At 44.8% G+C, this 247,306-nt stretch overlaps 2 protein-coding genes across 11 annotated transcripts in view; one reads left to right on the forward strand and one right to left on the reverse strand.

Annotated features, from left to right (window-relative positions):
* Positions 1 to 47,274: 47,274 nt before the first annotated feature.
* On the reverse strand, positions 47,275 to 180,008 carry srbd1 (S1 RNA binding domain 1). Of its 9 annotated transcripts, none has more exons than XM_029685327.2 (21): positions 179,844 to 180,008; positions 142,022 to 142,089; positions 141,491 to 141,878; positions 140,936 to 141,193; positions 140,520 to 140,686; positions 139,457 to 139,574; positions 138,904 to 139,042; positions 138,111 to 138,207; positions 137,329 to 137,485; positions 131,520 to 131,623; positions 129,742 to 129,849; positions 129,492 to 129,649; positions 127,192 to 127,282; positions 126,867 to 126,974; positions 98,620 to 98,711; positions 94,507 to 94,589; positions 64,370 to 64,476; positions 63,060 to 63,236; positions 59,545 to 59,697; positions 49,309 to 49,493; positions 47,275 to 47,850 (listed from the first exon to the last, which is right to left on the reverse strand). In XM_029685327.2, exons 2-21 carry the CDS (start codon positions 142,087 to 142,089, stop codon positions 47,558 to 47,560), a joined length of 3,051 nt encoding a protein of 1,016 aa, XP_029541187.2. In that variant the 5' UTR covers positions 179,844 to 180,008; the 3' UTR covers positions 47,275 to 47,557. The 9 variants fall into 9 exon arrangements, with proteins under 9 accessions (XP_029541187.2, XP_029541185.2, XP_064858625.1 ...); XM_029685325.2 differs by having other exon boundaries at positions 141,491 to 141,881; XM_065002553.1 differs by lacking the exon at positions 179,844 to 180,008 and adding an exon at positions 146,149 to 146,247 and having other exon boundaries at positions 141,491 to 141,881.
* An 8,152-nt stretch (positions 180,009 to 188,160) lies between these two features.
* LOC115144498 (protein kinase C epsilon type) overlaps positions 188,161 to 247,306 on the forward strand; it is a 165,249-nt gene continuing 106,103 nt past the window's right edge. The window contains exons 1-2 of one of the 2 annotated variants that reach the window (XM_065002559.1): positions 188,161 to 189,333; positions 227,369 to 227,432. In XM_065002559.1, the coding sequence (XP_064858631.1) occupies positions 188,986 to 189,333; positions 227,369 to 227,432 (412 nt within the window). In that variant the 5' untranslated portion in view covers positions 188,161 to 188,985. The remainder of the gene's footprint in view (positions 189,334 to 227,368; positions 227,433 to 247,306) is intronic. The other variant, XM_065002558.1, reaches the window with a different exon arrangement.

Here is a 247,306-nt window from a genome sequence, read left to right on the forward strand (position 1 = left end):
ACACTAAGGACAATCCCCCACGAAACACTCAAAGAATATGGCTGCCTAAATATGGTTCCCAATCAGAGACAACGATAAACACCTGCCTCTGATTGAGAACCACTTCAGACAGCCATAGACTTAACTAGAACACCCCACTAAGCTACAATCCCAATACATACACACCACATACAAAAACCCATGCCACACCCTGGCCTGACCAAATAAATGAAGATAAACACAAAATACTTCGACCAGGGCGTGAAAGAACCCCCCCCCTCTAAGGTGCGGACTCCCGGGATGCACCTCAAAACAATAGGGAGGGTCCGGGTGGGCGTCTGTCCATGGTGGCGGCTCCGGCGCGGGACGTGGACACCACTCAATCAATGTCTTAGTCCCTCCTCCTCGCGTCCCTGGATAGTCCACCCTCGCCGCCGACCATGGCCTAGTAGTCCTCACCCAGAACCCCACTGGACTGAGGAGCAGATTGGGACTGAGGGGCAGCTCGGGACTGAGGCAGCTCGGGACTGAGGGGAAGCTCGGGACTGAGGGGAAGCTCAGGAGTGAGAGGAAGCTCAGGAGTGAGAGGAAGCTCAGGAGTGAGAGGAAGCTCAGGCAGGTTGATGGATCTACCAGATCCTGGCTGGCTGGTGGTTTCGGCGGATCCTGGCTGACTGGCGGATCCTGGCTGACTGGCGGATCTGGCAGATCCTGGCTGACTGGCGGATCTGGCAGATCCCGGCTGACTGGCGGATCCTGGCTGACTGGTGGATCTGGCAGATCCTGGCTGACTGGCGGATCCTGGCTGACTGGCGGATCTGGCAGATCCTGGCTGACTGGCGGATCCTGGCTGACTGGCGGATCCTGGCCGACTGGTTGACTGGCAGATCTGGAAGAGTCTGGTTGACTGGCGGATCTGGAAGAGTCTGGCTGACTGGCAGATCTGGAAGAGTCTGGCTGACTGGCAGATCTGGCAGATCCTGGCTGACTGGCGGATCCTGGCTGACTGGCGGATCCTGGCCGACTGGCGGATTCTGGCCGACTGGCAGTTCTGGCAGATCCCGGCTGACTGGCGGATCTGGCAGATCCTGGCTGACTGGCGGATCCTGGCTGACTGGCGGATCCTGGCTGACTGGCGGATCCTGGCCGACTGGTTGACTGGCAGATCTGGAAGAGTCTGGTTGACTGGCGGATCTGGAAGAGTCTGGCTGACTGGCAGATCTGGAAGAGTCTGGCTGACTGGCAGATCTGGAAGAGTCTGGCAGATCTGGCAGATCCTGGCTGACTGGCGGATCCTGGCTGACTGGCGGATCCTGGCCGACTGGCAGATTCTGGCCGACTGGCAGTTCTGGCAGATCCCGGCTGACTGGCGGATCTGGAAGAGTCTGGTTGACTGGTGGATCTGGAAGAGTCTGGTTGACTAGCAGATCTGGAAGAGTTTGGTTGACTGGCAGATCTGGAAGAGTCTGGCTGACTGGCAGATCTGGAAGAGTCTGGCTGACTGGCAGATCTGGAAGAGTCTGGCTGACTGGCAGATCTGGAAGAGTCTGGCTGACTGGCGGATCCTGGCAGACTGACGGGTCTGGCTGCTCCATGCTGACTGGCGGCTCTGGCTGCTCCACGCTGACTGGCGTCTCTGGCTGCTCCATATAGGCTGACAGCTCTGGCGGCTTCTTACAGACTGGCAGCTCTGGCGGCTCCGTGCAGACTGGCAGCTCCTTGCAGACTGGCAGCTTCTTACAGAATGGCAGCTTCTTACAGAATGGCAGCTCCTTGCAGACTGGCAGCTCCTTGCAGACTGACAGCTCCGTGCAGACTGGCAGCTCCTTGCAGACTGGCAGCTCCTTGCAGACTGGCAGCTCCTTGCAGACTGACAGCTCTGGCTGCTCCATGCAGACTGGCGTCTCTGGCTGCTTCATGCAGACTGACAGCTCTGGCTGCTTCATATAGGCTGGCAGCTCTGGCTGCGCTGAACAGGCAGGAGACTCCGGCAGCGCTGTAGAGGAGGAAGGCTCTGGCAGCGCTGAACAGGCGGGAGACTCCGGCAGCGCTGGAGAGGAGGAAGGCTCCGGCAGCGCTGGACAGGCGGGACGCACTGTAGGCCTGATGCGTGGTGCTGGCACTGGTGGTACTGGGCCGAGGACACGCACAGGAAGCCTGGTGCGGGGAGCTGGCACTAGTAGTACCGGGCCACGCACCTCCGGGTGAGTGCAAGGAACAGGACACACCGGGTTGTGAAGGTGTACTGGAGACCTGGTGTGTATAGCCGGCATCAAATCCCCCGGAACTCCAACACACATTTCAGGCTGAGTACGAGGAACTGACACGGGTGACATCGGACAGCTAACACGCTCCTCAGGGCAAATGCCGTGCATACTATGCCAAACCAACAGCTTTCTCTCTACTCTGTCCAATACATCCTCAACACTCTCAGACTCAGCACTCAGCTTCGCCGACAGCTCCAATTCCATCCATGGCTCCTTACAGTAAACAGGGGGAGTTGGCTCAGGTCTGACTCCTGACTCTGCCACACTCTCCCTGTGCCTCCCCCAAGAAGTTTTTGGTGCTAACTCCTCATAATGCTGCCTCTCTGCTTTCGCTGCCTCCAGCTCGGCTTTGGGGCGGCAATATTATATCTTATCCAGAGCGACTTACAAATTGGTGCATTCACCTTATGACATCCAGTGGAGCAGCCACTTTACAATAGTGCATCTAAATCTTTTAAGGGGGGGGGTGAGAAGGATTACTTTATCCTATCCTAGGTATTCCTTAAAGAGGTGGGGTTTCAGGTGTCTCCGGAAGGTGGTGATTGACTCCGCTGTCCTGGCGTCGTGAGGGAGTTTGTTCCACCATTGGGGGGCCAGAGCAGCGAACAGTTTTGACTGGGCTGAGCGGGAACTGTACTTCCTCAGTGGTAGGGAGGCGAGCAGGCCAGAGGTGGATGAACGCAGTGCCCTTGTTTGGGTGTAGGGCCTGATCAGAGCCTGGAGGTATTGCGGTGCCGTTCCCCTCACAGCTCCATATAGGCAAGCACCATGGTCTTGTAGCGGATGCGAGCTTCAACTGGAAGCCAGTGGGAGAGAGAGGAGGAGCGGGGTGACGTGAGAGAACTTGGTAAGGTTGAACACCAGACGGGCTGCGGCGTTCTGGATGAGTTGTAGGGGTTTAATGGCACAGGCAGGGAGCCCAGCCAACAGCGAGTTGCAGTAATCCAGACGGGAGATGACAAGTGCCTGGATTAGGACCTGCGCCGCTTCCTGTGTGAGGCAGGGTCGTACTCTGCGGATGTTGTAGAGCATGAACCTACAGGAACGGGCCACCGCCTTGATGTTAGTTGAGAACGACAGGGTGTTGTCCAGGATCACGCCAAGGTTCTTAGTGCTCTGGGAGGAGGACACAGTGGAGTTGTCAACCGTGATGGCGAGATCATGGAACGGGCAGTCCTTCCCCGGGAGGAAGAGCAGCTCCGTCTTGCCGAGGTTCAGCTTGAGGTGGTGATCCGTCATCCACACTGATATGTCTGCCACACATGCAGAGATGCGATTCGCCACCTGGTCATCAGAAGGGGGAAAGGAGAAGATTAATTGTGTGTCGTCTGCATAGCAATGATAGGAGAGACCATGTGAGGTTATGACAGAGCCAAGTGACTTGGTGTATAGTGAGAATAGGAGAGGGCCTAGAACAGAGCCCTGGGGGACACCAGTGGTGAGAGCACGTGGTGAGGAGACGGATTCTCGCCACGCCACCTGGTAGGAGCGACCTGTCAGGTAGGACGCAATCCAAGCGTGGGCCGCGCCGGAGATGCCCAACTCGGAGAGGGTGGAGAGGAGGATCTGATGGTTCACAGTATCGAAGGCAGCCGATAGGTCTAGAAGGATGAGAGCAGAGGAGAGAGAGTTAGCTTTAGCAGTGCGGAGCGCCTCCGTGATACAGAGAAGAGCAGTCTCAGTTGAATGACTAGTCTTGAAACCTGACTGATTTGGATCAAGAAGGTCATTCTGAGAGAGATAGCGGGAGAGCTGGCCAAGGACGGCACGTTCAAGGGTTTTGGAGAGAAAAGAAAGAAGGGATACTGGTCTGTAGTTGTTGACATCGGAGGGATCGAGTGTAGATTTTTTCAGAAGGGGTGCAACTCTCGCTCTCTTGAAGACGGAAGGGACGTAGCCAGCGGTCAGGGATGAGTTGATGAGCGAGGTGAGGTAAGGGAGAAGGTCTCCGGAAATGGTCTGGAGAAGAGAGGAGGGGATAGGGTCAAGCGGGCAGGTTGTTGGGCGGCCGGCCGTCACAAGACGCGAGATTTCATCTGGAGAGAGAGGGGAGAAAGAGGTCAGAGCACAGGGTAGGGCAGTGTGAGCAGAACCAGCGGTGTCGTTTGACTTAGCAAACGAGGATCGGATGTCGTCGACCTTCTTTTCAAAATGGTTGACGAAGTCATCTGCAGAGAGGGAGGAGGGGGAGGGGGAGGGGGATTCAGGAGGGAGGAGAAGGTGGCAAAGAGCTTCCTAGGGTTAGAGGCAGATGCTTGGAATTTAGAGTGGTAGAAAGTGGCTTTAGCAGCAGCGACAGAAGAGGAAAATGTAGAGAGGAGGGAGTGAAAGGATGCCAGGTCCGCAGGGAGGCGAGTTTTCCTCCATTTCCGCTCGGCTGCCCGGAGCCCTGTTCTGTGAGCTCGCAATGAGTCGTCGAGCCACGGAGCGGGAGGGGAGGACCGAGCCGGCCTGGAGGATAGGGGACATAGAGAGTCAAAGGATGCAGAAAGGGAGGAGAGGAGGGTTGAGGAGGCAGAATCAGGAGATAGGTTGGAGAAGGTTTGAGCAGAGGGAAGAGATGATAGGATGGAAGAGGAGAGAGTAGCGGGGGAGAGAGAGCGAAGGTTGGGACGGCGCGATACCATCCGAGTAGGGGCAGTGTGGGAAGTGTTGGATGAGAGCGAGAGGGAAAAGAATACAAGGTAGTGGTCGGAGACTTGGAGGGAGTTGCAATGAGGTTAGTGGAAGAACAGCATCTAGTAAAGATGAGGTCGAGCGTATTGCCTGCCTTGTGAGTGGGGGGGGAAGGTGAGAGGGAGAGGTCAAAAGAGGAGAGGAGTGGAAAGAAGGAGGCAGAGAGGAATGAGTCAAAGGTAGACGTGGGGAGGTTAAAGTCGCCCAGAACTGTGAGAGGTGAGCCGTCCTCAGGAAAGGAGCTTATCAAGGCATCAAGCTCATTGATGAACTCTCAGAGGAACCTGGAGGGCGATAAATGATAAGGATGTTAAGCTTGAAAGGGCTGGTAACTGTGACAGCATGGAATTCAAAGGAGGCGATAGACAGATGGGTAAGGGGAGAAAGAGAGAATGACCACTTGGGAGAGATGAGGATCCCGGTGCCACCACCCCGCTGACCAGAAGCTCTCGGGGTGTGCGAGAACACGTGGGCGGACGAAGAGAGAGCAGTAGGAGTAGCAGTGTTATCTGTGGTGATCCATGTTTCCGTCAGTGCCAAGAAGTCGAGGGACTGGAGGGAGGCATAGGCTGAGATGAACTCTGCCTTGTTGGCCGCAGAAACGGCAGTACCAGAGGCTACCGGAGACCTGGAACTCCACGTGGGTCGTGCGCGCTGGGACCACCAGATTAGGGTGGCCGCGGCCACGCGGTGTGGAGCGTTTGTATGGTCTGTGCAGAGAGGAGAGAACAGGGATAGACAGACACATAGTTGACAGGCTACAGAAGAGGCTACGCTAATGCAAAGGAGATTGGAATGACAAGTGGACTACACGTCTCGAATGTTCAGAAAGTTGAGCTTACGTAGCAAGAATCTTATTGACTAAAATGATTAAAAATGATACAGTACTGCTGAAGTAGGCTAGCTGGCAGTGGCTACGTTGTTGACTTTGTAGGCTAGCTGGCAGTGGCTGCGTTGTTGATTCGGGGGCTAGCTGGCTAGCTAGCAGTGTTGATTACGTTACGTTGCGTTAAAAGAACGACAATAGCTGGCTAGGTAACCTAGAAAATTGCTCTAGACTACACAATTATCTTTGATACAGAGACGGCTATGTAGCTAGCTATGTAGCTAGCTACGATCAAACAAATCAAACCGTTGTACTGTAATGAAATGAAATGAAAATGTGATACTACCTGTGGAGCGTGGCGGAATGCGACCGGGTTGTTGAGTTCTAATCGGTAGACGTTGGCTAGCTGTTGGCTAGCTAGCAGTGTCTCCTACGTTAAGGACGACAAATAGCTGGCTGCGTTGTTGATTCAGGGGCTAGCTGGCTAGCTAGCTAGCAGTGTTGATTACGTTACGTTGCGTTAAAAGAACGACAATAGCTGGCTAGGTAACCTAGAAAATCGCTCTAGACTACACAATTATCTACACAATTATCTTTGATACAGAGACGGCTATGTAGCTAGCTATGTAGACGGTGGGCGTTAGCTAGCTGGCTAGCTGCTGGGCAGATACGTTAGGACGACGAAATACGATAATTACGCAATTATCTTTGATACAAAGACGGCTATGTAGCTAGCTAAGAAGAAATTGCTAAGATTAGACAAATCAAACCGTTGTACTATAATGAAATGTAATGAAATGTAATGAAAAGTTATACTACCTGCAGACCGAAGTGCAGACCGAAGTGCGGATGCGACTGCTCGCTCCAACCCGGAAGTCAAACTATATAAATAGTGAAACATTATAAAAGTTATCATTTTTAGATAAAACTATACTAAATATATTCAGATTCAAATGTTTTACATTGAAGGTCTACAGTAGCCTCAACAGCGCTTTGTAGGGTAGTACCATGGTGTAGCCAGAGGACAGCTAGTTTCGGTCCTCCTCTTTGTACATTTACTTCAATACAAAACCTAAGAGGCTCATGGTTCTCACCCCTTCCGTAGACTTACACAGTAATTATGACAACTTCCGGAGGACGTCCTCCAACCTATCAGAGCTCTTGTAGCATCAACTGACATTTTGTCCACCCAATCAAAGGATCAGGTAATTAATCTAGTACTGAAAGCTTTAGCTACAGCTAACTAGCACTGCAGTGCATAAAATATGGCGAGTAGTTGACTCAAAGAGAAATAGGACAATAGTTTAACAGTTTTGAACAAATTCATTTGTTTTTCACTTTCAATTTTCACATACTTAGCTAGCGAATGCAGCTAGCTAATTTAGCCCACTCAAACACCTGGCTCAAACAGAGAGGGATGCTATGTTAGCTTATTGGCTATGACTATCCAACATGGGTATTCTTCCAATTTAAGGAAAGCTTTTTGTTTTATTAACTGCTAAACTGCTTGCTTACCACACTGTACTGCATGATTGTTGGGGTTTACTAACGGTTAGCGGTTAACAATTATGATATGAAGGTTTGGCTTGGAAAGATTTTTTCACCTGGTCACAGACAGCTGTTTTGTGCACTGAAGTCTATAAGTGAAGGGAAAAGGTGAGAAGAGAGAGTACGTAGATACGAGAAGGAATTATAGTTACAATGATCAAAGTGATCGTGCTGTTTGTATGTGGCTGCTATGAAAGTGAACAGTGTTAGCGTGTGATCAGGGGTATATTCATTCCGCCGATTCTGTTGAAAAATGTTTCTTAAATGGAAGCAAACAGAACAAAATGGGGATAAAATACCTGAATTTGTCCAACATAAACTCTCGTTTGCAAATGCTGGATTAATGATTACAGACTAGATTAGCTAGATGCAGGCAAGAGTGTGCAAGGCGGTATTGAATGTGTCACTGCCTGTCACCTTGATTACTCTAATGTATGTTACATTGAGCTGGGAGAGTAGAATATGAATGGCAGTCATCCAATGTGCTGTAATATAAATAAGGCCATGCTAATAAAAAATTAATCATCCTCCTTTATCTTAAACGGGGTCATAGAATCACATTATACTGTAGGATATCTGTGGCCTAGGCCTACTGTGCTGCCATAATTCCCCATAGAGACTACCATGTCATACATGTCTGTGTAGCAGAGTGATGTTGTTACCATAGATTACGCACAGGCACTTTATTTTGATGGAATTGTATAGCAAAGAGGACTGGGTCAATGGGTCACCTCAAGAGGTGTATGTTTATTATTTTATCACAGCTGGGTTGCGGTCATTATTTTTTATGTAAAAGCACTAAACTGTATTATATCATGTTAAAAATGTTTGTAATGTCAGGTTTGATAGCACATCCTTGGTTGGTTTGGTCCATTTGTTTGGTAATCGTTGGATTCCCTTTAATCGTCCTCTCTCGTCTGCCTATCCTTGGGAAGGGGTGCACGAGAGCATGTGTAACAGATGAACACCTGTTTTTGTCAACTCTCTACAGGTGGAAAATAAATCCCCACAAATCAATCCAGTTCTGAGTGACTTTATTTTAGACACAATGTAGAATTAAGGACGCAACACCAAATATTATTATACATAATTAAAAAACAATTACATTAAAAGAAATTAAACATTTATTCCCTACACCAAATATTCTAAATGATTAACAAAATCCTATCAAATAATTGTTTATTTTCAATTTGTGTCGACATGAAGTACACTGACCAAAAATATAAAAGCAACAAGTAAAGTGTTGGTCCCATTTTTCATGAGCTGAAATAAAATATCCAATACATTTTCCATACGCACTAAAAGCGTATTTCTCTAAAATGTTCACATCCCTGTTAGTGAGCGTTTCTCCTTTGGTGGTGGCAGCATCATGCTGTGTGTAAGGGGTGCGCGTTGTTGGCAGCATCATGCTGTGTGTAAGGGGTGTGTGTTGGTGGCAGCATCATGCTGTGTGTAAGGGGTGCGTGTTGGTGGCAGGGAAGTCAGGCCCAGGAGAACGAACTTGGTTGGAACCAACAGAGTTGGTTAATAAATGCTGACAAAACACCAAAACAACCAAAATGTACAAAATAACAAAGTGGGTACAAAACCCTTCGCACACCAACAATAAATAGCTTATTGTAATGCCTGGGGTGTAGTGGAGGAAGAAGTTGGGCGCAGGAAGCAGAGAGTTCAGAGTAGTGCTACTTTTTCTTTTTTATTCACCACACAGGTGAACACGACGCCACTCAAACAAATGCACCAAAACACATGGGAACTAAACAGTCCAGAACAACACACGTACACTCAAAACCGTGACTTACAGGTGTGCAAATCTACTGCAAATCTACTGATAGGTGAGACCATGGCTGTTGTGGAACGGAGAGGGGTTGTAACTTCCCTCTAGGAAGGTGCCTAGGAGCCTTACTCAGGGCGCACGCCGAACAGGAAGAGACATAAAACCTAACGTCCCTAGCCAAGGTGGGCCACCAATATTTCCCCCGGAGGCCCCGCACTGTCCTCGCCACCCCAGGATGACCTGAGGAAGGTAGGGTGTGAGCCTACTGAATCAGTTGGGTCCGAACACCAAGCGGCACGTACTTATGCCCAGCCGGACACTGAGGAGGTGTAGGCTCCGCCCGTAATGCCCGCTAGATGTCCGAGTCCACCTCCCACTGTTGCCATCAGCCTCGAGGCGGGAAGGATGGGAGTAGGCTCGGTGGACCGATCCTCCGTGTCATAAAGATGGGACAGTGCGTCAGCCTTTACGTTCAGGTCTGTACGACAGAGTTAACCTGAATCGGGTGAAGAACATGGCCCACCTTGCCTGACGTGGATTCAGTCTCCTAGCTGCCTGAATATACTCCAGATTCTGGTGGTCGGTCCAGATGAGAAAGGGGTGCTTAGCCCCCTCAAGCCAGTGTCTCCACACCCTCAGGGCCTTGACCACCGCTAACAACTCCAGGTCCCCCACATCATAGTTATGCTCCGCTGGACTGAGCTTCCTCATAAAGAAAGCGCAGGGGGCGGAGTTTTGGTGGCGTACCCGAGTGCTGTGATAGCACGGCACCCACCCCAGCCAATTACGCACAGCCTTAATGTGGTCACACTCCATCACCACCCCCGAGGTGGAAATGCGATAACCCAGGAAGGAGACGGCTCTTTTGGAGAACACACACTTCTCAGCCTTGACGTATAGGTCATGCTCCAGTAGTCTACCAAGCATCTTGCGTACCAGAGACACATGCGCTGCGCGGGTGGCGGAATAAATCAGAATATCATCGATATAAACAACCACGCCCTGCCCGTGCAGGTCCCTGAGAATCTCATCTACAAAGGATTGAAAGACGGCTGGAGCATTCTTTAACCCATACAGCATGACGAGGTACTCATAGTGGCCCTAAACGCGGTTTTCCACTCGTCTCCATCCCGAATACTCACCAGACTATACTTGTTTTGTGAAAAACCAGCTCCGGAAATGATTCCACCGCCGTAGCGAACCCCACTGTGATGGCGTTCAGACCTCCATAATCAATGCACGGATGCAGACCTCCCTCCTTTTTCTTCACAAAAAAGAAACTCGAGGAGACAGGTGAGATGGAGGGCCGAATGTACCCCTCGGCACGGCCCCCCCCCAACTCCATAGGAATGGGAGCGGGGACGCTGGGTGGTGGAACGCACAGGACCCTCTCCGAACGCCCGCGTTCATCCAGGGAGAGAGCGGTGTCCCGACACGCCACTCAAACAAATGCACCAAAAACACAGGGGAACTAAACAGTCCAGAACAACACACGTACACGCAAAACCGTGACTTACAGGCGTGCACAAAAGTACACAGAAAATAATCCCGCACACTCAGCAGGCGGGCCGGCTGGATAATAAAGCCCAACCAATTAACCTAACTAAACACAGGTGTAACTAATAATCAGACAAGGGACTGCGCACACTTTCTGGCGCAGTATGGCGTGCTGAAGGTGGACATGGGCGGCCTCCCATGTCTTCTCCGCGCGCCGGAACCAGTCGTCCCCCGCAGGAGCCTCGGTCTGACTCTGATGCCAAGGAGCCAGAACCGGCTGATACCCCAATACACACTGGAAGGGAGAAAGGTTAGTGGAGGAGTGGCGGAGCGAGTTCTGTGCAATCTCTGCCCAGGGCACGAACGCCGCCCACTCCCCCGTCCGGTCCTGGCAATAAGACCTCAGAAACCTACCCACATCCTGAATAACTCTCTCCACCTGCCCGTTACTCTCGGGGTGAAAATCCGAGGTAAGGCTGACCGAGACCACCAGACTTTCCATGAACGCCTTCCAGACCCTCGACGTGAACTGGGGATCCCGATCAGACACTATATCCTCAGGCACCCCGTAGTGCCGGAAGACTTGTGTAAATAGAACCTCCTCAGTCTGTAGGATCATAGGGAGACCGGGCAACAGGAGGAGATGACAGACAACGATCAGGATCATGGTGTTACCCTGGGAAGGAGGAAGAACAATCAGGAAATCCACTGACAGGTGCGACCATGGCCGTTGTGGAACGGGTAAGGGTTGTAACTTACCTCTGGGCAGGTGTCTATGAACTTGCACTGGGCGCATTCCGAGCAGGAGGAAACATAAACCCTCACGTGCTTAGCTAAAGTGGGCCACCAGTACTTCCTACTAAGACAGCGCACCGTCCGACCGATACCAGGATGACCAGAGGAGGGTGACATATGAGCCCAATAGATCAGCCTTAACGTTCTGGGAGCCTGGTCTGTAGGAAAGGGTAAACACAAAACGGGTGAAAAACATGGCCCACCTTGACTGGCGAGGGTTCAGTCTCCTCGCCACCTGGATGTACTCCAGATTGCGGTGGTCAGTCCAGATGAGAAAATGGTGTCTAGCCCCCTCAAGTCAATGTCTCCACGCCTTCAAGGCCTTGACGACAGCCAACAACTCCCGGTCCCCCACGTCATAGTTTCGCTCCGCCGGGCTGAGCTTCTTCGAGAAGAAGGCACAAGGGCGGAGCTTCGGTGGCGTAACCGAGCACTGAGAGAGCACGGCTCCTATCCCAACCTCAGACGCGTCCACCTCCACTATGAACGCCAAAGAGGGATGCGGATGGGCCAGCACGGGAGCCGAGGTAAACAAAGCCTCAGGTGACTAAAGGCTCTGTCCGCCTCAGCTGTCCACTGCAGGCGCACCGGGCCCCCCTTCATCAGTGAGGTAATGGGAGGCGCTACCTGACCAAAACCCCAGATAAACCCCCGAGAGTAGTTGGCAAACCCTAAGAATCACTGCACCTCCTTTACTGTGGTGGGAGTCGGCCAATTACGCACGGCTGCAATGCAGTCACTCTCCATCTCCACCCCTGATGTGGAAATGCGATACCCTAGGAAGGAGACGGACTGTTGGAAGAACAGGTATTTCTCAGCCTTGTCGTACAGGTCATGCTCCAACAGGTAACCAAGCACCTTGCGCACCAGGGACACATGCTCGGCGCGTGTAGAGGAATATATCAAAATGTCATCAATATACACCACTACACCCTGCCCGTGCAGGTCCCTGAAATTCTTGTCTACAAAAGCTTGGAAAATGATGGCGCATTCATCAACCCGTACGGCATGACGAGGTACTCATAGTGCCCAGAGGTGGTACTGAAAGCCGTCTTCCACTCGTCTCCCTCTCGGATACACACCAGGTTGTAAGCGCTCCTGAGATATAGTTTGGTGAATAAGCGTGCCCCGTGCATTGACTCTATCGCTGTGGCTATGAGCGGTAGCAGGTAACTATACCTCACCGTGATCTGATTTAGACCCCGGTAGTCAATACACGAACGTAGACCTCCCTCTTTCTTCTTCACAAAAAATAAACTTGAGGAGACGGGTGAAGTGGAGGACTGAATGTTCCCCTGATGCAGGGATTCGGAGACAGCGTCTACCAGGAGATCTATCGCACAATCGCCCCGTCGATGAGGTGGTAATTAAGTCGCCTTCTTTTTGGAGAAGGCGAGAGCCAAATCGGCATATTCAGGGAGAATGCACATGGTGGAGACCTGGTCTGGACTCTCCACCATAGTAGCACCAATGGAAACCCCTAAAAACCTACCTGAGCACACTTGCGACCACCTCGTGAGAGCCCTCTGTGGCCAAGAAACAGTGGGGTTATGACAAGCTAACCAGGGTAGGCCCAGCACCACGGGAAACGCAGGAGAGTCAATAAGGAAGAGGCTAATTCTCTCCTTATGATTCCCCTGCGTCACCATATCCAAAGGGGCTGTGACCTTCCTAATCAACCCTGACCCTAATGGTCGACTATCTAAGGCATGAACGGGAAAAGGCACGTTCACAGGAAAAATGGGGATCCCTAAACTAAGGGCTAAAGCTTTATCAATGAAATTCCCAGCTGCGCCTGAACCTACGAGCGCCCTATGCTGGGAATGCGGGGAAAACTCAGGAAAAGTGACAGACACAAACATATGTGCAACAGAGGACTCTGGGTGAGATTGGTTCCAGCTCACCTGGGGTGACTCCAGAGCACCCTGCCTGCTGCCTCGATTCCCAGAGGAACCCACCCAGCACCAACCGGCAGTGTGACCTCTGCGGCCAAAGATAGGGCACGAGCGGGAACTCCCTCCGGTCTCCCTGCGCGCCGCCCCTCCCAGCTCCATGGGTATCGGAGAGGGGCTGCGGGGGGATGGATCCACCAGACCCTGATCTGAACGTCCGCGAGTAGCAGCCGGATGGACAGGTCCACCAGCTGGTCAAATGAGAGGGTGGTGTCTCTGTAGGCCAGCTCCCGATGGACGTCCTCGCGTCGACTGCGGTAATGAACGATCAGGGCCCTGTTGTTCCATCCCTCGCCGGCTGCCAGGGTCCTAAACTCCAGGGCGAACTCCTGGAAGCTCCTCGTCTCCTGCCTCAGATGGTAGAGGCGTTCACCCGCCGCTCTACCCTCGGGTGGGTGGTCGCAGACTGCCCGGAAACGGCGGGTGAACTCCTCAAACTGTTCCAACGCCGCATCTCCCTCTCTCCATACGGCGTTGGGCAACTCCAGGGCTTTCCCGGGGAGGCACGAGACGAGGGCGGACACCATCTCACGGTCCGATGGAGCTGGGTGGACCGTGGCCAGATAGAGGTTTAATTGATGGAGGAAACCCTGGCAGTTGGCAGCCCCCCCGTCGTACTCCTGTGGCAAGGAGAGACGGATCCCACTGGGTTCAGGTGGGAAAGGGTCGCTCAGGGGAGACCCTGGTTGTGCTGGTGGAGGCGCACACCACCATAATTTGTAAATAAATTCATTACAATTCCTACAATGTGATTTTCTGGATTTTTGTCTCATTTTGTCTGTCATAGTTGAAGTGTACCTATGTAAGTCGCTCTGGATAAGAGCGTCTGCTAAATGAAAATTACAGGCCTCTCTCATCTTCTTAAGTGGGAGAACTTGCACAATTGGTGGTTGACTAAATACTTTTTTGCCCCACTGTATGAGAGAGTCACCCATGATTCAGCAAACAATATTTTGGAAGAGGAAGCAAATTACTTTAAGCATGTGTTTTCATTTCAGTCTCCTTCATCTGCACTAACTGAAGTTAACTGTAAGGACTTTCTTTCTATTAATAATTTAAAATTAACAGGTGTACAGAAAGACTCAGGTGAAGGCAAATTAAAGAGGAGGAATTTATTGATGCAATTTAAGCCTTTAAGTCTGGGAAAACTCCAGGGTTGGATGGCATACCAGTTGAAGTATACCAAAAATGTTTTTTTTTGTACTCAGAGGACCGTTATTTGCATGTTTTAACCACTCCTATAAAAATGATAGATTAACAGATACTCAACAAGAAGGTCCGATTTTATTATTACTGAAACAGGACCCAAGTGGTAAATATAAAGAGCCAGTACATTTAAAACATTGGTGGCTGCTTACACTTCAGTGTTGTGATGCAAAATGTTTTGCAAAATGCATAGCGCATAGAATTTAAAAGGTATTGTCAGACATGATTCTTCTTAATCAAAAATGGACGAATGATGGTAGACAATATATAACAAATACTGGAGACAATTGAACACTATGAAAATATTAATATAATTGATATTTACCTGGAGCTTGGTGTATCTGACTTTGAAAAAGTTTTTTCATAGAATACGACTGGAATTTATATATAAATGCCTGGAATATTTCAATTTTGAAGAATCTCTTATACAATGGGTTAAAGTTAGGTATAGTAACCCTAGGTGTAAAATAGTAAATAATGGCTACATTTAAAAAATGATTAAACTATCAACAGGAGTAAAACAAGGTTGTCCCCTATTGGCATATCTATTTATTATGGCCATCACAATGTTAGCTATTAAAATCAGATCCAACAATAATATCAAGGGGCTAGAAATACAGGGCTTATTAAAAAACAAAGGTGCCGTTGTACACTGATGATTCATGTTTTCTTTTAAATCCACAATTTGGATCTCTCCACAGCAGTGGCGACCCGTCATTCAGGGCAGGTGGGGCCACACCTGTTGTGAGCCCCACATGTTTTGCAAAAAAAAAACAAGAAATGTGATTTTGGCATTAATGTCACATATAAGTTTGCATACAACATAAAATATATATATATCATTGAGATAATAAAGCTGCATACAAACATTGTCTCTTTTTTGTTTTCTTGAGTAAGGCAGTTCCAAAATGCAGGTGTTTCAGCCTAGCTCAGTGCTTTCTCTGGTGGTGGGGCAAGCCAAGCTTAGAGCCGTGACTGTCTCAGTGTTCTGTTACTCATGGGGACATTATGTCACTGCCAAGTCTAAGGGTAGACCTAAAAAATGCTAGCCCTTTGTGTGCTGCCATAGAGTTACATAGGAAGTGCCCATCCAAGAAGTATCCAGGTCGCTGGCCACAGATAAAATGACGTCAAATCACATTATATGTACAGTAGCTTTGATTGGACTGTCAACACATCATGCTTCCAAAATCTTAGCTAGCAGTCATCATCATGAAACAAGTCAACAATCTACAGGCAAATATTTTTTTATCCTTGTCATATAAAAAGAAATGAAAGATTAAACGTGTCATTGCTCATCGGCCATTGGACATAAACATTACACAACAAGTTGGAAATCACAAATTCAACACTGAGTTGTTTGGAAGGAATCAGTGACAGTGGCCGTGTGATCCTAAATCTTTGATTAAGGGGCTCTTTTACAAGTTTAAAATGATAAACATTCAACATTGGCCATGCTGTCAATGAAGCATGATTTGTGCCGTGCTCAAAACAACTGTTAACTCGGAACTGCAAAAACTTGACTTCAGTGAGTTCAAAACAACTGGGAAGTCGGGAATAAACAAGTTCCGACTGGAAAAATACGGTTTGAACGGTCATCCAACTCGAAATTGTAAATCCGGCCTCTCGCTAGAGCTACGACCTGAAGATCAATGACGTCATCATGATTTAACCTTGTTTTTTTCCTAGTTTTCAGTTGTTTTGAAAGCACCATAAATCCAGAGAATGCCAGACTTTTATGACAAAATGTGTCCACGAAGGACAGCCGCGCCACCTTCCTGTTCAAGTGAGCACAGCACAACAAGGTGAGTCCAAACATTTATTGTATGCCGCTGCATAAATTATGCAATATGACAGGGAGATATGTATACTATAGTTAAGAAAGTAATGCTAAGTGTATTTTATGTAGTAAGATGTTAGTAGCCCATGTGCCTCACCCTAATAATTTGGTCTATTTACCGCTCTTAATCTTGCCTACTGTTCTGACTTGGTGGTGCAAATGTAGCCTATAACCTGTTTTAGAGAAATGTAATCATCAAATATTGACTACTTATATGCCCCCTTTATTTATCCTATCCATAAGAACGGCTCATGTTCTGAATTCTGTCGCTGTAAATTTCAAAAGTGCTAAACAAATAGTTAAATTGACTACGTCTGTCCTAGCTCACTCATTAATGTCTTAATCGAAATTACGGATGGTCTCTTATCCCCTTGTCGTCCCCTTATGCCATAGTTTGTACATCTCAATTGTCATTAGAAACCACATTTGTTTAAGCAAGTCAGCCATATAATCTATGATTTATTGAAATGCAGTAAATGAGGCTGAATGAACTGAATGAACTAGGTGTAGCAGTGGTAAGATGTTGGAACTGCTGTTGGGACAGCTTTATGTAGGCCCTAACAGTTTGTGGGCATCGTTTGTCACCGTTATCGTGCAATTAATGTATTGTTTAGTGTTGTGTTGTAGTGACTTTGCTGGCATGCATCCCATTTTTTTCCACACCAAGATTTACATGCTAAAATCGCCACTGCTCCACAGCCTCGTAGAAGATCTAGATAATTTTTCTAACCTCTGGATTACAACCAAATTATGGTAAATTTACTATATTCCGTATTGGGTCACAAAAAAATATAACTTTTACATTTTTGTGTAGTTTACCAATAAAATGGTCTGACGCTGAAGTTGACATACTCGGTATTCATATCCCCCAAAAATTAAAAATCTCACTACAGTACATTTTAATAGAACGTTTGCAAAATTAGATCAAATCTTGCTACCATGAAAAGGAAAATACTTATCTGTTTGTGGAAAAATCACCCTGATTAAGTCTTTAGTCATATCACAGTTTACCTATTTGCTTATGGCCTTGCCTATTTTTTTTTTAAATTTATCCGTTATATTACCAGGTAAATTGACTGAGACCACGTTCTCATTTACAGCAACAATATGGAGAATAGTTACAGGGGAGAGGAGGGGGATGAATGAGCCAATTGTAAACTGGGAATTATTAGGTGACCGTGATGGTTTGAGGGCCAGATTGGGAATTTAGCCAGGACACCGGGGTTAACACCCCTACTCTTACGATAAGTGCCATGGGATCTTTAATTACCTCAGAGAGTCAGGACACCTGTTTAACATCCCATCCGAAAGACAGCACAGGTCAGTGTCCCCAATCACTGCCCTGGGGCATTGGGATATTTTTTAGACCAGAGGAAAAAGTGCCTCCTACTGGCCCTCCAACACCACTTCCAGCAGCATCTGGTCTCCCATCCAGGGATGGACCAGTACCAGGACCAACCCTGCTTAGCTTCAGAAGCAAGCCAGCAGTGGTATGCAGGGTGGTATGCTGCTGGCAATGCTTTATAACTAGCAACATGTTTTTTCATTTTTATGAACAAAAAATATTATATTTTATTTGGAACAGTATGCTAGACATAATTAAACTGTCAATGAATATGAATTGGGAGGGCAGAAATGATTAAATATTACTAAAGGCTTCAATCACTAAAGGCTTCAATCATGCAAAAGTTATACTTAACTTTGGGATAGGCGTAGCGTTAGCGCCCGACCCCGACAACATCCGGTGAATTTGCAGAGCGCCAAATTCAAAATACAAAAATCCTAATATTAAACATTCATGAAAATACAAGTGTCATACATCATTTAAAAGCTTATTAATCCAGACGCTTTATCAGATTTAAAAAATGCTTTACGGCGAAAGCACACCATGCGATTATCTGAGGACAGCGCCCCGCATACAAAAGCATCACATACATTTTCCAACCAAGCAGAGGCATCACAAAAGTCAGAAATAGCGATAAAATAAATCACTTACCTATGAAGATCTTCCTTTGTTTGCAATCCAAAGGGTCCCAGCTACATCACAAATGTTTGTTTTGTTCGATAAAGTCATTCTTTATATCCCAAAAAAGTCTGTTTAGTTGGTGCGCTTCATTCAATAATCCAACGGTTTCCCCTCATTCAAAATGCATACAAAATTAATCCCAAATGTTACCAATAAACTTCGTCCAAACAAGTCAAGCAATGTTTCTAATCAATCCTCAGGTACCCTAATATGTAAATAAACAATACAATTTAAGACGGAGAATAGTATGTTCACTACCGGAGATAAATAACGAAGTGAGCGGTCTCATCCACGCGCGTCATAACACTACAGCCAAAATGGGAGCAACTTAGAAAAACTAAAAGACAAGCCTGAAACTCTTTCTAAAGACTGTTGACATCTGCTGGAAGCCCTAGGAACTGCAATCTGGGAGGATTTCCATTGATTTCCCCATAGGCATTTTAAATGGTGTCAACTCCCCCCACAAAATTCTGGATGGATTCTCCTCGGGTTCTCGCCTGCTATATCAGTTCTGTTATACTCACAGAGTTTATTCTAACAGATTTGGACATTTTAGAGTGTTTTCTATCCAATACTACCAATTATATGCATATCCTAACTTCTGGCCTGAGTAACAGGCAGTTTACTTTGGGCACCTCATTCATCCAAATTTCAGAATATGGCCCCCTATCCCGAAGTTAAATCCGAACTGGTTCTCAAAGAGATTATTAGTAAGAATGTCTCACCCCATGTTCAAGAATGGCCTTTTTCCCTTTATTCAGATTTCAATCTCCAAAATATTGCTATTTTTTTAAAACAAGCCATGGAAAGTTGTTTGCAATTTCAGTTTAATCCACCAGAAAAGACTATAAATGGTATCATCTTTGTAAATTATATCATAAGTAGTACGGTGGAGTTATGTCACACATGCAGCTAACAAAAATATATGGAAATGTCTGCTCTATGCATTACCGCAAAAACCGAAGAGGCAAGTGGAAGGGGGAGAAAGTAAGGAACTTGTCTGTCTGACCTGCATTAAAGACAAAAATTGGTTAAAGAAAATTGTGATAAATAAAAAAGTATACCAGTTTCATTTAAGGACCAAAAATTGACAGTTGTGCCATATAGATTGCAAAATAGTTGGGAAGAGAATTTTGATTCTATGACACATAGTTTATGAACTGATACACAAAACAACTCTGGATTCAAAAGTTAAGTGTTTTTCAAATTTAAATTATTATACAAAATTATTTGAAACCAATAGAATGTTATATACTGTATATGGGGGATATACCATCCCAGCTCTGCAGATTTAGCTGCGAAGAGACAGAATCATTAGATCATTTGTTTTGGTACTGCCCATATGTAAGATTGTTTTGTTTGCAGGTTCAGGAATGTCTGAATAATTGCAACATTTACATGGAGCTACCATTTACATGGAGCTAACTCTCTCAAATAGCACTGCTGGGTGATTTGAAAAGTCCTAGTCAATCGATCAATAATATAATAATACTCTTAGCAAAAAAATGTATCTTTAATTTACAATCTTCAGAAATTATGAGAATAGAAAGGTTCAGAACTTTTGTGAAACATCACAGCACAGTTGAAAAATATATGGCAAATAGAAATCAAAACTGGATGGTGTTCAGAGATAGATGGGAGGGTTGAGTGGAGCTAAATGGTGGGACTAAAAATAACAAGATAACTAATGCTAAATATACTCTGTCCGTAAAATGTATATAGATTCAGAACTTTTGTGAAACAGCACAGTTGGAAAGTTTATGAATAAAAGAAATCAAAACAGAATGGCCTTCAGAGATAGAAGGGAGGGGTTGAGGGTAGCTGAAGGATGGGACTAAAATCAAACAAAAGATAACTGTTGTAAAATATACTGTGTCAGTAAAATGTATATAGTAGGTATAATCTGTAAGTAGAAGCCTTAAGTGTTGTTGTCCATTAGTTTACTCCAATTAGGGGAGGGGTGGTAGGCTTAGAGGAAAATAATAGAGGAACACATTTACAAATATGTACATATTGTCACGCCCTGACCTTAGAGAGCCTTTTTATGTCTCCATTTGGTTTGGTCAGGGTGTGATTTGGGTGGGCATTCTACTATGTGTTGTATTTCTTTGTGTTTGGCCGAGTGTGGTTCCCAATCAGAAGCAGCTGTCTATAGTTGTCTCTGATTGGGAATCATACTTAGGTAGCCTTTTTTCCCACTTATGTTGTGGGATTTTGTCCTTGTATTGTTGCTGTTGAGCCCTACAAGGCTGTACGTCTTTCTTGTTTTTGTGGTTATCATTAAAGAATATGCTTAACTTCTCATGGCTGCAGGGGCAGTATTGAGTAGCTTGGATAAAAGGTGCCCAGAGTAAACGGCCTGCTCCTCAGTCCCAGTTGCTAATATATGCATATTATTATTAGTATTGGATAGAAAACACTCCGAAGTTTCTAAAACTGTTTAAATTATGTCTGTGAGTATAACAGAACTCATATGGCCGGCAAAAACCTGAGAAGAAATCCAAACAGGAAGTGGGAAATCTGAGTTTGGTCGATTTTCAACCCAGCCCCTATAGAATACACAGTGGGATATTGGTTATGTTGCACTTCCTAAGGCTTCCACTAGATGTCAACCATCTTTAGAAACTTGTTTGAGGATTCTACTGTGAAGTGGGACCGAATGAGAGAGGAATGAGTCAGAGGTCTGCCAGCAGTCACGTGCTGGTCACGCGCATTTCACATGAGAGGTAGCTGCGTTCCTTTGCTTTTCTGAAGACAAAGGAATTCTCCGGTTGGAATATTATTGAAGTTTTATGTTAAAAACATCCTAAAGATTGATTCCATACATCGTTTGACATGTTTCTATGGACAGTAACGGACATTTTTGCTAACAAAAGTAGCTCTTTGGACAAAAAGATGGACATTATCGAACAAATCAAACATTTAATGTTTACCTGGGATTCCTGGGAGTGCATTCTGATGAAGATCATCAAAGGTAAGTGAATATTTATAATGTTATTTCTGATTTCTGTTGACTCCAAGATGGTGGATACCTCTATTTGTTTTCTGAGAGCAGTTCTCAGATTATTGGATGGTTTGCTTTTTCTGTAAAGCTTTAAAAAAAATCTGACAGCGGTTGCATTAAGGAGAAGTGTATCTATATTTCCATGTCTAACAATTGTATTTAAAATTTTTATTTTTTTTTCTCCCAAATTTCGTGGTATCCAATTGTTTTTAGTAGCTACTATCTTGTCTCATCGCTACAACTCCCATTAGGGCTCGGGAGAGACGAAGGTTGAAAGTCATGCATCCTCCGATACACAACCCAACCAAGCCGCACTGCTTCTTAACACAGCGCACATCCAACCCGGAAGCCAGCCGCACAATGTGTCGAAGGAAACACCTGGCAACCTTGGTTAGCTCGCACTGCGCCCGGCCCACCACAGGAGTCGCTGGTGCGCGATGAGACAAGGACATCCCTACCGGCCAAGCCCTCCCTAACCCGGCCAGGCCAATTGTGCGTTGCCCCACGGACCTCCCGGTCGGTTACGACAGAGCCTGGGCGCGAACCCAGAGTCTCTGATGGCACAGCTGGCGCTGCAGTACAGCGCCCTTAACCACTGCGCCACCCGGGAGGCTAACAATTGCATTTTCATCTACATTTATAATGAGTATTTCTGTAAAATTATGGCTCTCTGCAATATCACCGGATGTTTTTTGGAACTAGTGAACATAATGCGCCAATGTATACTGAGATTTCTGATATAAATATGCACTTTATCGAACAAAACATACATGTATTGTGTAACATGAAGTCCTATGAGTGTCATCTGATGAAGATCATCAAAGGTTAGTGATTAATTTGATCTCTATTTGTGCTTTTTGTGACTCCTCTCTTTGGCTGGAAAAATGGCTGTGTTTTTCTGTGGCTTGGCTCTGACCTAACATAATCGTTTGTGGTGCTTTCGCTGTAATGCCTATTTGAAATCGGACACTTTGGTGGGATTAACAACAAGATTACCTTTAAAATGGTATAAGATACATGTATGTTTGAGGAATTTTAATTATGAGATTTCTGTTGTTTGAAATTGGCGCTCTGCACTTTCACTGGCTGTTGTCATATCAATCCCGTTAACAGGATTGCAGCCCTAAGAAGTTTTAACCTACCCCACGCTGCGTCTTGGTCCACTTCTTCAGACGAGCGTTACACGTATATATATTATATATACATTAACAGTTGAAAGTTTGGACACCTACTCTTTCAAGGGTTTTCCTTTATTTGTACTATTTACTACATTGTCTAATAATACTGAAGACACCAAAACTATGAAATAACACATATGGAATCATGTAGTAACCAAAAAAGTATTAAACAAATCAAAATATATTTGAGATTCTTCAAAGTAGCCACCCTTTGCACACTTGGCATTCTCTCAAGCAACTTCACCTGGATTGCTTTTCCAACAGTCTTGAAACAGTTCCCACATATGCTGAGCACTTGTTGGCCGCTTCTCCTTCACTCTGTGGTCCAACTCATCCCAAACCATCTCAATTGGGTTGAGGTCGGGTGATTGTGGAGACCAGGTCATCTGATGCAGCACTCCATCACACTTCTTCTTGGTCAAATAGCCCTTACACAGCCTGGAGGTGTGTTGGGTCATTGTCCTGTTGAAAAACAAATGATAGTCCCACTAAGCGCAAACCCGATGGGATGGCATATCAATGCAGAATGCTGTGGGTGGCATGCTGGTTAAGTGTGCCTTGAATTCTAAATACATCACTGACAGTGTCACCAGCAAAGCACCTCCACAACATCACACCACCTCCTCCATGCTTCACAGTAGGAACCACATATGTGGACGTCATCCATTTACCTACTCTGTGTCTCACAAAGACAAGGCGGTTGGAACCAAAAATCTCAAATTTGGACTCATAAGACCAAAGGACAGATTTCCACCAGTCTAATGTCCATTGCTCATGTTTCTATGCCCAAGCAAGTCTCTAATTCTTATTGGTGTCCTTTAGTAGTGTTTTTTTGCAGCAATTCGACCCCGAAGGCCTGATTCATGTAGTCTCCAGTTGATGTTGAGATGTGTCTGTTACTTGAACTCTGTGAAGCATTTGTTTGGGCTGCAATTTCTGAGGCTGGTAACTCCTCCACAGCAGAGGAAACTGTGGGACTTCCTTTCATGTGACGGTCTTCATGAGAGCCAGTTCATCATAGCGATTGTTGGTTTTTGGGACTGCACTTGAAGTTTTTGCAATTTTCTGGATTAACTGACCTTCAGGTCTTAAAGTAATGATGGACTGTCATTTCTTTTTACTTATTTGAGCTGTTCTTGCAATAATATGGACTTGGTCTTCTACCAAATAGGGCTATCTTCTGTATACCACCCCTACCTTGTCACAACACAAATGATTGGCTTAAGCGCATTAAGAAGGAAAGAAATTCCACAAATGAACTTTTAACAAGGCACACCTGTTAATTGAAATCCATTCCAGGTGACTACATCATGAAACTGGTTGAGAGAATGCCAAGTGTGTCCAAAGCTGTCATCAAGGAAAAGGGTGGCTACTTTAAAGAATCTCAAATATAAAATATATTTTGATTAACAATTTTTTGGTTACTACATTATTCCATGTGTTATTTCATAGTTTTGATGTCTTCACTATTACTTTTGTCCAAACTTTTGACTGGTACTGTATATATAAGGGGGATTGGAAATGATGCAGACAATAACATTGATGGAAGCCACAATTTATCTATCTACAATACTAAAACTCATCTAACCCCCTCCCTAACCCTTTTCTTTTTGTGGGAGCTGTCTGTTGGTGAGAGCATTTTTGTCTATGGGAGCAGTCGGTCTGTAGCAGCTGTCTGTCTATGGGAGCTGTCGGTCTGTCGGTGGGCCTGCCCCATCATGTCATGTCTGTTCACAGCTTCACAGAGTTAAGTTGTCATGGCCGTGCAGGACAGGGTTCCAGGCTTGGCTCCAACCCAGCGCCCTGCTACTCTCACCTGCACAGGTAGTCATTAGGGCTGCCCACACGCACCTCCCACCCCCCACGCGCCCAGCTGTTCTGCCCCATCAACACTCCTAATCTAGCAGCCTAAAAGCACTTCACAACTCTAAGTCGACCTGCTTTCACAACCTCAAGTGCTTTTAATGCCAAATTAAAGTTTTTAGACGGATGATGCTGTAATATGAGAAGCAGCAATTTTTTTCTGGTTGTTTGTGTCGGGGGAGAAAAAAAGGTTTTCTTCTTTTCTGGACAAGAACAGCATGTACATTCAGGATATTAACAGCAGCTTACCTCGAGGTACAGTAGGTATAGACCAGGGTTGCCCAACTGGCGGCCCACAGGGGTTTTTATTTGTCACCCCAAGTTTTTCGATCAAAAATATTTTATATATTTTTTATTTTATTTTAATATTTGTACATAAAAGAACCAGGAAATCAGCTCAAAGGGATTTTAATTTAGGAAATCTGTTCCCATGTATTCCCACGCACAATAGAGGGACGTGATCATATACAAAATGTAAGAAAGGTTTGAAATTATGTTTTAGTTAAACATTTTATCTGTTTTTGCTTCTTGCGGGTCAGTTTGCAGTCTACAAATGATATATAATTATGTTCCAGGCCCACGACCATCCCCTCAAGAAAAAATTGTCCTAAGGCTGAATCTAGTTGATGATGCCTGGTATATATATGTGTGTGTGTATACACACACACACACCAATCTATCAGTCTACAGTAAACAGACATCATGTCCCTCCATCCATCAGCCACCTGGCACACTGACTGACTGCTGTGGGAGGGGAGGAGGTAACCTGAGAAGGGCACACACTGGATTAATTCATTACACACACACCTCTCCATAGACATGGTGCAGACATACTGTCTGAAGCCATTGTTCATTTATTCATATCATGTTCAGTAAAGGCTACGACTAACAGGTATTGCAGGCTGAGTCTGCTGCATTACAATGTGCTTAATTTGGTTCCTGCTGCACCTTTCACTCAAGATGATCGTTTCTGCCGCAGTCTCACTTCCTGTTGTCTCAGCAGTTTCCTGTCATCCTGAGGATTTATTTCCTGGGTGTTGTCCTCTGTGTGTACCCCAGCTGTAACTCAGGGGTAAACTAGGTGTAACCCAGCTGTAACCCAGGAGTCCTGTGCCGTTCTGTCACACAGGTGTGTAGCCACAGTCATGAGAATGCTGCTATCCGAGACATGACACATTCACCAGAGTGTCAACGAGAGTTCATCCAAGCTGAAGAGAATGGCTGCCAGACTAGTCATGCCTGAACACACTTCAACAGGAAGGCTTACATGTTACTCTCCAATATTGTCTGGCAGCCAGGATGCTTTTATATAGGCTACAGTAGTGCCCGATAGAGCAGAGAGAGAGAAAGAGGTCTGCCAATAAACACACCCAACAGTACTTATTGGAGTGCTTCTGGCTTAACAAATACTATTTTTCCTTGGGGTTATCCTAAAGCGCCTTGTTTGGAGGAGAATACATATTTGGTTAAAGGGCCAGGAAACTAAACTAAAGCAGGGATTTAATCTGATTGCGCACTGTCGATAATGCATCTTTTTAAGGCAATGTTCCCGTGTTCGCGGCGATCGAATTCATAGTAAATGCTGCATACGTCGGCTAAATTGGAAACTACCTTTAAATTGCAAGCCCGGTAGAACGCGGAATCGGATTGATTACTGCCTAAAGCCACGTAGAATGAGTGAGTCAATATGTGTTTGCCTGCATGCTGTTTACAGCTGTGCCCTCTCTCATCTCCCTCTGCTGGCTAGCTATGCTGCAACCACATCCTATCAACACAGCAAACAGACATCAGTGACAGAGCCACATTTAAAAGAGTCATGACCTAGTGTAACAGATACAGCAGCATGGATGGATCATAAGGTTTATCCACAACCACCACCTCTCTGTCCCTCAGTGCAGTCCCCGGCTGGTGTTTCACGATGTCCCTTTGGACCCTGGAAGTCTCCCTAATGCTGAAAGCCGACCTAGTCTGTGACTCTGGGCTACGGTCCCCAGGACACACCCATTTCAAGGGCCTGGTTGTGTGGATAAAAGAGAATGTTTCTTGGGCAAGGCCTGTAAAAAGGCCCTGGTTGTGTGGAAGATCCCTCAATTGCCAGTCAGGCCCGGGCCTGGGGCAGGGAGGTGCTAAGTGTGAGGGACTTACTGCAAGCCTGGAGAGTGGGTGGAAGTGAAGGGGCTGCTAATGCCTCCCTCACTGGGAGAAGAGGAATGTCAGGCAGGGTAGCGGAGGGGGCCTGGGTCAGTCAGGATGGCTGGAACCAGGCTGGTCTGTCTGTGTCGTACCACAGAGGCTTCAGCGTCTAGTCCACACAGGACTTCCATTAGAGAGACCCAGGAGAGGAATACACTCAGCACTTAATTTATTAAACACTGAACACATCTATCATCTGGAAACACACACACACACACACACACACACACACAGAGAGAGAGAGAGAGCTCTGTCCCACATTTTTCATAGATAAGAAAGAAAACACAATGAGTATTGGAGCTCTAAGAGCCACACTTATTTAAAAAAAAATCTTCTTCACAGGACTCTGCTTTCATCTATCAACCTTCCAACACGCCACCAATACCTATTCTCAGTGGATTGTTCACCAACACACTTCAATCACACCATAAAATAATGCAATAACCTCAGTCATTATACTGTAGATGTGTCATTCATGAGACCAACATTAATCAGGGCTACTGTATTGTGGTGAAAATGACAGTATTGGTTATACTGAAATGGAATCCCCCTAACAGACTAGTCCAACTTCCCCCTGGTCAGTTTGCATGATCAGGGATTTCTGCTCTTTTCTCTTCCTCTCCTCTCACAACAATGGAAGGGTGAGGAGAGGAGAGAAGGAAGAGCTTCGCTTGTGAAAATAAACATGTGAAATAAACACCCAGTGTGTCCGTCTAGAGTTACAGTCGTGTAACGATGAGGAGAGGCAAGAAGGGAACTGCCCGTGGTAACGTGACCAGGTCTTCAAGCAGCTGGGGAGAGAGAGGGTTCACTACAATCAAATCAAATAAAGTTTATTGGTCGTGTACACAGATTTGCAATGTCATCGCAGGTGCAGCAAAATGTTTATGTTTCTAGCTCCAACAGTACTGTAATACCGAACAATACAAAACAATACACACACAATACAAAACGTTTTTAAAAAGACATTAAGAAATGACGGAACTAATCCAATTAACAACCCAAATAACACTGTAACAGTAACGCATTCTATACATATCTACCTAGGATGAATTGAAACAAGATATATAAAGTTGAAGTCGGAAGTTTACATACACATACAAATCAACAAATACATATTGTAATGGTCTGGGTGTAGCTGGTGCAGAGGAGTCAGGCGCAGGACAGCAGAGATGAGTGACACAAGTAACTTTACTCAAAATAATATAATACCGAGCCCACAATAACGGACCGAACATACATAAAACAATCACACACAAAAACCATGGGGAAAACAGAGGCTTAAGTAATGAACATGTAATTGGGGAACTGAAACCAGGTGTGTAAAACAAAGACAAAACAAATGGAAAATGAAAAGTGGATGGGCGATGGCTAGAAGGACAGTGATTCCGCCGAACGCAGCCTGAACAAGGAGAGGGACCGACTTCGGCGGAAGTAGTGACACACAAACAAAAATGACTTGTGTCATGCACAAAATAGTTGTCCTAACTGACTTGCCGAAACTATAGTTTGTTAACAAGACATTTGTGGAGTGGTTGAAAAACAAGTTTTAATGACTCCAACCTACAGTTGAAGTCGGAAATGTACATACACTTAGGTTGGAGTCATTAAAACTAATTTTTCAACCACTCCACAAATTTCTTGTTAACAAACTATCGATTGGCAAGTCGGTTAGGACATCTACTTTGTGCATGACACAAGTAATTCTTCCAACAATTGATTACAGACAGAGGTTATTTCACTTATAATTCACTGTATCACAATTCCAGTGGGTCAGAAGTTTACATACACTAAGTTGACTGTGCCTTTAAACAGCTTGGACAATTCCATAATATGATGTCATGGCTTTAGAAGCTTCTGATAGGCTAATTGACATAATTTGAGTCAATTGGAGGTGTACCTGTGGATGTATTTCAAGGCCTTCCTTCAAACTCAGTGCCTCTTTGATTGACATCATGGGGAAATCAAAAGAAATCAGCCAAGACCTCAGAAAACAATTGTTGACCTCCACAAGTCTGGTTCATCCTTGGGAGCAATTTCCAAACGCCTGAAGGTTCCACGTTCATTTGTACAAACAGTAGTATGCAAGTATAAACACCATGGGACCACGCAGCCGTCATACAGCTCAGGAAGGAGACGCGTTCTGTCTCCTAGAGATGAACGTACTTTGGTGCGAATTGTGCAAATCAATCCCAGAACAACAGCAAAGAACCTTGTGAAGATGCTGGAGGAAACCGGTACAAAAGTATCTATATCCACAGTAAAAAGAGTCCTATATCGACACAACCTGAAAGGCTGCTCAGCAAGGAAGAAGCCACTGCTCCAAAACCGCCATAAAAAAAGCCATAACTGCACAGGGGGACAAAGATTGTACTTTTTGGGGAAATGTCCTCTGGTCTGATGAAACAAAAACAGAACTGTTTGGCCATAATGACCATCATTATGTTTGGAGGAAAAAGGGGGAGGCTTGCAAGCTGAAGAACACCATCCCAACCGTGAAGCACGGGGGTGGCAGCATCATGTTGTGGTGGTGCTTTGCTGCAGGAGGGACTGGTGCATTTCACAAAATAGATGGCATCATGAGGAAAGGAAAATTCTGTGGATATAGTGAATCAACATCTCAAGACATCAGCCAGGAAGTTAAAGCTTGGTCGCAAATGGATCTTCCAAATGGACAGCGACCCCAAGCATACTTCCAAAGTTGTGGCAAAATGGCCTAAGGACAACAAAGTCAAGGTATTGGAGTGGCCATCACAAAGTGCTGACCTCAATCCTATAGAACATTTGTGGGCAGTACTGAAAAAACGTGTGCAAGCAAGGAGGCCTACAAACCTGACTCAGTTACACCTGCTCTTTCAGGAGGAATGGGCCAAAATTTACCCAACTTATTGTGGGAAGGTCGTGGAAGGCTACCTGAAACGTTTGACACAAGTTAAACAATTTAGAGGCAATGCTACCAAATACTAATTTAATGTATGTAAACTTCTGACCCACTGGGAATGTGATGAAATAAATAAAATATTTAATAAATCATTCTCTCTACTATTATTCTGACATTTCACGTTCTTAAAATAAAGTGGTGATCCTAACTGGCCTAAGACAGAGAATTGTTACTAGGATTAAATGTCAGGAATTGTGAAAAACGGAGTTTAAATGTATTTGGCTAAGGTGTATGTAAACTTCTGAATTCTACTGTACTAGGACTGATATGTACAGCAGTAGATACACTGTATATTAGTGAGCTATTTCAAGAATCCAGTATATAAATAAATATGTGATGTGTATAAACACGGTAACTATAAGGCAATGTACAGTAGTAGCAATATTATATGATGAGCTATGCCGAGAAAACGCTATATAAATACCCAGTACAAAACTCCATAGCAAAATGGATACAGTTACAGGGAATTAGCTTCCGGACCTGAGAGCTGTGTAAGGACATCAGGAATAAAATTGTAGACCTGCACAAGGCTGGGATGGGCTACAGGACAATAGGCAAGCAGCTTGGTGAGAAGGCAACAACTTTTGGCACAATTATTAGAAAATGGAAGAAGTTCAAGATGACGGTCAATCACCCTCAGTCTGGGGCTCCATGCAAGATCTCACCTCGTGGGGCATCAATGATCATGAGGAAGGTGAGGGATCAGCCCAGAACTACACGGCAGGACCTGGTCAATGACCTGAAGAGAGCTGGGACCACAGTCTCAAAGAAAACCATTAGTAACACACTACGCCGTCATGGATTAAATCCTGCAGCGCACGCAAGTTCTCCCTGCTCAAGCCAGTGCATGTCTAGGCCCGTCTGAAGTTTGCCAATGACCATCTGGATGATCCAGAGGAGGAATGGGAGAAGGTCATGTGGTCTGATGAGACAAAAATAGAGCTTTTTGGTCTAAACTCCACTCGCTGTGTTTGGAGGAAGAAGAAGGATGAGTACAACCCCAAGAACACCATCCCAACCGTGAAGCATGGAGGTGGAAACATTCTTTGGGGATGCTTTTCTGCAAAGGGGACAGGACGGACTGCACCGTATTGAGGGGAGGATGGATGGGGCCATGTATCGCGAGATCTTGGCCAACAACCCCCTAAGCATTGAAGATGGGTCGTGGCTGGGTCTTCCAGCATGACAACGACCCGAAACACACAGCCAGGGCAACTAAGGAGTGGCTCTGTAAGAAGCATCTCAAGGTCCTGGAGTGGCCTAGCCAGTCTCCAGACCTGAATCTAATAGAACATCTTTGGAGGGAGCTGAAAGTCCGTATTGCCCAGTGACAGCCCCGAAACATGAAGGATCTGGAGAAGGTCTGAATGGAGGAGTGAGCCAAAATCCCTGCTGCAGTGTGTGCAAACCTGGTCAAGAACTACAGGAAACGTATAATCACTGTAATTGCAAACAAGGGTTTCTGTACGAAATATTAAGTTCTGCTTTTCTGATGTATCAAATACTTATGTCATGCAATAAAATGCAAATTAATTATTTAAAAATCATACAATGTGATTTTCTGGATTTTTGTTTTAGATTCCGTCTCTCACAGTTGAAGTGTACCTATGATACAAATTACAGACCTCTGGACATGCTTTGTAAGTGGGAAAACCTGCAAAATCGGCAGCGTATCAAATACTTGTTCTCCACACTGTATATATATGTGAATGGTGTGTATAGACAGTATATGAATAGAAAGGTGTGTATAGCAGTAGTTATATAGGAAGCCATGACTAGAATACAGTATATACACTGAGAGTACAAAACATTAGGAACACCTTCCTAATACTGAGTTGCACCCCCTTTTGCTCTCAGAACAGCCTCAATACGTTGGGGCATAGACTACAAAGGTGTCAAAAGCGTTCCATAGGGATGCTGGCCCATGTTGACTCCAATGCTTCCCACAATCCATGTCTCAATTGTCTTAAGGCTTCAAAATCCTTCTTTAACCTGTCTCCGCCACTTCATCTACACTGATTTAAGTGGATTTAAGAAGTGACATCAATAAGGGATTATAGCTTGCAGCTGTTCAGTCTGTCATGGAAAGAGCAGGTGTTCCTAATGTTTTGTACACTCAATGTACATATAAAGTAGGTGAAACAGTATGTCAACATTATTAAAGTGACTAGTGTTCAATGGCTCTGTGAATATAGGGTAGCAGTCTCTAAGGTGCAGGGTAGAGTACCAGGTGGTAGCTGGCTAGTGACAGTGTCTGGGATTCAAGGCAGGGTACTGGGTGGAGGCCAACTAGTGGTGACTATTTAACAGGCTGATGGCCTGGAGATAGAAGCTGGATGTGTTGTCCTTGCCCTCTTCATAGGAGGTGACATTGCAGTCTTGCTTCATGCAGTGTGTATATGTCTTAATATGGAGAGGGCAAGGATTTGGGTTAAAAGTGACAAGTGCCCATGTGAATTTATGAGGATATTATCACTGAAGGGACAGACGTGTTGTCGTCATGACCTGTTGTTATTGGGATATGCAGACAAACACACACACACCTGGGTAACCGGATATCGCTATGAGCTCCAGTAGCAAGCCCCAATGGGAGAGCCACAGACATTAGTGGGAAAAAATGACACTGCCAATGCTCTTCTGGGAAACCCCCACTCAGCAGTACAAAACACACACACACACACACACACACACACACACACACACACACACACACACACAGATACATTTCCATCTAATAAAGATCATAATACAAATTTCTTTATCCCACTTCCTCTCCCCAACCCCCACAAAATCTATACCACAGTCCCAGAACAATGGAAAGTATATCCCACCTCGGGATGTTAAAATCATAGTCATATTTTTAGTCTATCAGTGAAGTTTGTGTTAGGCTTAAACATCTTTGCATTTGCATCTAACTTCTCAATTTTATGGAGTGCAACCCTAGTGTCGATTTTTGAGAGTGTTTTCTGAAGGTCCTTGTTTGTGTACTGACCGGTAAGTGGTATTAATGTTTTGGTGAAGGTGATGTGAAATGAGGTGAGGAGCTGAAAGGAACAGTATCATATATCAGCTTATGTGAGGATGCTCTCTCTCTCCTTCTCTCTCACTCCCTTTCCCTCCTTACCTGAGAGGGCCTGGGAACAGCAGCCCTGCAGTACCTGTGAGTGACAGATCATCGCTCTGGGCAACCAACCTGCCTCCAGGTGAGGTCTAGGCATCTCATGTTCCCCCCTCCCCTGTCCTTCCCCCTCTCGTCTCTCCTCCAGGCTTGCTCATCCACCTGCTGTACTGCCCCTCACCCCCTACCCTGTGGAACAATGGCAGGCAGGGCTACAGCTACCCCCGGGGGCAGTAAGACTTACACTCTCTCTCCTGCCTGGGAAAGGAAATACTCCTGTAACACTAACCTCCTACCTGAGGACAACACTGCCACTCACAGCCATCTCAACTGCCCCCCTGTTTCTGTGACAACAGGCCCATCTCTCCTCTCTCAGCATCAGGCAGCACCTAACAGGAGAAAGTGAGAGAAAGCGAGAGAACAAGAGAGCCATACTAACCCTACCGTTTAAATTCAAAGGCCCAAAAAAAGAACCCAAAATGTGTAAATTGAAACGGCTGCTCTGTAAAGCCATTCATTTCCTGCGGTATTTGAGTAAATATTATGAATATACTATTCAACGTCGTGCACACAATCCATCATGATTTGCAGAGGCCAAGTTTGAGCTCACTTTTACTCACACTGTCATAATTAGTTGCTGCAGCTTTTTTCCCCTGTCATGCAGCTGGCTGAGTCCTGAGGTAAAGAAATACATTGCCTCATTCCAGGACGCACAGCCACAGTTCCTCTAGCTTCTTTGGCCAGAGGCAGCACGCCAACAGGCTGCACGAACACCTCTACAGCAAGGCAGGTGGAATAGTCTGGGCTTAGTTCATACACTTAGAAAGGTGTCAGGGTCACAACCTTTAACTCCGCAGGTGTGTGACAGCTACCACTGTTCAGCTGTGTTATTTACCCAATCAGCAGAGACAGCCGGGGGGTGGGGGGGGGTCATGATCCTAAACATCAGATGTGATCTAATCACAGCAGACAGATAGTATATCAGGCATTTACTCTGGGAACTGAGATACTGCTAGGTATTTACTCTGGGGACTGAGATACTGCCAGGTATTTACCCTTGGGACTGGGGTACTGCCAGGTATTTACCCTGGGGACTGAGATACTGCCAGGTATTTACACTGGGAACTGAGATACTGCTAGGTATTTACCCTGGGAACTGAGATACTGCTAGGTATTTACCCTGGGGACTGAGATACTGCCAGGTATTTACCCTGGGGACTGAGATACTGCCAGGTATTTACCCTGGGAACTGAGATACTGCCAGGTATTTACCCTGGGAACTGAGATACTGCCAGGTATTTACTCTGGGAACTGAGATACTGCCAGGTATTTACCCTGGGGACTGAGATACTGCCAGGTATTTACACTGGGAACTGAGATACTGCCAGGTATTTACTCTGGGAACTGAGATACTGCCAGGTATTTACTCTGGGAACTGAGATACTGCCAGGTATTTACTCTGGGAACTGAGATACTGCCAGGTATTTACTCTGGGAACTGAGATACTGCCAGGTATTTACTCTGGGAACTGAGATACTGCCAGGTATTTACTCTGGGACTGAGATACTACCAGGTATTTACTCTGGGAACTGAGATACTGCCAGGTATTTACTCTGGGAACTGAGATACTGCCAGGTATTTACTTTCGGCACTGAGCAAATTTCAGGTCTGCCGAGCGCAAACTTGAACCTTGTGAAAATGCAGTGCAACTTCCAGCGTGCGTTTAATGTGAACACTGAGGATGAACCTGCTGGCTATTTGATCATAATGTAGGCCTACCAGAGTGGCCTACCATCAAAAACAATGGAGAAAATGCATCCCATAACATTTTAACATGGAAATAGCTATTCTATCATTCAGCCTACAGTAGCAGCCAACGTGTGGAGTTCAATGTAGGCCTACACTCCATGAGACTTTTGAAACATGCAGGGCTTGACATTAACCTGTTTATCCACTTGTCCTTCAGACAAGGAAGTGACTGAAAATGTTGTTGTTTGATGCAAGAACCACATTACAAAATAAAATGCATTATTATTCCAATATCATTATTACAGAGAATCAGACAAATTATGCTACATAGTTTATTCAAGTCTCTCTCAAAATACAACATGGCCCCTTTCAGAAAAGCTCTTTACTTGACTCATTTTTTCAAAGATGTACACGTTTTGTGCTTTTGTAGGAAGCAAACACTCTGCTATTGCTGGCTACAAATGATCTATAACTGGGCTAATAACTCACTAAATAGCAAAGAATATAAAGAAAATGTGTACACGTGGCAACATGCAACTCTCACTTTGATCTCAAAACAAGCGCATCTACTGACGACCTCTCATGCTGTGAATACAGTTCAGTAAATAGCACAGATCCATATATGTCAATGGGTCATTTGCATATAGGCCTACTACAGCTCTGATTGGTTAAACTGCACCGGTCTGTAGAGTATCCGCTGAGTCGTGCATGTCAATGCAATAAAATCCTACTCTGATGCGTTCTGCCTACAAAACAATCTCTTGCATAGCTCGTTTTGTTTCGATATGCTGTATTGAAAGTGTCTAATATTGCGTTGAAAAGATCACAATTGCCACAGTAAAGGGAAACGTTGATAGTTAACAGGGAAAACTCCAGAACAGTGGTCACCAAACTTTTCTGAGTCTAAATGTAAGCCTAGATCTACGCTCAGATTTATTTTTAACATTACGTAAAAAACGTAAGCCTATGCAACATTAACCAATTAAAAACAGTACTGTAGCAACGAGGTTTGTGCAGTAAGCTATAGGCCCAATACATTATCACCGCATATTGGCTTTGCGTGAATTGCCCTGCCAATGTATTGTTGTTTGGGACATTTAAAAAATATATCTTTCAAAATTTGAGGTTGGCTATATGATCACACCGGCAGTAGATCCGTTGTTTTAATACTGGTGAGGCACAGCTGAGGGAGTGTACAACTAAATGATTAGCTTTTTATTTTACTGGGCTGATGGTGCCTGCCTCTGATGGTTAGTCTCAGCGGAGAGAGCAGCAGACTGAGGGTCCACCTGTCAACATCCCTCTGCTCTCCCTTTCCTTCACTGACACTGACCAAAAGGGACACTGTCTTCCAGCTGATGGTAAAACTCAAGGGTATTATTTCTGCCTCCTGTACAAATTCATCTTGTTACTCCCATGAACAGAGAAAGTGAAATATTCCTCAATATTAAAAAAGACCCAAGCCATTAATAATAACAACACAAGCCTATCGATACACGTTCCTACTCCTTCATTACTGCTGCAGGGCTTGTTGCAGCGCTGAGTGGAAATTGGAAGAACGCGCATTTTATGGCGGATAAAAGTGATGACTACAAAGTGTTGACAGTGCTGAGTAAGAACTTAAACATTAACTCACTCATAAAAACAGCATCTCTTTGCTGTATTCGTTGACAGTCTCTCTCTAGTCATGGTTTAAAATGTTTTGAAATCTCACAGTATTAACTTTGTTACTGCAGAGACGGTAGTCTGAGCCATCCGATTGGCCAGCGGTAGTCCTTATAGTGCACGTGATTTTCTCTCTGGGCCCAACGGGAAGGCAGAGTTTGTACCTTTAGACACATGAAATGGTTCAAAATGGCAACAGTTCGCCTACCCGGCACGCAGGACAGCTGAATCGGGTGCACCTACCGTCAACAGCCCGAGAAGAATACAAATAAATAGGAACACAAGGCTATTTACAGATCGACCAGTTAGAGACTGCTGTAGAGAGTTGAGTGAAGTTCAATCTCGTGCTTCTCTTGGTGGGCTGATATTTCTGCTCAGCAGTCTTGGGGCGACCGCCTGCGCGCAGTTTAGAAGGACCATTACTGCCAGGTATTTACTCTGGGAACTGAGATACTGCATCTCTTATCTGTGTCACTCTCACCCCAGACTAAGACATTTGACTGTAAGACAGTCGTTTTCATATCTGTCGAATGGACAATGTCATTTACACTAGGCTAGGTTAATTGTGCATAAACATAGGAACATATACAGTCATTGGCAACAATGTGGCGAGTTACAATAATGCAGACCTGTCTCTGAGCCTCAAGGTTACACCAATACACTAACTATTGTGTAATTTCACAAATCTGGAACAGGTGATATATGAAATAGAGGGTGAAATAGTGTCCTTCACTTTCTAACTGTAAGTCAGCGGGGATGCGTTGGAGCTGGCACTTGCATCCGGTTAAGACAAGAAAAGCCTCGGCTCATCCCTCATCCCTGGTTTTATTGAGCCGCGAGCCCCGAGCCGGGCGAGAGAGATAATTGGCCAATGGATATTTCAGACGCTACGCTCTCGTTGTTTTCCAGGTTTCAGGGCCCCGGCTGGGCGGAAGTAGAGGCTTCTGGGATAGATTTATACCGGGTTCTGGCCTAAATTGCACATGTCAGGGTTACCTCTCTCTAATATTAATATTAATTCCTTTTGGACTTTGCTCAGATTCTGGCAAGCGTTAACTGTCTGGAGTTCTCTAAGTAGTTTTCCATGAACCTACCACAGCACAGGGGCTTTGGAGATATGATAGTTTTCCCCCTCTCTTTCTCCCTCTCTCAAATGCCAGCGGTGCAAGAAAATATATTTCCTCTGTTTCCTCACATATGTCTTTCTAAAATCAAATAATTTAATGTCACACTGAAGTGTGCAAAGTGGGATGAGCTCAGTTCCATTATTTACTGTGAAAGTATATCTCATTCAGCAGCATATAATATTTTAGATGACTCGAGGTAAGCATTACAGTACAGTTCTGATCAACTTCGATTCAAAATAATCTGGAAAAACAGACAGAGCCTGAGGGCCACAGTCTTAATAAACAGACCAACCTAGTTGGCCAAAATCCTACAGCTCCTATGCACAACAAGTGCCAAGCTCTAAGTCTGGGTCTGATGTGTCCCCGGACTGCCCAATTCCCCATAAACACAGGCTTTGAGTTCACTTTGTGAGCCAAAGACCACATGATAGCCTTCCCTCCCCTCTCCACCCTGGGCTGTCTGTAGCCTCTACCATTACACAGGACCAGGGGTCTGCTCCATAAAAGAGAGAAGGACCCCACAGAGCTACCCAGCCCTAGGCTTTCACTAAGACCATTACAGAACAATTAACAGCATCACCTTAATCAAACCCCTGTTTGCATTGGATATCGGGGCAAAGAATGTGAGCTTCGGTTACTTGCTTTGGCCAAAATCTGATTGGAAGTCATGAGTAAAATGTTGCAGTTACTTGGCTTAGCCAAAACCTGGCAACCAACAGCGTCATTGGGTTCCTCTGGTGTCTTAGGCCTTATTTGAAAGCCCAGAAATATTGGTTGGTAAAGGTACAATTACACACACTTGGATAAAAGGGCATGTAACAAAATCTACTCCTGTACATTGCAACACTCACATAGGCACACTCATGCAATGGATGTTAAACAGGGCTGTAAAGTTGTTTCCATAGAGTAAGCTTGCTAAGAGACTAGACAGGTCATTATGTATTTAGCCCTGGGTAAAAAATTAGGTGCCCGCTGTCTGCTTTTAACTCAACTGGTCACATGACCTCTAGAAGCCCATACGATTGGCCGGGTGTATAACAGCAAGAACTGACCAATTGATTGGGCTGGATGTAGAATTATGCATGCAGCCCGTGGAACCTTCCCAAACCGCAACATATTTCCAGACAGGTGAGACAGACGCACACGGAGGCCTCTCTAACGAGGCAGATTCCTGATCCAAAGCTGGGTCTCCATTGCATCCAAAGAATTTTAACAGCCGTCTTCATTTAAGAAAACGTTCATACCTACTTTGATTCAGTATAGATCTTCATTAGACTTCATTACGTTCTCATGTTCCCCCCACAATAAAACCTCAAACCGGGGCACATTTTTGTGTTGCAATTTGATTTCCTCTCCGGCCAGGATGAGAGTTCAGCTGGGATCTGAACCCGACTAGGGAACAATGCCCGAGCCGAGCAAAACACAGCCCAACCGACCTGCTGGATCTATACAGCATAACACCAACCGACCAACAGACCCACCGACCAGGGGAAAACACAGGAAATTCCAGACTCCTGAACCCAAAGCCGACACAAGCCTGTGCTGTATTCCGGCCTGCTCCCAGATCTGATTGCAGCAGCAGACCATAGCAGAGTGAGACACTGAGGGGGTTAACATCATCCCCGCCTCTCTCCCTCCTCCTCCTCCTCCTGTATCACATTTCCCTACCCAAACACAGCCGCGCCCTGCTAGATCTCCCTCGTTTTAATTCATTCGTTCACCTATTTATTTTCAATCGGGATGAAATGACGTTTCATGCCGGTTCTTGGGCATATCCCTGTTGAGGGCCCAAGGAGGGTAGCCTGTGTGGTTAGGACGTTGTGCTGAGCAGACGTGGAATGACATCAGAGGGGCAATGGGTGCTGCTGCAGTGTACTCTGGGTAACCTGAGAGAGGGTGTTGAGGATCGGGTGGACGTGGGAGGATGTTTGTGATTACAGTGCTGCCGTACTGCTGCGTGTTTACACCGTTCCGACCGCCGGCCGCTCTGCTCCACATGTCTACTGCTATGCTGCTCTCCATGTCGCTCTCCCCTCTGACTGGTCAAGTATTGGGCTATACGCTATGCTATGGTAAAGTGATCCATTCAGGTTCCATCACGAGCATGGAGAATGCGTCTCAGCCCCATGGTATTGGAGAGTCAGACTTGATGAGGGCAGAGGCCTGGGAATGTCACTAGAGCCCTGTAGCCCCCAGGTCAATGTGCTGCTCTAAGTCTCCCTTCTCTACATGTCCCTACAGTACTCAACCCATCAACAGGTAGCCTAGCGGTTAAGAGCATTGGGCCAGTAACCAAAATGTCGCTGGTTCGAATCCCTGAACTGGCAAGGTGGGGAAATCGGTTGTTCTGTCCTTGAGCAAGGCATTTAAACCCCAACAATAACTGCTCCTAAAGCACCTCTCTGATTCAGAGGGGTTGGGTTAAATGCTGAAGGCATTTCGGTTGAATGCATTCAGTTGTGCAACTGACTAGGTATCCTCTTTCCCAACATCCTCTTTCCCAAAATCATCTGTATTAGACCCTTTCTCTAGTCTAGCCCCTGAAAAGTACACTACAGGACACTATGTTCATGCCACGATGGGAACTTTTCTCTGAGATGGCAACCCATGCATTTGTTTATGAACAGAAACTTCTTGAAAACGTCATGTATTTTTTTGGTCCATGAACTGTTTAGTATACATTTCAATATTTGTTTGAACAAAGCCCCGTTGAGTTTCTGCTTTTGGTTGCTGAACAACAACTTTTTTTCCTAGAGAAAATAAATTGTTCAATATTTCTCTATAATTTCACAGGAATCAATAGCACACAAACAAAAAAACAACTGTAAATAGCCCTGGGGAAGCAGCTAAACAAACTCTGAATATTAGCTATGTCCTCTGATACAGTATTTGTTTTCTTCTTGAACAAGGTCATCTCAGTGCATGCTGAGGGCATCAGACAACGCACGTAAAAAAAATCACACCAAGTGCTTTCTCATGAATACACTTGCTATTTGCACTGTTGGCATATCTAACAAAAGGCTTGTAACTCAGAATGAATTTGTAGCAAGTCCTATGAGTTATTTTCAGAATAACCAGGGCACATAACCAACACTCTTATTATGGTCAGTAAAAATGTAAAATTGGCTCTAATGTTGGAGTGTATGAACAGTACTTGCTGTTAGAATAAAAGTATGTATTGTAACAGTGAGCAGAGCCCATCTGCTACCGTCTACTATGGCAGGGATGTGCTATAAGACACTCCACACATGGCTAAAATCACACTCTTAAAATGAAATGTTCCTTGTCTCCTTCCCTCTGTGCTCCATTGGAAGATCCAGCAGACCAACGTTAGTAGAACACCAGAGCACAGGTCCCAGCTGGCCCTCAGGAGAGGACTTCCCTGCCATAGTCAACGTAGTCTGGAGCCTCCGGCGGCCATCTCTTAAAATAGGCCTCCTCGCCACTGGAAAGAGATCCCCTGAGCCAGACTGGTGCTCTGTGGCCATATGAACCGGTCATGGGCTTTAAGGTATTAAACATAACAGTGTTGTGTTTGGCCTACAGCAGGATTCACAGTAATCACTCAGTGGGAAGCTCTGGCTCTTTCTGATGAGGCTTGAAACAAGCTCTCTGGCTTCGAAGAGCAGTGAAATATGCTTTTATGATTTTCTTGTGTCCAGGGGGGAGAGAGTAACAGTGTTAGAGTGATCAGAGGTGAGGTGGTGCTGGCTTGGAACATGTGGCTATAGCTTGAGTAGTAGCTAAATTATAAAGCGAGAGTAATCAGAATGAATCAACTCCACAAGGTTGCTCAACCCCAATGTCCTCAAAAACACACTTACAATTTTCTAGTATGATATGGTCTCTGTGCCAAAACAAGACAAACAGCTATAAATAACATAGTGGAGGGAATAGTCAGGGAAGGGACTATCATTTTCCCATAGGAAGTTACTGTATATCCAGTTCCCTGTCAGTAGTGTCCCTCTAGCCCTGCCCTCTAACCCAAGTCATTAGTAACCCTGCCTCCACTCCTGATGACAACAGAAAGAACTAAGGCAATGGTGAACGGCTGGAGGATTACTAGAATACATGAATGAGCAGGCTACTGAATCAGTGACCATAGCTTTTCATGGATACTCCCTATACCTGGAATGACCTCCCGAAAGGATCCCAGCTGTGCCCCATGATGTATATGTCTATGGCTGTGCCAGATAGCATCTGTGTTAATGCTAACCACCGACAGCTATTCAGTTTGCTGTGGCAAAAGCATAACTGGGCTAATAGCATTTCTACATTAGCCTCAGCATTAATGGCTAGCTGAAATTGTGACTAAACAAACAGTTGCGCTGGCTGGCTGTGCCCAGAGGGCTGCGGAGGTGTTAGCAGCTGTGCTAACAGTTTTGCTGGTGGCAGGCCTAATGGAGCGCTGGGCTAATCGGGCCAGTGATTGTAGGGAATGATGACAGCCAAAGCTCTTCCTGTTCCTGAGCCGTTTGGCCATCAGGAAAAATAGATCATCATTAGCTGTCTGGGAGGAACAGGGCCCAGCGGTACTCCAGCTAAATAGACTGCCCTCTTCCTTCCTCCTAACAGCTGACAGAGTAGTACCACACGGGTGGTGACCACCTCCATCACCATCGCTGCCACCGCAGTACAAGGAGTGGTATGTAATTGCTGAACAGATACTTGCGACCAGTGTTGTGATACTCAACCGGTCTCGAGCTCACATTGTGGTGTGTCTAGGTTTTGTCTCAGTCCCTGATACTTTTTACTCGGTCTTGACTCAGTCTCAGACAATGAGGACTTTTTTCCCCAGAGACCAGCCAAGACCAGTGGAGTAAAAAACAACATAATTCTTAGCCCCTATTCAGTCAACACAAAACTTCTTCGCCAGGCCAAATATGCACACTGCTTTCATGACACATTTATATATCTTTAATGCCTAATGAAACCTGGCCTTCCTACTTCACTCGTAATATTAGTCTTTTAAATTTGTAGAAAAATAGCCACAAACCTTGTCACAGTTGTCAGAATTGTCTTGCTATGGTGCTATGGTAGTAGGGGAGACTGGGTGAAACTGTTTGAGAGACACACTTGCTAAAGGGACAGCAGAGGAAAATATTTTGTATTTTTATCCATTGTTTAGAGACTGGTGATCTTAGCATGTTTTTACTACTCTGAATGCCTAAAGAATCCATATGTTCTTCTGAATGAACAGAATGTTTTTTAGCTCTTATTGTGCTGGCGATCTGACAACTACAATCATGGCCTTGAATTGGACTCGCATTGGTCTGGTACCAGTCTGGACTCGGTCTCTGACCCCTCACCCCCGATCTCGGCCGCGACTCGGTCTCCTTGACTGAGTGAAAAGGTTTGAGAACCCCTGTACTACGGTCTGCAAAGACAAGAGGAACTGATGATGCACTACTCCATTTTTTAAATTGCACCTTGTGCATTCTACTATTACAACCTTCAAAACTAAGTTTAAAGCCGGACTGGGTTTCTCCCTGAGTGCCCCACAGTTTGGGAACCGCTGTACTACGACACCATCACCAAGTGAAGCAGTACTGGGATCCTGCAACACAGACGAGCCATACTGCGCCTCAGAAGAATGTTTCCCAGTGTATTCTGCTGATTTCCCCTTAAACCCCCTTCCTTCCTCTCGCCGGCCCAGTGTTGGTCCCAGCTCTAGCTGTGATCCCTGTGGGATGGACATGAGATATGGATAAGAGATATGAATATGAATCAGTGTGAGAAAGTTGACTGGCGTCCTGTAAGGGACTCCTACATAAAGGCCTCCCCTATACTGAGGCCCTCGAGGGCCCTACCAAACCAAAACACTACTCTCCTGTCTCAGCTGTCAATCACCATCAGCCACCAACAGCGGCCACGACCCGGGGACAGGAAGGGGCCTGGTGTGTCCCAAAACATATCTCACTGTGCAGCCCTGGAGGGGGTTAGTGTGTTGTGTGTGTGTGTGTGGTAGGGGGGGGTGTAGGCCTAAGTTGGGAGAAGACAAAATGACATACTCAGCAGTGGATGAGTGCAAGATTAATAAACAATCTCATGTCCACTATCCTTTTCCACTGAAGGTACTTTTGTAAGCAATAGTCTGAAATTAAGCTATAGGATGTGTGTGTGTGTATCCTCCCATGCTGAGGTGAATCAACATCTGCAATTCTAAACACAACAAGGTATCCATTACCCCCACGTACACACAGCATTCTCTCCCTTCCTTTTCTGTCTCTCTCCCCCCAGTCCCTTATGTCTTTGTGGGGGCTGGAACACCTGGGCTGCTGTGAAAATATTTACCCAGAGAGGGCTAACTGCTGGAGGGGCTGCTCACCCCCTCCACCCTCATAATCAGTCTAAAGACATTATCCACTTATTGGAGATGAGCAGCAAGGCTGGAGGGGATGTGCAAGCCGGGTAACGTAGTTACGGTAATCGCCCCCGGTGAGGTGGGGTAGTGAATTTCAGCTCTGAAAGCCCGGAGAAGGGGACTGGCTCCCAGAAGGAAGGGCCACTAATCAGACGCTCGCGCGCCACAGTTAATATTCCTCCTCGTTTGGGGACACATGCCTTTATAAGCTCTGCTGATGAGGTGCGGAGAAAATGCAAAACAGCCAGCCAGTCACCTGCCCCCAGGCATCGCCACTGAGTGCATTAGAGAGAACAGTATCTGAATGAGTATGTGCTGTAGGTATACAGGGGGTTAGCAGATATGAAGAATCTCTAAATCTCTGTGTTATCACTTTTGTCTTTCATTATATTGAAGCCCCAGTACAGAGCTGATTCTTTGGGGATAATTGCGCATTCCTTGTATGAACTTAGCTACTTTGATCTAAGCTGTGTGTGTGCGGTAAATTATGTGCAGGGTGTAAGGAGCTCATAAAACCCACGATCATACTGATGAGGTCAGAGAGAAGAAACCAGAGAAAGTCTTTCATTTGCTGTGTCATTCCATACCTCCCTCATCCATCCCTCTCTCTCTCCCCACTGTCAACACAGTCGCAAAAAGCCAGACACACTAACTCGCTGTAATAAGCCATCTCTAGCAGCTAGCTGAACCTCTGGTACTGTACAGCAACATGCAGTTGGGACAGGATCATACAGTCCTGTACATTATTAGTCTCTGTGCTTTGCAGAGGGGCAGGTTATTGACTCATCGTAGGTGTGAGGGATATGGGTGACAGCTGCTGCTGGGAAGAGTTCATACAACTAGGGTATGAACTAGGGAGGCATTTCCCAAACTCAGTCCTGGGGACCCCAAGAGGTGCACGTTTTTTTTCTTTTTCCAAACACTACACAGCTGATTCAAATCATCAAAGCTTGATGACTATTTGATGATTTGAATCAGCTGTGTAGTGTTTGGGCATAAATCACAACATGCACCTCTTGGGGTCCCCAGGACCGAGTTTGGAGAACACTGAACTAGGGTATGACTTTAGCTCAATATCTGTTTGAGAACAGATGATCCATGCTGTGGTTCACCAGTCTATGAATACCTTCCCCACACTATTGCCAAAAGACCAATGTTAATCTCTAAACTCAGGGAAAATTACACATTTGTAATTGGTAAATTAAAAAAAAAAAAAAGTACTTTCATTCTTATAGTCGTATTGCTGAGAGGTGTACCTGCAAGTTAATGTTTTATTGTACTGTGTACAACATGTGTATGCTGTGCATATGACAAATACACTGATTTGATATTGAAAAGACATGTTCCATACCATGGCACTAAATCCTTACATCCACCCAACCCTAAGCTGGTTGGTTTACTGCTGGTTTACTGCTGGCTCAGAGCCCAATAGGGCTGGACGGAGGTGGAGGATATAATCTATTATCTATCTTCATAAAGTGACCTCATACCAGTCTCTCACACACACTCTCACACACACACACTCTCACACACAACAAACACGGCCAACTGGGAGATCCCTTTCCGTTTTGCACACCATGGATGATGTTTCCATTACCCCTCCGTGGACAAACGTCGAATGCTGAAGTCAAACCGTGAGGTCTTGTTGGGCAGTGAGCCAACCTCTATTGGACAGAGATGGGAGAGATGGATGAATGGTCATAGAACTCAGTCAGAAACACAGCAGAGAGACCACGGAGAAGGCAGGATCCCTCCCATCCTCACCGTTAGTCATTTGAATCAGCCTCTGCTGAGGCTGGCTGCAGCCTGCCTTCTGTTGTAATAATTACAGCTTGTTTGGGGGCTCCACCAGTGTGTTTGATAGACATACCCGACAGTAGCTGCCAGTCAAATTGCCTCTGGTATTTGCGTGGTCACGTACAGAGGGGAGAGTGACTTGTGCTCCTGAAGAGAGGGTTGTAATGACATTGGTCTCCCCTTGTGAAGTGGCTCTCTCTGGCTGGATGGCAGGACAGGACCATGTGGGGAGACCATGGAAAGCTCTGTGTCTAGGAGCCCAAGTGAGAGGGAAAAGATTGAGCACACTCCGGACCCTACTTCTCTCACACACACACACACACACACACACACACACACACACACACACACACACACACACACACACACACAGAGAGAACATGAAAAATGACAACACTACGGAAAAACTAAGCAATTTATAACCCCGATTAGGAGACGACATGAAAAATGACAAAGCCACTCAAACACTAAACAATAATACTGATTTGGAAACTAAAGAGACAACACAATGGAGCGTACATGAAGCCAATCGGCATGTATAGTCTTTCATCACCACAAAGCACTGCCACGGTTGGTCAGTCTTGATGAAACATCTCTGTAACACAATGACGGTGTTAGATGCACTTTGCAAATGCCCCTTCTATCCTGGAGGGAGCAACACTGGTTGGGTGTTCTCCAAGGTTTACACAGGGGACTTCAGCAGGCAAATGCCCCTTCTATCCTGGAGGGAGCAACACTGGTTGGGTGTTCTCCAAGGTTTACACAGGGGACTTCAGCAGGCAAATGCCCCTTCTATCCTGGAGTTTACACAGGGGGAGGCAACACTGGTTGGGTGTTCTCCAAGGTTTACACAGGGGACTTCAGCAGGCAAATGCCCCTTCTATCCTGGAGGGAACAACACTGGTTGGGTGTTCTCCAAGGTTTACACAGGGGACTTCAGCAGGCAAATGCCCCTTCTATCCTGGAGGGAGCAACACTGGTTGGGTGTTCTGGGTTGGGTGTTCTCCAAGGTTTACACAGGGGACTTCAGCAGGCAAATGCCCCTTCTATCCTGGAGGGAGCAACACTGGTTGGGTGTTCTCCAAGGTTTACACAGGGGACTTCAGCAGGCAAATGCCCCTTCTATCCTAGAGGGAGCAACACTGGTTGGGTGTTCTCCAAGGTTTACACAGGGGACTTCAGCAGGCAAATGCCCCTTCTATCCTGGAGGGAGCAACACTGGTTGGGTGTTCTCCAAGGTTTACACAGGGGACTTCAGCAGGCAAATGCCCCTTCTATCCTGGAGGGAGCAACACTGGTTGGGTGTTCTCCAAGGTTTACACAGGGGACTTCAGCAGGCAAATGCCCCTTCTATCCTGGAGGGAGCAACACTGGTTGGGTGTTCTCCAAGGTTTACACAGGGGACTTCAGCAGGCAAATGCCCCTTTTATCCTGGAGGGAGCAACACTGGTTGGGTGTTCTCCAAGGTTTACACAGGGGACTCCAGCAGGCTTGTGTGTGCCTTATTGATGCATTTCTCAATTTGTGCCACATCAACACAAACAGATTGGATAATACAGAAGGGAATATGGGATTCATTTTGAAGCGTATGATTAGTGAGGCACAACAGTTCTGTCCTGTGATAATTGTGTCTGGGCTCCTCTCTCTGTGGCCCTCTGACTTATTGCAGTCTGGCAGAGACCTCCAACTCCCCCTGCCCCGCCCCTCAGAGACTGTCAATCAACTCACTGGCAGGGCCGTCTGGGTAACAAGACAGCAGAGACACTGTCTGATACTTGCCACAGTAACGGCATCCAGCAGGTGGGAATAATTTAAACGAGTGCCTAGCCAATCATCATTTAACAGACAATGTCACAATACTGGGTTTAACAAAAATTCAGTTAGGCTTGATTTTTATCACTTTGGCTGATAATTTTCCATTTATTAATACATTTCTCAAAACATGTTGAAACATGGTTTTTAAAATAATACAAACTGAGGCATAAAGAGTTGGTCCAACATACTGAAAACTACATGAACAGAACATGTCAGCATCTTCTGTAACAGAGATGTTCTAGGAGTGGCTACACAGAAGGGTTGTGTTCAGATACTACTTTTACTGTTTTAAAACATTTTACATTTCTACTGAACATGACCCAAGTGCAAAGCCATGGTCCAGTCCACACTGGTCTATCTGAGGACCCGAATGAGGTCCAGTCCAATGCGGCCACGCTGAGGGTCCACGTTGAGCACCCTGACCTCCACCTTCTCCCCGGGGCCTAGGGCTAGGCTGCGTCTCCTCTGGTCAGCTGGCAGCTTGTCTGGGGTGATGTAACTCTTATGGATCAGCCCGTTGCGGCCCACTCCGATGTCCACGAAGGCCCCGAACAGAGTGGCGTTTTCCACCCGGCCCGTCAGAACCACCCCCTCTCTCAGGTCACTCATAGACACAATGCCACGCTTGAAGTCTGCCTTCTCGAAGTCTGGGGGGGAGTGAAAGAGAGAAGGAGTGAAAGGAAAGGAGGGAGGTTAAACAGAGGAATGAAGACCAGATATCATATTCCTAAGCAGGATACCCAATATTTGCTTCTGCATACTTCCACATTCCTCGCGGGCTTTGCTTTTTCAGTTTTCCATTTTGTCCGTTTTCTGGAGCATTAACTTCAACATGGGCTCACGGTCCAGGAAACACTCATCTACAATTATCCTCTTCTAACACCCGAATCGCATACTATCTGTTGACACAGCTGAGTATGCACCGAGACACATCACAACAGAACCTGAGCACCTCAACCTGCTGCTGAACCCATGACCTCCAGACGCCGACACCCAGCTCCCAACACACTACCCTACACACCCCTCCACTTCCCTCTCTCATTCAATATGATTGACAGTTGCCCATGACTGATCTGAACTCACTGCACCAGTGCTGCTACCAGCATGCCCTTTAGAGACCGAACATGACAATGGAACATTTCTGTTCAGAATTGAAGCCAAGTCAACACTTGAGGCTGTGGATCGCTCTCTACCGCACTTCATACTTGTCAGCAATGACCAGCCAGTCTACAATCCCTCTGAAGTGAGGCGAACTGATACACTTAGGACAGACAGACAGAGTGCCAGTGGTCTGGGTTGTGATTCTGGCATCTCTCCCCTTATATCATCCCCCACTCTCTCTCTCATCTACCTCCCCTTCATAGTGTAGATCCAACCCCCTCCCCAGTTCCCCAGAGACTGTGTGTTTGAGGGGCCTAGACTGGGCCGGGCAGTGCTCCAGTCTTTGATGTCCCCTGTCATCATTTGGAGGGGGAAGACCCAGGTCGTTACTGTCCTGCCTGCCGACAGATATATCATTAATGAGAAAGAGGCTCCTCTCTTTAAGGAGAAATCCAGGACTACACTGCTGCGTCCTCAACGGTGACCTCCCTCCCCTGTGGCGTCTAGTTGAGAAAAACTAAGATCATCTAGAAAACAACAACACGGCCTCTGCTACAACCACTAGGCAGGATAAGCACAACACTGTTTTCCTGCCAGGATGTGTGATAACAGTATATATTGTTTCATGACGAGGAGGACCCGTGCTTATTGAGATGACTGGATCACTTTTTAACTGTTCTACAATAGGAACCAGCTGACCAATTAACCAGCTGACCAAAAGCCAGAGAGAGAGAGAGAGAGAGAGAGAGAGAGAGAGAGAGAGAAAGAGATGGAGAGGCCCAGTCTTATTAAATGACAGGTTGGGTCAGTGCTTGGGCTGGGCTGGAGTAGGATAACATTCATAACAGGCCCGTTGATATGGGTGAGTTGTAGTAATGGTCCTCAGGAGAGGCGTCCAATAAAGGGTGAATGGCTTTAGATACGTCCCAGGACAAGGCTCTGACACCAGACTCCTGTAATAGGACTATGATGACAGTAGGTCTGGGACAGAGGTGAGGTTTTACCTTGGCGGATGTCAAAGCCAGGAGGCTGGGTGAGTCCGTCTATGATGAGCTGCAGTGTGTCTGGGGTGGTGTTGAGGGTTTCAGCCAGGGCTTCTAGACCTTGACATTTCACACTGGCCTCCACACACTGTCTGAGCTCTGGCCGGCCCATCTGGTCCACACTACCCCCTACCAGGGACAGGAAACTAAGGAGAGGAGAGACAGGGGAGTCAGACACAGCATCATAATAAGGATGATCATAATTCATATATATATATATAAAATAACATGGGGTTTATATTGTGCTTTTTAAGGACCCAAAGTCGCTTATCAGGGACACAACAATACAATACATGGACTGGTGCATCAACTACGAACAAACACAGAGAAACAAAAGAACTATAAGTAATGATCTGGTGTCCTGCCAGCCTGCTGGTGTGAGAAGCCTGCCTGCCTGCTTGCAGGTGTGAGAAGCCTGCCTGCCTGCTTGCTGGTGTGAGAAGCCTGCCTGCTTGCTGGTGTGAGAAGCCTGCCTGCCTGCTGGTGTGAGAAGCCTGCCTGAGGAGCCATAGTTACGGAGGGAACAGCCCCCCCCCGCTCCTAACCCATCTCCATCCTCTCTCCTGCTCGCTCTCTGTCCCTGCAGGCCAGTTCACACACAGGTGGGGTAAGCAGTCTTAATGAATGACTTTTTAACTGCGCTCCATGGTGGGCCGCAGCACGTGTGCCTGGCCCCCTGGCAGACCAATTGAGAGGCCTCAGGGTGAATGGGAGGAGGAGGGGGATTGAGGTGTGAGAATAATTATGCCCTAAATCTCTGGTTTCAGAGTCCCAGCTCATGCTCTCTCTGTTCATAAGTGCACACTGCAGGGACGTCACCCCTCACCTCTCCATAAATCACCCCTGTCTATGCAGGCTGGTAAACACCATCGCCACCGAGACCTGGGTGCCCGCCCCTGCTCAACCGGGACTGGAGCACTCAGCCGCCAGTCATCTGACTGGGTAGGCCTCCATCAATCCCCAGCAAGTATGATGGAGGCCCATCCCACTTTCTGAATAATATCTCATCACTCCATGAATGAGCAGCCATTCAAACAGACCATCACATAACATGATTAGGAACCATCCTAGACACAATCAGAATGACTAAAATATGGGTCAAGAAATTACTAACAGGTGCAAATCCAGAACTCTGAATCTGAAATGTAATCCCTCAAAGTGTGTACTTGTACAGAGCAGACAGCCAACAGACAGTACACTCTTAGAAAGAAGGTGATATCTAGAACCTAGGAGTGTAGACTGGCCAGAGGTGCCTGTAGGATTGCAAGGGATCTGAAAGCTCTATAGGGGTTGTGGTGGTGGTGGGAGGGGGGGGGGGCAGTGGGAATGCAGGCCACAGCTGAGGGCAGGAGGACCCGCTAGGCAGCTATTGTCGGTGATGGATGTCCGTCTGTTGTCGTGGAATCCTGACGCCAGCTACTCAGCAGCAGCTGTCCTCCCTGTGACTGACAGAGCAGGTGGGTCCAGGCCACACCCATTTCCTGTAGCTGCCCCAGAGGATGACTGCTGCTGGAAAGATACATTCATAATGTACACACACAGAACCTACTCTTATTAATACGCAGACATGCACACACACGTCTCGTTGACAAGTGCAGTTGGCTGTGGAGATGGAACTCTACACAGGCTGTGTACAAACTGTACAGTGCAGCTGTGGGGTCTCTGCCCAGCCACTCACCCCTTGCCGTTCGACCTCTGGCCCCGAGCTTGTCTCTGGACTGAGACGAATGGTGCCCTTAAACTGTGGCCTCTGTCTATCCAGACCCTCCAGTGTCCTTAAGAACTAACCCACAGACCTGCTAGGATCCTCTGGCACTGAGAAGGCCAGACACAGGTATAGAATGACCACATAGGAAAAACACTCCCTAATACATACAGACTTTACAGTCAGTCAGTCAGTAAGCATCCTGCTCAGCTCACCAAGGTAAAGCATAAAAAGATAAAGAGAAAAGTCCCATGAGTGAATTCTGAAAAATAGTGAAAAGTACACACGGAGCACATAGTAACAGACTTGCCGGTTCTCCATGTTGGCTCTCCTGGCCGGCTGATGACTTCCAGCCTGGCTCAGTTAGAGTCACGCGGCAGGCAGGCAGCTCACATCACTCCAGATCACTTTACCTCTCTAGCCACACAACACGAAGTGTGCATGTGGGCTCTGTGTAGCCCGATCAATACACACTATGGTCAGGTAAAGCACAACATAATGAACCAAAGCATACACGGCCCCACAAATCTACACACACTCACAAAATCATAGACATGAACACACAGACAAATTCTAAAAAGACACACACACACACACACACACACACACACACACACACACACACACAAAGTCATCATGGAACTCAACAAATGCCCCCCAGCTATCATCTATCTAGATCAGGCAACAAACCGGACAAAACAAAACAGTAAAATAAGAAGCCTTCCTTCAGAAACACCCCTCTCCCACTCTCCCTTTCTCCCTGATTTCTGTGCTGGTCATCAGAGCCACAGAGGTAGTGTGTCTCTCCTGGAAGGGGGGTAGGGGGAACACGGGTTGATTTATGAACAGGCACAGCGCAGGCCCTGGTGGTGGTTGTGGCGGGTGGGCGGTAGGGTGGCGTCTTTGGTTTGGGCGGGGGGGTTCTGCAGGGCTCAGGTTTCAGCCTGGTGTGTTTGTGTTTAAGGGGTACCAGGGAGGGAGCCCAGCCATGGGCCTCTGCTTCTCGCTTGAGGCCCAGTGAGTACCCTCTCCACCTCCTCTCCCCTCCCCTTAGGGTGGTGGTAATGAGAACCAGTGGTGACGGGGCCAGAGTGCTGGACGAAGCCCAGTGAGTACCCTCTCCACCTCCTCTCCCCTCCCCTTAGGGTGGTGGTAATGAGAACCAGTGGTGACGGGGCCAGAGTGCTGGACGAGGCCCAGTGAGTACCCTCTCCACCTCTCCTCTCCCTCTGGGTGGTGGTAATGAGAACCAGTGGTGACGGGGCCAGAGCGCTGGACGAGGCCCAGTGAGTACCCTCTGTACCTCTCCTCTCCCTCTGGGTGGTGGTAATGAGAACCAGTGGTGACGGGGCCAGAGTGCTGGACGAGGCCCAGTGAGTACCCTCTGTACCTCTCCTCTCCCTCTGGGTGGTGGTAATGAGAACCAGTGGTGACGGGGCCAGAGTGCTGGACGAGGCCCAGTGAGTAACCTCTCCACCTCTCCCTCTGGGTGGTGGTAATGAGAACCAGTGGTGACGGGGCCAGAGTGCTGGACGAGGCCCAGTGAGTAACCTCTCCCTCTGGGTGGTGGTAATGAGAACCAGTGGTGACTGGGCCAGAGCGCTGGACGAGGCCCAGTGAGTACCCTCTCCACCTCTCCCTCTGGGTGGTGGTAATGAGAACCAGTGGTGACTGGGCCAGAGTGCTGGACGAGGCCCAGTGAGTACCCTCTCCACCTCTCCCTCTGGGTGGTGGTAATGAGAACCAGTGGTGACTGGGCCAGAGCGCTGGACGAGGCCCAGTGAGTACCCTCTCCACCTCTCCTCTCCCTCTGGGTGGTGGTAATGAGAACCAGTGGTGACTGGGCCAGAGCGCTGGACGAGGCCCAGTGAGTACCCTCTGTACCTCTCCTCTCCCTCTGGGTGGTGGTAATGAGAACCAGTGGTGACGGGGCCAGAGTGCTGGACGAGGCCCAGTGAGTAACCTCTCCACCTCTCCCTCTGGGTGGTGGTAATGAGAACCAGTGGTGACTGGGCCAGAGCGCTGGACGAGGCCCAGTGAGTACCCTCTCCACCTCTCTCTGGGTGGTGGTAACGAGAACCAGTGGTGACGGGGCCAGAGTGCTGGACGAGGCCCAGTGAGTAACCTCTCCACCTCTCCCTCTGGGTGGTGGTAATGAGAACCAGTGGTGACTGGGCCAGAGCGCTGGACGAGGCCCAGTGAGTACCCTCTCCACCTCTCCTCTCCCTCTGGGTGGTGGTAATGAGAACCAGTGGTGACTGGGCCAGAGCGCTGGACGAGGCCCAGTGAGTACCCTCTGTACCTCTCCTCTCCCTCTGGGTGGTGGTAATGAGAACCAGTGGTGACGGGGCCAGAGTGCTGGACGAGGCCCAGTGAGTAACCTCTCCACCCCTCCTCTCCCTCTGGGTGGTGGTAATGAGAACCAGTGGTGACGGGGCCAGAGTGCTGGACGAGGCCCAGTGAGTACCCTCTCCACCTCTCCCTCTGGGTGGTGGTAATGAGAACCAGTGGTGACTGGGCCAGAGCGCTGGACGAGGCCCAGTGAGTAACCTCTCCCTCTGGGTGGTGGTAATGAGAACCAGTGGTGACTGGGCCAGAGCGCTGGACGAGGCCCAGTGAGTACCCTCTCCACCTCTCCCTCTGGGTGGTGGTAATGAGAACCAGTGGTGACTGGGCCAGAGTGCTGGACGAGGCCCAGTGAGTACCCTCTCCACCTCTCCCTCTGGGTGGTGGTAATGAGAACCAGTGGTGACTGGGCCAGAGCGCTGGACGAGGCCCAGTGAGTACCCTCTCCACCTCTCCTCTCCCTCTGGGTGGTGGTAATGAGAACCAGTGGTGACTGGGCCAGAGCGCTGGACGAGGCCCAGTGAGTACCCTCTCCACCTCTCCCTCTGGGTGGTGGTAATGAGAACCAGTGGTGACGGGGCCAGAGTGCTGGACGAGGCCCAGTGAGTAACCTCTCCACCTCTCCCTCTGGGTGGTGGTAATGAGAACCAGTGGTGACTGGGCCAGTGAGTAAGAGCGCTGGACGAGGCCCAGTGAGTACCCTCTCCACCTCTCCCTCTGGGTGGTGGTAATGAGAACCAGTGGTGACTGGGCCAGAGTGCTGGACGAGGCCCAGTGAGTACCCTCTCCACCTCTCCCTCTGGGTGGTGGTAATGAGAACCAGTGGTGACTGGGCCAGAGCGCTGGACGAGGCCCAGTGAGTACCCTCTCCACCTCTCCTCTCCCTCTGGGTGGTGGTAATGAGAACCAGTGGTGACTGGGCCAGAGCGCTGGACGAGGCCCAGTGAGTACCCTCTCCACCTCTCCCTCTGGGTGGTGGTAATGAGAACCAGTGGTGACTGGGCCAGAGCGCTGGACGAGGCCCAGTGAGTACCCTCTCCACCTCTCCTCTCCCTCTGGGTGGTGGTAATGAGAACCAGTGGTGACGGGGCCAGAGCGCCGGACGAGGCCCAGTGAGTACCCTCTCCACCTCTCCTCTCCCTCTGGGTGGTGGTAATGAGAACCAGTGGTGACGGGGCCAGAGCGCTGGACGAGGCCCAGTAAGTACCCTCTGTACCTCTCCTCTCTCTCTGGGTGGTGGTAATGAGAACCAGTGGTGACGGGGCCAGAGCGCTGGACGAGGCCCAGTGAGTACCCTCTCCACCTCTCCTCTCCCTCTGGGTGGTGGTAATGAGAACCAGTGGTGACGGGGCCAGAGCGCTGGACGAGGCACAGGGCTACACACAGAGAGAGGCTGGGTGGGCCTCAGCATAGAGCCTGTCCAGATCCACCTTGAAGGAGTTAAGAGAGTTGACCCAGTCTATTACACAGCCAGCCAGCCAACCAGCCAGCAAAGTGGGCTCTCAATCATCACTTCTGTACCGCATACTGTACAGTAGGTGAATATTTTTGATAATATTTATATTTTAGTCATTTAGCAGACGCTCTTATTCGGCGCGACTAACAGGAGCGATTAGGGTTAAGTGCCTTTCTCAAGGGCATATCGCAAGATTTTTCACCTAGTTGGCTCGGGGATTCAAACCAGCAATCTTTCGGTTATTTATTTATTAAAATTTTATTTCACCTTTATTTAACCAGGTAGGCAAGTTGAGAACAAGTTCTCATTTCCAATTGCGACCTGGCCAAGATAAAGCAAAGCAGTTCGACACATACAACAACACAGAGTTACACATGGAGTAAAACAAACATACAGTCAATAATACAGTAGAAACAAGTCTATATACGATGTGAGCAAATGAGGTGAGATAAAGGAGGTAAAGAAAAGAAAAAAAAGGCCATGGTGGCAAAGTAAATACAATAATCTCAGACGACACGAAAGAGAGGTTGAATAGACTAGTAATAGGGGTGGCAACAATTTCGGCAGATAATTTTAGAAAGAAAGCCCGGCTGATTTGTAGGGGTCCAGATTTTGCAGCTCTTTCAGAACATCAGCGGACTGGATTTGTGAGAAGGAGAAATGGGGAAGGCTTGGGCGAGTTGCTGTGGGGGGTGCAGTGCTGTTGACCGGGGTAGGGGTAGCCAGGTGGAAAGCATGGCCAGCCGTAGAAAAATGCTTATTGAAATTCTCAATTATAGTGGATTTATCAGTGGTGACAGTGTTTCCTATCTTCAGTGCAGTGGGTAGCTGGGAGGAGGTGTTCTTATTCTCCATGGACTTTACAGTGTCCCAGAACCTTTTTGAGTTAGTGTTGCAGGAAGCAAATTTCTGCTTGGCTTTTCTAACTGCCTGTGTATATTGGTTTCTAGCTTCCCTGAACAGCTGCATATCACGGGGGCTGTTCGATGCTAATGCAGAACGCCATAGGATGTTTTTGTGTTGGTCAAGGGCAGTCAGGTCTGGGGAGAACCAAGGGCTATATCTGTTCCTGGTTCTAAATTTCTTGAATGGGGCATGCTTATTTAAGATGGTTAGGAAGGCATTTAAAAAAAATAACCAGGCATCCTCTACTGATGGGATGAGATCAATATCCTTCCAGGATACCCCGGCCAGGTCGATTAGAAAGGCCTGCTCGCTGAAGTGTTTCAGGGAGCGTATGACAGTGATGAGTGGAGGTCGTTTGACCGCTGACCCATTACGGATGCAGGCAATGAGGCAGAGAGGTGGATTTTTAAAAGTAGAAGTTCAAATTGTTTGGGTACAGACCTGGATAGTAGGACAGAACTGTGCAGGTTATCTTTGCAGTAGATTGCAACACCGCCTCCTTTGGCAGTTCTATCTTGTCTGAAAATGTTGTAGTTAGGGATGAAAATGTCAGAATTTTTGGTGGTCTCAGCTAGAACATCCGGGTTGGCAGAGTGTGCTAAAGCAGTGAATAAAACAAACTTAGGGAGGAGGCTTCTAATGTTAACATAAATGAAACCAAGGCTATTACGGTTACAGAAGTCATCAAAAGAGAGCGCCTGGGGAATAGGAGTGAAGCTAGGCACTGCAGGGCCTGGATTCACCTCTACATCACCAGAGGAAAAGAGGAGGAGTAGGATAACGGTACGGCTAAAAGCAATGAGAATTGGTCGTCTAGAACGTCTGGAACAGAGAGTAAAAGGAGGTTTCTGGGGGCGATGAAATAGCTTCAAGGTATAATGTACAGACAAAGGTATGGTAGGATGTGAATACAGAGGAGGTAAACCTAGGTATTGAGTGATGATGAGAGAGATATTGTCTCTAGAAACATTGAAACCAGGAGATGTCATCGCATGTGTCGGTGGTGGAACTAATAGGTTGGATAAGGTATAGTGAGCAGGACTAGAGGCTCTACAGTGAAATAAGCCAATAAACACTAACCAGAACAGCAATGGACAAGGCATATTGACATTAAGGAGAGGCATGCTTAGTCGAGTGATCAAAAGGGTCCAGTGAGTAGTGAAGTTGGTTGGGGTCACGGCGATTCAGACAGCTAGCCGGGCCATCGGTAGCAAGCTAGCATAGGATGGAGGTCTGTTTTTAGCCACCTCGTGCGTTTCCGTCGGTAGGATTAGTGGGGTTCCGTGTGGTAGAGGGGATCAATCCAATTCGCAAAAAAATAGATATAGATACGTATATAGATACAGCCTGCCCTCTGGTGGTCCTTCCACAAGTTATAGAGGCCCAAGAAGAAGAAAAAAATGAAAAAGAAAATTATTAATGGTCCAACACTCTTAACTGCTAGGCTACCTGCTGCCCCAATTGATAAAGTGTACTGCACTGTTGAGGAGAGTCTGCAAGTAAGCATTACATTGTGCCGTTTACACCCTGTATCCTGTGCACATAACAAATAAACTTTGATTTGATTTGTGGACTGAAGATTTGACACTAAACATCTATGACTGACACTACACGCATTACTTTTACTGGGGTAGATGATTCACCGTAAATGGTCTCATTATGTTCAGTGCAACTCTAAAGTACACTATGTACTGCAAATAGTCTACTCTAAAATCCAGTTCTATGCATCCACACTATTCAATGCAGACAGCAGGCCATTGTGGATGGATGACTGTGTGCGAGTTTGGTTATATCTGTGTGTGTGTGTGTGTGTATTAGTCGTTCCCAGCGGTGTGGCTGAGGGTATCAGGTTCATCACATTAGAGCAACAGGATCCTCCATTACTGCCTGCTGGCCCACGCCTCACACATCAGCTGTAATGCAACAGTATCAGCCCCCAAAACCCAATAAAGGCTGCCACACGCCCGCTAGGATCAAATGTGGGATTGATTTAAGCCTCTGTCCTCCCCCATACACTGTACCAGGATCTGTGATATGTGTTAAAGGGAGGAACAGCGTAGCTTTTTAATATAACGCTCAAAGTCACTGGGAGATTTACCTTAAAACCTGTTTTCATTTACAGTAAAGGCTGAGCAGATAAGATTTCACTAACATCAAACAATGCGCAACTGTTAAAAGGAGGTTCCAAGTATTTGCTTATCTGGCCTCTGAATTGTACTGCCAGTATGTGTGTGTGAGAGAGGGGTAGAGGGAGAGATCGGGGAAGAGAGGGGAGGGTGCCAGAGAGGAAAAAAAGAGGGATGTGTCTGTGAGCTGTGTCCAAATGGGTTACAGATTGTTGGGAATCTCTCATGCTTGTCAGTGTCATTATAAAGCCATCGTTCAGACAGACGCCGTGTTTGCTTCATTAGTCTCAAGCCATTCCTCCAGCTCTGGACACAACCAGGGCTCTGGGGCTGGCTAACCCACATACTGCGCCACACTATATTAGGAATAACCCACATTTCCAAAATCATGACTTAAGTACTGAACAGCTGCACAGATTTTTCTGGGAAGAGAGAGACATCGCTGGCAAGAAATAAAGAAAGAGAAAGAGAGAAAGATAGAGAGATGGAGATAGAGATATTGCTAGTGGTCACGCATGGTCTAGTCAACCCATTCTGTCTGTATAATGACAATTGGCAATAAGAGACCAGCAGCATTAAGAGAACCTCCTCCATTAGAACCAGCAGCATTAAGAGAACCTCCTCCTACATTACCAGCAGCATTAAGAGAACCTCCTCCATTAGGACCAGTAGCATTAAGAGGACCTCCTCCATTAGGACCAGCATCATTAAGAGGACCTCCTCCATTAGGACCAGCAGCATTAAGAGAACCTCCTCCATTAGGACCAGCAGCATTAAGAGAACCTCCTCCATTAGGACCAGCAGCGTTTGGTAAAAATATAGAATTGTGATAATAGATAGTGAGGCACTTCTGTCTAATTTAGTAGGAAATGAGGCTCAACAGAGAGAAAATAAAACAAACAGAGGGGGGAAAGCTGTATGAGAGGGGGAATGAGGGAGAAAGAAAGGGAGTAAAGCAGGGAAGAGGGGGGGGGGGGTTGTGAGAATATGACAGGGTGATTATTTGCCCTCTCCTAGTTGTAAGTGGTTGGCAACCTCTAACCCCTTTGGGCCCCTTTAATGATAGATCACTGAGGCAGAGAGACAACCCTATCTGTACACCCCATTTGGAGCAAAATGAGTCCTGCCTGTCTGATGAAGTTCTCTTTTCCACATGTAAAAATACATTCACGCTAACAGTGAAAGGCACATCAACATGCTAAGAGCCAATGCTAAGTGTCAGGTTGATGTAGTCTAAACAGATTTGAGTGACTTCAGCTGCAGGGTCCAGCCCCATTCAGATAGACAGCCACAGAGCTGCAAAGCCCAGGGCAGATGCTCAATGTGCTTTTGATATCAGCACCAGCAGCGCTAACAATCACTTCTCACACAGCACAGCACCACAGGACCAGATGCTACCAAGATCCCCCTCACACACAACTACAAGCAGTAAACACACACACAGAAACACACACACGAAAACACACACACGGAAACACACACGCGCACACACACGCGCACGTTTGGCTCCCATGTCTGGCCAAATCAAGACCAAAAAAACTGTAAGCAACCATCCCCCAATGCCCCCAGAAGTAGCCTACAAGCTGGGGTAAAATTGAAGCTCATGTTAGTTGGAACATGCTTTGGGGTGACGGGTGGTGGTTGTAAGTAGTTCTCACCTCCTGGCCACAGCGTAGGACTCTGGGTGGATGCAGGTCTGGTCCAGAGGGTTGGGCAGGGTAGGTACAGCAGCTGAAGCTTTGGTCTTTCCCTTCCCCTTGGCTGCAGGCTTCTCTTGGGCTGCTTGGGCTGAGTTACCCCCTGCTGCATCACTACCAACACAACACCACACTTACTGAGTAGAGGATGGGAGAGCATCGCAAGATTGTTTGCGAATTTTCAATTTAGTCAATTCAAAGTCATGAATTGAAATATCCTCATAGTAAAAATAAGAATAATTTCAGTCAGCGCTCAGCTCTCAGTCTATGTCCATGGTGTAACTAATACACTTTTTCCCTTGAGTGGGTCAATCAGTGAACCTGTGAACTAGCTAGTGTATATTTCAATAGCTGCTCATATTGTTAATAATAGCTTTGTGATTTCGGTCTGTAAATCAAAAGTGCTCTACAAATCAAATGTACATTTTTATATATGGACAGAACAAGTTAGGTCTGACAACTAGGCTACCATTCTTTCAACATACCTTGTCATTGGTGGAATGACTATTATGACATCATTAGCTGCCTACTGTTGACATACAGCAATATCAAGAGGACAGATCAACAACTGATTAATTAACACAGGCCTACTAATCTTTAACAGTCCAATATACAGTGGGGAGAACAAGTATTTGATACACTGCCGATTTTGCAGGTTTTTCTACTTACAAAGCATGTAGAGGTCTGTAATTTTCTATCATAGGTACACTTCAACTGTGAGAGACGGAATCTAAAACAAAAATCCAGAAAATCACATTGTATGATTTTTAAGTAATTAATTTGCATTTTATTGCATGACATAAGTATTTGATACATCAGAAAAGCAGAACTTAATATTTCGTACAGAAACCCTTGTTTGCAATTACAGTGATCATACGTTTCCTGTAGTTCTTGACCAGGTTTTCACACACTGCAGCAGGGATTTTGGTCCACTCCTCCATACAGACCTTCTCCAGATCCTTCATGTTTCGGGGCTGTCGCTGGGCAATACAGACTTTCAGTTCCCTCCAAAGATTTTCTATTGGGTTCAGATCTGGAGACTGGCTAGGCCACTCCAGGACCTTGAGATGCTTCTTACGGAGCCACTCCTTAGTTGCCCTGGCTGTGTGTTTCGGGTCGTTGTCATGCTCGAAGACCTAGCCACGACCCATCTACAATGCTCTTACTGAGGGAAGGAGGTTGTTGGCCAAGATCTCGCGATACATGGCCACATCCATCCTCTCCTCAATAGGGTGCAGTCGTCCTGTCCCCTTTGCAGAAAAGCATCCCCAAAGAATGATGTTTCCACCTCCATGCTTCACGGTTGAGATGGTGTTCTTGGGGTTGTACGCATCCTTCTTCTTCCTCTAAACACGGCGAGTGGAGTTTAGACCAAAAAGCTCTATTTTTGTCTCATCAGGCCACATGACCTTCTCCCATTTCTCCTCTGGATCATCCAGATGGTCATTGGCAAATTTCAGACGGGCCTGGACATGCGCTGGCTTGACCTTGCGTGCGCTGCAGGATTTAATCCATGACTGCGTAGTGTGTTACTAATGGTTTTCTTTGAGACTGTGGTCCCAGCTCTCTTCAGGTCATTGACCAGGTCCTGCCGTGTAGTTCTGGGCTGATCCCTTACCTTCCTCATGATCATTGATGCCCCACGTGGTGAGATCTTGCATGGAGCCCCAGACCGAGGGTGATTGACTGTCATTTTCTAATAATTGCGCCAACAGTTGTTGCCTTCTCACCAAGCTGCTTGCCTATTGTCCTGTAGCCCATCCCAGCCTTGTGCAGGTCTACAATTTGATGATGTCCTTACACAGCTCTCTGGTCTCGGCCATTGTGGAGTGGTTGGAGTTCATAAATGACCATGCTGGTCATTTATGAACATTTTAACATCTTGGCCATGTTCTGTTATAATCTCCACCCAGCACAGCCAGAAGAGGACTGGCCACCCCACATATGCTCTCTCTAATTCTCTCTTTCTTTCTCTCTCTCGGAGGACCATGCCCCAAGACTACCTGACATGATGACTCCTTGCTGTCCCCAGTCCACCTGACCGTGCTGCTGCTCCAGTTTCAACTGTTCTGCCTTATTATTATTCGACCATGCTGGTCATTTATGAACATCTTGGCCATGTTCTGTTATAATCTCCACCCGGCACAGCCAGAAGAGGACTGGCCACCCCACATAGCCTGGTTCATCTCTAGGTTTCTTCCTAGGTTTTGGCCTTTCTAGGGAGTTTTTCCTAGCCACCGTGCTTCTACATCTGCATTGCTTGCTGTTTGGGGTTTTAGGCTGGGTTTCTGTACAGCACTTTGAGATATCAGCTGATGTACGAAGGGCTATATAAATAAATTTGATTTGATTTTGGACAGGTGTCTTTTATACAGGTAACGAGTTCAAACAGGTGCAGTTACTACAGGTAATGAGTGGAGAACAGGAGGGCTTCTTAAAGAAAAACGAACAGGTCTGTGAGAGCCGGAATTCTTACTGGTTGGTAGGTGATCAAATAATTTTGTCATGCAATAAAATGCAAATTAATTACTTAAAAATCATACAATGTGATTTTTGGATTTTTGTTTTAGATTCCATCTCTCACAGTTGAAGTGTACCTATGATAAAAATTACAGACCTCTACATGCTTTGTAAGTAGGAAAACCTGCAAAATCGGCAGTGTATCAAATACTTGTTCTCCCCACTGTACATTTCTGTGAAGGAGGGTATTAGCGGAACAGCTCTCTGCCATGTCTGTTTCCATCCACGCAGTGACAGGCACTTAACTACCGCAACACCACACGTTTCCTTGCTCGTCAACGCGCTCTCGCCAACTACCATTGGCTTAGTTGACTAAACACTGTAGCTAACAACCTTGGTCATAATGATGCCTTAACTAAGGAGATAACTACAAAATAATAGTGGTTATGTGCTTGACTAAAACATAACATTTTGGAAAATGTATTTGGCAAACAGTTCTCCATTTTCCTCACACATTAGTGGTGTCTCCGGACAAAGTGGTGAACTACCATCCAGCTCGAGGGAAGTGGAGGGAGGAAATACTACGTGGGTGGGCTGGAGCGGAGAGCTAAAGATTTGAGGTCCCCGCCAAAGTGGCTCAGCTCCAACTTCAGACGGTTGAGACAAAAAACGCAAAGTGCCAACGAGAAGTCTATTGTTGCATATTTTAGGGTAGTTTTTAATACCAGCATACTTTGACCTCAAATTGCGAGCATGGTATGCAAAATGTGTGCAGGTTGGCAGGTCTGATGCTGCTGTACCTGTGGTTGGTGGGTTGTGTGTACCTGTGGTTGGTGGGTTGTGTTTACCTGTGGTTGGTGGGTTGTGTGTACCTGTGGTTGGTGGGTTGTGTGTACCTGTGGTTGGTGGGTTGTGTGTACCTGTGGTTGGTGGGTTGTGTTTACCTGTGGTTGGTGGGTTGTGTTTACCTGTGGTTGGTGGGTTGTGTGTACCTGTGGTTGGTGGGTTGTGTTTACCTGTGGTTGTTGAGATGGTCTAGAGGGTTGATTCTGATGAAGCCGGCACATTGCTGGTAGCTCTTAGGGCCCAGGCCCTTCACCAGTCTCAGCTGATCTCTGTTCACGAAGGGCCCGTTCGTCTCCCTCCACTCTGCTATGCTCTTTGCACGCCCTGTATTCAGACCAGCCACGTGTCTGACACACAGACACACATAGGTTACTGCAGTAAAAAGCACAGAACAACAGTAACACCATAGTTGGTATTTACACATCTCTCCATTAAGGACACTTCAGAAGGGTAGCATAGTATTACTAGCAGGGAACATCATCAAGAGACTGTTGTTGTTACCCTCGCTCAGCCACCTATTGGAGCATGTGACATGGAAAATTACACCAATGTTTAGGAATAAATCTCCCTGGGTTTCCCTAAGACATACATGTTCTGTGTGTGTGACCTTTTCCATTCTCCAGACTTTGAGGGGCTTTGCTCTGAGAGACCTCCAGTTTGCCAGTGCACTGGCAGTCCTCACAGACAGAGACACAGACAGACAGACAGATAGACAGACCTAGTGTAAACATACAGTATGTCATCCCTCCTAAATAAAGGGCTTGTAATATTGAACACGTCCAGTGTGTCTGAGGCTCTGGAGTGTTGGGCAGGCCTGTCTGGGGCCCCTGTAAAAACCCCATTAACACCCAGGTAAACAGATGACCTGATCACTGACTACTGCCTGGCCCTGCACCTTCATCTCATAAAAGGCTTTCCCGTAGAAAAAGGTGTAATGGTGTGCTGTGTGTGTATAAAGAAAGAGAAGGGAGTCACTAGGAGATTTTGGAATGTAGTAATGACACCTTGAACACTAGTTTGTTGTTTTGTTGGTTAAGGCCAAGTGCAGAGTAAAACAAACATGCTGTAACTCTCTCCAAGCCTGTACAGAGGCGGGTGAGGGAGTGACTGAGTGTGTGAATGTGTTTTGGGAGTGTGAGTCTGCCTGTCAGCCAAGCACTGGGCGGCAAGTTGCGTAGCGGTTAGGCGCATTGGGCCAATAACCGAAAGGTCGCTGGTGCGAATCCCAAGCAGACGATGTGAAGAATCTGCCGATGTGCCCTTGAACAAGGCACGTAACCATATCTGCTCCTGTAAGTCGCTCTGGATTAGAGCATCTGCAAAATGACTAAAATGTAAATGATTCCCTCTGTCAGGCCTGCCCGTCCCAGTCGGGCCAGAGTGGGAGACAGAGTGGGGCGTCAGACTAAACAGTGCGCTGGCGGTCAGATTGTGTGTGAAGGCCATGTTGTGACTGCTGAGGGAAACTATTCGGCCCTACCTCATCAGGGTCTCTGAGCAGATGTTGATGTCCACTCCCACGAAGCTCACACACTCCTGCACCACCCCGTCCAGGGCTGCCTTCAGAGAGCTCTGGGACACATCGTGCTGGAAAGAGTGATGGCAGCCATTACAACATGTGTCTCTCAAACAGCTAAAGCTACAGTATGCTAGCCCCCACACCATTACCCAGCCTAAACTATCCCTCTACCTACCCCAAACTATCAACTATCCCTCTACCCAGCCCAAACTATCCCTCTACCCAGACCAAACTATCCCTCTACCCAGACCAAACGATCCCTCTACCCAGACCAAACGATCCCTCTACCCAGACCAAACTATCCCTCTACCCAGCCCAAACTATCCTTCTACCCAGACCAAACTATCCCTCTACCCAGCCCAAACGATCCTTCTACCCAGCCCAAACGATCCTTCTACCCAGCCCAAACGATCCTTCTACCCAGCCCAAACGATCCTTCTACCCAGCCCAAACGATCCTTCTACCCAGCCCAAACGATCCTTCTACCCAGCCCAAACGATCATTCTACCAAACGATCATTCTACCCAGCCCAAACGATCATTCTACCCAGCCCAAACGATCCTTCTACCCAGCCCAAACGATCCTTCTACCCAGCCCAAACGATCCTTCTACCCAGCCCAAACGATCCCTCTACCCAGCCCAAACTATCCTCCTACCCAGCCCAAACTATCCTTCTACCCAGCCCAAACTATCCTTCTACCCAGCCCAAACAATCCCTCTACCCAGCCCAAACGATCCTTCTACCCAGCCCAAACGATCCTTCTACCCAGCCTAAACAATCCCTCTATCCGGTACAAACTATCCCTCTTTCCAGCCCAAACTATCCCTCTACCCAGCCCAAACTATCCCTCTTTCCAGCCCAAACTATCCCTCTTTCCAGCCCAAACTATCCTTCTACCCAACCATCCATAAAACTCTTAAACATACACAAACACCCTTTCCAAAACAGTCATCTATTCCTCACCACTACTAACATCCCAAACCCTCCCAGCCAGCCACAAACACCTCGTTAAACTCTTCATTACATTTCTCACACTCTCTGACCACTGGTTTAAGAGGTTACCACGACTATCTGACATCAATGACATCAGTGCACTCAACATAATTCAATCTTTCTCAGTGAGCCATGACTATAATCCCCTGAATATGGAAGTTCATATGGGATGTTATTGTTATCCCTCCTATCCACCAATGAGACTCAGCCATGAACACAGCCACGATTACAAAAACCTGAGACATAAGGCTGTTTGGTAAGTGACCTGCTCTGTACTGTACAGTACTCAACTTTAATTAGGCCACAATCTTGAAAGGATTTAGGGACACAATATAAGCAGCTGTTTATGGCAAAATATCTTCCTGCATATCTGCCGACGTGGGGCATTGAAATAAATAAATAGAGAGAGAGAGTGAGAGCGAGAGAGAACGAGCGAGAGAGAGCGCGAGAGAGAGAGAGCGACGTGCAGAGAGAGAGAGTGGGGAGTGATGAGAGATGACGAGACATGCAGAGAGAGAGTGGGGAGTGATGAGAGATGACGAGACGTGCAGAGAGGGAGTGGGGAGTGATGAGAGATGACGAGACGTGCAGAGAGAGTGGGGAGTGATGAGAGATGACGAGACGTGCAGAGAGAGAGTGGGGAGTGATGAGAGATGACGAGACGTGCAGAGGGATGAGGAGACGTGCAGAGAGAGAGTGGGGAGTGATGAGAGATGAGGAGATGTGCAGAGGGATGAGGAGACGTGCAGAGAGAGAGTGGGGAGTGATGAGAGATGAGGAGACGTGCAGAGAGAGAGTGGGGAGTGATGAGAGATGACGAGACGTGCAGAGAGAGTGGGGAGTGATGAGAGATGACGAGACGTGCAGAGAGAGAGTGGGGAGTGATGAGAGATGACGAGACGTGCAGAGGGATGAGGAGACGTGCAGAGAGAGAGTGGGGAGTGATGAGAGATGAGGAGATGTGCAGAGGGATGAGGAGACGTGCAGAGAGAGAGTGGGGAGTGATGAGAGATGACGAGACGTGCAGAGAGAGAGTGGGGAGTGATGAGAGATGACGAGACGTGCAGAGAGAGAGTGGGGAGTGATGAGAGATGACGAGACGTGCAGAGGGATGAGGAGACGTGCAGAGAGAGAGTGGGGAGTGATGAGAGATGACGAGACGTGCAGAGAGAGAGTGGGGAGTGATGAGAGATGACGAGACGTGCAGAGAGAGAGTGGGGAGTGATGAGAGATGACGAGACGTGCAGAGAGAGAGTGGGGAGTGATGAGAGATGACGAGACGTGCAGAGGGATGAGGAGACGTGCAGAGAGAGAGTGGGGAGTGATGAGGGATGAGGAGACGTGCAGAGAGAGAGTGGGGAGTGATGAGAGATGACGAGACGTGCAGAGAGAGAGTGGGGAGTGATGAGAGATGACGAGACGTGCAGAGGGATGAGGAGACGTGCAGAGAGCGAGTGGGGAGTGATGAGAGATGAGGAGACGTGCAGAGAGAGAGTGGGGAGTGATGAGAGATGACGAGACGTGCAGAGAGAGAGTGGGGAGTGATGAGAGATGACGAGACGTGCAGAGGGATGAGGAGACGTGCAGAGAGAGAGTGGGGAGTGATGAGAGATGAGGAGACGTGCAGAGAGAGAGTGGGGAGTGATGAGAGATGACGAGACGTGCAGAGAGAGAGTGGGGAGTGATGAGAGATGACGAGACGTGCAGAGAGAGAGTGGGGAGTGATGAGAGATGACGAGACGTGCAGAGGGATGAGGAGACGTGCAGAGAGAGAGTGGGGAGTGATGAGAGATGAGGAGACGTGCAGAGAGAGAGTGGGGAGTGATGAGAGATGACGAGACGTGCAGAGAGAGAGTGGGGAGTGATGAGAGATGACGAGACGTGCAGAGAGAGAGAGTGGGGAGTGATGAGAGATGACGAGACGTGCAGAGGGATGAGGAGACGTGCAGAGAGAGAGTGGGGAGTGATGAGAGATGACGAGACGTGCAGAGAGAGAGTGGGGAGTGATGAGGGATCACGAGACGTGCAGAGAGAGAGAGTGGGGAGTGATGAGGGATCACGAGACGTGCAGAGAGAGAGTGGGGAGTGATGAGAGATGACGAGACGTGCAGAGGGATGAGGAGACGTGCAGAGAGAGAGTGGGGAGTGATGACGAGACGTGCAGAGGGATGAGGAGACGTGCAGAGAGAGAGTGGGGAGTGATGAGAGATGACGAGACGTGCAGAGAGAGAGTGGGGAGTGATGAGAGATGACGAGACGTGCAGAGAGAGAGTGGGGAGTGATGAGAGATGAGGAGACGTGCAGAGAGAGTGGGGAGTGATGAGAGATGACGAGACGTGCAGAGAGAGAGTGGGGAGTGATGAGAGATGAGGAGACGTGCAGAGAGAGAGTGGGGAGTGATGAGAGATGACGAGACGTGCAGAGGGATGAGACGTGCAGAGAGAGAGTGGGGAGTGATGAGAGATGAGGAGACGTGCAGAGAGAGAGTGGGGAGTGATGAGAGATGACGAGACGTGCAGAGAGAGTGGGGAGTGATGAGAGATGACGAGACGTGCAGAGAGAGTGGGGAGTGATGAGAGATGACGAGACGTGCAGAGGGATGAGGAGACGTGCAGAGAGAGAGTGGGGAGTGATGAGAGATGACGAGACGTGCAGAGAGAGAGTGGGGAGTGATGAGAGATCACGAGACGTGCAGAGGGATGAGGAGACGTGCAGAGAGAGAGTGGGGAGTGATGAGAGATGACGAGACGTGCAGAGGGATGAGGAGACGTGCAGAGAGAGAGTGGGGAGTGATGAGAGATGAGGAGACGTGCAGAGAGAGAGTGGGGAGTGATGAGAGATGACGAGACGTGCAGAGAGAGAGTGGGGAGTGATGAGAGATGACGAGACGTGCAGAGGGATGAGGAGACGTGCAGAGAGAGAGTGGGGAGTGATGAGAGATGAGGAGACGTGCAGAGAGAGAGTGGGGAGTGATGAGAGATGACGAGACGTGCAGAGAGAGAGTGGGGAGTGATGAGAGATGAGGAGACGTGCAGAGAGAGAGTGGGGAGTGATGAGAGATGACGAGACGTGCAGAGAGAGAGTGGGGAGTGATGAGAGATGACGAGACGTGCAGAGGGATGAGGAGACGTGCAGAGAGAGAGTGGGGAGTGATGAGAGATGACGAGACGTGCAGAGAGAGAGTGGGGAGTGATGAGGGATCACGAGACGTGCAGAGAGAGAGTGGGGAGTGATGAGGGATCACGAGACGTGCAGAGAGAGAGTGGGGAGTGATGAGAGATGACGAGACGTGCAGAGGGATGAGGAGACGTGCAGAGAGAGAGTGGGGAGTGATGACGAGACGTGCAGAGGGATGAGGAGACGTGCAGAGAGAGAGTGGGGAGTGATGAGAGATGACGAGACGTGCAGAGAGAGTGGGGAGTGATGAGAGATGACGAGACGTGCAGAGGGATGAGGAGACGTGCAGAGAGAGAGTGGGGAGTGATGAGAGATGACGAGACGTGCAGAGGGATGAGGAGACGTGCAGAGAGAGAGTGGGGAGTGATGAGAGATGACGAGACGTGCAGAGGGGTGGGGAGTGATGAGAGATGACGAGACGTGCAGAGGGATGAGGAGACGTGCAGAGGCAGAGCCTGTTTTTGTTGGACAGGGTCAGGGAGTCTTCAAAGCTCTCCCACATGGGTTTTAGATTAGCAGAGGAGTTAATCCAGACAAACCTTTCACACTTCTAGGGCTGTTTAAAACTGAGATGGACAGAAGAAATAACATGACAAAGTCCAAAAATGACAAGTGATTGAGAGCAAAGGGGGGAATAGTGGCTAGCCTGTTTGTTACCCCTAAAGTATGTACAGTAAGTGTCCATATGGAGTATGTTACCAGTGCACAAATTGTAGCAATGGCTCTCATTATTTTATACAGTGGGGACAGAAATTATTGGCACCATACATAAAGATGAGCAATAATGACTGTATAAAATAAATAATTCAAATACTGAGCTATATTTTATGTACAATTTTATACTGATACGATTTCTCAAAAGGGATTTAACAAGTAATATATATTTTTTCTCAAAAAGGTAGTGTTCAAAATTGACGCCCTTAAAGATTCTTAGAAATCAAGTCAAAAGTTTAGTATTTGGTCCCATATTCCTAACACACAATGCCTACATCAAGATTGTAACTCTACAAACTTGTTGGATGCATTTGCAGTTTGTTTTGGTTGCGTTTCAAATTATTTTGTGCCCAATAGAAATTAATGGTAAATAATGTATTGTGTATTCTGGAGTCACTTTAAATGTATATAATATGTTTCTAAACACTTCTACATTAATGTGGATGCTATTGTGATGACAGATCATCCTGAATGAATCATTAATAAATGATGAGTGAGAAAGTTAGAGGGTCAAAAATCCTACCCCGAGAACATGCTAACCTCTCAGCATTACTAATAACAGGGGAGGTTAGCATGATATTTGACCCACTAACTTTCTCACTCAACATTATTCACGACTCATTCAGGATTATCTGTAATCATGGTAGCATCCACATTAATGTAGAAGTGTTAGAAACATTCTGTTCTTATTTACAATAAAATAAACTCCAAAATGACATAATACATTATTTACAATAAATTTCTATTGGGCACAAAAAAAAACTGAAACGCAACCAAAACAAACTGCAAATGACTCCAATAAGTTTTTAGAGTCACAAGCTTGATGTAGTCATTACCTGCTAGGAATATGGGACCAAATACTAAACTTTTCACTACTTTATTTCTAAGAATCTTTAGGGGTGTCAATCATTTTGACCCCTACCTTTTTGAGAGAGAAAAATGCTTATTTGTTAAACAAACTCTCTAACTCCGGGCAATTGTATTAGTATAAAACAATGTTATTTTAGCATAAAATATAGCTCTGAATTGTAATTATTCATTTTATACAGTCATTATTGCTCATCTTCATCAAGGGTGTCATTTTCAAACTCCACTGTAGCTACCGTTCACATGTTTATACACATTTTTGGATATAAATTTAAATGATATAATTTACGATTAATCTATTTTGCAAATGCTTTGGAGAGATTTATGCTTTAAGAATACTGAGAATGAATAGGATAGAAATATGAATTAAATATTGACAGAAATATTTTTGTTCAATTTTGATGTATATTATTCTTCTGATTTAAAGACTATGCAATTATGATGCAATAATTATGATGGTGAAATAATAATTATATTTATGAGAATAGGATAATGGGAATTCTTTTTGAAATGAAATGTCCTAATACTGTGAGTTTTTTTTGGACACTAATCAAGTCTTGATTAGGTTCGGAAGGGTGGTTTATGTGGGCTGAGGGGGTGACAGGACACAGGAAGCTGGAGATGACATCACATCCAGTTACTCTTCAGTCCCACAACGTCAGCTAGGCCTATTAATCTAACTGATTGAGTTGCACTTCAACAACAAGACACCAATGATAATGTCAGATCGTATTCAAATAAAATCGAATTGTATTTGTCACATGCATCGAATTTCAAATGGTGTAAACTTTACCGTAAAATGCTTGCTTTACGAGCCATTTCCAATGATGCAGAGTTAAAAAATAAATAAATAACAATAAAATAGACTAGAATGGAGCCGCATACAGAGAGTACCAGATCAATGTGCAGGGTATGATGTTTTTGAGGTAAATATGTACATAAAGGCAGGGTAAAGTGACTAGGCATCAGGATAGATAATAATAAGGTATTTGAGGTAGATATGTACACAAAGGCAGGGTAAAGTGACTAGGCATCAGGATAGATAATAATAAGGTATTTGAGGTAGATATGTACATGAAGGCAAGGTAAAGTGACTAGGCATCAGGATAGATAATAATAGGTATTTGAGGTAGATATGTACATGAAGGCAGGGTAATGTGACTAGGCATCAGGATAATAATAATAAAATAAAGAACAGAGTAGCAGCAGCAAATTATGAGTGTAAAAGTGTGTGTGTTTGTGTTAGGTCTGTGTGTGCGTATGTAGTGTGCAGTATGTGAATGTGTATGGGTTGTGTGAGAGTGTCAATGTACAGTCGTGGTCAAAAGTTGAGAATGACACATTCATTTTCACAAAGTCTGCTGCCTCAGTTTGTATGATGGCAATTTGCATATACTCCAGGTTATTATGAAGAGTGATCAGATGAATTGCAAAGTCCCTCTTTGCCATGCAAATGAACTGAATCCTAAAAAATATTTCCACTGCATTTCAGCCCTGCCACAAAAGGACCAGCTGACATCATGTCAGTGATTCTCTCGTTAACACAGGTGTGAGTGTTGACGAGGACAAGGCTGGAGATCACTCTGTCATGCTGATTGAGTTCGAATAACAGACTGGAAGCTTCAAAAGGAGGGGCACCACCAGTACAGAGCTTGCTCAGGAATGGCAGCAGGTAGGTGTGAGTGCATCTGCACGCACAGTGAGGCGAAGACTTTTGGAGGATGGCCTGCCGTGTCAAGAAGGGCAGGAAAGAAGCCACTTCTCTCCAGGAAAACATCAGGGACAGACTGATATTTTGCAAAAGGTACAGGGATTGGACTGCTAAGGACTGTGCTAAATCCTTTTCTCTGATGAATCCCCTTTCCGATTGTTTGGGGCATCCGGAAAAAAGCTTGTCCAGCTAAGACAAGGTGAGCGCTACCACCAGCCCTGTGTCATGCCAACAGTAAAGCCTCCTGAGACCATTCATGTCTGGGGTTGCTTCTCAGCCAAGGGAGTTGGCTCACTCACAATTTTGCCCAAGAACACAGCCATGAATAAAGAATGGTACCAAAACATCCTCCGTGAGCAACTTCTCCCAACCATCCAGGAGCAGTTCAGTGATGAACAATGCCTTTTTCAGCATGATGGAGCACCTTGCCATAAGGCAAAAGTGATAACTAAGTGGCTCGGGGAACAAAACATTGATATTTTGGGTCCATGGCCAGGAAACTCCCCAGACCTTAATCCCATTGAGAACTTGTGGCCAATCCTCAAGAGGCGGGTGGACAAACAAAAAACCCACAAATTCTGACAAACTCCAAACATTGATTATGCAAGAATGGGCTGCCGGCCTCCCGGGTGGCGCAGTGGTTAAGGGCACTGTACTGCAGCGCCAGCTGTGCCATCAGAGTCCCTGGGTTCGCGCCCAGGCTCTGTCGTAACCGGCCGCGACCGGGAGGTCCGTGGGGCGACGCACAATTGGCCTAGCGTCGTCCGGGTTAGGGAGGGCTTGGTCGGTAGGGATGTCCTTATCTCATCGCGCACCAGCGACTCCTGTGGGGGCCGGGCGCAGTGCGCGCTAACCAAGGATGCCAGGTGCACGGTGTAGCCTCCGACACATTGGTGCGGCTGGCTTCCGGGTTGGATGCGCGCTGTGTTAAGAAGCAGTACGGCTGGCTGGGTTGTGTATCGGAGGACGCATGACTTTCAACCTCCGTCTCTCCCGAGCCCGTACGGGAGATGTAGCCTTGAGACAAGATAGTAGCTACTACAACAATTGGATACCACGAAATTGGGGAGAAAAAGGGGTAAAATTCAAAAAGAAAAGAGGAAAAAAAGAAAGGGCTGCCATCAGTCAGGATGTGGCCCAGAAGTTAATTGACAGCATGCCGGGGTGGATTGCAGAGGTCTTGAAAAAGATGGGTCAACACTGCAAATATTGACTCTTTGCATCAACTTCATGTAATTGTCAGTAAATTCATGTAAATTGACACTTATGAAATGCTTGTAATTATACTTCAGTATTCCATAGTAACATCTGACAAAAATATCTAAAGACACTGAGGCAGCAGATTTTGTGAAAATTAATATTTGTGTCATTCTCAAAACTTTTGGCCACGACTGTAGTGTGTGTGAGTGAGTGTGTATATATAGTCTAGTGACTGTACATAGGGTTAGTGCAAGATAGAGTCAGTAAAGATAGTTTGGGTACCATTAATTGACTATTTAGCAGCCTGGATATTTAGCAGTCTTATGGCTTGGGGGTAGAATCAGAGCCAGTTGGTTCAAGAGCCGATGATCCGGTACTGTTTGCCGGATGGTGGCAGAGTGAACAGTCTATGGCTACACATCGTCATACAATGTGAAATCCATCACCTTCAGAATGGATGTGCGGTTGAAAGCAAGGCCACACTTTGAAAGGAGGAAAATTACATCTATCACTACTGGACAATACAATGAAACTAGTTTCTTAATATGTCCTCCAACTTTCCATGCCCTCACAGAGGTACTTAGGCTGTTGTGCAACCCATCTTCAATCACACGTCCCACACACACATAACAGGTTGTCACTAGATCTACTGGTTGCAGCCAATCTGCCCCTGCATCTGCTAGTCATTGTCCATCTGTCAACTGATCCCCTTCTGTATCATACACCCAGACATCCATCACAGCCTGCTGCTGGTAATCTGGTAATCTGGGGAGGAGAGGCGGGGGAGGGGGAGAGGTGGGGGGCCTCGTGGGTAACTGATTAATAAATAAATGTGACTGGTCAATTGTGTGAGTCAGGGACAAGGCCAAAGCCCAACCACAAGACCACTCTCAATGTTCTAAACACACCAGAGAGTGTAATTTAGCCACAGAGGATCAATATTTTCAAAAAATGACTGCCAGAACAGCTTCAATGCACCTTGGCACAGATTCTACAAGTAGACCGAGACCATTCCAGGAAAATGCATCCCACACACCATAACAAACTTTTTATCCCTCATGTACTCAAGTGTTTCCTTTATTTTGGTAGTTACCAGTTGCCTACAGTCGGGAAGGCCGCAATTTGGGCAGCATGTGAGCCAAATATGCAGTTTGTTGTGTTGTGGCCATAGACATACAATCCATAGAAGGGTTTTGGAACCTCCTGACTGTTAAACTAATGGGTACACTAGCAATGGCTGCCAGACCTGACTTGAATAGGAACTGCCATCGATGGATTATATTTCAATGTTATGCTGCGGCTGTCTGTTTGTCTTGTGCAAATTTCTAAATACAATCATGGGAAAAACTTAGTTTGGAAAGCAAATGCCTACCGCTGAAAAGAGAAGACTAATCTGTCTGTAGAACCAATATTAAAAAAATATATATACACTGCTCAAAAAAATAAAAGGGAACACTAAAATAACACATCCTAGATCTGAATGAATGAAAAATTTGTATTAAATACTACATAGTTGAATGTGCTGACAACAAAAATCACACAAAAATGATCAATGGAATTCAAAGTTATCAACCCATGGAGGTCTGGATTTGGAGTCACACTCAAAATTAAAGTGGAAAACCACACTACAGGCTGATTCAACTTTGATGTAATGTCCTTAAAACAAGTCAAAATGAGGCTCAGTAGTGTGTGGCCTCCACGTGCCTGTATGACCTCCCTACAACGCCTGGGCATGCTCCTGATGAGGTGGCGGATGGTCTCCTGAGGGATCTCCTCCCAGACCTGGACTAAAGCATCCGCCAACTCCTGGACAGAGCGAGACATGATGTCCCAGATGTGCTCAATTGGATTCAGGTCTGGGGAACGGACGGGCCAGTCCATAGCATCAATGCCTTCCTCTTGCAGGACCTGCTGACACACTCCAGCCACATGAGGTCTAGCATGGTCTTGCATTAGGAGGAACCCAGGGCCAACCGCACCAGCATATGGTCTCACAAGGGGTCTGAGGATCTCATCTCGGTACCTAATGGCAGTCAGGCTACCTCTGGCGAGCACATGGAGGGCTATGCGGCCCCCCAAAGAAATGCCACCCCACACCATGACTGACCCACCGCCAAACCGGTCATGCTGGATGTTGCAGCAGAACGTTCTCCACGGCGTCTCCAGACTCTGTCACGTCTGTCACATGTGCTCAGTGTGAACCTGCTTTCATCTGTGAAGAGCACAGGGCGCCAGTGGCGAATTTGCCAATCTTGGTGTTCTCTGGCAAATGCCAAATGTCCTGCACGGTGTTGGGCTGTAAGCACAACCCCCACCTGTGGACGTCGGGCCCTCATACCACCCTCATGGAGTCTGTTTCTGACCATTTGAGCAGACCCATGCACATTTGTGGCCTGCTGGAGGTCATTTTGCAGGGCTCTGGCAGTAATCCTCCTGCTCCTCCTTGCACAAAGGTGGAGGTAGCGGTCCTGCTGCTGGGTTGTTGCCCTCCTACGGCCTCCTCCACGTCTCCTGATGTACTGGCCTGTCTCCTGGTAGCGCCTCCATGCTCTGGACACTACGCTGACAGACACAGCAAACCTTCTTGCCACAGCTCGCATTGATGTTCCATCCTGGATGAGCTGCACTACCTGAGCCACTTGTGTGGGTTGTAGACTCCGTCCCATGCTACCACTAGTGTGAAACCACTGCCAGCATTCAAAAGTGACCAAAACATCAGCCAGGAAGCATAGGAACTGAGAAGTGGTCTGTGGTCACCACCTGCAGAACCACTCCTTTATTGGGGGTGTCTTGCTAATTGCCTATAATTTCCACCTGTTGTCTATTCCATTTGCACAACAGCATGTGAAATTTATTGTCAATCAGTGTTGCTTCCTAAGTGGACAGTTTGATTTCACAGAAGTGTGATTGACTTGGAGTTACATTGTGTTGTTTAAGTGTTCCCTTAATTTTTTTGAGCAGTGTATATCAGAAATACAGTGTAGACAATGTTCTAAATGACTATTGTAGCTGGAAATTGCAGATTTTTTTATGGAAAATCTACATAGGAGTACAGAGGCCCCTTATCAGCTACCATCACACTCCTGCATTCCAATGGCACGTTGTGTTAGCTAACAGTGAAGAGGCGACTCCAGGATGTTGTTCTTCGAGTTGCAAAAAAAAACACATTTCAGACTGGCAAATTAAAAAAAACACTGGAAAGGGGAACTCTGCCTCGAAAGCCAGCATCCTGGAGTCGCCTCTTCACGGAGTTGCCTCTTCACTGTTGACGTTGAGACTGGTGTTTTGCGGGTATTATTTAACTTCTTCGAGATAGGGGGCGCTCTTTTAATTTTTGGATAAAAAACGTTCCCGTTTTAAACAAGATATTTTGTCACGAAAAGATGCTCGACTATGCATGTAATTGACAGCTTTGGAAAGAAAAAACTCGGACGTTTCCAAAACTGCAAAGATATTATCTGTGAGTGCCCCAGAACTAATGCTACAGGCGAAACCAAGATGAAATTTCATACAGGAAATGGTCCAGATTTTGAATGCCCTGTGTTCCAATGTCTCCTTATATGGCTGTGAATGTGCCAGGAATGAGCCTGCACTTTCTGTCGTTTCCCCAAGGTGTCTGCAGCATTGTGACATATTTGTAGGCATATCATTGGAAGATTGACCATAAGAGACTACATTTACCAGGTGTCCGCCCGGTGTCCTCCGTCTAAATTATTGCGTAATCTCCAGCTCCATGCGCGTTCCATTTTCTTCAGAGGAGAAACCAAACTGCCACGAATTATTTATCATCGATAGATATGTGAAAAACACCTTGAGGATTGATTCTAAACAACGTTTGCCATGTTTCTGTCGATATTATGGAGTTAATTTGGAAAAAAGTTAACGTTGTAATGACTTAATTTTTGTTTTTTTTCTTACCCAAACATGATGAACAAAACGGAGCGATTTGTCCTACACAAATAATCTTTTTGGAAAAACTGAACATTTGCTATCTAACTGAGAGTCTCCTCATTGAAAACATCTGAAGTTATTTAAAGGTAAATGATTTTATTTGATTGCTTTTCTTGTTTTTGTGAAAATGTTGCATGCTGAATGCTAGGCTTAATGCTATGCTAGGCTATCAATACTCATACTCAATACTCACACAAATGCTTGTTTAGCTATGGTTCAAAAGCATATTTTGAAAATCTGAGATGACAGTGTTGTTAACAAAAGGCTAAGCTTGAGAGCAAATATATTTTTTTCATTTGCGATTTTCATGAATAGTTAACGTTGCGTTATGGTAATGAGCTTGAGGCTATAAATAGGATCCCGGATACGGGATTGCTCGTCGCAACAGGTTAATGAAGCTGCCAGTTGATGACTTGTGAGGCATCTATTTCTCAAACTAGACACTCTAATGTACTTGTCCTCTTGCTCAGTTGTGCACCAGGACCTCCCACTCCTCTTTCTATTCTGGTTAGAGCCAGTTTCCGCTGTTCTGTGAAGGGAGTAGTATACAGCGTTGTATGAGATCTTCAGTTTGGAATATCCTTTATTTCTCAGAACAAGAACAGACCGACAAGTTCCAGAAGAAAGATCTTTGTTTCTGGCCATTTTGAGCCTGTAATCGAACCCACAAAATCCTGATGCTCCAGATACTCAACTAGTCTAAAGAATGCCAGTTTTATTGTTTCTTTAAAATCAGGAAAACAGTTTTCAGCTGTGCTAACATAATTGCAAAAGACTGATGAGACCAGTCTCAGGGTTTTCTAATGATCAATTAGTCTTTAAAAATGATACACTTGGATTAGCTAACATAACGTGCCATTGTGTTAGCTAACACAACGTGCCATTGAAACATAGGAGTGATGGTTGCTGATAAGGGGCCTCTGTACACCTATGTAGATATTCCATAGCCAGATACAATAGTCATTTACAACATTAACAATGTCTACACTGTATTTCTGATCAATTTGATGTTATTTTAATTAACAAAAAAAACTTGCTTTTCTTTCAAATACAAGGACATTTTTAAGTGACCCCAAACTTTTGAATGGTAATGTATATGGGTCATGGTCTGGGGCTGTTGGGGTAACTGATGGTTCGGTGTAGGCCCCTTAGTTTCAGTGATTGGAAATCTTAACGCTACAGCATACAATGACATTCTAGACCATTCTGTGCTTCCAACTTTGCGGCAACAGTTTGGGGAAGGCCCTTTCCTGTTTCAGCATGCCAATGCCCCCCGCGCACAAAGTGAGATTCATACAGAAATGGTTTGTTGAGATCAGTGTGGAAGAACTTGACCGGCCTGCACAGAGCCGTGACCTCAACCCCATCGAACACTTTTGGGATGAATTGGAACGCAGACCACGAGCCAGGTCTAATCGCCCAACATGCTCTTGTGACTGAATGGTATCAAGTCCCTGCAGCAATGTTCCAACATCTAGTAGAAAGCTATAAAAGAAGCAAAGCCCCGGGGCCTATGATTTCTTAATCCGGCCCTGGGCCCACCTGTGTGTGTGTGTGTGTGTGTGTCTGTGTATGTGCCAGAGTTCATTCAGGAATTCACACAGTAAGGCCCAGTAGTGGAGCCACAGGAGCCCAGAGAGAAGAGACCCAGGGGTAAGGGAGGGAGGGAGGAGTAGGAGGCTCTGATTTAAGGCCCTGCAGTGGCAGCCTAACACTAGGGTTTAGCAGCACACTGATACTTCCAACAGCTGGTTCAGGATTACCTACTTCACTACACTACAGACCAGGGACAGGATGGAAGATAGTCATATTGACATGGTTACCGAAACTGAAGTATTGCACTCAAAACATAGAAAGCAAAAATCGTGTGGCAAATTTTTTAAATAAAAACAGGTGACATTGGACTTTGTACGGTAGCAAAAGTATTACAAATCACACAAGCACAGTATGGCGACTGCACAACTGGCAGCATCAAAGGACTAGTCCCTTGATCAATGACTTGAATCTGTTTGATGGAGGGTGTTTGTCTTAGGTTACATTACAACACACCTTGATCAGAGAGGTTTGGCTGTGACCTCTGAGTCACCCATTAAACAGAGAAAGAGAGAGTTACGACACCATGAAGAGAGAGAGAGAGAGGTGGGAAAGATGAGCTCATAGAAATAAGAATGAATAGAACAGACTTGGAAGCTCTAACCCTGGCAATTCAGATTGTAAATCACAGCTAGCCTGATACATTGTTTGCTGCCTCCATTCGGGATGCATTGTTTCAGTTTCAATGACTTAATAAATTACTCAATATTCTGGACAAAAACAGACGAATGAAACTAAGGCTGGGAATGTCAATACAATCAAACTAGCAAGGGCAATGATTACAAGTATGTCATACCATAGCTAATAGGCTAGCATATCTATTTACGTAGCAAGCTAAAAACATGGAGCCTAACGTTAGCTGGATAGCTAGCTAGATAGCTGCTAGGAGGATGTCATGTCATTGAAGGAGTGGGTAAGTGATGGACCTTTTCCCCTCAGTTTTTCGGTAGCTATACACAGCTCATTTGGTTAGCTAGCAAGAACTTCAACAACTGTTATCCAGTTAGCATATCTCTTGCGTTCGCAAAATCACTTTGGCTATCTTCTCCGATTTCAGAGCACTCGTCTGAGTATGCCAGAGCGCCGAACAACTGATGAATTTACGAATGCGCAACACCTGCTGAATATGACCAGTGTCCGTAAAAGTAGGCAAAAAAGTAGTCAAGTAGTTAGTCAAGAACGCTCTAGATAACATTTAAAACAGCCTAACCAGCTCTGATGCGGCGTGTAAAATGGTCAGAGTGAGGTGTTCTCTCATTTGTGTCTGGAAGTAGCAAGCTAGCCAGCCAACTTAAGCTTGGGTACTTGGTTGGGACAAACATGCATTGGCAGGCAGGCTGCAGAAGGACGAGGAGGTTATAATTCCCCATCGTTTATCAGTGCAATTTTGATGGCCAATACGCTGAAAAAGTTTGAGAGGTTTTATCTATCGTTCCTTAGTTAGACTTAAGCTCATCTTGCTAAGATGTTGATCATGTTGTTGTCCAAATATTTTTTATTTATTTGTCACATACACATGGATAGCAGATGTTAATGCGAGTGTAGCGAAATGCTTGTGCTTCTCGTTCCGACAATGCAGTAATAACCAACGAGTAATCTAACCTAACAATTTCACAACAACTACCTTATGTGTAAAGGGATGAAGAATATGTACATAAAAATATATGAATGAGTGATGGTACAGAACGGCATAGGCAAGATGCAGTAGATGGAATAGAGTACAGTATATACATATGAGATGAGTAATGTCGGGTATGTAAACATTATATTAAGTGGCATTGTTTAAAGTGGCTAGTGATACATTTTTTCCATTAATTTTTCCATTATTGAAGTGGCTGGAGTTGAGTCAGTATGTTGGCAGCAGCCACTCAATGTTATAGTGGGGGCTGTTTAACAGTCTGATGGCCTTGAGATAGAAGCTGTTTTTCAGTCTCTCGGTCCCTACTTCGATGCACCTGTACTGACCTCGCCTTCTGGATGATAGCGGGGTGAACAGGCAGTGGCTCAGGTGGTTGATGTCCTTGATGATCTTTATGGCCTTCCTGTGACATCGGGTGGTGTAGGTGTCCTGGAGGGCAGGTAGTTTGCCCCCGGTGATGCGTTGTACAGACCTCACTATCCTCTGGAGAGCCTTACGGTTGTGGGCGGAGCAGTTGCCGTACCAGGCGGTGATACAGCCCGACAGGATGCTCTCGATTGTGCATCTGTAAAAGTTTGTGAGTGCTTTTGGTGACAAGCCAAATTTCTTCAGCCTCCTGAGGTTGGAGAGGAGCTGCTGCACCTTCTTCACCACGCTGTCTGTGTGGGTGGACCAATTCAGTTTGTCTGTGATGTGTATGCTGAGGAACTTAAAACTTTCTACCCTTTCCACTACTGTCCCGTCGATGTGGATAGGGGGGTGCTCCCTCTGCTGTTTCCTGAAGTCCATGATCATCTCCTTTGTTTTGTTGACGTTGAGTGGGAGGTTATTTTCCTGACACCACACTCCGAGGGCCCTCACCTCCTCCCTGTAGGCTGTCTCGTCATTGTTGGTAATCAGGCCTACCACTGTAGTGTCGTCTGCAAACTTGATGATTGAGTTGGAGGCGTGCATGGCCACTCAGTCGTGGGTGAACAGGGAGTACAGGAGAGGGCTCAGAACGCACCCTTGTGGGAACCCAGTGTTGAGGATCAGCGGGGTGGAGATGTTGTTACCTACCCTCACCACCTGGGGGCGGCCCATCAGAAAGTCCAGTACCCAGTTGCACAGTGCGGGGTCGAGACCCAGCTTGTTTGATTGCCTTGGAGAGAATATCTACACTGTTTGAATTTGGTCATGTTTCCGGTCACCTTGCCCTGGTTAAAAGCAGTGGTTCGCGCTTTTAGTTTCGTGCGAATGCTGCCATCAATTCACAGTTTCTGGTTTGGGAATGTTTTAATAGTTACTGTGGGTACGACATCGCCGATGCACTTATAATAAACTCGCTCACCGAATCAGCGTATTCGTCAATGTTGTTGTTTGACGCAATGCGGAAAATATCCCAATCCACGTGATCGAAGCAATCTTGAAGCGTGGAATCAGATTGGTCGGACCAGCGTTGAACAGACCTGAGCGCGGGAGCTTCCTGTTTTAGTCTCCGTCTATAGGCTGGGAGCAACAAAATGGAGTCATGGTCAGCTTTTCCGAAAGGAGGGTGGGGGAGGGCCCCTATACGTCGCGGAAGTTAGAATAACAATGATCCAGGGTTTTACCAGCCCTGGTAGCACAATCGATATGCTGATAGAATTTAGGGAGTCTTGTTTTCAGATTAGCCTTGTTAAAATCCCCAGCTACAATGAATGCAGCCTCAGGATATGTGGTTTCCAGTTTACATCGAGTCAAATAAAGTTTGTTCAGGGCCATCGATGTGTCTAGCTAGCTAGACCGTGGGAAAACTACTGCTTGCTATTGCGCCTGTTGGCCTTCAAAAAGGCAGAAGTTTCCATGAGTTTTTGTAAAAACGGTTTGGAAAAGTAATAATTTGTAATAATTTGTAGAGTGGCTCTCTTTTCCCTCAGCTTTGCCTTGATGACAGCTTGGCATTCTCTCAACCAGCTTCATGATGTAGTCACCTGGAATGCTAATTGAAATGCAGGTGTGCCTTGTTAAAAGTTCATTTGTGGAATTTCTTTCCTTCTTAATGCATTTGAGCCAATCAGTTGTGTTATGACAACGTAGGTTTGGTTTACAGAAGATAGCCCTATTTGGTAAAAGACCAAGTCCATATTGTGACAAGAACAGCTTAAATAAGCAAAGAGAAACAACAGTCCATCAATAATTTAAGATAAGGTCAGTCAATCCGGAAAATTTAAAGAATTTAGAAAATTTCTTCAAGTGCAGTCGCAAAAACCCATCAAGCGCTTTGATAAAACTGGCTCTCATGAGGACCACCACAGGAAAGGAAGACCCAGAGTTACCTCTGCTGCAGAGGATAAGTTCATTAGAGTCACCAGCCTCAGAAATTGCAGCCCAAATAAATGCTTCACAGAGTTCAAGTAACAGACACATCTCAACATCAACTGTTCAGAGGACACTGTGTTAATCAGGCCTTCATGGTCAAATTGCTGCAAAGGACACCAATAAGAAGAAGAGACTTGCTTGGGCCAAGAAACATGAGCTACGGACATTAGACCGGTGGAAATTGACATTTTTTGTTCCAACCGCTGTGTCTTTGTGAGACCCAGAGTAGGTGAACAGATGATCTCTGCATGTGTGGTTCCCACCGTGAAGCATGGAGGAGGAGGTGTGATGGTGCTTTGCTTGTGACACGGTCTGTGATTTATTTAGAATTGAAGGCACACTTAATCAGCATGGCTACCACAGCATTCTGCAGCGATAAGCCATTCCATCTGGTTTGCGCTTAGTGGGACTATCATTTGTTTTTCAACAGGACAATGACAATACACACCTCCAGGCTGTGTAAGGGCTGTTTGACCAATGCGGAGAGTGATTGAGTGCTGAATCAGATGACCTGGCCTCCACAATCACCTGACCTTAACCCAATTGAGATGGTTTAGGATGAGTCAGACAGCAGAGGGAAGGAAAAGCAGCCAACAAGTGCTCAGCATATGTGAGAACTCCTTGGAAAAGCATCCCAGGTGAAGTGTGCAAAGCTGTAAAGGCAAAGGGTGGCTACTTTGAAGAATCTCAAATATGAAATATATATATTTTTTGGTTACTACATGATTCCATGTGTTATTTCATAGTTTTGATGTCTTCACTATTATTCTACAATGTAGAAAATAGTTTTTTAAAAAATAGAGAAAAACCCTTGAATGAGTAGCTGTGTCCAAACTTTTAACTGGTACTGTATGAAGAAGAGAAATACTGGATATTTTTAACTCTTACTACGGCGGTGATTTGACAAAATTACAATTATGGCCCTGCATTGGATGTCCTTTCTTGGTGTCCCCCCCTCTCCGGTCTTGGTCTCTCCCTCCCCCTCTCCGGTCTTGGTCTCTCCCTCCCCCCTCTCCGGTCTTGGTCTCTCCCTCCCCCTCTCCGGTCTTGGTCTCTCCCTCCCCCCCTCCGGTCTTGGTCTCTCCCTCCCCCTCTCCGGTCTTAGTCTCTCCCTCCCCCTCTCCGGTCTTAGTCTCTCCCTCCCCCCTCTCCGGTCTTCGTCTCTCCCTCCTCCCCTCCCTCCTCTCTCCGGTCTTCGTCTCTCCCTCCCCCTCTCCGGTCTCGTCTCTCCCTCCCCCTCTCCCGCGTCTCTCCCTCCCCTCTCCGGTCTTAGTCTCTCCCTCCCCCCTCTCCGGTCTTCGTCTCTCCCTCCCCCCTCCGGTCTTCGTCTCTCCCTCCCCCCTCTCCGGTCTCGTCTCTCCCTCCCCTCTCCCGGTCTCGTCTCTCCCTCCCCCTCTCGGTCCGTCCTCCCTCCCCCTCTCCGGTCTTAGTCTCTCCCTCCCCCTCTCCCTCTCCTCCCCCTCTCCGGTCTTCGTCTCTCCCTCCCCCTCTCCGGTCTTCGTCTCTCCCTCCCCCCTCTCCGGTCTTCGTCTTTAAATTCGGTCTCAAACACAACACTGGCTAATACCAGTGTTTGTGCACTTCATTTGTATATTTATGGGAGACAGAACAGCTAGCAACATACAGAGATGGCCCCACCCATACCTCTACCATAACACACAGGCGAGAGGGGGAGGAGAGGAGCAGTGTGGTGTCCTACACCCTCAAGCGGGGGACAAAGAGGGGGATCAGGTGATCTAAAAAAAATATATATTTTTGGTGAAAGGGCCTACGATTAGCATTTCCCCCTGAAAACGCTTACTGCCTGGCCCCGTTTGCCATGTAACTCGATCGCTAGCTGAACAAACAGCACCTTGTAAACCGATAACAACATGTGAGCAAATCGCCCCCTTTGTGTCAGCACTAACACGTTTTCTAAACAGCCAGGGAGCATGCTCTTTCCACTGGTCCTGAGAGGGCAGTAAGAGAAGTAGGGAAAGCTGGGACCTCTCCTCCTGAGGCAGTGTGACAGAGCTGGAGCCTGTATATTACACTCCTACAACTGGTAACTCTGCACACTGGCTTCAGGCAGGCAGGAAGGGGGACTCTGTGGGCCTCATTGTTCTTTACCTGAAGAATCCACATGAGGAAGAAGGTAAAGATGGAGTGGGGTTGGAGACCATCTAAAAATATTTGTATTTTCTAAAGGGAAAATCAAATGCAAAGAGTTCCACATACTGTACTACATATGGAGGGGAAGTAAATTATACCCTTTGACTCAGTAATATTGAAGTCAATATCTTCTCTGTCACTTCTACATCTTCTAGTGAACTTCTACAGTATATTGCATGAGCCTAGGTCTGGCTGTGGGTGCTTGGTCGAGTGTTAATACACATAGCTTGTATTTTCTGTCCCCTGTACATAGCAGGTGTTGATGTTTTAATGCGCTGCTCCCAGACCTGTGTTTGTTGGGTGATGGCAGGCCTGCTAATGACTGCCCAGGGGTTCTGGAGGGTTACGGGGACTGAGGGCTACTGCAGCCTAATGGAAGGATGAGTTGTGGTGATGAGAGCCCTGACACACTGGGGCAGGAGAAATTAAAGAAAGCAAAATGAACGCGAGAGGAGAGAAAGAGAGAGCAAAGTGTAGAAATAAGAGAGCAGAAAGAATGTAAAAGGGGGAAAGAAAAAGAGAAAATAAAGAGGGAAAGTATGGAAGGGGGGACAGAGAAAACAGAAAAAGGAGAGAAAGAAAACGTAGGAAGGAGAGGAGTCCCACTGGGCCATGTGACAGGGTGATTGACAGCTGCCAGGAGGGGGGCCAGCATGTGTGGAGTGACCTGACCAAGGAGGACAGACAGACAGCAGAGCAGAGTGACTGTCCAGAAAGGCAGGAAGCGTGTGGGATTACAGAGTAAACTAGCAGCGTCACCGTGTTTGTCTAACTGGATAACACCACCACTGTCACTCACTTCCATTGGTACTGGCATTGCCACTGCCCGTAACTCATCACGTCATTCTTGCTCATCCATCATAACCCCACCAACCCCCCTAACACTTTATGACCTGTGGGTAGGATATCACTGGGATTTGGTTCATAAGATGTTTTTCTGTCCTCTGCCATTCGCACAACATTAGTCGTGGTTTTTACACTGCGGCAGTGGTGACATTAAACCTTCAGCACGAGGTCCTGGGAGAGAGAAACAATGAGCGTGTGGAGCACTCAAGCCAAGGTCTTTTTCTCTAGCTTGTCTACACTCCTACTCTTCCCCTAGTGGCTCCATAGGTGAAACACTGCTGTTTAGCTGAACTTTTCAGCCACATGCAGTTTTGGGACTAAAATTAACTTTCCAAACATGAATATTCTGTAGCAAAGCCTGATTTATGACACAGCATCATTTCTGGTGAGTATTTCAGGAACATAGAGAGAACAGAGAGAGCTGGGAAGCACCTGTAATGTCACACCGGTCTGAAGAGTCTTTTCACACAAGAACAGCACCTCCTGTTTGACTCTGCTAAACATGTTCTCACATTCCTGCTGTAACCTTAGAGAGGTGAGACACGTGAGCAGGGTTGTGGAATGCACTATGCAGGTGTGGACAAACACACCAACAACCCTCACACAATATTATAGTGGAAGTGCTACCCAAACAAAATGTGAAAATAAACACATATAAAACTATTAAAAAAACATTCATGTTGTGGTATTCAAATTTAAAAAAGGTATTATCCTCAGAAAAATACGACAGAGAGATATTGTGTATATGTTTCCCATGAATGAGTCTAACCCTTGGCTTGTGTTGCTTAACCATGGCTGAGGATGGGGTGTAGGTGTGTATGGAGGGAAGGTTCTCACAGTCCCAGCGCGGGCGTGGATGAGAGGACACCTTTAAAATGTTCCCCTCCAGCCAGGTTCAGCCTCAGAACAGGAATGCACACTCATTAGGAACCCATCAATCACAACAGCCTAGGAACTATTTTTAACACTGGCCCAGGGGCACTGGAGGAGTCGTTTACAGGGGGCGCGGGCAAATTTATGATGCGGGACGCCCCTACTGAGCGTATTATCGCTGGCACGCCGGGTAAAAACACCCTCTCCGGCTCGGTGAAGGAGGGAACGGGAGAACACAGTACTGGTGAAACAGAGGGATGGATGGGAGTGATACAGTACACCCCACCCAAACAAGGAGAAAAACAACAACAAGATGCCCAGATGACCTCAGAGAAAGTGTATTAAAATATTGTGTCTTTAAGGCCTGAGTTCCATCCCAGAGTGTATGACCTTACATGTCCAGTTTGTTTGTGTAACAGAGTAGTGGTGTCAGAGTGGAGCGAGTAAGAAGAGGCTAGGAGGTTCTGCTCCATAAAACACACATTCACATCATTCAAAGTCAAAGGCAGGCAGGCAGGCTGTGGGCTGCAGCAGCAGGGCAGACGTGTGTGTGTGTGTGTGTGTGTGTGTGTGTGTGTGTGTGTGCGTCTGTCAGCACAGGCAGAGCATAGGGCCCTCACAGCTTTCCACTCACTTTAATGTGTCACTGAGAAAGCCTATGGAGCGTATCTCCTTCTGCCTCCCCCTCCTCCCTCTGTCCCCACCCCCACCTCTGTCCCACCCCCCCCCACCTCTCCTCACCCCCTCCCCCACCTCTCCTCACCCCCCACCTCTCCTCCCCGTCCTCAAACCCCCTCCACCTCTCCTCACCCCCCTTCCCCTGTCCCCCCCCTCCTCCCCCGTCCTCACCCCCTTTTTCCACTGTCCTCACCCCGTCCTCCCTCATCTCCTCCTCACTCTACCTCACCCCCTCCTCCCTCTGTTCTAACCCCCAAGCCCCCAGGCTGTGCAAGCAGTAACCCCCCCACACACCTTCTTTCTCTACCCCTCTGATCCTCTCCTCAGACTCCAAGCCCAGCACTTGGAATCAATCAGAGGTGTTCAAACATGGCCTTATCTATAATTGAATAAGCAGTGAGTTTACTGGCACCTCACCGTGCCCTCCCACACCCGCACACAGAGTGAATGGTCGAGAGACTGACAGTTGAGCCCAGCGACGGCCGCTTGCGATGTTAGCCATGAAGACACAACACCAGAAAACCAATTACGCCATTGACAGACTGTGGTTAGTTTGGGAAGAATTTGGGGTGTGTTTTTTTTTACACTTATGACCCCCCCGCCCCCCTGAAAGCATAAACACTGCCAGGACGAGGGTAAAAAAGGCAGTACCCCCTCCTCACCCTACTACTTCCAACCTACCCAAAACCCACAACTCCCACCCCTCACCCCAGCCCCCATACCACGGCGGTGTGGAGAGGTGGGATTAGATTCAGGTGCGAGGTCCTGTTTGGGTTGGACGGGCCCCAGTCCAGAACAAAGTGTTTCTGTCTACACTCAGCCCAGTTAACAGCTTATTATGAGACGATGCCATTCCGAGATGTCAATCAGTCGGCGGGGTCACGACAGACAGAGGGAGACCCCGCTTCGCTGGTCTAACCAGCTGCAGGCTCTGAAAACATATTTCTCTCCGAGTTGGAGAGACACAAAAGATGTTTAAACGAGATCCCTTTACAAGGCCCCTCCCCCCCAAACCCACTATGGCCTCATGGTAACCAGAGCCAGGTATTCTCCGGCAAACATTAAAGCCCCCAATCAAACAGGAGAGAGCGAGAGAATGTCAGAATAGTAGATAGGGTTCTGAAAGAGGCGATTGCGGAGGCGCTGACTGACGTGGAGCTGTAATGGTGGTCAGTGACTAACTGGTCTCACTGACTGACACGCATTAATGAAGCCTATCACTTAAGGTCTGACAACTGCCTTACAACCGTACAGGAGCCAGAACGGCAGTTTCTACTGAGGCCCTTAGGGTAGTGATTGTATGGCCCATAATGAGGGCTACCACTGAAAATGTTTTCGTCCTGACTGACTGACAGCCTCTAGGTACCATGTGTCTTAAATATATACAGCCAATGTGTTACAGCCAGGCAGTGTTGAGTTTATGGAAAGTGTGTGTGTGAGATATATATATATATGCATGCATGCAAGTGCCTGTGTGTGTGTGTGTGTGTGTGTGTCAATAAACAGTCGTAAATCAGAAGGCAAAGCATCATGACAGTGAGGAGATGGTTTGATGTTATTGTAACAGCCTTGATGAACAGCCCTGAGCCCTGTGCTATTCGGCTGAGGGCTGTGAGAAAGCCTGCCAATAAACACCTGCCAACAGAGCGGTCTGTCCTCCTCTTCCTCCTATCACACCTCTCAGTGGAGACACACTCCCATTCTGCCACAGGGCACTACTAGTAGAGCATGCGGTGAGAAAACACACACACACACACACACACACACACTTACTTCACTACTCAGAAAGATCGGTTGTTATGTAGCCCAACAACAAATTCTGCATTTCCCTGAATTCACTCACATACATGAATAAAGCTGGAATCCTGAATGGTGAAAGAGTCACGTCCATTAGCGATAGTACAGCAACAAGTTAATACAAACAAACACTTTTCCCCCTCTGACATTATTGTCCTCGGGTTCGAAGAGCACAATATGTACTGGTGGTTTATCATGCTGCGTGACGCACCTCGGCAACAAAAACAACCGTTGTTATAGGAAAGCTATAGTATGAAAACAATTATATTCTCCAGATTGCCTCGCATACTGTACAGTGCTGTCCAAATTGTAAATCCCATTGAAAAACAATGAAGTGGGTTTTCACTCCTGAGCTGAAAGATTGAGGTACCTAGGGCACACCTGTACAGCATAGGAAAAACTCATAGGAAAAACTCTGACACTAACAGAGGAAATGTGAGAGCCAAATTGGGTTACAGTGAAAGTTAGGGCTCCTCCTGTGTTTGAGCCACAGCCTTTCAGTGGCAAAATCATTTTTTCCCACGCTCAGAAGCTGCTTTCAGGCAAGAGCCATCAATCACTGTCACCCCTACATCACTTGCCACCCCTCCTTTCTTCCCTCCTTCCACTTACCCCTCTCTTCCTGTCCGCCCTGCAGGCACCTATAGACTCAGAGTCGGAGAAGAGCCCAGAGGGTCAGCCAATCAATACGTGTCTACCAAACAAGACCTTGAGAATGCTGCTAGGACTACCGATGGAAGTGACATCACAATCACCTGCCATGGGCCATGGAGCCATCTCACCTGCCTTGACACAAAACCTGCCCTAACTTAACTGCTAAACAGCACACTTTCTCAGGGTGCTCTAGGGGAGGAGGGGTATGGGGGCAAGGAGAGGGGAGAGAGGTGAGGAGTGACAGCTTCTTTAATATCCGGCTGTGTTTCACTGTGTTTTCAAACACAGCTGGGGCTGAAAGTATGACCCAGGGGATTCCCCTGAAGTGAGGCTCCGCCCACATCACCAGTGATTGACATGTGAGAACAAAGCCACTGTCAACAGGAAAGTGTTCATGTCAGGGAAAATACACACAGTATCCTTCTGGGAAAGAAGATCGTAGACCTAGATCATCCAAAAACCATTAGACATCATTTTGGTATCATGGTATCTTTGAAATTTGCTTCAATCTGAATCTATTTCTTATCTATGAAAATATAAGTTGGAATCACATTTTAGGCAGATTCGTCCAAAACACATCAAGTACATGTATGACTATGCATAACTTCTAATAAATAAATAAACACACATCTTCAAACTGAAGAAACTGTTCAGTTCTTTCTACCGCACGTATTTGGAGTGAAAATGACCTTTTCAGCAGGGTCCCTCGACTACAGATAGCTCCAATCAGATTGTATTGCTCCAGTCTTTTTCACCCATCCACCCATCTCCTTGCTCTCATCAGGGCTGTCAGTCAAGGGTGTGAAAGAGGCGCTGTGTGTGCACTTTATTTCTGTTTCATTTGGCTGGGTGTTCTCTAGCTTTCTGGGTTAATAAACTCCATGCTAGCTAAGTTAGTGTACAACACATATAGGGAGTTAGCCTGCAGTGCTAGCATTGACAGTCACTGTTTACAGCAGAGCCTGTTAGTTGAAAAGCACTTGCCACTTTAGTCCTTACAACAGTGTCTCAGACCATCCAGTAAGGCCAAACAAAAGAACCACACAGCTGGTGAAACAACACAGAAACTGCCTTGTGAGAACAAATTCAAGACAAGAACAAAAAACACTGAGCTTGAGAGATCAAATAACCCAGAACTGAGGTCTGTACACTACAGGTCTGTACACTTCCCCCTCCAGCCTCAGTCTCCCTCAACTCTGAATCTCTGGTCCCCACATCACTCATCACGTCTCAGCCCCAGCCGCCCGGCTCCGGTTCCCTCTCCCTCTCAGATCATGTGACAGGGTAAATAAACCCTCTACGCTGACAGACGTGAGGGGGGACGTCACCGTGACCCGCGCCGGGCGGGGGAGCACAGAGTGTCAGACCCACGGCCCATGGGGGAGGGGGACACTGGCTGGCTGGCTGACCAGCACTGTCTTGGCTAGCCGTCGGGAGTGGTCAGCCCACGCAGCAGTCTGGGTCTTTTGAGCGGGGGAGAGAAGAGACTGGGCTGGAGAACAGTGGAGTGAAGACAGAGGTCTTTGGGGGGGGCTTCACTGATCTCTCAGATAGCCCCATATTTCACTGCTGCATTGTTCTGTGCTGTGAGTGTGTGTGTCTAAGGGCAATGGACTGTGAATTGGCCTGGGGACACAGCTCGTGGGCTGTCTTCTTCTTCCAGGGAACATCTGCTTTCAGTTAGAGCGGAGAAAGAAACCAAAGGCTGAGAAGGAGACCTTGCACTCGGAAGAGGGCCAGTGTTTATGCCTGTGTGTGTGGCAGAGTTTACACTTGAACTTCATGTACATTGGTAAATGATGTTTGTAAGTGTGTGTATGCAGGAACAGACATATCAGTGTGTCTGTGGTTTAATATTCTTTTTCAGTTTGAATACTCTCAGACATCTCTGTCTATCATTGTCATTCTGCACTGAGTTTCTTCTACTGAACGACCACCGACCAGAATGAATTGCGCTGCCTCCAGCTCGTGTCCAACTCCAACGAGAGCACCTTCCTGTAACCATCTCTAGGGGTGCAGGCGGGCAAACCTCACCCCCCCTCACTGGATAAAGGGTGCAGACAGATTCTCTGTTTGTTTTCCATTGCCTAGGAACTCCTAATAACAACACAGCTCTACAGCGGGGAAAACACTGCGTCTTTTTCTCTCCTTCACCAGCCTCCCAAGAAACAACAAACTGTTTCTTCAGTAAAGTAATCTGCATTTATTTTCACTTAAGGTCCTCCAGAGTTGAAGCTGATGTTTTTTAGCAGAGAGAGGGGGAAAGGGATAGTGAGAGAGATAAAGAGAGAGCACAAAGGAGAGACAAGAGTGAGCAATAGCTAGAGAAAATACTAATTTGTCCCAGCTCTGTGTCAATATATGATGCTACCAGGAGGGCCTAATTTAATTAATTTGAGGAGAAAAATGGATTAGTCATGACACGAGGCGGCGAGAGCAAACCGGCCGGAATAGGATTAGCTCACTGCTCCTGCTGACTTCTGTTTGGACTAGCCAATAATCTCATTTCAATACCAACACTCTGCTCTGGGCAGGGAACGGAAAAGACTGGGGTCAAAGAGGAGGTATGGATCTGTACTGTACTGAGTGTAAAGGGAGGGAGAGACGAGAGGTAGAAGACAGTGTGAGGACTGAGTGTAAAGGGAGGGAGAGACGAGAGGTAGAAGACAGTGTGAGGACTGAGTGTAAAGGGAGGGAGAGACGAGAGGTAGAAGACAGTGTGAGGACTGAGTGTAAAGGGAGGGAGAGACGAGAGGTAGAAGACAGTGTGAGGACTGAGTGTAAAGGGAGGGAGAGACGAGAGGTAGAAGACAGTGTGAGGACTGAGTGTAAAGGGAGGGAGAGACGAGAGGTAGAAGACAGTGTGAGGACTGAGTGTAAAGGGAGGGAGAGACGAGAGGTAGAAGACAGTGTGAGGACTGAGTGTAAAGGGAGGGAGAGACGAGAGGTAGAAGACAGTGTGAGGACTGAGTGTAAAGGGAGGGAGAGACGAGAGGTAGAAGACAGTGTGAGGACTGAGTGTAAAGGGAGGGAGAGACGAGAGGTAGAAGACAGTGTGAGGACTGAGTGTAAAGGGAGGGAGAGACGAGAGGGTAGAAGACAGTGTGAGGACTGAGTGTAAAGGGAGGGAGAGACGAGAGGTAGAAGACAGTGTGAGGACTGAGTGTAAAGGGAGGGAGAGACGAGAGGTAGAAGACAGTGTGAGGACTGAGTGTAAAGGGAGGGAGAGACGAGAGGTAGAAGACAGTGTGAGGACTGACAGTGTAAAGGGAGGGAGAGACGAGAGGTAGAAGACAGTGTGAGGACTGAGTGTAAAGGGAGGGAGAGACGAGAGGTAGAAGACAGTGTGAGGACTGAGTGTAAAGGGAGGGAGAGACGAGAGGTAGAAGACAGTGTGAGGACTGAGTGTAAAGGGAGGGAGAGACGAGAGGTAGAAGACAGTGTGAGGACTGAGTGTAAAGGGAGGGAGAGACGAGAGGTAGAAGACAGTGTGAGGACTGAGTGTAAAGGGAGGGAGAGACGAGAGGTAGAAGACAGTGTGAGGACTGAGTGTAAAGGGAGGGAGAGACGAGAGGTAGAAGACAGTGTGAGGACTGAGTGTAAAGGGAGGGAGAGACGAGAGGTAGAAGACAGTGTGAGGACTGAGTGTAAAGGGAGGGAGAGACGAGAGGTAGAAGACAGTGTGAGGACTGAGTGTAAAGGGAGGGAGAGACGAGAGGTAGAAGACAGTGTGAGGACTGAGTGTAAAGGGAGGGAGAGACGAGAGGTAGAAGACAGTGTGAGGACTGAGTGTAAAGGGAGGGAGAGACGAGAGGTAGAAGACAGTGTGAGGACTGAGTGTAAAGGGAGGGAGAGACGAGAGGTAGAAGACAGTGTGAGGACTGAGTGTAAAGGGAGGGAGAGACGAGAGGCAGAAGACAGTGTGAGGACTGAGTGTAAAGGGAGGAGAGACGAGAGGTAGAAGACAGTGTGAGGACTGGGTGTAAAGAGGGAGGGAGGACGAGAGGTAGAAGACAGTGTGAGGACTGGGTGTAAAGGGAGGGAGAGACGAGAGGCAGAAGACAGTGTGAGGACTGAGTGTAAAGGGAGGGAGAGACGAGAGGTAGAAGACAGTGTGAGGACTGGGTGTAAAGGGAGGGAGAGACGAGAGGTAGAAGACAGTGTGAGGACTGAGTATAAAGGGAGGGAGAGACGAGAGCTAGAAGACAGTGTGAGGACTGGGTGTAAAGGGAGGGAGAGACGAGAGGTAGAAGACAGTGTGAGGACTGGGTGTAAAGGGAGGGAGAGACGAGAGGTAGAAGACAGTGTGAGGACTGAGTGTAAAGGGAGGGAGAGACGAGAGGTAGAAGACAGTGTGAGGACTGAGTATAAAGGGAGGGAGAGACGAGAGGTAGAAGACAGTGTGAGGACTGGGTGTAAAGGGAGGGAGAGACGAGAGGTAGAAGACAGTGTGAGGACTGAGTGTAAAGGGAGGGAGAGACGAGAGGCAGAAGACAGTGTGAGGACTGAGTGTAAAGGGAGGGAGAGACGAGAGGTAGAAGACAGTGTGAGGACTGAGTGTAAAGGGAGGGAGAGATGAGAGGTAGAAGACAGTGTGAGGACTGAGTGTAAAGGGAGGGAGAGACGAGAGGTAGAAGACAGTGTGAGGACTGAGTATAAAGGGAGGGAGAGACGAGAGGTAGAAGACAGTGTGAGGACTGAGTATAAAGGGAGGGAGAGACGAGAGGTAGAAGACAGTGTGAGGACTGAGTATAAAGGGAGGGAGAGATGAGAGGTAGAAGACAGTGTGAGGACTGAGTATAAAGGGAGGGAGAGATGAGAGGTAGAAGACAGTGTGAGGACTGAGTATAAAGGGAGGGAGAGATGAGAGGTAGAAGACAGTGTGAGGACTGAGTATAAAGGGAATCACTAACCTGGTAGGTTCCAATGCCGATGTGTTTCGGGTCAATCTTCACCAGCTCAGCCAGCGGGTCCTGAACTCGTCTCCCTATGGACACTGGGAAAAGTAGAGCCCAACACATAAACTAATGAATTACTATTAGGCCTAACCAATACACGCAAACAGAGAAATTGTATTTTAAAATACCAGAAGGGATGATGAAAAGTAAAACAATAAATGACATATTTCATATAGTAACAGACTTGATTACACTTATTAAATATGCATGTTAGGGGCTGTCCTAAGGGCAGGCCATTCACTCATGATTGGTGGGGGGGGGGATCATCTTAATGAACTCTACGGCTGCAAGCCAATTAGAGTGCCTGCACCTGTCACTGAACTACACCCACCTGTCTCCAGGACACATCTGGAGACAGCCCTGCTTTCTCACATAAACACACTGGGAGAATCTCAATTGAATTTCCTTGATTCCTCGCATCCTTCTCAAAACCCATTGGATCTCATTAAATGGGTTTTGAGGAGGCGGCGAGGTGATAGGATACAAGGAATCAAGGAGATGCAATTGAGATTCTCCCCTGGCTATTATCCCATCTTCCTCCCAAAGTATGCACTTGTTCATGTGGAAGGAAATGACTGGTACACGTACAACTGGTACACGTACAACTGGTACACATATATAAGAAACATGGTGGAACCTCCCTGCAGCCCATTCCTCCACCAATACAAGGTTTTTAGATTTGTTGGAAGTAGTGAACAAGTGTACACTTCAGGAGAAAAGAGATGCAACACGCCTCCGCACAAACACGCACACACAAACGCGTGCAAACACACACACACGCGCGTTTAATGATGATGTTTGTAATACTTGAAGTCGAGTTAAATGTAGCTAAATCCCTTCTCCAGGGTGGCTGACAAGAAGAAAAATGATAAACATTACTAAACACATGACATCATTTCACAGCCACTACAACATATGAGAACAGAAACTATTTCCAATCCAAATACACAAAATAGCTCACACACACACACACACACCCTCAATGCTCTTATTCCTCATAGAGATCACATTAACGGAGTTCTCAGCAGTAGAATCTCAAAATAGATGCAAATAGACCTAATACCAAACTCAATTTAAAGCCAATAAAACTCTAATTAAAAGAGAAATAAACCCCAGCGAGAGCTTGCGAACGTCATCTGTTTATATGCCAATGACAACATAACTGAGTTTGGTGAATGGGACCAGTTGAGTGTGTTTGGTTAAACACGGACCTAAAACAGTGTAAGAGATGGACAACATGTGATTAATAGAGCATGCTAGGGACAACATGTGATTAATAGAGCATGCTAGGGACAACATGTGATAATAGAGCATGCTAGGGACAACATGTGATTAATAGAGCATGCTAGGGACAACATGTGATTAATAGAGCATGCTAGGGACAACATGTGATTAATAGAGCATGCTAGGGACAACATGTGATTAATAGAGCATGCTAGGGACATATCATTCAAAAACCACAAGAATTTTACACAAGTAGTGGAGTCGCCAATGAACTGACCATGACAGTCTATGAGAGAGAGCCTATCAGCGCTAACCCACTGGAGAGCTACCAAACATCCAGTCCATGCCAGATTCCTCTCCTTGGTGAATCTTTAGCTTGGCTAGTAAACTTTTCAATAAGTGCTGGAGAGAGCACTGCTAGTCTCTGCTTACAAATGACCCCCCTATTACGGCGAGAGGACTCGGAGGAGAGAAGTGCTTTTGTGTGTGCTGTACAAGGCCTGGGCTGAAACGCCATCCCTGTCTAAATATTGTTGCAGGCTGCAGTTTCCCACAGGCTTCCAAGGAGAGATGCAGAGAGTGAGGCATTGATTCCACATGCTCCTCCGTCCCAGTCCCACCTCAACTACGTACATCCAGCGAGTCATCTAGCAAAACACACCACCACATCCTCCTCCTCTTTCACACCGACTCAGCCTCGCACATCTAGACAGTCCTCCACCATAATGCACTTCACCATATCATCCACCAGTCCAACATTCATCACCAGCCACTTTACTCAAACAAACACCCACATCACCGTCATTTCAAATATAGTATTGTATGATGTAACATAGGCTACAATCAAGCTGTCTACTTACATATTCACACATAATTACATATTGAATCCCTAACAAAACACTTTGTCATCACTGATTTAAATACATACACCCACAATGCATCCACTAGCCTGATAGTGAACCACAGAACTATCCACTCAGACACTCAACAAAATGCTCATGATCTAGCCACTACCGTCTCCCACTCAATGTCATATAACCATCGCATCGGAGTTCAGGGTCCCGACAGAGGGGCAGTGGATAATCTAAGGGTGTTGTCATTACCTTTCCACACTAGGGGGCATCAGTACTCCCTCTCAGGAGTTCAGACCGACCAGGGCAGGGGGAAGAGTTCTAGAATTTGGAAGTGTGGTGTAAAACAACAAGCCCTTAAGGCCCTCTTTGTTCAAAAAACACACTCTCCGCTGACAAGCACATCCACATACTGAAAGCACCCCCCCCCCCACACATCCCCACAGAACAATCTTTCTACAATGTCCTTCTCAACATTCTACTCTATTGCATCCAAGATAAATGCCCACACATTATTACACCCATCCAAAATAAAACACAACATTACTTACGCCTTTCATTAAGGGGATAAATATGTCTCCCTGGGCTTGCTAGCGCTCTTGACCAGAGGACAATGTATGAATAAATCCACAGCTTGATTTACTGTTTTTATAGAGGAAGTCTGGAATAATTCTCAAATCCTGTTTTGGAGAGCATTTGATTCTTTTCCAGAGTTTCTTAAATGTGTTTCTGTGTTTGAGATGGCGCATTGTGCAGAGTGTAGAGTTTGTGTGGTCCGTCACACAGCCTGGACCCTGAGGGAAGTCCGATTTCACAGCAACATGATGAGTTCTACAGAGATGACCAGACTGCTAGGATAAGGGACCAGAAGAGTTTGTCAATAACATGGCACCATGTCAGTGTTGACTGATGTGGGATAGTTCAGGTTAATGTCAGTGCTTGAGAGCTACCAACAACTGAAGTTATTGACCTTAAAACAAATGCAGTGGTGTGAGAAAGTCCTGGGCAACATAACCAGAATGTTTAACCAGGATGTTTTGTGTCAAGGTTGACCCCTTCATGACTGATTAGTTTAGTGGGTAGACAGGCAGGCAGGCAAGCCTACAGTGCTGTCAGTTGTGTTCTGCAGTGCACTTCCGCTCTCTCACCCTTACAGGCACACAGACAGTGGGGGCGATGAGAGCTGCCAGGCCAGAGCAGACAGCAGAGATGAGAGCTGCCAGGCCAGAGCAGACAGCAGAGATGAGAGCTGCCAGGCCAGAGCAGACAGCAGAGATGAGAGCTGCCAGGCCAGAGCAGAGATGAGAGCTGCCAGGCCAGAGCAGACAGCAGAGATGAGAGCTGCCAGGCTAGACCAGACAGCAGAGATGAGAGCTGCCAGGCCAGACCAGACAGTAGAGATGAGAGCTGCCTGGCCAGACCAGACAGCAGAGATGAGAGCTGCCTGGCCAGACCAGACAGCAGAGATGAGAGCTGCCAGGCCAGACCAGACAGCAGAGATGAGAGCTGCCTGGCCAGACCAGACTGCAGAGCAGGACTCAGAAGAGCAGACTAGAATCCAGCAAAGAGCTAAGCCACCAACATAACAACAGAGGCTTTGGTTCATTATGTAGACCAGTCCGAATTTCGCAACTTCAAGCAACGGCCCTGGCAACGGAGGCTAACTCCTAATTAGGGCAGCATATAACCTAGCAGTTAGAGCGTTGGGCCAGTAGCCGAAAGGTTGCTGGTTTGAATAACCGAGCCGACAAGGTGAAAAATCTGTCCTTCTGCCCTTGAACAAGGCACTGAACCCTAATTTGATCCAGGGGTGCTGTACTACTATGTCTGACCCTGTAAAACATCACATTTCACTGCACCTATCTGGTATATGTAACCATAAAACATATATTGTCTATTTCTCAAATCCCATTGTGATGCAAGAGGGGAGGACATATTTTGGCAAGTGGACACTATTTGGCATGACATGCCCATTGACTGAGGTGTATCTCACCTGCACTCCTCAGGTTCGGGTCCAGATCAGGCATTTCCTTCACTGCCGCTGGGCTCACACTGTAGATGGATGCCCCTGCCTCGCTGGTGATGCTGAGACAGAGAGAACACGTGGTTAAAGGAATAGTTCAACAATTTGGCAATTCAGTTCTTTGTTCTGCTTACCCAGTCGGATGAAGTCATGGATACTATTTGTATGTCTCTGCGTGCAGTTTGAAGGAAGGTGAAGGTATTTACTGGACCCAATGCTAACTAGCGTTAGCACAATGACAAAGTCTACAGGAGCAGCCAGGATCACACAGTAGCAGTCAACCAGTGGCAGAACTACTCACACTCATACCAAAGCCCACTCGTATTGTTACTCTCTTCTCAAAAGTTTCAGTACATGAGTGTGCATCTATATTCTTATATCCCCCCCCTCCAAGTGCCATTTTCCTCCAGCCTCTTCTTTCTACTAAAATATCATCTTCTCACAAAGCATCAATACTTGATTCTTAAGTCCATAAGGCCCTGCTGTTCCTTCCTGCCTTTCATGCAAACACTCCTTTTTCTTTGACTATCAAGGACGTCATAAGCTCAGGTTTGCGAGACTGATCCACATAGCTTTTAGGGAAGCTTTTAGGTGAAAAAATAATGAAAAAAGTAAGCGAATGGGGAAGATGGAGGAAAAACAAATAGCCCTAATAAAGATGTACAAAAATAATAGGATTAAGGTTCATAAGAAAGAGTCAATGTACTGTCATAACCATCACATCACTCGCAGAGCCCCTCCTTCCACTGATGTATTCTCATTCTCAGCACCACTTAGATGGCTAGTGTCAAATGCACCATTACCTACAAATCAATTCATTCATTCAGTAACAAGCTCTCCTTTCTCTGTTCGAGGCCCTCTGTCGTAGACACCGACTCAATAAATCTAACCTTTCACCATGGTAATTATCTCTAACGTTCTCTTCCAACTCCGGTGATCACAGACCTTTTCATCAAGCAAATAAGGTTAGAGGCCAGGGCGAATGCTTCTGCTCGTTTATCTACATGAATATGCCTCTGACATGTTCTCAACTATAGAAGTCTACCATGCATACATACATACATTCAAAACGGCATTATCTATTATTTTCAATTCTATGACTAATTGGTCGTAAAGCACTCAAGCACATCCAAATACCTTAACAGTTTTACCATTGTGTTGCTTGTTACTTTTAAAATATGGCCATTAGTTCCAGAAATATACCTGAGGTGAGGGTAAAAGCCAAAAGGTGGAGCCCCAGCAGACATAAGACAATGTAGGGTGATGCAGAGCTAAAGGACAGAATGAATCCTTAACTAATGGACTCAACCTCCAAGCTTAGTTTGTGTGTGTGTGTGTGTGTGTACAGAGAATCCAGTTGTAGTGTGACACTACTGCCATCTAGAGGACTTGTAAGTGTACTGCTACCGTTTGCTTCAACAGCAGAAGATAAATAATAAAATACAGAATGAAATCCTTATTGGGAACTTGGGACAGAATAGGCTTAGCACTTCAGAAATGTTTGGCCCATAAACACCAGTCATAATAAAAATAATTAAAATGTGGAAATATCGAGCAATAATATTAACATCATCACCCGTACCCGAAAACCCGAGACCTGATCCGAGAGGTTCCGGATCCAGAATTCTATATAATGTCACAGGTCTGGGTCGGATCTGATATGATTGTCACGGGTCTTGGGTATGTGTAACTTTAACTGACTTGTCCGGAAGGACCCATACAGATCCGATCACGACTCCTGCAGTAGATGGAGAGAGAGAAATTGTATATTTCATGCTGCTGCTCTTTGCTTTTCACGAAAGTGGCGCGTGTAGCTTGTTGTTGGCCAATCGTTAGTCATCAAAGTGGCAAAAGGATACAGGCATAGAGCCTTCGTGTGGGACAAAAGTTAGGAGAAACAATGGAAGGTGGAATTAAAAGTTATAAAGGAGAATGATAGGCTACAAAGACCAAAAGCCTACAGGTAGGATGCTACTTTATATTCTGGATGGAATTGTTGCGTGTAACTGTGTAGGACGAGAAAGCGCATGTAGCCTCAATTAGCCTAGCTAGTTTAACTAGCTTCTCCTGGTTTGATGCAGTCAAGACAGCTACCACGTAATCGTATTGGATGATAAATAACCTAGCTATGGCAACTACACTTTATGACCAAAAGTATGTGGACACCTGCTCGTCGAACATCTCATTCCAAAATCATGGGCATTGATGTGGAGTTGGTCCCCCCCTTTGTTGCTATAACAGCATCTACTCTTTTGGGAAGGCTTTCCACTAGATGTTGGAACATTGGTGCGACTGGCTTTCATTCAGCAACAAGAGCATTAGTGAGGTCAGACACTGATGTTGGGCGATTAGTCCTGGCCCGCAGTCAAAGTTCCAATTCATCCCAAAGGTGTTTGATGGGGTTGAGGTCAGGGTTCTGTGCATGCCAGTGAAGTTCTTCCACACCGATCTCGACAAACCATTTCTGTATGGACCTCGCTTTGTACTCGGGGGCATTGTCATGCAGAAACAGGAAAAGCCTTCCCCAAACTGTTGCCACAAAGTTGGAATCAATGAGAATGTTATTCTATGCTGTAGAGTTAAGATTTCCCTTCACTAGAAATAAGGGGCCTTGCCCGAAACATGAAAAAACAGCCCCAGACCATTATTCCTCCTCTACCAAACTTTACAGTTGGCACTATGCATTGGCGCAGGTAGAGTTCTCCTGGCATCCGCCGAACCCAGATTTGTCCGTCGGACTGCCAGATGGTAAAGCGTGATTCATCACTCCAGAGAGAGCGTTTACACTACTCCACAGAGTACAATGGTAGAGAGCTTTACACCACTCGAGCTGACGCTTGGCATTGCGCATGGTGATCTTAGGCTTGTGTGCGGCTGCTTGGCCATGGAAACCCTTTTCATGAAGCTTCCGACAAATAGTTATTGTGCCGACATTGCTTTCAGGGGCAGTTTGTAACTCGGCAGTGAGTGTTGCAACCGAGGACAGACTGTTTTTACGTGCTACAGCACTCAGCAGTCCAGTTCTGAGAGTTTGTGTGGATTACAATTTCGCTGCTGAGCCGTTGTTGCGCCAAGACATTTCCACTTCACAATACAGCACTATTAGGGCCACAATTTGACAAACTAACTTGTTGGAAAGGTGGCATCCTATGACGGTGCCACTTTGAAAGTCACTGAGCTCTTCAAAAAGGCCATTCTACTGTCAATGTTTGTCTATGGAGATTACATGGATGTGTGCTCGATTTTATACACCTGTCAGCAACAGGTGTGGCTAAAACAGCCAAATCCACTAATTTAAAAGGGTGTCCACATACTTTTGTATATATAGTGTATTAGTCTGCTGTAGCGTGAGTTGGCTTGGTCGGTTGCCGTCTCTCCTTCCCTCCTCCCTGTTCTCGTGTCACTAACTCACTCACACTCACAGTAGCCTACACACACTGCACGGCCCCTGCTAGACCGTCAACTCTCTCGACCATCTCTCCCTCGCTCTTTATCAGCTCCGGTTAATAAGGTCGCTTAAACATTTACTCCTCTGCTGCTTCCCTCACTCGGATTGGACCGGGTCTGACCAGGAACGGGTCTAATTGTCTTCTGGTCCGTTCGGAACGGGTCTCTATACTGACATTTTTTATTTATGCATATCAGGTCCGGATGGGGAAAGCAGCCCCAGGTCCATGTTTGAAGGCCTCTAAATCAAGAGTCAAACCTACTGTAGCCACAGTAACATTTCAATGTTCATTATTTTCAACATGTTAAATGAGGACGATAGAACAACACGTTAAATGAGGACGACTATATTGCTACTACTACTACTACACAAAAAAGAAACGTCCTCTCACGGTCAACTGCGTTTATTTTCAGCAAACATGACATGTGTAAATATTTGTATGAACATAACAAGACTCAACAACTCATGGACTGCACCAGATTTGCCAGTTCTCGCTGTGAGATGTTACCCCATTCTTCCACCAAGGCACCTGCAAGTTCCCGGACATTTCTGGGGGGAAAGGCCCTAGCCCTCACCCTCCGATCCAACAGGTCCCAGACGTGCTCAATGGAATTGAGATCCGGGGTCTTCGCTAACCATGGCAGAACACTGGTATTCCTGTCTTGCAGAAAACCTGCCATACTGCTCATTCTGTGCGTGGTGGCATTGTCATGCTGGGTCATGTCAGGATGAGCCTGCAGGAAGGGAACCACATGAGGGAGGAGGATGTCTTCCCTGTAACACACAGCATTGAGACAGCATGCAATGACAACAAGCTCAGTCCGATGATGCTGTGACACACCGCCCCAGACCATGACGGACCCTCCACCTCCAAATCGATCCTGCTCCAGAGTACAGGCCTCGGTGTAACACTCATTCCTTCGGCGATAAACGCAAATCCGACCATCACCCCTGGTGAGACAAAACTGTGACTAGTCAGTGAAGAGCACTTTTTGCCAGTTCTGTCTGGTCCAGCGACGGTGGGTTTGTACCCATAGGTGACATTGTTGCCGGTGATGTCTGGTGAGGACATAACAGGCCTACAAGCCTTCAGTCCAGCCTCTCTCAGCCTATTGTGGACAGTCTGAGCACTGATTGAGGGATTGTGCATTCCTGGTGTAACTGAGGCATTTGTTGTTGCCATCCTGACCTGTCCCGCAGGTGTGGTTCGGATGTACCGATCCTTTGCAGGTGTTGTTACACATGGTCTGCCACTGCGAGGATGATCAGCTGTCTGTCCTGTCTCCCTGTAGTGCTGTCTTAGGCATCTCACAGTACGGACATTGCAATTTATTGCCCTGTCCACATCTGCAGTCCTCATGCCTCCTTGCAGCATGCCTAAGGCACATTCACACAGATGAGCAGGGACCCTGGGCATCTTTCTTTTGGTGTTTTTCAGAGTCAGTAGAAAGGCCTCTTCAGTGTCCTAAATTTTCATAACTTTGACCTTAATTGCCTACCGTCTGTAAGATGTTAGTGTCTTAACGACCGTTCCACAGGAGCATGTTCATGAATTGTTTATGGTTTAAACCCTATACAATGAAGATCTGTGAAGTTATTTGGATTTTTACGAATTATCTTTGAAAGACAGGGAGCTGAAAAGGGGACGTTTCTTTTTTTGCTGCTGCTGCCACTACTACACATCTATTGTAGGATAATGACTGAGAAATGGTGGGGGAATTGAAGACATTAAAGGAAAACTCCACCCAAAAACGATCTATGGGTATTTGTTTCATTAGTCAGTTGTTGACAAAGTCCCAAAATGTTTTGCTTGTTAGCAATCAAGTTTTCAAGATATGTAACTTTCAAAATACAGAAATCATCCCGTATGATGCATTTTGTATCATCTCACAATTGCCATATTATCCTGCATGTCTGGTTAGAGGTGTTATTATAAAGTCATGCAACTGATCCATCCTCCATCTTCAGGGTATACCCTTCTCTCTTTCCTCTTGGATAGACAGATCAGATGGGGAGTATCTCTCCTCAGTGTTCATATCTAGCTGACCTTTGTGATGAGAGGTCACCGCCTGCCCCTCTTACACCCACTGTTGGTACAACCAAACCTCTTTTAAGATCCCCTTCACACTACAGCCACATCAAAAGACCCTAGAATGGGGGCCTTTGCCACGACAACCTTGCCAATTAGTACCATCCTGTTTAGCAACAGCCGACAGAAGTCTGACAAGAATTACATGTTAAATGAACTTGTCCCCTCTCTCTTCCCATCTTTCTCCCTCCCCCATTTGACTACTCTAGCCGTCTCTGCATTAGAACCCCCCACTCCCGCTTCTGCTGACAGCTGACATGTCTTCGTAGTGACAGCGCTAACGAGCGCTGGCACATGACCTTCAGCAGGGTCAGAGAAGATGGAGTCGGCAAGCTGGTCATTAATAAGACAGTCAGACGGATTAGGAGGTCACAGCACAGGGCACACACCCAAACACACACCACTCTCACACAGAGAAGCAGAGACAAACAGTCATAGTGACAAGAACAGACAAGAGACAAAAAAAACAGAGATACAATAAACACTGTGATTGAGATAGACAGGCAGAGGACCATATATTGTAAAGAGTTTGCATGACGCAGGGACCAATGGCAGGCCACAGACAGATATAAGCTCATGTCCTGTATGGATATAGGATAAGCTTGGCAACAAGACAAACGCACATGCTGATGAGAGTGAAGCAACAAGATGGTCGTTCTGCTCTCCCGTCTGGCTCTCTCTCTCTCTTTCTTGCTTGCTTTTCAGTTATGTACCCAAGGTACTCTCAGGTCACTGGTCTTTTAAATATCCGAAAGTCCAGGACCAAGAGGCATGGAGAGGCAGCCTTTAGTTACTATGACCCCAGCTTCTGGAATAGCCTGCCAGAGAACCTGAGGGAGGGCAAAACAGTGGACATATTTAAGAGATCTTAAAACATATAGTTTTAGCTTTGCTTTTCCTTTGGGTGCTTTTTAGCTGTTCAATATGTGTCATTCTTTTGTTTTTATCTTATGGTTTGTTGTTTAGTGAATATTTCAGCTTTTATTGTTGTATTCATTTTTTCCTGTGAAGCACATTGCGTTGCATTCCATGTCTGAAATGTGCTGTATAAATGAAGCTTGATTTGAGTCTCTCTCTCGCCACTCCAGAGCCTGGAGGCAACTCCTCAGAAACAGGCCCATCTGGTCCGACACCTCTGACCAACACACACACAAGTTTGTGTACTCTCTTGCACATGCACAGACACACTAGAGCAGGTTCCAGAGAGAAGGCTGGTGACCAGTGATGGGGAAGAGTAGTCTTTCAGTGCTGATAGTTTGATAGCAGGCCAGCACTAGTCTCTTAGAACAAGGCCTAATGATATCTGACAAATACAGGCAGCACTGAGCTGAGGAAGGACATCATCCACTGACAAGGCCATGGGTCTCCCTGTACGTCAGTAAGGCAGCAACCACAGATAAAATAAACACACACACTCTCTTCCTCATTAAGTGATATGTGACACAGTAGAATGCTCTGGGTCAGTTGAAAGAGAGTCTGTACAGTTAGTGTCTGTCCCAGGGGAAAGTGCCCCCCAAAATACCTCTACAGTCATATAAGAAAGGGATGGGATAGACAGAGGAAAGGGGAGGAAGAGAGACACAGGAGAGAGGCTAGCCCCTATCATGTCTGAATTAATTAGCAGTGCTGCTGGGGCAGCTGGTAGCAGCCCTGTCATAGATACAGCCTAGACCCCTTGTCTCCACGGTACCCAGACCATCGTCATGGCGAGGGTATCGCCGTGGCAGCCAGCAGAAGGTTGTCTGTGCCCTGCGCTCTGGCCTAAGTGGACACTAACACACACACAAGCACAAAGTCAACGGATGCCTCTAAGTGAAAAGGATGACTTGGTGGCCCTTCAGGGTTGTCACTCACTTACTCAGACCATTGTCCCTGGTTCCTGTCCTGGGGCAAAGTCACAGCCAAGCTCCCTCCGAACCCCAGTCTTACTGTAGCCCTCTCCCTTTCTCACACCCCCTCCATGCCACTGCCCCTGACGGCCAGTCATGACAGACATTGGGGGAGACGGATACAAGCTTTGATACCTCACCCCCCCTGGACCCCTCGCTCAAACCACTCCCTAATTAAAATTCAGCATCAGATCATCAGGTCTGTTAGCGAGGAGCGAGGACAATATCATCCCCTTGGTGACATGATACAGAACACTGTGAAACAGAGACAGGAAGCAGCAAATCCCCAAACAAAATTAGACTCGGTCTGCTTTTGGCCGTTGATTCTAGTAGGCACCAAAGTTTAAGATGGGGTTGCACTTAGAAAAGAGTGCGTTATGAACAAGATAAAAATGACTAATCTTTCTCCAATTAAAACCCCACAACTCATTGAACAAAACATGTCTCTCCATTAAACCCCATAACTCATTGAACTGAATGTGTCTCCATTAAACCCCACAACTCATTGAACTGAATGTGTCTCCATTAAACCCCACAACTCATTGAACTGAATGTGTCTCCATTAAACCCCACAACTCATTGAACTGAATGTGTCTCTCCATTAAACCCCACAACTCATTGAACGGAATGTGTCTCCATTAAACCCCACAACTCATTGAACGGAATGTGTCTCCATTAAACCCCACAACTCATTGAACTGAATGTGTCTCCATTAAACCCCACAACTCATTGAACTGAATGTGTCTCTCCATTAAACCCCACAACTCATTGAACGGAATGTGTCTCCATTAAACCCCACAACTCATTGAACGGAATGTGTCTCTCCATTAAACCCCACAACTGTACATCTGCTTTTTTTGATATACAGAAATAACAAAACATGTCAAAAAGCTGTTTTGTTATACAATGTACATGTAGCCAGGTCAAACATCCTGACCTACAGTTCACAATGCTCCCACGTAGGGAAATAGAGCCTGCTATTCGGTGTGTGTGAGTGGGAAATGTGAGGACGCGGTGTCCAAGTAGGCTACACGTAGCTGTGTGTGTGGAAAACATCTAAATCACAGGTAAGACATTCAACTTGTTTAGTATAGTCTGTAACTCCACTCACTACTTGCAGCTGTATAGTCCGTTTAATGGTGTTGTTGGTCTTGGCTAGCTTAAAAATGTTCTGATCGGTAGCTAGCTAGCACTCTCAAGTGGCTGCTAGCAGTCGTGAAAAAAGGCACGAGGGAAGCCCTCCAACAGTGTTTCCCATCGGTCCTAGGGACCCCAAGGGGTGCGTGCATATTTTGGTTTTTGCCCTAGCACTACACAGCTGATTCAAATAATCAACCCCAGGACTGAGTTTGGGAAACGCTGCCCTACAATATTATGTTTTTCTAAATTGTGATAATGCAGGCAATTTTGAACAATTATCTTTAGACATGTTGTACTTTTCTTAAATGTAGTTTTATAATTGACCAAAACAAGCAGACGACAAGAAAATTGCATTTGAAAAAGTTTACGTTTTTGCTTTGAGCAAAACGGGGTAACCTAGGTAACCACAGGTTGTTTTCCCCACACGTGGGCAGGGTTGCGACGTTCTATCTAATACCAACTGGGTCTATTGTCCCACTTTAGGACCTTATATGCAGAACACTTTTTTCTCTCTCTGATATTATTGGAATAATCCTCTGTGACATCACCAATCAGCGATCACTAAATTCAAAATACCATCTGTGGATCCAAGATGGCGTAGCAGTCGGACGTGTGTTTTGTCTTGTCCCGTCCTGTATAGTGTAAATATAGTTTTTTTTCCTCTTTTTTTCCGTATATATTTCGTACATATTTTAATCTCACTTCCCAACCACAGGCTGAATATACTCTCCTGCAACCCGCATCACCCAATGTGGTACGGATCTGCTTTTTCTATGCTTTAGAATCGGAACCCTCATCAGAAGCTAGCCGCTAACTAGCTACTAGCTAGCCACTGCTAGCGGTCTTCAACGCTAACTAGGACACCAGCGCGACATCTACCCAAAGCATATCAGACTGCTTTTTCTCTACCACATCTCCGGATTCCTACCGCAAGCTCTGAAGCTTTATACCGGATCATCGTAAATAGCTAGCTGCAATCCGAGTGGCTACTCCTGGCTAACGTCTCTGTCCCAGAGCAAGCACCAGTTAGCCTGGAGCTAGCCTGGAGCTAAGCCCATCTCCCGACTACCCGAAGAGGTCCAAAAATACCTAATTTGCCAATTGGCCTGGACCCTCTACTGACCCTCTACTGCCGACACGGAGCCCCGCCGATCCATCACGACTGGTCCGCCGACATAATCGTCCGAGGGGGTTTCAACAGGCTTTTCCGCTGCGACATCGCCAAAGATCCATCTGCTGGCCAAGGCCCGCGAGTTTTCTGAATCGCTGTATCTCCAGCTCACCGCATGAAGAGGAATAAATAAACAGACTCACCCCATCGCGACGTCCCCCAAAGGTTAACTCTCTAGCCCTCGCTATCTCCCTGCTTGCTAATTCGGCCTGCTAACGGCTAGCTTGTCAAGCTCCGGTCCGCTAACTGCTACCTTGTCTAGCTCGGGCCTACGAACTGTTAGCTTGTTAGCACAGGCCTGCTAACCGTCTGTACCACCGCGTCCCAATCACTCTCTGACCCCATTTACTTTCTATCTCTTTTTGATTTTTAATTTGTTTATACCTTCCGGAAACCTGCCTCACCCAATGTGATACGGAATCGCTATTATTTTTACTCTTATTTTTATTTTTATGACACACTCAAGAACCTCCAGACGCTAACCAGCTAACTAGCTACAAGCTAGTTAGTCATTGTTAGTTAAAAAAAACAAAAAAATAAAATAAAATAAAAATAAATAAAAAAAAAACCTGGATAACACTCGCCAGCCCCCCTGCCCATCCACCGCTGCCCCCTGGACACTGATCTCTTGGCTACATAGCTGACGCACGCTGGACTGTCCATTAATCACGGTACTCCTTTCTGCTTGTTTGTCTTACCTGTCGGCCCCGTTGCCTAGTCAACGCCATTTTACCTGCTGTTTGTTGTGCTAGCGGATTAGCCTCGCCTACTGTTTTTAGCTAGCTTTCCAAATTCAACACCTGTGATTACTGTATGCCTCTCTCAGATGTCAATATGCCTTGTATACTGTTGTTCAGGTTAGTTATAATTGTTTTAGTTCACAATGGAGCCCCTAGACCCACTCTGCATACCCCTGTTACCTCCTTTGTCCCACCTCCCACACATGCGGTGACCTCACCCATTACAACCAGCATGTCCAGAGATACAACCTGTCTCATCATCACCCAGTGCCTGGGCTTACCTCCGCTGTACCCGCACCCCACCATACCCCTGTCTGCATTATGCCCTGAATATATTCTACCATGCCCAGAAACCTGCTCCTCTTATCCTCTGCCCCCAACGCTCTAGGCGACCAGTTCTGATAGCCTTTAGCCGCACCCTCATACTACTCATTCTCTGTTCCGCGGGTGATGTGGAGGTAAACCCAGGCCCTGCATGTCCCCAGGTACCCTCATTTGTTGACTTCTGTGATCGAAAAAGCCTTGGTTTTATGCATGTCAACATCAGAAGCCTCCTCCCTAAGTTTGTTTTACTCACTGCTTTAGCACACTCTGCTAACCCTGATGTCCTTGCCGTGTCTGAATCCTGGCTCAGGAAGGCCACCAAAAATTCAGAGATTTCCATACCCAACTATAACATCTTCCGTCAAGATAGAACTACCAAAGGGGGCGGAGTTGCAGTCTACTGCAGAGATAGCCTGCAAAGTAATGTCATACTTTCCAGGTCCATACCCAAACAGTTCGAACTACTAATTTTGAAAATTACCCTCTCCAGAAATAAGTCTCTCACTGTTGCCGCCTGCTACCGGCCACCCTCAGCTCCCAGCTGTGCCCTGGACACCATTTGTGAATTGATCGCCCCCCATCTAGCTTCAGAGTTTGTTCTGTTAGGTGACCTAAACTGGCATATGCTTAACACCCCGGCAGTCCTACAATGTAAGCTAGATGCCCTCAATCTCACTCAAATCATCAAGGAACCCACCAGGTACAACCCTAACTCTGTAAACAAGGGCACCCTCATAGACGTCATCCTGACCAACTGGCCCTCCAAATACACCTCCGCTGTCTTCAACCAGGATCTCAGCGATCACTGCCTCATTGCCTGTATCCGCCACGGAGCCGCAGTCAAACGACCACCCCTCATCACTGTCAAACGCTCCCTAAAACACTTCTGTGAGCAGGCCTTTCTAATCGACCTGGCCCGGGTATCCTGGAAGGACATTGACCTCATCCCGTCAGTTGAGGATGCCTGGTCATTCTTTAAAAGTAACTTCCTCACCATTTTAGATAAGCATACTCCGTTCAAAAAATGCAGAACCAAGAACAGATACAGCCCTTGGTTCACTCCAGACCTGACTGCCCTCGACCAGCACAAAAACATCCTGTGGCGGACTGCAATAGCATCGAATAGCCCCGTGATATGCAACTGTTCAGGGAAGTCAGGAACCAATACACGCAGTCAGTCAGGAAAGCTAAGGCCAGCTTCTTCAGGCAGAAGTTTGCATCCTGTAGCTCCAACTCCAAAAAGTTCTGGGACACTGTGAAGTCCATGGAGAACAAGAGTACCTCCTCCCAGCTGCCCACTGCACTGAGGCTAGGTAACACGGTCTCCACCGATAAATCCACGATTATCGAAAGCTTCAATAAGCACTTCTCAACGGCTGGCCATGCCTTCCGCCTGGCTACTCCAACCTCGGCCAACAGCTCCGCCCCCCGCAGCTCCTCGCCCAAGCCTCTCCAGGTTCTCCTTTACCCAAATCCAGATAGCAGATGTTCTGAAAGAGCTGCAAAACCTAGACCCGTACAAATCAGCTGGGCTTGACAATCTGGACCCTCTATTTCTGAAACTATCTGCCGCCATTGTCGCAACCCCTATTACCAGCCTGTTCAACCTCTCTTTCATATCGTCTGAGATCCCCAAGGATTGAAAGCTGCCGCAGTCATCCCCCTCTTCAAAGGGGAGACACCCTGGACCCAAACTGCTATAGACCTATATCCATCCTGCCCTGCCTATCTAAGGTCTTGAAAGCCAAGTCAACAAACAGGTCACTGACCATCTCGAATCCCACCGTACCTTCTCCGCTGTGCAATCTGGTTTCCGAGCCGGTCACGGGTGCACCTCAGCCACGCTCAAGGTACTAAACGATATCATAACCGCCATCGATAAAAGACAGTACTGTGCAGCCGTCTTCATCGACCTCGCCAAGGCTTTCGACTCTGTCAATCACCATATTCTTATCGGCAGACTCAATAGCCTCGGTTTCTCGGATGACTGCCTTGCCTGGTTCACCAATTACTTTGCAGACAGAGTTCAGTGTGTCAAATCGGAGGGCATGCTGTCCGGTCCTCTGGCAGTCTCTATGGGGGTGCCACAGGGTTCAATTCTCGGGCCGACTCTTTTCTCTGTATATATCAATGATGTTGCTCTTGCTGCGGGCGATTCCCTGATCCACCTCTACGCAGACGACACCATTCTATATACTTTCGGCCCGTCATTGGACACTGTGCTATCTAACCTCCAAACGAGCTTCAATGCCATACAGCACTCCTTCCGAGGCCTCCAACTGCTCTTAAACGCGAGTAAAACCAAATGCATGCTTTTCAACCGATCGCTGCCTGCACCCGCATGCCCGACTAGCATCACCACCCTGGATGGTTCCGACCTTGAATATGTGGACATCTATAAGTACCTAGGTGTCTGGCTAGACTGCAAACTCTCCTTCCAGACTCACATCAAACATCTCCAATCGAAAATCAAATCAAGAGTCGGCTTTCTATTCCGCAACAAAGCCTCCTTCACTCACGCCGCCAAGCTTACCCTAGTAAAACTGACTATCCTACCGATCCTCGATTTCGGCGATGTCATCTACAAAATGGCTTCCAACACTCTACTCAGCAAACTGGATGCAGTCTATCATAGTGCCATCCGTTTTGTCACCAAAGCACCTTATACCACCCACCACTGCGACTTGTATGCTCTAGTCGGCTGGCCCTCGCTACATATTCGTCGCCAGACCCACTGGCTCCAGGTCATCTACAAGTCCATGCTAGGTAAAGCTCCGCCTTATCTCAGTTCACTGGTCACGATGGCAACACCCATCCGTAGCACACGCTCCAGCAGGTGTATCTCACTGATCATCCCTAAAGCCAACACCTCATTTGGCCGCCTTTCGTTCCAGTACTCTGCTGCCTGTGACTGGAATGAACTGCAAAAATCGCTGAAGTTGGAGACTTTTATCTCCCTCACCAACTTCAAACATCAGCTATCCGAGCAGCTAACCGATCGCTGCAGCTGTACATAGTCTATTGGTAAATAGCCCACCCATTTTCACCTACCTCATCCCCATACTGTTTTTATACTGTTTTTTTATTTATTTACCTTTCTGCTCTTTTGCACACCAATATCTCTACCTGTACATGACCATCTGATCATTTATCACCCCAGTGTTAATCTGCAAAATTGTATTATTCGCCTACCTCCTCATGCCTTTTGCACACATTGTATATAGACTGCCCATTTTTTTTCTACTGTGTTATTGACTTGTTAATTGCTTACTCCATGTGTAACTCTGTGTTGTCTGTTCACACTGCTATGCTTTATCTTGGCCAGGTCGCAGTTGCAAATGAGAACTTGTTCTCAACTAGCCTACCTGGTTAAATAAAGGTGAAATAAAATTTTTAAAAAAATACCATCAGTGCAATCCCTCAAATAATAATAATCTCAAGGCTTTGTCCAACCTCTACATCCAATTATTTGACTGCCCTGCCACATGGTTCCAATCAGCTGATCCAGGAACAGAAAGGCCATACAGCCACCTATCCTGGGTTGAATAGACTGATTATAATTAAACTCAACTTCATTGAACTGATGAGGTTGAGGAGTGATTAAAAAAAGGGAAATCGATTGCTCTCCTTAGAGCGTATTTTAGGGTTTTCAGTGAGAGTGATGCATCTGTGTGAATGGATGTATTCTGCCTCTTCACACACACACACACACACACACCTCAAACAGCTTTGCCCCATTGTTCAGTCAGCTGCAAAGCCTGACCCGGGGGACTTTGGCCGGAGGATTGATGATCAGATACCGGCCCTGGTCCTGTCGGAAAATTATGACATTTTTCACCCAGAAAAGGGTCCAAATGGCAGGTGTCAGGGGCCGTCAGTCTCACGCTTGGTGCTAGGAGGCTGGAAGCGCCCAGTCAGCGTGGGGCCCCGCCAATGCCACACTCCAGCTGCCACCGCAGAGCACGTCTGAAAAGAGCAAGGTCTCACAGCCACTCACATCAATCTGGTGGCAGACGCTCGTCACACACACACACACACAGTCACTCACACAAACATGTCACACATGTTTAACACACACACACACACAGCAGAAAGCGTTGGTGCCCTAAGGGGAGAGCGATTGCTATGCTTGGCCACCAGTGGGGCAGCAGGGTGGCACATTGTTGGCCACCTGTGAGTCCCCACAGCCCCCATGCTCCCATTCAAACCATATCTATCTACTGGTCAGCCTGGGCACAAACTGTTCATAGCCGGCCTCCTTTACGACTTGTGTACATTTTGAGAGGGGGGGACATGTCTCTCTAGTCTAATGTTCTTATCCATCTGGTAAATGTGCAATTACTCATATTGGCTTTATTGTGCATCTTGGTTTCCATTCTTAGTTTCTATTCCATCTCAATCTTAAAAGGGCGCTTGAGACCACTTAAAATAAGTCCTTCTCATAGATATACACACACAACTGATTCCTTGGGCCAATTTAAGGAGAGTGACTGCTATTGCAAGCATTCAGATGTGGCATTGAGGTTTCCATGTTTTGATGTTTCTTTCTCTCTAATGTCCAATGGCCATAAAGTCCTTCAAACGGCCCAGCAGAGCCAAATGAAGCGTGAAATGTGCAGTGCAGTAAAAGTGTTATTGCTGGAGATTGGCTCCAGTCACTCTGAGTGGCTGAGAGACATACGTATGGAAATGAACACACACACGTCTGTGGGGATTTGACGCTTTGAGTTCGTGGCGACAAAGAACCTTGCTTCATTCTCACAAAAAGCTACCATCCATCAGTGCAGACTGCATTATAGTCCATGACATCAGCATATCTTTGCGTATATTAGGGAAAATATAAACAGAGTACTGGTAAAAGCTTACTCATTAAGAACGACTATAGGGTTATGATTATGTATGCGTTATGGTTGACAAGAAATATACCGCTAATGTACCATACAAGTGTCAGGCATAAATGTATGTCGGATAAGATGTTCAAGTTGATTATACAGTGTGTGTATGTGGATGTGTATAGGAGAGATGATGTAACAGTCCTTAATACAGAGCTCTTGGGAAGAGAGCGAACAAGGGATACTCAGCGACAGCAGGGGAGGACACCAGGACGTGTTTCTGAGGCGCTGCTGGGTAAAGGAGCGGACAGTGGAAGTTGGAAGAGCGCCCCAGTCCGTACCACAGTCAAGACCCCCGTGTCCGTCAGTCTGTCCTTTGTGATTCAGACGGCTAACCTTCAGTGGGCCTCTAGCCTCCTGGCTTTTCTCTGTAATTATCCAGGATCCTAATCACCATAGCCAGGATCCTTGCCTGCCTGCCTGGCTGGCTTCCTCCAGGGCCCAGGCCACATCATCATGGGCAAAACCCCCATAAGCCAGCAGTGATCTCATTCCACCAGGAGCAGGGTGGGATCAGAGAACAGTGATTACCTGAAGACAGAGTGGAGTACGGCCAAGGACAGAGCCTCACCACCACTAGTAGTACTACGGTGAGGCAGGCAGGCTGGGACGTCAGGCCTTATACACTCTGACAGTACAGGGACTGTAGGGAGAAGCTGCTTGTTACAGAGCCACTCACTGACAGGACTCATCACTACTCATCTCTCTCCACGCCGCTGGTTCCTGGACAGCAGATACTTGGCTATACATGGAGCTTCGGACCTGGGCTGAGGCTCACAGGCTTAGAAAGGGGAGGACAAAAAAAATCTCCAACTAACACGGTCATTGGTTTGGCATTTAAGGTGAACTCACCAAACATTCTACTCCTGCTTGAAATCAGTCATCTCTGTTACATATCGCTCTCTTTCTTAAGGAAATGTCACAAAACCTCTGAACACAAACCACCGAGCAGCGGTGCCTTGTCACCCCATTATGGTGGCTACTCAACAAGACACAGCAAAACCTCAATACAACCCCAGACTGGATGGACAGACAGACTGACAGATAGACAGAGAGAGAGTGTCTTGGTCCATATCCTAGCCTTCTGCCCAGTGCAGAGTGAAACTGATCTGGAGAGACTGGCTAGCCGGTGGCATTGGGGATCGGCCTTGGGGTCTCTGATACTGGGCGGAGGGGGGTGAGGTTTGGGGAGGGGGGGTCATCTCTGTTCTCGTCTGCCTTTAGGAGTGACAGGGGGGCAGTGAGGGGGACATGGTTCCCAAGCGGTCAAGGGAACCAGGCACTCTGTATCATGACTACTGCCCAGAGATCTACAACTCTGTTCTGATGGGGTTAATGTCAGCTGAGCTTGTCCTTCATATGGACACCCACCGGCCACGCCATGATGCCATCTCCTCCATGTCCAGTTATACACATTCTCTATCTCAGTCACACCCCGTGCTTCATTTGAGCCGGATCCTGTTTGCGATGTAAAAATTCCAATAAAAGCGATCAGTGTTAATTTTGGGGCGGCAGGGTAGCCTAGTGGTTAGAGCGTTGGACTAGTAACCGGAAGGTTGCAAGTTCAAACCCCCGAGCTGACAAGGTACAAATCTGTCGTTCTGCTCCTGAACAGGCAGTTAACCCACTGTTCCTAGGCCATTATTGAAAATAAGAATTTGTTCTTAACTGACTTGCCTAGTTAAATAAAGGTAAAAAAAAAAAAAATTATCCTGCCCCCTAAAAAATGTACTGTGAAAACGAGTTTATGGTTAACGCAACATTGTAGCCTAGAGACCAACGCATGGCCATTGCTGTGTTGAGAGAGAGAGAAGCACACCGAACCAGTGAGTTTCGGGCCTCCCGAGTGGCGCAGCGTTCTTAGGCACTGCATCGCAGGGGGTAAAAAAAGGGGATAAAAAGTACAATAAATATCTACAGTGAGATTCACTAAAATGCTATAATTCGGAATACTACACCAGGAGTATAATTTAGCCACAGAGGATCAATATAGCTTATTAAAAACAACGCAGGTTCCCGAGTGGTGCAGAGGTCTAAGGCACAGCATCGCATTGTTACAGCGTCACTACAGCCTGGGGTTCGAACAGCAGTGACCGGGAGTCCCATAGGGTGGACCACATTTGGCCCAGCGTCGTAAGGGGAGGGTTTGGCCGGGGGGGGCTTTACTTGTCTCATCGCACTCTAGCGACTTCTTGTGGCAGGCTGGGTGCCTACAAACTGACCTCGTCAGCTGAAGGGTGTTTTCCTCCGGGACTCTGGTGCGGCTGGCTTCAGGGTTAGGCAAGCGGGTGTTAAGAAGCGCGGCTTGGCTGGTCACGTTTCTGAGGATGCATGACACGACCTTCTCCTCTCCCAAGCCCGTTGGGGAGTTGCAGCGATGAGACAAGATCGTAATTGGATCGCAAATGGATATCACGAAATTGGGGAGAAAAAAGGGGTAAAATGACAGACACATTTATTTTTTAAATACCTAGCTGTGGATTGTGCGTAGCCCAATCACAAGGCATAGCCTACAGTCGGGACCGCGTGGCAAATCTGTTAGTGAAAAGCATGCAGACAAAATAGGCCTTTCACAATATTTCATATACAATCGTATACAGTTTGGAAAGCAAATGGCTCATGCTGAAAAGAGAAGACTAATCTGTCTGTAGGCTACCAAAATATTTGATAAACTTCCAAATAGGCATATTGCGAACAGCATTGTTTAACAAAGTAAAACAAGAGAGCGCATCGGCCATCACCGGTGAGTGAGCTCCGCATCATTGGATGAGTCAGTGAAACTGGAAAGCTTTTTTAGGGCTATAATCTCCTCATATTGTGCAATATATGTCTCTCCGCACACCTAGGCCTAGACTATTGGTGGATTCAAGACAAGGTCGTCTCAGTTTGTCAGTGTGAAAGTAGCCTGTCATTTCGATCATTTGTGTGGTATTAAAAAATATTCAGTCATTTAAAATTACGTAGAATTGCATGAAATGCGTTTTTAAAAGGCCACATTTTTTTGGGACCCTAGGCTACAAATAAAATCCCCCATGTGTGCAACTTCTGCAAGCACTTCTACTCTACTGCTCTATGCCACTACACAAAAGCCTTAATAACGCCTGCAATGCTTTATTATTAAGGTGTCCTTTTTCTTTTGCATTCCGGTTCCTTCAGAGCACCCCAGGTCTCCCCTCTATCACTTTGTTCCGGCACCCCCTGATCTACAAATTAAGCCCCGTCTTACCGCATCCTGAGTGCCAAGAGGGACTGCTGTAGCAGAACTAGAACTGAAAACCTGGACTGTCTTTGTTAGGACTGCTTTCAAAAGGTTATCCTAAATGTATTAAGTCAATCCAAGCATGAAATCAACAAACCAACTGAACTCCTGGAACATTAACACAATTTCCAGGGACAAGAGGTAGATCTAGTACTCTAGGTTCACAGCTCCATAGCCACTAGACCAGCAGAACTGGCAGAAGTTAGGATACACTGTAACCCTGGCCTGGCAGACAGGGAGGTGGGGGGGTAGGCGGGTGGATGTCACCGCATTGCACTCGTCTCAGTGACACATCTTAGGTCACTGTCATCGGCTGGTATCCAGCACTGAGGGCTGCCTATCTGAGAGGTGGACACAGGGAGAGAGGAGCGTCCCCTGTCCAGTAGCCGCTGAGCCCTGAGAGGGCGTTTATGCCCTGTGACAAAGGCTGAGTGTTCGATGGCCTGCTGCTAATACAGAGTGACAGAGAAGGTCACACTGTGGAGGGACTGGGCCTGTCAACCGGCCATCCACTCACACTTGATAATGAGACTGGGAAGGTACGTGTGGCGGGCCACCATGACGAGAACACACGCAGAGTACAGGAGGAATACACACACACTGCTCACAGAATGTTGGAGATATCTGAAGCGACCTATGGGAGTACTCCTCTCCCCACTCTCCTTCACCCTAGGGCTGTGGCATGAAATTTCGTCAGCCGGTGATGTTCAAGCAAATAACAGCCAGTCTCACGGTAATTGACTGTTAATCAACATAAACATATTTAGCATCTCCTGGCTTCCACGCATAGCCTACAAGCCACTGATGCAGACCTATGGAACAATCCATGTATACCAGCCTACACCATCACAATAAATCAATTATTTATTTCAGACAAGTCTAAAGGAACATGATATGAAGAAAATGTAGTCTATTTCAGTAGAACAGAATAGCATACTCTGAGTTGTCCTTATGTTATTAGGCCCTGATCTGGCTATGCCATATGGCTGTGGGCTACACTAGTTTATTTAGCAGACAAGATTTGCTTAGAGCTCTGTGCCATCACTAGCTGGCTACCACCGGCTTACTCAACCCTGCATCTTAGAGGCTGCTGCCCTGTGTACATAGACATGGAATCACTGGTCACTTTAATAATGTTTACATACTGCTTTACTCATTTCATATGTATCTACTGTATTTTAGTTAATAACACTCCAACATTGCTCTTCCTAATATTTATATATTTCTTAATTCCATACTTTTAGATGTGTGTATTGTTGTGAATTCTTCGATACTACTGCACTGTTGGAGCTAGTAACATAAGCATTTCGCTACACCCACAATAACATCTGCTAAATATGTGTGTGACCAATAAAATTGTATTTTATTCATATTATTTTTATAGTATGAAGAAAACAATTGAACATAGCTGGAAAAAAAGAAAGGATATTTTCTCCAAACGATCTGAGGGAGTGAGCACATGCGCCTATTCTGTGTTGAATGGTTAACAAAGAAACAGGTCCTCCTATACGCTTAGAGTTAATGTAACTTTAGTTGTCATACAAACGTTGGGCTATGTTAAAAATGCTATACATTCTAAGGCTGCATGATGTGAGGTGCAGGCTGTACACACTTCATCAGTCTCTCATTCACAATTTGACAAGCACTTGATAATGCCTCAAATTTCCCAGCGGCACCCCCTTGGTGTGGCTGTAATGCCCCCTAAAAACATCCATGCCTTTTGCAGCCAGTGACCATTATGCCCTTGGGCTGAATATAATAATGATAATTTCCTTCTCCCGGCTGCGTGCTCCGTGATCGGGTCTTTCTCACAGGCTACAATTGAAGAGACACATCGGGGATGCAACTGTGCGTGTCCTTATGCAATTCCTAGGCGCATATAGAAGCTATGGGAAGAACTGTACTTTTTGTCAGCCAACAAGATGAGAACAGCAAAACCACTAGCCTATGTCAATCTACTATCCCCCATAGTACAAAAGTTGACCTATTTTATTCTCCCTAGAAATACATATTCAAAACATAATCTGGGACAGTTGTGGAATGCGATACATCCCAAATGAATACAACCATCAGCATCAAAAAAACGTATTTTCGGGAAATAAGGCTGACAACAGCTCAGAACATTTAGCTTAAAATGTTGATACACTAGACTATTTCTTCACATTATAAGCACATCAATGCGCACACGGCAGTAGGCTAGAAGCACAAATGTTTCATTAGCGGGAAAACACGTGATTATGAAATGTAATGCTTTTATTATAAAAGGTGCATTTTTATGGTGAAAATGATCTTCCCCAAACTTGAAACTCACATGCTGCTTATGTACACCAGTTAGGCTCTACACCCCTTGTAAAGTGGAATAATGTGCTTTATTTTAAGAAGTTATTTGGCCACTTTAGCTGTGATACAAACCTTTAAAAAACCTATGGGCTAGGCTACATGAGGTGTGCGACTGATTTGAAAAAGTCGCAAGCTAGGCATTATTCACAAGTGATAATATATAATTCACAACTGATAGGCTAATATTGTCACCCATCAGACTATTCTGGATTTAATCTTGTCTTTACATACACTAAGTAATATATGTGTGTGAAATTGTATTTATTTAGAATGGACCATTATCATGCACCTGTCTCGAAATGAGGGAAGGGGAGAAAACAATACATGTCATCTATGCACTTAAACAGCGAACGGAGGATGCTATTCCCCGTGGTTTATTTTCATGCCAGCCAAGTAGGCTTTACTCCTGTTGTAAGAGAAGCAATGTGCTTAATATTATGAGAAAAAATGAGTAGCCTATAGAAAGCTGATGGGATCCTCCTCTTTTTAAAAGGAGACCATCACTCTGTTTCCTCATGCAATTGCATAGCCTATAGAAATGTTGTGCAACATGGGCTCTCGTGAAGTGTTGGATTAGATTTTTGATAACATTTGCATTGATGTCAGACTGATTAGAGTGCTGAGTATCAGGCAGTTAGCAAGTTTGGTAGGATACTAATGACCAGCAGCAGCATCAGAGCTTGGAGAAGCCTAATTACTGTGACTAAATGTTCATGTGGAATTTGACTGCCTTTGTGGTGGTAATACGGTCACGGTAACCGCCCTACTCCACCCCGCTCTGTGGGATAATTAGACTAGTGAAAGCTCAGACATAATTAAGACACAGCGCTCCCTCCGAAAACAACACGATCTATCTGCAGGGATCAGAGGTGGGCTGTCAGACAGAGCAGGTGGCAGGGATCAGAGGTAGCGGTGGGCTGTCAGACAGGACAGGGGTGAGAGGCAGGGATCAGAGGTAGCGGTGGGCTGTCAGACAGGACAGGGGTGAGAGGCAGGGATCAGAGGTAGAGGTGGGCTGTCAGACAGGACAGGGGTGAGAGGCAGGGATCAGAGGTAGAGGTGGGCTGTCAGACAGGACAGGGGTGAGAGGCAGGGATCAGAGGTAGAGGTGGGCTGTCAGACAGGACAGGGGTGAGAGGCAGGGATCAGAGGTAGCGGTGGGCTGTCAGACAGGACATGGGGCAGGGGCAAGGATCAGAGGCAGAGGAGGGCTGTCAGACAGGACAGGGGGCAGGGATCAGAGGCAGAGGTGGGCTGGCAGACAGGACAGGGGTGAGGGGCAGGGATCAGAGGCAGAGGAGGGCAGGCAGACAGGACAGGGGTGAGGGGCAGGGATCAGAGGCAGAGGAGGGCAGGCAGACAGGACAGGGGTGAGGGGCAGGGATCAGAGGCAGAGGAGGGCTGTCAGACAGGACAGGGGGCAGGGATCAGAGGCAGAGGTGGGCTGGCAGACAGGACAGGGGTGAGGGGCAGGGATCAGAGGCAGAGGAGGGCTGGCAGACAGGACAGGGGTGAGGGGCATGGATCAGAGGCAGAGGAGGGCAGGCAGACAGGACAGGGGTGAGGGGCAGAGGAGGGCAGGCAGACAGGACAGGGGTGAGGGGCAGGGATCAGAGGCAGAGGAGGACTGGCAGACAGGACAGGGGTGAGGGGCAAGGATCAGAGGCAGAGGAGGGCTGTCAGACAGGACAGGGGTGAGGGATCAGAGTGAAGAGCCATGGTGGCAGCAGCAGGCTGCAGACAGGCCATAGTGGGGGAGGAGGAGAATCCCACAGCTGATATGTCAGATCAGACTCAATGAAGCCAAGCCACCACACCAACTCCTCTATAGTTATGGTACATATAAAGTGCCTTCCTCTGTGCCTATATTGAAGCTAATTCAAAGAGAGAGCGAGTCAGAGAGAAATACAGTGCAAAGAGACGCACAAGAGCAAAGACAGGAGCTGTAGAGAGAGACATGGCACACTGACAAGGACTCCATTCATGGTCAGAGAGGGAGGCTCAACTCTATCTGAGCCATCTAAAGATGGCACAACTACCTTGAAATACAGCCAACCACAGCCATGTTTTTTTAATGTCAATGACAGTTTTGCTCGAGTTACGCACATGGATCTGAAGTTAGAATTCAACCAGTAATGAAGCTCTAGAATGGGACTGGAAGTAATAAAGTAGTCTTTACCGTACAGCCAAAAGCTACATGACGTCAGATCACTGTTATTAAAGACAAATATACAATCCCAGGAGTGGACTAATTGAATGGATAAAACTATATAAAGTATGACATTTTCTTCTTCACTTGGCTATACTATTTCAAATTAAATGATTTAAATCAAAATATACTATTTAATTCACTTGATTATTATTCCTTTCTTCTCATTGCTTGAATGAGTAACTGTAGTAGAGGAAAGGGAATAGAGGTGAAAGGGTAGTAAGGTATCCTAAAACCTCTTGTACATCAGTCTTTGGTTACCCAACAGGAGTGTTGTACGGCAGGAAATAGAGCTCAGATTTATTTTGGATAGATTTTTTGTATTTTACCCCCCTTTTCTCCTCAATTTCGATCTCGTCTCACCGCTGCAACTCCCCAGGATTTTCAAGATATCGATAAGTAGCATTTACTAAAGGAATGTAAAGTTTGAAATTAAGTAGTACTGTGAATATGGTGCATTGCTTACGGGACAATTGATAGCTACAACACTCCATGCAGCAGTAGTTGTAAGGATAATATTTTAAAAACTAACTGGTGCACATGAATGTAATTCAGTCAAATTATCATGATATGGATTTTTGTCCACATCTCCCAGCTCTAGTAGGAAAGGTTTTCCTGGAGATCTGGTGAACATCAGGAATAGTGTGGACAGACACACAGGAATCCAGAGACACACATATGTGTCCAGGCTGGAGGTTTTACCCGTGACCTCTACCCCTGCCCAGGACCCACTGCCTCCTGGACACAATTGCCCTACATACACACTCATCTTCCCTACACACACACACACACACACCTCCCCAACAGACGGACACACGCACACAGTAGAAAAAAGGTTTAAAAACAAATCGTATTTGTCACATGCACCGAATACAACAGGTGTAGACCTTAGTGAAATGCTTACTTACAAGCCCTTAGCAGTTTAAGTGCAGGCTTAAGTCAGTGAAACACCACACTATAGCTGGGCAATATGGACAAAAATCTATCGCAATAAATAGCCTGAATTGATGTGTTAGCGCTAAATATAATGACACATTTATAACATTAATGTGCACCACAGTTGTTTTTTTATCATTTAAACTACCACTAGTTTGATGGTTGTAGCCATCAATTGTCCCATTAACAATCACCCATATTAATAAACTTATTTCATTTCTTTATTATAGGCTGCTTATCGTAATGAACAATATCAGCAAAATGCCTTTGTTAACTGATCGGTATGGTCAGTGTGGATCATTTTCAGTTGATGGTCCTAGCTCTACACAACACAAAGATAAGCTCAACTGCAGTCTGAAAAGGCTACACTCCTCAACTTCAGGGAGCAGGTTAGCAGGTGAAGACAGGAGATGACTGCCTTATTAACATGAGTACATCTAAAGACTCACTCAACAGGCAGACGCCTCCCTCCACCCACTCTCCCCTACGCCTCCAGTCCACCAAGACCCAGTCACACACACGGAGTGATGCAGCAGGCCCCAGAGAGCCCGGGTTGCCGTGTCCAGGGTAGGGGAGTCCCGGAGGCTCATTTCAGTGCGCTGGCTGTCATTCCACAGGAGCAGCCAGGCGGAAGGGCAGAGGGGAGGAAGGCTGGGGGGGACGTGGGGATAGGCATGGTGGTGAGCACAAAGGGGTGGGGGGTGCACCTCAAGGGGTTCTGATCAAGCTGTGGCACAGGGAGACAGATAGCAGATGGTACGGATGAGGCTGCCTCTTTAATTAGATTGGCGCGCAGGAGAAGTGGTTGAAGTGTGTGTTCCTGGGCTGAGCCAGAGCAAGAGAGAGCACAGAAACACACACAATTGTTTTTACGTAACTTCTCAAGTTCACACAGGCATTCAACATAAGTTACCACTTAACGGAATAATAGTATCATATGATATTGTATAATACAATCAAAATAAGTATACGATACTCATCCATGACGTTATTCACTATAATGCTTGTTCAACTCAATCATCTCCAAGACATTTGGTTACAAGAAATCTGGGATTTGCAGACTCTAGCTTTTTTGGAGTAAGAATATGTAATATCTAGTTGCAAGCTTATGTACAAGACACATATGTTTTTTCCATTCAGAGCAGTTCTGAGGAAATTCACTTAGCGAGAGGCTCCGGTCGAGCCTTTCTTCACAGCGAAATACGAAGAATAATTGCATAGATTCGCCCAAAATAAAAATCACTATAAGGAGAGAACTGTTTCCAGTTGCTAAAACAGTCTGAGGGGAAAGCGAGGAACAGAGCAGCTCTCGCCACAGTGTTACGGATGGGCCACATTTATCATGAGGAGATTAAATAAACTGTGTGGAAGTCTGGCCTTGGTTGGAGTGCCGAGAGGCCTTTGATTTAAGGCTCTGCGTTGTAATTTTTCACCCACAGGATTCACAGAGGCGTAGAGAGTGTCTCACCACGTCAGTGAGGAGATTCACTGAGCCACGCTGCCTGACAGTCAACTCCCCACCAAAATGAACTTTGTGGTTGGCATGACTGTTGTTGGTCAGGTGCGGTCAAAGCGAGCAACCCAGCATCCTGGTCTTCTGATGTGTCGACCGCCAATCTGGCTCATCATCATCATCATCATCATCAAGAGGACTTGGCGGTTGCCCGGGTCAACCAGGGGTCGATCAGCAAGACCAAAATCCTCGTGGGAGGTGGAGTCACCAGTGCTAAAAAGGTAATTCCTCATCACTAATGATCCTTCCCTTGACTTCAAATTACAATACCATAAAAAGGACTTAAGGAAACCCACAGCCCTCCTCAAGGAATGGAACTCTGGAAATCCAGGAGGCTGGAACTATTTTAAGCATTTTGGGGGGAATTGATTTGATCAAGCTGTTAAGAGCGAAATCCTGGGAAATATCTGGAGAGAAACAAAGTGTCTCTGCCTCACTCCAGCAGGGACATGTCTCTGCCTCACTCCAACAGGGACATGTCTCTGCCTCACTCCAACAGGGACATGTCTCTGCCTCACTCCAACAGGGACATGTCTCTGCCTCACTCCAACAGGGACATGTCTCTGCCTCACTCCAACAGGGAGGTGATTCTTTCACACATCGAAGACTGTGGAGGGTTCCAGAAACACTGTCTGGACCCACTCTGGTCAGGGTCAGACTACAGTCACCTTGTAGTACCAACAGAACCCTCAACCCTGTCTGCTCCAACATGGGACAGAGCCTAAACTAACTACTCAATGATTGACTTTAAGTGGGCTTGGAGAGACATGGCTGACAGTGGGGCTAGATGTGTACTTAATAGAAATACCCTCATTCTTTGGAGAGGAGAGAGTATTAGAGAGACCAGAGTGAAGCTGTCTGATAAAAAGTAGAAACCCACAGACAGAGCACAGCCTAGTCTAGAGGGAGAGGCTAATACAGGACAGCCATTCAACACCACATAAAAGGGAAGTTAGACATTCCTACATGTCACAAGTTACAACTAAGCCATTTTAGAACAAAATACAGCTATTATCTGGAGGTGGATCTCTTGCTACGATGATGTGTTCCAGTTTTCCAGCTTTGAAAAGAACTGTCCCAGTAGAACCAAGTTAAAGCAAACTTAATAAACAACCAGAGATTTCAGCTTTGACCATTAGTTGGGAATAACAAAACACTGGCTTTCATGGGAGTCACGTGAGCCCTTAGGGGCTGAATATGTGTAGGAGAGTCTGTATGTAAACCTTATTCTGGGCTGGTGAGTGAAATGGATCCACTTGTCTCACAGCTGCTGTAGAGGTCCATTTACACACAATAGAATTTGAGCCTAAAAGTGCAGAGGCAGACACCGTTTCTAGGCCTGGCAGCAGCTAGCGACGAAGAACACAATACCCAAAGCGCCACCACCACCTCCCCCGCCATACACAGCCACATCTGAGTGGTTCTGGGCTGCAATCCAGTCCTGACCCAAAGTCAACAAACAAACGTCGGCGCAAGAGAGACGATCAGAACTCTAGTCGTTATTTGGGTTGGACGGGATAGTGCTGCATTGTGCTGCACTGGTTACAGAGGCGGATGGACTGCCAGAGATATTTGCTCTTAACTAGAGGCATTCAAACAAAGTCCAGATGACATTTAAAACCTACAAGAATGACCCATTCCAGGCCCATATCCTTTAGCCTAGCCACTCCCCCGCCCTATTTCCCCATGCTAACCCTATTTTGTTACCTTTGTTCATTTTATTGATGAGTGAAGCTCCCTACATTTAACATTTTAATTGTCTTTTGAATGCTGAGAGGAACCTGTAGGCACCTCCTCTTAGTGACATTGACTCAGTTCCCTAGGTAGCCTACATACAGTAGGAGTCTACACTTAGGACTTTACCTGGGGACATACAGTAGGAGTCTACACTTAGGACTTTACCTGGGCACATACAGTAGGAGTCTACACTTAGGACTTTACCTGGGCACATACAGTAGGAGTCTACACTTAGGACTTTACCTGGGCACATACAGTAGGAGTCTACACTTAGGACTTTACCTGGGGACATACAGTAGGAGTCTACACTTAGGACTTTACCTGGGCACATACAGTAGGAGTCTACACTTAGGACTTTAGGACTTTACCTGGGCACATACAGTAGGAGTCTACACTTAGGACTTTACCTGGGGACATACAGTAGGAGTCTACACTTAGGACTTTACCTGGGGACATACAGTAGGAGTCTACACTTAGGACTTTACCTGGGGACATATAGTAGGAGTCTACAGTAACGACTCTGGTCTTACCAGTATGACACGTCCAGAGGCTGGAAGAAGCGTCGGCTGATGAGGTCAGCAAAGAAGGCCTCAGTCTCTCGACAGGCTGTGCCGTTGCCGATAACCACCGTGTTACAGCTGTGTGTATGAAAGAGTTGACGGAGAGTGTGAAAAAGAAACCAAAAAACATTGTGTTCTATCAACAAAAAAGGGATTCATTTATCTATTTCTGTGAATATTCAAATACTCTTAAAAACCTCTTGATTTCATTTTGATAAGTAGTGTTCTTTATCTTAGTGATATACACTACACAATGTGCCACAGTTGATTTAAACTAACACACCAGATGCAGTACCTGTATCTGATCATCAGATGGCGCAGTTTGTCTGACTCTCTGTTCCCCCCTGAACCATGGAGGTACACCACATCTGTGAATAATATCTGACCTGGGACAGAAAGGAGGGGTGAGTATGTAAGATGGACAAATGCTTCTGTATCACCAAGACTGAGGAATAAAGACAACGCTCCTACTAGCTTTATCACAGGATCTGACCCAGGAAGAGAGACAAAAAGAGCAAGTGAAGATGATTCTTTAATTAACAAGGGAAAGACTCAAGGTTAGAAACATATTTTGCAAGGGGGACCTAGAAAATGGAATGGATGGACTAATACCATTTCCATACAAGTATGCTGACACAAACTTACTTTGTTGGCTTGGATAATTTCCTTTCAGCACTGTTCAAGCAACTATGCTTGCTTCGGCTAAACTAAGCTAAGCTCAGCAGTGTGAAAAGGCCATTTTGAGTATACTCCTCCTGTTGCACTTCTCCCCCAGATCTGTCCAATACTGTGCCTCTAAGGACGGACGGACAGAGCTGGGTCGTTCCACGAAAAGAGAGCCTTTTGTGTCCATTTGATATTTTAAGTAGAAATTGTGCACCAATATTGAATTTTAAAAGCCTGTTTAATTAAATGATGTGTCCTTTAATATAGAGTACATGGAGAATTCAATAACTCAGATTTTATATATGAATAAAGGCTTGCTATAGTGCCAACATTCAGCATTTTGACATTTGTCCCTCCGTCAACTCGGTCACTTCTAGGAAGATTTCAAACCACTTAATCTGTCTCCAGGTTTCACCATCATTGTGAAGTCCTAGTTATTTTGTTGCTTTGACAGTCATTTCTGAAGATAATTATTTATTTCATGTCATTAGTGATTCATTTACGTATGCCCCTCATTTTAAAATCAACCCTGTTATGTGAACTGTACTCTCGTTTTAATATAATGAAACAATTCATTTTATAATATTTTTTCCCCCAAATTTAACATTGAACATCTAATAGTTAAATGATAGTGTAAAAGCAAGTGAGCTGGTTAAACTCTTTTTAGCAATTTTCTGGTGTTTTGTGGTGGAAAACGGAACAGGTTGAGCATAACATGTTAACACTGTTACCCATAGATAGAGAGTCTAGAAATGTTATAGCAATTTCATATTTTTTGTGAAGCATGCCACTCCTTGTTGCACACAACAAGTTTCCATTCCTCCGTCACAAGGGGGATTTATGGCCGATTTACTATGAAATTGTCAACCCTGTTACAGTCAATCCTGTTACTTTATTTGGCACTTTTTGGGTGAACCGACCAAATTCACATAGAATTCTCATCGAAAGCAAGTCTAAGAAGCAGTTGATCTGTTTTATTTGTGCTATTTCTATGCTTCCCGTTCTTAAGTTTAGTTAAGTCGTTTACTTTCAGTTTTGTACACCAGCTTCAAACAGCTGAAAATACAATATTTTTTGTTATTGAAAATATATTTCAGTGGTTTAGATGGTGCAATGATTCTCTACTCTATGCATTGCTTGTTTTGTCCCAAACTGAAATTAGGCAAACTATTAGAATTTTAGCAACCAGGAAATGGCAGAGTGATTTCTGCATATTGCACCTTTAATATGTACTTACTATAGTATATATAGGGGGGTTATTATGAAGTTGAACGTGCTCTTTGACAGAATGCTAAAATTAGGTGAAATCAAGAGTTTATTTTTTACCAAGTTACACTTCTCAAAAGGCACCGAATTGGTGGAACGACTCAACTGCTGCCGTCTCCTGTCAGGCTGATGGGACACCACTGATCCTATTGGAAAGCTCCGATGAGAGGTCATGTGACCACGCACCCCCAGACCTGTCATGGTCAAGCTGAGTGTGTGTGTATGTGTCGATGCGTGTCTGTTCGCGTGTGTTTGCTGCAGGGCAGATGCCATAACACAGGAATGCCAGCTGACAAACCCCCGCCAGGTTGGCAGCCTGAACTGTGGCCAGGCCATCAGCTGCCCAGGAGGAGGGCCCAAACGTGGCCCTGCATGGGGCCCCGCCCACAGAGGCCCGGTGGGAGGAATGTCCATCAGCTCTGTGGGGTGGAGAGGGCCCTTGCTCCTCCAGTAGTACAGACTAGTAGACTACACTACAGTATAGACCAGACATGTGTGACTGGTCTTTGCAGATATGCTAGGATGTTTATTTTCACATAGAATGAACTACTGGGACAACACATTTTCTCTGATCTAGAAGCAGTCTTTTGACTGAAACACCAATCTTCCCCCTATACCCAGAAACTCAGAGTGGAAGAGGGGCATGTTAGTATGGGTTCTTACTGGTAGGGGAGAGGACGGCCAGTTTACAGCCGTGTCTGAACCCTGGGTCCACGCCCATGATGACACGGCCTCTCACAGGACACACCAACAGACGCTGGCGCAAGTTGCGCACAAACATGGCTATGGACTCCTTCTCCGCACTAACCGTCAGCTTCGTCCTGACAGACAGAGAGAGACAGGGGGTATTTAAAATACAATACAGTAAAGTCAAATTCATTCGTGGAACACACACACAGAGTTCAGTACAGACCTGTAGCTTCTGCTGAGCAGGGGCATTAAGAGTCTTTTGTATGAGTCCTCCACTGCGTCCTGTAAGATCTTCATCAGCTCCTCTCTAGTGTAACCCTTGGGTGTCCATCTACAGCAGAAACCAAAAATTGGTTTCTGACAAAAAATATATATATGGATGGATGGATGGATGGATGGATGGATGGATGGATGGATGCACGGTAACCCTTTTGGTGTGAATCTGATGTTTTATTTTCTTGTAAACCGAAAATGTAAGTTTTCACTGTTTTGACCTTTCTCTTGATCAGGAAAGGATTGGTTACATGTGTGGCTTCAGTAAAATACAGGTCCTCTCACATTCCTTGCCCTCATAGGTTACAGTACAGCTCCATGACTAAATAAAGTCTTGGTTTGAGATTTTTACACCAGCATCACTTAAAACGGGATATTTTTCACTATTATTGTTATGAATCGGATGCCTGGATAGTTTAAAGAAACTAACAAGTTAAGCAGATATTAAAATAGAATGAAAGAAACATTTTACAAGAAAAGGATTTAACAAAAAATATATTTTTTTAATGTTGGTGGAAAATTAATATCTCCTCACAAACCATTTTAAAATCACAAAAAACACTAATGTATTCAATTGATACACTTTCCATAAGAAAATACACCTTTAGTAGGAATTTGTCACATTGCTGGGTAGATATGCATTTATCAAACAATTAATTCAAGAAATATAGAAATTAAATATGCTAAAAAAAAATGCATATCTCTTACCTTTTACCAGATTGAAAACAAATTCATTCATTAGAGAGAGAAAAAAAAACTGGGCCTTGGTCTATATCTCACTCAAATGTCATTTTCTAAAACAAAATGTGTCAATTTGTGTTTTCTTGTATATCAACAAATTAGAATAGCATATTATGGTCTACTTCAAAACTAAATAATTGTATGTGCTGTTATGAAAATAATCTCATGTGCTGTTTCATTTACTGTGGTGTTTTCATTTTATTTCACTGTGAAAAACTCCTTTTCAGGGTCAATATTGTTGTACAGTGTAATATGATGCATTTAAAAGCATGATCATAAGATCTTTAAAATAATATTTTGAGAGCTCTACAGAATACGGTACATGTCGAAATATGTTTGTTTAAAAAAAAAAAAAATATATATATATATATATATATATATATAAAAACATTCTCCATTTGGGAATCTATTTGAACTATTTTGAAACAAGAGACTTGAAAACTATTTTTACCAACACCATAAAAAGCCACTGAGCTGTGAATGTAGAGGCATTTTCACATTGATGACTCTATGATCTTTACTGCATTGAATCCAACTTGTGAGTGAGGGTTCATTTCCACAAAAACATTGTCAATTATTATTGCTAAGCCATGATATGCATAGTATTTTACAAATATTTTATTTACACAAAGAGAAAGAAGCTAACTTCGACTTTATCTGTGGCTATATGAGCTTTAAAAGACAAAGCACAGCTATTTAATAACTGCATGGAGCTTTGAGTTACTTTCCGTGTCTGTTATAGGGAACGATGCTCTAGAAGGGGCCACTGTAACCAACGCAGAAACATGAACTGTGTGACTATACATGAACTGGACTCCCACATATGCCCTTCACACCTGGGGGACAGACTGCAAACGGTCACCACTGTTTTGACACCACCGTTACAGGCTGGTACAGGGCACAGACAGAGAGAGGGAGCAGGAAAGTACAGGAGAGAGAAGTTCAAGGGCTCTGTGTGTCTGTGTGTGTGTGGGGGGGGGGACCGACCTGACGTTGAGACACCACCTACAGAAGTTGCTCTTCACCCTGTCAGGGATGTTGACCTTCACTGTCAGAATCTTCAGATTCTCCCCTCGGTTAATGGCCAGGGTCTGCAAGAATAACATAACCTGTTGAGACAGGTCGACACACGGCACAGACCCCCACTCCCCCTACCCCTCACACACTTTCCAAAAACAGCACAGAAAGCCAACCCACGCCACACTGGCACAGACACACACACACAGTCTGCTCACACAGTCTACACTGTAGAAAACCTCCCTGCTCTCTCCCACTAATTCCTCCATCTAGCTAGAAGGAAAGGTGGCATGCTGTTAAGCAAATAGTTTTAAGTGTCTGACCTTTTCCGAGGAAAACCTTTTGAAGAGAAAGGGAAGAAATGTCCCGTCAATCTGGATTCGATGCGGAAGAGCCAAGTTGACAAATGCCCCCCCCTCCACACACATCCTACCAGCCTGCCACCAAGCAGTCACCACATCCACCCCCACCCTCCACATCACAACAGCTAATGGCAGAAATTAATGCTGTAAGAATTATGATGAAAATTATATTTCCTTTTTTGGCATGTTCCCCCCTTGAGCTTTTCTGTTCGCTGGGTGATTTCTCATGCGATATTCATCAAATCTGAAGTTTTGCGTGAGATCGAACAAAGTCGGACAAAACATCCAACAAACTTTCATGTCCTCCCCCACATACTCTATTCCTCCTCACTGAGTGGGGTTTCTCTAAGGGACAACTCAGTGGAGAACGCCATAAAGAAAAACAGACAGATGTTCTGTCAGAGAACAGGCATCTATCCCAGTCCTGTCTGTGTTGGTGAATCAGTGTTCATTAAAGAGGATGACCTGGGTGAGAATGTTGGAGGTGATGGCTGTGACAGCTACCTGAACGCTGGCCACAAGACACCCCCCTGCCACGCGTCCTCCATCGCTCTGGGCCTGGCAGGACGGCTAGCTACCTCTATCACCATTGAAATCAACACTCCAAGCGCCACAAATGTAGATGGCAAGGGGGCGTAGCATAATACCCAGTAATGTGAAAAATCCCAATCACTCCTTTATGGTTTCCTCTCCATCACATACTCCAAGAAACCATTTCCACAACTAGGAACAATGCTAAGCCAAATTGATAGCATTTGAGTGTAGAACGCAGCCAAAACTAGACAGAAAAAAAACATTTCCCATGCTATGATGTGAACTACATCACATCTGCCTGAGATTTAATGAGTTTGGCAGATATTAAGGAGGTTGTTACCAGACAGTCTGACAAATTAAATCCTTCCAATTTTTCCTACTGCAGGACATGCAAGTTCAGTATTTACATTATTAAGATAAAGAAAAAAGACATTTCCAACATATCATGTTCTTCATAAACAATGAAATCATAATTGGAAAAATATGAGGAATGTCAGCTACATTAATGAATATTATTTTTAAGACTGAGCGATTCAGATTCAATATTTACTTTCTAAATAAGAGTAAGGAATGGTGAATGTGTTGCTTGTTGAACTGGGCGATAGGCAGGGCTCAAAGAAAACAAGACGATGTGGTGAACTTTTAACTCCTTATCTTTTCATTTTCAGAACAAACACACACAACATGGGGGTTGCGATACACCAATGAGTGTTCTCAAGAAAAAATAAACTTGATCCCATGTTTTATAGGGAAACATTTAGTTTTAAATAAATATCATATTAGTTCTGGGTTGAATAAAGACTTGTTTTCATTATTTGTATAATCGTGTTAGAATCATAAATATTCAATATAATACTGAGATTATCACAGCCAAAAATAATTTAAGCATTGCATATATATATATATATAAAACACACACACACACGCACGCACACACACACACACACAGTATATTAAACATTACGAACACATTCCTATTATTGAGATGCACCCCCCTTTTCCACTCAGAACAGCCTCAATTCATCAGGGCATGGACTCTACAAGGTGTCAAAAACGTTCCACAGGGATGCTGGTCCATGTTGACTCCAATGCTTCCCGTGGTTGTGTCGAAATGGTTGAATGTCTTTTGGGTGGTGGACCATTCTTGAAATTGTTGAGAGTGATAAATCCAGCAGCGTTGCACAAACTGGTGTGCCTGGGACCTACTACCGTACCCCGTTCAAAGGCACTTAAATATTTTGTCTGGCCTATTCACCCCCTGAATGGCACACATGCACAATCCATGTCTCAAAGCTTAAAAATCCTTCTTTAACCTGTCTCCTTCCCTTCATGAAGTGGATTTAACAGGTGACATCAAGAAGGGATCATAGCTTTAACCTAGTTTCACCTGGTCAGTCTATGTCATGGAAAGAGTAATGCTCATAATGTTGTCCACTCAGTGTCTATCTATAAATGTTCCATACAGTAGACTCAACATCTTTCACTTTAAATGTCCTACTGCATATCTCTATGTTACTGTATTGTCTTACCGTGATGGAATAGTCTGTAATGGCCCTAAAACAAATGCCTTATCATCCATTGTTGATTGGCAATAAAGTCTGAATTAAATGGAATCCAAGCTAAAGAATGAAACATACTGTGATTATTCTAAAACGAGAGAATGAAATCACATTATTCCCTTAGCCTATATTTGAACTGTGACTTGACAAAAAATATAATTACCACTCAAATAAATGTGTAATCTCATAAAACAACAATGTTTTAACTGAAATAAAATAATGGGGGAAAACATCCAAATTACAAGATCCCTCTGACTAGTCTTGGACAATTTGTTTTAATGCTAAGTTTATTTTCGAAATTGTAGATAATCATTAAACCATCATTTTAAAATGGCAAATGTCCTGTTTCTCTATTGTTATAAAGGAAATGTAGCTCACACACGCGCACATCTGGCTGCGCGTAATGCAAATAGCTGCCAGTCCAACTGCAGAGAACAGGCATGTATTTCCCCACCTGTCCATCACAGCCGGTCTATAATCGAGGAAGCAGACAAATCTAGGTCCACTACACTCCAGGCCAACCACAGACAAGAAGATTAGAAACCAGTTGGAGACGCAAAGGGAATTAGAGCTGTGGATAGAAAAACAAATCCCTAATGGCATATTCCAAAGTATAAGCAAGACGTTAATAGCTATGGAGAGGCACTGTTGATGCACTCTAACTATGGCTAAAATTGAGTTTGTCATTATGATGCCCTGTTGTTAGTATACATTAAACTATGGTGGGAAGATAAACTGTGGTTGTAAGTTGTAAGTAATTATTAGGAAGTAATCAATAATGCTTAATGGACTCACAAACTATACATGTAACTAAATGTGTTGTGCAACACAGAAAATGTATATAACATGTTTTCTAAGCATTTAGTAATTGAGGAAATACTTCCTAATAATTACTAAATGCTTAGAAAATGCATGTAACATGATTTCTATGTTGCACATCACATTTAGTTATATGTAGTTTGTGAAAGAGCCCAAGTGACAGCAACCATTTCTGTTCTGAACATGGCACACAAAGCCAACATACAGCCCATCTCTAGGATCAATACTTAAAACGGTGAAATCTACAACTAGACTCGACGGGCTAAACCCTGACCATCTGAGAAAAATAGTGCAAATCCAGCTGCATCTTAGTTTAATAGCAACAGTACAACTGAGCAAGAAGCACTGAACGGATTATCACCTATTTCCTTGACTTTTCCAAATGTCTGTCCTAAGAGAGCAGAGGAAGTAGGATCATGTTGCTCTGTGTAGTCAGTGTTGTGGTGCAGGCAAGAACCTGTGATTGACCCTCCCTGGCAGGGAGGGAAGGGACAGCTGGAGGTCCTGGGTGTGAGGCGGCGTGAGGCGGACGCTAAACAATCAATCAGGCCAGCTGGTCACCTGACACCAGCCCTGTCACAACGCATCGGTCACCCCCGGGAACACACCGGTCACAACGCAGGGCCGCAGTACTGCTGACCGTACCCACTTCACCTCTCCACCATCACGCCTGTCAATCACAGGGAGGACCAGGCACGCACAGGGTAGACAGTCACACCTACTCTACAATGTGGTGTGTGTACATTAATACATCATTGTGATAGTGTTTCTTTTGAGTGTTCAGTCAGGTCTTAAATACCTGTGTAAACCGATGGAATTGATACTGACTGTTAAATGCAGATTTCCCCTTTTACTTATTTTCGTTCCACTGCACCTGCACTCATTAAAAGTAATTATACAGTTTGTTTCTGCACTTCAAGAGAGTTAAAATGTTCGACAAATTGAATCTGATATTGGCTAATACATTCCAAACGGCATACAACTTCAACTGCCATTTGACAATCTAAGAATGGTTGTGTACTGTGTAGTTGGTTATGTGTAGGCTGACAGTAATTCCCTGCCTAAGGACAATGTCTAGAAGTCCAGAGGAAATAGAAACTCAGTGGTCTTTAGAAATATCAACTCTCCACTGTCTAAATACCTTCACAGTACAGATGAAGAATAGAGTTATCACAAATATATGTATATATATATTGATGATCAATCATACTTTTAGTGCCTATGCTTATAAACTATTTGAAAAAAAGTGATGTTTCAACAGAAATGCCTTTTTTCAACCCATTAAAACAACACCATTTAGAATCAACTAATTCTATAACTAAGTGTTCAGTTTAAAGTGTTATCTCCAGGAGCTTCTGTACCCAGCTGCATAAATACATACCACAACTTAACACCCTTAATGCACTGCCTGCCTGACCGCCTGCCTGACTGCGGATAGCCTAATGTGCTAAATTAAACAGCGAGTACTGTATGTGCGTACACATGCCTCCTGTCACAACACATACAACAACCTTTCCCCTTTAAACATGACGCCAAGAAAAGGTTCATTTTTGCCGGAATCCAACAGCTAGCAGGTCACTGCTGAAGAAATTAACACTCAGTGACAATTCCGCGTCACAAAATTAACAATGTCGCTCGCAGAGTGGGCTGCATTCGACTAGAACGCACAAGCGCCTGAATGGAAAGGCCAACACCATGACTGCAGCTATGCACCACTCATCCGCAGCTGCCACTCACTCATTCACTCTATCGCTCTCTCTCTCTCGCTCTACCTCCTTCCCTCGCTCTCTCCCTTTTGTCTCTCAGGGCAGTGAGCTGCTGTCACGGTGGAGGAACGCCTGTCAATCTCAGGCCCTAATCCAATGGCACATCGGCGGGGGACATGTCACATATGTTAAGAGGAGCAGAGAGGGAATGACTAGGGGGACACAGACCGGGGCGAGAGGAAAGGAGGAGGGCAGGGTGCGCCCGTGACAGACCCACTGTGACATGTGGCCCCGGACCAACTCTGAGTAACCAAGCTGCCACAGGAAAAGGTGGGGGGCAGGTTGAGTGGGACGGGGGCATGGTTAACCTCGCCTGACGTGACTAGCATTCAGAAGTGGCACGCAGGGAGGGGGCCGAGGGAAATACCAAGCACTGCCACAGAGTTAAACTCACAGTGATCTTACAATATTACTCAAAGATCACTCATTTTTACATAAACAGTTTGGGGCTCAGTGGACAAAGAGACGTAAACATGAAATGCTTTGTACACATTTCATACCATAGTCCAAACAGTTGACTATTAGCACATTGAATACTATGTGGTTCTACTAATGTATCATAGGCATCAAGACAGGTGTTCACCAGTGTTAGATACTGAATGTGGTTTAGTGTGTAATGGATGGAAATAATGCATCTTGTCATTGAAGACATTGACCTGAATGCATGATTAGAGCTAGAGTTAGAGAAATGAGAAAGCCATTTCCCTGCTACTGGCTGAGGGGTCTGTCTGGGACTCACCTGGTGGTGTTGAATACGCTGCACGTTGCAGGTGAAGTCACAGTACAGGTGGAACTTGTCAATGTCTTTGGGCTTCCCCTGGTGACCCTCTTTCTGCTGCTCCTTCAGGGCTGTCTTAGACACAGACGACTGGAGCATCACCATGCTTTGATCACATCTGAGAGAGAGACAGACAGAGAGACCGAAAGACAGAGAGGAGACACACAGAGAGATAGAGAGACACAGACACACACAGAGAGAGACACACACAGAGAGAGAGAGAGAGAGACACACAGAGAGAGACACACACAGAGAGAGAGAGAGAGAGAGACACAGAGAGAGAGAGAGAGAGAGAGACACAGAGAGAGAGAGACAGAGAGACAGAGAGAGAGAGAGACAGAGAGAGAGAGAGAGACAGAGAGAGAGAGAGAGAGAGAGACACAGAGAGAGAGAGAGACACAGAGAGAGAGAGAGACACAGAGAGAGAGAGACACAGAGAGAGAGAGAGAGACACAGAGAGAGAGAGAGAGAGACACAGAGAGAGAGAGAGAGAGAGACACAGAGAGAGAGAGAGAGAGAGACACAGAGAGAGAGAGATAACCGTAACACTGTAAATAACGTTCAAAAGTTTGAAATATCTATGCACACACACAGATGCCAAGAAGTGTCACAGAGTACTTATTACCAGCTAGATCGCAGGTTTAGCTGAAACAATGATTGGAGACGGGGAACAGATGGAGTGGGGAACACAGTTCTGTACATAGTGTGGAAGGCAAAGAGTGAGAGAAGGAGAAAGTTCTTACAGCGATCTTATATGGGTCAGAGTCTCTCCATCTTTAGCAATCATATCAGCCAAAATCTGCTCCACTCCGGTCGACACCTCCTCCAAGGTGGACAAACCTGTGGGGCAGACACATGCAGAAATGATGTATATATAATTCACATTAGGATATGAACACAGTAATAAACTAGTTGTAGCACTAACACTATGGTATCAGTGGGACAGCATACTGGGAGATTTGAGCAGTAAAATGTTATTCTACAGAAACTAACATCAATACTTCCCCTGTACAGTATGTAAAAGGTTTGACTGTGTTACTCAAAGCAAACCCGGTGTCCAAAGATCAACATCGTTATGTGCTGAATTCTGAGAGCGCATGTCCAGTATTATAGGTCTAATGGAAATGTATTTTCATCTGTATATGAAAGCAATGGCATTATACTGAATTACCATACATTCAATTTCACTGGAAGTGCAATCAACCGTATCTTACGGAGGGGGGTTGGGAGAAATTATATCTAGCCAAAGCATCCCCATTGTGGTCCCCTTTCATAGACCTTCGCTGCCCTCTTGTGACCAATTCTTTAAAATCATGGTAACTAATAATGGCAAAGAACTGGAGTTGCTGCAGATTAGCCCAGCTGGCTAATGTGAGGTGTGAGACACAGGGCTAGGGTTGCAAAATTCTTTGCCCAAATGTCCTGGTTTTCCTGAAATCCTGATTGGAAGATTCCTACAATTAGAAGTAGATAAGCAGGAAATCCGGGAATCTTCCAACAGGGAATTCAGTACCATTGGCAGTATAATGTGTGTACCTTCAGTCCCAGGTTTGACCCAGGCTCTCAGGTCCAGAGTGTGAGGACTCTGTAGCAGGGCCTGGGCAGCAGACTCCAGGCCCAGCTGCTTGGCACGACAGGCCTTGTTCAGCTTGCTGCCTTTCTTGTAGGGTGCATACTGCAGGGGTACAAGCACACATCAGAGAGAGGATATTCCATCAGGCAGTGAGTCAGTCATCACATGTTCCAGTTCAGGTCCAGATCACATACATGCACTGTCCAGTTCTGGTCAAGTAGACCTGGAGTTGAAAAACTCCCTGTAATTACCAAAGTTGGAATTTTCTGAAATGTTGGTAATTAATTAGGTAATTTTGATAAACTATGGAAAAATATTAAACATTAACAGTATTCATGAAGTTCATGAGTTATATTTAGGATAATGCTTTACAGCTAAATAAATCAAATATGAAAACTCCCCCCAAAAATCTTTGAAAGTTTCCAGAATTCCAGTAGTTTACTGGTAAATTAAAAATTAAAAACTACCGGTAACATTCCATCCCTTTGTAACCCTAAGTAGACTGCTCTGACTCACCACGTGGTCCAGTTCATCAGCAGTCCTGCAGTTCCTCAGAGCCTGTTCCAGCTCAGCAGTCAGGACTCCCTCCTTCTTAAGAGTCTGACTGATAGTCTGCGTCTTCTTCGCCAGTGCACTAGAAAGATCACAGGATCACACAGATGAAAACATGCATGGACACACATACACACAAATACAGAAACACACAACACACACACACACAGAAAAACAGATGAAATACACACACAAAAAAATTTGGCAACTATAATAATACCCAACTTGTCGGATTGGCGCCATCTAACAGAAATGATCTGTTATTGCACTGACTGGTTGTAACAGTTATTTATGCAGACATACAAATATACAGTATGCAGGGTATCAGAGGTGGAAAAAGTACCCAACTGTCATACTTGAGTAAAAGTACATTTAATACAAAATGACTCAAGTAAAAGTGAGTCACCGAATAAAATAGTACTTCAGTAAAATTCTAAAAGTATTTGGTTTTAAATATACTTGCGTATCAAAAGTAAATGTAATTGCTAAAATATACTTAAGTATCAAACGGAAAAGTACAAATCTTTTCAAATTCCTTATATAAAGCAAACCAGGCCGCACCATTTTAAATTTACAGACAGCCAGGGGCATGCTCTGACCATCATTTACAAACAAAGCATGTGTTTAGTGAGTCCACCATATCACAGGCCGTAGGAATAACCAGGGATGTTCTCATGATAAGTGTGTGAATGACACCATTTTCCTGTTCTACTAAGCATTCAAAATGTAATGAGTACTTTTGGATGTCAAGGAAAATGTATGGAGTAAAAAGTACAATATTTTCTTTAGGAATGTAGTGAAGTAAAAGTAGTCAACATTATAAATATTAAAGTACAGATACCCCCAAAAACGACTTAGAGTAGTGCTTTCAAGTATTTTTACTTAAGTACTTTACACCACTGGCTACTATGAAATATTTGTTTGATTATCTTAAGTTACTTATGGTGAAGTCAAAAAAACAAGTTAAATAGTATTTTCTATTCCAGTCTAATAAACTGGTATAGCACCCCACTAATAAGTTCCTCACTAGATCTCCTCCAGCACCAGCTGCACGTCCCTCACGGCATCTGCGTCCATGTGGTTGATCATCTCTTTCCTGTAGCGCACTATAAAGGGAATGGTGTTCTCCTCTCTGAAGAGCTGGGAAATGTTCAAACACACCCATTGCTCCACTCCTGTCCTCTCAGACAGCAACTGACAACACACAGAGGAGAATGCTGCATCACAGAGGAATCAAAGTACCATGTGAATAATACTACATTAATGAGGAAACATACATTGATTGCAATGGTCAATTATTTTGCAGACAATTTTAGGGTGCCATTCAGTCAGACCAGCTATTTACATATTTGGTGGTTTGGCACAACAGTATAGCAACTGTTCAGTTTATTTAGGTTAGAGCTGAAAATGATGGTTTGTTGTTGAATTACTCAAAGGACTTACTTGAATAAGGTCCCAGTTCATGTTCAGGTCTTCTCCAAAGGCTCTTCCTGAAGTGGGCAGTCTGGTGGGCCTGCCCTGAGGGGCACTGCTGGTCTTCTGTCTCTTCAGAGAAGGCTCATCAAACGTGAAGTCCTCCTCGGGCTCTTCCTTCTTCCCCCCATAAGGCTGATGGCTGGAGGACGGCCCCTCGGACCACCCGCCCCCTGCTCTGGACATGTTGTCGTTGCAGGATCCATCAGGCACAATGAAGGACAGTCTCTGAAAGACATCCATTGGAGGAGTATATAAACACTTACCTGATATAACAAGCGGTGAAGTCAGTCAGTGAGGTGTCTACCATTATGTACAGCCAAATGTGTAGTAATTTCATAGAAATCATGTTGAGCAGTTCGTATTACACTGTAGCACTAAGTCCCTATTCCACTGTAATAACAAAAATCACTCAACTCCATTAATGCAATTGCAAAGCAAGTAATGTCTAACCAAATGAACACAATATTGTTACTAGCGTAATAAAAGCTTACTAAACAGGTGGAGAGTTTCCATGACTCTTACCTCCCCCTTGACCCTGGCTGACTGCTGTGACTCCGCTGCGTCACAGATGGAGTTAGTCTGATTGGCTCCTCCAGCCTCTTCCTTTAACAGAGCTTGCTGCTTTTTACCTCCTTTTGTTGCTCTGGGAGCTTTAGGGGGTTTGGGTTCTTTAGGGGGTTTGGGAGCTTTAGGGGCTCTGGGAGCTTTAGGGGCTCTGGGAGCTCGGGGCTTCCTCTCCACTGGTTTGCGTGGGGCTTTGGGTTTGGATTCCTTGGGCTCTTTAGGTTTAGCCTGCCTCTTCACCGCTGGTTTCTTCTCGCTTGGCTGAGCTTTCTGCTGCCTCTTGGGGGCCTTGGATTCTGGCTGCCATTCTTCAATCTCATCTTCACTCGCTGACTGAGTGTGTGGACTACTAAGGGAAAAGAGGCTTGTGTTATGGAAAACTGATCAAAAGTGAAACTGTGAATATAGAAGCTTTAGAATACACACAAAACAACACAAATTGTATCAAATGAATTCCATACACGATTCCTGACTTATGTTAAAACTCACAATTCATCGGAATCTCCATCTGTTGTCTTTTCCGTGTAGACTTTAACTGTGCGAGTTCGCCGTTGCATCTGGTGAGAGATATAATCAACATTTAATTTTTAACCATTACCAAACCCACTCTTACTGTCAAATCAAATAAAGGCGTAATAGCCTAAGCCAACACTATCAATACTGCTGTGTCATATACAGTACCAGTCAAAAGTTGAAACACCTACTCATTCAAGGGTTCTTTATTTTTACTATTATCTACATTGTAGAATAACATTGAAGACATCAAAACTATGAAATAACACATATGGAATCATGTAGCAAGCAAAAAAAAGTGTTAATCAAAATATATTTTAGATTTTTCAAAGTAGCCACCCTTTGCCTTGATGACTGCTTTGCACACTCTTCGCAATCTCTCAACCAGCTTCACCTGGAATTCTTTTTCAACAGTCTTGAATGAGTTCTCACATATAATGAGCACTTGTTGGCTGTTTTTCCTTCACTCTGCGGTCCAACTCATCCCAAAACATCTCAATTGGGATGAGGTTGGGTGATTGTAGAGCCCAGGTCATCTGATGCAGCACTCCATCACTCTCCTCCTTGGTCAAATAGCCCTTACGCAGCCTTGAGGTGTGTTGGGTAATTGTCCTGCTGAAAAACAAATGATAGTCCCACTAAATGCAAGCCAAATGGGGTGGCGTATCTCTGCAGAATGCTGTGGTAGCCATGCTGGTTAAGTGTGCCTTGAATTCTAAATAAATCACAGACAGTGTCACCAACAAAGCACCCCCACACCATCACACCTCCTCCTCCATGCTTCATGGTGGGAACCACACATGCGGAGATCATCCGTTCACCTACTTTGCGTCTCACAAAGACACGGCGGGTGGAACCAAAAATCACAGATCTCCACCAGTCTAATGTCCATAGCTCGTGTTTCTAGGCCCAAGAAAGTCTCTTCTTATTATTGGTGTCCTTTAGTAGTGGTTTCTTTGCAGCAATTTGACCATGAAGGTCTGATTCATTCAGTCCTCTGAACAGTCGATGTTGAGATGTGTCTGTTACTTGAACTCTGAGAAGCATTTATTTGGGCTGCAAATTCTGAGGCTGGTAACTCTAATGAACTTATCCTCTGCAGCAGAGGTAACTCTGGGTCTTCCTTTCCTGTGGCGGTCCTCATGAGAGCGGGTTTCATCATAGCGCTTGATGGTTTTTGTGACAGCACTTGAAGAAACGTTAAAAGTTCTTTAAATTTCCCGGATTGACTGACCTTCATGTCTTAAAGTAACGATGGACTGCCGTTTCGCTTTGCTTATTTGAGCTGTTCTTGCCATAATATGGACTTCGTCTTTTACCAAACAGGCCTATCTTCTGTATACCACCCCTACCTTGTCCCAACACAACTGATTGGCTCAAACGCATTAAGGAAAGACAATCCCCAAATTAACTTTTAACAAGGCACACCTGTTAATTGAAATGCATTCCAGGTGACTACCTCATGAAGCTGGTTGAGAGACTACCAAGAGTGCAAAGCTGTCATCAAGGCAAAGGGTGGCTACATTGAAGAATCTCAAATATATCTTGATTTGTTTAACACTTTTCTTTGTTACTACATGATTCCATGTGTGTTATTTCATAGTTTTTATATCTTCACAATTATTCTACAATGTAGAAAATTGTAAAATAAAGAAAAACCCTTAGATGAGTAGGTGTGTCCACACTTTTGACTGGGACTGTATGTAGGCTAATACACATTTAACCAGATTTTCTAAATAGCCTCTACTCCTGCCCTTGGCCTACTGGTAGTCCTAGGCCTACTGAGATGGCTGTATTTAATAAGTACCCACACACTCTCCCCATCAGCCCTTACAGGACACTGGTAGAGGCAGGTAGAAATACCTTGACCACTCAAAACCACGCACACGTCTGCGCCTCATAGTACGTTAGAGCCCGAGAAACGGAAACAAACAAGAACAAATACACAGTAAGCACTCGAAAACAAAATACATGTACAAACTGTAGATACATAATAAACTTGAGTTACACAGATAACTGGGGAACTTGGTAGCAATGTGGAGAGCAATGATCAGCATGTATACTATAACACATTACACCACATACTAGGATTACTTATTTTCAGGAGAGCATCAGGTGTGTGTGTATTGATTACGGAAACCAATTACCGTTTAAGTATCAAACTGCAAACGGAACGAAACGGGGAGGGACCTACCTGATTTTGTCCCATATAAACTCTCGTTTTACTTTTGGAGTGAATGGTTTCTTTTCCAAAACGTTTTGCAACAGAATCGGCGTAAAGATTACACCCCAGTTCGAAGAGGGTAGTTCCAAGCTAACGTTAGTACCCAATACGGGATACTTGAGATGTCCATATACACTAACCTTAAACCTTGCCTAACCATTTTTTACTTCAATGAGGGTTAGGGACGTACTAAGGATCTCTGATAGCACGACCGTTATGATGGAAATGGAACGCTCTGTCTCTCTCGTGGAAAAGGTTCGTCGTGTCTCTAGTGTAATAGTTATGATTATAACAGTATTGGTTGCAGAGGCCTGCAGTTAAATAACTAGTAGTTGAACACGTTGCCCTTCGCTTGCAAAATACCCCTGGCCCAACCTCTGCTACGGCCGGGTAGCTTCGTCCCGCAACTATCCATTTAAATTACAATTTGTATTAATTTAAGCTAACGGCCGGGTAGCATCATTCATTCAAATCTGGCGCGAGTGTCACCAGAGTGATTTGTCTCCCTCGGCGTAGCTAGCTAGGCCTATAGCTACATTATGAAAACATTGGTTAGTGTTGCATTGACGATGGAAATATGTTTAGCAGTTTGTTAAACAACAGTACAACAAGCTACTCACGTTGATAGTGTTTTTCAATTGGAAGATCTTCTAAGCAATACAACCATTTTGCAAAACATCTGGCAAACGATGCTCTTGCTACTTCCGCCAACACGTGACGTGGATAGGGCTCATCCAATCATAGTTTAGGATAGTTTATAGTAACTAACATTGTACGGAAATGTACTTCAGTGTATTAGTACTCACAACGAGAAAAACACCCTATGAAAATGGTGTAGTCTATTCTGAATCACATTTTAAGGACCAGAGTCACTAAAATTATTGGGCAACAGATTTTGGCAATAATAGGAAATTATTCCAAAGAATATTACTTTGAGCTACACTAAAATGCAGAATGCAAAATATCTCATGAGAAAAGGCAACATTTTTAGGCACCTATTTAAGCGTATTTAAAAAAATCCTTACTATATTGACCCTATTGCCTTTTTTTTTTACAACAGGCTACATCTGTATTAAGTGTTTGATTTATAGTTATTCAATGGGAGAGTGGGGTAAATTGAGCCAAAGGGTTAGATGAGCAACCCCTTGTTTCTAGGAAACCATACAAAAATTAATAATGTGACCAAATATTCAGGAAGAGGTCATAATTTAATGGAGAAAGAAGCACATGGAAAAAGTGGCATACAAGTTAGGTCCAAAAAACATTTTCATGAAGTCAAATTAATTGATTGTGTTATATGCTTCATGATGTTTATCTTAACTAAAGTAGATTGTGGTCTCTATAAGCTACAATATGGAGGTCCTAACCCGAGCATGAAAGTGTATCCTTGTATGAATGAATGGCATATACATACATATATACATACAGTGGGGCAAAAAAGTATTTAGTCAGCCACCAATTGTGCAAGTTCTCCCACTTAAAGATGAGAGAGGCCTGTAATTTATCATAGTTATGTAACAGTTTAACTGTAAACCGTCCCCTCGCCCATACCCGGGCGCAAACCAGGGACCCTCTGCACACATCAACAACTGACACCCACGAAGCATCGTTACCCATCGCTCCACAAAAGCCACGGCCCTTGCAGAGCAAGGGGAACCACTACTTCAAGGTTTCAGAGCAAGTGACGTCACCGATTGAACCGCTATTTAGCACGGCTAACTAAGCTAGCCGTTTCACATCCGTTCCACTTACACTTCAACTGTGACAGACAAAACGAGGGGGGAAAAATCCAGAAAATCACATTGTTTATTTGCAAATTATGGTGGAAAATAAGTATTTGGTCACCTACAAACAAGCAAGATTTCTGGCTCTCACACACCTGTAACTTCTTCTTTAAGAGGCTCCTCTGTCCTCTACTCGTTACCTATATTAATGGCACCTGTTTGAACTTGGTATCAGTATAAAAGACACCTGTCCACAACCTCAAAACAGTCACACTCCAAACTCCACTATGGCCAAGACCAAAGAGCTGTCAAAGGACACCAGAAACAAAATTGTAGACCTGCACCAGGCTGGGAAGACTGAATCTGGTCTTCAGTGTGACAGGTTAGTACAGTGGTGAACCTATAGACCTTCAGTGTGACAGGTTAGTACAGTGGTGAACCTATAGACCTTCAGTGTGACAGGTTAGTACAGTGGTGAACCTATAGACCTTCAGTGAGACAGGTTAGTACAGTGGTGAACCTATAGACCTTCAGTGTGTGACAGGTTAGTACAGTGGGGAACCTATGAGTCTTCAGTGTGTGACAGTGGTGAACCTATAGACCTTCAGTGTGACAGGTTAGTACAGTGGTGAACCTATAGACCTTCAGTGTGTGACAGGTTAGTACAGTGGGGAACCTATAGACCTTCAGCGTGACAGGTTAGTACAGTGGTGAACCTATAGGTCTAAAGTAAGTGACAGGTTAGTACAGTGGTGAACCTATAGACCTTCAGTGTGACAGGTTAGTACAGTGGTGAACCTATAGGCATTCAGTGTGACAGGTTAGTACAGTGGTGAACCTATAGGTCTTCAGTGTGACAGGTTAGTACAGTGGTGAAACTATAGGTCTTCAGTGTGACAGGTTAGTACAGTGGTGAAACTATAGGTCTTCAGTGTGACAGGTTAGTACAGTGGTGAAACTATAGGTCTTCAGTGTGTGACAGGTCAGTACAGTGGTGAAACTATAGGTCTTCAGTGTGTGACAGGTCAGTACAGTGGAGAACCTATAGGTTTTCAGTGTGACAGTGGTGTACCTATAAGTCTTCAGTGTGAAAGGTTAGTACAGTGGTGAACCTATAGGTCTTCAGTGTGTGACAAGTTAGTACAGTGGTGAACCTATAGACCTTCAGTGTGATAGGTTAGTACAGTGGTGAACCTATAGACCTTCAGTGTGTGACAGGTTAGTACAGTGGTGAACCTATAGGTCTTCAGTGTGTGACAGGTTAGTACAGTGGTGAACCTATAGGTCTTCAGTGTGTGACAGTGGTGAACCTATAGACCTTCAGTGTGACAGGTTAGTACAGTGGTGAACCTATAGGCCTTCAGTGTGTGACAGGTTAGTACAGTGGTGAACCTATAGACCTTCAGCGTGACAGGTTAGTACAGTGGAGAACCTATAGGTCTTCAGTGTGTGACAGGTTAGTACAGGGGTGAACCTATAAGTCTTAAGTATGTGACAGGTTAGTACAGGGGTGAACCTATAGGCCTTCAGTGTGTGACAGGTTAGTACAGTGGGGAACCTATAGACCTTCAGCGTGACAGGTTAGTACAGTGGAGAACCTATAGGTCTTCAGTGTGTGACAGTGGTGAACCTATAGGTCTTCAGTGTGTGACAGTGGTGAACCTATAGCCCTTCAGTGTGACAGGTTAGTACAGTGGGGAACCTATGGGTCTTCAGTGTGTGACAGTGGTGAACCTCTAGACCTTCAGTGTGACAGGTTAGTACAGTGGTGAACCTATAGAACTTCAGTGTGACAGGTCAGTACAGTGGTGAAACTATAGGTATTCAGTGTGTGACAGGTCAGTACAGTGGAGAACCTATAGGTATTCAGTGTGTGACAGGTCAGTACAGTGGAGAACCTATAGGCCTTCAGTGTGTGACAGGTTAGTACAGTGGAGAACCTATAGGTCTTCAGTGTGTGACAGGTTAGTACAGTGGTTAACCTATAGGCCTTCAGTGTGTGACAGGTTAGTACAGTGGAGAACCTATAGGTCTTCAGTGTGTGACAGTGGTGAACCTATAGGTTTTCAGTGTGACAGTGGTGAACCTATAGACCTTCAGTGTGACAGGTTAGTACAGTGGTGAACCTATAGACCTTCAGTGTGACAGGTTAGTACAGTGGTTAACCTATAGGCCTTCAGTGTGTGACAGGTTAGTACAGTGGAGAACCTATAGACCTTCAGTGTGTGACAGGTCAGTACAGTGGGGAACCTATGAGTCTTCAGTGTGTGACATTGGTGAACCTATAGACCTTCAGTGTGACAGGTTAGTACAGTGGTGAACCTATAGACCTTCAGTGTGACAGGTTAGTACAGTGGTGAACCTATAGACCTTCAGTGTGTGACAGGTCAGTACAGTGGAGAACCTATAGGTCTTCAGTGTGTGACAGTGGTGAACCTATAGGTCTTCAGTGTGACAGGTTAGTACAGTGGTGAACCTATAGACCTTCAGCGTGACAGGTTAGTACAGTGGTGAACCTATAGACCTTCAGTGTGTGACAGGTCAGTACAGTGGAGAACCTATAGGTCTTCAGTGTGTGACAGTGGTGAACCTATAGGTCTTCAGTGTGACAGGTTAGTACAGTGGTGAACCTATAGACCTTCAGCGTGACAGGTTAGTACAGTGGTGAACCTATAGACCTTCAGTGTGACAGGTTAGTACAGTGGTGAACCTATAGACCTTCAGTGTGACAGGTTAGTACAGTGGTGAACCTATAGACCTTCAGTGTGACAGGTTAGTACAGTGGTGAACCTATAGACCTTCAGTGAGACAGGTTAGTACAGTGGTGAACCTATAGACCTTCAGTGTGACAGGTTAGTACAGTGGTGAACCTATAGACCTTCAGCGTGACAGGTTAGTACAGTGGTGAAACTATAGGTCTTCAGTGTGTGACAGGTCAGTACAGTGGAGAACCTATAGACCTTCAGTGTGTGACAGGTTAGTACAGTGGTGAACCTATGGGTCTTCAGTGTGTGACAGTGGTGAACCTATAGGTCTTCAGTGTGTGACAGTGGTGAACCTATAGGCCTTCAGTGTGACAGGTTAGTACAGTGGTGAACCTATAGGTCTTCAGTGTGTGACAAGTTAGTACAGTGGTGAACCTATAGACCTTCAGTGATAGGTTGGTACAGTGGTGAACCTATAGACCTTCAGTGTGACAGGTTAGTACAGTGGTGAACCTATACGTCTTCAGTGTGACAGGTTAGTACAGTGGTGAACCTATACGTCTTCAGTGTGACAGGTTAGTACAGTGGTGAACCTATAGACCTTCAGTGTGTGACAGGTCAGTACAGTGGTGAACCTATAGACCTTCAGTGTGACAGGTTAGTACAGTGGTGAACCTATAGACCTTCAGTGTGTGACAGGTTAGTACAGTGGGGAACCTATGGGTCTTCAGTGTGTGACAGTGGTGAACCTATAGACCTTCAGTGTGTGACAGGTTAGTACAGTGGTGAACCTATAGGGTTTCAGTGTGTGACAGGTTAGTACAGTGGTGAACCTATAGGTCTTCAGTGTGTGACAGGTCAGTACAGTGGAGAACCTATAGGTCTTCAGTGTGTGACAGTGGTGAACCTATAGGTCTTCAGTGTGACAGGTTAGTACAGTGGTGAACCTATAGACCTTCAGCGTGACAGGTTAGTACAGTGGTGAACCTATAGACCTTCAGTGTGACAGGTTAGTACAGTGGTGAACCTATAGACCTTCAGTGTGACAGGTTAGTACAGTGGTGAACCTATAGACCTTCAGTGTGACAGGTTAGTACAGTGGTGAACCTATAGACCTTCAGTGAGACAGGTTAGTACAGTGGGGAACCTATAGACCTTCAGCGTGACAGGTTAGTACAGTGGTGAAACTATAGGTCTTCAGTGTGTGACAGGTCAGTACAGTGGAGAACCTATAGGTCTTCAGTGTGTGACAGTGGTGAACCTATAGGTCTTCAGTGTGTGACAGTGGTGAACCTATAGGCCTTCAGTGTGACAGGTTAGTACAGTGGTGAACCTATAGACCTTCAGTGTGACAGGTTAGTACAGTGGTGAACCTATAGGTCTTCAGTGTGACAGGTTAGTACAGTGGTGAACCTATAGGTCTTCAGTGTGACAGGTTAGTACAGTGGTGAACCTATAGACCTTCAGTGTGTGACAGGTCAGTACAGTGGTGAACCTATAGACCTTCAGTGTGACAGGTTAGTACAGTGGTGAACCTATAGACCTTCAGTGTGTGACAGGTTAGTACAGTGGGGAACCTATGGGTCTTCAGTGTGTGACAGTGGTGAACCTATAGACCTTCAGTGTGACAGGTTAGTACAGTGGTGAACCTATAGGTCTTCAGTGTGTGACAGGTTAGTACAGTGGTGAACCTATAGGTCTTCAGTGTGACAGGTTAGTACAGTGGTGAACCTATAGGTCTTCAGTGTGTGACAGGTCAGTACAGTGGAGAACCTATAGGTTTTCAGTGTGACAGTGGTGTACCTATAGACCTTCAGTGTGTGACAGGTTAGTACAGTGGTGAACCTATAGGTCTTCAGTGTGTGACAGGTTAGTACAGTGGTGAACCTATAGGTCTTCAGTGTGTGACAGGTTAGTACAGTGGTGAACTTCAGTAGGACCTTCAGTGTGACAGGTGTACAGTGTGAACCTATAGGTCTTCAGGGTGTGACAGGTCAGTACAGTGGTGAACCTATAGACCTTCAGTGTGTGACAGGTTAGTACAGTGGTGAACCTATAGGTCTTCAGTGTGTGACAGGTTAGTACAGTGGTGAACCTATAGGTCTTCAGTGTGTGACAGTGGTGAACCTATAGACCTTCAGTGTGACAGGTTAGTACAGTGGTGAACCTATAGGCCTTCAGTGTGTGACAGGTTAGTACAGTGGAGAACCTATAGGTTTTCAGTGTGACAGTGGTGTACCTATAAGTCTTCAGTGTGAAAGGTTAGTACAGTGGTGAACCTATAGACCTTCAGTGTGACAGGTTTCAGTGGTGTAGACCTTCAGTGTGACAGGTTAGTACAGTGGTGAAGTGGTGAACCTACCTTATAGACCTTCAGTGTGACAGGTTAGTACAGTGGTGAACCTATAGGTCTTCAGTGTGACAGGTTAGTACAGTGGTGAACCTATAGGTCTTCCTTCAGTGTGACAGGTTCAGTACAGTGGTGAACCTATAGACCTTCAGTGTGACAGGTTAGTACAGTGGTGAACCTATAGGTCTTCAGTGTGACAGGTTAGTACAGTGGTGAAACTATAGACCTTCAGTGTGTGACAGGTCAGTACAGTGGGGAACCTATGAGTCTTCAGTGTGTGACATTGGTGAACCTATAGACCTTCAGTGTGACAGGTTAGTACAGTGGTGAACCTATAGACCTTCAGTGTGACAGGTTAGTACAGTGGTGAACCTAGGTCTTCAGTGTGTGACCTTGAACCAGTCTTGTGACAGGTTAGTACAGTGGTGAACCTATAGACCTTCAGTGTGACAGGTTAGTACAGTGGTGAACCTATAGACCTTCAGTGTGACAGGTTAGTACAGTGGTGAACCTATAGACCTTCAGTGTGACAGGTTAGTACAGTGGTGAACCTATAGACCTTCAGTGTGACAGGTTAGTACAGTGGTGAACCTATAGACCTTCAGTGTGACAGGTTAGTACAGTGGTGAACCTATAGGTCTTCAGTGTGTGACAGGTTAGTACAGTGGTGAACCTATAGGTCTTCAGTGACAGGTTCAGTACAGTGGTGAACCTATAGGTCTTCAGTGTGACAGGTTAGTACAGTGGTGAACCTATAGGTCTTCAGTGTGACAGGTTGACAGTGGTGAACCTATAGGTCTTCAGTGTGACAGGTTAGTACAGTGGTGAACCTATAGCCTTCAGTGTGACAGGTTAGTACAGTGGTGAACCTATAGACCTTCAGTGTGACAGGTTAGTACAGTGGTGAACCTATAGACCTTCAGTGTGACAGGTTAGTACAGTGGTGAACCTATAGGTCTTCAGTGAGACAGGTTAGTACAGTGGTGAACCTATAGACCTTCAGTGTGACAGGTTAGTACAGTGGTGAACCTATGGGTCTTCAGTGTGTGACAGTGGTGAACCTATAGACCTTCAGTGTGACAGGTTAGTACAGTGGTGAACCTATAGGCCTTCAGTGTGTGACAGGTTAGTACAGTGGTGAACCTATAGACCTTCAGTGTGACAGGTTAGTACAGTGGTGAACCTATAGACCTTCAGTGTGACAGGTTAGTACAGTGGTGAACCTATAGACCTTCAGTGTGACAGGTTAGTACAGTGGTGAACCTATAGACCTTCAGTGTGACAGGTTAGTACAGTGGTGAACCTATAGGTCTTCAGTGTGACAGGTTAGTACAGTGGTGAACCTATAGGTCTTCAGTGTGTGACAGTGGTGAACCTATAGGTCTTCAGTGTGACAGGTTAGTACAGTGGTGAACCTATAGGTCTTCAGTGTGTGACAAGTTAGTACAGTGGTGAACCTATAGGCCTTCAGTGTGTGACAGGTTAGTACAGTGGAGAACCTATAGGTCTTCAGTGTGTGACAGTGGTGAACCTATAGGTCTTCAGTGTGACAGGTTAGTACAGTGGTGAACCTATAGACCTTCAGTGTGACAGGTTAGTACAGTGGTGAACCTATAGGTCTTCAGTGTGACAGGTTAGTACAGTGGTGAACCTATAGACCTTCAGTGTGACAGGTTAGTACAGTGGTGAACCTATAGGCCTTCAGTGTGACAGGTTAGTACAGTGGTGAACCTATAGGTCTTCAGTGTGTGACAGGTTAGTACAGTGGTGAACCTATAGGTCTTCAGTGTGACAGGTAGTACAGTGTGAACCTATAGGTCTTCAGTGTGTAGTACAGTGGTGAACCTATAGGTCTTCAGTGTGTGACAGGTCAGTACAGTGGAGAACCTATAGGTCTTCAGTGTGACAGTGGTGAACCTATAAGTCTTCAGTGTGAACAGGTTAGTACAGTGGTGAACCTATAGGTCTTCAGTGTGACAGGTTAGTACAGTGGTGAACCTATAGACCTTCAGTGTGACAGGTTAGTACAGTGGTGAACCTATAGACCTTCTTGACAGGTAGTACAGTGAACCAGGTTAGTACAGTGGTGAACCTATAGACCTTCAGTGTGACAGGTTAGTACAGTGGTGAACCTATAGGCCTTCAGTGTGTGACAGGTTAGTACAGTGGTGAACCTATAGGTCTTCAGTGTGACAGGTTAGTACAGTGGTGAACAGGTCTTCAGTACAGTGGTGAACCTATAGACCTTCAGTGTGACAGGTTAGTACAGTGGTGAACCTATAGGCCTTCAGTGTGTGACAGGTTAGTACAGTGGAGAACCTATAGGTTTTCAGTGTGACAGTGGTGAACCTATAGACCTTCAGTGTGACAGGTTAGTACAGTGGGGAACCTATGGGTCTTCAGTGTGTGACAGTGGTGAACCTATAGACCTTCAGTGTGACAGGTTAGTACAGTGGTTAACCTATAGGCCTTCAGTGTGTGACAGGTTAGTACAGTGGAGAACCTATAGGTCTTCAGTGTGTGACAGTGGTTAGGTACAGTGTGACAGGTTAGTACAGTGGTGAACCTATAGACATTCAGTGTGACAGGTTAGTACAGTGGTGAACCTATAGACCTTCAGTGTGACAGGTTAGTACAGTGGTGAACCTATAGACCTTCAGTGTGACAGGTTAGTACAGTGGTGAACCTATAGGCCTTCAGTGTGACAGGTTAGTACAGTGGTGAACCTATAGGTCTTCAGTGTGACAGGTTAGTACAGTGGTGAAACTATAGGTCTTCAGTGTGTGACAGGTCAGTACAGTGGTGAACCTATAGACCTTCAGTGAGACAGGTTAGTACAGTGGTGAACCTATAGACCTTCAGTGTGTGACAGGTTAGTACAGTGGGGAACCTATGAGTCTTCAGTGTGTGACATTGGTGAACCTATAGACCTTCAGTGTGACAGGTTAGTACAGTGGTGAACCTATAGACCTTCAGCGTGACAGGTTAGTACAGTGGTGAACCTATAGACCTTCAGTGTGACAGGTTAGTACAGTGGTGAACCTATAGACCTTCAGTGTGTGACAGGTCAGTACAGTGGAGAACCTATAGGTCTTCAGTGTGTGACAGTGGTGAACCTATAGGTCTTCAGTGTGACAGGTTAGTACAGTGGTGAACCTATAGACCTTCAGCGTGACAGGTTAGTACAGTGGTGAACCTATAGACCTTCAGTGTGACAGGTTAGTACAGTGGTGAACCTATAGACCTTCAGTGTGACAGGTTAGTACAGTGGTGAACCTATAGACCTTCAGTGTGACAGGTTAGTACAGTGGTGAACCTATAGACCTTCAGTGTGACAGGTTAGTACAGTGGTGAACCTATAGACCTTCAGTGTGACAGGTTAGTACAGTGGTGAACCTATAGACCTTCAGTGTGACAGGTTAGTACAGTGGTGAACCTATAGGACCCTTCAGTGTGACAGGTTAGTACAGTGGTGAACCCTTCAGTGTGACAGGTTAGTACAGTGGTGAACCTATAGGTCTTCAGTGTGACAGGTTAGTACAGTGGTGAACCTATAGGCCTTCAGTGTGTGACAGGTTAGTACAGTGGTGAACCTATAGGTCTTCAGTGTGACAGGTAGTACAGTGGTGAACCTATAGGTCTTCAGTGACAGGTGACAGTGGGAACCTTAGGTACAGTGGTGAACCTATAGACCTTCAGTGTGACAGGTTAGTACAGTGGTGAACCTATAGACCTTCAGTGTGTGTGACAGTGGTGGACCTTCAGTGTGACAGGTTAGTACAGTGGTGAACCTATAGGTCTTCAGTGTGACAGGTTAGTACAGTGGTGAACCTATAGACCTTCAGTGTGACAGGTTAGTACAGTGGTGAACCTATAGGTCTTCAGTGTGACAGGTTAGTACAGTGGTGAACCTATAGGTCTTCAGTGTGACAGGTTAGTACAGTGGTGAACCTATAGGCCTTCAGTGTGACAGGTTAGTACAGTGGTGAACCTATAGTCTTCAGTGTGACAGGTGGTGAACCTATAGGTCTTCAGTGTGACAGGTTAGTACAGTGGTGAACCTATAGACCTTCAGTGTGACAGGTTAGTACAGTGGTGAACCTATAGTCTTCAGTGTGACAGGTTGTACAGTGGTGAACCTATAGACCTTCAGTGTGACAGGTTAGTACAGTGGTGAACCTATACGTCTTCAGTGTGACAGGTTAGTACAGTGGTGAACCTATAGACCTTCAGTGTGACAGGTTAGTACAGTGGTGAACCTATAGACCTTCAGTGTGTGACAGGTTAGTACAGTGGTGAACCTATAGGTCTTCAGTGTGTGACAGGTTAGTACAGTGGTGAACCTATAGGTCTTCAGTGTGTGACAGTGGTGAACCTATACAGTACAGTGGTGAACCTATAGGACCTTCAGTGTGACAGGTTAGTACAGTGGTGAACCTATAGACCTTCAGTGTGACAGGGTGTGTACAGTGGTGAACCTATAGACCTTCAGTGTGACAGGTTAGTACAGTGGTGAACCTATAGACCTTCAGTGTGACAGGTTAGACCTTCAGTGTGACAGGTTAGTACAGTGGTGAACCTATAGACCTTCAGTGTGTGACAGGTTAGTACAGTGGGGAACCTATAGGTCTTCAGTGTGACAGGTTGTACAGTGGTGAACCTATAGACCTTCAGTGTGACAGGTTAGTACAGTGGTGAACCTATAGACCTTCAGTGAACCCTAGGTCTTCAGTGTGACAACAGGGTTAGACCTTCAGTGACAGTGGTGAACCTATAGACCTTCAGTGTGTGACAGGTTAGTACAGTGGTGAACCTATAGACCTTCAGTGTGACAGGAGTACAGTGGTGAACCTATAGACCTTCAGTGTGACAGGTTAGTACAGTGGTGAACCTATAGGTCTTCAGTGTGACAGGTTAGTACAGTGGTGAACCTATAGACCTTCAGTGTGACAGGTTAGTACAGTGGTGAACCTATAGACCTTCAGTGTGACAGGTTAGTACAGTGGTGAACCTATAGACCTTCAGTGTGACAGGTTAGTACAGTGGTGAACCTATAGACCTTCAGTGTGACAGGTTAGTACAGTGGTGAACCTATAGTCTTCAGTGTGTGACAGGTTAGTACAGTGGTGAACCTATAGGTCTTCAGTGTGTGACAGGTTAGTACAGTGGTGAACCTATAGGTCTTCAGTGTGTGACAGGTCAGTACAGTGAACCTATAGACCTTCAGTGTGACAGTACAGTGGTGAACCTATAGACCTTCAGTGTGACAGGTTAGTACAGTGGTGAACCTATAGTCTTCAGTGTGACAGGTTAGTACAGTGGTGAACCTATAGACCTTCAGTGTGACAGGTTAGTACAGTGGTGAACCTATAGGTCTTCAGTGTGACAGGTTGTACAGTGGTGAACCTATAGACCTTCAGTGTGACAGGTTAGTACAGTGGTGAACCTATAGGTCTTCAGTGACAGGTTAGTACAGTGGTGAACCTATAGGTCTTCAGTGTGACAGGTTAGTACAGTGGTGAACCTATAGGCCTTCAGTGTGACAGTGGTGAACCTATACAGGTTCAGTGTGTACAGTGGTGAACCTATAGACCTTCAGTGTGACAGGTTAGTACAGTGGTGAACCTATAGGTCTTCAGTGTGACAGGTTAGTACAGTGGTGAACCTATAGACCTTCAGTGTGACAGGTTAGTACAGTGGTGAACCTATAGACCTTCAGTGTGACAGGTTAGTACAGTGGTGAACCTATAGACCTTCAGTGTGACAGGTTAGTACAGTGGTGAACCTATAGGTCTTCAGTGACAGGTTAGTACAGTGGTGAACCTATAGACCTTCAGTGTGACAGGTTAGTACAGTGGTGAACCTATAGACCTTCAGTGTGACAGGTTAGTACAGAACCTATAGACCTTCAGTGTGTGACAGGTTAGTACAGTGGTGAACCTATAGGTCTTCAGTGTGACAGTGGTGAACCACCTTCAGTGTGACAGGTTAGTACAGTGGTGAACCTATAGACCTTCAGTGTGACAGGTTAGTACAGTGGTGAACCTATAGTTTTTCAGTGTGACAGGTTAGGTACAGTGGTGAACCTATAGACCTTCAGTGTGACAGGTTAGTACAGTGGTGAACCTATAGACCTTCAGTGTGACAGGTTAGTACAGTGGTGAACCTATAGGCCTTCAGTGTGTGACAGGTTAGTACAGTGGGGAACCTATAGACCTTCAGCGTGACAGGTTAGTACAGTGGTGAACCTATAGGTCTTCAGTGTGTGACAGTGGTGAACCTATAGACCTTCAGTGTGACAGGTTAGTACAGTGGTGAACCTATAGGTCTTCAGTGTGTGACAGGTTAGTACAGTGGTGAACCTATAGACCTTCAGTGTGACAGGTTAGTACAGTGGTGAACCTATGGGTCTTCAGTGTGTGACAGTGGTGAACCTATAGACCTTCAGTGTGACAGGTTAGTACAGTGGTGAACCTATAGACCTTCAGTGTGACAGGTTAGTACAGTGGTGAACCTATAGACCTTCAGTGTGACAGGTTAGTACAGTGGTGAACCTATAGACCTTCAGTGTGACAGGTTAGTACAGTGGTGAACCTATAGGTCTTCAGTGTGTGACAGGTTAGTACAGTGGTGAACCTATAGACCTTCAGTGTGACAGGTTAGTACAGTGGTGAACCTATAGACCTTCAGTGTGACAGGTTAGTACAGTGGTGAACCTATAGACCTTCAGTGTGACAGGTTAGTACAGTGGTGAACCTATAGGTCTTCAGTGTGACAGGTTAGTACAGTGGTGAACCTATAGACCTTCAGTGTGACAGTGGTGAACCTATAGACCTTCAGTGTGACAGGTTAGTACAGTGGTGAACCTATAGACCTTCAGTGTGACAGGTTAGTACAGTGGAGAACCTATAGGTCTTCAGTGTGTGACAGTGGTGAACCTATAGGTCTTCAGTGTGACAGGTTAGTACAGTGGTGAACCTATAGACCTTCAGTGTGACAGGTTAGTACAGTGGTGAACCTATAGGCCTTCAGTGTGACAGGTTAGTACAGTGGTGAACCTATAGATCTTCAGTGTGACAGGTTAGTACAGTGGTGAACCTATAGACCTTCAGTGTGACAGGTTAGTACAGTGGTGAACCTATAGGTCTTCAGTGTGACAGGTTAGTACAGTGGTGAACCTATAGACCTTCAGTGTGACAGGTTAGTACAGTGGTGAACCTATAGGTCTTCAGTGTGTGACAGGTCAGTACAGTGGAGAACCTATAGGTCTTCAGTGTGACAGTTGTACAGTGGTGAACCTATAGACCTTCAGTGTGACAGGTTAGTACAGTGGTGAACCTATAGACCTTCAGTGTGACAGGTTAGTACAGTGGTGAACCTATAAGTCTTCAGTGTGACAGGTTAGTACAGTGGTGAACCTATAGGTCTTCAGTTGGTGACAGTGTGTGACAGGTTAGTACAGTGGTGAACCTATAGACCTTCAGTGTGACAGGTTAGTACAGTGGTGAACCTATAGACCTTCAGTGTGACAGGTTAGTACAGTGGTGAACCTATAGGCCTTCAGTGTGTGACAGGTTAGTACAGTGAACCTATAGGTCTTCAGTGTGTGACAGTGGTGAACCTATAGACCTTCAGTGACAGGTTAGTACAGTGGTGAACCTATAGACCTTCAGTGTGACAGGTTAGTACAGTGGTGAACCTATAGGTCTTCAGTGTGACAGGTTAGTACAGTGGTGAACCTATAGACCTTCAGTGTGACAGGTTAGTACAGTGGTGAACCTATAGGCCTTCAGTGTGACAGGTTAGTACAGTGGTGAACCTATAGACCTTCAGTGTGTGACAGGTTAGTACAGTGGTGAACCTATAGGTCTTCAGTGTGACAGGTTAGTACAGTGGTGAACCTATAGACCTTCTGACAGGTTAGTACAGTGGTGAACCTATAGGTCTTCAGTGTGACAGGTAGTACAGTGGTGAACCTATAGACCTTCAGTGTGACAGGTTAGTACAGTGGTGAACCTATAACTTCAGTGTGACAGGTTAGTACAGTGGGTGAACCTATAGACCTTCAGTGTGACAGGTTAGTACAGTGGTGAACCTATAGGTCTTCAGTGTGTGACAGGTTAGTACAGTGGTGAACCTATAGGTCTTCAGTGTGTGACAGGTTAGTACAGTGGTGAACCTATAGGTCTTCAGTGTGTGACAGTGGTGAACCTATAGACCTTCAGTGTGACAGGTTAGTACAGTGGTGAACCTATAGACCTTCAGTGTGACAGGTTAGTACAGTGGTGAACCTATAGACCTTCAGTGTGACAGGTTAGTACAGTGGTGAACCTATGGGTCTTCAGTGTGTGACAGTGGTGAACCTATAGACCTTCAGTGTGACAGGTTAGTACAGTGGTGAACCTATAGACCTTCAGTGTGACAGGTTAGTACAGTGGTGAACCTATAGGTCCTTCAGTGTGACAGGTTAGTACAGTGGTGAACCTATAGACCTTCAGTGTGACAGGTTAGTACAGTGGTGAACCTATAGGTCTTCAGTGTGACAGGTTAGTACAGTGGTGAACCTATAGACCTTCAGTGTGTGACAGGTTAGTACAGTGGTGAACCTATAGACCTTCAGTGTGACAGGTTAGTACAGTGGTGAACCTATAGACCTTCAGTGTGACAGGTTAGTACAGTGGTGAACCTATAGACCTTCAGTGTGTGACAGGTCAGTACAGTGGTGAACCTATAGACCTTCAGTGTGACAGGTTAGTACAGTGGTGAACCTATAGGTCTTCAGTGTGTGACAGGTTAGTACAGTGGTGAACCTATAGACCTTCAGTGTGACAGGTTAGTACAGTGGTGAACCTATAGACCTTCAGTGTGTGACAGGTTAGTACAGTGGTGAACCTATAGGTCTTCAGTGTGTGAACAGGTTGACAGGTTAGTACAGTGGTGAACCTATAGGCCTTCAGTGTGTGACAGGTTAGTACAGTGGTGAACCTATAGGTCTTCAGTGTGTGACAGGTTAGTACAGTGGTGAACCTATAGGTCTTCAATGTGTGACAGTGGTGAACCTATAGACCTTCAGTGTGACAGGTTAGTACAGTGGTGAACCTATAGACCTTCAGTGTGACAGGTTTAGTGGTGAACCAGTGTGTGACAGGTTAGTACAGTGGTGTACCTATAAGTCTTCAGTGTGAAAGGTTAGTACAGTGGTGAACCTATAGGTCTTCAGTGTGTGACAGTGGTGAACCTATAGACCTTCAGTGTGACAGGTTAGTACAGTGGTGAACCTATAGGCCTTCAGTGTGACAGGTTAGTACAGTGGAGAACCTATAGGTTTTCAGTGTGACAGTGGTGTACCTATAAGTCTTCAGTGTGAAAGGTTAGTACAGTGGTGAACCTATAGACCTTCAGTGTGACAGGTTAGTACAGTGGTGAACCTATAAGTCTTCAGTATGTGACAGGTTAGTACAGGGGTGAACCTATAGGCCTTCAGTGTGTGACAGGTTAGTACAGTGGAGAACCTATAGGTCTTCAGTGTGTGACAGTGGTGAACCTATAGGTCTTCAGTGTGTGACAGTGGTGAACCTATAGGCCTTCAGTGTGACAGGTTAGTACAGTGGTGACCCTATAGGTCTTCAGTGTGTGACAAGTTAGTACAGTGGTGAACCTATAGACCTTCAGTGTGTGACAGGTTAGTACAGTGGGGAACCTATGGGTCTTCAGTGTGACAGGTTAGTACAGTGGTGAACCTATAGGTCTTCAGTGTGTGACAAGTTAGTACAGTGGTGAACCTATAGACCTTCAGTGTGTGACAGGTTAGTACAGTGGGGAACCTATGGGTCTTCAGTGTGTGACAGTGGTGAACCTCTAGACCTTCAGTGTGACAGGTTAGTACAGTGGTGAACCTAAGTCTTCAGTGTGACAGGTTAGTACAGTGGTGAACCTATAGAACTTCAGTGTGACAGGTTAGTATAGTGGTGAAACTATAGGTCTTCAGTGTGTGACAGGTCAGTACAGTGGTGAAACTATAGGTATTCAGTGTGTGACAGGTCAGTACAGTGGAGAACCTATAGGTATTCAGTGTGTGACAGGTCAGTACAGTGGAGAACCTATAGGTTTTCAGTGTGACAGTGGTGAACCTATAGACCTTCAGTGTGACAGGTTAGTACAGTGGTGAACCTATAGACCTTCAGTGTGACAGGTTAGTACAGTGGTTAACCTATAGGCCTTCAGTGTGTGACAGGTTAGTACAGTGGAGAACCTATAGGTCTTCAGTGTGTGACAGTGGTGAACCTATAGGTCTTCAGTGTGACAGGTTAGTACAGTGGTGAACCTATAGACATTCAGTGTGACAGGTTAGTACAGTGGTGAACCTATAGACCTTCAGTGTGACAGGTTAGTACAGTGGTGAACCTATAGACCTTCAGTGTGACAGGTTAGTACAGTGGTGAACCTATAGGCCTTCAGTGTGACAGGTTAGTACAGTGGTGAACCTATAGGCCTTCAGTGTGACAGGTTAGTACAGTGGTGAAACTATAGACCTTCAGTGTGTGACAGGTCAGTACAGTGGGGAACCTATGAGTCTTCAGTGTGTGACATTGGTGAACCTATAGACCTTCAGTGTGACAGGTTAGTACAGTGGTGAACCTATAGACCTTCAACAGGTGTGTACAGTGGTGAACCATAGACCTTCAGTGTGACAGGTCAGTACAGTGGTGAACCTATGAGTCTTCAGTGTGACAGTGGTGAACCTATAGACCTTCAGTGTGACAGGTTAGTACAGTGGTGAACCTATAGACCTTCAGTGTGACAGGTTAGTACAGTGGTGAACCTATAGACCTTCAGTGTGACAGGTTAGTACAGTGGTGAACCTATAGACCTTCAGTGTGTGACAGGTCAGTACAGTGGAGAACCTATAGGTCTTCAGTGTGTGACAGTGGTGAACCTATAGGTCTTCAGTGTGACAGGTTAGTACAGTGGTGAACCTATAGACCTTCAGTGTGACAGGTTAGTACAGTGGTGAACCTATAGACCTTCAGTGTGACAGGTTAGTACAGTGGTGAACCTATAGACCTTCAGTGTGACAGGTTAGTACAGTGGTGAACCTATAGACCTTCAGTGTGACAGGTTAGTACAGTGGTGAACCTATAGACCTTCAGTGTGACAGGTTAGTACAGTGGTGAACCTATAGACCTTCAGTGTGACAGGTTAGTACAGTGGTGAACCTATACGTCTTCAGTGTGACAGGTTAGTACAGTGGTGAACCTATAGGTCTTCAGTGTGTGACAGTGGTGAACCTATAGGCCTTCAGTGTGACAGGTTAGTACAGTGGTGAACCTATAGGTCTTCAGTGTGACAGGTTAGTACAGTGGTGAACCTATAGACCTTCAGTGTGACAGGTTAGTACAGTGGTGAACCTATAGGTCTTCAGTGTGACAGGTTAGTACAGTGGTGAACCTATACGTCTTCAGTGTGACAGGTTAGTACAGTGGTGAACCTATAGACCTTCAGTGTGTGACAGGTCAGTACAGTGGTGAACCTATAGACCTTCAGTGTGACAGGTTAGTACAGTGGTGAACCTATAGACCTTCAGTGTGTGACAGGTTAGTACAGTGGGGAACCTATGGGTCTTCAGTGTGTGACAGTGGTGAACCTATAGACCTTCAGTGTGACAGGTTAGTACAGTGGTGAACCTATAGGCCTTCAGTGTGTGACAGGTTAGTACAGTGGTGAACCTATAGGTCTTCAGTGTGTGACAGGTTAGTACAGTGGTGAACCTATAGGTCTTCAGTGTGTGACAGGTCAGTACAGTGGAGAACCTATAGGTTTTCAGTGTGACAGTGGTGTACCTATAGGTCTTCAGTGTGTGACAGGTCAGTACAGTGGAGAACCTATAGGTCTTCAGTGTGTGACAGTGGTGAACCTATAGACCTTCAGTGTGAAAGGTTAGTACAGTGGTGAACCTATAGACCTTCAGTGTGACAGGTTAGTACAGTGGTGAACCTATAGGCCTTCAGTGTGTGACAGGTTAGTACAGTGGAGAACCTATAGGTTTTCAGTGTGACAGTGGTGTACCTATAGGTCTTCAGTGTGTGACAGGTCAGTACAGTGGAGAACCTATAGGTCTTCAGTGTGTGACAGTGGTGAACCTATAGACCTTCAGTGTGAAAGGTTAGTACAGTGGTGAACCTATAGACCTTCAGTGTGACAGGTTAGTACAGTGGTGAACCTATAAGTCTTCAGTATGTGACAGGTTAGTACAGGGGTGAACCTATAGGCCTTCAGTGTGTGACAGGTTAGTACAGTGGGGAACCTATAGGTCTTCAGTGTGTGACAGTGGTGAACCTATAGGTCTTCAGTGTGTGACAGTGGTGAACCTATAGGCCTTCAGTGTGTGACAAGTTAGTACAGTGGTGAACCTATAGACCTTCAGTGATAGGTTGGTACAGTGGTGAACCTATAGACCTTCAGTGTGACAGGTTAGTACAGTGGTGAACCTATAGACCTTCAGCGTGACAGGTTAGTACAGTGGTGAAACTAGGTCTTCAGTGTGTGACAGGTCAGTACAGTGGTGAAACTATAGGTATTCAGTGTGTGACAGGTCAGTACAGTGGAGAACCTATAGGTATTCAGTGTGTGACAGGTCAGTACAGTGGAGAACCTATAGGTTTTCAGTGTGACAGTGGTGAACCTATAGACCTTCAGTGTCACAGGTTAGTACAGTGGTGAACCTATAGACCTTCAGTGTGACAGGTTAGTACAGTGGTGAACCTATAGACCTTCAGTGTGACAGGTTAGTACAGTGGTGAACCTATAGACCTTCAGTGTGACAGGTTAGTACAGTGGTGAACCTATAGACCTTCAGTGTGACAGGTTAGTACAGTGGTGAACCTATAGGCCTTCAGTGTGTGACAGGTTAGTACAGTGGTGAACCTATAGGTCTTCAGTGTGTGACAGGTCAGTACAGTGGAGAACCTATAGGTTTTCAGTGTGACAGTGGTGTACCTATAGGTCTTCAGGGTGTGACAGGTCAGTACAGTGGAGAACCTATAGGTTTTCAGTGTGACAGTGGTGTACCTATAACCTATAGGTCTTCAGTGTGTGACAGGTCAGTACAGTGGTGAACCTATAGGTCTTCAGTGTGACAGGTCAGTACAGTGGTGAACCTATAGGTCTTCAGTGTGACAGTGGTGAACCTATAGTCTTCAGTGTGACAGGTCAGTACAGTGGAGAACCTATAGGTCTTCAGTGTGTGACAGTGGTGAACCTATAGACCTTCAGTGTGACAGGTTAGTACAGTGGAGAACCTATAGACCTTCAGTGTGACAGGTTAGTACAGTGGTGAACCTATAGGCCTTCTTCAGTACAGTGGAGAACCAGGTTTTCAGTGTGACAGTGGTGAACCTATAGGTCTTCAGTGTGTGACAGGTCAGTACAGTGGTGAACCTATAGGTCTTCAGTGTGTGACAGTGGTGAACCTATAGACCTTCAGTGTGACAGTGGTGTTAGACCTTCAGTGTGACAGGTTAGTACAGTGGTGAACCTATAAGTCTTCAGTATGTGACAGGTTAGTACAGGGGTGAACCTATAGGCCTTCAGTGTGTGACAGGTTAGTACAGTGGGGAACCTATAGGTCTTCAGTGTGTGACAGTGGTGAACCTATAGGTCTTCAGTGTGACAGGTGACAGTGGTGAACCTATAGGCCTTCAGTGTGACAGGTACAGTGGTACCTTCAGTGTGGTACAGTGGTGAACCTATAGACCTTCAGTGTGACAGGTTAGTACAGTGGTGAACCTATAGGTCTTCAGTGTGTGTTAGTACAGTGGTGAACCTATAGACCTTCAGTGTGACAGGTTAGTACAGTGGTGAACCTATAGACCTTCAGTGTGACAGGTTAGTACAGTGGTGAACCTATAGACCTTCAGCGTGACAGGTTAGTACAGTGTGTGACAGGTCAGTACAGTGGTGAAACTTCAGTGTGTGACAGGTAGTACAGTGGAGAACCTATAGGTCTTCAGTGTGACAGGTTCAGTGAACAGTGGTGAACCTATAGACCTTCAGTGTGACAGGTTAGTACAGTGGTGAACCTATAGACCTTCAGTGTGACAGGTTAGTACAGTGGTGAACCTATAGACCTTCAGTGTGACAGGTTAGTACAGTGGTGAACCTATAGACCTTCAGTGTGACAGGTTAGTACAGTGGTGAACCTATAGGCCTTCAGTGTGTGACAGGTTAGTACAGTGGTGAACCTATAGGTCTTCAGTGTGTGACAGGTTAGTACAGTGGTGAACCTATAGGTCTTCAGTGTGTGACAGGTCAGTACAGTGGAGAACCTATAGGTCTTCAGTGTGTGACAGTGGTGAACCTATAGACCTTCATTGTGACAGGTTAGTACAGTGGTGAACCTATAGACCTTCAGTGAGACAGGTTAGTACAGTGGTGAACCTATAGACCTTCAGTGTGTGACAGGTTAGTACAGTGGGGAACCTATGAGTCTTCAGTGTGTGACAGTGGTGAACCTATAGACCTTCAGTGTGTGACAGGTTAGTACAGTGGGGAACCTATAGACCTTCAGCGTGACAGGTTAGTACAGTGGTGAACCTATAGGTCTAAAGTAAGTGACAGGTTAGTACAGTGGTGAACCTATAGACCTTCAGTGTGACAGGTTAGTACAGTGGTGAACCTATAGGCATTCAGTGTGACAGGTTAGTACAGTGGTGAACCTATAGGTCTTCAGTGTGACAGTGGTGTACCTATAAGTCTTCAGTGTGAAAGGTTAGTACAGTGGTGAACCTATAGGTCTTCAGTGTGTGACAAGTTAGTACAGTGGTGAACCTATAGACATTCAGTGATAGGTTGGTACAGTGGTGAACCTATAGACCTTCAGTGTGACAGGTTAGTACAGTGGTGAACCTATAGTGTGACCAGGTTTCAGTGGTGTGACAGGTTAGTACAGTGGTGAACCTATAGACCTTCAGTGTGACAGGTTAGTACAGTGGTGAACCTATAGGTCTTCAGTGTGACAGGTGACAGTGGTGAACCTATAGACGTACAGGGGTGAACCTTCAGTGTGACAGGTTAGTACAGTGGTGAACCTAAGTCTTCAGTGTGACAGGTTAGTACAGTGGTGAACCTATAGAACTTCAGTGTGACAGGTTAGTACAGTGGTGAAACTATAGGTCTTCAGTGTGTGACAGGTCAGTACAGTGGTGAAACTATAGGTCTTCAGTGTGTGACAAGTTAGTACAGTGGTGAACCTATAGACCTTCAGTGTGACAGGTTAGTACAGTGGTGAACCTATAGACCTTCAGTGTGACAGGTTAGTACAGTGGTGAACCTATAGACCTTCAGTGTGACAGGTTAGTACAGTGGTGAACCTATAGGTCTTCAGTGTGACAGGTTAGTACAGTGGTGAACCTATAGACCTTCAGTGTGACAGGTTAGTACAGTGGTGAACCTATAGACCTTCAGTGTGACAGGTTAGTACAGTGGTGAACCTATAGACCTTCAGTGTGTGACAGGTTAGTACAGTTCTATGGGTCTTCAGTGTGACAGGTTAGTACAGTGGTGAACCTATAGACCTTCAGTGTGACAGGTTAGTACAGTGGTGAACCTATAGGTCTTCAGTGTGACAGGTTAGTACAGTGGTGAACCTATAGGTCTTCAGTGTGACAGGTTAGTACAGTGGTGAACCTATAGGTCTTCAGTGTGACAGGTCAGTACAGTGGTGAACCTATAGACCTTCAGTGTGACAGGTAGTACAGTGGTGAACCTATAGGTCTTCAGTGTGACAGGTCAGTACAGTGGTGAACCTATAGGTCTTCAGTGTGACAGGTTGACAGTGGTGAACCTATAGACCTTCAGTGTGACAGGTTAGTACAGTGGTGAACCTATAACCTTCAGTGTGACAGGTTAGACAGTGGTGAACCTATAGGCCTTCAGTGTGACAGGTTAGTACAGTGGTGAACCTATAGGTCTTCAGTGTGACAGGTTAGTACAGTGGTGAACCTATAGGTCTTCAGTGTGTGACAGGTTAGTACAGTGGTGAACCTATAGGTCTTCAGTGTGACAGGTTGACAGTGGTGAACCTATAGACCTTCAGTGTGACAGGTTAGTACAGTGGTGAACCTATAGGACCTTCAGTGTGACAGGTGTGACAGGTTAGTACAGTGGTGAACCTATAGGTCTTCAGTGTGACAGGTTAGTACAGTGGTGAACCTATAGGCCTTCAGTGTGTGACAGGTTAGTACAGTGGTGAACCTATAGGCCTTCAGTGTGTGACAGGTTAGTACAGTGGTGAACCTATAGACCTTCAGTGTGTGACAGGTGTGAACCTATAGGTCTTCAGTGTGTGACAGTGGTGAACCTATAGGACCTTCAGTGTGAACAGGTTAGTGACAGTGGTGAACCTATAGGTCTTCAGTGTGTGACAGTGGTGAACCTATAGACCTTCAGTGTGACAGGTTAGTACAGTGGTGAACCTATAGGACCTTCAGTGTGACAGGTTAGTACAGTGGTGAACCTATAGGACCTTCAGTGTGTGACAGGTTAGTACAGTGGTGAACCTATAGACCTTCAGTGTGACAGGTTAGTACAGTGGTGAAACTATAGGTCTTCAGTGTGTGACAGGTTAGTACAGTGGTGAACCTATAGGTCTTCAGTGTGTGACAGGTTAGTACAGTGGTGAACCTATAGGTCTTCAGTGTGACAGGTTGTGACAGTGGTGAACCTATAGACCTTCAGTGTGACAGGTTAGTACAGTGGTGAACCTATAGACCTTCAGTGTGACAGGTTAGTACAGTGGTGAACCTATAGACCTTCAGTGTGACAGGTTAGTACAGTGGTGAACCTATAGGTCTTCAGTGTGACAGGTTAGTACAGTGGTGAACCTATAGACCTTCAGTGTGACAGGTTAGTACAGTGGTGAACCTATAGGCATTCAGTGTGACAGGTTAGTACAGTGGTGAACCTATAGGTCTTCAGTGTGACAGGTTAGTACAGTGGTGAACCTATAGACCTTCAGTGTGTGACAGGTCAGTACAGTGGTGAACCTATAGACCTTCAGTGTGAAAGGTTAGTACAGTGGTGAACCTATAGGTCTTCAGTGTGTGACAAGTTAGTACAGTGGTGAACCTATAAGTCTTCAGTGTGACAGGTTAGTACAGTGGTGAACCTATAGACCTTCAGTGTGACAGGTTAGTACAGTGGTGAACCTATAGACCTTCAGTGTGTGACAGGTTAGTACAGTGGTGAACCTATAGGTCTTCAGTGTGTGACAGGTTAGTACAGTGGTGAACCTATAGGTCTTCAGTGTGTGACAGGTTAGTACAGTGGTGAACCTATAGGTCTTCAGTGTGTGACAGTGGTGAACCTATAGACCTTCAGTGTGACAGGTTAGTACAGTGGTGAACCTATAGGCCTTCAGTGTGTGACAGGTTAGTACAGTGGTGAACCTATAGGTCTTCAGTGTGTGACAGGTTAGTACAGTGGTGAACCTATAGGTTTTCAGTGTGACAGTGGTGTACCTATAAGTCTTCAGTGTGAAAGGTTAGTACAGTGGTGAACCTATAGACCTTCAGTGTGACAGGTTAGTACAGTGGTGAACCTATAAGTCTTCAGTATGTGACAGGTTAGTACAGGGGTGAACCTATAGGCCTTCAGTGTGTGACAGGTTAGTACAGTGGGGAACCTATAGACCTTCAGCGTGACAGGTTAGTACAGTGGAGAACCTATAGGTCTTCAGTGTGTGACAGTGGTGAACCTATAGGTCTTCAGTATGTGACAGTGGTGAACCTATAGGCCTTCAGTGTGACAGGTTAGTACAGTGGTGAACCTATAGGTCTTCAGTGTGTGACAAGTTAGTACAGTGGTGAACCTATAGACCTTCAGTGTGTGACAGGTTAGTACAGTGGGGAACCTATGGGTCTTCAGTGTGTGACAGTGGTGAACCTCTAGACCTTCAGTGTGACAGGTTAGTACAGTGGTGAACCTATAGTCTTCAGTGTGACAGGTTAGTACAGTGGTTAACCTATAGGCCTTCAGTGTGTGACAGGTTAGTACAGTGGAGAACCTATAGGTCTTCAGTGTGACAGTGGTGAACCTATAGACCTTCAGTGTGACAGGTTAGTACAGTGGTGAACCTATAGACCTTCAGTGTGACAGGTTAGTACAGTGGTTAACCTATAGGCCTTCAGTGTGTGACAGGTTAGTAGGTCTTCAGTGACAGTGGTGAACCTATAGGTCTTCAGTGTGACAGGTTAGTACAGTGGTGAACCTATAGACCTTCAGTGTGACAGGTTAGTACAGTGGTGAACCTATAGACCTTCAGTGTGACAGGTTAGTACAGTGGTGAACCTATAGACCTTCAGTGTGACAGGTTAGTACAGTGGTGAACCTATAGACCTTCAGTGTGACAGGTTAGTACAGTGGTGAACCTATAGACCTTCAGCGTGACAGGTTAGTACAGTGGTGAACCTATAGACCTTCAGTGTGACAGGTTAGTACAGTGGTTAACCTATAGGCCTTCAGTGTGTGACAGGTTAGTACAGTGGAGAACCTATAGGTCTTCAGTGTGTGACAGTGGTGAACCTATAGGTCTTCAGTGTGACAGGTTAGTACAGTGGTGAACCTATAGGTCTTCAGTGTGACAGGTTAGTACAGTGGTGAACCTATAGACCTTCAGTGTGACAGGTTAGTACAGTGGTGAACCTATAGACCTTCAGTGTGACAGGTTAGTACAGTGGTGAACCTATAGACCTTCAGTGTGACAGGTTAGTACAGTGGTGAACCTATAGGCCTTCAGTGTGACAGGTTAGTACAGTGGTGAACCTATAGGTCTTCAGTGTGACAGGTTAGTACAGTGGTGAAACTATAGGTCTTCAGTGTGTGACAGGTCAGTACAGTGGTGAACCTATAGACCTTCAGTGAGACAGGTTAGTACAGTGGTGAACCTATAGACCTTCAGTGTGACAGGTTAGTACAGTGGTGAACCTATAGACCTTCAGTGTGACAGGTTAGTACAGTGGTGAACCTATAGGCCTTCAGTGTGACAGGTTAGTACAGTGGTGAACCTATAGGTCTTCAGTGTGACAGGTTAGTACAGTGGTGAACCTATAGGTCTTCAGTGTGTGACAGGTCAGTACAGTGGAGAACCTATAGGTCTTCAGTGTGTGACAGTGGTGAACCTATAGGTCTTCAGTGTGACAGGTTAGTACAGTGGTGAACCTATAGACCTTCAGTGTGACAGGTTAGTACAGTGGTGAACCTATAGACCTTCAGTGTGACAGGTTAGTACAGTGGTGAACCTATAGACCTTCAGTGTGACAGGTTAGTACAGTGGTGAACCTATAGACCTTCAGTGTGACAGGTTAGTACAGTGGTGAACCTATAGACCTTCAGTGTGACAGGTTAGTACAGTGGTGAACCTATAGACCTTCAGTGAGACAGGTTAGTACAGTAGTGAACCTATAGACCTTCAGTGTGACAGGTTAGTACAGTGGTGAACCTATAGACCTTCAGTGTGACAGGTTAGTACAGTGGTGAACCTATAGGCCTTCAGTGTGACAGGTTAGTACAGTGGTGAACCTATAGGTCTTCAGTGTGACAGGTAGTACAGTGGTGAACCTATAGGTCTTCAGTGTGACAGGTTAGTACAGTGGTGAAACTATAGGTCTTCAGTGTGTGACAGGTCAGTACAGTGGAGAACCTATAGGTCTTCAGTGTGTGACAGTGGTGAACCTATAGGTCTTCAGTGTGTGACAGTGGTGAACCTATAGGCCTTCAGTGTGACAGGTTAGTACAGTGGTGAACCTATAGGTCTTCAGTGTGTGACAAGTTAGTACAGTGGTGAACCTATAGACCTTCAGTGATAGGTTGGTACAGTGGTGAACCTATAGACCTTCAGTGTGACAGGTTAGTACAGTGGTGAACCTATAGGCCTTCAGTGTGTGACAGGTCAGTACAGTGGAGAACCTATAGGTCTTCAGTGTGTGACAGTGGTGAACCTATAGACCGTCAGTGTGACAGGTTAGTACAGTGGTGAACCTATAGGTCTTCAGTGTGACAGGTCAGTACAGTGGTGAACCTATAGGCCTTCAGTGTGACAGGTCAGTACAGTGGAGAACCTATAGGTCTTCAGTGTGACAGTGGTGTACCTATAGGTCTTCAGTGTGTGACAGGTCAGTACAGTGGAGAACCTATAGGTCTTCAGTGTGTGACAGTGGTGAACCTATAGACCTTCAGTGTGACAGGTTAGTACAGTGGTGAACCTATAGACCTTCAGTGTGACAGGTTAGTACAGTGGTGAACCTATAAGTCTTCAGTATGTGACAGGTTAGTACAGGGGTGAACCTATAGGCCTTCAGTGTGTGACAAGTTAGTACAGTGGTGAACCTATAGGCCTTCAGTGTGTGACAGGTTAGTACAGTGGGGAACCTATAGGTCTTCAGTGTGTGACAGTGGTGAACCTATAGGCCTTCAGTGTGTGACAAGTTAGTACAGTGGTGAACCTATAGACCTTCAGTGATAGGTTGGTACAGTGGTGAACCTATAGACCTTCAGTGTGACAGGTTAGTACAGTGGTGAACCTATAGGTCTTCAGTGTGTGACAAGTTAGTACAGTGGTGAACCTATAGACCTTCAGTGATAGGTTGGTACAGTGGTGAACCTATAGACCTTCAGTGTGACAGGTTAGTACAGTGGTGAACCTATAAGTCTTCAGTGTGACAGGTTAGTACAGTGGTGAACCTATAGACCTTCAGTGTGACAGGTTAGTACAGTGGTGAAACTATAGGTCTTCAGTGTGTGACAGGTCAGTACAGTGGAGAACCTATAGGTATTCAGTGTGTGACAGGTCAGTACAGTGGAGAACCTATAGGTTTTCAGTGTGACAGTGGTGAACCTATAGACCTTCAGTGCCACAGTTAGTACAGTGGTGAACCTATAGACCTTCAGTGTGACAGGTTAGTACAGTGGTGAACCTATAGACCTTCAGTGTGACAGGTTAGTACAGTGGTGAACCTATAGACCTTCAGTGTGACAGGTTAGTACAGTGGTGAACCTATAGACCTTCAGTGTGACAGGTTAGTACAGTGGTGAACCTATAGGCCTTCAGTGTGTGACAGGTTAGTACAGTGGTGAACCTATAGGTCTTCAGTGTGTGACAGGTTAGTACAGTGGTGAACCTATAGGTCTTCAGTGTGTGACAGGTTAGTACAGTGGTGAACCTATAGGTCTTCAGTGTGTGACAGGTCAGTACAGTGGAGAACCTATAGGTCTTCAGTGTGTGACAGTGGTGAACCTATAGACCTTCAGTGTGACAGGTTAGTACAGTGGTGAACCTATAGGCCTTCAGTGTGTGACAGGTCAGTACAGTGGAGAACCTATAGGTCTTCAGTGTGTGACAGTGGTGAACCTATAGACCTTCAGTGTGACAGGTTAGTACAGTGGTGAACCTATAGGTCTTCAGTGTGACAGGTTAGTACAGTGGTTAACCTATAGGCCTTCAGTGTGTGACAGGTTAGTACAGTGGTGAACCTATAGGCCTTCAGTGTGACAGGTTAGTACAGTGGTGAACCTATAGGCCTTCAGTGTGTGACAGGTTAGTACAGTGGTGAACCTATAGGTCTTCAGTGTGTGACAGGTTAGTACAGTGGTGAACCTATAGGCCTTCAGTGTGACAGGTTAGTACAGTGGTGAACCTATAGGCCTTCAGTGTGACAGGTTAGTACAGTGGTGAACCTATAGGTCTTCAGTGACAGTGGTGACAGGTTCAGTGACAGTGGTGAACCTATAGACCTTCAGTGTGACAGGTTAGTACAGTGGTGAACCTATAGACCTTCAGTGTGACAGGTTAGTACAGTGGTGAACCTATAACCTTCAGTGTGACAGGTTAGTACAGTGGTGAACCTATAGACCTTCAGTGTGACAGGTTAGTACAGTGGTGAACCTATAGTCTTCAGTATGTGACAGGTTAGTACAGTGGTGAACCTATAGACCTTCAGTGTGTGACAGGTTAGTACAGTGGTGAACCTATAGGCCTTCAGTGTGACAGGTTAGTACAGTGGTGAACCTATAGGTCTTCAGTGTGTGACAGTGGTGAACCAGGTCTTCAGTGTGTACAGTGGTGAACCTATAGGCCTTCAGTGTGACAGGTTAGTACAGTGGTGAACCTATAGGTCTTCAGTGTGACAGGTTAGTACAGTGGTGAACCTATAGACCTTCAGTGATAGGTTGGTACAGTGGTGAACCAGACCTTCAGTGTGACAGGTTAGTACAGTGGTGAACCTATAGGTCTTCAGTGTGACAGGTTGACAGTGGTGAACCTATAGACCTTCAGTGTGACAGGTTAGTACAGTGGTGAACCTATAGGTCTTCAGTGTGTGACAGGTCAGTACAGTGGAGAACCTATAGGTCTTCAGTGTGTGACAGTGGTGAACCTATAGGTCTTCAGTGTGACAGGTTAGTACAGTGGTGAACCTATAGACCTTCAGTGTGACAGGTTAGTACAGTGGTGAACCTATAGACCTTCAGTTGACAGTGTGTGACAGGTTCAGTGTGTACAGTGGGGAACCTATGGGTCTTCAGTGTGTGACAGTGGTGACAGGTTAGTACAGTGGTGAACCTATAGGTCTTCAGTTGACAGGTTAGTACAGTGGTGAAACAGGTCTTCAGTGTAGGTCAGTACAGTGGAGAACCTATAGGTTTTCAGTGTGACAGTGGTGAACCTATAGGTCTTCAGTGAGACAGGTTAGTACAGTGGTGAACCTATAGACCTTCAGTGTGACAGGTTAGTACAGTGGTGAACCTATAGACCTTCAGTGTGTGACAGGTTAGTACAGTGGGGAACCTATGGGTCTTCAGTGTGTGACAGTGGTGAACCTATAGACCTTCAGTGTGACAGGTTAGTACAGTGGTGAACCTATAGACCTTCAGTGTGACAGGTTAGTACAGTGGTGAACCTATAGGTCTTCAGTGTGACAGGTTAGTACAGTGGTGAACCTATAGGCCTTCAGTGTGTGACAGGTTAGTACAGTGGTGAACCTATAGGTCTTCAGTGTGTGACAGTGGTGAACCTATAGGTCTTCAGTGTGTGACAGTGGTGAACCTATAGGCCTTCAGTGTGACAGGTTAGTACAGTGGTGAACCTCATAGTGGTGAACCTTCAGTGTGTGACAGGTTAGTACAGTGGTGAACCTATAGACCTTCAGTGTGACAGGTTAGTACAGTGGTGAACCTATAGACCTTCAGTGTGACAGGTTAGTACAGTGGTGAACCTATAGGTCTTCAGTGTGTTGTACAGTGGTGAACCTATAGGACCTTCAGTGTGACAGGTTAGTACAGTGGTGAACCTATAGACCTTCAGTGTGTGACAGTGGTGAACCTATAGACCTTCAGTGTGACAGGTTAGTACAGTGGTGAACCTATAGGTCTTCAGTGTGTGACAGTGGTGAACCTATAGACCTTCAGTGTGACAGGTTAGTACAGTGGTGAACCTATAGGTCTTCAGTGAGACAGGTTAGTACAGTGGAGAACCTATAGGTCTTCAGTGTGTGACAGTGGTGAAGCTATAGGCCTTCAGTGTGACAAGTTAGTACAGTGGTGAACCTATAGACCTTCAGTGTGACAGGTTAGTACAGTGGTGAACCTATAGACCTTCTTGTGACAGGTTAGTACAGTGGAACCTATAGGTCTTCAGTGTGTGTACAGTGGTGAACAGTTGTGACAGTGGTGAACCTATAGACCTTCAGTGTGACAGGTCAGTACAGTGGTGAACCTATAGGCCTTCAGTGTGACAGGTTAGTACAGTGGTGAACCTATAGACCTTCAGTGTGACAGGTTAGTACAGTGGTGAACCTATAGACCTTCAGTGTGACAGGTTAGTACAGTGGTGAACCTATAAGTCTTCAGTATGTGACAGGTTAGTACAGTGGTGAACCTATAGGCCTTCAGTGTGTGACAAGTTAGTACAGTGGTGAACCTATAGGCCTTCAGTGTGTGACAGGTTAGTACAGTGGGGAACCTATAGGTCTTCAGTGTGTGACAGTGGTGAACCTATAGGTCTTCAGTGTGTGACAGTGGTGAACCTATAGGCCTTCAGTGTGACAGGTTAGTACAGTGGTGAACCTATAGGTCTTCAGTGTGTGACAGGTTAGTACAGTGGTGAACCTATAGACCTTCAGTGTGACAGGTTAGTACAGTGGTGAACCTATAGACCTTCAGTGTGACAGGTTAGTACAGTGGTGAACCTATAGGTCTTCAGTGTGACAGGTTAGTACAGTGGTGAACCTATAGACCTTCAGTGTGACAGGTTAGTACAGTGGTGAACCTATAGACCTTCAGTGTGACAGGTCAGTACAGTGGAGAACCTATAGGTCTTCAGTGTGTGACAGTGGTGAACCTATAGGTCTTCAGTGTGACAGGTTAGTACAGTGGTGAACCTATAGTCTTCAGTGTGACAGGTTAGTACAGTGGTGAACCTATAGACTTTCTTCAGTTGTACAGTGAACCAGGTTAGTGTGTGACAGTGGTGAACCTATAGACCTTCAGTGTGACAGGTTAGTACAGTGGTGAACCTATAGGTCTTCAGTGTGACAGGTTAGTACAGTGGTGAAACTATAGGGCTTCAGTGTGTGACAGGTCAGTACAGTGGAGAACCTATAGGTTTTCAGTGTGACAGTGGTGAACCTATAGGTCTTCAGTGAGACAGGTTAGTACAGTGGTGAACCTATAGACCTTCAGTGTGTGACAGGTTAGTACAGTGGTGAACCTATGGGTCTTCAGTGTGTGACAGTGGTGAACCTATAGACCTTCAGTGTGACAGGTTAGTACAGTGGTGAACCTATAGACCTTCAGTGTGACAGGTTAGTACAGTGGTGAACCTATAGGTCTTCAGTGTGTGACAGGTTAGTACAGTGGTGAACCTATAGGCCTTCAGTGTGTGACAGGTTAGTACAGTGGGGAACCTATAGGTCTTCAGTGTGTGACAGTGGTGAACCTATAGGTCTTCAGTGTGTGACAGTGGTGAACCTATAGGCCTTCAGTGTGACAGGTTAGTACAGTGGAGAACCTATAGGTCTTCAGTGTGTGACAGTGGTGAACCTATAGGTCTTCAGTGTGACAGGTTAGTACAGTGGTGAACCTATAGACCTTCAGTGTGACAGGTTAGTACAGTGGTGAACCTATAGACCTTCAGTGTGACAGGTTGGTACAGTGGTGAACCTATAGGTCTTCAGTGTGTGACAGTGGTGAACCTATAAGTCTTCAGTGTGACAGGTTAGTACAGTGGTGAACCTATAGACCTTCAGTGTGTGACAGTGGTGAACCTATAGACCTTCAGTGTGACAGGTTAGTACAGTGGTGAACCTATAGGTCTTCAGTGTGTGACAGTGGTGAACCTATAGACCTTCAGTGTGACAGGTTAGTACAGTGGTGAACCTATAGGTCTTCAGTGTGTGACAGGTCAGTACAGTGGAGAACCTATAGGTCTTCAGTGTGTGACAGTGGTGAACCTATAGGTTTTCAGTGTGACAGGTTAGTACAGTGGTGAACCTATAGACCTTCAGTGTGACAGGTTAGTACAGTGGTGAACCTATAGACCTTCAGTGTGTGACAGTGGTGAACCTATAGGTCTTCAGTGTGTGACAGTGGTGAACCTATAGACCTTCAGTGTGACAGGTTAGTACAGTGGTGAACCTATAGGTCTTCAGTGTGTGACAGGTCAGTACAGTGGAGAACCTATAGGTCTTCAGTGTGTGACAGTGGTGAACCTATAGACCTTCAGTGTGACAGGTTAGTACAGTGGTGAACCTATAGGTCTTCAGTGTGACAGGTTAGTACAGTGGTGAACCTATAGACCTTCAGTGTGACAGGTTAGTACAGTGGTGAACCTATAGACCTTCAGCGTGACAGGTTAGTACAGTGGAGAACCTATAGGCCTTCAGTGTGTGACAAGTTACTACAGTGGTGAACCTATAGGCCTTCAGTGTGTGACAGGTTAGTACAGTGGTGAACCTATAGGCCTTCAGTGTGACAGGTTAGTACAGTGGTGAACCTATAGACCTTCAGTGTGACAGGTTAGTACAGTGGTGAACCTATAGACCTTCAGTGTGACAGGTTAGTACAGTGGTGAACCTATAGACCTTCAGTGTGACAGGTTAGTACAGTGGAGAACCTATAGGTCTTCAGTGTGTGACAGTGGTGAACCTATAGACCTTCAGTGTGACAGGTTAGTACAGTGGTGAAACTATAGGTCTTCAGTGTGTGACAGGTCAGTACAGTGGAGAACCTATAGGTATTCAGTGTGTGACAGGTCAGTACAGTGGAGAACCTATAGGTCTTCAGTGTGTGACAAGTTAGTACAGTGGTGAACCTATAGGCCTTCAGTGTGTGACAGGTTAGTACAGTGGAGAACCTATAGGTCTTCAGTGTGTAACAGTGGTGAACCTATAGACCTTCAGTGTGACAGGTTAGTACAGTGGTGAACCTATAGGTCTTCAGTGTGTGACAAGTTAGTACAGTGGTGAACCTATAGACCTTCAGTGTGACAGGTTAGTACAGTGGTGAACCTATAGGTCTTCAGTGTGACAGGTTAGTACAGTGGTGAACCTATAGACCTTCAGTGTGACAGGTTAGTACAGTGGTGAACCTATAGGTCTTCAGTGTGTGACAGTGGTGAACCTATAGTCTTCAGTGTGACAGGTTAGTACAGTGGTGAACCTATAGACCTTCAGTGTGACAGGTTAGTACAGTGGTGAACCTATAGACCTTCAGTGTGACAGGTTAGTACAGTGGTGAACCTATAGGTCTTCAGTGTGTGACAGTGGTGAACCTATAAGTCTTCAGTGTGACAGGTTAGTACAGTGGTGAACCTATAGACCTTCAGTGTGACAGGTTAGTGTGGTGAACCAGGTCTTCAGTGTGTGACAGTGGTGAACCTATAGGTCTTCAGTGTGACAGGTTAGTACAGTGGTGAACCTATAGACCTTCAGTGTGACAGGTTAGTACAGTGGTGAACCTATAGGTCTTCAGTGTGACAGGTTAGTACAGTGGTGAACCTATAGACCTTCAGTGTGACAGGTTAGTACAGTGGTGAACCTATAGACCTTCAGTGTGACAGGTTAGTACAGTGGTGAACCTATAGGTCTTCAGTGTGTGACAGTGGTGAACCTATAGGTCTTCAGTGTGACAGGTTAGTACAGTGGTGAACCTATAGACCTTCAGTGTGACAGGTTAGTACAGTGGTGAACCTATAGGTCTTCAGTGTGTGACAGTGGTGAACCTATAGGTCTTCAGTGTGACAGGTTAGTACAGTGGTGAACCTATAGACCTTCAGTGTGACAGGTTCGTACAGTGGTGAACTTATAGACTTCAGTGTGTGACAAGTTAGTACAGTGGTGAACCTATAGGCATTCAGTGTGTGACAGGTTAGTACAGTGGTGAACCTATAGGTCTTCAGTGTGTGACAGTGGTGAACCTATAGGTCTTCAGTGTGACAGGTTAGTACAGTGGTGAACCTATAGGTCTTCAGTGTGACAGGTTAGTACAGTGGTGAACCTATAGGTCTTCAGTGTGACAGGTTAGTACAGTGGTGAACCTATAGACCTTCAGTGTGACAGGTTAGTACAGTGGTGAACCTATAGGCCTTCAGTGTGACAGGTTAGTACAGTGGTGAACCTATAGGCCTTCAGTGTGACAGGTTAGTACAGTGGTGAACCTATAGACCTTCAGTGTGACAGGTCAGTACAGTGGAGAACCTATAGGTCTTCAGTGTGTGACAGGTCAGTACAGTGGAAAACCTATAGGTCTTCAGTGTGTGACAGGTTAGTACAGTGGTGAACCTATAGACCTTCGGTGTGTGACAGGTTAGTACAGTGGGGAACCTATGGGTCTTCAGTGTGTGACAGTGGTGAACCTATAGACCTTCAGTGTGACAGGTTAGTACAGTGGAGAACCTATAGACCTTCAGTGTGACAGGTTAGTACAGTGGTGAACCTATAGACCTTCAGTGAGACAGGTTAGTACAGTGGTGAACCTATAGACCTTCAGTGTGACAGGTTAGTACAGTGGTGAACCTATAAGTCTTCAGTGTGTGACAGGTTAGCACAGTGGTGAACCTATAAGTCTTCAGTATGTGACAGGTTTGTGATTCTGAAAGGACAGCAACCATAATACCAGCGCACTCATGTAGGAGAGTGCATTTCTTGCAAAACACAAGGGCCAGTTGTGTAGTGGAGGCTATACACAGGTATACACCACACCAATTTTCCCTCCATTTTTTTCCATCACTGAGCAAATTTCAGGTCTGCCGAGCACAAACTTGAACGTTGTGAAATTCTGTGCAACTTCCAGCGAGCGTTTACTGTGAAAACTGAGACTGTACCCGTTTTAAGTTACAGTTTTAACAGTGGCCAAGTAGACTACTGTGGCTATTTGATTATAATGTAGGCCTACCAGAATGGCCTACCATCACAATCAATGGAGAAAATGCATCCCATTATATTTTAACATGGAAATAGCTGTTCTATCATTCAGCCTACAGTAGCAGCCAACGTGTGGTGATCAATGTAGGCCTACATTGAATGAAAAATGGAAAAAAAACATGCAGGTCTTGTCCTTCAGACAAGGTCACTGAAAATATAGTGTTGTTTGATGCACAAAAAAAAAAATCAAATGCATTATTATTCCCATACCATTACTACAGAGAATCAGACAAATGATGTTACCCTTTGCCTTTTGGCTACTTAGCTTATTCAAACCCGTCTCAAAATACAACACTGCCCATTTAAGACAAAACAAAGCCCTTTACCTGACTTGCTTTTCAAAGATGTCTAGAAATGTACATGTGTTGTGCTCTTGTAGGAAGCATTCAGTCCTCTATGGCTGAATACAAAGTATCTATAACTGGGCTAATAACTCACTAACTAGCAAATAACTTGAACAAAATGTGCACATGTGGCTACATGCAGCTCTCGCTCTGATCTCAAAACGAGCACATCTACTCACGGCCAGTTTAAAGTCTTCTTCTTCGATGGGGTTTAACGGCGGTTGGCATCCAATGTTAATGGTGCATTACCGCCACCAGCTGGATGGCGTACCAGTTCTGTAAATAGCGCAGATCCATGTATGGAAATTATTAATTTGCATATAGGCCTACTACAGCTCTGATTGGTTAAACTGCACCGGTCTGTAGAGTATCCGCTGAGTCGTGCATGTCAATGCAATAAAATCCTACTCTGATGCGTTCTGCCTACAAAACAATCTCTTGCATAACTCGTTTTGTTTCGATATGCTGTATTGAAAGTGTCTAATATTGCGTTGAAAAGATCACAATTGCCACAGTAAAGGGAAACGTTGATAGTGTTAACAGGGAAAACTCCAGAACAGTGGTCACCAACCTTTTCTGAGTCAAAATGTAAGCCTAGATTTTTTTAACATTACTTAAAAAACGTAAGCCTATGCAACATTAACCAATTAAAAACTGTACTGTAGCAGTGAGGTCTGAGCAGTAAGCTATAGGCCCAATACATTATCACTGCATATTGTGCTTTGCTTGAATTGCCCTGCCAGTGTACTGATGTTCTGGACATTTGTTATTAATTATATTTAAAACATTAAGGTAGGCTGTATGATCAAACTGGTAATAGATCTGTTGTTGTATTACCTGTGAAGCACCGCTGCGTCGTCATACATTTAAATAGTTGTATTTTACTGGGATGATGGTGGCTGCATCTGTGGTCAGTCTCAGCAAATGGAGAGAGCAGCAGACTGAGGGTCCACCTCTCAACATCCCTCCGCTCTCCTGTTCCCCCACTGACACTGACCAAAAATGGACACCATCCTTCAGCTGATTTTTAGGTAACTAGGCAAGCCAGTTAAGAACAAATTCTTATTTATAATGACCGCCTACCAAAAGGCAAAAGGCCTCCTGCGGGGATGGGGCTGGGATTCAAATATATAGGACAAAACACACATCACGATAAGAGAGACACCACAATACTACAAAAAGAGAGACCTAAGACAACAACATAGCATTGCAGCAACGCATGAAAACGTAGCAACACAACATGACAACAACATGGTAGCAACACAACATGGTAGCAACACAACATGGCAGCAGAACAAAACATGGTACAAACATTATTGGGCACAGACAACAGCACAAAGGGCAAGAAGGTAGAGACAACAATACATCACACGAAGTAGCCACAACTGTCAGTAAGCGTGTCCATGATTGAGTCTTTGAATGAAGAGATGGAGATAAAAACGGTCCAGTTTGAGTGTTTTTTGCAGCTCGTTCCAGTCGCCAGCTGATTGCGAACTCGAGTCGCACTGCATTATTTATGCTGCACAAATTCATGTTGTTACTCCTATGAACTCAGAGAAAGTAAAATATTCCTCGATATTAAAAAAGACCCAAGCCACTAATAATAACAGCACAAGTCTATAGATACACTTTCCTAATCATTCATTACTGCTGCAGTGCTTGTTGTAGCGCTGAGTGGAAATTGGAAGAACGCACATTTTACAGTTCATAAAATGTTGACAGTGTTGAGTAAGAATTTAAACATGAACTCAATCCTACAAAAGCAGCACCTCTTTGCTCTTTTAGTTGACAGTCTCTCACTAGTCATGGTTTTAATTCTCCCAGTATTAACTTTGCTATAGCTTTCTTTTATGACTGCTACCTTACTGCAGACACGATCATTTGAGGCATCCGATATACCATCGGTAGCCCTATAGTGCACTTGATTTGCTCTCTAGGCCCACCGGGAAGGCAGAGATCGTACCTTCAGAGACATGAAAAGGTTCAAAATGGCAACAGTTTGCCTTCTCGTCAAGATGGGCAGCTGAATCGGGTGCACCTACCGTCAACAGCCTAAGACAAATCAAAAAATGGCAAATCAAAAAATCGAATCTAATTTTATTGGTAACATACAAATGATTAGCAGATGTAGGGAAATGCTTGTGCTTCAAGTTCCGACAGTGCAGTAATATCTAACAAGTAATATAACAATTCCACAAGTAATCTAACAATTCCCTTCTTTTTTTAAACAACTACCTAATACAAACAAACCTAAAGGGATGGAATAAGAATATGTACATATAAATATACGGATGAGCGATGACCGAGCGGCATAGGCAAGATGCAATAGATGGTATACGATACAGTATATAGATATGAGATGATTAATGTAAGATATGTAAACATTAAAGTGACATTGTTTAAAGTGACTAGTGAGTCTCTATGTAGGCAGCAGCCTCTCTGAGTTAGTGATTGCTGTTTAGCAGTCTGATGGCCTTGAGATAGAAGCTGTTTTTCAGTCTCTCGGCCCCAGCTTTGATGCACCTGTACTGACCTCACCTTCTGGATGGTAGGGGGTGAACAGACAGTGGCTCAGGTGGTTATTGTCCTTGATGATCTTTTTGGCCTTCCTGTGACATCGGGTGTCCTGGAGGGCAGGTAATTTGCCCCTGGTGATGCATTGTGCAGACCGCACCACCCTCTGGAGAGCCTTGAGGGAGGTGCAGTAGCCGTACCAGGCGGTGCTACAGCCCAACAGGATGCTCTGATTGTGCATCTGTAAAGGTTTGTCAGGGTTTTAGGTGGCAAGCCAAATTTCTTCAGCCTCCTGAGGTTTCACCGCACTGTCTGTGTGGACCATTTCAGTTTGTCTGTGATGTGTATGCCGAGAAACTTAAAACGTTCCACCTTCTCCACTACTGTCCCTTCAATGTGGATTGGGGGGTGCGCCCTCTGTTTCCTGAAGTCCACGATCATCTCTTTTTTTTAACTTTTTTTTTTTACCCTTTTTTCTCCCCAATTTCATGGTATCCAATTGGTAGTACAGTCTTACAGTCTTGTCTCATTGCTGTAACTCCTGTACAGACTCAGGAGAGGTGAAGGTCAGAGCCATGCGTCCTCTGAAACACAACACAACCCAGACACACTGCTTCTTGACACAACGCACATCCAACCCGGAAGCCAGCCGCACCAATGTGGCGGAGGAAACACCGTACACCTGGTGACCTGGTCAGCGTGCACTGCGCCCGGCCCGCCACAGGAGTTGCTAGTGCGTGATGAGACAAGGATATCCCTGCCAGTCAAGCCCTCCCTAACCCGGACGATGCTGGGCCAATTGTGCGTCGCCCCATGGACCTCCCGTTCACGGTCAGCTGCGACAGAGCCCGGGCTCGTACCCAGAGTCTCTAGTGGCACAGCTAGCAATGCAATGCCTTAGACCACTGCGCCACCTGGGAGGCCCCTCCTGTGTTTTGTTGACGTTGAGTAAGAGGTTGTTTTCCTGACACCACACTTCGATTCTCGTCGTTGTTGGTAATCACGCCCACTACTATTGTGTCATCTGCAAACTTGATGATTGAGTTGGAGGCGTGCATGACCACGCAGTCATGGGTGAACAGGGAGTACAGGAGGGGGCTGAGCACGCATCTTTGTGGAGCCCCAGTGTTGAGGGTCAGTGAGGTGGAGATGTTGTTCCTACCTTAACCACCTGGGGGCGCCCCGTCAGAAAGTCCAGGACCCAATTGCATACGGTGGGGTTGAAACCCAGGGCCTCCAGCTTAACGATAAGATGGAGTGTACTATGGTGTTGAATGCTGAGCTGTAGTCAGTGAACAGCATTCTTAACTAGGTGTTCCTCTTGTCCAGATGGGATAGGGCAGTATGCAGTGTGATGGTGATTGCATCGTCTGTGGACCTTTTAGGGAAGTATGCAAACTGAAATGAGCCTAGGGTGGCAGGTAAGGTGGAGGTGATATGAACCTTGACTAGTCTCTAAAAGCACTTCATGATGACAGAAGTGAGTGCTACGGGGCGATAGTCATTTAGTTCAGTTATCTTTGCCTTCTTGGGTACAGGCTTTATCATTGGGGTTTTTACAGAAATGTTTGGCGATCAACTAGGGATGCCTTAGAGATTGACCGGTTGGTTGGTGACCACTGCTCTAGAAAGTTGAGTGAAGTTATATCTCCTGAGCTGATATTTCTTCTGTGTTGCAGTCCTGGGGAGCTGCGCAGCAGTCTCAGGGCTACTGTGCGCCGGCGGCACACAGTTTAGACGGAACATTGCACCAGACCATATACCCACTAGCCTCAGTCTGCTTGATGTGTATCAAAGTAGTGTAGTGGAGGTATACAATTTATCAATTATGTAGTTACGGGTTAGGTCGTCATTGTACATAATCATTTGTTCTTAACTGACTTGCCTAAAATAATAACACACATAGCCTAGTTTCATCTGAAGGCAGCAAGAGCATGCAGCTCTCATGGTTGTGGCATGGAGCAGGTCACAGAAGAACGGTAGGGTAGCAGGTAGGAAAGACGTTTCAACTGATGATACAGTGTCTTTGGAAAGGATTCAGACCCCTTGCCTTTTTCCACATTTTGTTAGGTTACAGCCTTATTCTAAAATTGAATACATTGTTTTCCCCCTCATCAATCTGAACACAATACCCTATAATGACAAAGCAAAAACAAGTTTTTTTGAAATTTTAGCAAATTTATAAAAATAGTATTCAGTATTCCAAAGTATTCAGACCCTTTGTATTCAGACCTACTTTGTTGAAGCACCTTTGGCAGCGATTACAGCCTTGAGTCTTCTTGGGTATGATGGTACAAGCTTGGCACACCTGTATTTAGGGAATTTCTTCCATTCTTCTCTACAGATCCTCTCAAGCGGAGAGCCGCACACTCTAGGTGCTCAGATGCAAAAATATTTATGTCCAACGTTTCAACAGACAAGCTGTCTTCATCAGGTTATAATGACAAACACTGCGGGATGACTAATTTTATAGTATCAAAAGACACACAGATGTCTGTAATCATGGCCTGGGTATGGCCTGATATCATTGGTTAATTCTCATATATTAAAATAGCATACAAAAAAGGTGAGGTGAACCTTAGCCCAAGTCTGAGGTCCTGAGAGCGCTGGAGCAAGTTTTCATCAAGGGTCTCTCTGTACTTTGCTCGGTTCATCTTTTCCTCGATCCTGACTAGTCTCCCAGTTCCTGCTGCTGAAAAAAACCCGCTCTGCATGATGCTGCCACCACCATGCTTCACCGTAGGGATGGTTCCAGGCCAAAGAGTTCCATCTTGGTTTCATCAGACCAGAGAATCTTGTTTCTCATGGTCTGAGAGTCCTTTAGGTGCCATTTGGCAACTCCAAGCGGGCTGCCATGTGTCTTTTACTGAGGAGTGGCTTCTGTCTGGCCATTCTACCATAAAGGCCTAATTGGTGGAGTGCTGCAGAGATGGTTGTCCTTCTGGAATGTTCTTCCATCTCCACAGAGGAACTCTGGAGCTCTGTCAGAGTGACCATCAGGTTTTTGGTCACCTCCCTGACTACAGCCATTCTCCCCCTATTGCTCAGTTTGGCCAGGCGGCCAGGTCTAGGCAGAGTCTTGGTGGTTCCAAATTTCTTCCATTTAAGAATGATGGAGGCCACTGTGTTCTTGGGGACCTTCAATGCTGCATTTTTTGGTACCCTTTTTTGGTACCCTTTCCCAGATCTGTGCCTCAACACAATCCTGTCTCGGAGTTCTATGGACAATTCCTTTGACCTCGTGGCTTGGTTTTTGCTCTGACATGCACTGTCAACTGTGGGACCTTTTTATATAGACCGATGTGTGCCTTCCCAAATCATGTCCAATCAATTGAATTTACCACAGGTGGACTCCAAAAAAGTTGTAGAAACATCTCAAGGATGATCATTGGAAACAGGATGCACCTGAACTCAATTCCGAGTCTCATAGCAAAGGGTCTGAATTCTTATGTAAATAAGGTATTTATGTTTTTATCTAAAAGAAAATGCTAAAAAAATGTTTTTGTTTCGTCGTGATGGTACTGTATGTAGACTGATGAGGAAAAACATGAATGTAATCCATTTTAGAACAAGGCTGTAATGTAACAAAATGTGGGAAAAGTCAATGGGTCTGAATACTTTCCGATTACACTGTTTGGGCATCTGTTGTTCTCTGAGTTTGTGTGCTGTTACAATATTGATATGGCCACGCCTAGTTATAGTGAATTCAATGTTCCACTATTCTTGCATTGGCCTAACTGTGCAGACACCTCATTCCTTCCACATGGTGGAGCCATACACTAAAACATGAAACACCAGCTTGCACTGCAAATGCAGCCTAAATGTGGTGCATTTGTAGCAGACAGACGTGCAACACTGAAGGGAATTTCCACACAAACCTCAGTGATATGTGGTTGCAAACTTTGCCTGGTCTGTATCAACCATAGCACCGCATTGCTTTTTTACATTGCTTTTCTTGTGTCAAGGTCGATAAATTAGATGTTTGATGTTATAGGCCAGACAATAGGGATGCACTGCTGGGTCAAACACGCTTTATTTATGGATACCTTCGATACTGTGAACCATCAGATCCTCCTCTCCACCCTTTCCGAGTTGGGCATCTCCGGCGCGGCCCACGCTTGGATTGCGTCCTACCTGACAGGTCGCTCCTACCAGGTGGCGTGGCGAGAATCAGTCTCCTCACCACGTGCTCTCACCACTGGTGTCCCCCAGGGCTCTGTTCTAGGCCCTCTCCTATTCTCGCTATACACCAAGTCACTTGGCTCTGTCATAACCTCACATGGTCTCATTGCTATGCAGACGACACACAATTAATCTTCTCCTTTCCCCCTTCTGATGACCAGGTGGCGAATCGCATCTCTGCATGTCTGGCAGACATATCAGTGTGGATGACGGATCACCACCTCAAGCTGAACCTCGGCAAGACGGAGCTGCTCTTCCTCCCGGGGAAGGACTGCCCGTTCCATGATCTCGCCATCACGGTTGACAACTCCACTGTGTCCTCCTCCCAGAGCGCTAAGAACCTTGGCGTGATCCTGGACAACACCCTGTCGTTCTCAACTAACATCAAGGCGGTGGCCCGTTCCTGTAGGTTCATGCTCTACAACATCCGCAGAGTACGACCCTGCCTCACACAGGAAGCGGCGCAGGTCCTAATCCAGGCACTTGTCATCTCCCGTCTGGATTACTGCAACTCGCTGTTGGCTGGGCTCCCTGCCTGTGCCATTAAACCCCTACAACTCATCCAGAACGCCGCAGCCCGTCTGGTGTTCAACCTTCCCAAGTTCTCTCACGTCACCCCGCTCCTCCGCTCTCTCCACTGGCTTCCAGTTGAAGCTCGCATCCGCTACAAGACCATGGTGCTTGCCTACGGAGCTGTGAGGGGAACGGCACCTCAGTACCTCCAGGCTCTGATCAGGCCCTACACCCAAACAAGGGCACTGCGTTCATCCACCTCTGGCCTGCTCGCCTCCCTACCACTGAGGAAGTACAGTTCCCGCTCAGCCCAGTCAAAACTGTTCGCTGCTCTGGCCCCCCAATGGTGGAACAAACTCCCTCACGACGCCAGGACAGCGGAGTTAATCACCACCTTCCGGAGACACCTGAAACCCCACCTCTTTAAGGAATACCTAGGATAGGATAAAGTAATCCCTCTCACCCCCCTTAAAAGATTTAGATGCACTATTGTAAAGTGGCTGCTCCACTGGATGTCATAAGGTGAATGCACCAATTTGTAAGTCGCTCTGGATAAGAGCGTCTGCTAAATGACTTAAATGTAAATGTAAATGTAGGAAAATGTGGTCTCTCTTCACATTTTATGGGTTATTAATCAGGTAACAAAGAAATCCAGAATAATTAAATTTCCTATGGTTTACCCAATGCTAAAACCGTGTGTATTGTCATTCATGTAATCTTTTGATCATCATAATCATCCGCAACGATATGGTTTTGAAGTATAGATCAAGTATTGTTGTTATAGCTATGGGTGCATTTCAGGTGCAACGGTCAGTTTTATATCAAGTAGGCTAAAATAATCATATGTTGCAAATTCCAGACATACCGAACCACCCCGATGATCCACCCCTTTTCCATATATATATGTTATGCAATAGTCCCTGTTTATAACAGTATTTATAACCCCATCCGCGATGAGCCTCCCCGATATGTTCCCGAAATGGAATGAGTAGGCCTACTCCATAAAATAATATCCCAGTGTCTATCACTTGAACACTTGGGATGCGCCTATGTCCTGACAGCCTGGTCGGCTCGCCTACACTGACTGTTGCGTCGCACTCCCCCATCTGGCATAGACAAGACGCGGCGCGCCGAGAAACTGACGTGTTTTGCGCATTTCCTGCAGCAACGTTTAGACGGTCGGGGGGGAGAAGAGGTAGGTCTGCAGGAAACCAAGAACAGCAACGGCGAGAGAACATCCTGGGAGGATAAGGAGCGAACAGAAACCAAGAAAACCACAACCTAGAGTCGACCTGCAACTATACATTGCTTGAGCTATTCACAAGTCGAGTAGCCTGTTTGGGAAACATCCCAAATGCACTGCAAGGAGGGCAGGAGTCGCCATATCTTCCAACAGTGGAATACGAGTGTTTCCAGAGCCCAGTGGAGTTGCAGAGGATAGATATCTTTGATAGATTTTGCTCTGTCGAGTTGCGGTTTGGGTAGGCTGTTGATATCCCAACTGCTGCATGGTCATATTTTTCCTGCGTATACGCTTCTCAAAACGTGTATTAATTATATTCAAAAGAAAGGCTTTGTCTGGTTAAAACCCAAATGTGGATTATCATTGTGAAAACCGAAACTGTTAAAGGGCAAAAACAAGAACATTTACTGTCTCTGGACTGTTTCAAAACGACTGATAAGCATCCGATTGGTACGTGTGTGATAGAGTGACACGGGACGGCATTTTCCCCTTATATTCAAGTCACAACCTCTTTGAAAAACCATTCAGTCCGTGGTCTTATTTTGAGGATTCAAACGCTACATAAAACTAGGCTAAATTATTTATGACCCGTTGAAGTGGCTGGGTTAAAGGAATATATTGTAAACAACCATTCTTGTTCCAAAGCCCATTGAAGAGGATTACATCACCGCAATGGTGGTTTTCAATGGGTTATTGAAGATCAAGATTTGTGAGGCGTTGGACTTGAAACCGACGGCTTGGTCTCTCAGGCATGCGGTTGGCCCAAAAACCCAGACTTTTCTCCTAGACACCTACATCGCACTAAACGTGGATGACTCGCGTGTGGGCCAAACCTCCACCAAACAGAAAACCAACAGCCCTGCGTGGAACGACGAGTTCGTTACGGAGGTGCATGACGGAAGGAAAATCGAACTGTCGGTGTTTCACGACGCGCCAATTGGATATGACGATTTCGTGGCTAACTGCATCATACAGTTTGAAGATATATTGCAGAATGGCAGTAAGCACTACGAGGAATGGGTAGGCTATGTCCCGTTATTATTTGGTGCTCCTTGCACATAGTGCCTTTTTACCAAATTGTTTTCACCTCACCCTCAGCATCCTGATGCCTTTACGATTAGAATCAATTATACAACGTCTCCATTATTATTTGGCAAAACAGTCTAGACCTATACATAATGTTACTTTATCATCATCAACAACACCATCCTCACAAAAGCCCTGGCTGGCATCCACCGTTAGTTTCCTGGCGCTTTGATACTTCTCTAGGCCACCGGTAACATGCGCATATAACCCTGTTTCGTAGGAACGGTGCAGAGGACTGCGCTTACAAGCAGGTCATAAATATTCTTATCAGCTGCGATGTAGGGCTGCATTCTGAGAAAAGCAACGTTTCCATGTCAAAAGCAACAGTGCGTTAAAATCCAATGTCTGATGACAAGGCCAGTCAGCTATGGGTCTCACTGACAGAGCTGCTTCAGAGCCAGTAACAACTTGCAATTGATTGGTCATTTGCCTGTCTTGGAAACCATTAATGCCCTTGAGATGGACAAAGAGCAGAAAATGCACACAGAGAAGTCTCTCTTTCACAGCCTTCCAGTTAAATACTGGAATCATGAGGTTTCCTTAAGGCCATATGCTCTCTTATAAGATAAGCAGCTGCAGACTCATTTGAGAAGACATGCAGCACATTAGGCTACACCTAATGAAGAGTTATGCACATGTGATTTCTCTAAATCTTCAATTGTCCACCAAAAGAGATTATCAATGCTATGTCCAACACACAATACATGCTGACATGTTTCTTGGATTATGAGGAGACTTTAACTTGGATCATGTGACATAGATTGGATCATGTGATCAACGTAGGCACAACTTCCTCAGGATTTTCACTATAGGAGAGTGTGTGAGGTTCACTGAGGAGAAATAGGTTATGATTTTAGGAAATCTGTATATCCCTACAGGTTCCAGGCCCGGCCAAGGACATGCAAATATCAGCATCTGTCCTGACTACCACATTTCACATACACTGCCCAACATAACATAAACATCATAAATCCACTAAAACATAGTTAAGAAATATGTCATTACAGTATTAGATTTAAATGTATGTGTTCAGTGCCCAGTTGACCACATACAGAAGAACTAAAGAGCTGTTCATATTAGGTCAATAAAAACAATGCTGATTGTACTAACATAGACAGGAACAAAAGCTTCAAATAATAAAATCATCTATTCTCATTGCTGATAATCAGTGGTAACATGAACATATTATTAGAAAGGGTATAGTCACAGTAATACTGGGACTATTCATTGTCTTGTAGGCAATTATGTTCCTCAGGATGCCACCCAAATATATCATAACACTTTCCCTGTGAGGGAGGAACCTTTTCATAAATACTGGGTGGCTTTGCTCCTCTTGTGAGTAGTGTTTCCTTTCATGGTGAACCACTGACCCAGAAGTAGAACGGCAAAACAACAACAAAAGGCGCAGGGCAGCACTCTGAAGCTGTTCTCCTGGCCTCGGCGTGGCAGGTGGATCGGTGTGCTCTGTTCTCTACTGACAGACAGCCTCCACATACAGTACAGGCTGAAGAGGAATCTCTTGTCTTTGTTGTCAAGTTTATTTGTCATATGTACACAGTACATTGAAATGCTTACTTGCAGGTTCACTCTTGACAGTTTGTCTGAGGCAGGCGGGAGTTTGGATTATTGATTAGACTCTATCAGGTCCATTATGGATTGGAGGAGGTACAGTAAAACTGGTTTTGGACGGGCCTGTGAGGCTCACGACAATAAGGGTTCTGTCTGTGTTTGGCTTGTCAGGCTAGGAATGTTCTTTGCTGACATTGATGGACCAGGCATCTGTCATCTGCTCGCATGTCTGACTGAGGAGGCTGTGCTTAGCTCATAGGGCTAAAGGCGCTCTGTGCTCGGCTGGATGGAAGGGTCCCTACTAAGTAGTTTGTAGATCGCCTCCCTGGTGGCAAAATGTCTGTTTAGTGGTGTTGGTGCTGAGAATTGGGTATGAATTCTAGATGGAGACTGTTTTCCTATTCTGACCTAAACAGCATTGCTCTCTGCGTCCTTTCTTTCCATCTCTCTTTGCTCCTTTTGTATGTACAGCTCCCGTGCACTTGCTTTCACTTTTACCACTCCTTTAATCTTTTACCTTTTCATTTCATTCTTTCTGAGGTCATGTCTCCATGACCTCAGAAAGAAGCCCCTCTCTCTCTCTCTCTCTCTCTCTGTCTGTCTCTCCCTCTCTCTCTCGTGCGCGCTCTCTCGCTCTCCCAAATTCAGCTTGCTTTATTGGCATGAAATACAATTTGTAGATATTGCCAAAGCAGTATAGTGGTACAGCATTTCAGTAAATACAGTACAATGCAATGAGGATAATGTCATACAGTTAATATCAGTAGTAATAATAATAGTACATACAATCATGTATACAGGTACAACACTACAGCTGTTGTATTCTGTAATCTTCGGTTGAAATATAAAAAAATATTTAAAAAAAAATAATAGCTAATGTACATGGATGATGGTTACACTATGTATTATTTATTTAACTTTTATTTAACCTTTATTTAACTAGGCAAGTCAGTTAAGAACAAATTGTTATTTACAATGACCTTTTACCAAAAGGCAAAAGGCCTCCTGCGGGGACTGAGGCCTGGGATTAAAAAATACAAAATAAATACAATATAAATATAGGACAAAACACACATCACAACAAGAGAGACAACACAACACTACATCAAGAGAGACCTAAAAAAAACAACATAGTGAGGCAGCAACACATGTCAACACAGCATGGTAGCAACACAACATAACAACAGTATGGTAGCAGCACAACATGGTACAAACATTATTGGGCACAGACAACAGCACAAAGGGCAAGAAGGTAGAGACAACAATACATCACACAAAGCAGCCAGAACTGTCAGTCAGAGTGTCCATGATTGAGTCTTTGAAGTAATGTAAGTAAAGTAAAGTAATGAAGAGTAATGACCAAGTTGTATACAATGTACATACTTCAGGGAATTAATGGTCATGGGATGTCCCTCAGGCTATAATATAAATATCTGGCAGTAATATTTGCGCTTTCTTTCACATCCAGAATAATTACCAGCTTTATGTCATTAGTAAATGCATAGAAGTTGGGAATTGAGATCAATAAAATACAATTTTATTTGTCACGTGCCGAATACAAGAGGTGTAGTAGTCCTTACCGTGAAATGCTTACTTCCAAGCCCTTAACCAACAATGCAGTTTTAAGAAAAATAAGAGTTAAGAACATCAGCACAACAGTTTTTAGCTGTGCTAACATAATTGCAAAATGTTTTTCTAATGATCAATTAGCCTTTTAAAATGATAAACTTGGATTAGCTAACACAACGTGCCATTGGAACACAGGAGTGATGGTTGCTGATAATGGGCCTCTGTACGCCTATTTTGATATTCCATTAAAAAAAATTAGCCGTTTCCAGCTACAATAGTCATTTACAACCTTAACAATGTCTACACTGTATTTCTGATCAATTTGATGTAATTTTAATGGACAAAAAATGTGCTTTTCTTTCAAAAACAAGTACATTTCAAAGTGATCCCAAACTTTTGAACAGTAGTGCACATGTAGGTAGGAGTAAAGTGACTATGCATAGATAGTAACAGCAAGTAGCAGAGTCTTTGGCAGTTTTTATGGCCTTCCTCAGATATTGCCTGGTATAGGGTTCCTGAGTGGCGCAGCGGTCTAAGGCACTGCATCTCAGTGTTAGAGGCCTTTATCACTACAGACCCTAGTTCGATTCTAAGCTGTATCACAACCAGCCATGATTGGGAGTCCCATAGGTTGGCACACAATTGGCCCAGCGTCGACCGGGTTAGGGTTTGACCGGGGAAGGCCGTTATTGTAAATAAGAATTTGTTCTTAACTGACTTGCCTAGTTAAATAAAGGTTAAATTTAAAAAATAATAGAGGTCCTGGGTGGCAGGAATCTTGGCTCCAGTGATGTACTGGGCCTTAAGCACTACCCTCTGTAGCGCATTGCGGTCGGAGGCCGAGCAGTTGCCACACCAGGCGGTGATGCTCTTGATGGTGCAGCTGTAGAACTATTTGAGGACCAATACCAAATATTTTTGATGGGGAATAGGTGTTGTCGTGCCTTCTTCACAACTGTCTTGGTGTGTTTGGACCATGATAGTTTGTTGGTGATGTGGACACCAAGGAACTGGAAGCTCTCAACCTGCTCCACTACAACCCGTCGATAAGAATGGGGGCGTGCTCGGCACTCCTTTTCCTGTAGTCCACGCCCCTCCTCCTTTTGTTGCCTACCCTTACCACCTGGGGGCAGCTCGTCAGGAAGTCCAGGATTCAGGTGCAGAGGGAAGGGTTTAGTCCCAGGATCCTTAGCTTTGTGATGAGCTTTAATTAAGGGCACTATGGTGTTGAACGCTGAGCTGTAGTCAATGAACAGCATTTTCACGTAGGTGTTCCTTTTGTCCCGGTGGGAAAGGGCAGTGTGGAGTGCAATAGAGATTGTGTCGTCTGTGGATCTGTTGGGGCGGTATGCAAATTGGAGTGGGTCTAGGGTTTCTGGGATAATGGTGTTGATGTGAATACACGTCCTGGTAATCCGTATGGGCCCTGTGGCCTTGTGACCCGTTTAAAGGTCTTACTCACATCGGCTAAAGCGAGCACGATCACACAGTCATCCGGAACAGCTGGTGCTCTCATGCATGCTTCAGTGTTGCTTGCCTTGAAGCACGAATAGAAGTAATTTAGCTCATATGGTAGGCTCGTGTCACTGGGCAGCTCGCGACTAGACTTCCCTTTGTAGTAGTTATAGTTTGCAAGCTTTGCCACATCTGACGAGCGTCGGAGCCGGTGTAGTATGATTCAATCTCAGTCCTGTATTGATGCTTTGCCTGTTTGATGGTTCTCCAGAGGGCATAGCGGTCGACTAAAAATCGAATATGATTTTTCAACGCCGATACCGATTATTGGAGGACCAAAAAAGCCAATACCGATTAATCGGACGATTATTTATTTATTTGTAATAATGACAATTACAACCATTCTGAATTAACACTTTTATTTTAACTTAATATAATACATCAATAAAATCTATTTCGCCTCAAATAAATAATGAAACATTTGGTTTAAATAATGCAAAATAATGCAAAAACAAAGTCTTGGAGAAGAAAGTGAAAGTGCAATATGTGCCATGTAAGAAAGCTAACGTTTAAGTTCCTTGCTCAGAACATGAGAATATATGATAGCTGGTGGTTCATTTAACATGAGTCTTCAATATTCTCAGGTAAGAAGTTTTAGGTTGTAGTTATTATAGGAATTATGGGACTATTTCTCTCTATACCAGTTGTATTGCCAGTGTAACAGTATAGCTTCCGTCCCTCTCCTCGTCCCTACCTGGGCTCGAACCAGGGACACATCGACAACAGCCACCCTCGAAGCATCGTTACCCATCGCTCCACAAAAGCAGCAGAGCAAGGGAAACAACTACTTCAAGGTCTCAGAGCGAGTGGCATCACCGATTGAAACGCTATTAGCACGCACCCCGCTAACTAGCTATCCATTTCACATCGGTTGCACCAGCCTAATCTCGGGAGTTGATAGGCTTGAAGTCATAAACAGCTCAATGCTTGAAGCACAGCGAAGAGCTGTTGGCAAATGTACGAAAGTGCTGTTTGCCAACAGTGCTGTTCAAATATCAAATCATAGACTTAATTATAACATAATAACACACAGAAGGTCATTAATATGGTAAAATCCGGAAACTATCATTTTGAAAAACAAAACTTTTATTCTTTCAGTGAAATACGGAATTGTTCCGTATTTAATCTAACGGGTGGCATCCCTAAGTCTAAATATTGCTGTTACATTGCACAACCTTCAATGTTATGTCATAATTATGTAAAATTCTGGCAAATTAATTACGGTCTTTGTTAGGAATGAAATAGTCTTCACACAGTTTGCAACGAGCCAGGCGGCCCAAACTGCTGCATATACCCTGACTCTGCTTGCATGGAACGCAAGAGAAGTGACACAATTTCCCTAGTTAAAAGAAATTCATGTTAGCAGGCAATATTAACTAAATATGCAGGTTTAAAAATATATATTTGTGAATTAATTTTAAAGAAAGACATTGATGTTTATGGTTAGGTACACATTGGTGCAACGAGAGTGCTTTTTTCGCAATTGCGCTTGTTAAATCATCACCCGTTTGGCAAAGTAGGCTGTGATTCGATGATAAATTAACAGGCACCGCATCGATTATATGCAACCCAGGACAAGCTAGATAAACTAGTAATATCATCAACCATGTGTAGTTAACTAGTGATTATGTTAAGATTGATTGTTTTTTATTAGATAAGTTTAATGCTAGCTAGCAACTTACCTTGGCTTACTGCTGCGCTCGCATAACATGTAGTCAGCCTGCCATGCAGTCTCCTCGTGGAGTGCAATGTAATCGGCCACAATCGGTGTCCAAAAATGCAGATTACCGATTGTTATGAAAACTTGAAATCTCCCCTAATTAATCGGCCATTCTGATTAATCGGTCGTCCTCTAATTTCTTATAAGTGTCCGAGTTAGAGTCCCGCTCCTTGAAGCAACAGCTTTTTTACCCTTTAGCTCAGTGCGGATGTTGCCTGTAATCCATGGCTTCTGGTTGGGATATGTACGTACGATCAATGTAGGGACGACGTCATCGATGCACTTATTGATGAAGGCGGTGACTGATGTGGTATACTCCTCAATGCCATTGGATGAGTCCCGAAACATATTCCAGTCTGTGCTAGCAAAACAGTCCTGTAGCTTAGCATCTGCGTCATCTGACCACTTCCGTATTGAGCGAGTCACTGGTACTTCCTGCTTTAGATATTTATTTTAAAAAGATTGTGTTATTTGGAAGTATTTCTCACAGTAGAGGAAGTACATCTCCGTGTTTACTTCCCCTGTCGTGCGTGACCACATAGACGATCCTTTTTGGATGGCCATGTCGTTTTGTGTCTCTCTTTTTCTATAGCTAGTTGGTTGTCACTGAACCTGTATTTGATCAGGATCTGTCTCTGTATTTCTGACAGAGCAGAGATATTTTAATTCCTGAAACAATTTGATTGATTTCCCTGTGTGTTTAGATATTAAGGTTGTTTAGTGTTTTTAACAGCTGACAAATGGGACTCTTTTCAAGGTTCAGCTCATGGGTTTTCAATGCTTTGAATTGTAAGGATGTTTTGGGGCAATATGGTGCTAAAATTAACGTGTTCTTTTTTATATTAAATTAAAGGGAATCTTCCGAGTTCCACTTTGCATGCATTATTTGGTACTTTCTTTGGGATATTTAGGATAATTCTGCATAATTCTGTATATAGATTTTCTATAGAGTTTTTCTTCCAATTCTTATCGTAATTACAGATTGGACCCCAATCCTCGCTTCCTGTCACGTCCTGACCATAGAAAGCTTTTATTTTCTATGTGGAGTAGGTCAGGGCGTGACTGGGAGGTGTTCTAGTTTATTATTTCTATGTGTAGTCTAGCTTTTGTATTTCTATGTTGGCCTGGTATGGTACCCAATCAGAGGCAGCTGTCTATCGTTGTCTCTGATTGGGGATCATAGCCTTTCCCACCTGTTGTTTGTGGGATCTTGTTTTTGTATTGTTGCTTTTGAGCCCTACAAGGCTGTACGTTCGTTTGTTTGTTTCTCTTTATTGTTTTGTTACTGGTTCACATTTAAATGAAATATGATGAACCCAAATCACGCTGCGCCTTGGTCTACCCATTTTGATGAGCGTTACACTTCCATACAGTGCAATTGGTAAAATTACAATATTGAATATTTTGCGTTAGATTTGGATAGGAATATTCATTTTTGAGAATGTTCTTTTTATGAAGTAAAATGTTTTGTGGACTTTTTCTTTGAGTGCATTCACTGCCCGAACAAATCGACCTGAAGCACTGATATTTAGTCCCAGGTAGTTCAACCTTGTTATTTCCTCATATAAAGGAGTGTCTGCTGTATTCCCAAATAATGTGCAGTTGTTCCTGTAGACCTTGCTCTGTTGGTGACAGTAAGACAAGGTCATCTGCGTAGAGCAGAAATCTAGGCTCCTCATCTTTGAGGGTGAATCCAGGGGCTGCAGATCGGTCCAACATCTCTGCTAGTTCGTTGATGTAGATGTTGAACAAGGTTGAACTTAAACTGCACCCTTGTTGCACCCCTCGCCCTTGTGCAAAATTTTTTTTTTTATTTTATTGTTCAGTTTAATACTAAACTCAGCAAAAAAAGAAACATCCTCTCACTGTCAACTGCGTTTATTTTCAGCAAACTCAACATTTGTAAATATTTGTATGAACATAACAAGGTTCAACAACTGAGGTGTAAACTGAACAAGTTCTCCATACATGTGACTAACAGAAATTGAATAATATGTCCCTGAACAAAGAGGGAGTCAATATCAAAAGTAACAGTCGGTATTTGGTGTGGCCACCAGCTGCATTAAGTACTGCAGTGCATCTCCTCATGGACTGCACCAGATTTGCCAGTTCTTGCTGTGAGATGTTACCCCACTCTTCCGCCAAGGCACCTGCAAGTTCCCATACATTTCTGGGGGGAATGGCCCTAGCCCTCACCCTCCGATCCAACAGGTCCCGGATGTGCTCAATGGGATTGAGATCCGGGCTCTTCGCTGGCCATGGCAGAACACTGGCATTCCTGTCTTGCAGGAAATCACGCACAAAACAAGCAGTATGGCTGGTGGCATTGTCATGCTGGAGGGTCATGTCAGGATGAGCCTGCAGGAAGGGTACCACATGAGGGAGGAGGATGTCTTCCCTGTAATGCACAGCGTTGAGATTGCCTGCAATGACAACAAGCTCAGTCCGATGATGTTGTGACACACCTCCCCCAGACCATGACGGAACCTCCACCTCCAAATCGATCCCACTCCAGAGTACAGGCCTCAGTGTAATGCTCTTTCCTTCGGCGATAAACCCGAATCTGACCATCACCCCAGGTGAGACAAAACCTCGACTCCTCAGTGAAGAGCACTTTCTGCTAGTCTTGTCTGGTCCAGCGATGGTGGGTTTGTGCCGATAGGCAACTTTGTTGCCGGTGATGTCTGGTGAGGACCTGCCTTACAACAGGCCTACAAGCCCTCAGTCCAGCCTCTCTCAGCCTATTGCGGACAGTCTGAGCACTGATTGAGGGATTGTGCGTTCCTGGTGTAACTCGGGCAGTTGTTGCTGCCATCCTATACCTGTCCCGCAGGTGTGATGTTCGGATGTACCCATCCTGTGCAGGTGTTGTTACACGTGGGTATGCCACTGCGAGGATGATCAGCTGTCCGCCCTGTCTCCCTGTAGCGCTGTCTTAGGCGTCTCACAGTACGGACATTGCAATTTATTGCCCTGGCCACATCTGCAGTCCTCATGCCTCCTTGCAGCATGCCTAAGGCACATTCACGCAAATGAGCAGGGACCCTGGGCATCTTTCTTTTGGTGTTTTTCAGAGTCAGTAGAAAGGCCTTTTTAGTGTCCTAAGTTTTCATAACTGTGACCTTAACTGTGACCTTAACTGCATACCGTCTGTAAGCTGTTAGTGTCTTAGCCCAATTTGTAAGTCGCTCTGGATAAGAGCGTCTGCTAAATGACTTAAATGTAAATGTTAGCGACCGTTCCACAGGTGCTACTCATTAATTGTTTATGGTTCATTGAACAAGCATGGGAAACAGTGTTTAAACCCTTTACAATGAAGATCTGTGAGGCTATTTGGATTTTTACGAATTATCTTTGAAAGACAGGGAGCTGAAAATGGGAGTTTACATGTTGTTCAAGTAAATAGATTTTATGATGTCCTATACTTTACCCCCAGTGCTGCTTTTGTGTGTATTTTAATATAATCCATCATGCCATATGGAATCTAAAGCATTCTTAAAATCAACAAAACATGCAAATACTTTTCCTCTGCTTTTCTGATGAACATGCTGGTTTATTAGTGTTTGTAATGTGTGTATGTGGTCTGTTGTTCTGTATTTGGGTAGGAAGGCAATTAGTGTTTTGCTGAGAGCTTTATGTCGTATGAGGAAGGTCTGTATTTGGTCATTGAGAATACAGCAGAACAGTTTCCCCATGTTACTGGTGACACATATTCCGCTATAGTTATTAGGGTCTAATTTATCACCTTTTTTTAAATATGAGCCACTGGTTCCAAATATCAGGGAAGTAGCCACTCTCCAAAAGCAGGTTGAATAGTTTTAATGAGGCATCCTACAGCTCAGGAGTCGTGTGTTTCAGCATTTCATTCAGGATGCTGTCAGGGCCACATGTCTATCCAGGTTTAAGCTTTGTATTTTCTTCAAAAGTACAGCGTGTGTAATTTGGTCGTCAATTGGGTTCTGGATGTTTTCAATTGTGTGTTCTAGGGAACTGAGTTTTTCTTGCATATTTTGTGGGATTTAAAGTAAGGTCTTCTGATGCTATTCTTCCAGAGAGTTTCAAAATCCTCTTTCAATTTCTTCCATCTTAGGTTTTGTTTTTGTGTTCTTTCAATGTTTCACAATTGTGTTGAGGAATGTGTCTATCCTATGGTTGGTGATATTTTCTATTTGTTAAAGATCTACATTTTTTCCTTGTGAGATTACATTCAGCATCAAACCATTTCTCTTTTTGAGGTTTCGAAATAAAAACGGTTTTCTAATTTGAATAAATGTACTTTTGTGTCTGCTTTATGATAGATATAATTACATTTATTCGCCGCCAAATTTAAGTCAGGAAGGATTGGGCTGAATGCCCTTAAAATGTCATTTCTGCGCAGTGCAATGCTGTGCTGAAGTGTGTCGCGCTGTCAGGCACCCATCTTTATGTTTTATTTAGATGAATCAGTGTACAGGGCTCTGTTTGTGTGGTCTTTGGGTGGAGAAGTCTTTTTAAAATACATTAATCTGGCAGTGGTCAGACAATGGTGGCTGTGATCTGACAATCAATGCACTAATAGGGGGAGGGGGGGTCCAAGTCTGAGATTGCATAGTTGACAACAATGGTCCCAAGAGCTGAGCAGTAGGTGAACCTTCCCAAAGTATTCCCTGTAATCCTGCAATTAAGAAAATACAAGCCTAAGGTTTGAGAGAGATGCACAAACTCCTTTCCATTTTTGTTCACTACCTGGCCAGGTGCGGGTGTTTTTTCCAGCAGTTGATGTGACTGAGGATATAGAGTATCATCTCTCTCTCTCGCTCTCGCTCTCGCTCTCTTTCAAAACAATCTGAATCAACTCACTGATAAGAAATCCATATGAATTTATATTGGAAATGTAGTGTAGTGCCATGGATGGAGGTCTGACACATGGGTGTCAGATGTTGTTGTACTGTGGGTGAATGTGTTGAGTCATCAGGATTACGGAGCTCCCCATTGGCTGGCTGTCCCTCTGTGATGGGTGTGGCCTCTGGGGGACAGATGTGCTCATGTGGGTTCCATGACTAATGGCGAAACAGCAAGGCATTTAGAGGCCTTGCCAACGATGACTCCTTGAAAAATCTGTCTGGACTTGTGCATTGTGGGAAAGTGTAGACGCGCAGGTATATGCATGCACAAACAGTTCTCTCTCTCTCTCTCTCTCTCTCTCTCTCTCTCTCTCTCTCTCTCTCTCTCTCTCTCACGCACACACACACACTTTCTGAGGAACACACATACTGACTCAAACATTACTTTCTGTTAAAACTGGTTATTAAGGAGGCTTTAGCGGGAGGTTTGTATAATATGACTCTGATTGTAGACTATCTATGACCAAGATACGTGTATTTGAGCTAATATATTCCATACAGTTTTAGTCCACAATAGGTAGTGTCCCTGGAACTGACCATGTATATACAGTATTTTGCTTACTTTCTCCTGTGTTTTTGTTTTACTTGACTTAGTACTACTAATATTGATTGCTGCAGTATCTGAATGAGCAAGAAAGGCAATTCAATGTACCTGTGCAAGTGACAATAAAAATGTGAAACTTGAAACGTCTTCATTTGTTTCAGTCAAGGCAGTTACTCAAACAGGGTTGGTACTAGTAAGAGTGAAGCGTGAGATTGTCCGGCTGTGTAAACTTTAGTGGTTTAGTATGCTGGGGGTGGGGTGAAACAGTAAGGGGTGGGCCTGGGAAGGCCTCTTTGTCTGGGCCCCTCCTTTGTCTGACTTATCCCCAGACAGCAGTTGCCTCTGCCCCTCCTGTCTCTAAGTTAGCCCCAGGCTTTTGAGTCTCTCTCTGCTTCTCTGCCTCTCCTGTCTCTAAGCTAGTCCCAGGCTTCGTTGCCTCTCTCTGCCTCCCCTGTCTCTAAGCTTGTCCCAGGCTTCATAGCCTTTCTCTGCCTCTCTGCCTCTCCCAAAGCCAACACATACTGGATTTGTCGGGCTGCCACAGTTACGCTACAGTCACAAACTTTATGATGTAATATTTCTATTGTGAAAAGTCACAAATATTCACATTGCATGAGCAGTCAGTGAGCAATGTGACTATTGTCCTTTTTTTTCAAGAGGCAATATTGTGGCAAAAAATATCTTGCACAAAACGCAGCCAGCTTGCTTCATCTACTTCCACGAGACGTAGATTGAATCAGACTTAACTCCAGTGAGTGTGTGTAACAGAGTGTGAAAGAGAGAGAGACAGAAATGGAGTGAGAGAATGTGTGTGTGTATGTGTGTCTTTGTGAGAGCATGTGTGACGGAGCGAGAGAGACCTCTCTCTGAACTTCTGGTGGGATTCCATCCTTACTGGTCTATAGTAGAGGGGGATAAGGATTCCAAATTGTGTTTGGGTTGGTCTGGTCTGGTAACACGATACTTCCTCTCCACAAGCCATCAAACCATGATTCAGTACTACTCTTACAGCTATATTGACACTTATTTCCATCCCACACAAAAAATAGCTTGAGACTGTGGAAATTGAAAAACCTGGATTTCGAAGTATGCACGTTTGCCGCCAACAACACAAGAGAATGGCTGGGTTGGCTGACTGTGGGAGCTGTTATTTTCCTCTTCAGGGTGAACGTTAAAGTTGCTTAGATCCTGGCAGGCTGATTATGGAGCTCAACAACGTAAAACAAAAACAATCAAACCCGTCTGAACCTGTCGTCCCAATTGTGTGGTGCCGACTCACTCAGCAGCGTAGATGGTGTGTGTGCAACACTCTTGAGTCATGCACTGCAATGTGTTCCCTAGAAAAGCTCCATGCCCTAAAGGTAGGAGAAGCACAAATTGCCCTAACTTGCAGTGCCCTAACCTTCTTCATGTACTACTTTTTATTACACATGAAATGGGAAATGTGGTCTTGTACTGTTGAGTATTTGTCAGAATTTAACCATTTACCTGGGTTTAGGAAATGTCTTGTTTTTTTTTACAATACAATTTCCTTCTATTCCCTTCCTGCCTTCCTTGATCTCCCTCTCTCTCTCATCTCTGCATTGCCATTACAGTGGAAAGATCCGCTGTAATTGTGTGTGATGGATTGTGTGTGCAGGCCCTGCTGTGTGTTGTTCAGCAGCAGCAGTGATGACAGTAGAAGCAGCACTCGTTTTGAACAGGGAGTTAATCCCTGAAATATGTCAGCGCTCAGCTCCATCGTGGGCATACCAGGAGCATTCAACCACTCTAACCTCTCTGACTGTGTCCTCCCCCAGTCCTAACCCCTAGCCCTAACCTCAAAGAAAGGGAAAAACTGACTCGAGATCATCGTTTAGAAGTAATTTCATCTCACCAACTCAATGACCACACACTGTGTTTGGGGGACTGTTAAAATAGGTGCACAGAACTGCACTCCCATGGGGAGGGAACTAAAAAAACATATGAGTGAGTGGGGAAGGTTAACACAGGTTACAGGGGAGGTTTAGATGAGTGTTGAGAAGGTTTGTGCACGATAACAGCCCAGACGACCAGGAAAGTCAACACATAGGCTTTTCCACCAGAGTTGGGGTCAATTAGTCATCGAGAACAATATAAAGTCAGTCATTCATTTTCAGCCCAAAGTACAAATCGTATTTCACAAACACAGACATTTTCACATAGGTGTGCTAAGCACTACACATAATTTACTGTATGTCAATGACTCTGACAACAAGCACTCCACTGACATGATACATCACAATACATTAGCCCTGGGAAGGGTTGGTAGCTTAGCAGACAATCCTCCCTTACTTGCTGTTAAATTCATCTTGATCAGGTGGCCTAGTGGTTAGAATGTTGTGCCTGTAACTGAAAGATTGCTGGATTGAATCCCCGAGCTGACAAGGTAAAAATCTGTCTTTCTGCCCCTGAACAAGGAAATTAACCCACTGTTCCCTGGTAGGCTGTCATTATTAATACAAATGTGTTCTTAACTGACTTGCCAAGTAAAACAATAATTAAATAAAAAATCCTGATGTAACCTCACTGCTCCAGCCATTTGCAGATGTTGTTACAGGGTGACAGGTAGCCTAGCGGTTAGAACATTGGGCCAGTAGCCAAAAGGTTGCAGGTTCAAATATCCAAGCCGCAAAAGTGTAAACTCTGTCCAGGTGCCCTTAGCAAACCACTTAAACCTAATTTGTTCCAGGGGTGCAGTACTATTATTGCTGACCCTGTAAAGCAACATATTTCACCCATATATGACATGATTATTCTTATCTTTTTGGGACTGTCCAGTAGATGGACATGTTAAGTAAGGTCACACTAGTTCTTCCTTTCATAGACGCTGGGAGACCAGCGGTGGACAGCCTTAGAGATCAGCTTCACCGTAGGGAGTCTGTGTGTAGGACTCAGGTGTCAGGAGTCATTGCCTGGTCACATCACCACTACACTCAAACCTGCACACACACACACAAACACACTAGCATAGACACACACAGCACACAAATTCACACACAAACTGACACCACACAAATCCACACAAACACACACATACACACACATCAGCCCCCCCTGCCTCCTTGCCGCTGCCCACACTCTCACTCTCATAATCCCATCTCATAATCTCTCTCTATCCCTTGCTATCTCTCTCTCCTTCTCTATCCCTCTCCATCTCTCTTTCTCTATCCCCCGCTATCTCCTCATGCCATGCTGGATATCTTCTCCTCTGCAACGATCTCTCGCTCACCCACTCTCTCCTGGTCTCTCTCTATCTCGCCTCTCGCTCACCTACTCTCTCCTGGTCTCTCTCTATCTCGCCTCTCGCTCACCCACTCTCTCCTGGTCTCACCCACTCGCTCTCCTGGTCTCTCTCTATCTCGCCTCTCGCTCACCCACTCTCTCCTGGTCTCTCTATCTCGCCTCTCGCTCACCCACTCTCTCCTGGTCTCTCTCTATCTCGCCTCTCGCTCACCCACTCTCTCCTGGTCTCTCTCTATCTCGCCTCTCGCTCACCCACTCTCTCCTGGTCTCTCTCTATCTCGCCTCTCGCTCTCCTGGTCTCTCTCTATCTCGCCTCTCGCACACACGTTCTCTTAACTGGACCAAGTTTAAGTGAATGTATGGTGGGTCACCATATACTGTACTCAGATGCAAAGACAAAATGTAATACTGATACCTGGTGGACGGCACAGAACGTGTGTTTCTACCTACGTATCTATTATTGTTGTTTCCTGGTTAATGTGCCAACTGGTCAACCCTACAGTAGCTATTTGTTTGGTGGGCTCGTACAGTATGTGATTGATGCCAGTAACAAAGAGGTTGCTTTGTACTGAAGGAGATGTATTTTTTTCATGAGCTGAAATTAAAGTTCCCAGAAATGTTCCATGTGCACAAAAAGGGTATTTCTCTCAAATTTTGTGCACAAATTTGTTAACATCCCTGTAGGTAAGCATTTTATCATTTGTCAAGATCATCCATCCATCTGACAGGTGTGGCATATCAAAATGCTGATTAAACAGCACGATCATGACACAGATGCACCTTGCACTGGGGACAATAAAAGGCCACTCTAAAATGTGCAGTTTTGTCACACAACACAATTTCACAGTTGTCTGAAGTTTTTAGAAAGCATTTTATTGGTATTTCTGTCTATAATAAAGCCTTTTTTTGCAGAAAAACTCATTCTGATTGGCTGGCCTGGCTCCCAAGTGGGTGGGCCAATGCCCTCCCATGTCTGCAGCCCTGCCCAGTCATGTGAAATGTATTTTAATTGACTGATTTCCTTATATGAACTGTAACTCAGCAAAATCTTTGAAATTGTTGCATGTTGCGTTTATATTTTTGTTCAGTATAGTTGTATTGTGCCTCGGTGGTTGTGTGGTGAGCAGGCGATGGTTATTGGGCTAACAGGATCACTTTGTGTAGTGTTCTTACCAGGTTCTTCACCCCCAGCCTGTCATGATGCCTGTATCTGGGGCACCCCTCCCAGCCCTCTCTCACCACGAGACACCCCGCTCCCATACCGCAGGCAAACCTTGGCCCATTCTTCCACCTTGACACTGCTCCCGAGGATACTAACAGTCATGTGAACAACACTCACAGAGAAAAGGTGCTTGGTGCAGTAAGTTGCTAGATAGAGTATTTGTGGGGCCATTTAGAGTAGGTTAATATACAGTAGCATTCATAGGTTCATTATTGACATAGGATAGTATGTTACCCTTACTCACTGGTCCAAACCCATTGGGGGGTGCTACACTCTCAGAACAAAACGGTTCCAAAAGGGTTCTTCGGCTGTCCCAATAGAAGAACCACTTTTGTTTCCAGATAGAACTCTTTTTGAGTCCAGGTAGAATCCTTTTGGGTCCCATGTAGAACCTATGGAAAGGGTTATACATGGACCCCAAAAGAGTTCTACCTGGAACCTAAAAAGGTTATTCGAAGGGTTCTCCTATGGGGACAGTCGAGAACCTTTTTAGGTTTTTTCTAAGAGTGTAGTGTCATGCATAGAGAATGGTGTGAATGGGTTTGCATGGATCGTTTTGTGGTTACGGTGTGGTTTAGGGTAGAGGTCGACCGATTATGATTTTTCAACGCTGATACCGATTATTGGAGGACCAAAAACAAAAAAGCCGATACCGATTAATCGGTGATGACAATTGATGACAATTACAACAATACTGAATGAACACTTATTTTAACTTAATATAATACATCAATAAAATCTATTTAGCCTCAAGTAAATAATGAAACATGTTCAATTTGGTTTAAATAATGCAAAAACAAAGTGTTGGAGAAGAAAGTAAAAGTGCAATATGTGCTATGTAAGAAAGCTAACGTTTCAGTTCATTGCTCAGAACATGAGAACATATGAAAGCTGGTGGTTCCTTTTAACATGAGTCAAATCAATCAAATCAAATTGATTTGTCACATACACATGGTTAGCAGATGTTAATGCGAGTGTAGCGAAATGCTTGTGCTTCTAGTTCCGACAATGCAGTAATAACCAACGAGTAATCTAACCTAACAATTCCAAAACTACTACCTTATACACACACACAAGTGTAAAGGGATGAAGAATATGTACATAAAGATATGAATGAGTGAATGAGTCTTCAATATTCCCAGGTAAGAAGTTTTATGTTGTAGTTATTATAGGAATTATAGGACTATTTCCCTCTATACCATTTCTATTTCATATACAGTACCTTTGACTATTTGATGTTCTAATAGGCACTTTAGTATTGCCAGTGAAACAGTATAGCTTCCGTCCCTCTAGTTAGTGCGTGCTAACTAACTACCCATTTAACTTCGGTTACACCAGCCTCATCTCGGGAGTTGATAGGCTTGAAGTCATAAACAGCGCAATGCTTGACGCACAACGAAGAGCAGCTGGCAAAACGCACGAAAGTGCTGTTTGAATGAATGTTTACGCGCCTGCTTCTGCCTACCACCGCTCAGTCAGATGCTTGTATGCTCAGTCAGATTATATGCAACGCAGGACACGCTAGATAATATCTAGTAATATCATCAACCATGTGTAGTTAACTAGTGATTATGATTGATTGTTTTTTATAAGATAAGTTTAATGCTAGCTGGCAACTTACCTTGGCTTACTGCATTCGCGTAACAGACAGTCTCCTTGTGGAGTGCAACGAGATAGAGGCAGGTCGTTATTGCGTTGGACTAGTTAACTGTAAGGTTGCAAGATTGGATTCCCGACCTGACAAGGTGAAAATCTGTCGTTCTGCCCCTGAACGAGGCAGTTAACCCAGTTAATGTGTTCTTAACTGACTTGCCCAGTTAAATAAAGGTATACATTTTTTTTTTTAAATGGCAAATTGGCGTCCCAAAATACCGATTTCAGATTGTTATGAAAACTTGAAATCGGCCCTAATTAATCGGCCATTCCGATTAATCGGTTGACCTCTAGTTTAGGGTGTTGCCACTTGTGGTGTAGAGTAGACTGACAGATAGGTCAGAGTAGTTGAGTTGAGCTCAGCGGCGTGACTGGCGAGTTGTTTGGGAGCAATATCGTATGTTACAGTCAGCTAGTGTCAAAAGTGACAGGACCCTTTCTCATTTTTGACCCTGTTTCCCAGTGGGACGCTGTAGAGGAGCGGACAGCAGTGTCCTCTCTGTGGCCCGGCGGAAACTGGCTGGGGGCTGCAACTAAAAATACCAGCGGTGCGTTTGAGTCACACGGTAGGCTCCACTTCCTGTTTTCACTCTCCAAGTTTACTTCCCAGAGAGAGAGAGTGCGGAGAGAAAGAAATTGGAAGAGGTAGGAAGGGAGAAAGGGAGAGAGATGGAGAAGAGAGAGGGACAGTCAGCTATACTTGTTGCTTGTGTTATAGTCCTCTAAAGTTTTCTTCTCCTCTACAAACCTCTAGTGAAACTAGTTAAAGGCTTTCTGGAATCCCACGATAGATGGGATGAAAGGAGGACTTGCAGTTCGGCAATATTATGAAAAACACCAAAAAACGCTCCCTGTCTCTTTGCCCTATCATACTCCTGGCACGCACCACATGTTAGATAGAATAGCAGACAGAGAGAGGCATGGAGATAGAAAATCCTTTTCCATTAATTGAATGGAACCTTTTACGAGATTGATTGAGATTTGATTGATTTCAAAACAACAACAGACACCTAATGTATTTGTGCATTTGCGCCTGATTTCATATCACTCAGTACACGTGATAGTCTATCTAGTTTTTGACATCATTTTCCCAGATGGTCCTGGGGAAAAGGTTTGCCTCCTAAACGTGCTGAAATGGACCTCAGTAGAGCAGGGTGCTCTATTGTTTACCTGGCATGTTTTGTTAAGTTCCTCAAACAACAGAAGATGACAGGAAGTCAGAAGAATGAACAAAAAAAGGACAAGTGAGGTGGTAGAGTAGAGATGGACACCTGCGAGACAAATATCTGCAGACTTTAAATAACTTTAAAACCAACCAACTAACCAACTTCTGTAGGCTACCACTGTGAGTTCATGGACTGGGAATGTGTTACACAATATAAAGCCTATTCTTGTTCCAGCTCTTTCAACAGCCCACTCCAAAGTCCACTCTCAGCTCCTATAGTCATCTCTCACAATCTCCATGCTCCTTGTTTCTGGTCCATGCCACATTTGCTTAGAAAAGAAACTCTGCATTCTCACAAACAGGAAGTGAGGAGAGAAACCCCCCCTCCCCATCTTCTTGGCACAGGAAGTTGTGAAGAGTGGATCCCCTGAGAGGGAGCAAGCCCTGGGGAAGAAATGCTGAATTCCAAATCAGCCCCGGCCCCCTACTCCCTAGCCATATCTGAGAGGATTAAATAGTGGGAAGACTAGGAAGTAGAGTTTTTGATTTTGAGTTCAGTAAAAGAGGACAAGTGTACGGCTGCTGTGAGGATGGAAGGCAGGGCCTGCCTCTGTTTTATGATTGGCAGATATACAGTATCAGTGTATCTGAGGACATGAGCCGGGCTTTTGCTAACACTGCCTCCTGATTGGCTAATATAATATTTCTGGAGCATACCAGGTCAGGGCAGCATTTAGGTCTTGTGACAGGCAGATGGCATAGTATTGAAAAGATGTAGAGAAGGTGGTGGGGGACATACAGTTGTTAGGGGTGATGGTAGGTCACCTGATGATACAGTACCTTAGGACCCTGAGGACACATGAACTCCTGTTTGCTTGTGGTACATGTGATAGCAGCCCCTCCAACACACATTCTGTATACTTGTTCACATAGAAACAAACACACATCAAAACATAAGAACAGAGATACAGTGTTCTCCACTTAGGTCCTCTCATCTCTCTTTAACACACACAGTACACACACAGTATGTATTCCTCTGTGGTGGAATGTGACTGTGTGTGTGTGTCGGGAACACTCTCAACTGTCAGCCTGTGATTATGTCTTATTCAAATGTAGCCGTTGGTCATTAACCCTTGTCACTGTTGTAAACTTTCCTAATGTACTTAGAGGGAGTCCCATTTATGTTTAGGAGACATTTTATGAGTCTATTTTAATGTGGTCTGATATCCTTCGTTTAGAAACAAGATCAAACACATTGCTGACATAGATGTCTAGGTTTTAAGAGCATATTCAATGGAAATGAGAAGTCATGTCTATTACCATAGCATCATCAGACATGTCACTCATAGATTTTCAGTCTTCATGGTGGAGTGTGAATTGTGCCAGAAAAGTGTCCTTGTATTTGGCCAGTAGAGGACAGGTTTGGCTGTGGGCCATTTGGGAGAGTAATGGATGTCAAGCTGACCTTTGACCTTTCAGCAGGTGTGACCTGTCTCCATCAGATCAGCTCACTCTGCTGCACCAGATAGAACCACTCCGGCTAGCTCTGTCCACAATGCTAGGGTGGGCTGGAAGAGTAACTAATGTTAGAAAGATGTGGGAGTTGATAGTGATGGGGGGAAAAATCAATACACATACATAGCGCAATAATATTTTGGAGGATATTACTGTATAGCAATACTTTGACTTTTGTTTGTTGCTTGGTAGCGTTAGTTAGGAGGTTTTGGTGCAGGTACAGTTGGCTATACCTGCACCAAAACTCCTGTATTTCTCATCCTATAGCTTGTTCTCCATCTTATTTTTGAATAGTGAGCCAACATGTTTTCAGAATTTTATCCATGACTGATCAAAACTAATTTTCTCATGCTCTCATCTCTCTCTGCAGCAGACATGCATGTATAGTGAACAATATGTTTGGAACATCAAATCGCAATAAAATTGCAGTATCGAATCACAATACACATAGAATTGTGAGAATTGTGAGAATTGTGAGAATTGTGAGCACCTGGCAATTCCCAGCCCTAGGAGTTGACCCAGAATAAGACTGTAAAAGTACAATGGCAGATTAGTTTATGGAGGGATTTGTGTGTGTGTGTGTGTGTGTGTGTGTGTGTGTGTATCAGGGTTTCCATTAGGAAAATGTTTCACCAGGCAACGTGACTGGGAAGATTTTCATTTACCGGACATTTGAGAAAATGACTGGACACATAAGCATTAGGTGTGTAACCCATTAGGGCATCCACCCACGGTGTAACAGAATGACAGAAATCTCATTGAGATTACGGTAATCCGTTTTAACAAAACAACTGTTGTAATGAAGCAGGCAATAAAACAACATTTTCAAACATTTGCAAAAATGCAATTCAGGGGAAAAAGGGAAAACACCATTTTAAACAGTGAATCAGATGCCAGCAGTATATGACAGAGATGAACATCTCAGTTAGAAATTTAGAAACAGGCCGAATCTAAAGATGCAACAACTAACATGGGTTGGTAATATGACTAAGATTGTGCATTTGGCTTCTGGACAATGGAAGGAAGTTGATATGAAAACCGATAGAACAGGAGAGAAATGGTAAATGAGGAAGTCTTTCATAGGCAGCGCGTGTGGTAAAAGTCCTAGCTGGTTATCGACTTGCGGCTGTCAGTGAAAAGCATCTAAAATATGTGTGAAGATAATGTGTCTTGAGCATCATTTCAAATATTGAGACAAGAAGAAGGGGAGGGGTGTGTGGTGAAGATGGCCTATAGGTGCGTCTATCTCCAGAATCCACTCAACTGTCTCCCACCAATTCATGCGCATTCATTGTTTCATGTGAATTGTTTGTCCTTTGATTGTTTATTTCTATCAATTCCCAATTACATAGGTCACCAATAGTAATTGTACCGCTAATCCCTATAATTTGGTTACATACATTACAAAGAACTTTCTTCTGAAACTCGTCAGTCTATTCTTGCTCTGAGAAATGAAGGCTATTCCATGAGAGAAATTGCCAAGAAACTGAAGATCTGGTACAACGCTGTGTACTACTCCCTTCACAGAACAGCACAAACTGGTTCTAACCAGAATATAAAGAGGTGGGAGGGAGGTGAGTGGGAGGCCCCGATGCACAACTGAGCAAGAGGACATTAGTGTCTAGTTTGATAAACAGACGCCTCTCAAGTCCTCAACTGGTGGCTTCCTTAAATAGTACCCGCCAAACACCAGTTTCAACATCAATAGTGAAGAGGCAACTCCGGGATGCGGCAAGTAGCCTAGTGGTTTGAGCATTGGACTAGTAACCAAAAAGTTGCAAGATCGAATCCCTGAGCTGACAAGGTAAAAACATGTTGTTCTGCCCCTGAACAAGGCAGTTAACCCACTGCTCCTAGGCCGTCATTGAAAAAAAGAGTTTGTTCTTAACTGATTTGCCTGGTTAAATAAAGGTCAAATAAAACGAGTCTAAAGAAGGACAGTTTTATTGCTTCTTTAATCTGTACAACAGTTTTCAGTTGTGCTAACATAATTGCAAAAGGGTTTTCTAATGATCAATTAGCCTTTTAAAATTCCAACATGCCATTGGAACACAGGAGTGATGGTTGCTGATAATGGGCCTCTGTACGCCCATGTAGATATTCCATAAAATATCTGCCTTTCCAGCTACAATAGTCATTTACAACATTAACAATGTCTACACTGTATTTCTGATCAATTTGATGTAATTTTAATGGACAAAAAATGCTTTTCTTTCAAAAACAAGGACATTTCTAAGTGACCCCAAACTTTTGAACGGTAGTGTACACTTGGGTTAATGCATTTGTATTTGGTCTACAGTCATTTAGTGTTCTCATTCTCGGAGTGGAAACGTAGATTGCAGAGTTCACAACCTGCTACACACAAGTTTTGGTTTATTTCATAACCATAATTTACGAGTTGTCCATTTTTTCATTCTCTTTTGTTTGGAGTGCCCCATGTGAGTAATGAGCTTTGTCAGGTTTCTCTGTCTTGTTAATGACGAGGGGGTGCGTAAGCCTGAGCACGCATAAGAAGTAGCCTACCTGGCCTGCTGCACGCTAGTGCCCATTTGGTGATGTTTGATTTCTGATTAGTCACGACGTCCACCACTAATAAGCTGAGCTTCTCAGTCATCTTCTCTTCACCTCACACAGTAAGTCAACGAAGTCTGTTTTTTTAACATCCATTGCGAATTACAGCCTAATAGTTCCTCACAGTAGGCCTAGAAAAATCTTTCGAACTTTCACCCCATCGATAATCACCAAGCCTCAGTGTGAAAGAGAAAAATATGATTTATATGATCAAAAACTGGAGTGGGAAACTCTGAGGGCCTGGAATAGGCTAGTTGATACAATGTTGCACTTCACTAGTGATAGCTCAAGTCAAGACAAATAGAAAGGGAGGCAGACAGAATGAGAAGAGAGATGAATGTGAATCTGCTGTTTTTATTTGTTGGCTTTATGTATTTTTACTTAGTTGACAATGGAAGTTGTAGGCCAACAGCAGCATTGGCAATCTCTGAGTTCCATGCGCTCATTTATGCTATCTAGCCGCCAATGATTAAGGTGTATGTGTCCACATGGCAGAGGCTGGTGCTCTCATATTAGTTGAATTTAACTTTGATATTTGATCAGTTTAATTACGTTTTTATGATTAACCACGTGACAATGATTTTGAGAAACGAAAACAGTATTATTGAAATTAATGCACATATGAAAATCATAACTGACACGCAGATTGGTGGAAATGGTAGGATACATTGTATGCTTCCCCAAACTTGAAACTCATGCGCTGCCTATGAAGTCTTTATAAAATAATTTCCTCCACATTTCTGTGGTCGGATTTTCAAGCAAGGTAAGACATGCCTCATAATATGAAATAAAACATTCAGGTTTCAAACAATTAGGTTTGTTTTAAAATGCATATGTCCTCCAGCTCACATTGTCAAGTGGTGGGTGACGCGCTGACAGTCTGCCTAATGTTGTTTTTTCTCCTGGGAAATTTGGCCTGCAACAATTTTATTTATCAGCTTTTCATTTTTTGGGGTGGCCAAAAGACAGCAATTACCAGCTAACGGAAACCCTGGTCTGTATGGTAATTGTCAGGGTTGGAGGAAGTTGTGATGGCAGATGGATGTGGGTGGCTCATACCACTCTCCTCCTTTCACGCTGAGGATAGGAAGATGATGGATGGAGGAATAGAGAGAGAGAGAGACTGAGGTATGTGTGGGAGTGGATAACCTTAGAGGAAGGCTTCATATGATAACATTCTCTAAAATAAATTCTGACATACGTGTATATCTTGAATATCTGTCTGTATGATAAAAGCACTTAGCAGTTTCTAGTCATACACACACTGTATAATGCAGATACATTCCTGTGCTGGACGTACAGATTTGGCTAATGTGTGTGTTGTGTGTGAATCTTGGCAATGGCATTCATGTCTTGTGTGAATGGTCAGTGCTGTGCTGAGGAAACAGTGATGACAGATGGGAGTGGGAGGACTACCTCTCACTCAGAGAGAGAAAGAGAGTGGAAAGGAGGGATTGGGGAACAGTGTGAAATGACAGAGATGGAGAGAGCGGGAGGAGAGAGAGGGAAGAGAGAGCGAGAAAGAGATTAAGAGAAGGAGGAAAGGATGGATTGTAGAACAGAATGAGACGTCAGTGAGAGAGAGGAGAAAGGACAGAGAGAGTCCATGCACTCTTTGATCCACTGTATCATGGAATCTGTTCCAGGTTCCCAGGTCTCACACTAACGAGAAACTCTAATTAGCCAAACAGCTTAATGGACAGGCCTGGTTTCCTCTCCCCATCGCCCTCAGAAAGCCTGCACTGTCAGACACACCCAGAGGGTCTCCTGGGTCTGGGCTGGGCTTGCCGTGGGGGAGCAATGTACATTATAGAGCATCACACTAAAGGCATACATTCCTAATCATCTATTCACTCTATTCAGTGTGTGGACAGGCTTATGTCCTGTTCTCACTTATATAACTGACATCCCCATCGCCCTGTGACTGTCCCCACTGTCCCGCCAACACCTGCCAGGTTGTGCTCTAAAACCACTCTCTTTACAAGATTATAATTCAGTTTCAGAGGAAATTAATCCAAGATTACATTTTAGCTCGCAACGGCAACATGACATTGTGGAGCAGTTGGAGCTCAACGTGACATCAACGGATGTGTCACCCCCCTCAATTAAATTACATTATATTCAAAGGGCTTTATTGGCAGGGGAAACACATGTTTACATTGCCAATGCAAGTGAAAGAGTGACTTCCTGGAAAGCAGCTGGCTGGCAGTGTCAATCACTAGTGTGGTAGTAAGACTGACACGTTGGCTTTTCATCTCTGAAGTATTGGACAGCCCGGGTGTGTGATGCTGAGCAGACGAGGAAGTAAATGTCACAGGCATGTGGTTAGAAACCCATAGACAGACAGGGAGGGGTCCATCTCTTGGGTGCGTCTTAATAGTCTAAAGTGGTTTTCTCTCCTAATCTCCTTGTCTTTCATCTCTGATGTTAAAGAATGGGATAGGTGAAAGCACATTTCCTGTGGACATATTCCATTCTGCTTTCACCTAAGCCCGTGTTTTCCGGTCAGTGTTATGTGAAGCGACAGACCTTTTTTGTAAGGCCACAATGGCGGCCATTGTTTATTTTCTGCAAAATGTTGGGATTTTAGTTTGTGGTCAGCACTGTGTATTATTTGTCTACTCCTCAGATGTCTTTAGGGTCTGCCTGATTTCCAGCGGATAGCTGTCCAGTCACTTGAGCTGCTCTCTGGCAAAAGGTGCTGCATTATTTATTCAGCAGGGACAAATTAGTGAAAGACTGACATGGCTGTCGAGGGGGGACAGGGATGAGTGGCCACTGACAGAAGAGTGTGTGTGTGTGTGTGTGTGTGTGCTTGTGTGTGTGCTTGTATGTGCATAGAGAGCTTATTGAATATTTAACAGTTTACTATTTTAATTGGTGAGGAACCATCAGAGACTTCTAGGCCTTCAGATAAGGCCTATATTACATATTTACAATAATTGTAATGATTTTCTGATTTAATCTCATCAGTTTGTGTTGGAAAGAGAAGGGTTAATACGCAATAGAAAAAATGTATCCAATCAGGATTTTCTTTGGTGGTCTCAGGTAGCCATTGGCTAAGATTTCAGAAGCTGTCATTCAACTGTATTAAAGCAGAATTTTGGAGTGACAGTGGAATTAACCAATGGCATTTTGACTTGCAATGGGTGGGGCCGTAAAAAAAAAAAAGTGATTCTTGAGAGCACAAGAGATCATGAATTCATAAAACAGCAGTGGTGTAGAGTACTTAAGTAAAAATACTTTAAAGTACTAAATAAGTCGTTTTTGGGGGGTATTTGTTCTTCACTATATATATGTTTGACAACCTTTACTTCACTACATTCCTAAAGAAAGTAATGTACTTTTTACTCCAGTTTCAAACTTAGTCTACAAATGATCATCATCTGGTTCTGTTTTCTGTTGCAGCCGGCTTGCTGTTAGCTACACTATCTCTTGCTGTTAGCTACACTATCTCTTGCTGTTAGCTAGGCTATCTCTTGCTGTTAGCTACACTATCTATTGCTGTTAGCTACACTATCTATTGCTGTTAGCTACACTATCTATTGCTGTTAGCTACACTATCTCTTGCTGTTAGCTAGGCTATCTCTTTGAAAATATTGACTGTGAAACATGGTTGCATTTAAACTTTAGATCGCCAGTTAGTATGATGAACGTGATCAAATATATTTGCAATGGGAAGTTATAGCTGGTTTGTTCATTTAATTTTGGACATTAAGTGGTTGCGCTTTTGTATTGTCATGATTTCATGGGGCCTACTGGAGTGAATGGGCTCCTTATTCTTTAGCATGATGCTGTGTGTGACTGCTGTCTCCTGTCTATCAGCCGTGTCTATGTGTTTGACCAAAATGGTCTCTCCTTCAGCACCATGGAGTGCACAGGTATTACAGTCGCTGTCATTTCAGCACCATGAGCCTGTCACCTTTGATGTGACGCTGTTGTTGTCGCTATTGGTGATAGTGATGTTGGCTTCCTTGAGTTGTGTAATCGTGTTGGGTCCATGCCGGTTCTGTCTGAAGCGCGGCCAGCCTGTTTCATTCATTCATAATGTCATAAAAAAGCATTGTTCCCTCTTCTGTAGAACTAGAATGGTCTGACTACAGAACATATCATGTCGGGCTCATTAAGTGATGCTATGTTTTATATATATTTATATGTTATATTCTTGATTTTTTTAGTTTGATTCAACGTATTGGAAGAGTTTTGGTCCCTCGGAAGACCTAGATCCTATAGTCACGGTTCTACACTGCTTTTAATGGATGGCCTCCCTCACCCTACCCAAAAAGCATTGTTCTCATACGCAGTAGGGCACACACACACACACACACACACACACACACACACACACACACACACACACACCGTATCTCCAAACAGGTCAGCCTTGCTGGGGTAATGAGGTATAATTAGCACTCTCTGGCTGGTTGTGGAAGAGGACAGAGTGTGTTGAGGGGTGAGAAGATTGTGTATGTATATACAGATGAAGTTGGAAGTTTACATACACCTTAGCCAAATACATAATCCTAGTAAAAATTCCCTGTCTTTGGTAAGTTAGGATCATCACTTTATTTTAAGAATGTGAAATGTCAGAATAATAGTAGAGAGAATGATTTATTTCAGGAGTTTACATACACTCAATTAGTATTTGGTAGCATCACCTTTAAATTGTTTAACTTGGATCAAATGTTTCAGGTAGCCTTCCACAAGCTTCCCACAATCAGTTGGGTGAAATTTGGCCCATTCTTCCTGACAGAGCTGGTTTACCCGTTTTACTGTGGACATAGATACTTTTGTACCTGTTTCCTCCAGAATCTTCACAAGGTCCTTTGCTGTTGTTCTGGGATTGATTCGCACTTTTCGCACCAAAGTAAGTTCATCTCTAGGAGACAGAACGCATCTCCTCCCTGAGCGGTATGACGGCTGCGTGGTCCCATGGTGTTTATACTTGCGTACTATTGTTTGTACAGATGAACGTGGTACCTTCAGGCATTTGGAAATTGCTCCCAAGGATGAACCAGACTTGTGGAGGTCTACCATTTTTTTCTGAGGTCTTGGCTAATTTATTTTGATTTTCCCATGATGTCAAGCAAAGAGGCACTGAGTTTGAAGGTAGGCCTTGAAATACATCCACAGGTACACCTCCAATTGGCTCAAATGATGTCAATTAGCCTATCAGAAGCTTCTAATGCCATGACATCATTTTCTGGAATTTTCCAAGCTCTTTAAAGGCACAATCAACTTAGTGTATGTAAACTTCTGACCCACTGGAATTGTGATACAGTGAATTAAAAGTGAAATAATCTGTCTGTTAACAAAATTACTTGTGTCATGCACAAAGTAGATGTCCTAACCGCCTTGCCAAAACTATAGTTTGTTAACAAGAAATTTGTGGAGTGGTTGAAAAACGACTTTTAATGACTCCAACCTAAGTGTATGTAAACTTCCGACTTCAACTGTATGTGTGTATGTGTGTGTGTGTTTCTTGTATGCTTCTCCTGTCCCTAGTGTTTAGATGCAGGCCCAGTCTTGGCTTCTAGAGCTGTGTTCTGTTCTGTTCTGTTCTGGCTGGTGTGAGTGCATTAGCTGCAGGAGCCAGGCCAATCCCCAACCTTGAACTACTCTCAGCTGACACACAGCAGGGTGGCCAGATTGTGTGTTTCAGTTAGTTGTGTGTGCGTGCGCCCATCCGTGTTTGTGTGTGTGTGTAACGTCTCCTGGCGTATCTCTCAGAGGGTCCACTGAGGCAAGCTCCCCGGGTCTCAAGTGTTTATGTCTGTTTTGTAGAACTGTGTTAGCGTGTGTGTTAGGTTTGAGATGATGTTGGAATCTTGTTCCATGCTAATAGAAACGTCTTCATCACACTAATTGACTTTGAAGTGAAGTGCTGTTTGAAAAAGGACCCCGGAGACATGCTTGAAATGTAAACAATTTAAAATTCGGTGTTTTATTCGCTCTTCCTTTGACTTTGTATGCAACTGGGCATGTGTTTTCACTGCACACATTGCTGCAGTTTTCCTTCAGCATATCACCAGAGTCATTTCTGTGTTGCCATCCCCAGTTTTGATCTGTGTGCGCACACAAACACAGACATACACACACTAAAGGCTTACGATGGCAAATCAGTTGGCTGTACTTTACAGTTTATTTCCTCCTTTACAACATGTGGGTTCCTTGAGGGACACAGCGGTCTATGGCACTGCATTTCAGTGCTAGAGGCATCACTACAGACCCGGGTTTGAGCCCGGGCTGTATCACAACCAGCCGTGATCGGGAGTCCCATAGGGCTGCACACAATTGGCCCAGTGTCGTCCGGGTTAGGGGAGGGTAGGCTGTCATTGTAAATAAGAATTTGTTTTTAACTGACTTGACTAGTTAAATAAATGTTAAATAAAAAATCAATACAAAAAGTGTTGTTTTCCAACAGAAAATAAACAGATATTCATGATGTCTGTATTCTGAATCATCTTACTATAATTAAAGTATTGCCTGCCATGTGTGATAGCTGTTGTTTTTTAGACAGCAGTTGTACTGTTTCACTTGTATAGCCTGTGCCTTGATCGCTAATTGCAAATTATGATTGATTGACGCTTTGAAAATGGCTTCTTGCCAAGGCTAATCTGGGTAAGAGGTCACTACCACATAAATTCAGTTGGTTGAATTTCACATGCATCCCTTTCTAGCTGAATGTGATTACCATAAAGAAATACTACAGTATTTGAAATTGCAATGATAAATTCTATATCAAAATACACGTGTGTGTCTCTGTGAGGATACATAGGGGGCTCTGGTGAGTGTATGAGTGCTTTTCAACGTGTTTGTGTGTTTCACAGGGCGTGTGTGTTTTTTTTAAGTGTGTATGTGTGTGAGTGTGTGTGAGAGAAGGCTCTGGTGTGTGTCACTCTTCGGGTGCACACTGTCACTGAGGCCAGAGATAAAACACAATGTGCTCTGTGTTCTCCCTGCTCCTGTAACCTTGCCCCCCTCTCTCTCGCTCGCTCGCTCTCTTTCTCTCCCTCTCTTTCTCCCTCTCCCTCTCCCCCTCTCTCTCTCCCTCTCTCCCTCTCCCTCTCTCTTTGTCTCTTCCATTCTTTATCCCCCCTCTTTGTCTCTCCCTCTCCCAGTTCCCTTCATTCAGTTTTTGACAATAGCGATAAACAGACTAGAAAGACCAAATAGAATAAACAGAAAAAGGAAAGAGAAAATTACCTAGAAACTGTAACTAAGAACTATTCAATGTGTGACTCATTGTAGCACCATGAATGAGCAACAAATACTGTATGCAGTTGTGTGTGTGTGTGTGTGTGTGTGTGTGCAGTAGTGGATATTCTCCTCAGAATACTATCCCCTCTCTAGCACGGTGTTGGGTGGGCCAGAGCCATAGAGAACAGCACTGTCATGTGCTTTCACTTTATCAGGAAGGAGAGATACTTCACTGCCAGAGCCAATCCTCATTTAGACAGACTCAGAGATACTCCACTGCCAGAGACAATCCTCATTTAGACAGACTCAGAGATACTCCACTGCCAGAGACAATCCTCATTTAGACAGACTCAGAGATACTCCACTGCCAGAGCAAATCCTCATTTAGACAGACTCAGAGATACTCCACTGCCAGAGACAATCCTCATTTAGACAGACTCAGAGATACTCCACTGCCAGAGCCAATCCTCATTTAGACAGACTCAGAGATACTCCACTGCCAGAGCCAATCCCCATCTAGGCAGACTCAGACAAGAAGGCAGGAGTGCTCAAAGGCCTTTATTTTTGGGCGACTTACCACAGCCTCTGAAGACTCAACACTGTGCAGAGACACACACACACACACACACACAGACAGATGAGGGTGGTGGGGGGTGCAAAGTTGAAGAGCTTTTCCACAGACACGGAGTCGTGTGTCTCTTTATCGCTCCTTTATTGCGAGGAATGGAGGGTGTCGTTGGACATTGCGGGAAGTAAGGAACAGGCGAGAAGATAAGAGGTCTCTGATGAAAGATGCAAGGGAGAGGCATGAAACCAGTCAGGTCAGGGTTTGATGGTTGATTACTGAAAATATGTCAACATCTTTTAACAGACGCCATTCAGCCCAAGGTGTTTTCACAAAACAGCCTCCCCGACAAGGGAGGGAGGGAGAATGTGTGTGTGTGTGTGTATAGGGCGACAGGTAGCCTAGCAGTTAGTGTTGGACCAGTAACCGAAAGGTCACTAGTTCGAATCCCAGAGCCAACAATGTGAAAAGCTGTCAATGTGCCCTTGAGCAAGGCACTTAACCATAACTGCTCCAGGCTCGCCGTTGATCATGGCTGACCCTGGCCGTGACCCCACACTCCGAGGGTGTCTGAGGGGGAGCTGGGATATGTAAAAAAAAAAAAATGAATTTCCAATTCACACATGCATATAATACACACTTGTACAGTTGAAGTCAGAAGTTTACATACACTGTAGCCAAATACATTTAAACTCAGTTTTTCACAATTCCTGACATTTAATCCAAGTAAAGATTCCCTGTTTTAGGTCAGTTAGGATCACCACTTTATTTTAAGAATGTGAAATGTCAGAATAATAATAGAGATAATGATTTATTTCAGCTTTTATTTCTTTCATCACATTCCCAGTGGGTCAGAAGTTTACATACACTCAATTTGTATTTGGTAGCATTGCCTATAAATTGTTTAACTTGGGTCAAATGTTTTGGGTAGCCTTCCACAAGCTTCCCACATTAAGTTGGGTGAATTTTGGCCCATTCCTCCTGACAGAGCTGGTGTAACTGAGTCAGGTTTGTAGGCCTCCTCCAGGTCTGCCCACAAATGTTCTATATAGGATTGAGGTCAGGGCTTTGTGATGGCCACTCCAATACCATGGCTTTGTTGTCCTTAACCCATTTTGCCAGAACTTTGGAATTATGCTTGGGGTTATTGTCCATTTGGAAGACCCATTTGCGACCAAGCTTTAACTTCCTGTCTGATGTCTTGAGATGTTGCTTCAATATATTCACATAATTTTCCATCCTCATGATACCATTTATTTTGTGAAGTGCACCAGTCCCTTCTGCAGCAAAGCACCCCCGTGCTTCACGGTTTGGATGGTGTTCTTCGGCTTGCAAGCCACCCCTTTTTCCTCAACATAACGATGGTCATTATGGCCAAATAGTTCTATTTTTGTTTCATCAGACCAGAGGATATTTCTCCAAAAAGTATGATCTTTGTCCCCATGTGCAGTTGCAAACCGTAGTCTGGCCTTTTTATGGCGGTTTTGGAGCAGTGGCTTCTTCCTTGCTGAGTGGCCTCCAGGTTATGTCGATATAGGACTCGTTTTACTGTGGATATAGATACTTTTGTACCTGTTTCCTCCAGCATCTTCACAAGGTCCTTTGCTGTTGTTCTGGGATTGATTTGCACTTTTCGCACCAAAGTACGTTCATCTCTAGGAGACAGAACGCTTCTCCTTCCTGAGCGGTATGACGGCTGCGTGGTCCCATGGTGTTTATACTTGCGTACTATTGTTTGTACAGATGAACGTGGTACCTTCAGGCGTTTGGAAATTGCTCCCAAGGATGAACCAGACTTGTGGAGGTCTACAATTTTTTTTCTGAGGTCTTTGCTGATTTCATTTGATTTCCCCATGATGTCAAGCAAAGAGGCACTGAGTTTGAAGGCAGGCCTTGAAATGCATCCACAGGTACACCTCCAATTGACTCAAATGATGTCAATTAGCCTATCAGAAGCTTCTAAAGCCATGGCATAATTTTCTGGATGTTTTCCAAGCTGTTTAAAGGCAGTCAACTTACTGTATGTAAACTTCTGACCCACTGGAATTGTGATACAGTGAATTATAAGTGAAATAATCTGTCTGTTAACAAATGTTTGAAAAATGACTTGTGTCATGCACAAAGTAGATGTCCTAACCGACTTGCCAAAACTATAGTTTGTGGAGTGGTTGAAAAACAAGTTTTAATGACTCCAACCTAAGTGTATGTAAACCTCCGACTTCAACTGTACATGTGTGAAATAAGACAGATATGAGCACCCACACACACTGCTAGGGTCATAAGACAATATCGTTTTTGCAGCACTAACTGACATAGAGGCACAGTGAGAAGGAGAGTGAGGGAGCCGGATGAATGAAAGCTACAGAAATTGAATTAAAGCTTGTATTTTATATATATTTCCACACTATGAGGTTGGAATAACACTGTGAAATTGTGAAAGTGATGATAATGCCATTTTGATGAGAACAGCCCTTAGCCATGGTATATCGGTCATATACCACACCCCCCCCCGTTCCTTATTGCTTAAGTATACAAATAAAAAATAGAGTTCCAAACCTCTCTGCCAATAACAGCTCATTTTCCTTTTTCCCCTCCTCACTCAGACCACTCCCAGACAGTCCTAGCGAAATTCTTCCTTGACAAATTGCTCTTTGCTACGAAGCTATTTAGATTTTTTTTTAAACATTTAAATTGAAAACATTCACAGTAAGGTACTTAATTGATACCCAGAAATGATTTGATATTGAGATAAAAACAGCTGGATTGGACATTTAAACTATACAGTTTCATTTTCTGGTGCATGTGTGTGTTCTGTACTCTTGCAGATACGTTGCAGATATTGAGATGAAGTGAAATGAAGAAGGGACATAAAAAACCACTTAACAACACATATATGGCTACTTGTGTCCCAAACACAAAAACTAAAACTGAAATGAAATAATATAAAAACCATGAAATGTAAGCTCGATAAAAATGTGTTAATCAGATCAGAAAACGAACTGAAACTAAACTGAATTTCAAATCAAAATCTTCAAACTAATATAAAGACACAAAGCTATGACCTTGGTGGAAGGAGACATTGAATGGGGATGAATGTGTCATGTGTTTAGAGTACGGCACTCAAAGCACTCACTAACATGTCAGTGTCTGTTCATATGGGTACTGGCAGAAAAGACAAAGCAACTGACAAGCTGAATATGACTATAGAAGAATCTCATCTCTCTCAGTATATCTGTTTCTGATTTTCTATATATCCCCTACTATTTCAATTCCAAGACTTGTTTTTGAAGTATTCTGATTACACAAACAAGTAAGATTATACAAACAAAGATATGATCTGTAATTCCTTTAATTCAGTGGTTCTCAGTCCTGGTCCTGGGGACCCCAAGGGGTGCGTGCACATTTTTGTTTTTGCCCCAGCACTACACACCTGATTCAAATCATCAGAGCTTGATGATGAGTTGATCATTAAAACTCAGCTGTGTAGTGCTAGGGAAAAAACAAAAATGTACACCCCTTTAGGTCCCCAGGACCAGGATTAAGAAACACTGCTTTAATTTATTTAAAAAGTTTAGTAAAAATATATTTGATTTCCTGGTCCCCTAGCCATCTCCTCTCCTCCCCCACCCTGGCTACATGTAATCCCATTGGGCAAAGACGTAAATTCAGCATCTATTCCACGTTGGTTCAGAGTAATTTAATTTAAATGACGTGGAAACGTTCAACCACTGTGTGTCCTGTACGAGGAGTATAGGAGTGCTGCTGCACCTGAAGAGGTTGATATATAGGACGAGTAATCAAAGATATTCAAAGCATTCTGAGTGTATTGGTCACGGCACTAGAATGAGAAGCAATGTCTTCTGATTCACTCTGTTGTACCTAGCTAAACAGTCTTTCTGCAAGTCAGTTTAAGAACAAATTCTTATTTACAATGACGGCCTACCCCCCATAACCTGGATGACGCTGGGCCAATTGTGCGCCGCCCTATGGGACTCCTGATCACAGCTGGTTGTGACACAGACTGTGAACAAACCAGGGTCTGTAGTGACGCCTTTAGCACTGCAATACAGTGCCTTAGACCACGGCGCCACTCGGGAGTATGAAGATTAAGGGGAGGAGACAGGTTAAAGAAGGGTTTTTAAGCCTTGAGACAATTGAGACATGGATTGTTTACATGTGCCATTCAGAGGGTGAATTGTCAAGACAAAACGGGGTAGTAGGTCCCAGGCCACCAGTTTGTGTCAAGAACTGCTACGTTGCTGGTTTTTCACACTCAACAGTTTCCTGTGTGTACCAAGAATGTTCCACCACCCAAAGGACATCCAGCCAACTTGACACAACTGTGGGAAGCATTGGAGTCAACATGGGCCAGTATCCCTGTGGAATACTTTCGACACCTTGTAGAGTGTGTGTAGTCTGTGTATCTACTGATGTAATATACTGCAACTTAAACACATATATTCAGTATGAAAATAGATGATGTACTGTTCTTGCCTAAAGCACTCTATAGTGGTAAAGCACTGTTGTTGCTGAATAAAGATGTGGTTCTATACAGTTCAAGTCCACACAAATATAAATATAAATACACAACACACATCCTCATCTATTTGGCTTTCTCTCTGGAACCCACTCAGATACACAGGACACGACACACATACACACTCTCTCTCTCTCTCTCTCTCTCTCTCTCTCTCACACACAACACACTCAGCCTTTCCTTCCTTAGCTGGTGTCTATATTTAGTGGCCACTGCACCTGTGAGACTGAGCGTGCCCAGAAGGCTGTTGATGAATGGAGGCCTGTGACCTCACAGGAAAGGAGGCAGGGGTGGGGGGAGTCGGGGGTCGCATGGCGGGATAACAAACATGTCGCCACTCCACCATGGCTCTGTCTCTACTCCGTCCGGACAACAACATCATCTTCTGAGCAGCACTCAGAGGCCTTCTCAACAGCACTGAGAGGGGAGGCACTATGCAGTAAGAATAGGATACTTGTCCCTCTCACAGTCTGAATTCTACAGAATGCACTTCAAGAGCACTGATCTACAAAGTGCCGACATCCTGTTCTTGGCTATCCATCTGTAGTACACTCTTAGCAAAAAGGGTCCTGAAAGGGTTCTTCGGCTGTCCAGGTAATAGTCTTTATGATTCCAGGTAGAACTCTTGGGTTCCATGTAAAACCCTCTGTGGAAATGGTTCTACACGGAACTCCAAAAAGTTCTATCTGGAACCTAAAGGGTTCTTCTTGTCATGTTTTATGTTTTTTTGTGGACCCCAGGAAAAATACCTGCTGTTTTGGCAAAAGTTAATAGGGATCCCAATAAACCAATAAACCACTACCTGGAACCAAACAGGTTTCTTCAAACGGTTCTTCTTTTAGGTTCTAGATATAACTTTTTTTTTCTAAGAGTGTAGAGATCTATCTATTATCTATATGTTCTATTTCTATGTGTTTCTGTGGCCTCAAATACAGACGAATGTATTGTCTAACCTACTGCTGGAAGACTATTGTTCCAACATGCAGACTGGGGAAGAGGCCTACTCCACCCTCTCTCTGTCTCTCTTCTTCCGTCTTTCTCTTCCTCTGTCTTTCTCTCCCTTTTGTCTGTTTACACTGCACATCTTCCAGACGACTACACCGGGGCACGGAACCTTTCTCAGGTTACCAGGGAGGGAGGGAGAGAGAGGAAGAGAGGGAGGGAGAGAGATTGCAAGGCAGTCAACACCTCACATGTGTGGGCCCTATTTGTTCTGCACTTTACCCCAGGCTGCTGGGGGGGGGGGTCCTGTACTGCACTGCTGTACCCTAGAAGGGCTGTATTTACTGGGCTGGCTGTGGGTTTGATGGATGGATCTGGGGCACCTGAAAGAGAGGGAGATGAAGGAAGGCTAGAGTGTTGTATTGCGTTAGGGTGGCTAGGGAAGGCTGCAATATCTATATAATTGTAGAATATAATCTGTGAAAGCCACCTATAGCTGCAGCCTAGTTCTGACACCTGCAAATGTTGCCATATCCCATTTTAGAATGCATTATGGTAGAATGATGGATTTTGTCGCTGTAGCGCCCTCTCCTTCACCTTGTATATAGCCCAAGCCCACGTCCTCTCTGCGGTGGAGATTGCACCAATTCTCAGCAATGTGTGTGCTCAAAACAGGACCAGATGAGGAAATTGCTGGGTGCAGTCTGTGTGTGTGTGTCTTTGTGCACTGTGCAGAAGGGGATTATGGATGGGCCGTGGGCGGCTGCTGCCGGTAGAAACTCTCTGAGCCCCAGCCGCCGCGATCCCTGCCCACTCTCTCTTATGAGATGAGCTAACACACACACACACACACACACCATAACTCAATCTCATCTGCTTATGCCCAGTAGAGCCCCCAGGGACTTGAGCTCAGGCTTGGCAATCGATGGGCGAGAGTGTGTGTGGGTGGGGGGTATGGTTTAGAGAGGGCCGTGGGTGAACGGATGTATACCGTCCACAAAGCTACAATGTAACACACTCAGGACTCTTCCTGGTCTTAGTATATAAACACTGCAGTATTCAGCAACCCAAGGGCATGCACGTTGTAGTACTACACACACACACACACACACACACACACATTGAGAGCCATACCAGAGATACTGTAATGACAAGATGGTCTTGTTTCCGCACTAACAATGGGAGTCGTTTTCCCAATGGCGGGAAGGCAGGTTGTCTGCCTATCAGTCTGCTTATCGGTCTGCTTATCACTTATCATGTGGACAGATTTTGATGGGAGTGAACCCTCTCTCTTCAGCTCTTCCTCTTTGGCCATACTGAATATTAGCCATTACTGTAGCAGTGTCAGTACCCTCAGAGAGAACGGTGTGTGTGTGTGGTGGGGGGGGGACGAGTGAGACATTGCTGTACACTACGTAATTTTCTACAAACACTGAAATGGTTTCATGTTTCCATACCATACTATACTTCATATTCAGTGTTTCTACTCCAGTATGAAAGCTGACAGTTTGTTCTGTTTTGTTCTTCTCTCCCAGATTGACTTGGAGCCTGAGGGGAGGGTGTACGTCATCATGGACCTGTCTGGATCGTCTAGTGAAGGTAAGTTGTGAGCTGTGCTGATATAGTATCAGCGATGAGTGGATCTGACTAGTTTACACTGAGGCACAGCTTGCCCAAACGTATGGCCACATGCCCAATTTCTACTTATCCCACGACTGACAAACTTTCCCTTGAAAGTGCATTATTAGAGTGTTGTGCCAGATGTTACATTGTATACAGTCAGTATACAGTGTGTTTATTTGGACAGTGAAGCTAAACGTTTGAATAATACTCCAGAATTTTGGATTTGAGATCCAACGTTTAATATGAGGTGACAGTACAGAATGTCACTTTCTATTTAGACATAAAAGCACTTTATGTATCTCGTCCCCCCCATTTGAAGGTGTTTAGACAAATTCGCTTATTCTGTTTTAAAGTAGTCAAAAGTTACGTGGTTGGACCTACACTACCGTTCAAAAGTTACGTGGTTGGACCTACACTACCGTTCAAAAGTTTGGGGTCACTAAGAAATGTCCTGGTTTTTGAAAGAAAGGTAAAACATTTTGTCCATTGAAATAACATAAATTTGATCAGAAATACAGTGGAAACATTGTTAATGTTGGATATGACTATTGTAGCTGGAAACGGCTGATTTTTAATGGAAAATCTACATAGGTGTACAGAGGCACGTTGTGTTAGCTACTACAGGTTTATCATTTTAAAAGGCTAATTGATCATTAGAAAACCCTTTTGCAATTATGTTAGCACAGCTGAAAACTGTTGTCCTGATTAAAAAAGCAATAAAACTGGTCTTCTTTAGACTAGTTGAGTCTCTGGAGCATCAGTATTTGTGGTTTCGATTACAGGCTCAAAATGGCCAGAAACAAAGAACTTTCTTCTGAAACTAGTCAGTCTAGTCTTGTTCTGAGAAATGAAGGCTATTCCATGCGAGAAATTGCCAAGAAACTGAAGATCTGGTACAACGCTGTGTACTACTCCCTTCACAGAACAGCGCAAACTGTCTCTAACCAGAATAGAAAGAGGAGTGGGAGGCCCCGGTGCACAACTTAGCAAGAGGAAAAGTACAGTAGAATGTCTAGTTTGAGAAACAGACGCCTCACAAGTCTTCAGCTGGCAGCTTCATTAAACAGTACCTGCAAAACACCAGTCTCAATGTCAACAGTGAAGAGGCAACTCCGGGATGCTGGCCTTCTAGTTCCTCTGTCCAGTGTCTGTGTTCTTTTGCCCATCTTAATCTTTTATTTTTAATGGCCAGTTTGAGATAAGGCCAGCATCTCGGAGTCGCCTCTTTACTGTTGACGTTGAGACTGGTGTTTTGCGGGTACTATTTAATGAAGCTGCCAGTTGCGGACATGTGACTCTCCAATGTACTTGTCCTCTTGATCAGCTGTGCACCGGGGCCTCCCACTCCTCTTTCTATTCTGGTTAGAGCCAGTTTGCGCTGTTCTGTGAAGGGAGTAGTACACAGCGTTGTACGAGATCTTCAGTTTCTTGGAAATTTAACCTTGCTAGACATGCTAACCTTTACCAATTACAGGTGATGTTAGCATTTTTGGTATGATATTTTTCCCTCTAACTTTCTCACGTATTCTAATTTATGATTTATTCATGATCATCTGTAGTCATGGTAGCATCCACCTTAATTTAGAAGTGTTCAGAAACATATTATTTACAATAAAAAAAATATTATTATTTAAAAATGACACAATACATTATTTACCATTCATTTCTATTGGGCACAACATAATCTGAAACACAACCAAAACAAACTGCAAATGCATCCAACAAGTTTGTGGAGTTACAAGTTTGATGTACAGTACTCATTGTGTGCTAGGAATATGGGACCAAATACAGTACCAGTCAAAGGTTTGGACACACCTACTCATTATTTTGACTATTCTCTACATTGTAGAATAATAGTGAAGACATCAAAACCATGAAATAACACATATGGAATCATGTAGTAACCAAAAAAAGTGTTAAACAATTCAAAATATATATTTATATTTGAGATTTTTCAAAGTAGCTACCCTTTGCCTTGATGACAGCTTTGCACACTCTTGGCATTCTCTCAACCAGCTTCATGAGGTAGTCACCTGGAATGCATTTCAATTAACAGGTGTGCCTTGTTAAAAGTTCATTTGTGGAATTTCTTAACCTTCTTAATCCATTTGAGCCAATCAGTTGTATTCTGACAAGCTAGGGGTGGTATACAGAAGATAGCCCTATTTGGTAAAAGACAAAGTCCATATTATGACAAGAACAGCTCAAATAAGCAAAGAGAAACGACAGTCCATCATTACTTTAAGACCTGAAGGTCAGTCAATCCGGAAAGAACTTTTAATGTTTATTCAAGTGCAGTCGCAAAAACCATCAAGCGCTATGATGAAACTGTCTCTCATGAGGACCGCCAGAGGAAAGGACGACCCAGAGTTACCTCTGCTGTCAAGGATAAGTTAATTAGAGTTACCAGCCTCAGATTACAGCCCAAATAAATGCTTCACAGAGTTCAAGTAACAGACACATCTCAACATCAACTGTTCAGAGGAGACTGCAGGAATCAGGCCTTCATGGCCTAATGGCTGCAAAGAAATCACTACTAAAGGACACCAATAATAAGAAGAGACTTGCTTGGGCCAAGAAACACAAGCAATGGACATTAGACCGGTGGAAATCTGTCCTTTGGTCTGTTGAGTCCAAATGACAGATTTCCGCATGTGTGGTTCCCACCGTGAAGCATGGAAAAGGAGGTGTGGGGGTGCTTTGCTCCCGAGTGGCGCAGCGGTCTAAGTCACTGCATCTCAGTGCAAGAGGCGTCACTACAGTCCCTGGTTCAAAATTAGGCTGTATCACATCCAGCTGTGATTGGGAGTCCCATAGGGTGGCGCACAATTGGCCCAGCGTCATCCGGGTTTGGCCGGGGTAGGCCGTCATTGTAAATAAGAATTTGTTCTTAACTGACTTGCCTAGTTACATAAAAAAATGTTTTAAATGTACAACAAATGTTTTGCTGGTGACACTGCTACTGATTTATTCAAGGCGTACTTAACCAGCATGGCTACCACAGCATTCTGCAGCGATACACCATCCCATCTGGTTTGCGCTTAGTGGGACCATCATTTGTTTTTCAGCAGGACAATTACCCAACCCACCTCCAGAATGTGTAAGGGCTATTTGACCAAGAAGGAGAGTGATGGAGTGCTGCATCAGATGACCTGGCCTCCACAATCTTCCGAACTCAACCCAATTGAGATGGTTTGGAATGACTTGGACCGCGGAGTGAAGGAAAAGCAGCCAACAAGTGCTCAGCATATGTGGGAACTCCTTCAAGACTGTTGGAAAAGCATTCCTCATGAAGCTGGTTGAGAGAATGCAAGAGTGCGCAAAGTCATCAAGGCAAAGGGTGACTGGATTGGCTAGCACTGACCAATCTCTGATTGGTTTGCCTGCTCCCATTCAAAATGAGATCTGTAAATTCTCTCTTTCAATTTGTTCCCTCCATCCTCTCCTTTTCCTGGATGCTGATTAGAGCCACTAAAAGGAGAAGTCCCTCTCATCTGTCTCTTTCTCTTGTCATTCTCTCACCCCCTTATTTAGGGTGGCTGGATCACTCAACATGTCACTGATATGTCACTCAAACACAGGGGTGGTTGTGCTCTGTCACAGTACGTCACACTCACCTATTTCTCAGTAATGCTTCAATTCTTTAATTTGGTTCTTGCTCCTTTCTTCTCTAGTCTTTCTCTCTCTCTCATTCTATCTCTCCGTAATGTGACTGTGGCCATGAGAGAAGTGTACGTGAGTCAGAGTTTCAAGCTCCCTTATCCTTGTTACATCAGGAAATGGACATTTAGCATTTCCTGTGACTTGCTAGTGTGAGCGAGTCATTGGACAGTGGCAGGAAAAATACCTTGTCATCATAGAGCGACAACCATCTGTTTGTCCCTGTCTGGGGTGAAGAACAACAATAATAATATACACTGAGATTCATCATCAACTATTTTAAGTACTTTGATTATTTCAATACCGTTATCAAGAATAAGTGTATCACGCCCGTACATTTCAAAGCTCTTGCTGAGACGGATAGGGTTAGGTTTAATTCTGTGAGTGAATTAGCTGTACATATTCAAATGTACATTAATAGTTGTAAAAGCTGATTTGCTTTGATAGTAAGAGACACTCATGTCCTTTCCTAGCTAGGTAGGTCAGAGCAAGGGTAGTGTCTTCAGCACCTGTATTATAAGACGTGTGTGTAAAACAGGGTTGTGTCTTCAGCACCTGTATTGTAAGACAGAGGGTGTGTAAAACAGGGTAGTGTCTTCAGCACCTGTATTATAAGACAGAGGGTGTGTAAAACAGGGTTGTGTCTTCAGCACCTGTATTATAAGACAGAGGGTGTGTAAAACAGGGTTGTGTCTTCAGCACCTGTATTATAAGACAGAGGGTGTGTAAAACAGGGTTGTGTCTTCACCACCTGTATTATAAGACAGAGGGTGTGTAAAACAGGGTTGTGTCTTCAGCACCTGTATTATAAGACAGAGGGTGTGTAAAACAGGGTTGTGTCTTCAGCACCTGTATTATAAGACAGAGGGTGTGTAAAACAGGGTAGTGTCTTCAGCACCTGTATTATAAGACAGAGGGTGTGTAAAACAGGGTCATGTCTTCAGCACCTGTATTATAAGACAGAGGGTGTGTAAAACAGGGTTGTGTCTTCAGCACCTGTATTATAAGACAGAGGGTGTGTAAAACAGGGTTGTGTCTTCAGCACCTGTATTATAAGACAGAGGGTGTGTAAAACAGGGTAGTGTCTTCAGCACCTGTATTATAAGACAGAGGGTGTGTAAAACAGGATTGTGTCTTCAGCACCTGTATTATAAGACAGAGGGTGTGTAAAACAGGGTAGTGTCTTCACAACCTGTATTATAAGACAGAGGGTGTGTAAAACAGGATTGTGTCTTCAGCACCTGTATTATAAGACAGAGGGTGTGTAAAACAGGGTAGTGTCTTCAGCACCTGTATTATAAGACAGAGGGTGTGTAAAACAGGGTAGTGTCTTCAGCACCTGTATTATAAGACAGAGGGTGTGTAAAACAGGGTAGTGTCTTCAGCACCTGTATTATAAGACAGAGGGTGTGTAAAACAGGGTAGTGTCTTCACCACCTGTATTATAAGACAGAGGGTGTGTAAAACAGGGTAGTGTCTTCAGCACCTGTATTATAAGACAGAGGGTGTGTAAAACAGGGTAGTGTCTTCAGCACCTGTATGATAAGACAGAGGGTGTGTAAAACAGGGTCGTGTCTTCAGCACCTGTATTATAAGACGTGTGTGTAAAACAGGGTTGTGTCTTCAGCACCTGTATTATAAGACAGAGGGTGTGTAAAACTGGGTCGTGTCTTCAGCACCTGTATTATAAGACAGAGGGTGTGTAAAACAGGGTTGTGTCTTCAGCACTTGTATTATAAGACGTGTGTGTAAAACAGGGTAGTGTCTTCAGCACTTGTATTATAAGACAGAGGGTGTGTAAAACAGGGTCGTGTCTTCAGCACCTGTATTATAAGACAGAGGGTGTGTAAAACAGGGTTGTGTCTTCAGCACCTGTATTATAAGACAGAGGGTGTGTAAAACAGGGTTGTGTCTTCAGCACCTGTATTATAAGACAGAGGGTGTGTAAAACAGGGTAGTGTCTTCAGCACCTGTATTATAAGACAGAGGGTGTGTAAAACAGGGTTGTGTCTTCAGCACCTGTATTATAAGACAGAGGGTGTGTAAAACAGGGTAGTGTCTTCAGCACCTGTATTATAAGACAGAGGGTGTGTAAAACAGGGTAGTGTCTTCAGCACCTGTATTATAAGACAGAGGGTGTGTAAAACAGGGTAGTGTCTTCAGCACCTGTATTATAAGACAGAGGGTGTGTAAAACAGGGTAGTGTCTTCAGCACCTGTATTATAAGACAGAGGGTGTGTAAAACAGGGTCGTGTCTTCAGCACCTGTATTATAAGACAGAGGGTGTGTAAAACAGGGTCGTGTCTTCAGCACCTGTATTATAAGACAGAGGGTGTGTAAAACAGGGTAGTGTCTTCAGCACCTGTATTATAAGACAGAGGGTGTGTAAAACAGGGTCGTGTCTTCAGCACCTGTATTATAAGACAGAGGGTGTGTAAAACAGGGTCGTGTCTTCACCACCTGTATTATAAGACAGAGGGTGTGTAAAACAGGGTCGTGTCTTCAGCACCTGTATTATAAGACAGAGGGTGTGTAAAACAGGGTAGTGTCTTCAGCACCTGTATTATAAGACAGAGGGTGTGTAAAACAGGGTTGTGTCTTCAGCACCTGTATTATAAAACAGAGGGTGTGTAAAACAGGGTTGTGTCTTCAGCACCTGTATTATAAGACAGAGGGTGTGTAAAACAGGGTAGTGTCTTCAGCACCTGTATTATAAGACAGAGGGTGTGTAAAACAGGGTAGTGTCTTCAGCACCTGTATTATAAGACAGAGGGTGTGTAAAACAGGGTAGTGTCTTCACCACCTGTATTATAAGACAGAGGGTGTGTAAAACAGGGTAGTGTCTTCAGCACCTGTATTATAAGACAGAGGGTGTGTAAAACAGGGTAGTGTCTTCAGCACCTGTATGATAAGACAGAGGGTGTGTAAAACAGGGTCGTGTCTTCAGCACCTGTATTATAAGACGTGTGTGTAAAACAGGGTTGTGTCTTCAGCACCTGTATTATAAGACAGAGGGTGTGTAAAACTGGGTCGTGTCTTCAGCACCTGTATTATAAGACAGAGGGTGTGTAAAACAGGGTTGTGTCTTCAGCACTTGTATTATAAGACGTGTGTGTAAAACAGGGTAGTGTCTTCAGCACTTGTATTATAAGACAGAGGGTGTGTAAAACAGGGTCGTGTCTTCAGCACCTGTATTATAAGACAGAGGGTGTGTAAAACAGGGTTGTGTCTTCAGCACCTGTATTATAAGACAGAGGGTGTGTAAAACAGGGTTGTGTCTTCAGCACCTGTATTATAAGACAGAGGGTGTGTAAAACAGGGTAGTGTCTTCAGCACCTGTATTATAAGACAGAGGGTGTGTAAAACAGGGTTGTGTCTTCAGCACCTGTATTATAAGACAGAGGGTGTGTAAAACAGGGTAGTGTCTTCAGCACCTGTATTATAAGACAGAGGGTGTGTAAAACAGGGTAGTGTCTTCAGCACCTGTATTATAAGACAGAGGGTGTGTAAAACAGGGTAGTGTCTTCAGCACCTGTATTATAAGACAGAGGGTGTGTAAAACAGGGTAGTGTCTTCAGCACCTGTATTATAAGACAGAGGGTGTGTAAAACAGGGTAGTGTCTTCAGCACCTGTATTATAAGACAGAGGGTGTGTAAAACAGGGTAGTGTCTTCAGCACCTGTATTATAAGACAGAGGGTGTGTAAAACAGGGTCGTGTCTTCAGCACCTGTATTATAAGACAGAGGGTGTGTAAAACAGGGTCGTGTCTTCAGCACCTGTATTATAAGACAGAGGGTGTGTAAAACAGGGTAGTGTCTTCAGCACCTGTATTATAAGACAGAGGGTGTGTAAAACAGGGTCGTGTCTTCAGCACCTGTATTATAAGACAGAGGGTGTGTAAAACAGGGTCGTGTCTTCACCACCTGTATTATAAGACAGAGGGTGTGTAAAACAGGGTCGTGTCTTCAGCACCTGTATTATAAGACAGAGGGTGTGTAAAACAGGGTAGTGTCTTCAGCACCTGTATTATAAGACAGAGGGTGTGTAAAACAGGGTTGTGTCTTCAGCACCTGTATTATAAAACAGAGGGTGTGTAAAACAGGGTTGTGTCTTCAGCACCTGTATTATAAGACAGAGGGTGTGTAAAACAGGGTAGTGTCTTCAGCACCTGTATTATAAGACAGAGGGTGTGTAAAACAGGGTAGTGTCTTCAGCACCTGTATTATAAGACAGAGGGTGTGTAAAACAGGGTAGTGTCTTCAGCACCTGTATTATAAGACAGAGGGTGTGTAAAACAGGGTAGTGTCTTCAGCACCTGTATTATAAGACAGAGGGTGTGTAAAACAGGGTAGTGTCTTCAGCACCTGTATTATAAGACAGAGGGTGTGTAAAACAGAGTCGTGTAGAGAGCAAGGGGAGTGCTTTCCTCTGCCTCTGGCTACAGATGGTTGTTAATTCATGCATTATAACCCTGACTGTAGCTTTCGGCTGTAGGATTCTCTCTTTCGGTGTATCTTTACATATTCATGAATTATACAATTGTACACACATAGGGATTCTAGTTATCAGAGAAGTCGTTTTACTATGCCTGATGCTTTGGATAAAAGTAATTTAATTGGGAAGGATGGATAAGAGCACTGTGCTCATAATGTGTACTGTATGTGTAAATGTGTGTGCACGCACGTTAGAGTGTGTGTCTGTGTCAGTGTTTGCGTGTGTGACCTCTCATTTACCCCACAAGAACTCTTCTCTCTTCTAACCAGTGTCTCCCTCTCCCACTACTCGTGTTGCACTCAATCGCTACATTGATGGCCTGTGTCAAGTCCATAATCAATACAGGGATCAATATGTAGAACACATAATCCTGACGCTAGCTAGATTCAGGCGGGTTAAAGACATGTAGAACACATAATCCTGACGCTAGCTAGATTGAGGCGGGTTAAAGACATGTAGAACACCTAATCCTGACGCTAGCTAGATTCAGGCGGGTTAAAGACATGTAGAACACATAATCCTGACGCTAGCTAGATTCAGGCGGGTTAAAGACATGTAGAACACATAATCCTGACGCTAGCTAGATTCAGGCGGGTTAAAGACATGTAGAACACATAATCCTGACGCTAGCTAGATTCAGGCGGGTTAAAGACATGTAGAACACATAATCCTGACGCTAGCTAGATTCAGGCGGGTTAAAGACATGTAGAACACATAATCCTGACGCTAGCTAGATTCAGGCGGGTTAAAGACATGTAGAACACATAATCCTGACGCTAGCTAGATTCAGGCGGGTTAAAGACATGTAGAACACATAATCCTGACGCTAGCTAGATTCAGGCGGGTTAAAGACATGTAGAACACATAATCCTGACGCTAGCTAGATTCAGGCGGGTTAAAGACATGTAGAACACATAATCCTGACGCTAGCTAGATTCAGGCGGGTTAAAGACATGTAGAACACATAATCCTGACGCTAGCTAGATTCAGGCGGGTTAAAGACATGTAGAACACATAATCCTGACGCTAGCTAGATTCAGGCGGGTTAAAGACATGTAGAACACATAATCCTGACGCTAGCTAGATTCAGGCGGGTTAAAGACATGTAGAACACATAATCCTGACGCTAGCTAGATTCAGGCGGGTTAAAGACATGTAGAACACATAATCCTGACGCTAGCTAGATTCAGGCGGGTTAAAGACATGTAGAACACATAATCCTGACGCTAGCTAGATTCAGGCGGGTTAAAGACATGTAGAACACATAATCTTGACGCTAGCTAGATTCAGGCGGGTTAAAGACATGTAGAACACATTATCCTGACGCTAGCTTGATTCAGGCGGGTTAAAGACATGTAGAACACATAATCCTGACGCTAGCTAGATTCAGGCGGGTTAAAGACATGTAGAACACATAATCTTGACGCTAGCTAGATTCAGGCGGGTTAAAGACATGTAGAACACATAATCCTGACGCTAGCTAGATTCAGGCGGGTTAAAGACATGTAGGAACACAGAGTTCTGACACACAAACATGAGTTACAGCGGTGTGGTATCTGTGTTGTTTGTTCAACACAGAGTTCTGACACACAAACATGAGTTATAGCGGTGTGGTATCTGTGTTGTTCGTTCAACACAGAGTTCTGACACACAAACACGAGTTACAGCGGTGTGGTAACTGTGTTGTTCGTTCAACACAGAGTTCTGACACACAAACATGAGTTACAGCGGTGTGGTAACTGTGTTGTTCGTTCAACACAGAGTTCTGACACACAAACATGAGTTACAGCGGTGTGGTATCTGTGTTGTTTGTTCAACACAGAGTTCTGACACACAAACACGAGTTACAGCGGTGTGGTATCTGTGTTGTTTGTTCAACACAGAGTTCTGACACACAAACATGAGTTACAGCGGTGTGGTAACTGTGTTGTTCGTTCAACACAGAGTTCTGACACACAAACATGAGTTACAGCGGTGTGGTAACTGTGTTGTTCGTTCAACACAGAGTTCTGACACACAAACATGAGTTACAGCGGTGTGGTAACTGTGTTGTTCGTTCAGATTGTGGCTGTGGGGGGTCAAAGCTCTGCTTAAGGACAAAGCATCAAGTTGGAGAAGTGTTAGTGAAGAAAGGCAGAGTACAGGCAGATCCCCTGTCAACCATGTTGAGAGTATGCCCAACTCGCTGAGGGAAGAACAAAAGAGGAGAGAGAAAGAAAGGAGTGTGAGCGGCTTGTTTTGTACAAAAGGAGCTGGCAGGCATCTGTGATGGGACTCACTGGCTGCCTCCCGTCAGTACTGGTCTGCATCAACAGGCCCTTACACACACACACACACACACACACACAGGGAGAGAGCACAAGTCAAAGGCAATCAGGTAGTAAGTATAGGTGTGTAGAGTTTTAGAGTGATATAAAAGGAAACTGTATTTTTATAAGTGCAGACAGATTTTTGTCATGATTGTGCCCACTCCTGTACTCACTGCAAGGAAACACTAAAACCATGCTCTGTTGTGAAAAGTAGACTTTTCTAAGGTTCAGCTTTGAAAGCAGTAACTTGCCACAGAGCCAGCCTCTACTAACTACAATCCATTAACCACTTCTCCTTTCTTCAGCTGAAATATTATAACACTTTCTAGAATGATGTTTTAACATTGCTACCTTCACAGATCAGATCACTTGTCAGGTTTTAAATGATGAGAACAGGCAATTCTGTATGGGCTCTACCTTTGTATCATAAGTGAAGCTATGACCTTACCTAGCATAAATGTGCTGGAAGTGCTCCTTGCATGACTGGGCTACATCACTAGAAATGATGAACTACAGTTCCCATCATTCAGTGGTGCAGGTATGTCATCTGTTCTCATAGGAGGTAAACTGATGGAGGATGGAAGTGTGCTCTTTAGTGCATTCTGGGGCAGTGAGGCAGAACATTTTGCTCCCTCAAAAGCACCATGAAGATTTAATCTGCCAGATTAAGTTGTTTGTTGTGAACCTTCTCTCTCTCTCTCTCTTTCTCTCTTTCTCCCTCCTTCTCTCTCTCTCTTTCTCTCTTTCTCTCTCTCTCTCTCTCTCTCTCTCTCTCTTTCTCCCTCCTTCTCTCTCTCTTTCTCTCTTCTCTCTCTCCCTCCTCTCAATTCAATTCAAGGGGCTTTATTGGCATGTAAAACGTGTTAACATTGTCAAAGCAAGTGAGGTAGATAATATACGAAAGTGAAATAAACAATCAAATTGACAGTAAACATTACACTCACAGAAGTTTCAAAAGAATGAAGACATTACAAATGTCATATTATGTATATATACAGTGTTGTAACAATGTACAAATGGTTAAAGTACAAAAGGGAAAATAAATAAGCATAAATAGTTGTTGTAATTACAATGGTGGACCTTTTCTTATGACAACAGGTCACAAATCTTGCTGCAGTGATGGCATACTGTGGTATTTCACCCAGTAGATATGGGAGTTTATCAAAATCTCTCTCACTCGCGTTCCCTCCATTACATTTACATTACATTTAAGTAATTTAGCAGACGCTCTTATCCAGAGCGACTTACAAATTGGTGCTTCCATCTCTCTCTCTCTCTCTCTCTCTCTCTCTCTCTCTCTCTCTCTCCTTGTCTCTCTCCTTGTCTCTCTCCTTGTCTCTCTTTAGTAAGAGCTTTAATAATGATACTGCAAAGTTTTAGGAATTTGGGGTATTTGAGAGAGTGAAGGAGATAGAGAGGGAGAGAGATACAGTATATAGAAGGGAAAGAGAGATGGAGGGAGAGAGTGAAGGAGGGAGGGAGGTACATTGATTAGTGAAGTGGATTCTCTGAAATGGAGCTGCTGTTACATCATAGCAAAATAAAAGAGAAATAGATGGGATGAGTTACAGGAAATGCCTCACCTCCATAAAAGCCCTTCTATCCTACTTTACTCCATTTCTCCCTGTCTCTCTCTCCCTGTGTCTGTCTGTCTCTCCCTGTGTCTGTCTGTCCCCTCTGTCTCTCTCTCCCTGTGTCTGTCTGTTCCCTCTGTCTGTCTCTCCCTCTGTCTGTCCCCTCTGTTTGTCTGTGTCTGTCTTTCCCCTCTGTCTGTCTCTCCCTGTGTCTGTCTGTCTCTGTCTCTCTCTCCCTGTGTCTGTCTATCCCCTCTGTCTGTCTGTCTGTCCATCTGTCTGTCCCCTCTGTCTGTCCGTCTGTCTGTCTCTCTCTCTCTGTCTCTCTCTGTCGGTCTCTTTCTGTCCCGTCTGTCAGTCTGTCCATCTGTCCGTCTGTCCGTCTGTCTGTCTGTCTTTCCATGGTAAATCCTGTGGGTACCAATGGCCTGCTGTCGCTAGGCTTAGTGCAGACTGATCCTCGGGGCCAGTACTAATTGGGCAGTCTGGCTCTATGGCACAATTCTGGCTGAGGATGTGTGATTGATACCAGCACATGTAGTCCTCTCTCGCTCTCTCTCTCTCTCTCTCTCTCTCTCTCTCACTCGCACACACACACACACACACACACACACACACACACACACACACACACACACACACACACACACACACACACACACACACACACACACACATACAGCCACAGAGTGGAAGGTTTCAGGGTGACAATGATGTCTTCATTAAACACACTATAGGCAAAGGCTCTATTGGGCCTCACCGCGTCAAGCCTAACCTCTTAACACTATGACTGTCAGGACCAAGCGCCGAAAGACCAAAGCATCTTTATCGAGTTGTGTACAGGCCAGGGTTATGTTGGCAGCTCAGAGCTAAGGGTGTGTACACTACAGTGCATTATGTTGGTCAGACTCAGTGACATACAGACTCTGACATACCAGTATAGTATAGTACAGTATGATAACAGTATAGTACAGTATGATAGCAGTAAAGTACAGTATGATAACAGTATAATACAGTATGAGAACAGTATAGTACAGTATGAGAACAGTATAGCACATGATAACACTATAGTACAGTATGATAATAGTACAGTATGATAACAGCATAATACAGTATGATATCAGTATAGTATGGTACAGTATGATATCAGTATAGTATGGTACAGTATGATATCAGTAGAGTACAGTATGAGAACAGTATAGTACAGTATGATAACAGTATAGTACAGTATGATAACAGTAAAGTAGAGTATGATATCAGTATAGTGCAGCATGATAACAGTATAGTACAGTATGATAACAGTAAAGTACAGTATTATAACAGTAAAGTTCAGTATAGTATGGTACAGTATGATATCAGAGTACAGTATGAGAACAGTATAGTACAGTATGATAACAGTAAAGTACAGTATGATATCAGTATAGTATGGTACAGTATGATATCAGTAGAGTACAGTATGAGAACAGTATAGTACAGTATGATAACAGTAAAGTACAGTATGATATCAGTATAGTCCGGTACAGTATGATATCAGTATAGTATGGTATAGTATGATAATAGTATAGTACAGCATGATATCAGTATAGTACGGTACAGTATGATAACAGTATAGTACGGTACAGTATGATAACAGTATAGTACGGTACAGTATGATAACAGTACACTACAGTATCATAACAGTATAGTACAGTATGATAACAGTAAGATACAATATGATATCAGTATAGTACGGTACAGTATGATAACAGTATAGTACAGTATGATAACAGTATAGTACGGAACAGTATGATAACAGTATAGTACGGTACAGTATGATAACAGTATAGTACGGTACAGTATGATACCAGTATAGTACGGTACAGTATGATATCAGTGTAGTACGGTACAGTATGATAACAGTATAGTACAGTATGATAACAGTAAAGTAGAGTATGATATCAGTATAGTGCAGCATGATAACAGTAAAGTGCAGTAAGGTAACATTATAGTACAGCATGATAACCGTATAGTACAGTATGATAACAGTATAGTACAGTATGATATCAGTATAGTACGGTACAGTATGATAACAGTATAGTACAGTACAGTATGATAACAGTATAGTACAGTATGATAACAGTATAGTACGGTACAGTATGATAACAGTATAGTACAGTATGATAACAGTATAGTACAGTATGATAACAGTATAGTACGGTATGATAACAGTATAGTATGGTACAGTATGATAACAGTATAGTACAGTATGATAACAGTATAGTATGGTACAGTATGATAACAGTATAGTACAGTATGATAACAGCATAGTACAGTATGATAACAGTATAGTATGGTACAGTATAGTACAGTATGATAACAGTATAGTAAGGTACAGTATGATAACAGTATAGTATAGTATGATAACAGTATAGTACGGTACAGAATGATAACAGTAGAGTACAGTATGAGAACAGTATAGTACAGTATGATAACCATAAAGTACAGTATGATATACATATAGTACGGTACAGTATGATAACATTATAGTACAGTATGATATCAGTATAGTACAGCATGATATCAGTATAGTGCAGCATGATAACAGTATAGTACAGTATGATAACAGTATAGTACAGTATGATATCAGTATAGTACGGTACAGTATGATAACAGTATAGCGCAGTATGATAACCGTATAGTACCATATGATATCAGTATAGTACAGCATGATAACAGTATAGTACAGTATGATAACAGTAAAGTACAGTATGATAACCGTAAAGTACAGTATGATATCAGTACACTACAGTATCATAACAGTATAGTACAGTATGATAACAGTAAAATACAATATGATATCAGTATAGTACGGTACAGTATGATAACAGTATAGTACAGTATGATAACAGTAAAGTACAGTATGATACCAGTATAGTACGGTACAGTATGATAACAGTATAGTAGAGTATGATAACAGTACAGTACAGTATTATATCAGTATAGTACGTGTACAGTATGATAACAGTATAGTACAGTATGATGCTCCGTAAAGTACAGTATGATATCAGTATAGTACGGTACAGTATGATAATAATTTAGTACAGTATGGTAACAGTATAGTACAGTATGATAACATTATTGTACAGCATGATAACCGTATAGTACAGTATGATAACAGTATAGTACAGTATGATATCAGTATAGTACGGTACAATATGATACTAATTTAGTACAGTATGGTAACAGTATAGTACAGTATGATAACAGTAATGTACAGTATGATATCAGTATAGTACGGTACAATATGATAATAGTATAGTACCATATGATAACAATATAGTAAAGTACAGTATGATAACATTATAGTACAGCATGACCAGTATAGTACACCATGATAACAGTATAGTACAGTATGATAACATTATAGTACATTACGATAACAGTATAGTACATTACAGTATGATAACATTATAGTACAGTATGATAACAGTATAGTGTACTACAGTACAGTATGATGATGGTATAGTATAGTACAGTATAATACCAATATATTATAGTACAATATGATAACAGTACAGTATAGTACAGTATGATAACAGTATAGTACGACAACAGATAACAGTATATTACAGTATGATTAGAGTACAGTACACTATGATACCACTATAGTATAGGAGAGTATGATAACAATATATTATAGTACAGTATGATAACAGTATTGTATAGTACAGTGTGATAACAGTAGAGTACAGTACAGTATGATACTACTGTAGATAGGACAGTATGATAACAATAAATTATAATACAGTATGATAACAGTATAATATAGTACAGTACAGTATGATAACAGAACAATATAGTACAGTATGGCAACAGTACAGTACAGTATGATAACAATATATTATAGTACAGTATGATAACAGTATAGTACAGTATGCTAACCGTACGGTACAGTATGATAACAGTATAGTACAGTATGATATCAGTATAGTACGGTACAGTATGATAACAGTATAGCGCAGTATGATAACCGTATAGTACCGTATGATATCAGTATAGTACAGCATGATAACAGTATAGTACAGTATGATAACAGTAAAGTACAGTATGATAACCGTAAAGTACAGTATGATATCAGTACACTACAGTATCATAACAGTATAGTACAGTATGATAACAGTAAAATACAATATGATATCAGTATAGTACGGTACAGTATGATAACAGTATAGTGCAGTATGATAACAGTAAAGTACAGTATGATACCAGTATAGTACGGTACAGTATGATAACAGTATAGTAGAGTATGATAACAGTACAGTACAGTATTATATCAGTATAGTACGGTACAGTATGATAACAGTATAGTACAGTATGATGCTCCGTAAAGTACAGTATGATATCAGTATAGTACGGTACAGTATGATAATAATTTAGTACAGTATGGTAACAGTATAGTACAGTATGATAACATTATTGTACAGCATGATAACCGTATAGTACAGTATGATAACAGTATAGTACAGTATGATATCAGTATAGTACGGTACAATATGATACTAATTTAGTACAGTATGGTAACAGTATAGTACAGTATGATATCAGTATAGTACGGTACAATATGATAATAGTATAGTACCATATGATAACAATATAGTAAAGTACAGTATGATAACATTATAGTACAGCATGAGCAGTATAGTACACCATGATAACAGTATAGTACAGTATGATCATTTACATTTACATTTAAGTCATTTAGCAGACGCTCTTATCCAGAGCGACTTACAAATTGGTGCATTCACCTTATGACATCCAGTGGAACAGTAGTGCATCTAAATCGTTTAAGGGGGGGGGGGGATGAGAGGGATTACTTTATCCTATCCTAGGTATTCCTTAAAGAGGTGGGGTTTCAGGTGTCTCCGGAAGGTGGTGATTGACTCCGCTGTCCTGGCGTCGTGAGGGAGTTTGTTCCACCATTGGGGGGCCAGAGCAGCGAACATTACGATAACAGTATAGTACATTACAGTATGATAACATTATAGTACAGTATGATAACAGTATAGTGTACTACAGTACAGTATGATGATGGTATAGTATAGTACAGTATAATACCAATATATTATAGTACAATATGATAACAGTACAGTATAGTACAGTATGATAACAGTATAGTACGACAACAGTATAGTACGTTATAATTTCAGATAACAGTATATTACAGTATGATTAGAGTACAGTACACTATGATACCACTATAGTATAGGAGAGTATGATAACAATATATTATAGTACAGTATGATAACAGTATTGTATAGTACAGTGTGATAACAGTAGAGTACAGTACAGTATGATACCACTGTAGATAGGACAGTATGATAACAATAAATTATAATACAGTATGATAACAGTATAATATAGTACAGTACAGTATGATAACAGAACAATATAGTACAGTATGGCAACAGTACAGTACAGTATGATAACAATATATTATAGTACAGTATGATGAAAGTGCAGTATAGTATGATATCAGTATAGTACAGTATGATAACAGTATAGTACAGTATGATATCAGTATAGTATAGTACAGTATGATAACAGTAAAGTCTAGTACAGTACACACACCCAGCTATGTTGTTCAGTTTTCCTCTATGGCTCCTGGCTAATTTAGATCTTGTGAGTGAAGCACAGTGTCTGATTGTTTTTGTGTATGAAGGCAACGGTTAGCTAGTGGTCGTAGACCAACCTTTTTCACCCTGTTTTTTGCTGACTACCCACTATTCAGTGGCTCTAGCCTTCTTTTAGCATTGCTATCATGGACACATTAGAGCAAATAGTGTGTTATTTCCTCTAGGGTTGAGCAGTTTTCATATCATCATACTGTCCTCTCATACTGGGATATACGGTATTACCTGCTAAGTACAAAGGAGGGCGCCAAAAAATGTCTATTGGGTATGATAATATATGTTAACGAGCGCAAACTAAAATAAACGAATTGCAAAGACTGTCAATCCAGCTCATGAAGTTATACATACAGTATATAGGTAGGAGCTACTCAATGTTATGTTTGTTGTGTTTTATACATACAGTATATAGGTAGGAGCTACTCAATGTTATGTTTGTTGTGTTTTATACATACAGTATATAGGTAGGAGCTACTCAATGTTATGTTTGTTGTGTTTTATACATACAGTATATAGGTAGGAGCTACTCAATGTTATGTTTGTTGTGTTTTATACATACAGTATATAGGTAGGAGCTGGTCAATGTCATGTTTGTTGTGTTTTATACATACAGTATATAGGTAGGAGCTGGTCAATGTCATGTTTGTTGTGTTTTATACATACAGTATATAGGTAGGAGCTGGTCAATGTCATGTTTGTTGTGTTTTATACATACAGTATATAGGTAGGAGCTACTCAATGTTATGTTTGTTGTGTTTTATACATACAGTATATAGGTAGGAGCTGGTCAATGTCATGTTTGTTGTGTTTTATACATACAGTATTTAGGTACGAGCTGGTCAATCTCATGTTTGTTGTGTTTTATACATACAGTATTTAGGTACGAGCTGGTCAATCTCATGTTTGTTGTGTTTTATACATACAGTATATAGGTAGGAGCTGGTCAATGTTATGTTTGTTGTGTTTTATACATACAGTATATAGGTAGGAGCTGGTCAATCTCATGTTTGTTGTGTTTTATACATACAGTATTTAGGTACGAGCTGGTCAATCTCATGTTTGTTGTGTTTTATACATACAGTATTTAGGTACGAGCTGCTCAATCTCATGTTTGTTGAGTTTGGACATTTATAAGCGAATGTGAATGAGAGATATTGTGAACGAGAGACATTGTGCAAATGAACAAGGTTTTGACCTGTGCTTGTCTGAAGGAAAGACGGTACTGGCTCTGGAGCAGCATGTGTAGGCTACACGCTGTGTCTGGGTGGAGTCTGGAGTCGCTAGGGCAACGGGACTGCCTGCTCTGCTCATAGAAGATGAGGAGGAGCAGAAGACTGAGAACGGAGGGAGAAAAAAACGCAAGGAAATCAAAAGATAGCAGTGGTAAAACTCATCCAAAGGGCTTTGACTTCTTAAACACGGCAGAAACTTACCAAATATTATGCCACGTCACCTTAATAATTCAGTAACTTACTTAGATAACTTGCAAGTTAAACTTAGGGGCCGGGTTAACACAGAATTCTTCATTTGTCACGCAGGGAAACAAAGATAAAATGCATAGGAAATCTCTTACTGCGTTTTGTAAACACAAAATGCTTCTTATTGTAATTTTTACTCGCCCTCAGACTAATTATGTGCTTCAGCTGCACTTCTCCACTCGGACGAGAATTCAGGAACTGGCATTCTATCAGCCGACAGCGCAGCATCAGACCAGAGTATTTACTACAGGTTGTAGCTCTGACAGATCAGAGTATTTACTACAGGTTGTAGCTCTGACAGATCAGAGTATTTACTACAGGTTGTTGCTCTGACAGATCAGAGTATTTACTACAGGTTGTTGCTCTGACAGATCAGAGTATTTATTACAGGTTGTAGCTCTGACAGATCAGAGTATTTACTACAGGTTGTTGCTCTGACAGATCAGAGTATTTACTACAGGTTGTAGCTCTGACAGATCAGAGTATTTACTACAGGTTGTAGCTCTGACAGATCAGAGTATTTACTACAGGTTGTTGCTCTGACAGATCAGAGTATTTACTACAGGTTGTAGCTCTGACAGATCAGAGTATTTACTACAGGTTGTAGCTCTGACAGATCAGAGTATTTACTACAGGTTGTAGCTCTGACAGATCAGAGTATTTACTAC

Source organism: Oncorhynchus nerka, linkage group LG16 (genome assembly GCF_034236695.1).
Source record: "Oncorhynchus nerka isolate Pitt River linkage group LG16, Oner_Uvic_2.0, whole genome shotgun sequence".
Lineage (NCBI taxonomy): Eukaryota > Metazoa > Chordata > Actinopteri > Salmoniformes > Salmonidae > Oncorhynchus > Oncorhynchus nerka.

What these genes read in the sequence shown, in the direction of transcription:
- srbd1 (XM_029685325.2), bottom strand. Translation starts at nt 142,089, where the DNA reads ATGCAACGGCGAACTCGCACAGTTAAAGTCTACACGGAAAAGACAACA. An exon ending in TGAACTGGGACCTTATTCAA is followed by an intron (nt 140,687 to 140,935) that starts GTAAGTCCTTTG and finishes GTGTGTTGTCAG; the next exon opens with TTGCTGTCTGAGAGGACAGG. An exon ending in AGCGTATTCAACACCACCAG is followed by an intron (nt 131,624 to 137,328) that starts GTGAGTCCCAGA and finishes TTATTCTTGCAG; the next exon opens with ACCCTGGCCATTAACCGAGG.